The sequence below is a fragment of the Plectropomus leopardus genome, chromosome 15 (genome assembly GCF_026936395.1).
Source record: "Plectropomus leopardus strain MGB_pleo_1.0 chromosome 15, ASM2693639v1, whole genome shotgun sequence".
Taxonomy (NCBI): domain Eukaryota; kingdom Metazoa; phylum Chordata; class Actinopteri; order Perciformes; family Serranidae; genus Plectropomus; species Plectropomus leopardus.
The window spans coordinates 16,581,915-16,812,156 of record NC_142190.1 but is presented as its reverse complement, the minus strand read 5'-3'; the positions used below and the strand labels follow the sequence as shown (position 1 = coordinate 16,812,156).

At 38.9% G+C, this 230,242-nt stretch overlaps 8 protein-coding genes and 1 long non-coding RNA gene across 16 annotated transcripts; 4 read left to right on the top strand and 5 right to left on the bottom strand.

The window, feature by feature from the left end:
* Window positions 1-6,976: 6,976 nt before the first annotated feature.
* LOC121952412 (putative fibroblast growth factor 1) lies at window positions 6,977-13,338 on the top strand. Of its 3 annotated transcripts, none has more exons than XM_042499075.2 (4): window positions 6,977-7,146; window positions 9,173-9,389; window positions 10,419-10,522; window positions 10,976-13,338. In XM_042499075.2, exons 1-4 carry the CDS (start codon window positions 7,105-7,107, stop codon window positions 11,159-11,161), a joined length of 549 nt encoding a protein of 182 aa, XP_042355009.1. In that variant the 5' UTR covers window positions 6,977-7,104; the 3' UTR covers window positions 11,162-13,338. The 3 variants fall into 3 exon arrangements, with proteins under 3 accessions (XP_042355009.1, XP_042355010.1, XP_042355011.1); XM_042499076.2 differs by having other exon boundaries at window positions 6,995-7,146; window positions 9,118-9,389; XM_042499077.2 differs by lacking the exon at window positions 6,977-7,146 and having other exon boundaries at window positions 8,925-9,389.
* A 54,125-nt stretch (window positions 13,339-67,463) lies between these two features.
* On the top strand, window positions 67,464-74,726 carry spry4 (sprouty homolog 4 (Drosophila)). Its single transcript, XM_042499659.2, has 2 exons — window positions 67,464-67,721; window positions 70,213-74,726. Exon 2 carries the CDS (start codon window positions 70,264-70,266, stop codon window positions 71,410-71,412), a length of 1,149 nt encoding a protein of 382 aa, XP_042355593.1. The 5' UTR covers window positions 67,464-67,721; window positions 70,213-70,263; the 3' UTR covers window positions 71,413-74,726.
* Window positions 74,727-97,352: 22,626 nt separating this feature from the next.
* LOC148187259 (uncharacterized) lies at window positions 97,353-129,219 on the bottom strand. The gene is made up of 3 exons (XR_015779011.1): window positions 129,091-129,219; window positions 127,859-127,930; window positions 97,353-98,069 (listed from the first exon to the last, which is right to left on the bottom strand). It is a non-coding gene; the product is annotated as an uncharacterized LOC148187259 (long non-coding RNA).
* Window positions 129,220-132,646: 3,427 nt separating this feature from the next.
* Window positions 132,647-141,412, bottom strand: ndfip1l (Nedd4 family interacting protein 1, like). 3 transcript variants are annotated; one of them, XM_088088537.1, is made up of 8 exons: window positions 141,216-141,412; window positions 138,720-138,807; window positions 137,602-137,732; window positions 136,811-136,873; window positions 136,146-136,233; window positions 135,807-135,931; window positions 135,434-135,500; window positions 132,647-134,051 (listed from the first exon to the last, which is right to left on the bottom strand). In XM_088088537.1, the coding sequence occupies exons 1-8, from the start codon at window positions 141,243-141,245 to the stop codon at window positions 133,948-133,950; spliced, it is 696 nt and encodes a 231-aa protein (XP_087944663.1). In that variant the 5' UTR covers window positions 141,246-141,412; the 3' UTR covers window positions 132,647-133,947. The 3 variants fall into 3 exon arrangements, with proteins under 3 accessions (XP_087944663.1, XP_087944664.1, XP_042355307.1); XM_088088538.1 differs by having other exon boundaries at window positions 136,811-136,870; window positions 141,216-141,411; XM_042499373.2 differs by lacking the exon at window positions 136,811-136,873 and having other exon boundaries at window positions 141,216-141,409.
* A 1,114-nt stretch (window positions 141,413-142,526) lies between these two features.
* endou2 (endonuclease, polyU-specific 2) lies at window positions 142,527-150,696 on the bottom strand. The gene is made up of 7 exons (XM_042499406.2): window positions 149,701-150,696; window positions 148,236-148,410; window positions 147,443-147,548; window positions 146,635-146,756; window positions 145,443-145,555; window positions 144,461-144,614; window positions 142,527-142,913 (listed from the first exon to the last, which is right to left on the bottom strand). The coding sequence occupies exons 2-7, from the start codon at window positions 148,335-148,337 to the stop codon at window positions 142,656-142,658; spliced, it is 855 nt and encodes a 284-aa protein (XP_042355340.1). The 5' UTR covers window positions 148,338-148,410; window positions 149,701-150,696; the 3' UTR covers window positions 142,527-142,655.
* A 144-nt stretch (window positions 150,697-150,840) lies between these two features.
* On the bottom strand, window positions 150,841-160,184 carry rnf14 (ring finger protein 14). Its single transcript, XM_042499859.2, has 9 exons — window positions 160,042-160,184; window positions 158,931-159,089; window positions 157,493-157,623; window positions 157,112-157,301; window positions 155,910-156,280; window positions 155,035-155,263; window positions 153,426-153,598; window positions 152,746-152,876; window positions 150,841-152,646 (listed from the first exon to the last, which is right to left on the bottom strand). The coding sequence occupies exons 2-9, from the start codon at window positions 159,079-159,081 to the stop codon at window positions 152,586-152,588; spliced, it is 1,437 nt and encodes a 478-aa protein (XP_042355793.1). The 5' UTR covers window positions 159,082-159,089; window positions 160,042-160,184; the 3' UTR covers window positions 150,841-152,585.
* Window positions 160,185-161,381: 1,197 nt separating this feature from the next.
* Window positions 161,382-177,793, bottom strand: hspa4a (heat shock protein family A (Hsp70) member 4a). 2 transcript variants are annotated; one of them, XM_042498869.2, is made up of 20 exons: window positions 177,659-177,793; window positions 177,385-177,531; window positions 174,871-174,928; window positions 174,621-174,761; window positions 173,614-173,736; window positions 172,577-172,676; window positions 171,427-171,560; window positions 170,637-170,881; window positions 170,281-170,357; window positions 169,675-169,826; window positions 169,310-169,416; window positions 168,596-168,729; window positions 167,984-168,165; window positions 167,131-167,214; window positions 165,259-165,411; window positions 164,639-164,764; window positions 164,378-164,485; window positions 163,956-164,075; window positions 163,629-163,790; window positions 161,382-162,848 (listed from the first exon to the last, which is right to left on the bottom strand). In XM_042498869.2, exons 2-20 carry the CDS (start codon window positions 177,489-177,491, stop codon window positions 162,648-162,650), a joined length of 2,514 nt encoding a protein of 837 aa, XP_042354803.1. In that variant the 5' UTR covers window positions 177,492-177,531; window positions 177,659-177,793; the 3' UTR covers window positions 161,382-162,647. The 2 variants fall into 2 exon arrangements, with proteins under 2 accessions (XP_042354803.1, XP_042354802.1); XM_042498868.2 differs by having other exon boundaries at window positions 177,385-177,700.
* Window positions 177,794-179,380: 1,587 nt separating this feature from the next.
* zcchc10 (zinc finger, CCHC domain containing 10) lies at window positions 179,381-188,155 on the top strand. Its single transcript, XM_042499565.2, has 4 exons — window positions 179,381-179,497; window positions 181,149-181,310; window positions 183,128-183,169; window positions 187,360-188,155. Exons 1-4 carry the CDS (start codon window positions 179,457-179,459, stop codon window positions 187,598-187,600), a joined length of 486 nt encoding a protein of 161 aa, XP_042355499.1. The 5' UTR covers window positions 179,381-179,456; the 3' UTR covers window positions 187,601-188,155.
* Window positions 188,156-189,465: 1,310 nt separating this feature from the next.
* On the top strand, window positions 189,466-228,934 carry aff4 (ALF transcription elongation factor 4). 3 transcript variants are annotated; one of them, XM_042498618.2, is made up of 21 exons: window positions 189,466-189,782; window positions 207,039-207,168; window positions 211,315-212,118; window positions 213,420-213,458; window positions 213,615-213,701; window positions 214,508-214,535; window positions 214,650-214,713; window positions 214,921-215,013; window positions 215,322-215,466; window positions 216,516-217,269; window positions 217,419-217,570; window positions 218,186-218,271; window positions 219,105-219,339; window positions 219,700-219,797; window positions 220,177-220,240; window positions 220,910-221,046; window positions 222,108-222,179; window positions 222,336-222,429; window positions 222,562-222,605; window positions 223,193-223,410; window positions 224,439-228,934. In XM_042498618.2, the coding sequence occupies exons 2-21, from the start codon at window positions 207,043-207,045 to the stop codon at window positions 224,564-224,566; spliced, it is 3,468 nt and encodes a 1,155-aa protein (XP_042354552.1). In that variant the 5' UTR covers window positions 189,466-189,782; window positions 207,039-207,042; the 3' UTR covers window positions 224,567-228,934. The 3 variants fall into 3 exon arrangements, with proteins under 3 accessions (XP_042354552.1, XP_042354551.1, XP_087944252.1); XM_042498617.2 differs by lacking the exon at window positions 189,466-189,782 and adding an exon at window positions 199,235-201,511; XM_088088126.1 differs by lacking the exon at window positions 189,466-189,782 and having other exon boundaries at window positions 207,001-207,168.
* The last annotated feature ends 1,308 nt before the right edge of the window (window positions 228,935-230,242 follow it).

Sequence of the window (230,242 nt, the reverse complement as noted above, 5' to 3'; positions counted from 1 at the left end):
TGCAGCACTAAGTGCTTTACATTAAGGGCATTATGAGCACAGAGTGCTTCACAGAAGACAGAATGAGTATAGCATAACAGCCCAGCAAGGCCATTCAGCACGAAGGGACATGTAAAATGAGTTTAAAATAAAAATAAGTGCTTAAAACCCTAAGATAAAACCATAAATCATGAAATCAAGTAATAATAATTATAGTAATAATAATAATTATTATTATTATTGATAAGACCAATACAGAACTTTTCCAAGTCCTTAAAGATGCAAATGCAATTTAAAAAACAAAAACACAAAATAAAAAATATACAATACTGAAAGATGTTTACATGAAACACAAGGACAAATACAAAGACACAAAGTAAGATGAAGCATTTTAAAGAACTGCAGCTGTCTGAAATGTAAAAAGAAGAGCTTTAGAAAGACAGAGCTGGTTAAAAGCTAGAGTGAACAGATGTGTTTTTAGCTGTCTTTTAAAAATATGTAGTGAGCTGAATTCTCTTTTATCTATAGTGTGTTCCATAGCTTTGGGGCATAATTGACAAAGGCTGCTTCCCTGATTTTCTTTCAGCTGATGCTGGGAACTTCCAATAAACCAGCAGCAGATGATTGCAATGTTTCCAAAGGTAAATCTTTGACAAGGGAGTTAGCAATGTAGCTTGGCCCAAGCCCATTTAGAGCTTTGTATCCAAGAAGGGGGATCTTGAAATCAGTTCTAAACATCACAGGAAGTCAGTGCAAAGAAACTAAAACTGGTCTAATGTACTCTCAAGCTGCTAAGTTTTGAATATTTCGATCACCTGTCATTGGTGCATCTGACCTTGACCAATGAAAAAAACACATCAGCACCCTCTATACAACCAATAGCCACTTAAGCAAAGAGCATAATGATGCATTTTCCGAAAATAAATACAAGCAGGTCGCACATTAGTGTGCAGCTAATCATTGGAAATAGTGGAACAAGCAAGAAAGATGGACTGCAGACATCAGTCAGTCAAGCTATCATAACCAATGTAAGCATTTAATGCCATTTTATAACTTGTAGAAAATAATGGATGAACATTTTAAGAGGGGAATTCCCTATTCACAACAGTTAAGAAGTCCAGAGATGCCGTGCATGCAGGGCCAAATATCTGTGCAGTATTACATCTTGTCGTGCATGCACAATCTTTGCATACAGCGGGCCGGGAGCGGAGCCTGGTTGGTGGGAGGAGACGCTGATGTCATTTCAGGCAGAGCGGGGAATTTCTGTGCAGCGGCGTCTGCCTTGGATTAAAGCCGGCTCCGCTCTCTGGCGCCATCTGCTGGTACGATGCAGCACCGAAACCGTTTTTTTTTATTTATTTCAACTTTTTGTGACTTCTTTCACTCCAAACTTAATGTTGTTTATCTAAAACAACAAACTAAAATTAAATAAACCCGTTATTAGGATAAACAGCCACCAGGCCTACTGAATTTGCTTCACGTGGACTTAAAATGTGACCGTATATTGTACCACTGCTGCCTTACAATTGGAATGATGGCATTTTTTAAACATGACATGCATGTCATCTTCATATGCACAGTTTGCGTTTGTGGTTATTGTGTGAAAACAGCTCAGATTAAGGACGCTACTTCCTCCGCCAGAGCACAGCACAGCATCTGGTCGCCTGCTCATTTCTCCATCTGTCACAGTGTGGTGTTCAGAGATGGCTAGATAGATAGATTTACAGGAAGTCATGTTGTTTGTGCATAAAGTCTAACATGTGGCAGGCTAGCTCAAGAATGAAAGAATTTTAAAAAATGATTGATAACATATGATGCACTTTAAAGAACGGAAGTAATAGTAGAAATAAATCATTGAATCCAAAGTTTTATCATTTGATTGTTCATCTCAAACAGCACAAATTGTCATTTAATGCACTGAAAGATCGGAACTTTTTGTGACTTACATATGGAAAACACCCTTTTTTCAAAAGCTATATTTTCTCAAAATGCAAATCTGTTTTACTTCAAATTCATGTTTAACCATCACACACTTTTAGTTCCTTTTACAAGCTCATGTAAATAGCTGGGAAGAAATTAAAAGACTAAGTCTGTAATGTGGCCGGTGTTGGTGCACAGTGAGTACATTAAATAGAGTTTGAGTCTTACTTTTTCTTCAATAACTCTGACCTCTGACTTATCGCTGAAGAGGGGTTGAGTAAAACAAGAATTTCCACTCACATTAGTGTTCAATAAATGTATCTAAAAACAATGGCTTCAATCAATATCACCGCTAAGATGCATTATGGCCATCAAGATGCTGTTAATTAGATTTTTCTCTTCCCTTTCTAATTTCATCCTCTGCATCAACTTCTCCTCCCACAGAAAGCTTCCTGTTGAGAGAACAGTAACATCATTATCGACAGCTAAAAATACATGCGCATATTTCCATTTCATAACTCCACTATCCCCCTCAATTTCAACCCTAAAGTTAGAATACATTTGTAACACTGTACAACAATCTGACATTTGTTGTAGCAAGCTAAATGCTTTATGATCCAAATAACTTTTAAAGATATTTATCTATCATTATATGAAATGGAGAAAAAACTATGTCAGTATATTCCATTATTTTGCAGACATTTACTTAGAATTCAGACCGACTTTAAGGAAACCTTGTTATCTTGGTTAGAAAATAGAGATCTGCAGCTTTAAAGCAACAGCTGGAGGGTCTGGTATGTTTTAGACGTTCCCTTTTATTCCGACAAGCTGCCAGTCACATCAATCACTTTCCTATTCACAGTCCTGTTCATTGTTCCTCAAGTTCCCTGTCATTTCTATCCAGTATTTAATGACTTTCTTTCCCATTTTCCTCTCACAGGAGGACAGTGAAGCCAGAGACCCACTTGTGTCATATTGTCAGCCAAAAGTGCTTCCTCTACGGTGAGTCAGAGGATGTCCTTCTGCCCATAGCAGAAAGACAGGCAGTGGTAAAAAACAGGACGCTGATACCGTTTAGTTGACACTATTTCTGAGCACAATATCCGGCCACTGCAATAGGTACATTCATTGTAGGAGCTCTAGATATGCAGAGTGCACTCCTGTACATTTGTGTGTAAGTACAATGAGAGCCTGAGAGACCTGAATCAAATTCTCTTAATGTCCAGACAAACTTGGCAAATAAAGCTGATCTAATTATTAGGATTAAATCTTTCATTTAGATGATGATTTTTGTAATGTGCAATACTAATTATAACTAAATAATTATAACTAAATTATAAGATGGGACAGTGGGTACTGACATTTCTGGGTTTTGGGTTCATTTGTCCCATTATGAGGAGAATGAAGCCTAAATAAACCCAGGCTGAGTGCTGACATGCAAATATACTGACAGCTTAATCATTTCTACTCCCTGGGTGCAAGATAGTTGTAAAGATTTAAGTGGAATTATTATAGCATAAGGATAGTGGCCTGTGAGACTGAGGGGTACATGACAGTCAAATAAAGAGTGGTATCAGTCTGAAGTACCTTTTTAGGCTTTAGTGAAGACAATATTATTGCTTGAAAGGTGGGGGGCAGCAAATTTGATGGACATAGCATCTTAAATCCAGTGAGCACCATAAGGTCCATCTCAAAAATATGATATGCAATCTCTCATATACAGTATATACCTATCCTCCAGCAATTGTATTTTCAACAAAAAGTGATGAGTAGTCTACAGGATACAAATCTAAGTTTGTTTTTTCATGAAATAAAACAAAGTCTGAAAGACAGAACAAACCAAAATAACATAAACAATAAACTAAATCTATCACAATGCAGTATGTGGCCCTTCTCATCAGTTCAACTTGGTTAAATGAATAAATGACCTGGTGAGGCCTTACTTGTGAGCTTCCTTTATAGTGCAACTGTTCATTAAACAGAAATTATTATCAGTTGTCAGACTATTTTTTCTAGGCTATAACATTAAATCTGTTACAATTAATATTTCAATAATGAATCAAATGGTTATGTGTACATTAAATGAGTTATGCTACAGAAGGTTACCACCAGGTTGCAGTTCTACTCTTTAGCATTTTAGCATCTTTCAGCTCATTGTTTTGATTTGATGCAGAAAAGCTCTGATGAAACCACTACACACTCCCGGCCAAGCACCTAAAGGTAGACAGACAAAGTTAGCAAGTAGTTGCTGAACACAGTGGAGCATTTAGCACTTGCAGAGACAGATACTGTCCTCCAGGGTTGTGGAGGGAAAATCAGTGCTAAAAGCAGAGTGGATTGACTTGAATTCATCAGGTGGGCGCAAACACAACCAGATGAATCCTAATGTTACACATTGCTTCTGTCTGGCGCAAACCTACTGTCTCCAAAATTTTTCAGGAATTAGAGAAAACTCTTTTTTTTAAAAAGGATCCAATGGAGATAGGAGGTTTAGTCACACGGTTTTTAAAATACATTTCATTGATTGAGAAAGGGTAAAACCCACTGATAGATGTAGAGGGAGACCAATAGAATTAATTTATGACAAAAAATTAAAATAGTGAAATGTGGCGATACAAGGTTTGCGTCTGACAATGACAACATATTGTATGTGTAAAAAGTCAACACTTTCAAAGTATCATTTTTATAAGGTGATATTCTATGTCAACATAATTACAAAAAAGAATCTAGGTATAAACATCACCAGAGCTAAAATAAAAATATATAATATGTAAATATGCAGTTTACTCTTAATGTGTGTTTCACCTCAAAAGTGAGGTGGTGTCTCACAGTTTTTATTTTTACACATATAAATGTAAAATAAAAACAGATTCTTTTCACATATTGTGCAAAAACAGCCAGCTAAAGTGTCATTGGAATTTTACACTTGTGGAAATGTTTTATGTTGTGTAGTAATACTGCAACAGGCAGCCAAACTGGTTATTCTGCCATCTGTTGGTATACAGAGGTAAAACAGCTACCTGACTAAAAAGAAGGAAAAATCTCAGTTCTCAACAGGTGAAAGAAAAGTAGGTCAAGCTCTTAACTTTTTGGCAGAGTCATTTCTCTTTTTCTGCTGCACATTCTCTAGATAGCCTTACATCTCCTACAACTTGGAAAGACAGAGTGAGTTTAAAATGCAGATGTACTGCAGAGAATGAATTATAGAGAGAACAGCGTGAAGTTTCCATTAGGAGAAGACAGAGGCAAGGCAACCACTGTGAATAATTCACCAAGACTGCACACCACGGCTGTTTATTGCCGTGCAAGTGCGAGACAGACAGTGAAAGTGTGCAAAAATAGATTCTGAGATTGATGCATCCTTAGAACCCATTTCCACAATTTTGAGAAATGCCCCCCCCCCACACACACACACACACACACAGTGCATATCCAAATATATATTTTTCAGCTAAGTACATTCACTTTAAAATGTATCACGGTGTAGATGACAGGGCTTTGGGGAATGCCTTTGGTGTATCCTGTAAAATTATGAATTATAAAACACGGCTACCATCTGTCTTCCTACATTAATACTGCTATTTCTCTTGCTTTTAGGTCAGGAGCTGTTTAGGTGTGAGTGACAGTCTTAAGTTGGTCAGTATATTTGTTTACAGACAGACACTGTCGACAAAGGGTTTTAAAGTTTCTGTTTGCAAAGTTTTTGTTTGCTCACTCCTGCTGAAGCCCCAATTACAAAACCGGAATCTGAGTGGCAGAGTGACACTTGTTTAAAAATTAGAAACTGATTCTTGCTTTTGTTTACAAAGTATTTAATCTGAAATCAAATGCCACCCTCCCCTTTCACCTCATGCCTCTAATGATTGTATTTGCTTTAATGTATTAAGAACATGTAGAGCTCCATGGACAAGGACTTGCTCCTTACGTAGATATAAATGGCTCATTCTAAGGTAACAAAACCACAATGATTTTTATTTTCAGGCAATTGAACACTAAGGAAACCATACTTATACATTATAATCCATTTCTGCCAACATACCACCCTAAATCCTACACACTGGACCTTTAATGTATGTGGGAGTATTTGCTGTCAGTGTATTTTTTGGTGCATGTATGTTTTAACTTTGTAGGAAAGTGAAGCAAGTCACCACTGGAGCTACAATGGCAGAGCATGTTGTCCAATAATTGGAAGATTAGCTGTTCAGTCCTCTAGCCCTCTAGTGTGCATGTAAAGCATCCAATAAATGCTAAATAGACCTGCACTTTTCTTGTCAATTTTTGACCACTCAAAGCGCTTTCACTCACAACAAGTCACATTCACCCACTCACACACACAATCATTAACTGGTGGCCAAAGCTGCTGTACAAGGTGCCATCTGCTACTCAGTTTTTAACCACTTGCATGCACTCACACACCAGTGGAACAGATATCAGCTGCAATTTGGGGTTCAGTATCTTGCCCAAGGATACTTCAACATGTTGACTGGAGGAGCAAACTGCCAACCCTCTGAGTAGAGGACAACCTGCTCTACCTCTGAGACACAGAACCTCAAATTGCTCCCAATCCACCCAGTGGTGCGTGAGTGCATGTGAATGTTTAGGTGAACAGGTGGCACCTTCTATGATAGCCTCAGCCATCAGTCTATGAAGATGCGTGTGAACGTGTGAATATGACAGGTGGTGTAAAAGCACTTAAAGTGGTCGGAAGACTAGAAAGGCGCCATACAAATGTAAATCCATTTGCTACTGGGCATCTGGGCTGAGCATCTAAGCAGCAGAGCACTGGTACTGGCGTTATGTAAGATTAATTGTGGAAACTGAAGTCACCGTCTTTGTGTCTTTTCTAAATGTTTATATTGTGTTGCTCACCAGTGTCTCCAGGAGGACGTCGCTGTAAGAATGTATCAGCGCTCAGTCAGACGGGCAGCCCTGCTCATTTCCAGGCTCTGGCTGGATACCATCGCCTGGACACTTGCGTCACTCTGTCTCAGTCTCTCTCTCTCTATTATAGTGTGGTAATTTTAGTCCTGACGTTGGCCTGTTAAAATGAGTCCTCTGACGTTGCTGGAAGGGTGGTGAAGTGAGGAGGGGGTACAAATACACATAAAAAGTCCAGTTACTTCTCTGGTGGGGAAAAGAGGAAGAAAGTTTGGCACAAACGAGCTGGTTTCACCCAAACCTCAGTGAAAAAGAGGAAAAGAGGACATGCTGGCTCATCAGGGGCGCTGCCACATGACTTTCTCACAGGTAGGTGACTCACTCATTAGATCAGAGGAGACTTGAGCGTTAATCATGTCTGCTGATTCACTAATTACACATGCTGTTATGAAAGCAAGTTGATCTTACTTCTTTTTAATCAATTAATTAAGCTGATGTGTGTGTTTGTGCCCAATAAAATGTGACAAGTTGATCTTACTTAAAATAATCTTGGAAACTGATTGCCTTATAAGATAAGTAAATATAACTAGAAATCTGAATTTATGTTTACTTTGCATTTAAGTGTTAAGTTTACTTGAAATTTGTGAAGTCGTTGCACCTTAAAAGTGACAGGTGAAATTAAGTGATAGCAAACTTAGAAAATCTGTGAGTTCTGTTTTCTTAATATGTTTAAGACAATGCAAATATTGACTTCACCTGGATATATAGCACAGCAAACTTGGTTTACTGAAGTTGCTAAAACTTGGAAGTTTGAAAGATTGATTGAATTAAACTTCTGTTTACGTAGCAACTTCACAATACCAAGTAAATATAACTGCATTTCAAGTAAACTTAATAAGATATAAAGTTAACCTAAATTAAGACTATTTATGGACATTTTTCATGGCAATCAGTCCTGAAAGCTCTTTTTTTTAAGTAAAATGAACTTGTCAAATTTTAAAGTGTGCATGTTAAGAATCACAGGTTTGTTCAACATCTGTTAATGCCTTTTTTTCTGACACATATCTGTTAATCGACAACATTTCATCCCCCTCAGAACTTTGCTCTACTTTCGCCTTAATGTCATCCACTTCAACTATCTTCACCCCAACCCAAACATATACACAGGTTCAATCCACCCACGCGTCCGCACTGTGACTCGGTCACTTAGTGGACTTTTGACGTCATTCCCACCAGCAGCTCCGTCCGAAGGTCCCTGTGGACATAACATAACCTCTCATATCCCGTAACACAGCATTCTTCCCCAGGTCCTGTTCCCAGGAAAAAAACGTCTGTGAGTGGGTAGGCCGCACATTCCTCTTGTGGCTTTGCACTGCTCTGTCTTTCGCTTCTCCTTCTTCCTCTCTCTGTTTCTTATGCTTTTCCAAGGCATTCCAGATGTGGGTTAGCGTGGGTCTCTTACAGTTGTTCTCTACCTCTGGCTACACATGATAACATCAGCCAGTGTTGTACTGTTCCACTGTCTCCTGGCTTAGTCCTTCACTTCTTCCCTTTTACTTTTCCATTTGACAAGACAGACTTTATGACAGCCACTGCTGCTCTGGGATCTCTACCCTCCAGGATACTGAGATTACTCTGACATTGTGGCTTTAAAATGAGCTTGATTGTTTTTTGGATAAGCTTTTGAGGAAGCAGACAGTCCAAGGGTGAGACAGACAAAGCTGGCTGGATTCCTGTTCCTTGAGTGGAAAGATAAAAAGTGTTTGGCTGCTGTAGAATCTGTTTGATTGTTAAAATATAGTCGGCTAAGGCAGGCTGGATGCAGGGACGTTAATAATCACTTGTGGATTACCATGCTTTTAACTGCTGCATACACTTAATAGACTGTTGCAGGCACTTGCAACATTTCCAGCAGGGGAGTAAAACCATTACCGCAAATTTTCTCTGCCTTGTTGTGTCCACGTGTTGTTTATTTTGTTGTCTGGCCTTGCTGATTTCAGGTGAAAGTTACATCACTGCCATCTGGAAATGATAAGCATCTGAGAGATGTTCAGTCAAAAAACAAGTTTGATCATGTGGCGGCTCGGCCTGGCCTTCATCCAGATCGTATCCCCTGCCTAGTTTCATCACTTCTCATAAAAAAAAAAAATAAAAAAAAGAGAGAGAGAGAGAGAGAGAGAGAGAGAGAGAGAGTGAGCGCCTTAAAAGGTTGACGGAGAGAAACAGAGACACACAGAGAGGGAGAAAGTGATTGAGGGAGTCGGGGAAGTTGAGCATTTCCCGTAATCACATCATGAAGGCGGCGTTGTCCTTCTCTTCCTGTTTTCTCTCGTGTCTCAGACACAGTCCAGGTGACATGAGCAGTGAGCACGCTGGATCTCCTCTGTCGTTGCAGACACAGGGACATCACTCTGCTTCGTCCAAGCCTCAAACTCTGTTTAGGATGTCTGAGGGAGACATTACAGTGCTATCATTCGGACCCACGTCTCTGGACCTGTCCAGGCAGGAGCAGAGGACACTGACCAGACTGTACAGCCAGAACGGAGGATATCACCTGAGGATTTTACCAGATGGGACTGTGAGCGGTGGCAGGCAGGAAAATGACCCCTATGGTGAAGAAGGAATCTCTTTTTCTTCCTTTTTGATATGTGTTTGGTTGTTGTGTTTCAGATAGAGCAAAATAAAATATAAAGAATATCCTTTGAGTTGAAACATTAACCCTTTAAAACTTTATTTTAACTTATTTTCCTTGTGCTGCTTTCAGATGTCCTTCACAATAATCAAACCTTTAAACCATGAGCAAAGTGGTGCAATTTCTTTCAAAAACATGAGGGGAAAAAAGCCAGAGTCATTTTAAAGTTCCACAAATTGCAAAAAAAAAAACAAAAAACAGTAGATCTAGAAAATTATTTCATTAAGAAAAAAACTTTACAATGGAAAAACTATATTTATAATCACCATCATCAGACTTTTTCCAAGTCTTGTTTGCCTTTTTGTGTTCTGTTTTTTTCCTTTTGCTTTTAACCTTTTTTGTTTGTTTTAATTAATTTTTGTCACTTCATTTTCAGGTAATTTTCTTGGACTTTTTACTAATTTCTTGCTTATTTTTATATAATTACTTCCATTGTTACTTATAGCCTTCTTTCCATTCAAGTCAATTTTCTCAGGGTTAAAGATTAAAATGAAACTCTACATGTAACTCATATCTACTGTTTCTTGTATTATTTGAACACTCAAAGCTTTAATTAAAGGTGATTAAAAAGCTTTATAATCGTTAAAATAGTGATAAACAAAAGAGAAGATTTAAACTGAAATGTTTTAGTTAGAAGTTACTCTGGGAAATCAAAGTGGTATTTTTGTATAGGGAAATAATAAGGGAAAATAATTAAGCCTCATGAGTGTGGGCATTTAAGAATTACTTGAACAAACTGTTTGAAGTCCTCTTGAGCAAGATATTTAATCGCTGTGTACACATTCATATGACAGAGCCTGAAAAATACTGTTCAAATATTTATTTCAGGAGATAAATTGTGTTTAAAGTGTGTTTAAGTCTGCTTATCTTCCACTTGATTCTTGGAAAGACAACAAAAAAAGACAAGCGATGGTGTTACGTTGAATAGTGTCATATTTTTGTGTTTCAGATATCCTCAGGCTGAAGGCTGTGAGTGTGGGAGTGGTGGTCATCAAAGGCGAGATGACAGGGAGGTACCTGGCTATGAACAAAAATGGACGCCTCTACGGATCAGTGAGTTTTTACCTTTTGGAGTTTGTCACAAAATTACTTCCACTGTGAAGTAAACCTAACTTTAAATGGAAATATCTAATAGTCTGGCAAACTGTTTTTCATTGGGGCTACTTTCAACAAATCGCATGATAGTGATTAATTTTTTAGCATAAGTTTAAAGTCACTCCTACAATTTTGTAATAGTTGGTTATTTCCATAACTACAGAACAATGGAAAATCATAGTGCCAGCACATAAATCACCATGCACAACAACTTTTCATTGTTACAAATGAGTATGCATTAACGAATTACAGATTTGTAGATTCTTATTGCTATTATTCAGCACTATTGTTTGCTGTTTTGTAGCTGTGTGCATTTCAAACAAATTTACAGAAAGAATTAGAGGACTTGCAATAAAACAAACTCTTCTCTGCTCTACTCTTTTCTTCCCCCCTTTCATTTTCTTGTCTCAGCAAGTACTGAACGATGAGTGTTACTTCCTGGAGAAGTATGAAGAAAACCACTACAACACATATTGCTCTCAAAAGTACAACTGGTATGTTGCGCTGAAGAGGAACGGCCAACCCAAAGCGGGACCCGACACCCACCAGGGTCAGAAGGCCATCTTTTTCCTGCCAAGGCCTGCAGGCAACATGTAAAGCAACACGGCACCAGGAACCATGGACACGCTCACTGACGTCTTTAAATGCACATTAATGGCACATTTTTACACCGGGCAAGGAACCTAATTTAAAGGTCACTTAAAATTAGAGCGGAAGAGCCAGAGGCAAACACATAATTCTGTTTTTACAGTTAGTTTGAGCTCTGTTTTAATGTTAATAACCTAAATGTTTATTTCCTCTTGTTTATGCAGAGAATTCCAGCTCATGAAAGCAGCTTAGACGATCATCAGATAGATATGAGTTGATATTTTCAATACTTTGTCTATATGTACATATAAAGCCTCTCACTACAGACAGAAAATGTGTGCGGTATCAGTGCGTGTCAGCCGTGAGAGATGGGTGTTCACTTTGAACCCAAGTATGAAATACCACTGCTGGAACACAGCAACGGGCCGCTTTTACACAGAAATAGTTTCACAATTGATCACGTCTGGCACAAAGGAAATCAACAAGGCAGTAAACATAAAAGAGTCGACCATCTGGCATTGAATTTAAACTTGAGCAAACAAAATCTACAGTGATGTGACTAATAGTACAGTAGTAATATAAGTATTTCACTGCCTTGCTTAACAGTACTTTGGTAGGGTGTTTGCTGACTTCTGAATTACTATTAACTACTTTTAATTTGCTCAAACCTGTTTGATGCCTGTTTCTTTAACAACTTGTGATCTATGCGGTATTTAAAGGGTCATTTTATAATAACAAGTTTTAAAGTTTACTTTAAAGGTACAGTTCACCCCCATATCAAAACTACATAGTTTCCCTCTTACCTGTAGTGCTATTTATCTATTGAAAAAATCAGCAGCAATGTCTCTTTCAAGACATCATGATGCGGCCACTCAAAATAATACACAGACCTTTATGTGAGCAGTTTCATGTAGGGAATATATTCTTTCAACCAAATTACAACTGCCAGTCATATCATCCTGTAGAAGGAAGCGTGCATCTATTCATGGATGAGAGGCTCATGACAATGCACGAAGTAAACATTAATGGCGTTCTCCTCAGCTGAACTCAGTGGTGCTAGATGAGCTAGCAGTAGATATACGCTTACTTCTGCGCAGTGATACAATTGGAGGGTGAAATTTGGTAAAAAAAAAAAAGAAAAAAAAAAGAATATAGTTCCTACATGAATCAGCTCACAACAGGGTCTGTGGATTACCTTGAGTAACTATGCCATAATTTCTGAAAAAAGACATTGCTGTTGAATTTTTAAAAATGCTTTTTTCTTCTTTTATTTTGGCATTTTAAGCACCACAAGCTGAGTGCCATCTAGTACCATTATGTTGGCGAGAAGGCAGACATCTCTACAGCTGATATCTGATATACACTTGGCAATGTACACCAAAACAATCTAGACTGATAAACAGCACTAAAGGTAAGAGGACAATATGTATTTTTGACTCGGGGTGAACTGTCCCTTTAAGTTTATATTTTTGCTCAGCTGACAAAGTTGACAAAACATAATCTTAACTCTTGAGAACAGCACCCTTGTTTATGATACATTTAGACATGACAAGAGTGACACACTGTATGACTCTATAGTAATATTGCTGTTAAGTGCCTCGGTCAGCTGAGGCTGATGTGAAAACTGTTTCAGTAATCAGCCATTAAGTTATTATTGAGCTGTATGTTTAAGAAAAGGAGGAAACAAAGAATATTTAATATCATGGTAACACCAAATGCTGGAGTGTGGATTATGTGATTTTGGTAATAAGAAAGCAGAGATGGACCAAATATTGACCTTTCTGTCCTGGACCATGGAAGTCACAGAAAGTTTCTATTCATTAAGTATGGTTTTAGGGCCCAACAATTCTTCCTGTAAACATGTATTCTTCTTGTATTTTTTTAAAACACATTTTACTGTAATATTATACTTGGTTAGATAACTATTGTGCATATTTATTTACAAAGTTTTATTGCTAACAAAATAAAATTTTGCTGAACTTTGTAATGGACATTTTCTAAATAATAATATATACATGCATTGTGAAGAAGGTAACCTTTTTTTAAAGTAAAACATATTGTTTTAAGTGCACTTAAATGTATGAAATCTGCTTTATTATCCATAAAAAAAGTATGATCACTGTACCTATGGTTATTGTTCTACCTAAAATGCAGACATGAATAAAACTGTACATCTTTAAAAGGAGCATGTTATGTCCAGTGTCCATTGCATCTGTTGCTTATCAGCTTGCTGTATGTGCATGCGTGTGTGTGTGTGTGTGTGTGTGTGTGTGTGTGTGTGAGAGAGAGAGAGAGAGCATCTGCTTCTTGCACTTCATGTCAACATGTGTTTTTTTTTTAACAAATCACACTTACAGGTGTTTACCAGAGACACATTCCTCCTTATGACAAAAACATTAGACGTAATAATGATCGGCCACGGGATGGCAGCATTGCTTTAGAGTCGGTGTGTTTTGTACATGCACTGAGGGCTTTAGAGGTCTCCGTTTATTATCATTACACACATGGGTCTTGCCGAATTCCAGTAAAAATAAATCATGAATGAAAATAGGTAAATCTAAGAAACCACACAGTTGCTGCCAATAGCATGTGTTTATCCAGCTGTAGGTCCTGTATAAAGGTTACGAGAGTTCAGGGAACGCATATGCAGCAAACTCTCCATCATTAAATAAAGAAAATGTCATGTAAATTAAAATATCTGAAGATTAATTACCAAGACAATGTGATTTATTTTTGGTAGGGGAAAAGTCTAATTTAAAGTTTTTTTAAGCTTTTTTAAAACATTTTTTTTTTAAATAAACACATTTTACAACAAACTTTTTTTTTAACCAAATAAATCAAAACTTGACTTTCAACTTAGCTCAGGCAGCCGTACAAAGTCTGAATCCTAAACAAAATACAGTATAACATTGATAGAAATGTGATTTAAATCAGACGAAAGAAACTGGACAAAGAATCTAACCAAACATTCAGTGCCAACTTCCTGTATTTCACAGATCCTTGTGCAATTTTTGAATTACTTCAGCATTTAAAAAGTATTAATGCAATCTTAAGGACTCTTTCTGTGAAGATGTCACCCAAGTTAATGTATCTATGTCCCTTAAGAAAATCCCAATTTGCACCAGTTTTAGTGAAGACTTGCAGCTTTCCAGTTATAAATTTGTGACAGATGACACCAGCCCAGCGCAGAGAGAGACCTCCATTCACCCCGATCAAGTATTTTCACCACATTTTTGGAAGCAATGGCATTCTTCATGTAATCCACACTTAATGTGTAACGGCTGAAACAGAACATGGCCTGAAACGCTGTTTCGGAGGCCGCAGTGCCAGGAAAAAGATCCTGGAGGAAACACTGGAACGTGGTTTAAGATGTTTGGGAGGACTGGAGCTGATTCATGGCTCCAACAAGTTCCATATTATTGTGGGATTTAAACCGAGTTGGCAGGAAACATTACAGTAGGATTATTACTTTTCCAAGAGTGTGATAAATTATTATTTCAAATTGGGCAATTGTTTTGCAATTTCCAGTTTAATTTAATTTCTTTGTGATGACCCTCAGTAAATGGGAGAATTATCCTCCATTCCTTCCCCTGATTTGTTTTTCTGATATATTTCAATGAATTCTCTGTTGACATGTTTAATTTAACATTCTCCATCATCAGTGAAGTATCAGCACTACTGGACTACTGGACCTGCAGCTGTGTCAGCTAAAGTATTACAGTATATCTATTTTGTATATGTTATGTATAATATATATGAGTTTGTGATTTCTGAGGAAAATAATGTGCTGCTTACTCCATTTTGTTTATTTGACAGCTATAGTTAGTAGTTATTTGTATTTTGCATAATCCAAAAGTACTTTTGTGTATATAAAACTCTGTAAGGAGGCATTTATCATAATTACTACTTTTTAGTGTGATACCTTTAATATAACTTGTGGATAATTCTTCTTTATTATACTCAGGTAAAGATATCAATGCAGGACTTCTGTAAAAGTTATGAGGACTTCTCCCACCACTGACCTTCTGTATAATCAGCTTAAAATACCGTTTTCCAATACTTTCTTTTTCTTTTTCTGTCATTCATTTTAACAAACCAACAATTCCAACCTTTTGGAATAAAAAAATAAAAGTGACAGAATTAAAGTTTAAGACAAAACCAACGATATCCCTTTTCCACCAGATCAATACCAGATCTTCAATCATTCAAATCACTGGTTAATTAATATAACCACTGCAAATTCTTTTTTTTTTTCACTAAACGTCTCTATTGTTGCCTTCTCCATCCTCTCTTTCCAGCCTGCAGAATATGACGAGCCTGTTGATGTCATTACAGTTTGCACTTCAGGTCAAGGAAAACCTGCTATTTTTTGGATGCAGCTGGGAGCCAACTTTTCATGTTCTGAGGCAATTTATTTTTGGTCTAAATGATCTTAATGGTTCAAAATTATGAGTAGGAACCGGAACGTAACCCATTCCGTGTTGGTGGAAAAGCGGTATGGGTGAACAAATAAAAACAAGCAGAAAAAAAAGTCCTCTCATCCAAAAACCATTTGGTCTGCAGAAAAAGGTAGGCCTGTCTTACAGCAGGACACTGACCGGACACATGGCTGTTAGTGGACAAACACTGAGTATTACGCAACCTGTGACTTCTCATTTACAGGACAGTCTCTCTCCTTCTTTCCACCAGGCCACCCTATGAAGTTGCAGAGCACCCAAACACAAACACAAACACACACACACACACACACACACACACACACACACACACACACACACACACACACACACACACACACACAAACCTGGTTGGCCATTGGCCTGCAGGGCTGTGCAGGGCAGGAAGGGAATCATTCACTGTAAACTGAACAAGGACTGGCTTCCTCTGGGAGTCCCCTAGCCTGACAGCAGCCAAGATCCCTGCAACACAAACCACTAGCAAACGCAAACACACACACACACACACACACACACACACACACACACACACACACACACACACACACACACGCATACACACGCATACACGCATACACACCCTGGATCTGGGACACATTCTCTCATCTGTTACTCCTCTCTCTTTCCTCAATTTCGTCTTTCTTTATGCTCCCTTCCTGCCTGTCTCTCAATTTCCAGCCTCCTTTAACCTCCGTCTCGTTCTTTTTGCTTTTTCCTCATCGTTTTCTCTGCTCATTGCTTCTGTCTCTCTCTCTAATGTTTTATCCCCTTAAATCTCCAGTAAATATTTTCTTATTCACCTACACATATCAATATAGGATCAACTTTCTTTCGAAATTTTCAATCCTTTCATTAGAGACATTCCCTCATTTTAAGTCTCCTAAAGACCCTGGACCTTTGTTGGGGAACTCCAGTGACTTTTGAAAATGCACGATTAGACAGAAGCTGATTAGAATATCTTAAGTAGCAGATTTACCTGCCATTAACTACACATTTGTGTGCACGTGTCAGCTGACTAACATTATTATACTTCTATTTGGAGCATTGGTTGTGCACTTCCTCAGAAATTAATGCTACACATCTACAAGATGCAATATTCACATGAACAGTAGGGGCAGTGTAGGATTTAGCAATTACCCGCATCTGTATGATGTGTCATTGCAGCTGCATGGTGACAAATCTTTGATCTACACTGATGCCACTGACGCTGCTGTCACCGCCGACGCTTGTCCTGCTGTAATCTTAGAATTGATAATTTAGTAACCTCCTCAGTTGTCGCCAGCGGCTTTGTATTGGGCAAAAAAGTGGGACTGATTAGCCAGAGCTCCAACGAGAGGGGAGCCCTCGAAAAGCCTGGCATGAAAACTTTGGTTTTGTTTGCAGTTTTTTTAAATTCCAAATAATTAGTGCAACACCTAAATTAAAATTGACTTGATAAATACAATGAAAAACTGAACTCACTATAAATAGATAGAGAAAACTCTTGGAAGCCCCTCTCACCCCTTAAAGGCGTAAAAAATAGTTTAGTCATTCTGTGCATCACGATTTATCTCTAGCAGCTAGAGCCAAGTGAATGACTGCTCTTGCTTCTGGAGCACCAACACGCATTGTCATGCCTTTCCCCAAGAAAGATAAATCATGTTTCCAAAAAGAAAAGAAAGAAAGAAGGGAGAGAAAGCAAACTGACTGTACAATAAAAAAATAAATAAAAATAAAAGCTGCGTGAGAGAAACATGGATCAAGAGAGGAAGGCCGGGGGGCCCACAGAGAATGCTCATGCACAGTGCTAAGAATTTAGTGCTCCACCCCTGCGTGTCACCATGTTTATTGTTTACAACACGTAAATGTGGAAATTCTATATAGTCTGTCTTCTCTTGCATGCCCTATAGCTGAATCCTCCAGTAGCATGTGTAGTACATGAACAAGTACGTGAACCTTCTATTCACAACTCAGCTGGTTTTCAACACAAACTACTAGTTAAAAATCAAGTACAAAACTGCCCCTTGCCTTCATTTTCAACAAAAAGATATTAAGATATAGCTTGCAATACTTCTTTAACAAATTGCAAGATATTAGTACAAGGTGACGAAAGAAATTACCTGAAAATAAGCTTTAAAAAATGGGGGGAGAATTATTGGAAAATCATCAAAAAAGTTTGGAAAAATGTCCAGAAAACTATTTTGTGATCATTAGAATTATTTGTTTCAAATTATGTTACAGAATAAATATACATATATTTTTTTTAATTTTCTGGACTGTTTTTAGGGCGTTTTTCTCTTTTTATTTTTAGCTTTTTTACTGTTATTTTTTGCTTATTTTCAGGTAACTTTCTTGTAAATTTTGACTTATTTCTTGCTAATTTTTGGGCTATTTGTTGTTAAGTTGCTCACTGCCTTCTTCCAATGTTTTTGAAAGAAATCTAGCCAATTTGCTCAGGTTTTAAAGGGTTCAGATAAAGTGTGCAGTGCTTTTTTTAAAGCGTTTAAATGCTTTCTTTAAATAAATCTCCTCCAATAGGAGACCCACTACCAGGCAAAATCTTCCAAATAATGACCTATTTCTTTGGACAGTGAACCCCTGTGGTTGCGCTCCCCTGCCCCTCTGTGCTCCTCCTTCACTCTCATCCTGTTCTGGTGGCCTCATCATGAAAACAGAGATGCTTTGTCAACATTACTGTATGCATGCTATTCCCTTCACCTTTCTCCTCCACACAAGCAGCCACTCACACACACACACACACACACACACACACACACACACACACACACACACACACACACACACACACACACACACACACACACACACACACACACTGACAGGAAAGGAAACAGGGGATGCATATCCGTCAGCTGATCCAACTGGAAATGCTGACACCGGTCTCCCCATCTGCTACTGCTCTCCGAGACGAGAGGGGAGTAAGGGAGGGAGAGGGGGAGAAAATAGGGGGACAGAGAAAGCGAGAGGGAGCATTCTGACAACCCAGAGAATTGCCCGGATGCTTGTGGTTGGCCTTACAGCAACTGTTTTCCTAATAGACGATTTGTGCTGGATAGACACATTCTGCGGGGGCTCCAAACATGCAGCTTTCCCTCAGAGTGGGAGCGAATGGCATTTGTCAACCAGTGGATCCTTTAGGATTTAGCTACAGAATACAGTGAAGGAAAACTGACACAGTCATCCCTGGGCTGATATAAGGAGAAGAGGAGTTTTCAGTGGAAAAAAAAAAAAAAAATCAAGAGGCCTGAGAGATTTATGCGTGCTACACGTTTGACCTTCTTCACATGGCACTCATTTAGGTCGTCTCTCTGCTATTTCACGGTGGCATGTGACCGGCTTGCATGTCTGAAAGCTGAGAGCTGCTGCACTGTTTTGGCGAAACAAAGCAAAACAAAACAATGAGCCAAAAGCGACTCAACGCTTGTTCAGCGCAGCTTTAAGTCTCCAATGTGCTTAAGGGTTGAGTTCATCAGAGCTGCCACATTAGATGCTTTATCCACTTACTGACAGGCAGCAGTGTGCTTGTAACTGAAGTAGTGGGTATGCCAGTGGCATGGTAAGAGTCATTTTTTTCAGTAATTTCACCCTGATTGTTTCCATTAAAGTGTGCAGGAGGTAGCGGGCGGACATAAAGGGGCCAATGCAATGAAAGGTTTATTGATCAGGTCCAGCAACTATTTTGACTACCACTAATGTGTTAAGCTGTAGAGAGCTGCTGATCAGTGGATTTTTTTTTTTATCTTTGTGCAAAGCCAGGTTAGCCATTCTCCCCTGCTTGAGCTACATCACACTATGTTCACATAAAAACAGCATTTCCGTCCACACAAGCTTCTTAGCACCGTTTACTATGAAGAAAGCACAATAATAGTTAAAAGAAAGACCAAAGGTTTCTGTGCTTGGAAGTTGTTACTGAAAGTAACACGTCAGTCAAGGCGGCTGAAAACATAAATTGTGAGTCTTTGCAAATATGGTGACATATTAGAGCAGCACCAAGAGCATTATCCAGCGCCGGAGGAGGCAATGGCAACAGGAAAGGAGTATTTACACAAGAAGGATGAACTCACAAAAGGTTTAGAGTGTCCCAGTAATGAGTCCCAAAACCTGGAGGTGAGCTAGAACATGTAACCGTGGCAAAAGTTATCCATATTAAAATTATTCATTCATTGCCCGTAGCCGCTTGTCCTTGTAAGGGTCGGGGGGGGGTCGGCTGATGCCTATCCTAGCTGTCATTGGGTGAGAGGCGGGGTAAACCCTGGACAGGTCGTCAGACTATCGCAGGGCTGACATATAGAAACAGACAACCAGTCACACTCGCATTCACACCTATGGGCAATTTAGAGTCACCAATTAACCTGACCTGCATGTCTTTGGAATGTGGGAGGAAGCCGCAGACACAGGGAGAACATGCAAACTCCGCACAGAAGGGCCACCGCCCATATTACAACCAGAATGTCTTATTGTGGTTGTAGTCTTTATGCTAAGACATGCTAACTGGTTTATAATTAATATACAGACATGAGAGTGGTATCAATCCTCACATCTAACTCTGGGGAAAGAGTCGCAAAATGTGTTAGGCTATAGGGTTTATGTGGAGATAAGTGTCCCCAGATAGACCTCATTGTCAACCTCTACACTTCAAAACATTTTGAAATGATCCTACAAATGTCCTTAAAAGTCTGAGAGGTCAAATATAATAGATGGGGTGATTATTTCCCCTATGCCCACTCAGTACAAGTTGAACACACACACACACACACAATCTTACGCACACACAGTCTTCACACCAGTGTCTCACACGTTTTGAGTCTGACTCTCTAAATCACTGCTTGTGCTTCCGCAAATATGGTAGAATTGTCATCCATTGTCTTAGTTGAGTAGACACACACACACACACACACACACACACACACACACACACACACACATTCACACACCTTGTTGAGACCGGAAACTGGCCTGTCTTCTCAGCTGTGATGTCTCACATACACAAATACACTCTCACACATGGAGACCAACTGCAGCAATGACGCCTGTGATGGTCAAAAATATCCTGAATGGAATATTTAGCAGTGACGTCATACCTCTTACTGCTCATTTTATCTTTTTAACATCCTGGGAATTTACACTGCTGACACTGACCTGATACCAGAGATGATTTTAACACACTCATTCGTGCATATACAGAAACACCATATGATGAAAATCAGGATATTAGTTTGTACGACTCTTTGTGCGCAATATGTGTCTTGATATCTCCCATATTACTCAGCATCCTATGGGATACTGAGCTCTGGTCCTATTTGGTAAAAAAAAAAAGACCTTTTCTTAGTGCGTCTTTCAAAGTATCTGTGACGTTTTTAACTTCCTGATGACATTCAGATGGAAAGGAAGGGCCTACTGTTCCATTGTACTGTGTTGTCCAAAAGTATTACTCACTTCTTTCCCATTATAACATCAAAATAGAAACCAAAACGTTAGGCACAATATCATGACGTCCAACAAAAGGAAGCTATTGATTTTCCAGGCAATTCCGTAAATTATAGAAGTAAACAAGAGATGCAAGTATTCAAGTTTTAATAGATACTGAATATGTATCATTGAAATGAAAACATTGCTGAATTTAAAACAATTAAATATACTTTGAAAACCATGTATCTGAGTTATTTTTTTCAGAAATATCCATTTTGAAATTAAAATGTCAAATTTCTCGATTTGCACTTTCAGAAGCTGATTTCTGCCACTGAATTTTACACAGTTTTTTTCAGAATTTACAAACTCAGATTCAAAAATTCAAGTTTTAAAATTAAAGAAGAAGGAAAAAAAGATTTAGGAGACTCAAACTAATTGGTCAAATTCAGATCCAAAACTTCAAGTAAAGAAAAACTTGAAAAAAGAAAAACTTGTAATAGCAACATCAAATCCATTCAGATTGTACATTGTACAAACTGCAAAAGCAAATTCAGCTTTTGGAACTTTAAATCAGCAAATCAGGAAATGTTTTTTTAAGGTATACTATTTCAATGCTTTGAATTCAGTGGTGTTTAAATTTCAATATTAAATATAGCATATACCCATGTCTTTCATTTGCTTCTATAGTAAATGATGATGATGATAATGATATTAATGATTACTACTTAGTGCTTAAATCTAATGGGACCAGGATTTTTGTAAAAAGGGAAAATAAAATCAATGTTTTGGGGGCTGAAAGTAATTATCCTGTACATTGTCTGACAAAATTTAACAAATACACTACAAATGTGGACACTTTACTTTATATTTGATTTCTTTATATGTCTTCATGGCTTCATCAAAGCTGTAGCTGCCATTTTGTCATGGAAGCCAGTCATGATAAATCTCCCTTGTATCGTATTACCATCTATTTTTACATTTAGTCTTACGCTCTTTGAATAAATCAATCTTAAAATAAGTGGTGTGAAAACACAAAACATTCATGTACAAACAGCAGCAAAAAGCCCACTCCACTTACAAAAAGAGGCATGACTGCACTTGTGTCAAGGACATGATGCAAAAGGCATTACAGTATCCTCTTTTCATTTCCCTGGAAGTCGTCATGGAATAATTCTTATTCTGGCAGTGAATGCGTAAGCAAAGCCATTACACCCACTCCTCTCTGCGTCGCTGCCCAGTCTCCTTTCTGGGAAAGAAACGTCCAAGTTTAACCTCTTATCTCTTCCTCTTCCCTTTCCTTTTCCTGTCATTCAGAACATGAAAATAAAAAGAAGTCTAACTGAAGGAAAAATAGATCCCTAAACAAACATTGAGGCCCATTTATGGCAAATGCCTCACATTCCACATGTCCCAGATATCACATACTGTTTGGTTGTGGCTGTGGCCATGTCATTGCAGGATACTGCGGCTTCCTCCCTCTTTCTTTCTTTCGTACTCACACCCCCATTTTATTCTGTCCCCGCTTCCTTTCCTTTCTGTTTTTAGGCAACATCCCTTTTTTGTGTGTGTGTCCAGACCAGAGGAGAAGCTATAATTGTTCTCTCCTTCTCCAGAAAGAATGTCTAAAGCAAACGGGCCTTTTGAAGTGGCCCATTGTCTGCTGACCTCAGAAGGTGAGGAGGTGGTGGAGGGGGAAGAGCAGGGACTATTGGAAAGGTGAGCAAATAGGACAGAAGAGGGAAAGGAAAGGAATGGAGAGATAAATGATGATAGAAGAAAAGAGAAAAAGAGAATTTTTGAGAAAAGGCAAGAATTCTTACTGCAATATTGCTGATCAACACTAGGGTCATGTCGTTGTTGATGAAGACCAAACTGTTGTTTACGAGTCTTTCTACACCAGCAGATTGACCTCCACTTTCACGTTATAATGCCCAAATAATTGCTGGTCCAACCCTGTTTCCTAAGAATTCCATTTATATCCTACTAAATTGGTTACATTTTAAGGAGGAAGCGTAATTGCTCCATGAATTACATTGACTGGCGACTGTTTTACCCATACAGGAAGTGCTACGTACCACGGAAAACTCACAGGGCGGTGGAAAGACTGGATGGTGGATGTATAAAGCATTTTGACTCAAGAGGCCGGGGTTCATGTCCTAATGTGTTGCCCGGTTTTGGGCTACAGGAACAACTTGGTGTGGGAAAATTGTGGCTTTTAACAAAAATATTTTGATAATGCTTTAGTTGCTACAAAAGGAAAACAAATAAAGTATGTTGACAATGTGCATATTGCAACTTTGCAGATTCATTCTTGAAAAATGTTCCCCATATAGCTGCTAAGAACATAATGTGGGTGGTTTCATTTGACATTTTACTATTCTTTTATGTTACACTTGCACATTTCATACGTATCATAGCATTTCCAAAGTTACGTTGTCATCCAGAGGTGACAGCTTGTTGTCATTCCAAACTCATTAAACAGCGCAGCTTTGTCAGTGTTTTTGAGGTATAAATGTGATGCCAAAAGGCACCTTTCATGTGTGCATGGAACGCCACTGGTTGAACACAATGGGCTGGGGCGTTATTATACACCGGCAGTTTGCTGGACAGCAGCTGCTGCATCTGCCAATTACACGCACAAGCGGAACAACTTAAGACGTGGCGAGACGGAACCTGTCATGTGCATATGAAACGCGGCAGGACGGCGTCAGGTTGAAACACTGCCGGCAATGATGCTTGAGAGCACCCATAATGTAGGCAGGAGGTGAGGTGGATGGTTCAAACAAACCCCGGACTTTGATGCGGGAAACTGGGGTTTGCTTCCTGTGAGACTGTGATGGGGTTTTTTTCTACACCTACCCATGTGCCTCCTTCCCCTAATCCTAACCATCTGTGACAGCTTGTGCGTTTGTTGATGTCCTAGCATTGGCTGCCATGTGCATTTGTTGTGTAAACATAACCACGTGCAGTGTCATCCCACCATGTGCTTTTGTTGACATCATGGTAGCAGCATCCAGGAACGTAAAGAGCAGACATAGAAGGATAGCTAAAAGGTAACAAGTAGATACAGAAGTCCACTGACAAAGCTGCAATATGTGACAATTTGGGATTAGAACGTGTTGGAGGTAGAAGGGACAGTAGATGGTGTGTCACTAGGCGAGATAGCTGATAAAGCTGCAGACCAATGTTGCAGATCAACAAAACAGCAAAACAGATTGTGTTTTAGCAAGTCTTTGCTGTGTTTACTCTCCAATTGTGGGTGTTTCTGTAGCGATGCATCAATGTGTTCCACTTGGCTTTTTAGGGTCCAATTGTAGGTGTTTTGAAGCATTTCAAGTTTGTGCCATTACAACATATCGACTACATAACATGTATATAACTTATCCATGTGTCATGAAAAAATTATTCAGTATGCAAGTATGTGAATATCATCACGTATAATAATAGTAATTGTATGAATGCATGATACATCATGGTCAGGTCAACATATTTTCGGAGGCTTCAGGGTCCTTCACTGTCTGCATGCAGACATGTGAGGAGGCTCCAGAGTGTCTGAAGGTTAGGTGTGGATGTTCAGACTTCAATATTAAAGAGATCTGTATGATGTGTGGAATACACTATATAAGGCTGAATCCTTGTTCTGTTACTTTAAGTTTTCAGGATGTCTCTGTTCATGCATGTACTGCATCAAGAGCTTCTTGGATAAATAAAAAAAAACAAAAAAAAAAGTAAATGACCTGGAAAAGTGCTTTAAAAATCAAATCATGATATTTAGCCATAAATATATTTTTTCACTAGCTTTTTTCTTTTTTTTTTCTTTTTCCCCCAAGCTTTTTAAAAATATTTAAAATCTACTAATATCTTGCATTTGTGGAACTTGTCTGACTAAACTGCTCATTATTTCTTTCCCTTTTTAAAAAAAAAAAAGACATTAAACAAATTTTCTCGGGTTTCAAGGATTAAAATGCTTGTGAAAGGCATCTTCTGAATGCAGCACAAGAAAACTGAGGTCAACACAGGAGTTAAAGGGTGAAAACAATATGGTGATTTTCTTTAAAGTGCACCATCGGAGCTGAACACATCTCTGCTCTCGTTTGAGGTGAAAGCTCCACGTGATTGCGGTTCAAAGTGCTGCTCCTGGGCTCAGATGGACTGCAGTGCCAGCATGGTTTTATGTTTGATTTATAAGGGAACTGCTTCAAGCACGCCCTCAACATTGTTTTACAGCCTTATGCTGCCGTCCAGCATACACCTGCCCCGGGCTCAGGGCACAGGCAGGTCTTAAAGGGACAACAGGAGGTGGGTCTCTCTCTTTTTCCAGTCTTTTAGTTATTTTCAGACTCCCTCTGTTCCGGCCCGCTCTCTCTGCTCCCCTCCCTGAGACGTCGTCTGTATAATTTTGCTAAAAATGAATGCCAAGAACTTCTCGCTCAAAATAGTGCGTCTGTTACTGTAACATAACAGTGGGCGGGTTAGTCAGCTGTCCAACAACACAAGATGAACAGGACTGAACTGTGTTTCATTTGAAGCACTTAGGAACACACAGCTGCTTATAGATCATTTTCAAAAGTGGCTTTATATTTGCTGACAGCATTTTAGAGCTACTGGTCCATTGCTACATATTACTCAAATTATTTTGAATATAAAATCAGACAGTAACAACTATTCACATATGTGCAATCTGGAAGTCTTCTAATAAAAATAGATCAGTAATACAACTTAATATTAATTCACCAAACTGTTTCATTGAAAAGCCATACCATATGTTTTTGATTGATTTTCTACCATCCAGAAGCCAGTCTAAAACTGTCTAAAATGTGAAATATTTTTTCCATTTAAAACAACTGAAAATGAATTAACAGAGACCTTAAAATGGCACATAACTTATAATCAGTCAATGTAAATAATATGTTCTTCTTACTTTTGAGTTTCAAAAATGCTTATGGGACACTCTGACTTTAGAGTCAACCACAGCGAAGATGCATAAGGCCGCCACTGCCGAAGGTTTTTTTGCCATTGTCAGGACTGATAGCAAAAGCCAAGTTTGCATTACACAAAAAATGACCAAAAAAAGATAAAAAGAGACAGTTTCAATGTGGAGGTAAGCATTTGAAATCATTTTGTTGAAGTAGCTATTGATCTTAATTTGCTTCTGTAAGTTCTAGCAAAGTATCAAACATAAACTGAGACAGCAAAGTTTTAGTTCCAACCTCAGTAAAGCTCACAGTAGATTTCAGTGTAATGTTGACATGAATGTGAAGTGTTTTGCATTTACTCAGTTCTGAGATCAATAGGTAACCTGAGTTTATTCTGATGGCCTGAATTCACCTCTCACAAATGAGAGCGCTCAGAGCACACAAATAGAAGCACACAAGGCCACAGATAAGAGACGAAATGTTCAATCTAGTTCCCACAGGTTCCGTTTAAAGGGAAACACTACTCAGTTCAGGAGTTTGTAGAATTGTTTTTTGCAGCGGTATCCAAAAACTGTGAAGTCATTATTTATGAAATTGAAAACTTCCATTTTCAAAGCCTAAGAAAATACGATTTTGAGATGACTAATTGAAGTTAGGTCCATTTCACTCTCCTTTGAGCTTTTTCTACCAACTCTTGAGGGAAATATCTGGCTTAGCTGCTAAATGCTCCACAGTTCAAATGTTTGTTGCCAACTTTCTATCAGTTTTGTATGTTTTTTGGTAGTGGGCAGGTAGTTTACAGTTAGTTTTAGAGCATTTTTTAGTCGAAAACTGCTGCATGCTGTTTCTGAGAGCAATGCTGATGAGACTGAGCCAAAATGTAAAGCAGCAGACCCCCCCCAAAAAACAAAAGAAAACCTCTAAGACACTTAAATGTTTCAAAAGAGGGAACTGCACATATGAGTCCTTTTCACAACTAATTGTCATTGTATCCATTGCTAAGATAAAAATATTCATTATAACAGATACAAAAGTGTGGTTTTTGGTCCCATCTTTTGCGTCAAATAAACATTGATTAAGATGTTTCCCTGATTTAATCAAGTGCTATAAAACTTTCCATATTTTTTCCCAAGCAGCTTTTTCAGTCATTTTAACACACACTCTCTCTGTTTGTCTCCCTCTCATTCAAAAACACAAACCACTTGCTACTCACACTCACAAAAACACACTCCGTGCCATGGCCCAAGGCACACAGTGTACAGTTACTCACATCCCCAGGAAGCGGAGGTATGACATCACCTTATCATCTCCTGTGGGCCCATGGGAAGACCGGAGGGGGGAGAGACTGAGAGAGAGAGAGAGAGAGAGACAGAGAGAGAGATTAAAATGGAGTCAAAGAAAAAAAGAGATAAGAGGAAAAAAGAGGAAAAGGAGGGCAAAAAGAGGTACTTGAAAATGTGACAAAACTGGTTCTGACATTGCAGAAAAATATGATTAATGGACTGTTTTCCTCTCACACAATTCCTGCATTAAAGCTGTTTGTGTCAATCACACACAAACACACAAGTTCATAAGAGTTACTTTATATGGCATGTGTTAAAAGCAGAGACCTCTGTAAACAATCACTGCGGTCGGTGTAATAATCCTAGTTATGTGTGCTCCGAAAAGAGGTCAGGTTGAGGAAATAAACAGTGTGCTGGGTTTTATTACTCACACATGACCAAGAATCACTCATTATCAGGACTGACAGTGCTCTGGGATCCAGTGCTTTCCTCCCGGATAAGAAATGGGGATACATTATCTTTGCTATTATACTGCAGAAAATATTGTTTATCTGTTTGTCCATTAGTATTGTATTGAGCCACAAGATTGTTTTCCTTTATATTTCTACTCAAGGACAAAGAATAAAGAAATGTCATGAAATGACAAAGACACAGCTAAATAATGAGGTCAGCATATGTAAAAGTAATCCCTGTGAGCAAGAACTTCAGACTTCAGACAACATGTATGTGCTATCATCAGGGAAATATGTAATTTGAGCTGCAGATGTTGTTCATTTCTCACCAATTTTGAAACATATTTCTGCTGAGACATGTCTAATTGTAAAGATTTTGGTTTATTAGCTTTAATTGTTTTTTTTTTTCATGGTAGAAAGCGATGTTATTAGCCGTTAAAGCCATTCCCTGGTTGCAATGATAGTGCAGACACACAGAGGTGTGAAAGACATAAACTTTGACCTATCGTAGCAGAATTGCCTTTTTTGGAAGGAGGGTTTAAAAGAGACAGGTGCTCAAAAGGAGCATTTTAGACAGATGGTGAGTACAGGTGTTCCAGCATAGACAGTATGAGGAAAACAGTGTTTTTTAACCATCAGAGCATGTAAATATGTTCTAGTAGAAGCCCCAAATACAAGTATGGACCTGACATTTAGCATAACAGGTCCCCTTTAACACAGCAGTTTTTTTCAGTGCTGACTTAACTACTGTTGTAGGCTACAGCTGATACAGCACCCAGACAGTTGCTATAGAAAAACTGAGGGGACAAACTGTGTAGTGGTCTTTATGCAGAGTGCATAAGTAAAAAAAAAAAAAAAATAATAAAGCTTTACTCTCACCTCTCTGTTGCTTTTGTGTTTGTGAGTGCCATCTTCTTTACCTCCTTCTGGTGCACCAAGCTGTAATGGGCTTATTACTGCCCCCTGAGGCGGGAGGGACAAAAGCACCCACTGGTACTTGCAGACTGGGGAGAACTACAGTTGTGGATGTTTAACCCTCTTACCACCTGAAGAGGCAACAATAAGCCTATTCCACACTCTAAATGTCAGCCAGGTGCAGCTGCATTTTATCTATGACTGACTTTGTCTTTTTTGTGTACATGAAACAGACCTAGTTTTTCTTTTTGAATCCTGTCCTGTGAAGTAGGATGAGGATTGCTTCTTCTTGTGCTAATACGGTACACTATTAAGGTAATAAACAATAAACAAGACAGAAGACTTTTAAGGAACCAAAAATCTGATACAATATCAGCTACTACCGTGTAGGCCTATATAACATGTATGTGGTTTAGATTTCTTGGCTCCTTATCCCTGCTCCAACTGCTCATTCTTACTGCCATCAAGTTTTTTCTCACAATGTGACAAAGCATCAAGTTACAGTCTAATATGCAACCAAAATAAAAAATGATGAACCATTCCTGAGAGAGGTTGGGATAAAGCACATCATAGGAATGTTTCATTAGATGTGAGTATCCAATGAATCAGCATGGTATGACATCAACAAACACTGCATTAAATTTCCCAGTGCTGAACTTCACCAAGAATTGCCTTGACTCTCAGTCTTATGACTCTGACTCTAAGGCCAAAAACAGACTGCTGGCAGTTCCCTTTGCCTTGAACCTGAAAATGACGTCTTTCGCACAGGTCAAATTTTCTCAAAGCTGAGAAATCGCAATTTTTTTGTAGCTGAAACTAACTTTGTTATTGCTGTAAATCTCCAAGTAGATATTTTACAAAAGCTTCTTTGAGACAAAGAAGATGAAAAACAAACTTAGAAATGGATGAAATAGAAAGACAGTAGTTACAGAGATAAACTGCATGCTAACAGATTTACTGATATCAATCTAAAAAGCCAATATCTATAATTAACCAACAGCTGACAACACAGTAAGAGTATAAAAATATCTTTGCTTAACGTCATTTGGGTGGAAATAGACATAAAAACACCAGCTCACTGGAAAATTCATCACCTACAGTCAATTGTTTGTGAGTGTGTGTTTGAATCAGACACAATGAGAGGAAATAACTGTTTCAGCATTGGATCAGACCAGATCTTTTTCAAACTGGGTGGGAAAGAGCTACAGAGATTGTTCCACACCATAATACCACTGAAGTCAAATAACCACAGACAATAATATGGAGTCTGCCAACCACACAGTCCTTAAGTACTGTTATTTATCTTTATCTTAATCTCTCTATATTTTAATCTGTAGCCTATGTATGTGGGTGCAAAAGACATTTTACAGAAAGGAAACACATTCTGTAGTTTTAGATGCCATCCAAGTTTTTACATGACTTTGGAGCAAATATGCATCTTAATATAAGAAGTGCAAGGGTGCCTATAGGGTGAGCAGAAGGGGTGGTGGATGAGTCCCACAAACCCAGTTTTTGATGTCCTAACCCTGACCCTAACCCTAACTCCCAAAGCTGGATGTGGGAGTCCGATATTCGACTCTCATTTGAATGTGATGTTTTATTTCTACACCTTGGCATGTGCCTCCTTCCCCTACTCCTAACCATACATGACTTTGTCACCTAAGCCTAACTATCTATGCTAGCATGTGCATTTGTTGACCTCCTGGCATGGGTTGCCATGTGCTGTCATTGCCTAAAAAAGAGCACGTGGAGGGTCATCAGAAGCAGAAGTTTGAAAACATTTTGATTACATCGACCAAGCCACACTGATCCTGACCAGCTAAAGGTTAGTCACCTAAGCCCACCTTAAACTCATAAGCTAGGCTGCAGCATTGGAAAAATAGTGGTTTCAGCCAAACTAGGTGGGTTATGATGCAACTAAAATGGGTTCAATCTTGCAGGGGTCAAAAGAACAAGCCACACCCTGTACCCTTACATTTTGAGGTCATCAAGGAGCATAAAAACATGTAGGTGTATCATGTGAAGAGGAGAGTTAGGTGCAAGTCAGCTGACATACACCTGACCCTTTTCACCAGTCCTGTGTCCTTACCAGTGAGAACAGACCCTAAAAAAGGAGCCCAACATGTCCAAGAGATAGTGGACAAATCACTGATCACTGAAGAGTGAAAAGATGCTGAGGCCATCATATGGCTCCAATATACAGTTTACAGTGGGCTCTGCACATATTGAGAACTAGGACAGTGATGCATCCCAACAAGTCGACATCAAGTGATGGCAGGTTTATGTACAGACAACAATGGCTGCAGGTGGTATGACGTGTGTCATAAGTAAATCTTTCCTTTACGTGTGTTGCTTTGTTTGGCTTTGACAATGGCCACAGACAGATTTTTCTCCAGTGATGGCACAAGTTAAAACATGAAATGAAAAATGTACTCTTCTTTGAAAATGCACCCTGGGATCAGGATGACCTATGGCATACAGAGGCAGACCTATTAAAAGGTCCTATTACTGCTACTAAAAGGTCACAGGTTTGATTCTGCGACAGCCAGCATTGACAACCGTGTGGCCTTTCAGAGTGAAAGGATGTGGTTTCTCTGGGTAAGAGCAGCGGTAAGCAGAAATTGTGACTATAAACATGCCAAAAAGCAACAAAGGTTTACATTTTAGTTGTATTTTCAAATTACTGTACCAGGTTTATGTAAATTAAAAAAAGAAAAAGAAAACGGCATCACTGTTGAACACTATGACGTGAGGCCATCACAGAGACATAATCCTATTGCCCAGCTCTCATATTGACTGAGACATGTCATCCACTTAGTAAAAAGCAGCACTCGGGCGTCACAGCGTAGCTTTGGTCTATAAATGGCTCCAGGTCTATTTATAGATTAATGGACGGATGGATGGCTGTAACTCCCCTCAATGTCACCGAAGCCCAATGACATAACAAGAGCCAATGTGCCACTGTCATTGTGCTATGTTAGCAATCAAGGGTAACATCTTCCAACATATTAAGGCTGTCTGTCTGTAAAAGGGCAAATAGTAACATATTTTGAGGATTTCCCCTTAAATTATCACACCTTTTAAAAGCACTGGAAGTGGTACTGAGCAAGCTCAAGGAATGTTTTTCAAATATAAAACTGTCATGGATCAAAAATTAATAATAAAAAAGAGTTATAATTGACCTCGTTTACAGGTTTAAGTGTCCAGTCAACCATGTAACAGACTTCTTTTATAATGGCTGTCTATGGGGAAAATGCTTTTTGGGCCAAAGGGGATTTTTTTGCTGCAGCGTCGCGAGTGGCCACTAGGGAAAAATTGGACGCAAGGCTGAGCAGCGTTTCTGGGGGCCTGAACATTCCTAATCTATCTCTTTTTGAATCTCAGATTTTAGGGGAGTGAACAGACATCACCTTATTAAATAGAGGTATGCAAAAACACCTCTCTAGTGTCAAACTTTGCACAGATACAAATCAGTGATGGTCAAGGTCAGACATTTTAGGGGACATAAAACAAAAAAGACCAACAAAACATAGCAAACAATTGAATGGGCCACTTTGCAAGGATTCACCCAAAGACGTTACTGGAGGGCATAATTCACTGAAATGTTTAAAAAGGTGCAAAATGACTCAAGTTTCGACGTGCATTGCATCTTCATCAGAGTCAAAGAAAAACACATTTTTGAGTGGAGAGGATCTTTAGGCTTGCAAAGCAATGCAGCATCTCATTCAGTAGGATGTGATTCTTTTGTCATGTTTGTGTGGGAGTTTGTGTCCACACTTGTGCATGCATTTGTGTGTGTGTGTGTGTGTGTGTGTGTGTGTGTGTGTGTGTGTGTGTGTGTGTGTGCGTGTGCATGTGTGTGTGTTTTTACTAAATATAGCTTTGTTTCCTTGGTAACACCTGAGGATCATACTAATACCTTTAGCACATCAACTCCCATGTACATTTTTTGTCAATTAACCCAAAATTAACCCATTCAGCAACTGTCCACCTGCATTTGCATATTGTTTTTAAATTACAGCCCTACTCCTTTCTCTCTTTTTTTTTTTTTTACACACTTAACAACAGACATACACATGAACACACTCTCAGAAACACACATAAACACAACCTTTCACCTCCCAACATGCATTTCTGATCACATAAAGTCAGATACGCTCTGGAGGGGGTGTGTGGAAAGGAGATCCATTATTTTAGCTTCTGCCTGATGCTTTTGTGTGCAGCTCAGCAGCTGAAAGGGAGCGATCAGCCAACCATAACAATCCATAATGGCTTTTCTGCCTCATCCACAAGTCTAGAAGCGTGCCTCCGGTCGGGGCTATCCCCATGCACTCCCCCTCTCCCCGTCCCCCCAGCTCCAGCCTCTACCACCCTTGATGTCTGTGAGTGTGTGTGTGCACGTGCGGGTGGATGGGTAGGGACTGTGTATGTGATTGTGTGTTTGTATGAGAATTCAGAGCCATGGCTGTGACTGTGACAGCGGAAGACCCCATTGAAAAGAAGTGGAGTCAGCCAGTGCAACCGGGGGCCCCTGAGCCTGTCTGATCACGCAACAACAGGGGCACCAGGCCCCAGGATTGGTGCAGAGCTGGCTGGTTGGATGTTCAGACGATCAGTGACGGAGTTTGAAGAAGAATGTTAGCAAAACATGTCAGGAAAAAAAAGCAGAATCAAAGGGCAAGAGCTTCATTCTTGACTCATCATGTTGTGCTGACTGGCAAACACTTTGCAAGAAGGCAGTGGCACATACGAAATTTCTCTATCAACAGAGACAAGAATGTAATGCAACCACAAGACATGTTGTGCTTTGACCTGAAGGCTATTGGCTATCTGTTTTTTCTCAAATGTAAAGGGAATGCATGAAATGACTAAGACTGTGCTAGTGCTGGTTAAATCTGAAAACACTGTGCATCTGCACCAGCAGAGTCGGACTGGCAATCAGAGGTGGACAAAGTACACAACCCTATTGCTTGAGTCAAAGTATAGATATTCTTGTTCTATATAAAATAAATATAACTCCAATACAAGTGAAAGTAGCTGTTTTGAGTTATTACTTCAATTAAAGTTCTGGAGTACTTGCTTTAAAAAACTGAAGTATTCAAAGTGCTTTTTTTTGTTGTACATTGTCACAATACATTTACAGAACCTAATGAGACTGTGATAAAGCTTGTGTGCGGTAAACGGAGCAAACATTTAAAATGATATGAATCATTCTTTATCTCAAAAATTTCAAACATGGACTTGAGGTATATCCATTTGCATCTGCTGCCATAGCGATTACTCATACAGCATAACTGTATACAAAGTGCCTGTTGGTGACCTCTCCTCTCTACCCGTCTCTACCGATCAGCTGCCCAATCTGAGTAGTGCATGCATGAAACAGAGGTATGGGAACACCACTTTGACAAACAAACCACACACAGAACTCACAGTTTAAGGACTTTTGCATTATAAAAAAGAAAAAAAAAACATCTGCTGACTTCAAAACAAATGTAATGAGTAATGAGCCCTCATAGAAATGTAGTGGACTTAAAAGTACAATATGTGTCTTTCAAATGTATTAGAGCCAAAGTAAAATGTTTCCAAAAACATGATACTCAAGTAATGTACAGATACTCAAAAACTGTAGTTAAGTACAGTACTTAAGTAAATGTACTGTGATATTGTCCACCACTGCTGGCAATGTGGCCACCCAATGTAGTCTAAAAAATGGATATACTCCAAAACAGACACCGTTACAGCTCTGTCAGTACTGCACTGGATGTCAGCAGCATCTGATGATAAATATGTGTGAACATGTCCATGTAGCTGACACCCAAAGTAGTACTGACAGAGCTGTAATTTGGGCATAAACTGAGCTGCATGCACATCCACAGTCCAAGCCAGTAAACACAGACAAAAAATACAACTTTAAAACATTTGAGTCTGAGTTTTTTATCCCGACAGACTTAGGATACACAGTGATGTACAAGGGTAGATTTCAATTTAATGTCCAAAAGCTCACAAGTGTTAGCACTGGAAACTTTTTACTCTTTAGTTTTTAGTTTAGAACATGAATTATGGAGGGTGCACTTCCTTCCATAAACCATTGCCTGAGTGCTGGCAAAAACCACAAAAGGCTTCCATAAAAGATTTACCTGATGAGAGCAAATGCCAAAATTCCTGCACTCTTTTAGCTGGGCCAATCACAGACACAGGCGTGTAACTTTTTCAGGTATCACTAGGTAGATTTACTAGACACATATAAGTGCTAAATTAGGTTTCAGCCCAGATTACCCAGCATTAGATGGGTGGTTGGGCTATTGGTTTAAGGACTTTTATGAAGTGCCCTTCTGACATGGTCAGTGCTGACTTGACTGACAATAACAGTAAGTGCAGTTTATGTATATTATAAACTTAAGACATAAACAAGACCAATAGGAAAGTCAAAGAGTCACAAAAAAGAAATATTGATAAGAATAACAAAATGGTAAAAGGTGTATTTTTCAAAGGACATGTAAATAAATAAATAAAAAGTCTTATGACTCAGATCTAATAGAGATGATAACAACAAATTGTGTTAATCAGTTATAATTAAGATACAGGAAATAGTTCAGCGCCTCTCTCATCATCCTTAACTGCCAACAACTAATACCACCATGAATCAACAGCCTTCTTTTACAGGAGCATCAGTGTTTAGGCACCAGCACTGCCTCCTCCTTCCCCTGCTCTCTGCTGACCGCTCCCTGGGGAACTGCATCCATTTTAGGGAGGAAAAGAGCAACGGAAGAAAGGCAAAATGATGGAGGAGGAGGGAAGGAGAAGGAGGACTGAGAGAATTAAGGTTATATGTCGGGGTGGGTGAGCTGGAGTGCAGTAAAGAGGTTGAGAAAGTGAAAATAAGAGGAGATGAGAGGAAGGGAGGAAAGGAGAGTAGACGGAGGAAAAGAGAGGGAAATCAAGTAGCCATCCGGTGATCATTTTACAGGCTGAGGGGAAGTGTTCCTGGAGAGGGGATGGAGCCAGACAAATGACTGAATGAGAGCTAAGTGGGTGGCAACACCGGCCTATAACAGAGCTACTGGCCTTCATCAGGCCTGCAGGTAGACAACTGGGATCACAGAGGCGGACTGATTTTACAGGCAACGGAAATATCACTTTTGATCCAATTTTAAAGTTGAAGAGAGGAGCTACGCACAGAGAGCTTGTGTGAGAGAGATAAGGGTGCACAGTTGCAGGACATGTCAAACAAGCACATATTTTCACTAATGCAGTATTTCATAGTCATTTTCAATAAGCTTCGAAAACTATTTTGAGATGCTATTAAGGGAATAATCAAGGGGAGAGGGGGAAATGCATGCCTAAACACCTCCATGGCAGTCCATCAGTAGCTGTTGAGTGCCTGCTATTAATTTCTATGTTTTTTATTATTAAGTTATTTGCTTGTGTCCTCTTCTGTCATCCTCTTTCCCTTAATTCTCTAGCCCCTTTTACGCTGCCCGTTCAAGGTGGGAATGTCATTATTATTTTGTGCCGTTGTGTGCATAATGTACGATCGCAGAATAGGAGGGCAGAGCTGTCTCACCTTTGAGTCAGCAGGGGAGGTAGTATCAGAGTCAAAACGGCGTCTCTATAAACAGGACAGACAGCAGGACAGGACCATGGGCAGGATGGGTGTGATGTTTTGATGACATGTTGTGTGTGAATCACCACAAGAGACTTAAAAAGCAGCAAGTAGCAGTTAGCAGCTAATTCAAAGAAGAACAGCAGCCGTAAAAGTCCGCAAATTTTAAAAACAATGAGATCTTGGATCTCATTACAAAAGGAGAAGAGGATGAGATCAATCCACATATGACAGAGAAGGTGAATTATTGTTAAATGCAAGTAAAATGTCATGCCCTGTCACACGTCTTTGATTAAAATCATACAATGGAGCAGGATGATGCTGCCGTTATTTGGTTCATGTAAAAATGTAAAGGAAGCATGAAAAAGGAACTTGGTAGCAGCTCTATAAGCACAATCTGTGTAAAAAGGGCTTCTGTTTCTCCATTATCATAGAGACTTTCCCGTCCACTCTCTATAATAACCAGGCCACTCTGCATTACACATTATAAATTAATAGCCCCATGTGTTGACATGAAGTATCGAGCGTGTGGTCCACTTTGAGCACAAGACAAATCTCAAGGTTTGTTGGAGAATTGAATGTTGTAAAACAAAACTGCCCGTGCAAACGTCAATGTGAGCAAAAAGGCAGATGGCGAAGGAGGTGAGTTTACATATGCAGAGCGAGGAGAATATGAGACAGATGGTCATTTGTTGACTAATCTCTCACCAAGCACCTTTTGCTCATTTACACTTTGGCCAGACGTGGCTGGCTAAGACCCGACTAACTTTTCCTCCTCTTTTTTGCATGAATGTGGTTCACATCCCTTCTTATACATTTTTTTTGATTCCATGTCACCACTCATGACCATATTTCTTCACAGCATCAACAGGTTTCATACACCCAAGAGTACTGTAAATGTCAGGTTCTCCCGAATGTAGTCGATATCTTATACAGCTCTCACCAAAGTTCAGAATTGGATGAAACCAAATGAGGTGTGATGATGATGAGAAAACTGAGCACCAGGTGTCCCTGTCTCTCCTCTGTCTGCCCCCACTTAAAAACACACTCACCTCTATTTCCTCTCTTTTTCTATGTTCCTCTCCCTCCACCTGGTGTGCTTGGCAGCCTTATAGTCCTGGGAAGTGAATGAGAGATGCGGGAGAGCATTTGGTTTCAACGCTAACAGATACCATAAACTTCTGGTGAGAATCTAATAAGGAAAAGTGCTCCATTCCTGCAGCTTAGGAAGGCAGAATTATGCAGGAACATATCAGAAATGACTATTGCCTGTGTACCTGTCTGTGTTTGTGGAAACTTTTGGGTTACAACTAAAGTTATGAAGGTTGTAAGTGCGCGACACAACCGTGAAACTTTTTAATGAAAACAGCCAAAGTCCAAAATCAGATTTACAAGCTGAACAAGTGTATCCAATTGTACCTCTGCAAGTTAGGGTGCCAATTCTTGTTTGTATCTGTGGCTTTGCTCGTGCATGCATGTATGTGTGTGTGTGTGTGTGTGTGTGTGTGTGTGTGTGTGTGTGTGTGTTCAGGAGTCCTGTAAGGCCCCTGGTATCCAGCAGAGGAATGCAGCAGTCTCTTGAAAAGTAGTTATCAGCTAATGAGAATTCCACTCGGAGCAGGAAGGAAGGGCTTAGAATGCGTGTCCCTCAGCGAATTGGGGCGAATGTTAATCACGATGCCTTTAAGAGCACGCGCACCCGCACGCACGCACACAAACACACACACACACACACACACACACACACACACACACACACACACACACACACACACACACACACACACACACACACACACACACACACACACACACACACGCTTGCATGCATGCACACTCAGGAGTCTAGACCGAGCGGAGAGCTGCAGAGCCTGACACATGAATGGACGGGAGGGAGGGAGGGGGGTAAGATGGGGTGAGGGGGGGGGAAGAGGATGTTTTTAAAAACTAGGCTTGGTGTTGTCTTCGTGGTTTGGAACTAATTGGTTTCAGATGAAAATCAGCGCGCACAAACTCAAGAAGGCCTTAATGTTCTTTGCCTTGCACTCCATCTCCCTTTCACAAAAAAAAACACCCTCCACCTCTCTGCCTTTCCCTTCACTTTCCCCTCCTCCTGGCTTGTCGTCTTCCTGCCGTCCTGACCAGGCAATTCATCAAACTTCATCTTGTTTTAATGCAACAGTTGCAGTGTCATGGAGGTCACAGCTCAGGATGGTTGCATTAAATTAAAAACCACACAAACAAAAAATGAGCTGGATATAACATCTCTGGTTCTCCAGTCAACACACTGACCACTTCACTTACTATCAGTCTGTATTTCCTCCCTCTCTCTCGCTCTCTCTCCTTCAATCTCTCCTTCAATCCATCTTGCTTTCTCGCTCCCTCCGTCTCGCCCCGTTTTGCCGTGAAGGACACCAGGCCTCTAGAGATCCCGTCCCTCAGGAAGAAAGCAAGCGTCCCCCTCCCTCCTACTGTTTTTTCATAACCTATTATTTATGTCTGACAGACCTCCTCCAGACAAATGGCTGCCATATGGAGAAAGAAAGGCAGAGGAGAGAGAAGAAAGGAAAAACTCTCTCTGTCCTCTTTCTCTCCCTGGCCTTACAAGTTTCTCTTCAGGTTTCGAAATTTTCAGATATTTCAAAACGCTTCACGTCCTGTTTTAATATTTCCTCTCGTATGGCTTCATTTCTCATGCCACACAAATGTCAGTGTGTATGTCTGAGCTGCCTGCTGTCTCATCGAGCTGATGGAGATATCAATCCTGTCTCATTGTAAAGAGATGTACAGCTTCTGTGGGCTGTAAACCACAACTGCACTCACGACGTCTCTGCGGTCCACAGGGACACATTTCTCTGGCATATACGTGTGAAGCCTTAAGCACGACTAAATGATTTAAGCAAACACTTTTTAGAGGGATATCAGATAGTTTGCGTTTTTTAGTTACTGATGGTTTGTAGAAAGCAAGAGTTTTAAAATGATGGCAATTTAAAGTCCTGCAAATACATATATTCAGCAGGTGGTTTTACCAGACACAAATGAACAGCTGCCAACAGGGATGACCTTTTTTTGTTTTACATTTTCGTGTCAAAACGACAATAAAACATGTTTTTAAATACACCTTCATACAGCAGTAGGGGAGAGGTGGGACAGTTGGGACACTTTTTTATCAACACAAAATAACCTTCCATCACTCAGACTACTTGAACAGTAATGGAAAAAATCATATCTGAACACATTCAGGTGTCTGCTGGTAATTTATTAATTTTTTAATGCCAAACCCAAATGTGAAAGTCACAATTTTGCCTCCTCGGGTTAGCTGGGACCTCATGTTATGGGCTTTTTAAAGAGACAAAGCAGTCGTAAAACTATTATATATTTTCACAAATTACTGAGATATGGAATTTGGTAGTTTTCCATATCATTCATTAATTTCAGTGGCACCTGTCAGCTCAGTGTGGTTACTTTGGGCTGCATGTAGCCGATATGTTTATGTAAGCCATTGAGTTTGCCTTTTTTTGCACCAAAGCAAAAGTCAATAAACAAAAACTTGAGAGTTCAACAAAGAGTTGGACTCCGCACATCGAGAAATTGCTCAACGGCTGAAATGACGTTTATGTATTTTAATTCACATGGATATCCTTAACATTGACACACTGTCTTTCCAATTGGTCTTATTCAATAAAGGAAAGCTTTTGTCTTGCTTTTGTCGACTTTCCGTTGATTTGTAACAAGGTAAGAACTCTACTGTCCCAAATTCCATCCTGGGCAGAGCAGACACACTTTGGACTCCTGTACTAGCTACCAACATAAAGTGAGATACCTAACACTAACATCAATTGAAAATCAGCTTTTAAAAATTGTTTTTGATTGTGTAGCTAAAACCAGTATGGTAGAACAAAAATAGCAAAACATCACAGGATAAGAAAAGACAAACAAGAAAACACAAATGCAAACCTAAAATACTGTAATGTATCAAAATTATTGGTGCTCGATCAATTTATCACATCATGTAGAAATATAATAGAGGATTATACCGCAAACTACAACAGAGATTTAGGGCCACATGAGGATTTTTTTTTTTGTTGCTGTTGTTGAGACTTCCAGAATAAAGTCGTAAAATTATGAGAAAAAAGTTGTAATATTATGATAATAAAGTTGCAGTTTTACAAGGAAAAAAGTCAGAATTTTATGGAAATAAACTTGTAATATGATGAGAATATAGTCAAAATTTTACAAGAAAGAAAGTTGTAATTTTACGAGAAAAAAGACATGATTTTATGAGAATAGAGTCATAATATTACAAGGATAAAGTCGCAATTTTAATAGAAAAAAATCCTAATTTTACAAGAATTAGGGGATATCATATCAGGGAAATAAACATATTGCCAGCAAACTATATAACAGTTGAGAGCACAGGCAGCCTCCTTGGTAACCACTGTCCCCGGTGTCATGTCACATACAGTAAACAACTAACCTGTTTCTTCTCATAATATTATTACTTTACTCTAGATATCAAACTTTTTTTTCTTAATCGTATCCCTAAACCTCCCTTATAGCAAACAAACGTTGATTTACGGTTTAATTGGCAGAAAATTCATGTAAACTCATGTAAAACTTGCAACGTGCAACATTTTAATGGAATCTTGACCATTTTACAGGTGAGGTGGTTCACTGCTAACAGAACAGACACCTTAAATGGCATCCCTCCTTTTTTACAGTAGTTCCTTTGTTCCTCAAGCTTCTTCTTTTTTTTGCATTTGTCTTCCTCTGCTTTTTTAAAGTTTGCCCTTCTGCGCTTATTCTTCCTGTCTCTTCTTCACTGCTCTCTGGAGTCCTTCTTCCTGTCAGTATAAAAGTGTCTCTCATGTCTGGTCCCTGAGGGAGCAGCTGGCCGGCTAATCCCCAATGGGACCCTCTCCTCCTCCTCCTTCTCCTCCTCCCCCACCCGTCAACCCCCCTCCCTGAATCTCCCTTCCTTCCTTCCTTCCTCCCTCCATCTCTCGTGTAATAGCTCCCTTGTCCCTGTCGGACAAAACAGCACCTTTGTGGCCTCTCTCTCTCCATCTCTCTAACCCCCCGCCCCACCCTTTTCTCTCTCTCAAAGCAAAGCAACATTTAAAGCAGACATAGGAAAATTGTAAACAGCAGGTTTTTAGGCCTGGAGGCCGAGGCAGAGTCCGGCAGGGCTCAGAGTCCAGCAGAGCAGAGAAGCAGGCCTTTGTTACTGGGGGATTAGTTCGGGAGGTGAGGGTATTTGCCACCTCCAACACCCCCACACCTCCACCTCTAATCAGCACCGCCACGACAACACACCCCGTTACAAACCCAGAAAATTAAGAAAATGTCCACCACCTTGAAGTCTTGAAGTCTTAGATGCTCTCAGGGCCTTAAAAACTGAAATACGATCTAAGTGTGAACCTCTTCAACTTCCCAGTCACAGATGTTTACCTGGTTGGCCTGATATGTGTAAATCAGTAATAGTTGTTCCATTACAGCCCTGTGGTCACTGTTACTGTTACAATCATCTGGGGAGAGTGACCATCTGCGTTTAACGTTGTGATTCAATAAAGAAGGCAACATTTTTCTCAATGATGAATAATGAATGAGCCATTACCTGCCGTCTGTCTCCAATCTCTCTCTCTGTCTTTGTTTCATTGCGTTGATTAGTTTCGCTTTCTACAGTTTCTCCTGGATAGATTCTGCCATTACAACGGTGTTATTCTGCACGTATTTCATCGTCACATGACTGCGGACAAGTTTAACGACAGCTTGCTGAAACAAACTTGATTCAGGGTACAACATGTGTCAAAGAGAAAAAGGTGAACATGGTTAAAGTGGTTAAACTGATAGTAGCCAGCCAAGGGGTTGAACAAATAAACCTACTACCTGGATTCATGTCAAAAGAGGAAAGCTTGGATGTTTTGTGAGAAGAGACACTATCAGTTTTGTCAAGTTATGTGTTGAAAGAAACCAAGGGCACTTAATGTGCTGACACAAGAGACATTTGTATTAAAGCAGGGCTCCAACACATTTTTTATGGTCAAAATTTAAAAACTTTCCATGACTTTTGAAGGACCCATAATAAAATAAGAGAAAGAGGGAATGCAGGGAGAAAATTGACGTACTTATGTAACGTACTTGATGGTAAACAAATCATTGTCACATATTACGTTACGCTGACAGCTACTGAAAATAAATTTTCCATTATGTTAGATTACATGGAATGTATTACTTTGTCATACAGTGTTGTGCTACTCCACCTGAAAGACTGTCCTACATTTAATTACAAAATTATCTAATCTGCCTGACAGAATGACCTACTCCACATTTACTCCACCATTGATAACTAGGAAACCCACTACTTTGCAGCAAATTTAGAGTGCCACAGTAAGTATCATAAATAGCAGTGTATAAGCACAAAAACAAAATACATACAAAGACATGGACACACAAACACAAAAATACAAAATCATCATGCAGCAACTGCTTCTTCAAAATGACTGATGGCATAACAAAAAATAAATAAAACTAACCACTGAAAATAACTAAACGAATTTGTGATTTCTTGATGCTCACAAAAGAACCACATTGTGGTCTTTGTATATCTAAGCATGGACCATAATGGGAATTTTTAGGGGATTAAAGGAATTTCAGAGAGAAAACACAGATGGACAGCTTTGATTTGCAGCCATGAATTAAAAACACAGAAGGTGTCTTGCCTTCATGCCAGACTATCCGGCTGAGGCTTTAAATCTTTGCACTACAGCGGATAGATGTACAAAAGGGCAGTCCATCAGCATTGACCATTGTTCCTATTTTAACCATCCATCAGTATCTCACTGTAAATCACAAAATGACATTTCCTGTCTTCTGAAGAAAATCGCCAGCATGTGGCTGGAAGGTGTGTGCCCTAAAAGCACACGTGCAATCTGGTGAGATCGATCAAACACCACGGCTGTGCTTGATGTGCATTTGCCGTGGAGAGAATGACAACCTCATGTTGAAGATTTAGCGTTGCGCTGAAAATGCAAAGTGAGGCAGGTTAGTGTCGCTCTTTGATGAGAGATATCAAATGGCTTTTGAGGGTTTTCCTCTCTTCGCCTTTTATGTTCCCCTCTCTCTCTCTCTCTCTTCCATCCTCTCTGCCTCACTCTTGGTTTTGCGCTGAACTTTCCATCCACAGCCTGCCTCTCCCTGTGTGTGTGCTTTGAACTCCTCAAACTGTTCTTTTGAAGGGCAGAGTCATAAAACGTCCTTTTATGCAGGCCCGCTCTCTTTGATGGGGTTGTCACTTTGTACAATGCTTCGCTCTAAGCCTCAGAAACTTCAGACAGGCATGGCCACACCCACACAGATGGAAAGAAAGACAGACAGACAGACAGACAGACAGACAGACAGACACATCCAGTGGATGACACGGACACTGTCAGATTTGGTGCATTCACCTACCTTTTTTGGCAGTAACTAGGGATGAAGCCAGGAAATTTTGATATAGACTTTCAGGCATAAGAAAGGGGACTTCCCCTTGTTCCAAAAGCCTGTTAGTTTGAAAAATGGGACCAAAAGCCCATTTCGCTGACAGCCCGTTATCCAAAAAATAAACACCCATTACTCTGAAGTCTGTTTTTTTTTCTTTTTTCAAAAAAAGACATACTTCCAGCCAATCACAAAAAGTTCACATTGCACGTCTCTGTACACCACAGATATGTTACATTTATGCAATATTTTTTAGTGCATACACTGAAACTTTACGTTTCTCAACAATGCTGTGGTGAATGTGTGGTAAGGTTTGTCACTTGGTTATGGTTAGGATAAGATTACATTTTAGCTTAAAACGCACAAAAGCATGGACAGGTTGGTGAAAACACCCAGGTTCTGTGGCTCACACATTGCAGATAAATGCCTTAATTATGCAATTTATTTTTTACAATATCTATAATTACTTATTGTTTATTTCCAGGGTTTTTGAGGTTTTTTACTTTTTTCAACAAACACAGTAACATAAACAGCCAGGTCTAAAATATCTGAGTCTAAGTTTCTGTACCTGCACCACTGAAGAATAGCGAGCAAATTAGGTCATGTTTGCAGATAAAAAATAACTAGAAGGGAACTCAGAGAGCACAGAGGGCCAAATGTCCGATCTTGCAATGTTAACAAAAATGAAAACTAATTTGGGCATCTTTCCCATGATTTAGATCCACTCCAAAATTGAGTGGCCTCTACCTTTGCTTATGCTGCACCCTGCCGCCACGTTCCATGAAAATGGGGCCAGTAGTTTCTCCATAATCTCGCTGAGAACCAGACAAACCCAACAAACAAACAGAACCAAAAACATCAACTCTCTGGTGGTAAAAGTCTACTGTGATGGAATAGGCATCTTAAGACAGTTCCTAGCCTCTGTGAGTTTGATTTTCACAAACATATTGGCATGAATTGAAACCAACAACAGCATGAAAGCTGCAAAATCGAAACGGCATACGCTTCAAGCACGGGGCCGCTTGAGTGACAGGCTCTCTAAGAAGCATCCCTCCAATCTGTTATCAGACTCACAGAATTGCTAAGTTTGAGAGGCTTTGTTATATGAAAACACATCAGGTAGAAACACAAAATAGTAAAGAACACAACATAACCCCAAAAGGACTTTCTCAAATCATTTCAAGAAATTTTTCTGTGATGACAAACATTTGCACCAACCTCTAGTGTAACACTGTTCGCTACTGCTTTGTTAGAAGTGTGTGACGAAGAATGGTCATCGCTTGTGTGTGAGTGTATGTGTGTCTATATCAATGTGTGAATGTGTGTGTCTGCATGCATGTTTGTATTCTCAATTACTCCTGCTCTACAACAGCTGCTCTCTGTGTGTTACCCCCTTTCTCCCCCTGTTGTTCTCCTGCTCAGGTGAAAGGGATCCTGGGAACAGCCAGGTTCCAGCTTCCCAAAAGCCTCTCAGTGCTCGCAGCTCACAATGGAACAAAGATTGTCTCAGTGTGTTGGGATGCTTATGGGAAACCCAACCCAGACTGTAATGGCCACAGTTTGACAACTGGGAACCAACAGGAGAATGGAGGACAGGATACATCTACTGTATACGCCTGGGAGAGATTTTTACATCCTTTTGATACAGAAATAAAAAGTCTAATACACTTTTCTGTGATAATCTGTAGATAACCCAAAGGTGAGATCTGTCTAAATTAGGTAGGTATACAGTAAGTCTGGGTTAGGATGTCCCCACAGATCCAATGCTCCTCTTCAGACACATCTTGACAAATCAGTAGGAGCCACTAAAATTCAATGAGTTTTTGCAGTGGTGGGCAGGTTACCACTGTACGGGGAGCGTTTTTGTCTGGCATTCCTCCCATCTATTTGTGGAGATTTAATGTCTTACTAAAGGACACTTCTGGACATTTTCAATGAATGAGTGCTGAATTTAAGCTTTCTGTTTGAAGGATGGTCTGTAGTGTGATACAAATACCCAGCAAGCCCTCCAACACATACGACCACAACTGTCATTTGTTCCTACTCTCAAATAGGAGGTGTTTCCTAAAGTAGCGCCCTTACCAGTTGGGCGAGGTTTAGGGAAAAAAATCATGGTTTTGGTTAAAATAGGTATGTTTGTTACATAACTTATGATAGTTGAAATAACTTGAAGTTTTGTTTCACGCTTAGATCCAAGCACTCTCCTGGATAATCAGTTCTTTGTTTGTTTAACCCATCTATCCACCCCAACTGCATACCCACGTGGACTTTGTCACATGACTTCCTCATTTGTTTCTATCATAGTATCTACGGCCACTAGAGGTCGCCGCCTAAACTAAATGTAAATATAGGTCATATAGGTCATAATAAACTCCTTGGATGAATGACCCATTGTGCTGTATTTTTAGAGAAGGGCAGATTCCCAATACCATACACATACCAAACTGTGTCATGATATAGCAGATGTACCATATGGGTACAGCTCTGTGCTAATGAGTAGAGTGAAATCTCTGTTTCTGATAGTCTCTTTCAGTATTTTTCATATCGTGTACCTAAATCTCTGTGGTTTGAACTTAAATTTCACTCCTATGTTCGTATTAACACTTTCAGCCATCTGTTTTACTGTTTACCGACTGCCACGGTATAGTCAGACCTCTGTTACTACTGATGCCAACTGGACATTTTGAGTTGCTTTTTAAGTTTTCAAGTAATTAACCAACAGGAAGCTTTTGTTGTGAAGCAGCTGTAGGAAACAAAAACAAGTTCTGACAGTGTTAGGCTGCTATTCATTGTGAAGGGATGTGGTGTTACTGCCTGGCATCGCACACTGAAGAGCGTGAATGGTGGCGGCAGCTAACAGCTCAATTCAGCATGAATATCACTAACAGTAATAGTACACCATGGCATAATATCTCATACCATAATATATAGCATTCTACTTCTTGACGGTCAATCAAACTCCAAGAGAAAAGAGAAGAGAGTGAGTAATCATTGTATTCTTCTGAAAGAAATCCCCCAATAGCAAAGATCAAGTCAATCAAGAAAAAAACAGATGGTAATGGTGAACAGGAGCCATGGGTGAAAAAACAAGTGACGAAAGACAGAATGTGCATTGTTCACAGGGTGTGACACCACAACACAGGCTCCAGTGGTAAACATGTGCGGTGGTTTGGGGCCTAGTGGCTGCCCCAACTGCCAAACAGACTGTCTGGTTTTTGGTAAGAAGCTAGACTTGTCCAGTATCTCTGTACTCAGTAACTGACATGTTAGAGGATTTAAACGTTTTAGCCAATAAACATGTGCAACTTTAGACCTTAATTGAATACAAGCATGTGAGTTATGGATAAATTCACCTCCCGTATAGTTGTCACAAGTGTCGGAATTAGTTATTGAGACTAAAGCTGTTTGCATACAAGGCTGTAAACATGTTTATTTCTGCTGAAAAGTTGGGCATTTTAACACGGGGGTCTCTGGGGATTTACTCTATTTTAAAACCAGCCTCAAGTGGCCTTTAGATGAACTGCAGTTTATGGCACTTTTGTATGGGCTTCACTTCTTTGCCTCAGAGGTTGCAGCTTCACACACACACACACACACACACACACACACACACACAAATGTTCCAAGGTGTAATGAGCTAAACTGAATTGATCTGCTTTGTGGAAATCAGGGTATAGTGTTGAACTCTCTTTTGGACACATTAAGTGCCACAGGCACAATGTTTGAGAGAGAAGTTCAAACCCTGCATACTTTATCAACTCTTTACTATTAAAATAAAGGCTGCAAGAGATTTTGGACAATTTCCTAAACTGTTCAGTTTTATTATTCAAAGTTTCTTAATAGTGCTTTGATATACTTTCAATACTTGAAAAAAATAACGGAAAGGGTTTTAAACATTGTCATCGTCCATTCTATAAAACAGATTTAGAGTCCACGCTTGTGAAAACAGCAATTTCACTTAAATTCACTCTCTAATTGTTTAAACATGAAATTGAGGACAGAGAGGTTTGAGCCATATATCAAACTATCGGGGTGTGTCATTTTAAAAACATCTAATAGCAAGATATCATCTGTATCATTTATGACTGCTGTTTTCTAACAGCAATTATGAAATTGGAGGAAATGACAGTACATCAAACTCCATAAGTGGGTAACGCCTGAAGCATTAGCCTTTGCAAGTGTGAAAACCACAAATGGTGATTCATTCTTAAAACAACCAAACTCAGACACTAATGGCTCACCAAGGTGTGCAGTCAAAATGCATAGCTGTGTTATAAAAAGCTAAATATTCCTGTGCCAGGAAGCCAGTCTTTAAAGAAGCAGAATGTTTGTGTGACAGGACCCCACTAACTTCTGAAATATCCATCACCCTCACATTCAGAGTTCAGCGGAAGTGCTGTCAGGGGTTGAGTATGTGAAACAGATTTCTAGGACAAGATCTCTATGCAAACATCATAAGGCCTCTGTTAAACCGGTTTGATCATCAACCTGTTTTCTTGCTGAGCATGTCTTCCGCTCTTTGGTCTGTGGAGTGTGTGTTTGTGTGTGTGGCTTTTGTGTGTGTGTGTGACTCTGCTATAAGAAGGTCTAAGAGGATGTAAATCACCCCGTCAAAAGTGAGCGCTATGAAAACATCCTGAGTGCACACCAAGACACACTTACACACACACACACAAACACAAGAATTGTCCATGTGAGGAGTAATAATTCAGCTGGTGGAGTTAAGTGAGAGAAAGTATAGGATTTCAAATTAAAATGAACATAAGTGCTTTTCTTTGCCTCTAGGGAGAGAATATTATACATTTTGAACATGTACATCTATGCATCAGTCGTTTGGGGGAAAAAAGGATGAGTCATTTGGTGTCTTTAACGTTTCTCACTGTGACATGAAGCGTATTGACAAACCACAACTAACATAATCACTGGCAGATAACCTTTTATCTGGCTTTTATCAGAGAGCATCACATGTTATGACAACATATTTCATGAGCAAATCTGTCCACAAGCACAGTATTTCGTTTCCATTCTCCTCACCTCGGAAACTTTTTTTTTTCGGTTTCCCGTGTCAGCTGCAGACGTCTGAAAGTGTTGCTACACCAGAGAGCTAAATATAACACAGAGACATCTGTGGTAATAAGGTTTTGAAATCATGCAGATAAGCATTTTGCAGAGTTGTGGGCCGTGAAAATGTAAACTTCTCAGTTATTGTAAGACGGCTTCCAGACAGGACGGTGAGTAAGGTGACGTCTACTCAGGATGAGATGTGGCTTTATTTGAAGAAGCCATGTGATTCACTGGACCGACGGCTCAGGAGTTTTGAACCGTAATATTAACTTTCTCCTCCTTATCATTATAGACCTGTAATTTGAGTCACGAGGGCTGAGAAAGTTCCTATAACATAACAAACACACGGCAAAGAGTATAATGTGAGTGGAAACCAATTTTAGATGGTCAAATAAATTCTAGGTTATATCTTTAAACAGCAGCAGTGCCATATGAAATCAGAACACCCAGCTGCGTCTTGTTTTTAACGCACTTCCTTAGTCTATTTTAAACATATCCGAGTCATATATTGTCCTGTAGCTGTCATTGTGAAATGAGAAAGTGCTTTGATGGCTGTCAGAGACCAATCAAGTCATGGGTCAATGGGTCACATAGCAACAGGCTGCAAAGGCCACAGAGGAAGAGAGAGAGGGAGAGAGACAGAGGAGAAAAAGCAGGAGGGCAAAGACAAATGCTTATCGCTTGAGTGCCCTCGGGTCTGCAGCACCATCTCTGACTGTCACCACCTTGAGTGACACACATCGGGGTTGAGGGGTCAGCAGGGGTGAGGAAGTGTGATATATGCGGTTGTTTGTATGTGTGTGTGTGTGTGTGTGTGTGTGTGTGTGTGTGTGTAAAGGAGCTGTAAACTTCCTTGGAGAGGAACAATAAAAGCAGTGACAGCAAGACAGGTTTTTGGCCAAACAGGCTCAAGAACTTAACCCAGGAACTAGTCAAGACCTGAAAGCTGCTTTAAATAAAAAAGTTACCACAATAACAGATTAAAAAGCAACACATTTTGCTTGCATATGCTGCATCCATACGCTGCTCAGATGGTCATATTTTCGTTGATGGGAAATTGTTTTTCCAATATAATGTAGAAACAACATGAATGCTATAAATAAGATGCATTGTATATCATTGCTCAGAGCGTTTTAGCAACACGTTGATAACAGTTTGTAACTTTATATTACAAAATGAATTCATCCCAGTCTTGTCGCTGCACCATTACATCCCCTAAAACTTGTAAAATATTGCTTTACTTGACAAATGCTATTAAATACCTTTTCTAACACATCGAGGTCACTCTACATGGTGGACAGCAACTAACAGTTGCAATGTTATACCATATTACAAATAACGTGCAAAAAACTGACATGCAATATGTAAATCAATAAAAGGCTTATTACCATCAACCTGACATCTACTTTTATTTGGTATTTCTGCATACAATACCTCAACTTGACAACTCATATACCAATTTTTTTCCACCTTTCCAAGCTTCTATTTCCAACTTGAGGGATGGTCACATGAATTTTCCCAGACAGAAACTAATTTTTCTGATTTTTTGGACCCCATGTGAATGCTGGGTTGGTCTGGTCAGGAAGTCTGCCATAATTATATCTTAACATCACTGACAATGGGAAAATTAGTGAATTAGTGAATTAGTAGTGAATTATCAAACTAGTGTAAAAAGCTGCATGTTGCTGTATGTGTTTGTATATATGTGAATGCTCATGTATGTGTAGCGACAAAAACAGAAAATGAGGCATTTGACATTTGGCGATAAGCTTTACTGAAGGAAGAAGTGTAGCTGAAGGTGAGCGGGGGATGGTGAGTGAAGGTGGAAGTGTGTGTGTGAAAGAATGGAGGATAGGTAGGGGGCAAGGCGGTAGGTGGGTGGTGTGGCCATTGTGAGAGGATAGGCTACTGTTAGTTGGGTGGGAGCTGCAGAGGAGATTGGAGGTGAAGAGAGGGTGTGACTGACACATGGATAGAGATGGCTAGCGGGGGGTGGCAGGAGGTGGCAGGCAGCAAATAATGGTGGCAGGATGTGGGTGTGCTGTAGGGTGTGTGTGTGTGTGTGTGTGTGCCACTGGAGGCCATGCATGGTCTCCATGTTGTTTCAGGTGTCCATACACCCCCAGCCAACCAGCAGGCCCTGGAGGGAGGACTGGCAGCTCATTAGCCTGATCAAAGACTCCACTTCCCCCTCTGGTTTAAAACACACACACACACACACACACACACACACACACACACACACACACACACACACACACACACACACACACTCTCTCTCTCTCTCTCTCTCTCTCTTTGCTGTGTTTACCTGGCTAATCCAAGGCTAATCTGCTTGATATGCAGGATGTGGGGATCAATTAAGGAAATGAAGGTGTGGTGATGAAGTGAGGGGTGGGGAAGTGGGAGAAAGGAGAGGTTAGGTCAAGAATGAAATGTCACATTTCCAGGAGAGTTATGAAGATTTCACCTTTTACAGAAAATAGGGTAAAAATAAAAAAAAAAACATGCAGACGTTTCTTTAAGAAAGCCTCAGAAAAACAAAGAATTGATGGAGTATAAATGTGATGTTCTTTCATATATCCAGTCAATATTCATAAAGTGCATCAGTGAAAAGTATTCCTCACAAAGCAAAGGCAATCGACTGTGAAGGTTTGATTGACCCTACAAATTATAGGTCTAAGGTGCAGGATTTAGGGCGTATATTGGCAGAAATGTAATATATAAGTATGTTTAAGTGTATAATTACCAGGAAATAATAATTGCTGTGTTTTCATTACCTTAAAATGAGCTGTTTGTATCTACATAGGATGCGGGTTCACAGAGTTGACCATGTTTCACCGGCATTTTCTACGGTAGCCCGGAAGAGACAAACCAAACACTGGTTCCAGATAGGGCCATTTGCATTTTTCATGAAGCTGCTCTATTCAGTGTTTTAAATAACTTTATCAGTCAGTTTGTATATGCCCAAAATATCACAAATATCATTCATAAGCAGCATGTTAACATGTGATAAATTCATTTTGACACATTACAATATAGTTATGGGGAAATTTGAAGTATACCGAATTTGTCAACAAAATGTTAAAAGCTACATTAATAAATGCCTAAAATAAAAAGTCTGTTTAAAACTACATTGTATGTTGAACTTGTGTGTTTATATATGCCATTTGTAAATGCTATATAGCAGGGGTTAAAATAAATTAAATATTATTTGTTATTAAAACTGTAAGATGTAAGATACAGGTCGCAGCTGGTTTACAGGTCCTTTAAGTGTAATGTACATAAAACTAAGGAACCAGGTTGGAGAAATCAAAATGAGCTTTTGAACCCCAGGTCATTAATCATATTTTGAGACAATTGTCAAAATCATCTCAAAACATTTCTGTCTTTACTCCACACTGCTATAACAGCAATATTTTGCCAATATTTGTCATGCATAACTGCTTTTGTGGGAACCTCATCAAAAATGGCATTATGCATGTGTGACTAGAAATAGTGTTTCTTCCAGCTTTGTTAACCAGACAGCTAAATGTAACCAAATAGATAAACACAAGTAAATAACAGCTCATCTGATACAGGAAAATTTTCTTTGTAGACTGCAACAAGCTGACTGTCAGGATATAATCATTATTACTGAGTCAGCTTCTGACGCTGAGATGATTCATTTCAGCGAGAATCGTATCATGTAAAAATAGACCCTATAGTGAAGAGCTGCTGTGTATTTTCTTTTCATATTGAATCGTATCCTGATTCATATCCTGTATTGACTGGGCCTTAGTTCGGAAATTGACCACCTCATCATCCATCACAATGAAAGAGCCTGTGAGTCAAAGCATCCTTCTTGAGCCACATCCTCTCAGCTCAGGAGGAGATCTTGTTATATTAATCAGAGGATTGTGAAGCACACTCACTATTCTCACATCTGGACACAAATGCACACACATACACAAAAACTCACAAGGGATGCCAAACAGCCGACGGCCAAACAGCAGGTACGTTCTACACCTGTGTGACAAAAAAAACCCCTCTTTATAGCAGCAGGCGTCTGTAGACTGCACTCATTGAATCAAAGATTCAAGATGCTAGTTAACCAGTTAGCAGATTAATAATACAACCTGATGCTTAACCCTTTGTAGTCTGAGCAAATTGGTTTGATCCCTTTCAAAAACATGACCAATGAGCAATTTACCAAAACCTGGCACCAAATTAGCAGGACATAAGTAAATAAGTTGCAGGTGCATGTATATTTTTTTCTGGAACATCTTTTTGTTTTTATTATTAAAGCAAATATACATTTTGTTTAAAAAGGAAGACAACAGGAGCGCTTCTGGGGTCCCTCAAACCATTGACACTCATGGAAGGGAATATATATATAAAAAAAGGGCAGGAACTTGTAACCAAAAAAAATGTGGTGTAATAGATCCAGATCCAGGCATTCAGGATGGTTTGCAAAGTGTAAATGGCCTTTAATTCATAGGGCTAAAGACATTAAAAATACACCAACGTGTATCAGCTTGCGCCTTGTTCAGGGTGCAGTGACACACTGAGACAAAGAATGATTATAATAAACTCTTCGTCTCAGTGTGTCACTGCCCTTTTTTTCCCTAGTTTTTCTTATATATATATTTCTAACCCCTCTCCTTTTTTCAAATAATTTTGGGTCACCTTCTTGTAACCTTTTTCTATTTTCTCTTAAATCTGTGGGACATTTCTTGTCAAGTTGGTTTTTGCCATTTCCCTCATGTTTTATTAAGAAATCAAACCAGTGTGCTCAGGCTTCAAAGGGTTAAATAGATTCTGAAAGGTGTCTGAATGTAGCACAAGAAAACTGATGCTGATCCAGGTTTCAAAGGGTTTAAGAACAAATATTGCCGTGTAAATAAAACCGTCTCTACAATGTCAGCAGCTGACATCCGATATTTAACCCTTTGAAACCTGGACCGACATCAGTTTTCATGTGCTGGTTCAAACACCTTTCACAAGCATTTAAACCATTAAAATGTGAGCGAATTGGCTTGATTTCTTTCAAAAATGTGGGGGAAAAGGCAATCAGCAACTTTGCATGAAATGTCCGGCGAATTGCAAATACTGTAAATTAGTAAAAGGCAACAAGAAAATTACCTAAAATTTTGATTTAAAAAAACAAGCAAAAGAGAGAGCCAGATAATCATTAGAAAATGATCAAATAAATAGGGAAGACATAAAGAAAACTATATTCGTAATTATGAATTTAGAATAAGACTACAGAAGAAAAAACAATTATTATCAATTTCTTCAGGTTTCAAAGGGTTGATAAAAGCCAAGCATTGGTCCAACATGTCAGTCTGACTCTGTTCCCAGACTTTCTTTCATAAGTCTGCTTCTTTATATGACCAGTTCACAGTTGGCCAAATCAGGAAATCTTTGCGCTTATGTTCCCAATGTGAAACTGATTTTTTTTTGTCTGCCGCCCACTTTATCCTCCCGATGTTCCCCTCCAGACTGATGGCTCACAGGAAGTTGCTGTCTCACACTCATCCCGCGCAATCTCCTCCTGTCCTTTCTCCTGCCACGTCCCCTTCCTCTGCTCCTCTCCCCCGTCCAATCATTTTATACTCCTCTCATCTCCTCGCTATCTTCCTCTCACCTCCTTCCTCCTCTCCTTTGATCTCCTTACCCCTCTCATCTTTTCTTCTCCCTCTTCCGTCCTCCTGCCCTTTCCTCTCATTTACCTCCTTTTTTCCCCTCACCTGATCCTCTTGTCTTTCCTCCTCTCCTCTTTACTCCTTTCCTCTCCTCTTGTCCTCCCCTCCCTCCTCTGAAGGCTTAATTTAAGCTTGTCATCAGAGTGTCTGTGAGCTGAAGTTGGATACTGCTGATGCTGTAGCCATCACAACTTCATGGGTGCCGATAACTCGCCTGCAATACTGCTCATCTCTATTTGTGCCTGTTTTTACACGACAAAATGATTATTTCTCACCTGTGTTTTAGGCTTTTTAGAGTAAAGATGTAAAAAGCAAAAAAGTAAAAAAGAGAAAATAGGCTGAATACATTTGGTTTACAGACAATCTAAAAACAGGGAACATATTGTGGATTTGGTGTGGATTTCACCAATGTGTTATCTGGCTCTGAGACTACTTGTAGGGCTTCCGGTGCTTCATGTACCTCTATGTGTTATGTAATTTCTTTCTGCGTTTATTTCAATGATGGCTTTTATTTTTACAGTGGCAGTTCACCACACTACAACTTTAGAAAACACAAATTTAACACTATACAATCAAGAAAAAATTTCCCCAATTTGACTGCACTTTTATCTGGTCTCTTCTTTTTTTATTTCCTTTTTTGGTTACTTTTTGGGCCTTGTCTTGTTAATTTGCTCATTAGAGAAGTCAAACCAATTTTCTCGGGTTTTAAAGGTTAAGTCCTTTTCAATGAGTTGGTTTTTTTGTCAATGTGCTGTAAATAGTCTGTTCTGGTCACATCATAATATTACTCATTTCCTTAGCAACATATCAGCTTCATCTACCACCAACAACGCAAATTTACAGATACAGAATAATTTGACTCTAAAGGTCACAGTAAACCACTTGACAGAAACAACGTGGGTTTAAATGATTATTTCCATATAAGATTAAGATTATAATTTTAATGCTTTCAACTCAAGTCACAGTGGCTCTTAGTTTCTGTATTAAGTCTGAATACATGTAATAAAGGAAATAAAGTTAAGACTAATCTATGAATTCTAGCAGTCAGACTTTCTGTGATGCTCAGTTGAAAAATTCCTGGAAAAAAAAAAAAGTTGAGTTTTGACTTCATGGCTCTTGTCTAAGCTGGAAGAACCCCGCCGGGCGAGGGGAGGAAAGGAGAGCTCCGGAGGAAGTTGACCTACGACCTCTCTTCAGAGGAGTGACAGGACCCCGACTGCACTCCGACCTCCAGGGACCAACCAATCACTGAAGCGTGACCTGCCATCAGGGGCGTGGCTACAAAGGCCCTCGCTTCTCCTCGCCACCTCTCACATTCTGGGCATTCCAAGTGTCGCTGCGAGCACATATCATCCAGGCACCCCAGGGATGAACACACACACAGACACACACACACTCATATACACACACACACACACACACACACACACACACACACACACACACACACACACACACACACACACACACACACACACACACACACACAAGTACAAACCTGTGCTACTTTTTCTCCATTTCCTGCTACTTTATACTTTCACTGTACAAAAATATTGTACTTTTGCACTCCTCTACAATTATCAATTAATTAATTAATCAATCAAAATGATTAGATTTATCCAATATAATGCAATATGGTGTTATAAATGATAACCAATTTAAACAAATACTAATCTTAAAAAAATGTTAAAATCATCTCATGCTAATTACATATTGAAGCATTAGTATTAATGATCTTATATTAAATATAGGGAAATACTCACAGAGGCCATTATTCTGCATTACGTACTTTTACTCAAACCCTTTAAAACCTGGATCAGCATCAGTTTTTTTGTAATGCTTGACGCCTTTCACAAGCTTTTTGACCCTTTAAAAACAGTAGAGTAAATTTCCTAAAAAGGAGGAGGATTATTAGAAAATTATCCAAAAAATAGGGGCGAAATGTGCAGAAAACGGTATTTCTAATTGTAATAATGTTCTAATTGAAATTACATCAGTGAAAAATACAATAAATATGTAAAATAAATACATTTTTCTGCACATTTTTAGGTTGTTTTCTTATTTGTTTGTTACCTTTGCTATTTTTGCTTTTTTTTGTTATTTTTGTGCCATTCTCCCCATGTTTTTAAAATAAATCAAGCCAATTTGTTCAGGTTTCAAAGGGTAAAGCAATTGTGATTAGGACTTGGTATTGCAATTTGGACTAAAGTCAGTCATGTCCAAAGTTTGGCCTGCAAAAATCATGGCCTATGAACCAATTTCAAAATAAACTATATGTGGCATGTTATGCAATTCTGGTTAATCAAACAAATTCATTTTGCTTTTTTCCAGTCACCTCACAATGGCAGGACTATTGTACAGTTTACAGACACGCATCAACTAGAAACTACGCAGGCGGAATTTATGTGACTTCATAAACAGACGGAAACAGCAAGCAAATGGTTACCTAGCAGCAGACATTTCACACTAAGTAACATGGCCACAGCAAAAAAGTGTAAAGTCAACGTTGGTGTTTTCAGGAGCTGTGGAAAGTTGAATCATTTTTACCGAAAGATGAAACAGTTCCGTTTGTCTCATTTGTATGTGATTTAAAAATAAATGAATAACCCATATGATAAAAGATGCAAACTGCATCGTTTGGACACCCCGGACTTAAGTAAAGGATCTGCATACTCTTGTGCACAGGTTAACTCTCTACTGAACTCATACTCGTATTTTTTTTCTCCTCATGTCTCGGGGCTTTACAATATGTACCACATCTTCTCTCCTTTGACCTTTTATGTGCATGAGGAAAAGTTTAAAACTCATGAAGGCGGAAAACGAAGTACTAGAAAATACAGAGTTATAATATACCACCAGAACCTCATATAGAGACAAAATGAATCACATGAACCTCATTCACCAATCCAACTCTGCATGAAAATGGCAAAATTATGCTGTTTTCCCAGAGACTTTGGAAATCTTTTCCTCCTCTGTAATTTGCATGGATATTGGAAGATTTTCACTGATGTCAGAATTGGTTTCATACATGCAACGTGTTGCCCACACATGCTGAGTTTTAATTTATATATATATATACATACAGTATGTCCTATTTGGTCTTTGATCTACCCTGTTACTGCTGGCTGGGAGAGAGAACATTAGCATTTCAACTAAATTTGAAAGTCAAAACTCTGCTGCTGTCTGTTTAAGTGCTTAGTTTGGCACATTCATGAGTTTTAATGTGAGTGATGTGTATGTTTTGCGGCTGCCTAGTAAAAAGCACTGCCCCATATTGGTTGTTCTTTGCTATTTATGTATTTGGGTATATGACTACTTACGTATACTCGGCACAAGTGTGCCAGGGATAGACCTAATCTGTGTGTGTGTGCATATGCGTATGTTTGTGTGTGTGTGTTAGCACAGTAACATGTTTTCTATTTGCCCTCCATGTGTGGTTCGGCTCAGAGCGGTGCTGTCCGCATCCCGTCCTGTGGTGCTGGCTAACATCACATTCAACACACACACACACCAATCACACACACACACACAGTCTCGACATTGACCCAGACAGCACCAAACCAGGCTACACACTAATTACATGCCTGGAATTAGACATAATATCAACCAGCCGGTTGACTATGGAAACAGGGATGGAAGGCCAAGTTAGAGATGTGTGTTCAAGTGTGTGTGATTTCTGCATGCACCGTATGTTCATGAATGTCTTTCAGTGCATGAATATTTATTTCTTGTTTATCGGATATATGATATCGGACAAAAGGAGAACAAGAAGATCAGGAAGTACAGTGCACAACATTTTTCCTCAATGAGACAAGTTGATCTTTGGTGTAAAATGTCCTTGTACACATCATCTGGTCACAGGAGAATCTCCTGCATCTTTTCTTCATCTTAAATTTCAAACAAAGCCTGAATGATGCTTGTTATTTTTATACACTCAGCACATTAAACATATTTATAATTTTAAATATTCACATACTGGTGCAAATGGTTTTTATTATTACTGCATTTTTATTCTATATTTTTTTACATACTTTGCACTGGTACTTATTTCTACTTTTTATAAGTCTCTATGTTTGGTATCAGAGCTACTGTAACAAACCACAATTTCCCCCCAGGGATCAATAAAGTATTCTGGTTCTGATTCTGAAGTCAGATCTACTAAAACCAAGGCATATAAATCCCTCCAGGACCACCCGTGCTAAAAATGTATCACAATGTTTTAATGAGACGGTTTTATTGATCCCCACAGGGAAATTCTTTCATCGCTTTTCCACCAACCCCGGAAGTTCAGAGGTCAGGGTCAGCAACAGAGAAGCGCCCCTGCAGCTGACATGGAGTCAGGGTCTCGCTCGAGAGAATTTCAGCAGGGTAGATGCTTGTCAACATGGATATTGTGTCTAGGTCATCTAGTGAAAATATAGTCTACCTGACCTCGAGGTCAGGGGTTTCCAAACCACGGATCCTAAAGTGTCCCTGAAAGTCGCCACCAAAATGAAACAGATAGATGGTAAGCATTCTTTGAGGCAAAATCCTCTTAACTCCCTGAAACCTTAGCAAATTGGCTTGATTTCTTTCAAAATCATGAAAAGAAGGTAATGAGAAGGAAATCTGTTTAAAAAAAAGTTGCAAGAAAATTACCTGAATTTTTTTTTAAAGGAAAGGTTAGAAATGTAACAGAACAAAAACAGTAAATGATCTGAAAATTTCGATTTTTTTTTTCATTATTTTAAGCTGAGTTTCTGGTCTTTTTTCTTGTGATTGTAATGATTTTGGCTGGAATTTGCATGACATTTCAATATTTTTGAAAGAAATCCCATTTCAGTGATTTAAATACTTGTGAAAGGCATCTGAACGCCATACAAGAATCTGTTGTCCATCCAGGTTTTAAAGGGTTAACAGAGGTTGTAGGCTATTTAAAGATACTTCAAGGGTCACTGTTTTGAGAGCCTATCATCAATGTAATGCTGTTGCCTCTAATAGCATATAGCACAGCTTCTGCTAAATGGCATATGCTACTTAAAGTATGACCAAGCCAGACCAGGTGAGGCCACATTTCCTGGGACGGCTGCCCAGAACAAAAAAAACAACAACGTCCTGTGGGCTCACTGCTGATCTGGACAAACCGCTGCTGAAGGAACAGGGCTTTTCTAACAATGGGTGTGACTATCTGGAGCCACAAAACCCATTTCCTCCTGCGTAACCAAGTCAAATTATTGGTCACAAGTTTTCCTTTCAAAATGTCAAACACTCATGCAAGAGCTCTTTCAGACTAATGAGGAATGAGGTTGTGTAAGAGCTGACTAAACCAACAACAGAATTGCCTGGTTCAGAGGTAAAAGAAGAAGAAAAAAGTTCCACATTTTGCTCATTTTCAGGTTCATACTTCAATTTTGGATTTCTATAATATTTTTTACATGCTTTCATGTTCCAAAAACACATAATTTTTCTCTGTCTGACTGAACATACCTGTATGCACCCTCTGTCTGAAATACTCCCTCTAAGTGCTGTATGACTGTATGGCACTGTGGTGGCAATTTCTACTTTTTTTTTTAACCAAATCACATTATCTGTTCGCAATAACCAGGTAGAAAACAACTACATAGATTGAAATGGCTCTGAAAAAACACTGCCTCTAGTAGTTTTACTAAACTAGTTAGTTTTTAGCCACCTAAAAACTGCCCCTCCTAAAAAAAACAAAATCAGTGGTGTATGTTATATTTAGCATATTTTTACCTCCTTACTTTGGAGCTGAAGCCAATATCTCAAAGCCATTGACAAAAACAATCATTTCACTGTCAGTCCCACAGGAGTTTCTGGTCTACCGCTGCCTCCATCAGTTAGTGTGTAAGATAAATCTGTGCAAATTTTCCAAGTAAAGCCACACTTCCGTGTTTCTGTAGCCCCATCCACAGCAGCACATTGCTTAGCTTCAGTGCTGGTAGATTTTATTTGTTTGTTTAGTTTCAGATACAATCATTATGAATACATGATTAATAAAAAAAAATCATTACAGACGAGTCGGACATGCCTTCAAAACACACAGCCTACAAAAAAAATTAATAAAGCATTTTGAGGGAGCAAAAAATATTATCCAGGTGAAGACATAATTAGTGCGGAGGTTGTTTTAGCACATGCTAAAAAGTTCTGTATCTTTTTTCTGATTATCTGTACAACATATAGTTCCATCAGTGTTTTATAACTTGATTTTAAAGCAGATTTAAGGTTACCTGTAGAAGATTAATTATAGATAATGATGTGAAAGTGATGTGTTTAGTGTCAAGAATTTTCACAAAGAAATACAACCATCCAAAGTCTACAAATATATATTTGATTAAAAGTCATATAATAGTTACGATCTTGTTACAAAACAACCTGTTATAAAATTCCACGGGCAGCTGAGCCAGTGTAGCTGATTTGGCCTCTGTGATGTTATTCCTTTACAGGAATTTTTCAGCTCTCTAATGGCTCTAAGTGAATTAGGTCTAATGTATCCTATTATGGCGCGATGAGGGCAGGCCAAAGTCATCAAACTCTTTATTTTGATGGATGTGGACACACAGACTCATACAACCACACGTACATGAGCCCCTGCCCCCCCATCCCAACCTCTCTCACCACACACCTCTCCTGACTCCAAAGCATACAAACACACCTCCTGACCAGGCGGGCAGCGAGGAAGGAAGTCAATATTTGAGGAGTTGAAGCTACCTGGCCTCGTGGTCGAAATCCGCCTCTTACTGTAGGCAAACTATAGAGTTTTCTACAATGCAGCTCTCAGCTTGCTCAGTTTGAGTGTTACTGTAGGTTAAAACACATCATTACATTTTCTAATTTTGTTACTCTTGGCCCTAAATCTACACTACTGTTATAAAGAAAAACACACCCTTACAGTAACACTTTACAAAAACAGAAGTACTGCTGATGTGCTTCACTGCACTCCTCCCAACCACCACAGCCATTTCAGATGAGCTCAAGTACCGCTTCATCTTCAATACATATGGACTGATTATTGAATAAATGTTAGTGAACACCATTAATTACATACGGCGTTAATCATTAGATCACACAACTGAATTGTGAACATGTGACAAAGGCTAGACATACAATTCATCCATTACTTTTGACTCAATATTTTTAAATTATTACTTTTAGCTAACTATTTTAGCTAACTTTTTCAACTGATGTTCATTAATTTATTTTTTTTTTTTATTTAAAAATTTGAATTTAAAACATCATTTGCTATCCTTTAATTTAATTTTTCAATTTATAAATTGATTGATTTTCAACTATTTCATCAACTTGCTTGAGCTTCTTGAAGACGTCTCACCTCTTATCCGTAGGTTTTGTTAAACAAGGGTAAATCGTCTAAAAATAGGCTAAAGACTGCTTTCCCATTGCCTGCAGAGCAGAGCTCTATACACAGCTCTGCAGCAGCAGAGTATGTGTGTGTGTGTGTGTGGATTGCTTTGGTGTGTCCACTCGATGTCACACACATGCTGGAGGTAAACAGTAGACAGCAGCATGGACAGAGGTCTGTGAAAACTCAACTGTGGTTTCTTCTCTTTGTTTATATCTTACTTATTCAGTCTCTCTTCAAACTTGGTACAGACTGACTTGGAATAATGTTTCAACACTGCTTAGGAGGACACGGATGGTATTTAGTAGCAGCCCGTCATTGCAATTTACCAGTTAAGGAGCTGAAATTAGCGTTCACTTGGGTGATATGTTCCCATCAATGCTGATCAGAGTTGGAGGCGATAATTATCCGTGACTACTGCAAAGTCATTCGACCTGGGTGTGAATGCAGAATTGTAGACGTTCCCATTGCACTAAAAAGCCAGATGTTAGCAGGTGTTAGCGGGTTTTTGGAGCAAGCCTCTTGGATAAGAGGTGAAACTTCTTTCAGAAACTCAAGCAAGTCCAGTTACCTCCATTTAGCACTTAAGAGTTGCCATGACCTGAATGACTAAGAATCTTCACCAACCTATTTCAGCTTCTCACATGCTAGCTAGTTTTCATGCAACATTCAATCTCGATTGCCAATTTACAAAAGATCAGCATCACACCAACTCAATCCTATTTGGCAGCTTATATTCCTCCCTAACGCAAATACTGACTTTTTTTAAATCAAATTTATTCAAGTTTTCTATAGCCTCCAACAGCTTCATAAGTATCACCTGACTGGGCATCAATGCTCTGCAAACAAATCACACAGTGATTATACGTAACATTGTGGGACTCCTCACAATTTCCCTTCTGTCTTTGCATCAACATCCTTTTGTAAATTTGACTAACAAACATTCTGCCCTGAAACCAGAAGGAATATCATCATGACTGAGCAGAGTTGTTGTGATATGTAGGAGTAGTCATCCTTCTAAATGCACCAGGCGACGAATGCTCACAGCAAGAGGGTAGAATAGGATTGCTCAATGTTCCTTAACAACACAAATATTTACAGGAAGCAAGTAAAGCAGACTTGACAACTCAGGGACAGAACTCTAAAGAGAGATGGAGCTTTCTTAGAGGTTGTAACTGCTTTTCAAATGCCTGTATCTGATCTGAAATGCAGCCATTTGCACTGCAATTATAGCGTTAAATACTTTAGTTGGGAAACTGTGGCAGAACTTAAATTTGAGCTATGAACTTTTAAATGACTCTTTCCATCATACTAATGTTCATTAACCCTTTGAAACCTGAGCAAACTGTTTTAATTTCTTTCAAAAACATGGGGAGAAGGCAACATCAACTTAACAAGACATAGCCCAAAAAGTAGTAAATAATTTGTTTAAAAAGAAAGAAGGAAAGAAAGAGTTCCAAGAAATTTACATGAAAATAAATTTTTAAAAACATTAAAAATTAAAAACTAAATAAATAGAGAAAGAAAATTAACTTAAATGTGCTGGAAAACAAAAACAAAACAAAACAAAACAAAACAAAACATATATATATATATATATATATATATATATATATATATATATATAAATGTATTTATTTATTTGTAACATAATTTCAAAAAAATATTTTTAAGAAATTACTATAATTATTAATTATAAATAATAATTATTTTTATAATTATCATTAAGTATCATTTTATGAACATTTTCCCTATTTTCTTAGATAATTTTCTAATAATCCGCCCCTCTTTTTTAGAGCTAAGTTTTAGGTAATTTTCTTGTCACCTTTTACTAATTTCTTGCAATTTGTGGGACATAGCTTCACACTTTATTCATAGCGTTTTTCACCATGTTTTCAAAAGAAAACCAACCAATTTGCTTAGGATTCAAAAGGGTCAAAAAGCTTGTGAAAGGCATCTGAATGCAGCACAAGAAAAATGATGCTGATCGAGGTTTCAAAGGGTTAAACAACATAAACAAGCATTATACCACTTGAGTCAGTTTTGATGGTATCACAACTTACAATTTTTTCTTTTGGGGATTTTAATTCATGTCTGTGAGGAAAGCTGTGCAGACGTACTGACAGCTGTTAATTGGTGAGAGATGTGTATTGTAAAGTGTTGGGGGGGTGGGGGGTAAATGATGGCTTACCTGCAACAGGAAGCTTTTGATGTTAGCTGCGAGCACTCTGTGGAGCTATCGCTGTGATTTGCATTTAAGCACTGTCACACACACACACACACACACACACACACACACACACACACACACACACACACACACACGAATACACACACGCACTGAGCAATTACGAGCTTTTCTCAAGTTGTTGCGTCTTGGGAGCAGTCAGGAAATACAACACTGACAAACAGCAATAGATTAGTGAAATACATCAAGTGATAGACTTAAGCGATAAACAAAAGGGCTATTGACATTGTAATTTGATTTAGAGAGAAATGTCTGGATTAGTCTGGACATATACAGTCTGAGCTGGGATTAACAGTTCAACTGCATGTTTTTGGTAGAAATTCAAATTAAAAAGATAACAAATAATTAGTGTTTTGTTAGGTTTGCACAGTGGAATGAAAAAAAAACAACTTTTAACATTAAATAAGTCAAAATGCTGTGGAAGCAGATGGGGCTGTCCATTAGTAATAAGGCTCACAGCAGTAGCCAGCAGATGTGGCAGGAAGGAAGGCTGGGAGGGAAGACTCTGGAGAGAAATCTAGGCCTTCCCTTCCGTGCATGTATGCCTGGATGATCACACCGACAAGAAATCTACAATTCAACAAGCACTTCATGTGGGCCATGCCTGCAAGCCACACAGCTGCGCACAGAAATCTGCAAGTATCTGCAGTATGTGTCTTTGTGCATCTCCCTATCTGTGTGTGTGTGTGTGTGTGTGTGTGTGTGTGAGAGAGAGAGAGAGAGAGAGAGAGAGATAACAAAAATGCAAGGAAAACAAAAGAGAAGCTGTCATATGACATTTACATATTTGTTGGTCTATTATAAAGGCTTCCTTTCTTTTATAATACGACTTTAAATGAGTGTCAATTGATCACTTTTTATTGAAAAGATCCCTTCAAAAAGAAATTAACACCATGTTGGCTATTATCAGGTCTGATCTACATAATCTTATTTACAAAGTTATTTTGTAATACTGTTCTGTAGATATTGTGATGCTATTGAAAACTGGTGGTCTGCAGTTACTGCAGGTTAAATTGGGGTTAATATTTTATATTTCACTTAATATTTTATTTGTGTCATTCCTTCTTATTTTACATCCTATCACTTTATCTTATTTTATATATCTGTTTTTAATATTATTTTATTCTTTATGTGACTTGTACAGGTATTGCTGCGCTGACTCGTTCTCTTGTCCAGTGCAGGTTGTTGCACCTTTGACCATGTTTAACCTGTATATGACTAATAAAGTAAAACTGGACTGTAACTAAAATAGTTCTTACAAGACATTGCGCAGTAGAATGTACATCTTATGAATAAACCCATAAAGTGGGCATGCAATATGATTACTTTCACTTCAGCAGTCTGCATTAGAGCCTCAGCCTGTTAGTCATACAAATGTTTTACTTTAATTGTATTTTTGATATGTACTGTGTAAAAGTGCTGCTTTACAAATGAAAACAGGTCTATTTTATTTATGTCGCCAAAAATCATGTAATCAATCATTTATAATCAGCACACATGTTACAATCTAGCCTTAGTTTCCCCTACTTATTATTTATTTATTCACTATATTCATATATAATACAACAACAAGCTATTAAAACTGTGCTAAAATATTAAAACTTAATTCCACTTCCCTCTTGCATGAAAAGATCATGAATATACTTTTGAGCACCCCAGTCACACTTTAAATCCCTGTATATCAGGGTAAAGTTGTCACATCAAGGTTTAATTTGGCCCACCAGATGTTTCTAGCAAGTAATAATAATAATAATAATAATAATAATTCATTAATCTAAATGTCTTTGTTAAAGCAGCCCAAAACATCAAAACCAGACATTAAAATATAACAAATAAAATACAACGACACATATTAAAACACAACAACAACAGATTTAAAAACAAAAAATAATAGGTTTAAAACAATGAATATATAGGGATAAAATGAGTTCAGTCCACAAGCAGCTCAGTGTTAAAGGGTCTGGCAGAGGCAGATGATATTTTAGAAATGGTAAGCACAGTAAGTCATTTTTATGTTTTGCTGAGAGTAAAATACAAATAAATGTATTTATTTTCCTTGCTTTTCTCTTTCGCTCTGTTTCTGTCTTTCACCAAAACAATAATCCCAATTTGGTGGTGTAGTGGTTGCCATGGTGACGTGTGCATAAGGATAATGGGGCAACAGTTAACCTTTGACTGGTTAAAAGCCCCAAGCAGAGGGAGGGGAGGGGGGGTGAGGTGGAGGGTGGTGGCGGGGGGTTTGCAGGGAAGCACACACATACACACACACACACGCACACACACACACACACACACACACACACACACACACACACACACACACACACACACACACACACACTGGGATGTCAGAGAGAAAGAAAATTCACACTCATTTCCTCCGTGTGGTTTCGGTACAAATCAACAACATCCTGTCCTTTTGTGAATCCTGCCTGCCCTCATGCTGGTTTGCGTTTCAGAGTAGGCGTTATAACCCCCTCCCCTCCCTCCTCTCCTCCTCCTCCTCCTCCTCCTCCTCCTCCTCTTCTCCTGTTTTTTTTTACACTTCCAAGCTGTAGTCATACCTCACATTGTTGCAGAGGAAGGAAGGGCACGTCCTTGATCGCAATAAACAGCTTTAGACAGATCAGTAACGCAAGGGGAGCGGCCATTATTTAGCCTAATCGAGCTCGTGTGATTTGAAAAGGTCTCTGACATCCTGATATCATCGAGTTTACTCTGATTAAAACAGCCTTCAGGGTATTTTATTCATCAACCCACTTGGTATCATATTCCTGCTGATTTGTGGCTCTGCTGAGATGTTTTGTTTCCTAAAATGTACTCCGTGATTGCATGTTTTTCATTAGGCAGTTTGGCACCCATTTATCACAATCAGAAGAATATTAGAGATCAGATTTGCCAGCAATGAAGAAAACAAATTAATTCGTTGCAGATTTAGCCCCCTCACATCCCCCTCTCATCTATTACACAACACCACCATAATCGCGTCTCCTTTAACGTGTTGCAGGAAGCACGATGCATAGATAAATAAATTAACAGGCTAAAATAAAGCGAGAGTGGCACCACAGCCCGACTCTTTATGTAAATTGGGCCTGACATTGCCCTTGTGACCAAAAAAACTCCCCACCTCCTCATTCCCTCGCCCCCCTCTTCTCTCTCTCACCCGCTCATTCTCTCTCCCTCTCCCTCTCTCTCACACACACACACAGACACACACACACACGCCTCATTCGCCATTTCTTCCCATTCATAAAAATCTCGGCATCGCGCCTGCGCAATGCCATTCGGAGTCCTCCCCATTCATAAAAATGTAACCTCCGCATTTCAGCCCTCCCGAGTCGCTCTGCCCTCCCATTCACAAAAAAAGAGAGAAAAAAGCCGAGGCATCTGCGCAGTGCCGTCCCTTTCCTTTCCTCTACCCTCCCATTCATAAAAACTCACTTCCCTCCCCCTTGGTGGTTGCAACATCAAATCCAAAGCTCTGCGTCCACAACCGCAGTCGCCTTTTACGCACCAGCGAGTGGAGAATAGTGCAAGAGACCCGCTCTCCCTTCGCAATACCTTGCTCATATTAAGATTTGGACTTATCTTTTACTCGACATTTGTGGAGCTACTCACTCGCTTGGACTGGACTAGCCGATAGCCTGCGCGCAATCGTCGTGCGCAACGAAGAGATGAGAATTTTATCCTGAAACCACAGTAAGTGATCACCTCTCGGTGTTTTCTCATCGGTGAATGCGTGTGACTTGTGAGCGTGTGGCTGCACAAACCCAAGTATCAAAATTCTCTGCTGCCTCTCAATCCGCTGGATCACAGGCACGAAAACGCTCCTGCAAACTCTATTTTGCAACAAGCTGTTTCGTCGACCCGTGTTTGCACTTTGAGTCAATATTTAACCGCCGATTTCGTACCAAAAGCAAGGCTGAGGACGCAGAGAGGGGAGACAGTGTGGCGTTTTATCGTATTATTTGCTTCCAGTGCTGCATTTTTTATTATTACATAGGCTACGTATCTCAGTGTTGTTATTTGTGGCTACATTTAAAGTCACTGTCACGATTAAAGGCAGCAGAACAGCTCCACATTCCCATCTCTGTCTAAATCTCCGTCCACTCTGAACCCTGCTCATGCTGTAGTCTATCTCGGGCGGTTCGTTTGAGTGTGTCGCTGCAGCGACCGCCTGGTTGGCGCACCATGTCGGTTGTGTCAGGTGTTTTGGGTTTTTTTCCCTACCATTTCGTGTTGTCCGGCAGAAAATTTACTAACGTATCTTTAATCTGCGTCTTTTGGTTGCTAAGAGCTATAACGTCCAGGATTTACGCATCAAACTACGCATTTTACCACCGCCGATTAAAACTATCCCTCAGCCGCCTGTCTGGAGGCACACAGTGTACCATTTTCTTAATTAATGTCATAATTTTGCCAATTTACTGATATAAGGAGTACGGTGTTGAATACGTGGTTACAATGCCTATATAGCCTAAACATGCTATTTGAGTATGCCAAGCGGCCGCCTCCGGTTTTTATGACTCAGTCCATTCACATATTGAAGGGAGGGACGCGCACACACGCACGCACTCATACACGCACTTGATCACGCACTGTTCCGGCTTGGAGCTCATAATGGTCTAGATTTGACGATCACAAGCGCTTGTGTCGGTGCCAGCGATGTCGCAACAGGTTTCTCAACCACTTGCAAATGTGTGGAAAAGGAGAATAACACGAGCCGACGGTCAAACAGAGCCGTGTCGTTTTTAAATAAAATAGAGCATCAACTAGCAGTAATAAACCACCAGACGACAGTTTCTAGGAGCTCGGAAATATTAAGGTTGCCTTGAAAGAATAATCAAAACCGTGATGCCTCTTATGGTGCAAATGAGCTGGGCTCTGTGGGGTATTTTGCAATACGCTAAACGCCACAGATATGGGTCAGTGGAAATGGTTGTGTTGCGTCGTTTGTCTTCAATCATCCTTTTTTGTTTTTTGTAAAGTAGATTAGGTCTCTGAATGCTGCGTTCATCGATGAAATGAATGATGAAACCGATTTCATTCAGGCTCATCATGACTGGAGCGCATTGATTCATGTCGCAACACCGAATGCAGCCAGCAACTTTCATTCATAAAAACCTGTAGTTCACAAAATCAGAGCCATTCACAAAATTGCCAGACCGGCCTGCTTCTCTCATTCAAAATTGTATGTATACATATTGTAATATATGTATTTTACAGGCATAATTATATGCACAATTACTGCCTTTTACTGTATGTTATATACAAAGATCTAATTTTCTTCTCCTCTAGTGTTCATTTTTGCTTTGTTGAAGTCCCTTCTGTGGCAACCTTGTCCTCTCTTTGCTCTGCCTTGTTTTGCATCTTTGAGTCTTTTGCATGCAAGCCCTGCTCTCTGGTGCTCCCTGCTCTTTGGAAGGGAGGCGATGAGAGCCCAACTTCTATTGTTCTAATGTCAAAGTTAGAATAGAGGAGGTTTGAAACCCTGTTGGTATTCAGTCTAAAGATCAAGATCGTTTGGAAACTCTACATTCAGATTATTGCAGAGATCTGGTCTTGAAAGCGATTTCCGTTGAGAGACCGAAATGCTCTGGTTCGCTGCAAGTTCAAAAGATTTAATAATTGTCTTGGACGAAGTAAATTACTTGTAATAGGCCTAGTTTTTAACATGCTGTCAGAGATGTTGATTTGAAATGTAGCGACCCCTTCAGATAGTCATTGTTTGATTTATCCAGAAAACTTTAAAATCATAAGAGGAAAGTAGGTTTAGTAGTTAATTTTAGTAGCTAAATTGTGACATAAGGCAGTGGTTAGTCATCAACAGAGGCTTTGGAAAAACGGCAGGAAAATGAAATTATACCACAGAGGGTAAAAATGACACTTGACAACCTGACCGACCAATAGATATTAACAGGTGTGATTAAATACAAGGTTAAATAAACAATAAGTATGTATTTTCAAAAAATGAAGGTTTTGACCTCAACATAACCCAGTTTGGTAAAAGACAATTTTAGTAATACATGCATTCTTGTTCTCGTTCTTTATAACGAACCTTGCTGCCATTCTTTTGACAGTTTTAAGATATAATGAAGTTATGAAAAATAATCACTTTTCTTCAATTTATACTTATACTGCTTTCTTGAAAATGCAACCATTCATAACTGTCACATTTGTCTTTTTGCAGTTTTGCTAAATGCTGCTTTAGAGTGAAGACGTGCGAGGCTCAAGCCTACACATGGAGTCCAGGGTTCCCCACCACATACCCGGAGTTTCCTCCTCCCTTATATCCCAGCCCCTGCTGGACAGTCGAGTGCCCTACGGCCGCCTTCAGCACCCTCTAACCATCTACCCCATTGATCAGATAAAGTCCTCGCATGTGGAGAATGACTACATTGACAGCCCGGCCGTTGTCTCCCAGCAGCCCCCGAGCCAGAAGTCTGTAAACCGAAGAATCACCTGGCTTGGTCAGAACCAGGAGGCCTTTCTGGGGGCGAATCAGAACCATCATCACAACCACCAACACCAGCACCACCAGCAGGGCAGGTGCGAGCCCCACCCTCACCAGGATACCACCACCCACCCTTGGATTTCCTTCAGCGGGAGGCCCAGCTCTATCAGCAGTAGCAGCAGCACCTCCTCTGATCAGAGGCTGCTGGACCATGCTGCGCCCAACCCAACGGTGGACCACCACCCAAACCTGCATCCCCACCAGGGTGCCGTCAACACAGTTACTACCCGAACTCCAGGCTGCTTCCCTTCCTCTGAATCAAAAGTCCTCACCTCCTCTTCCTCTGCTTCCTCCTGCTCCTCCTCCTCTAAATCGCTAGACCTCAAGTCTGCAAAGATGCCAGTGGGAGGCGTGTGCACCACCGGAGGCCAGCAGGGGTCAGCGCTGATCCCTTCCTCCCCGGCCGAGAAGAAGCACCTCCTTCTCTGCGAGCACTGTGGGAAGTGCCGATGCACGGAGTGTACACTCCCCCGAACCCTACCCTCTTGCTGGGTCTGCAACCAGGAGTGCCTGTGCTCTGCCCAGAGCTTGGTGGATACAGCCACCTGCATGTGCCTGGTCAAAGGGATCTTCTACCACTGCACCGAGGACGAGGACGACGAGGGCTCCTGTGCTGACAAGCCTTGCTCGTGCTCCCAGGCCAACTGTTGCGCACGCTGGTCCTTCATGGCTGCCCTTTCAGTCGTCCTGCCTTGCCTGGTCTGCTATCTGCCGGCTACGGGCCTGGCCAAACTGGGACAGAAGTGTTACGACAATGTTAGCAGGCCCGGCTGTCGCTGCAAGAACTCACAGGGTGGCGTGAGCATCCCCGTGTGTAAAAATGGAGGGGTGGAAGCAAAAGTTGGGACACTAGAGAAGCAGCAGCAGGGGTCATGATAGTGGACCAAACTGGTTAGCGGTGGCCTCGCTAAAAAATGGACAGGACCACACAGTACTTGCTTGCTCTCTATGGATAGGACAATCCAACACCAACCCCTTAAACTACCCCATTAATCTGCTGGAAGGTGACTTATGTAAAACAAAGGTACTTAAATGGCTTCCTGACCTATGTTTGATAGGGTGGATGATCAAACAGGGCCTGACCTGAGAAAGTTGGCTAGTAGGAACAGCTAACAGGCCCCCTGAGATGTTTTTTTTGTAAGTGTGACACAAGAAGAAGAAGAAGAAGAAGAAGAAGAAGAAGAAGAAGAGACTAGATAATGGGACTGGTGTTCTGCAAAGATGGCTGAAGGCACAAAGTCATTGTACCTCTCTGCTGCTCTGTATTTCTCAGCTAATTTTGTAATGGTAACTAACCAGAAACTGGTTGCTGATCCTCGAATAACAGAAAAGTTATTTGATGGAGATAAATATCTGTACGTCCTCCCTCCCCCTCCCCCAAAAGCACAGCCCAGTGATCCTCCGTCTGAACAAACAGGAAAACAGGTGATTACCTATACTGTGGCTTTATGAAAGGCCACTTTGAGAGTGAAACCACCACTTACTCACTCACTCTCTCCACTATTATGATGATCACCATCTTTTAGTGTCACCATTTTTCCCTCTTAGCTTAAAGATGATAGCTTGGTAATGCTAACATTTTATCCCCAAGGAGGAGCTGTAAAGAAACATTTTTGAGTCTTTAAAAGAATAATCAATTCCCATAATTCTCACTCTGTATTGTGCATAAGCAGTTGTACTGCAAGTGAGAGAGAGATAATCACTTTACAGTGTGTTTTCCTATATTTGGGAGGTGAGGCCCAGAGATTTTAAAAGATTTTGAATGCTGTTCACCAATCACCTCAGAGGTAATGCATGTCATGACCTGCATGCTATAGTCTAATGGTTATCCACCGTGCTAGAAGTCAATGTATTGTAGAGAAATGTTATAAGAAAAGGACACCCAACCTTCTCAGGGACTGTTTCAGTAATCCTCTCTAGAACTTGGCCTACAGCATGTTGATTTCTAAACTGCCTAAGAGCCTGGTCTACTTCCTCTTTGCACACGACGGCAAAGAAACATTTAGGGGCAGAAAGGCAATAGTGAATAATTTAAAACGAGTAAGCTAAGCGTGAGAGAAACTGGCCAGAAAATAACATTTACCAGAGGAGAGGGGATGCAAGTGATAGAGAGTGAAGAGGGGGGGAGAGAAGGCATAGCAAAGTTGTTGTTGTGTTCGTATCTAGTCAGCCTTTGTCGAAATCAAACCTGCCACTTGCACAACCTTTTTAGGAAGATGCAAACCCCTTAAAGGATGTACTAAAGCACAGTATTAACCACCTCAGCTATCTCACATTTTGTTTGTGTGCACTACATTTAGTCCACACGGCCCCCAGCCCCCCCTCTACACACAGTGTCTTCATTAAATTCTAATCATTATGCTGCATAGCTGCGTTAGTCAGTCTGTCTTTTATTCTTAAAGTCTATTTTTGTGGCTTGCATGATGTTCTTAGGACTTTGCCAAAGGAAGCTAGCATACAGTAGCTTGTTTTTGCTGTCAGAGTGATCACAGTTGTTATGCACTCTTGCCAAATGGAGTTGACGGCAGTTGGTTCTTAAAGGCATGCTGCCCTTTAATACAGATGGCCTTTTCTGTTTGGCATAAAGGCATACTGTCTTTGTTGCTCCATAACACACACCTCTCTTTCATGTTGGACCCTTAACTTCCATTAGGGCACCTAACTTTGCTCACATTTTGTCTTGTTGCACAATGCTGATATCACACAGGAAACAAAAAAAGGAAAGAAAAAAACACACTGTCCTTAGTCTTGAATGTATGAGGCAATATTTTCAAAACCTAGCAATTCAGTCTGAGCGAAAGGTGCCAAAACTGAGAATGATTGTGTGACTAGGCAGAGGCCTAATACATGTAGGTGGGCGGCAAAAATCACAAATGTTTTGACAATATATTTAGTAATAGAGCTATGCAGGTGAAATGTTATTTGCTGTAAATAGTTTCACAACATTTGTGTTCTTTAGAAGAGACTTTTAAATGTCCTTGAAAGATTGCATGGTACGTTATAACTACAATTCATTACAAAATATATAGAGAATATATTAGATATATATTTTGAGGGTAAGATTAAAGTGTTTTTGAGGTTGTGAGAAAAAGAAAAAGAGGGAGGGTGGCAAGAGGAAAGTTCAGGAAAGGGGTAACGAAAATTATCTTTCTATCACTCGCACTTGATTTAGTAAAAGTGTGCCCGGCAATAAAGAAGAAGAGAGAAAAATAACTCCTGCTGTTTATGCTATCCATGGCTCATTAGCAGTCGAGAGGCTAGGCTAATTCCCTGGTTCCTCTCCGAGTCTTTAAGACTGTGGACTCATTGAATCCACACAGGGAACACAATCTACCCCTATCCGGATCAACCCATTTCCTGCTGTTGCTGCTCAGTGTCTCAGCTCTCTCCCCTCTTTTTCTCTTTCTTGCTTTTTTTTCTCTTCCCTCCTTCCTCCCTGAGAAATAGTCCAACAAACACCCCTGGCCTTGATTGACAAACACAGCTGCTGTGCATAAACTTGTCATACCACAGAGACGGGAGAGAAAGACAAGTCTGTCTCTCTTTCTCTCCCTTTCTCGTCCATTTTCTTCTCCTGTCTATGTTTTCCCTCTCGATTTGTAGTTCTGTGCCATCTTTTTTAAACAGCGGACCTCTTTTTTCAAATGCCTTTCTTGTCTTTATTTCTCGGCTCTGTCACTGCGAGAGTAATGCTCTTCACTTCATGTTAGCTTTATACTTTTACATGTGCTCCCTAGCCTGTTCAAGGTGTGGAATAATCATCTGACAATGACAACTCGATGATTAAAACCTTTTTTTATTTGTTTTACTCTTTTGCTACAATGCTGTGACTTTTACACACCCATGCCCCTTTGTGTCGCTTATTTGCAGGCGGCACAAATTTTTTTTTTTTTTTTTTTCCAACCCAAACAAGAGGAAAAGTCGCATACAGCTGGGTGATGCTACTCCATTCCTTTATGCCTTTGCAATGTCAATGTTGGGGATACAGAATGAGATCTGTGCTTTTGTTTTGTTTAGATATAACAAAAAGAAAAAAAATCTCTCATATAAAAGGTTCCCTTTATAGATATATTTATTTTGAAGTTCTATTTTATATAGTATTTATTTAGATGCCAACCTTTTGTTTGTGAAGAAAGCTTATGTCGAAATGGAATGTACATTGACAATGGAAATATATATTGTTAAATATACCCGGCTGTTGTGTCATTACTTTCTGTGAGTAGTATTCACCCAAAAGATGCACACACGTGCACACACCCACACACACACACACACACACACACACACACACACAGACACACACACAGACACAGACACAGACACACAGACACACACACATCAGTGCACTCCACAATGCTACAATTTGCTGTAAAAAATACCACCAAATTTTTTTTCAAAAATACAGTAAAACACAGCCAATCTTACATTCTACTGTACAACACTGTAATAATTTTAACGGCAATATACGGTTTAAGTAATTTATGGTAGTGACGTTTTAATGGTAGGGTGCTTGCAACTACAGCTACCAGTAGTTTACTATGATTTTACAGGAAAAAATCATTACAGTGAGAATGCCCATGCACCTAGAAAGAAATTAAGTGGAACTTTGGAAAAAAAATACACTTCTCATTACAAGATACATAGCTTAATTTACGGGCATGTATGTATTAATCAACATTTTTTACCATTAAAATTTAATGTGATAATACAGGACCGACTTGCTGAGTAATGGTGTACACTTCAGCAATGAAAGACTCATAAGCTTCGTATGAAGATATTTTTGTTGATAGACGCTGATTGTTTTAACTATTAATCATTCTGTAAAGAAACATTTACAGGCTTTTTTACATCAACACTTCAACTTCCTGAGGTCCCATGCTTCCTGTGTCTGAATAGATCGCTCTCTATAAAACACTGGTAGGTCACTGAAGGCCAAATAAAGCAGCTTGACCTTAAACTGAAAGAAAACATTACATAAGCAACAGGAAATAATTCATTGAATTCCTCCGGACGGTGAAACATGAGACAGACGGTCACTTCCGATCAGAGCTTATGCTTGATGGCTGCTGTGTTTGTGTGTGTGTTTGACTCGCAGGTTAAACTGACTTCCTTCGAGTTTATAGGGGTGGTCTGTTATAATCTGGATGTGTAACATTCCTTTCTCGACAAAGCACCTCCTTAAGAAGCTGGAGCACATGAAATCTTCCTGTCACACACACACACACGCACACGCACGCACACACACACACACACACACACACACACACACACACACACTGTCATCGCCCCCCACCCCCCCAGCCCACCTGCACTGCTGTTACCCCGAGGCGTTCTTTCCTCCCCTTATGCCCTTCACCTCCACATGCTTATTTCCTGGGTGTTTACCCGAGCGCACCTGGGAGAGAGAAGAGTGGAACAAATGAACAACACGGAGTGGGTGAGAAAGGTAGAGTGGAGACAGCAAGAAAGTAAAAAAGAAGACATAAAGAACAGAGCAGAGTCGGCCTTCCAGCATTACATAAAGAACACGTTTCCGCTGCAGAAGCCCTGCAGGCGCTGCAGTGTCTGCTCCAACAGGTGAGATCAGAGACCAACCTGCCTGTTTACCTGCCGGTCTGTCAGCACCCACCTGGGACAGCGCACACACACAAACACCTGCATTTGACTTCCTCCACACCTACATTGTCATCTCCACCCTACCGGGCCACATACATATCATCAACACAGGAAGCTTCGGCACAGGCAGGTGAAGCAGAAACCATTTATTATCGGCTGGTATTATAGCAGGCTGGATTCACTGAGGAACCAGTCCTGGGTCAGAAACTGTGTATGCAAATAATTATTTGTGCTGTGGTTTGGCCTGCTGTGCCACTAAAAGGGTTTGGTTTACCACAGGAGACAATGCAACGAACAGCAGCCAGAAAACAGTTGAAAATAATATTTGAATGTTTCTAAAAACGTATTCTGAACATGTTTACTTTTTCAATTTGCTAAATGTGTGTGTGTGTGTTGGGGGAAGGGTTGAGGGTGGGGGGTGGGGGTAGTATGTCAGACTGCTGCTGCATGTTTTTGCTCTGCTTCATTTGCAGCGTCACTGTACAATGTCGAGAATAAGGTCGTCACACCCAGCACACACATCAACTGTTGTTATGGCAAAGTATTTCTGTTGTGCCGGTAATTTCATGCAGACATTCTTAAATGCAAGTACAACTTTTGCTGCATGAATGTCTAAGAGAATAACTTACTTTTATTATGAAAAATCAGCAACTGAGAAAAGGCATTTAAATACAATAAATCTGCTTAAAAATACACGAGACAGAAAGAGAAGTGTGTCAGTGGCCCTTTGGCTGGAAGGGACTTTGTTCCAGTTAGGACACGTGTGACCTTTTGTGTGTGTGTGTGTGTGTGTGTGTGTGTGTGTGTGTGTGTGTGTGTTTGTGTGTGTACTGGACTGTCATTACATATGAGTCCCACTGAAAACGGAGCTTGTGTTGCGATAACGCAGGACAAAGGGATCATCAGGTGTAACCTCCAAGCGACATAATCTCACTTGACCCATCTCATGTTTGTCTTCTTATCAGCTGCTGCATTTCACAACTGGCAGAACTCGTCTTGCCAAGTCATCACATCGCCCTACATTGATGTGACCCGAGATACCACTTAAAGGGGCACGCCGCCACTTTTCCAGCGTGAACCTGCATTTGGGTAACATGTGTTAGACCAATGCTCTGAGGCCATGGAGGGAAACGACATGCCAGTTTCCTGCAATGAATGATGTTTCCCCTCAGCTGTTCTCCGAATCTGTTTGAGATTTTCAAGAAGCTAACTGTAATTTTGACTTTCCAGCACTTATGTGCTTCAAGTTAGCTCAAGTAAATCCCCCGCAGTTTGCTGTTTAGATGACATATTGCAAAAGTCATTTTCACATCTGGTGTAGCACTCAACCAAACCCCCCTCGCACCACCAACAACCCTCAGAAACACACACGCGTACACATAGACACAAACTTTCCTCGCTCTCTTTTCCTTTCACCCCCAATCAAGCCCCTCTCCTTCTTTTACTGTTTTACATAACACAATCTATAATTGTAGATCAGTTTATTGTAAAAAAAAATAAAGTGTGACAGTTTGGCAATTTGTCTATAGAAACTGCACAATAGGGGTGCAGTGAAGACCCTTCATTATGCAACCTTTGCTTTTGATACAAATCCAAAAAAGGCAGGCATAATGCCGCTACAGTGTATGATTTTAGATAGTATGCTGCACTCTGGCAGCAAAAAAGGCGTGGCATAGCACAACAGCGTCGGCCTCTGGTGTGTCCTATGACATACAAGTTGGACGACTCTTTTACCATCCCTGTTATATGGCGGCTGATCTCCCAGACCTAATTTTCTCCCAAATTTGTAGACATTTTCAGTTGCTGTTCTTCTTCGTTGAGTTAGCTGCTGAGTGCTGCTAGCTCCCTTTTGAATGTCCTGGTGAAGGTTCACACACATAAACACGTCGTCAAAACGTCATACACGATGTGTCCCATCCTACCAGCTGTCCCTTTCACAAAGACATGGATTAGGCACTATAACTACCTTCACTGCCAGCTTAAAAGCAAGACAATGCTGTCCCATGAGTCCACGGCTGTATACAAAAGGGCGAGGTAGAATAATGAAGTGACATCCCCGCCTTGAATGTGTAAAAGAGGCTTATGATACAGCTTTGGAGTTGCAGGTGCAAAATAAATGTGCAAGAAAATGGCAAACAAAAGTTGCCAAAGTCAGGATCAGACTACAGAAGTTGACCCTAAAATGACCCAAATTAATAGATTCGTGGGACATTGTGAATGCTGGTTAGCTCCAGACACAAAGATTTGTAATTTTATCCGATGTTTAGTGTTATGTTGGGAACCAACTTGCATTGTAAAGCCCTAAAGAATAGACTAACATTTTACAGTTTCTGGTGTAGTTGGTTTCTCACCCAGGTTACAGCAGCACCATGCTCACCTAAAATTTGCTGTTATTATTGTTAAGATTATCTTCATAAACCTGTAGGCAAAAGTAAAGTTTCCATCCAAATGTGGAACAAATGTTAAATGAATTTACAGAAAATCTGCTAAAGAAAGGAGAAATTAACACACACCTCCATCCACAACTGTTATACAAATGGTAGGAGTTGGCCTGGCTGCTAGAGGTGCTAAAAGCTTGTTTTCAATCACGGGCCTTTTATGATGCAAGAAATTCAGATGGGCAGGAAGTGATAAATCACTAAATGGAAATAGAAGAATGTGACGACGTTATAAGGGCAGCAGGCATTGTCAGATACTGAAAGCCATGTTGGATGCAATCAATATAAAATGAAGAAAACAACTTGACCTAATTGCCCAATGTGAACAAGATCATTGTTACAAACTAGCTCGTCCTCCTGACCTCCTAACGTAACTAATATTACTAACGTTACACAGAGAGCTGATGATAGCATACAAGAGTCTAGTGGGCTATAACCATTTTGTGTGTGGTTGATTCGATGACGGAAACAACTGCCATATTGTTTTTGGTTGGGTGAGTAAATGTGCTTGAGTATAACTTGAGTCTTTTCAATTTTAACTCTGTACATGGATGCTGTCAGGGTAATGTTGACGTTAGCTGACTTAAACTGCTTTTTCCTACCTACAAGGTCAACTGAACACAGAGGTCTGGTCAAAAGCCATTAAAAATCTGAATGAGTATTTTTATTTATTTATTCATTTTGGGTTTTTTTTAATTTTTAATAAAAAAAATAATTTTCTTTTTACTTTTCCCTTTTACATTCTACATTTCGGTATGTGAAGTGTCCCTCATTTTTGCCAATTTGATCGATTGAAGCAGCCATAAATAGTGCAAATCATAGGCATTTGTAGAGCATTGATAGTCTTTGCCTCCAGTTGCTGGCCCTCTATCTAGATAGCACACCGATGTATGACGTCACATGCAAAGAAGCTGTTCTACAGTTGAAAATGTGATATGAAATGACTTTTCCCCCTCAAACACGTGTTAAAGTTTTTTTGCATTAGTTAAACTTTTTAATTCTGGTGTTTCCTCTTAGATTCTCTGCTGTGTAAATTGAAAAAGTGCCTATAACAGGTGGATGGAAACTTGGGCACTTAGTGACTTGGTTGCCTGCTTGCAGGTGAGTCGAGAGAAGCAAGACAATGGCAAGTCAGGCGTTCATGTGTGCGCGTGTGTGTACGCACATAAGATCCTGCGCAGGTCTACAAGAATGCACGCTCTTATATGGGGCAGACATGGCAAGTGCACGCTGTTTAGAAATGGAACCCCTGACATTTAGACCTGCAGATTGTAAAATCATGTCGCCTCTCACCGCACACACACACACACATGCACAGATGTCCAAACACACACAGTATCTCCCCCTTTCCCCCTCCTTCCCCCTCCTCTCTTTCCTCTGTGGAATTCAAAAGTAAAATGAACCTAAGTGTGACAGGACGGCTTGAGCTGCAGGAAAAACACACATTTCAACACTTAGGATGTGGCGGGGAGAGCAGAGGAGCGGAGAGGAGCTGCTGGGATAGTCGGAGGAGAACAGGGCGCAAAGGAGGAGCAGTAGTTTGGGATTCTGAGATGTTTGTCTGATTTAATGTGCATCCGTCCTAAAATGGTCAGTGAGAGCCTCAGTGTGCTGGAGCAACAACTGCAGATATTAAATTAAAAACATCTTAAAGCTTGTCATGAACAATTTCAGCCTTGACAGCTATTGTCAAACATCCAAATAGTTTTCACTTCCAGTATGTCAAAAACCAAAGCGTTGGTGCCGGCGTATTTTTTTTTTTTTAATGGAAATAAATATTTCCCAGTTCACGGCTTAAGTGTTCCTTTGAGTCCGAGGAGGCGAAAGAGGAAGAAAGACAGAAAGAAGAAGAGAAAAGAGAGATTAGCCACGATTTTTAGTGCCACAGTTGCCTGCCTACCAGCAAGTCAGCCAGGCAGTCAGCCTGTCCACCATGAAGCCAGTCATCCAGCCAGCAAACAAGCCAACCGGTCCATTTCATTCAGTGGGGCCACTGGCATGGGACCAAGTAATGCCACTAAACAAAGAGCTACTGTCTTGCATCACTTCCCCTCAGAGAGGCCATCCAGGCCGCAGCCTCTTATCACCAGGCACTGCCAGTCTGCAGCACACCAAGGCCTCCACCACACCGGCCTCTTTACTGCTTTCTGTTACAGCTCTCACCCATTATTCCACCATTATATTGAGGGAGGGTTTTATTTCAGCTTTCAGGAGTGTCAACAAAAGGGACAGCGCATAAAAAGAAAAACAAATTAAACCCATCAAACAGCATTTTTAATTGAATTTCATCTGACCTCCCGACTTAAAGGAAGCACTTTTTTGTTGTTGTTGACAAAAATGTACACTTCTAAGAAAACCGAGTGACGTTTTGTTATGTTCAAACAGTATTAAAAGTTTAGAAAAACAACTTCAGAATGCACACGTCAGTTTTCTCGTAAGTTGACTTTGAGACTGCAGTCTATATTTTTCAGGCTTACAACTGAGGAAGAAACATTTTTGAATATTTGAAGCCTACCTATTATTCTGTACTGTTCTATTGTAATCCTATTATTTTCTTATTGCAGAAGTTAAGCAGTGAAAGGCTGGAATCTTAATGGGCAGCTTTGCTCCTCAGTCTTGATAAGTATTCTGCCGGTGTAGTTTGATACTTCCTTTCATTCCACAACCTCTGTGTGTGTGTGTGTGTGTGTGTGTGTGTGTGTGTGTGTGTGTGTGTGTGTGTGTGTGTGTGTGTGTGTGTGTGTGTGTGTCACGGATGCGTGTCTGTTTTCAACAGGCCCTGTGGCTGCCTAAGGGGGGGTGGACATGTGTAAAGGAACAGTTGCATTCCTTTCAGATCCTCCTCTCAAAAGGGAAAACACACACACAAACACACTCATTCAAATCTATACAAAGTAAGCTTACAAGAACACACAAACCTACACCCTCTCTCCCCTCTTTCTCTCTCCTCTCCCTCTCGTTCTCTCTCTTTCTGAACAACAGCGGAGCAGAACGGTCCCCCGAGGCGTCGGAGGGGCCAAAACTGAACCGACCAAACTTGGCTTCCGACCCCGAAGCAGCGACACGCCCACTTGGCGGCAGCCTGCAGTGCATTCCTGGTGAGAGCATTGTCAAAGCCAAGCACTTCCTCTGGAGCAGGGCCAGCCTCGCCACAATAACATTTCATACATTTATCTCTTGGCTTGAGTCTATTACACTCAGTACTGACACAAACAGAGAACAGACACACGTGTGCATAAGAAAGAAATTGCGAGTACATGCATGCACGCTAAGACAAGTATTGCAAAACACTGTTTTGATTCCCGTCTTTGCTCTCCTCCTCTCTGTTCAAGTGCTCCTATCTATATTATTTCTCTAATCTTGTTTTCTCTTTTCTCGAGTGAAGCTGTTGCACTGACTTTTTCCCTCTCAGGACTTCACTAGATAGTGAATAACATCACCTTCAACCTGACCTCCACTTGTTATGGGATAGAGCTGATATCCTATACTCCCCCTCTCAGGCCTATTCACACGGGCTCTCAAAACTTTTTCAGTTTTAGAAATGTACTGTGTCCGAGAACAACGTATGCACCAGATTCAACAGTTCTTGTTAGAAACTTGGCTCATCTCTTAACCTCGTTTTACAGATGCACTGCAACCCTGAACTTATCTAGATGTTAACCGGAGCTGTATGCAAGAACGCAAACGTCCAAATCAGTTGGATCAAACATTAAACGGCCTCTATCCTACTACCTCCCCAGTACAAAATCAGTGTAATGTCCGACTGAGCCTGTGTGTGTGTAAAGCAGGTCATTGTCTGGAGAATTCACAGCAAGCAAGTGGATGTGTTAATGATGTTTGTATCAAGTGACTGGAATGAAACCGGAAATATACAGACATCCGAGGGTGAAAAAGAAGGGACACAAAATGAAGATGCCAACAAAAATGTCTAACTCAAGAGACAATAAGATTTTGGAACTTCGTCTGGTAAGGACCGATGCCAAAATCGTCAGACAAAGTCAAGAGACAGCGAGAGACTTTGCTGTTTATGACCACATAATGACAACAAAAAAAAAAAAAGAAAAGAATCAGGCTACATAAGCCAGAGTATTCCCAAAGTTTAAGAATGCTTTCTACACGGATAATCTTCTGTTGTGTGCTACATATGTGAAAGGGGAATTCCAAACAATGGCTATGGTTACATGCACACCAATATTTCCTTATTATCTGGAATATCAAAATATCCTCAATTTGATATGGGTCATATAAACAGCATATTCCATGTAAATATTCAGTATTGGGCCATTTTCCGAATTTTGTATTTTTCAATTAAGACATGCGGAGTATGCTGGTATTATTCGGGTTTCAGGAGCATTGTTGCAATAAATTATTTCATTTAGTTCTTTGTATGGGTAGCTCAGTGCACTGTCATGGATATGTTATAAACAAACCAACTCGCCAACAGTTTGCAAGGCTTAGGTAGAACTGCACCTAAAAGAAAATCCCACATTTCTGGCTGGAGGGAGAAACACACCTGCTTTTAAACTTTATGACAATCTTAATTTATATCAGCAGGTTTTTGAATATGCACAAATATCGCAGCAACAACCTTTTCAAGAAGGAGAAGGAAGAGGGAGTCCAACGAGTCCATCACCGGTAGGACTTTTAGGACCTTGTCAACTATGAAGTAATTTAGATTTGGTGTATGTTCACAGTGAGACTTACAAATAATTTATGTCAGAAAATAGTGACAGGTGCCCGCTTTAATTTCCCAAAGACCAACATGACGTGTTCAAATCGCTTGTCAGTCTTTCCCGAATTAGGCTTGAGACTCACACATGCTTCTTCATGTTACTCTTATTGAGCTTCTCAAAGCTTAAACACAGCTTCATTCCCATGTATGCTTGTCTGTTCGTGCTACAGTTTCTATTCTATCAGTACAAACACAAAATGAGCCAAACACACACACACACAGAGAGAGAGAGAGAGAGAGAGAGTCAGAGTCAGAGTCTTATGTAACAGGTATGACTTCACAGGAAGTCAGTGCCATTGTGTGTGTGTGTGTGTGTGTGTGTGTGTGTGTGTGTGTGTGTTTGTTTGCTTGTTTGTTTGTTCCCTGGCTTGTGTGAGTACAGCAATTCATGTATATGTATCACAGCAGTGTGTGTTTGTGTTTATCAGCTTTTTGGTCAACAATGAGGCTTTGTTGTTGGACTCAGGAGGATGAATCAACTTCCAGTCTGACTCTTGGTTTGTAAATCCCTGTGATTGCACAACAGACAGTATTTTTTATTTTTATTTATTTATTCATTTGTTCACAGAACATATGAGGATGGTAGTGTTTGATTTTCAGATTGACGTAATTATATTAAATGTTAAAATGTTAAATTAAATTAACATGTTAAAATGTGTCCTAGGGTTATTTCTTAAATTTGTGGGTTAACCCTTTGGAAGCTGGATCAACATAAGTTTTGTTCTGCTGCCTTCAAATGCCTTTCACAAGCATTTAAACCCCTGGAACCTGAGAAAACTGGTCTGCTTTCTTCTGAAAACATGGGAAAAGGCAATGCTCAACCTGGCAAGAATATATATATATATATATATATATATATATATATATATATATATATATACACAGTATATATATATATATATACACAGTATATCATTTTAAGGTAATTTTCTTTTTTTTCTCAGTTTTTACTTTCTTTTATTTTTCCTTTTTTTGGACTTGTGTAATTTTGGGTAATTTTCTTGTTACTTTTTGCAAAATTCCTGCCATTTTGGGGGCCATATCTTATTCAATTGCTCATATCTTATTCAGTTGCTCACTTCTTCTCATGTTTTAACATTTTTAAAAAGAAACAAACACAATTTGCTCAGGTTTCAAAAGGTTAAAATTTAAGTGTAAGAAAATATCAATACACTTAAGTATAGCGATATTAGGTTCTGTAATACTGTATCATTTTTTCCTGATAAAGACAAATGTTGTCTATGTAAGTAAAATGCTCGTAAGGCTGGATGTTACAGGGACTGTGATACAAAACAGATCCAAATGTTCTGATTGCTTTAAGAAGTATAGTTTTTATTCATATGGTGGTGTGTTCTTTTTACTAAGACAGTTTTGCTTGAATAGATTTTAAAAATCACAATATATCCCCTTGCTTACAGGATCACATTTTATTACAACATATTGAATCATAACGGTGTACTGTGATATGTATTGTATGCACAGATCTAGTTAAAACACTAACAAAATCACTGGCAAAATACGAAGCACAGATGGAGTGCATGAATTAAGTCATGGTCATCTTTTCTGGTCATACTGACAGCTCTCATGACTATGAGTCTATTTCCGCTCCAGAAGCTCACACATTTAACCATTACTGAGGCAAGAGCCAGAAGAACTCCAGGTTACAGATCATACTGGACACAGGCAACTTATGTGAACTTTATCTTTCAGCACCTGCCAGCCTAAAGACTCCACTTCATCATGCTATAAACAAATTATCAATGTATACACACACATGCACGAAACCTATGTGGACTCACTCTCACAGACTGTGTGGGAGTTGTAGAGTTAAGTTGAAAAAGCTGGATATGTTGTGATAAACTTACAGCAGCTTTGTATTACAAATCCAACAGTGGTCGTGCCAGCGACTGAATAATGATGTTACACACATCTGCTACTCCACTGAATCAGCCAACTCACTCTTAAACTCAGGAGAGGAGAGACCTCATGAAATGTTCCTCTTGTAAATTTCACACGGTCACATCTTTGTCTTCAGACGATGGCTAACACAGCTCTTCTCTGAAATGCCCTCTCTGCTTCCTGTTAACATACATCTGTTTAGTCAATATCATGCGCAACAAGGAAAATCACCAAGGCAACCCAAAAGAAACAACTCACCACCTCTCACACTAGCGCACCTATAAGCAAAGCGAAAAGAGGTCAAGCCATGTTTTCTCAGATATGTGAGAGTTGTGTGCATGTGTGCATGTGTGCGTGTGTGTGTGTGTGTGTTTGCATGTTTAGGACCTGAGGGTGGGGTATCTTGGCATGTCTCACCACGGTTCAATGTTTCCTTTTAGCTCCGTTGGCACTCTTGTGTTCCTTTTGGCTGACCTTTTCTCTTCCTGTGAAGTTCCTGTCATGCATTCTCTGCTCTCGAAGGTCACAGATCTCTTGGCTGAAGCTAGTTTTACTGTATGATACTTTATAAAGAGGTATGTTGTCCTGAAAGATAGTTAAAGTCATTGCCACTTTGGAGACCCTTTTAAAGTAGAGATTTTTTTCATTGGGCAATCAAATGTGTTATCAATGTGCAGTATTTGCAACAGAAAACAGTAGATGGACAGTTACGCACAATTATTTTATCCGGCTTTGGGTGGGTATGAGCATTAACAGTTTACCTAGCCATTTGAAAAGGGCTTAAGGAAGGACACCATCAGTTTCATGATAGTGAAGAAGCTATGGCTCTGAGCATGAGTGTATTAAGGGGACTGGAAAGAGTCAAGTCAAATATAACTTTATTTCTCCCTAGAGGAGATATTGGTTATATATCAGTGACAACCATAAAATAAAAAAATACAGTAAACCACACACAAGACAGTTAAGTACAACATATAATATATAGGGTTTGGCATCATTTGCTTGTTTTCCGATACCTTTTTAAACAGTAAGGATGCCTAAACAGTGCTCGAGGCGATACTTTTAAAAGATAAATCGCGAAATGGTAAATGACACTAAAAAATGTTTTTTTTAAATGCAAAGGCAAATTAAAACCTGGAATGGTTACCGTATACTCAGCAGTTTAAAGAATACTTGAATATATAAATATAGACATACAAATAATTATTAACAAATTCACCTTATAAATAAAACCAAACCCAACTTCAATCATTTAACACTAAATAACAGCTACAGGTCTACTAACAGCAAAATACATTTTGATTTGGGATCTGTAATTGCCTCACTAACAGCCTCAGCAGACAGACATTTCTCAATAATCTGTTTAGGAGCAGCTGAGGTTGTCACTACAATGAAAACCGCTGGTCTACTGTAGCCGTCCACCTTAAAGGAGCCTGGGAGGCTACTTTAGCTTGCTAATTTCAGTGCTAACTCCCTTCACTTTCATCAGCAGGCCGCTGACAAACAGCCTGTTAACTGTTCATACACTGCACTGCTGGGTTTAACTTCAAATTCTCCGCTCCGCTCACTGCAGCCTCACTGTCACCACCACTGGCACACACACACATGCTCACACTATCTTTCTTGCTCGCGCTTGTCTCATTGCTCACACAATGTAGCACTAAAATCTGCATTATGATTCAGTTATAAAAAGAGTGAAGGAAAATAAAATAAAAAAGCAATTTTTACAAAATGTGGTCAAAACCAAAGTACGGCAACATAAAAACAATCCATGCGATATTTTCTCTAACAGACCACCATTGAAAAGAGATGTGTTGAAGTGTTAAAAGGACACCACAAACTAATTATAACATTTTTGCATTATTAACTTTTAGAGTAAGAAGGTTTAACCATTGACTGTAGAAATAATGGACGTGGCCACTGTGACGTCAGTCATTGGTTTGTGGACTTTAAGCCTTATAAAATATAAATGGTTGAGTTATATAAAATTGCACCCCAAGTACAATCATCATGAATGTTTAAATTAGCTCTAGAGGCTAAAATAGTTTTTTTATACCAGGCTTTATACATGTTTGTTTCTGCTGTAAAGTTGGGCATTTTAAAATGGGTGTCTATGAATCCTTTTTCAGGATCTGGTCGAAATGGACAGGCTATGTAAAGCATGTAATCTTTGTGAATTGAATTTGATTATTTTCTGAAAATGTTGCCATGATATATACTCTTGTTTTGGTTAGTGTAAACATACACACTTTAACGTGTTTTCTTTTCTTGATGTGGAAAAATTGGATGATTTCCCCCACTCCTGCCCACTTGTTATGTTCGTCCTGTTAAGCTACAAAAAATCTGGATTAGCATTTATTGGTCTTGCATCCACAATTTTGATGTGGAATCTGAGGTGTAACCAGAATAGAAGTTTTGTAATATTTGCTTTTCCAAATAAACAATAATTTATAAAAAAAAAAAAAATGGGTGTCTATGGGGACTGAATCGCTTTCGAAGCCAGTCTTAAGTGGCCATTAGAGGAACTGCAGTTTTAGGCAAATTTCAAACAAACACAAAGCACAAACACAAAGACTGCACACGTGAACACAGAAGCAAACCAGCAAGTGTATGCCCTGGTGTAGCAACTTCTGATAGAATGAGATGCCATCGTCCACTCTCCAGTTATCATCAAACATGGTATTGTTTTAAGAGAAGGAAGCAGCAGAGAAGTAAAGAATAGGATAACTGCGGTTTTACTGCATCAATTTTAAGAATTCTTTCTTCTTTTTAAGTTTGTGCATTGAGTCTTCCTTGACTTTAGAGATGTGCACTATTAGATAAACTGACTGCTGTTTAATCTTATACAACAAAGTGCTGTATCCAGCTGCCAATCAATACGTCTCAATGGACAGAACCTCTGAAAACATGAAGAGGGAGGAATGAATTATAAACCCTCTGGATCTACTTCCTGCCAGCCATTGTGAAAAGTGATTTAGGTAATGGTTTCCAAGAAAGGGAATCTCCAGGAACAACAGGAACTAGTTTAGCTGAACCACATATTCGCGCGTGCGCGCGCACACACACGCACACGCACACGCGCGCACACACACACACACACACACACACACACACACACACACACACACACACACACACACACACACACACACACACACACACACACACACACACACACGTTCCTGCACAGACATACAAATGCAGCCAAATGTATATTAGCAGCAAGTCTTGTAAATTTTGTCTTGTTGTCTGAGAGAAGTGGTCTGGCCTGTGAAGCCCTGTGGCCCAGAATACTATTTCCGTGGCTGTGTGTGTGTATGTGCATACATGTTTGTGTGGCTTAGCCAAGGATGTGGTTGGTCTCCTCGAAATGCTTACGAGACGGATCCCTCAGAGCCCCCCCATGCCTACAGTATCTTGCATGAGTGTGTCTTCTTGCGTGTCTATGTGTGTGTGCATAAATGGCCGTGTGTGTCAGAGAGAAAGAGAGAGAGAGAGAGAGAGAGAGAGAGAGAGAGAGAGAGAGAGAGAGAGAGAGAGAGAGAGAGAGAGAGAGAGAGAGAGAGAGAGAGAGAGAGGCATCATTCAACAGCCGCTCCTCCGTCCAGGAGCATCGGATATTGGATTAGTGTGTTAATCTCCCTCTCGTTCTTTTCTCACGTTCCTCTTTCCTTGGTCTGCGTGTGTGTGTGTGTGTGTGCGTGTGTATGTGGTTGCATGCACTTGCCTTCTTCAATACTTCTTTGCAGTCCCAATTCATCCTTTCCTTTCCTGCCAATGTTCTACAATGATGTACACAGAAGGCCCCAACGTCCACGTCTGCACGTCCGTCTGAGCTGCTGAGGTCAGACATAAACTATGATTAACGCTCAATAACCAGACAGAGACAAATAAAAAGCTGCATTACCATCCAACTATGAAAGAGTATAAGAAAAATGTTAGTTGCATTTCATCAACTGGTTTTGAGTGACGCATCCACAATAGGCATTCTTAAGTGACAGATTATTATTGCTCAGATGTAATGCTTTCATCCAAAGACAAGAACAAAAAATGCACTTGGTATTATTGTATTTCTTCTTGCAGCCACATAACCACTGTTGGTATCTTTTTGCACGGAAAAGACAAAAGATTTGACATCTGTCTTATTTCCAAGCTTCAAAAATAATATTTGCACTGCAATCTTGTCAAGTTAGAGTGAGTATTTATATATTTCTGTGGGGGTGTTTATTCCAAAGTATGTTTCCTTTGGTTTTTGGCACTTATGCTCTTTATCCCAAAATCTGTTCATTACAGTAAGAAAGAGATTCTATGGAAAGCTGCTGTCTTTATTGAGATTGCTGAAGCATTTCTATGGGGATTTTGCAAAAGGTGTTTTTCTGGTTATCACAATGTCATCACTAAAACAAATTCTGAAAATGAAAGAGACATATTGTAACACAGAAGAACTGTGTGCCTGCAGAACTATGGCAAGCATGTTGAGCATGTGTCAAAGTTGAACACTGAAGTCCATCTGTAACTGTGATGGATTTTCAAAGCAGACAGTTTGGGTAATAGTTTTACTCTTCGCCTTCATATTCTCTTCTTAATAAGTTTGGCTGACTTCCTGGAGCAGACTGATTGAACAGACCAACCTTTTGGACACTACTGTGTCTTCATCAAAGTCTTAATGGACAAAGACATATGGCAAACACATGTACTGGCAACCTAGAACATTGCACAATTGGTTGAACAGGATTCAAGAAATCTATTGCATCAAATAGATCCAAGGTGGGAGGTGCTAAAGCCAGTGTTCAAGTGCAAAACCCCGAGCACGATCACGACATCAGAAACAAAAGAACACACATGTGAGACCCTATATACACCTACACAGATGTCATGTAAACAGATATTTTTCTCTACATTATGGCCTCTCCTCCTCACACAAACTAAGTTTTAGGTCATTACAATGGAGATTATTAAAAAACACCATTAAAGGTCCAGATTCTTCAAAACTGCTTTATCTGTGTGGACATGTAAAATGGAGCGTTTGGGATATGTCGTGTCGTGCCGTATGTCGTGGTCTCCTTAACTTGTATAATAAACATACTAGAGGCAACAAAAACAATGGCGCACGATGTTTGCTAACGTTTCGTCAGCACTGCTTTGTGTAATGACTGCTTCACACTTAACTTATTGTAGCTGCACAACCTCCCAGAGGCTTCTGCCGCACCTACTGTTTTTGCTCCACCTCAGCATCTGCGGTTTAAAGTCCACCAGGAACAACAGTTTTGGATCAGAAATGGTCAACCAGCAGATGATGGGAGCCTTTCCAAAACAGGATCATTGTCGATGAAGATTGGAATAAAAACTTGAGCAAAACCAGAGCATCACTTGTCAGAGAGAGCATCACTCCTCTTGTCAAACAAGAATCAACAGGGATGAGATGTCCACTCAGTGTTTTTAAAAAAGGTTAAATTAGCCTGTACACTTTTACCCTTGCGATGAGAGACTGCTGAAGACAGCTGTCGCCAGTGAGCATCTGGAGTAATATTTGTGTTCTAGTGTAGATGGAGGTATTTTGTAAAACTAAAGTCTTACAGATTGATTTTTTTTTTTTAAATAGAGAGCAAAATATCCATTAAAAAAATCTTTAAAATTGAAATGATAAGCGAAACTGCAAAAAGTATAAGAACTGCATCCCTCACATTTAATCAATTAGAGGAAACAAAACTAATTCAGTGTTTCATTCAGGTCAAAAGGCTCTGCTGTGTTCACAGGACAGACAACCCCTTTTTCATCAAGTATCACAAACTTTGTGAGGCTTGTTTAAAACAGATTTTACTTATCTTTAACAATTTTGCAACAATTCAAGATGTCAGCAAATAACCAAAGTTATAAAAACGTTTAAATCAGCCCATCAGTGTTTATTGATTGAGTAGCATTTCTCAACTATCTGCAGTGGTTAGAGATTCTGTCGGTTCTCTTCTCTTGACAATCAGTTATCAGTGTTTAACCAGTTGGATTAAGATTGTCAGTTATATTATTACTATACATAAAAGCCAAACAATCAGATGAAAGTTGACAAATAACGATAAAATAATAGATGCTCTATTTTCTGTATCACAGAAAGTCGCACTTTTGTGGCCTCCATATCAGAATGATATCATTAGTTGTTTCATGTGTATAATGTGCATAATCCTTGAAGGGAAACACAGTCGGGCATTTGAAGAATGAGTGAGTGAGAGAAAGACAGAGACAGAGAGGGAGAGAAAAAAGAGGGCTGAAAAACACTGAGCGAACAGAGACAGAGCACCTGCTTGGCGACCTCGGGGCCCACACAAAGACACCTCTGTCCCACAGTACAATGACGTCCGGTACACTGTAACTTCCTGTGTCTGGTGGGACGACCAAACAGCACAGCAAGCTAGCTGTTTGTGCAGGCTGATTCTATTCTCACACACACACACACACACACACACACACACACACACACACACACACACACACACACACACACCCACACACACACACACACACACACACACACACACACACACACACACACACACACACACACAGCGGTGGGCAGTAATCATAGGTCATTCTCAGACAGAAAAAATTCTGCATAAGTCCTTTCAGTCATTTTATACTGCCTCAGAAGAAAAGTATTGTTTCCTGATAGAGTTTAGAGTCTGATTAAGATGACTGGGGTGATCAGTTAGTCTTTTGTAACATTTTCACTCCTTTCCTTACAGATTTTAATGCATGTTTGTCATCATACATTTGCAGAATTCCTTTCTTGTCTGTGAGATAGAAAATGCAGAAGAGAAAACAGGAGTCTGGTGCAAAAAGAAAAAAATTAGAATCACTAACAGCCACAAAAGTTGGCCGCCCTCCCCCTTCAGGGCTAAACTCTGGATACTAAACTTGAGACTACCATCGCCATGGAAACTGCTAAACGGCCACAGAAGAAATGTAGGTAGCATTTCTCAACTGTAGTTACCAATAAGAGGTCAAAACGAGAGAGAAAGGGGTATGCTTTTTTAAAATGGGGATGTTGCATTAAAGCTTACATCAAAGGCTTTTTACCCTATTTTTTTTCCTTTTCTTTGGCCTCAGATTTTGTCTCAGCAACAGGTCCGTGATATCCAGTGTTATATAATTGTCCACCACCTCAATGTCTGTCTTTGATAACAGGAAGGAGACTCAACCTTCTAAAATCAACAAACCAGTCCTTGGATTTTTTATAGCTGTACAGTTCAAGGAAATCAAGTCATAACATTCCTGACCTCCTTTTCATGCTTACAGATTTTCTGAAATTAAAATATATTTTAACTGCTGCATCTGGAAATCGTGTTTGGAGCTTTGCTGCTTTCTAATTTAATCAATAAAACAGAGTAAAACATATATTTTATTTCTTATTTTAGGCTGTAATTTCTGTTTGACCATAGGCAACTGCTATATAGCATGCAAAAAATGATGCCCCAGTCTATTTCATTTATGCTCCTATGACAATTGATACAATATACTTTCCATGATACAAGCAAAAAAAGTATATCTTACTTTTAAAAAGCAAATCTAACTAATAAATGCAGAGATTTAAATTAAAATAGCCCACTATAACACTTAGCAAATAATCTATTCCCACTGAAAGTGATGTATTCAATGTAATTTAAAGGAGGCCTGTTAGCTAAGCACCACTACCGCGAGGCTGTAAAGCCGTGTTCAGCATGATGACATTCTGTAGTCTCATTTAGCCACTTGCTGTCAACCGCCTTTTTTAAGACACATAAAAGCTTCAGAGTTTGTGAGTGAGGTATTTACTGAAGTACTTTATGTCGTAAAACAAAACATGAAATTCTCTTAAGCTTGTGTTAACCACAGACATTATTTAAGGCTTCTAATCAAAAACCTATTCACAAAACCCATTGATTTTCAGGCGAGGGTACCAGGGGTGCGAAATGCCACGGGATTTCCAGGTTTTAGGACTCATTTCTGTGGTTCTTTGTGAAAAGCAGTCTAAAGCCTGTTTTTAGCTACCTATGTCTGAAAAACTTGTGTGCACAAGTTAATTTTGGTGGGAAAGGGGTATTGGTTGACTGAATTTTGTTAATTTTTCCCCGATTCCAGATTGTATTGCTGCTGCAACATGACTGGTTGTGATTAGAAGCTTTACTAAACCGTACTAAGTTACAGTCATTACCCAGGCTGCACTGACTGTGCAAAGACACCAAGATACAGAGGGGCCAAAAAAAGTAACCAAACCGATCACACTGGGATTTTTTGGGAGGAGGGCTGAAAGAGACAGGCGCGAAGATGGAGCGTTTCAGACAGAGGGTGAATACAGATGTTCAAGCAAGTTTTTTTGAACATTAAAGCATGAATAAACTATTGTGTAGAAACCCAAAATACGAGCAAGAACCTGAAAATGAGCATAATCGGTCCCATTTATTTTACACCTTCTGCACTCTGATGATTTATGATGCAAAAAATTATGTTACCCAAACAGGCGGGTAAACAGAGATTTTATGGCAGGTTTAGTTTCCATCACAACAGTGAGTACATGTCTATTACTTGTGACTTTGCAGATTTCTTTTTCCTAAATGCAACTTCTGTAAACCAGTTACATACATTCCAACTCAACCAAACCCTGTAGTAGCAATGCTGTGTCTCAGTCATTATGGCACAAGATATATGGGAGAAAAAAAAGGGGACTTAGCCTCACCAACAGGACAACGTGATTGAAGTTTGATCCTGGCCACCAATTATGTGGTTGCTATGTTTCCTCTGTTGCTACCCTGGTATCTTCCTTTCACACGCCCGAGAAGAGGAGGACAAGGGGAGAGGAAAGGCTATTATAAACACATGTACGTGAAGTCAAAAATATGTTATTGCGGGGGCTAAAAACAGGGAATTTAGACAAGTTAACTAAACAATAGCAACAGTTCAGTTGAGTGGAGCAACAAGATATTTAAAGTGGTGTCTGACGTTATTTTTGTGTATTGCTCTTTCCATTTGTTTTTATCTTTTCCATGTTTTTGTTGATGAGTTTTAAGTTTGCATAGGTGTGTCTCCTTTCTTTGTTTAAACATGTAGGCCACATACCAGAAACATGCAGCAGCATTTCATATGATACATGTATCTCTACTAATTCTTGCTCTAAAGTACAAAACAATATCTATTTTAATTAACACATTGATGCACACTAATAGCTGCTACCGTAAGCAAAAGTTTGAATATTTCCAAGCATGCAGTATGCATTAAAAATTGCCAATAAACATAGGGAGCATAAGGATCTATATTGGTACCACTTTTTAATAAGGTCAGTAGGATCAATTATGGGGCATTTTTTGAACTGAATTTTTTCAACTAATAGAACAATAAAGATAAATGAAACAACAATAAATACAAACAATTTAGTTGTTTCTTTTAGTTCCACGTTGGGTGTGTGTATGATCCTAGCCATACCAAATGATCTCCTTTCCCGCTCGGCTAATCACAATTTGTTTGACACAAAGAACCACAGATTTGCACAACAAATATTTAAAATTTTGGAGCCTTGCATATTGGTTTGTTTGCAGGCCCTATGTGAGCTCTGGTTTCCCAGAAACCACTTCTTTCCATCCCAGCTCACAAACACTTACATGTATCGGTCCTGCAGCAGTTTGGTGTTCGGCCAACACAGACCAATCAAATCATTTCTTTGGCCACAGTGCTGAATTAAGCTGATTTAACAATAAATTCCTTTTATAAGCCTTCTTATATTTATATACACAGTGCAGCTCAAAGGTGGTTTGATGGCGGCATATATTTTGTTGTGTCATATCTGCACTCCTGCACATTGAATTTTAAATTAAACAGTCATGTTTATGTGATTATTTTCAGCTTTAATTTAATTAGACATTAGATGGCTGGTATAGTAACCCATTTAACACTCCGTCCCTCATTTTTATGGTGGTAAAATAATTTTAAGTGCAAGATAAAGGAACAGTTCAACATTTTTAGAATTTCAATTTTTGTACTGTCTTGCAGATCAACACCACTCTTATAATAATACGCTGGAAGCAACAACAGCAAACTGAACTTAGGTAAAAAAAAATTAAAAAATTAAAAAATCATATCTAAATCTCACTAATTAACATAACATGAGAAAAAAAGTATTAAAAATTACCATTTGTGCTTTCACAGCTGAGTCGCGTGGTTATTTGCATGAAATCATGATAAAATCATAATGATGGTGATAGGAAATGCTCCTGACTGGAAAACTTGCAGTTAATGGAAAATAAATTATACATTTTCAATACTTAGGCTAATTGTAAGAAACAAAGAGTCAGAGAATGCCAAAAGAAAACTCAACCACTTCTCTGTGACCTTAATCATCCTGTGGACACACAGTTTCCTTGATTTAACCTCTAAAATATGGGCTTTAAATCTTTGTGGCATCGCTGGTTATCTCCTCCGATTCCTCCCTTCCCTCTTCCTGTAACAGAAGGAGACGTTCCCCCCCTTTAACAGTGGAAACCTCGGGACACAGACTCCAAGCCCACAGGCCTCTCAGAGTGTCAGCTCGTAATATTGCTGCTTAATGAGGGAAGAAATAGCAGTGGTTACCCATTTGGTCTGAGTCCTCTTTCAGTCGCAGTGTGTGTGTGTGTGTGTGTGTGTGTGTGTGTGTGTGTGTGTGTGTGTGTGTGTGTGTGTGTGTGTGTGTGTGTGTGTGTGTGTGTGTGTGTGTGTCTGCACATGCCTGAATGCCTGTGTGTGTTTGTGTGGGTCTGTGGGTATGTTTGCAGCAGGCTGTGCACGAATGAATGCTTTTGTGTGGTTGTGTGTGCGTGTGTGTGCGTGCATGTGTGTAGGGGTAAATGAATGTGATTGTGTTTATTTGCTGGCTGTGTGTAGGATACAGGAAGCCTTGGGGGCCCAAACTCTTGCTGTTTGTTATGGAGCGAGGAGGAGAGGAGGTGTGTGTGTGGTGTGTGAGAGAGAGAGAGAGAGAGTGAGAGAGAAAGAGAGAGAGAGAGAGAGAGAGAGAAGGGATGAAGGCAGTGGAAGTTAAAGTCATGTCTACGGTCTATAACTGCTGGGCATGGAGTCTCAGTGGAGCCAGAGAACGATGCAAAGGCGCAGGCACACACACGCACGCACACACACACACACACACACACACACACACACACACAAATGGGAACACTTTATTTGAAACGTATAGCTGTGATTTATAACCACCTAATGATCCACTCAGGCCTTGAGCTGATTCATCCCTTATGTCAACTCTTAAAATGTTTTCATGAAACATCTTCCTCTTAAATGACATGAAACTGGAATCCTGCATCAGTTTAACCGGCAGCACTGTCAAAATAAAGGTCAGTGCAAATTTCAGAATCTGTGTAAAAATTGCGCGCAAACCAGTGCCTAATTTTTTTGTATTTAAACTTTTACAAGGAAAAAAGTTCCCAAAGACAGTGTAAGTCCAGGAGCATGTTCTGAAGTTATGGTATATCTTACTGTGCTTTGCATGTTTCTACCTCTCAGTGCTGAGGGGAGCTGTAAAGGGAATTGAATGTTTTCTCTTTTTGTGGAGTTGCATATGAACCAATGATCAATATTATTGCTTTTATAAGAATTCAGAGTTTGTAAATTAAAGGGATTTATGACTAAATTACAATAGCAAATAGGGGCAAAACAGAAAGTTATTTTCACCAGAATTACGTTTCTTATCAACAGCGAATTTATATGGCAAGTTGCAATTTGTTTATACCATACATTTATCTGCAGAATATTCACTGAGAACATATATCATTTGTTTTTTCAACAATATCCGAGACTAAAACACAATTACATATTTTTTTATGATTATTTTACAGCAGTGACATCACTAGGTTTAGTTTAGAGAAAGGTTGTAGTCTTTGATAAATACTGACAGAGTGGAAAGATCGAAGCACAAAACCTGTTTTTACTTTAATGACGGGTAAAGGATCCAAAGTACAGTTGGTGTCTTGAAAGTCTTTGTAGACCCTGCATCTATACCAGGAAACTTCCTTTAACTTGCATGTGGTAAAAAAAAAATGCAGCACTCCCTACACTTGCCTAAAAGACATGTCATGTCAAGAAATGTCACTCTAGGCATTCATTTGGTTTCCTCAAAGACATAATAAATTGCTATTATATGGATGTAATTTAAATGTAAGGGACATGGTTGTAAATGGGTGTGAGCTTGCTGGTTTCTTTCACTTACTAATTGGTGAACTCTTTTAACTAGACAGGTTTTTACATTGCTGGTTATGCTACAATATCATGATTGTTTTTAAGGTACTTACATAAAGTTTCTCAACCTCTGGAGGCATCTTTTTGGAAAAGTTTGGGTTTTAGTGGAAATATTGGGCTTAGTGGCCAAAAACATGACCAAAAAACAAACGCAAATGCTTGAAATACATTTAAATGAATGTATTTTTGGTATTTCTAAGCATTTTATTCTTTAATTAGAGAGATGATTTGAAATATGGGTTAAAAAAGAATGCTAAGTCTATTTGAAAAATAAAGTTTTACTGAGAAATATTCTCAAACAGCCAAGCCTCCCGATGGACATCATTTTAAAATCATAAATTATTTTACAAATACCATTTTCCTTGCTTGTTTTGCAACACAATGAAAAAAACTATTCTCCCTCTCTGTTTTTCGCCTCCTGAGGTTTTGCTGCAGTTTCCTTAAGTAATTTGACAGTTTCACCACATCCAGTTTGGTTTCTGGCTGGTGTCTTGGCTGGGAGCGCCAGCAGAGCTTTTTCTGGAGCCTTCTTCTTCTTCTACCCCCTGCTACAGCTCCAATGTGTGGTTTCATCTCTGAGGGCCTCCAAAGCACATGGCTGTCTTCCCAGTGGGAAAGAAGGACAGAGAAAGAGAGAGGCGGGGGGGGTGGAAAGAGTGGAAGAGTGAAAAAGAGGGTAGATAGAGATGAACGAGGAGTCAGGAGAGAGGAAAAGACTGACGTGACCGCAGTGAGGGGCATTTGTGCTCCGAGCAAACTGGCCAGAGAAAGTTAGTTCATTCTCCCTTCCAGGTCATCCCAACTTCCTCCCTACACCCCTCTCTTCTGGAGCCCGGGACATAAACACCACACAGGCAAAGAGTCTAACCTAAAGAAGAAGAAACGTTTCATTTAGCAATTTGTCCTTGTGTTCCCTGACGTCCACTAACCTAACCTAACCCTGTGCTTTACAATTCAGTGCTGGACCAGAGACAGAAAACACTCCCTGCAGCTTGTAGCGGAGGGCTTTCATTGTAAAGCCTGTCGTTTCATTGTTTAACGTGATATTAAAAGGATTTCTGATGCTCAGTTTTAAAAATAGCCTCAGCAATGTTCATTGTAACTGTTATGAACAAATTTAGCTTTTTTTAAAACTCTCGAGATGTGCCAAGACCAATGAGCAACTTTATATTGATGTGATTATATCGGTAAAAAGGTGATGATGGTGAGACAAAATTATAACAATAGCTAGCGGGAAGTTGTGTTTATTGTTACAGCTGTGGTGCAACTTCTTGGCCAAAGCTCTATAATAACTGTACAGAATAAATTTGGGAGTCCCTGTTTCTGTTGCATTCAAGATGCCATCAAATAGGCACAAAATGGCAATAAAAAGAGAATGCCCTAATTGGTGTTATTGTGACAGTATCTGTAGCAGACACTGTAAAAAATGGCTTACATTTTCGTGGAAAGCGACAGAGAAAGGATGGACCTGCTGGTTAATGAGAGGAAAAATATAGACATATTTCTCCTCCATGGTTGGTCTTTGTGGTATTTGTTTCTTCTCCACTGTGATTGCACAGCTGGCTAAAAAAGTGATGGATTGACAAGCGTAGTGTTTTACCCAAAACTGAGCATTTTTTAAAAAATCTTGGCACTCAGCAAAAAACAGCACCAGATGTGCAGCACTCAGTGCAGAATAGATGCCCAGTGCCCTGTCATGCTGCTGGCATTTAGAGCGCAGCGTAAATGAAAGGTGCAAGTTCAGAGATTTTCAACTGGAAGCGTTCGGATTGGCCCTTGAAAAAGAAAAAGTTGGAGCGCTCTGAAAAAAAGACGCTGGGCATGGCACTTCTTCCATTGACACCTGCCTATGCCTTCTCCTCATTGGGAACAACTAACAAAAAAGTGGTTGGTGCTCACAAAAAAAAAAAGAAAAAAGAAAGCCATGTGGACACGGGCCCTTATTGTGAAGGCATCGCCTCTCCTACCACAAGTTTATGATAATTTTTTTTTAACCACTGAGGCTCTTTAATTCATCTTAATCAAGAGGTTGCCTGAACCAAACATTAACCATAAAATTGGCAGATTAAAAAAAAAAGCACAATAGTCATTCTTTGGAGAGAATTATTTCCTGAATTTTGTTTTATGGCAATTTGTCTTTTTGTTTGTTTGGAAATTATTTGGTTTTGTTTTATTTGTTGAGAGACAGAGGTGCTGAATGTTGTAGGGAAAAGAATGGTTGGTGGTGCAAAACACATGACTTTCATATCATAGACTTGGATTTGTAAAAGTTGGGTAAAGACTGCGGTTTCAATTAAATGCTGATACAGTTAACATGCTGTGTAGTGCTTTCAATAACTAATAACTTTTTCCATACTTACACATACAGGTCCACCAACTTTTCTTAATTTAAATAAAGTGCTTTAGTGCTAAAACATTACAATAACCAACGACATCAAGTTTTTGTTGCTATAAGGAAGTATTGCATTATGAGAGCAGATATTGAGACAGTTACACATATTCCATTGGTGAACATTTTGTAATGTAGTAAATATGTTCATGAAAAACAATTCTTCACTATGTGGATTTTAAAAAAAAAAAGCTTAATTTAGTTTGCATAACTCAAAATGTATTTCCTGTTGCAAATTAGTGGTATATAATAGTAATGTCTGGGGACCAAGGTTTACGTCAGTGTTTTGAAAGGCACTCAAATAATTTTTACAAGTCATGCGTTGATAGATATTAATCAACTTTATGACTTGGAGCGCCAGTGACAACTTAGTATTTTAGCAACATAACAATTTATCAAGACTTTGTTAATGATGCTGCTGTTTTTCCCTCAACACCAATCTTCATTTTGTTATTTTTGTTATTTTATATAACTGAACGCAATATATAATATCTAGAAATACGTCACCCATAGGTGATAAGTCCTACTTCAAAAAAAAAAGCAGGAATACTGGTGCTGTTGGTATGATTAAGAGAAATGATGTGACCCAGAACAGAGAGAGAGAGGCAGAGAGATGAAGAGTGGGAGAGGGAGGGGGCGAGTAATTTACACCAGGAAGTAATTATGTAAATTCTAAGTCTTCTAGTTTACAGTCCAGCCATAAACCCACTGTGATGTCTGGCTCGCAATAAACATTATTTATTTCTTTGTTTATTAATGCTTCCTCTGCCACTCCACCCCCATGTTCCTGTTTTATTTTTAAAAAGAAGGAAACTAACACAAAACCTCACCGACTAAGAGGCCCAGCAAAGTTTATTGTTGAAACACTGGGTCCAAGATTAAAAGTAGGCTATGTTAATGTCATTATTTTTTATGAAACAAACATGAGTCCTTGATGTGGGTTTGTCACATGTGGTTTGATATGTTTTGTGTTTGTGGAATGAAAAGCTGAAGTTTCAAAGTGGTTATTAAACAGATTGAAAGGCCTCAGGACAAAGAAAGTGAAAAGCTGAAATAGCATGAGGTCAAACTTTGCCAACCAGCATCTTGTAATTAGTTAGGTTGTTAAAGATATTTTTTCTTAAATTTACAATGTCAATAAGGAATTTACTCATGTTATCCTAAATATTATCTTAACACCTAAGAAAGCCAAACTAATACTGAAAACACATCTTTCTCTGGTCATTTTCACACCCAAAAAAACAATTTTTAATAATGGATAAATGTTTTTTAAAAAAGCATGCCTTTCACTTTTGTGGCTGGGAAAACAATGAGGTAAGCCTGCTGTGTGGCAGTAAAGTTAAGAAAAAACACTTCCTGTCTTTGTTTACTCATGATTACTTACAGCCATGTTTTTTCAATGTAAAACAAAATGTAAATCTCCTGATTAAACACTTTTGTCATTATTTCAGTAAGTTTAAATCATGTAACAAGTGTTTGCCTGAAAGCTACGATCCTATATCACCATCCACATTTCAATTTGGCCAAATGCCGCATGTCTTATTTTCATAACATCTCGGTTGCCCTGTCACAACATCTGCAAACCTGGGTGCCAATAAGCCACCCACCAAAAAAACACCATGCAGAAGTTAAAGTCCGCAGAGACCCAGCAGCTTGTTTTCAACTGTCAGAGAGGCAGGATTCCTTAATGACATGTTGTATCCTATCCTAACTGTAACATCCTCCCCACAGGGTAAATAAAAGCTCAAAGTAAGAGAGTGCATGCGTGCGTGCATGCGTGCGTGCATGCACACATGCATGTGTGCGTGATCAGAAAGAGATATATGATCTGTCCTCCTCAAAGGAAAGAGCCTTTGGTGACGTACAAGCAGAACTCATGAGCTCAGGCGAGCAAGAAAGACAGAAAGAAACATCCACGTGCATGAATGCAAGTGTATTTATGTGTACGTGTCTCTCTCTGTGTGTGTGTGTGTGTGTGTGTGTGTGTGTGTGTGTGTGCACGTGTGTGTGTGTGCACGTGTGTGTGTGTGTGTGCACGTGTGTGTTAGTGCACATGTGCATGCACAGCAGATAGCCTCTGTGTTTATTTAGTTTGAGGTGACAGCAGGAAGGAAGGCAGGTTAACGAGCTGCCGGCTCCAGGCACCCAGGCACATGGTGGTTACGCAACGCCAGCCAACTCCTCTTTCTCACACACACACACACACACACACACACACACACACACACACACACATAGATAATGCAGTCACCTGGATGAGGAAACAAAAGCACTCACAAGTATGAAGGCACATTCAGAGCTCTTACACCAACTGGATAAGATTGCAACTCTGCACAACACTTGCCTAACCAAAACAAAACGTATTATTACTCAGTAAGACATGGATGGTCACTCCAAAGTAGGATTTGTATTATCAGTCGACATGTTGTCATGGTCCTGCTGTAGACCCCTCAGATGAACTGACACCGCAAATGTCGTAGCCTCAATGCAACACTAGATGACAGTCGATCAATCTAGGTTGTGCTTTTATTGTATAAACTAAATTAACCTCTTTACAGATGCATACAGTTGAGTACCATCAGTGTAGCAGAGGGACACTGATTCCATGACTGGGTATAAATTGGCCAATGAGACAAAAGCAGAGTGCCAATAACAGAGCCCTGAGGTTACCCCATAACTGACATCAGAAAATGTGTATGTAGTATGTAAAGATCATTCATCACTTTAGCAAGTGCATTCTCACTGGAGTGCTGGGTCCTGAAAGCATAGTGAAAATGCTGAAAGCTGCTAATGCACAAGTATTCGTAGGAATTTTAGAAGAACGGAAAGTTAGATACTGGTCAATAATAGAGACCCTGGGTTAAGGTATGAATTCCCAAGTGCAGGTTTAACCACAGAAATCTTAAACGTAGTGGGGACAGCACCAGTAATAATCATACAATGAATTCTAAAGATGGACAATATGGGCGGGAACTCTGCGGAGATCGCTACTACGCAGACTCTGGCTTCGAAAAACAACCAGCAAAATAAGGCAGGGGCTAGGTCTGGGATATTTTGGCTTCATTTTTACACAGTGGGAGAAAGTAGAGTATAATCTTTATATACAGTTGATGGTTGTAAGTGATAAATTAACAATATTCAGCATTGCAGGTCTCAGAAATGGCCAGAAATCTTTAAAAAGTTTAGCTGGTAAAGCATCAAGGAGGCAGTGGTTGGTTTAGAGGCCAACACCAACAAAGACGATGTTACAAAGGAGGTAGTAAGACTGTCTGGGATTCCACTTATAAATATTCTGCAGAAGGAGCTGCAGATGAGGAACTAATTTTAAAGCTAATCCAATCTTTTATACTGCAGGAAAAAAAACAGCTAACACACAGCTGCTTTTAAGTAAGTTTGGCTAAAGTTTCAGAAAGAAAATGAGGATTGTGTTTATTGTTAGTGATTACATGAGAGAAACATGCTGCTTTACTAGTGGACAGCACACACTTGTAATTCAATATACGCAAGAGAGGTCGAAAACTTCCAGTTTTGATGTACGCCTTATGCTTTCCAACATCCTGCAGGCCATGTGTGGACCTCTTTGACCGTCTTGAGTTTGACATCTATCACTGAGATTCATTTAACTGTAATATATGTTTGCATGGATTAGTTTCAACAAGTCTAACTAAGCTTATTTATGTAAACCTACTGTACTGGCAGAGATGAACCCAAATATTCTCAGTAATTTGTAATTACTCAATGACACACAAGTGTATTTTTTCAAGTGCCTTTACAGAGTCACCGCCTGGCAGGCGTGCAGTCATACATTCTCACATGTACACACACTGAGCTGCACATGTGCACACCCTCACTAACATGTCTACCAGGTGTAGCATCTGTGATTGTATTTTGTGCTGTGCTGAAACATCCAACCTGTGATTTACAGACCCGAAGGTAAAACACGGACAGAAAGACAGAAAGAGACAGTTTGAAGTGGTGGAAACGAAAGACGATATAATTTATAATTATATATGTGTGTTTTTATATGTGTGTGTGTTTGTGTGTGTGCAAATGGCAGTGATGGTCAGTCAAGCAGAAAAGACCCCCCACGTCACCCATTAACACACTGTCACCTTTGACCCCCCCCGCCTAAACTCCACTGAATGGCTCTCTAATGGAGGCCAGACTTCGAGGCTGCGCATGTTTGTGTGTGTGTGTGTGTGTTTCCATGTGTGCTCATACTCGGTTGTATGTGTCCGTTTGTATGTGCATGAGAGCGACAGACAGACAGAGAGACAGACAGAAAGGAAAGAGAGAGTTTGTGAGTACAAAGACAAACCAACTCCAGAATTTGAAGGAAGTTTACACAGCCGACTTTGCAGTGCTCCAGGAGCTGCTCTATTTATAAAGACAGCAAACCCTCACTACACGCGTGTGTGTGTGTGTGTGTGTGTGTGTGTACACAAGAGCATGTTTTCATGTGCTGTACGTGCGAGCTGTTTGTGATTGTGTGAGTGCATTTCAGCATGTGTACGGCTGCGTGTGTCTGCGCGAGTGCATGCATGTGCGTTAGAATTAATAAATACGCACAATTGAAGGCTTCCTGTTATTTGGCGGTGAGGCTAGAGGAAGTTATTTTGTGGTACACTGATAATTTTGGTCAGAACACCAGGCTATAAATACTGTCAGCGCTACGCACTCTATCCCGCCTTTCCTTCCTCGCTCCATCCCTCCATCCCTCTCCAAAATGAAAAACTGGTGTGCTGCAGGAAAACAAGAGCAAAATAAGCGTGCGGGGAGTTGTTTTTAGATTTTTTACAGCGTTGCTCTCTCCGCTCTGCTCTGGTGTCAGGTTCACTGTAAGGAACAGGCTTTATGTGGCAACATGTGTGTTCAATAAAGTCCCAGATGAACACATATGCTTAAATAGCTTCATATAACATTATAATTAAGATTTATACATGAATTAAGTCATTTAAATTGTGCTCAAACTTTACAACTTGCACAACATACTGAGTTTAAGGGCATAATAGCATGTTCATTCTGTATGCCAGTAACACATGAGAGCAGGTGCTTCGATAAAAACAGGAGGATGGTGATTTTTCTTACTGTCAACAAATTTCATGAAAACGTTAATAACAGTAATGAATTTGTCCTGCTAATAGGTTTTGCCTGTATATCCAAAACTGCATATAGTTTTCTCTTTGTACAGTGGAAACCACTTTTAGTGATCGCGGTTGCAGTGATCAACCTCTTATATGGATCAAAACACTTCTGACAGAATCATTCCTTTACAAATGCTGTTTACATAATTTGGTAATGCGGGTCATGTGTCCGCTAAAAGTGTTCATTTTGTGTCTTTTCATGACTGACCACATGTGGAAGAAACCATTTAAAGCTATGTTAATTCTATGGCTTTTTATTGTTGCTGTTGTTTTTTAATCTTTACTCTCATGATACTTGCCTGCTTCCAACTGGCTACCTAACGCCCAGGGCACACTGCATGTGTGAGCAGTGCATGACAGCAATCTTGCCAAACTGCTGCAACTGGCAAGTTTGTGGTGTGGTGCTGCGACGCTGCTTCAGAGCTGCCTGCTGCTGGAACTGTATTTCCACAATTAAAAGCACAAACTCCACTCATTTATGGAGCCCTGCAACCTACTGTATTGTCAACAACACGGTCATGCATATATTTCACAAAGCCTCGTGTTCAACTGAAAGGATTCTGTCAACAAAAATGTTGTTCGAGTTAGGGCTGTGGCGGTGATAGAGCAATGTATTACGGCACTTTGGTGGTTTACTGCACCCATGGAATCATGGCAGGAAAATGAAAATTATTTTCTCTCAATGAAAAATCTTGGCTCCTTGGCTGCTGGTCATGGCTCGTGACTATGCTAGTGATGGAGACAGAAAATGAATAAGCATTTCGAAAACATCCATGAATGAAGACGCTTTTGTGTTGTGTGTTTTATGTTGATAATGCACAGTGACATAATGAAACAGCTGTACTGTATTTTGAAACAGTAAAATTAAATAAATAGTGACGCTGTCCATTTCACTACTTTATATTAATGTAATAAACATATACTTTTTTATTTGATTTATTTAAAAAGAAACATAATCCATTTTTAGTAAGCAATTTGAGCTAGATAGATGGGATTACTCTAAGCAGTTCCAATAATGCACAATGCTGTCCATAAACTTAAGTTGCTTTTTTTAAACCATCAATGAGCACTGAGTCATATGTTCCTTTATTATAATGAACATGGGTAGTGTAGTTTATTTTGAGTCAGTCCCACATGCATGATTCTGTTGGTGTAAATACTCTGGACCCCTGCTTTAGGGGAATACGCTTAAATGAAATTATATATTTGTGAACCTTTTTTAAGATTTTCATCTTTAGCAGAAACAAATGAGATTTGTTGACGGAATAACACATAAGTAGAAAAGCGCCAGCCTCCTTCTTGAAGTCAAAACAATAGAAAAATCTTAGAGAAAAAAAAAGACAATTTAAACAATATTCAGAAATTACAGACTGAAAGTGGAGGTCAGATTCCCCTTCAAATTTGGTTTCACAGTGATGAGGATTTTGGCTATGCACGTGTAAATAAATAGTGGAACACATACCAGTACACACACACACAATACACCAAACAGTAACATGTTCAAGACTACACACACTCAAGCAGGGAGAATCACACACACAACACACACAGACACACACACACACACTGGGACACAGCCTGCTACACATGCGCAAACTCACATTAATATGGCACTCAAAGACGCATGTGGTCACTGTATGAGGCATGCCAGGAAATTCTTTCAAGGGCATGTTAATATTCCAGATGCTTTTGGATATAAACAAGCCTCCAAATTGGGGAGCGGAAATTCGATTTGAACGCAGCTCTGCGTGGCGATACAGAGATGTTTATCCCTCCCTGCCTATCTCTGTAGCCGGATGGCTGAGTGGCCACTTAGTGTTTACCTATGATAAGGGCTTTCTGTTTGACTACCAGTTAAGCCGCAGTCAACAGAGAGGCCACAGTGGGGAACGTGGTTTCATAAAAACCTAACTGTTGTTGATTCGAGGCTGGCTGGTACACTACACAACTCCAGACAGGTCAAATGGATTGGTAAATGATTACTGTGGTTTGCTTTATCTTACTTCAGTGCAAGATGGGTGTGGAGCATTGCAAAACAAATTATAGAAAGTTTAAAAAGAATTAATGACACTTTAACATGAGCTTTTCACTTCTCCTGTCTGTGGCCTATGAATAATATAATGTGACTTATGTTTGATGTAGTTTCACATCACAGACCTCAAATGCACAAATGATTGACAGTACTTTTGTGTTTTTCATGAGCACATGCATGTAAGCACAAACACACATGCACATGACACACAACACACAATACCTCCCTGGTGTTTGGCTGTATCACTTCAAGACTCTTTTCCAACGCCTACAGGAAGTAAAAGTTGCCGTTTAAAAAAATGAGGGGTCGGTAAAACACCTGGAATCAATGGCTCAACATCGCTGGGAAACTGAAACTATCTGCAGGGAGTATGTATTTTCAGAGAAACAGGACTTCTTAGCAATGGTTGTTTGTTTTTGGGATAGTTGGCTGTCGGAGAAATGGATTTTCGGAGCAATGGAATGGGACCTGTTCACATTAATGATAACATCTATTAAATGTTTAAATGCTGATAGCTCACGTCATATTTATTATGTTAGCATGTAACCATGTTAATTTTAGCATGTTAATATTATATTATGGCATCTTTTATTGATTAACCTTTATTTAACCAGAAGAACCTAAAAAATCGCTCTATCAAGAGTGTTTCAGGAAAGACTGGAAGCAACATAAGTTAAATACAAAATAAAAATATGCAACTCAAAAACAAATAATATAAAACACAAAATAAATTAAAATTACCACAAAGAAAAACTAAAATAAATGCTATAAGCAAACCATAAAAAAAAAATTATATATATATATATATATATATATATATATATATATATATATATATATATATATATATATATATATATATATGGGTAACTTCAATTAAAAAGACCAGCTAAAATACACCCTGGCATTGGCATATAGATAACATACAAAATTCCTTCAACATTGTAATCCACATCTCAAGAAGTAAGTTGCCTCTTCTGTTGAACAAAAAGCTGCGGCCACAAAAATAGAGCACATAACCTCCTGCACTGCAGTTTTTGCTAACGAAGGCCTACTGGACTTGACGCCAGAGTCTTTAGAGCAGGAAATGTTTAATGTAGCAAAGAGACAATAATTGCATGAAGACATTTACTGATTATGAGGTATGCCATGTTGTTTACTTATCTGCTTAACAACGGTCACACTGGACCTCCAATGTTTAACTGATGCAAAAATCTTCAGGCAAAGACATTTTGGAAATGAAGTCCCCCAGTGAGTGTTTGGGGTTAGATGTCTGCCACGAGGAATCTGATCCATAGTTAACACTCAAAAGCAGCCTCAGCACGCAGCTTTTTTACAGCCATGCTTTATGTACAGGTTGTTAGTCTGAATGGCCTCTCATCATTAAGGACAAAACAAGCGCAGCTCAGAGTTTATGGCAGGACCACTCAAGCCAGCAATCCACAGGAAACTGCACAAAACCCCACGTGGACTACCTAAGAGGGTTCAAGAGAGTAACAGCAAACCCATAGGCTACTAATTCAAGGTATATGATATAGTGGTAAAACAAAGCTGTGCATTGCGACGCCAACTGTTGTGATGACCGGTGTTTACTAGTCGTCAACCTTTTACAATTTTTTGTTCAACAAGAAATGATCTCCAACATCTACAAATAATAGCTGTAACTGACAAGTGTTCGCTGTGCGATGTCAGTATCGTTTTTCTCAAGCAACCCCGGTTTGTCCCGGGACTTTATCCCCCGGCAACATCGGAACTCACTGTTTACCCATCCCATAATAAGGCTCATTCAGCTGAGGACATCTTGATTAGGTCTGCTGAGCGTCTGGTTCTCATTTAGCATGGAGGATGGGGACAGAGAAAAAGGAAAGAAGGAAGGAAGGAGGGACGGAGGTTAGAAAGGGAGAGGAGGACAGAACAAGTGAGATTGTCTCTTCAACCCCTTTTCCACCCAAATTAGCATGTGTATGCCATTGTTTTGGGGATTTTTAACACAGGTGAAACTGCTAAATATGTCCTTTCCCACTGCCAGTAGAACAAGGCTGTGCACACATCTCTGCAGCAGACGAGTATGCCTTTCTGTGTATGGGGTTTTTATTGGTGTGTCAAGTTTGACATCATAGACAGGGCAGAAAACAGATTAATGAACAGTAAAAAGCAGCACACAGACCTGAAAAAACTTTTAAGGTGGTTTCTTCTTTTTTGTTTCTCTTACTTATTCAGTCTCTCTTTCAAACTCAGTGCAGACTAATTTGGATCAATGTTTGAACGCTGCTAGGGCAAAGATAGACAGTATTTTGTGGTGGTGCATCATTACATCTCGCCAGTAAAGGGACTAAAATTAACATGTCTACCCAGGTGTTTTGTTTCCATCAATGCCGATCGGAGCAGGAGCTGATAAATCACCATGACTACTGCCAACCCATTGTCATTCCAAACTCATAAAATACCACTGCTTTGACAGTGCTTTTGGCGTAAGTTTGTGATGCCAAAAGGCACCCTTTGCGTGTACATGAAATGCCGGCAGGGCAGCGGCAGGTGAGAACGGACAGAACCAGCCACTGTGATATTATATGCCTCTGGAAGGCCGGCTGGCACCTGTCACGTTCACATGAAAGGTGGCAGGACAGCGGCAGGTTAAGATGCTGCTGAAACAATATAAGGAGCATGAGGACACCTATGGGGCTGGTGGGTGGGTCCAACAAACCCCGAACTTTAACGCGGGAGTTCAGGTGTTCACTTCCTGTCTGAATGAGGGTTTTTTTGTACACCTTACCATGCGCTTCCATCGCCCTAATTCTAATTAAGCGTGCCAGCATGTGCATTTGTTGACATCATAGTAGAGGCAGACACAGAAGGATACCTAAAATGTGATAAATAAACACGATAGTCCACTGCAAATCAACGACTTGAGATGAGAATGTGTCATTTGACTTGGGTGTCAATGCCAATTATAACCTTAACCATTACATTAAAAAGCCTGCCGACTACCTACAGAACTGATTATATTATTCACAATGTATTAAAGCCTACCCCAGTTATCCTCCGCTATAATGTGGCAAACTGATGCTGATAACCCTCTGTCCTGGGAAAAGTTGACTTAGTACTGGCAACAAACATCTGATTATTTCTGGTGTATTCCTCTGGGATAGCCTAGAAAGAGTAAGAGCAACGCTGCTGCATCAGAAAACACTGCTGTCACATTGCGTGCCCTGCAGCTTTAAAACTACCTCAGCAGAACACAGACACACCCGCTCACAGAAATATACATGGTCACATGCACTGAGAGATACACATACAGTATATTTATACGAGTGTGTATCCAAATATGCAACACACACACACACACGCACGCACAACATGTTTATGTGACAGAGTAGAGTTCATGTAACAGATAAGGGACAGTAGAGTCAACAGTACTGTAGATAGGCGGCTGATAGTGTGTTCCTTAGCTTCCGCTGCCCTTTGTTTACCTAATGATAAAGTGGATCTGTATGTATGCATGCATGTGTGTGTGTGTGTGTGTGTGTGTGTGCGTGCGTGCATGAAAACTTGTGATTAAGTGGGTGTTACCCTCTTCCATTGTGCCACAACCAGGCCATGTTTCATATTATTTTGTGTATGTATAATTGGAGAAGTCCCAATTTAGAGATTGCGTTTATATACTAATTTGTTTTGCCCAGTCTGTTTTGAGAGAAATTTAGCATTATGTTTTGTGTCAACATTTTTTCTCATTTAACAGATGCAACCCTGCACAAGGAGTAGGGAGGTGGTCATGCTGGAAAGGTATGCGTACAAAATGCAGGACTTTGATACTGGAGACCTGAGTCTGAGCAGATACTGTAAACTATTAATATAGAAACACAATCTTGAGACAGTCACGTTTTTTTGTTTGTTTGTTTGTTTTCGGGGTAAATGTGACTGAGGTAAAAAATAATCCTGATATTTAAAATATTTATTTAAAAAAAGAGAGAATAATATTTAGCCATGCTAGTGTCACAGCTCTAGGGATAGCAGCATCAATAAGTTGCTTTACCACTTTGGTCCAGACAGAAATATCTCAACAACTATTGGATGGATTTTCATGAAATTTTGCCAGGGTTTCCCCCACAATTGTGGTGCCCCACCACAAGAAAAACCTCTGTTGACACAAATAGATTTTCTATTTTTTGAGCTGGACCTTTCATTAGGAGCGCTGTTGAAATATATATACCATTCATTGCACCACACTCTCACTCTGGGAACAGATGGAGCAGTAGATCGTCAAGTGCACTGAGGGGTGATCCTCTAATTTATCCTGTAGTGCCACCGTGATGTTGACATTTTGGTGTTTGACAGAAATATTCCGAACTGCTTTTTTTCAAAATATGTGCATCCTAATATAGATTCCATTTGACGTCTACTCAATATTCCCCCTACAAATTGCACCTAACACTTAACCATTAGACCTAACCTTCAGTGACTCTCTTTCAATGTAACGCTTCATTGCTAGCTAAATGTTCAGGGCTTCCACTTCCAGTGCAAGGAGCTGATAATGTAAAAAAAGAAGTCATGGAGCTGGTGGGTGGGTCACATGGCTGCTCCAGCCGCAGCTACACCTACACGTGAGTACATGCTTAACTAAAATGATGAAAATGGTAAACATCATGTTGTTCATCGCTGATGTTATTTAGCTCAAAGCACTGCTGTGCCTCGCCTCCCAAAGCCACGAGCACAGCTGCAGACTGTTTGTCTTATTTTACCGTATCATTCAGTTTGAACTAAAATCCAAAGCAAAAAGCAGATTTGCACATGACATTCACACAAGGTAAAAGTATTACCTACAACTGCTTCTTGAACCGAATGTTTAAGCTACAAACCTGGATCAGGAAAAGCCTTGAGGTAAGGAAGGCCATCTCATAACTTAAAGGTCAAAGGTTCAATTCCTAGATTCAAGTCACTCTGAATTAGGGTACAAGTTCAATGCCTGCAGACAGCTAGTTAGGCAGCTCTGTAGATCCACCCAGTTTGAACTGTTGTGGACTATTGTTTAATTCCAGGAGGTGAAAGAAAACAGGGTAATGGAAAACAGTCAAATACAGTAGATGAGATTCATCAGCAAAGAGGAAGAGCTTCAGCAAAGTAGAGAGAGCGAGAGGGAAAGAGACAGTCGGACAGACAGGCAGTTGTCGTACTTTCCTCTCTGCAGTCTCCAGAGCGGAGGAGTCATGCATCAGCGGAGGAAATTGGGAATGTGAAACATGCCAGATTAGAGGAGCAATCTGAGGGCCTGCAGACAAGCTCAATGGCTTCAACCATGGGAAAAAACATGCACTCAGACACGCACACATACGCACCAACATTAACGTGCACATGTGCACGCACAACCACAAAAACCCATTCAGATTTTGAACCACCTGCTGCATTCCACAGCCAATAAGTCAGCTACTTAAGGAGCCAGCTTTTAATCAGCCAGTCAGTCAGAGAGCCAGGCAGTAAAGCAGCCATCCATCCCGTCAGTTAATCAGCAAGACAGCTAAACACCCATTCAGTCAGTTAGTGGGATTTACTACTTAAACAATCTGCAAGCACGCAGCCGATTGCAACATCAGCTGGTGACACAAAGACATCAGAAAAGAGCAAGTACAGCAACAGGGGAAATGTTTGGAAATTGGCTGAAACAATTAAAATGTATTATCTGCAGGACATGACCTGATAGTGAGTGACATATGAAACAAAATACAAAATATGACAGACCTTTACATAAAAACGACAAATTCTGAATGTAGGGTTTTTTTTAGCAATACTACAGAAATGAGCTAAGTGTTGGTCAATTTGTAAGGTTGCCAGTCACACACACACAGAGAGAGAGAGAGAGAGAGAGAGAGAGAGAGAGAGAGAGAGAGAGAGAGAGAGAGAGAGAGAGAGAGAGAGAGCCAACCAGGACAGGACAAGAGCAGAGGAAGTGGTTATTATGGAGGAAGCCAGGATGTCTTAAAGCCATTATATGCCCCTCAGAGAGAGGCAGTCAGAGGCAACACAGCTGACTGGAGTGCTTCAAAGCAGGAAGGAGCCCAGCCATCACCACCTCCACCAGCCTGCATGTTCAAGGGGAAGTGAGGAGTTTACAGGTTGGGCAGGGTGGATGAGAAGAAGGGCATCTTGGATGTGTGATGGCCACAAAAAAACTTGTAAAAGGCATCATGACGATGGCAACACAAGAAAGTGATGTCCATACAGGTTTCAAAGGTTTAAATATTTCATTATAATAAAAAAAAAACATTAAAAAAATTCCTTCTAGCTGCTTCAAGAAATGTGGGATGTTACGATGACAAAAGAAAAGAAAAGAAAGACACATGAAGTAGAAATAACAGATAGGCTTTGCTGAGAAGTTTTGAAATCAATCTGGCCGACTGTGCTACATCCTGCTAAGGAGCTACAGTACAGCAATCATCTGTGCTTCTTTGTAGCATGTAAATATGAACTGCAAAAACAACCCAGCAGTTAAATCCAGATAAAGTGACGGGAAATGTTCTATTCTGAGGACAGTTTCCTTTTAACTGTTCTTGCTAATAATGTTTGAGTTTTAAAATGTGGTGGTTTCCTTTCCTTGTGGTTGCCCAGAGAGATCTACAGCCCTGACACTTTAGAACAAGTCATAATTTAGCATGATTGATTATGTTTATGACTGAAACTAAGCCTGAAATATTATTTGTGTATATTTTAGAATTGAAAACAACTTTTAATGGAAAAGAATGATTTTTGGGACGATGTGAAGCATTTCAGCGGATAGAATTTATCTAAGGGGAGAATGATTGTGGTGGGAATGGGATGGAGCAGGAGCAGAGGAAGTGATGGTGGTGAGTTATAGCAGAGCTTAAGGATGGAAAGAAGGAGGTGAAGGATGGAGAAGGAGGGTTTGATGGAAGGGAAAATGGCTTGCCTTTGGCATCGTAAAGGCATAAACAAGAGAGATCTGAACTGCTGAAGGCAGCTGGGACAAAGTGGTGTAGAAACAGCCCTTCCTTACTCCCATTTCATCAAATACCGTCAATTTGTCAGTGATCTAGGGGTCAGATAATGACGCACAGAGGCACCTGCTGCAGCAGCATGATATGTTGACGCAGCAGGCAACAACCAAACTCATCAAATACTGCAACTTTGTCAGTGCACGTGGGCGTCAGAAAACAATGCACAGAACGACCCTTCGCTGTAGTACAAGAGCAAGAAAGTCTCTATAGGGCAGGTCGGAGAGCTTTCACCCAGGAGCCAGCTGTTCTTTTACTGTGTGAAACCAAAGCCAGGGTAAACTAAGGGTGGTGATGTATGTCACATGACGTACAGTATGTCACATGATGTTACGGGACGTCAGTAATCACCATACTGTTTTCAAGCCAAGCCATGACGTTTTTTCTAAACCTAACCAGATGCTTTGCTGCCTAAACTTGAGAAAGTAAACCTAAAAATGAAGTGTGTCAAATAAAGTCAAAAAGGTATGAAAAAAAATCTGAAAAAAATGAAGGAGTGTTTGGAATATTCAAAGTGTATCAGAAGTTTTCGAGATGTCATTATTCCCCTGCCCTCTCTCTTGGATATTTATTTTTTCTGCCACTATTCTCTTGGTTGTTTCTCAAAAAAGTTTTGAAAAGTTTTATTTGAGAATACATGCAGAATTGATTATGCTATGGGGAAGTTGGAATCATGCAGTAGAGACAATAATGAAAGCTTGTACTACTGAGCAAGCCCCTTCCTTTCCTATGTATCCTCTTCTACTGCAATTATCCCAGAATCTTTTTGCCTATTTTATTTTGTTGGCCTCCCTTCTCTTCCTTATTTCCTCCCGCAGTCTTCTCCCCTAATCCATTATTCCATCTCTCTCTCTTGCCCTCCTCATCAGTCCTCCCTCTTTGTTTTTCCTATATTTCCTACTTTATCCCCTCCTCTCCCTCTTTACCAGTCGCCCTCACCTCCTCCTCCTCTCTCCAGCACCTGTGCCCCTGCAGAGGGGGAGTTCCGGGGAAGAGGAAACCCCCGGGGCAGCTAGGCACCTCACAGATGGTTAGCAAATTACACCTTCATTACCTCTCCTCTTCCTCTGGCCACTGCTTCGCATTGACACGCTGTTCCTGTGATACCTCACATCTGTCAGCAGCTGACCGGTCTGCTCATAAAAGTAGCACCTATTTAGGAAGTTCTGAATAATGAATCCCTTATTCTGTTTTTATCTTATGTTCGCATGTTACACATTTTTGTAAACTAAAGCACAATGTAGGCTAACATATTACATGTGCAGCTATACTGCAGCATAATCATAGATTTTTTTTTATCATCATAGGACAACTCGATTTATGGCAGTTACTCAGTAAAATGTCGTTCACAAGTGACATATGACAGGTACAAAGACATGACCACATAAGGCCATGGAAGCATAATGTGAGGTGCAGATTGAAGACATTATAAGTGCATGTTTGTACACTGCAAAAAATGTCAAACATGAAATGTTATTTCATAATGTTAATTGTGTTTACGGTTTTTGTTTTTCTTTATTGTTCTACATTACCCTGCAGGGGCATCATTTTGCATTTTCCAACAATATGAAGTCATTCAGCACAGCGTCTTTAAAACCATGTCAAAAACATGTAATTTGATTTTTAAAAATCGCCTCAAGACATTGTTTTTTTTGCTTGATGTAATTTCCTAGAAAAAAAGTTGCATTACCCTGAAAAAAATGCATCTATTGAAAACAGAAAAATCTTGAAATCCATCTGACACAAGTGATTAAACTAAAAAATATCCTGAGATTAGTTTCATGTCTAGATTTTTGCACTGCACAGCATTAACCACAGGGAAATGTTGAACTTGTGTCACAGTCTGCCAGGGAACAGTGGAAACAGAAATCATATTTTATCAGGAGCAGTTTCAAGAAAGGCAACTCTTGTAGAATTCTTTGTACTAAATCACAGTCATTAATAAGTCATATTAGGTAATAATTTAAACAATATCACTTTACAAATAGCAGGATGATTAACGAGAACAATGACCAGCTTTCAGCTTTCTTTTGGCTCACTTTGATGGCTCCATTTCCAAAGAGATCTTTACACATCGTCTCTGTTGGAGTGGAAAGGGAACGTGTCAAAACGACTGGGGAGGTAATATTATAAAACAGTCTGATAGATGCTCGAGGGAACTATAAAATGCAGCACTAATCATGATTCATAGGGGTCTGATATGTGACACAACATCAGCCTGAGAAGTCTGTTTTTGGTTATTTCACAGAGTTCGACGATGTGTCTCAAGTTAAAGTTCCAGCTCGATATGATTTTTGAAGAATTTCCAGAAAAAACCTGTGTAATGTAATCCAGTACGAGGCTGGGTGGCAGCCACGTACATCAAACACAGAGGAGAAAGGTAATCGTTGATGGACCAGTTTCTTCTGCAATTTGAATAATGACCACAGAGCGAATTGAGCTCAACTGCAGTAACTATGAACATCTTAGATACAAAATAGCATAATAATGTTATAAACAAGCATTTGTGTTCATTTCATAATATGCTTTTTATGTCAGCCTTTGTGTGGCTCTTTAAATCCACTGTTTGTTCTGAACAACGTCTTTTTTAGACCCAGATACATTAAACTAAGACCAAAAGCTAGTCACCTGTATTGGCCAAAAAACTGCACTTGAACACACTGCAAAGACTGCAGCCAACAGCCAACTAGCACGTACGTTCTGCAATTGCATGAGAGAAAATAACTCCATACCAGCAGGTGGCAGTAGTGGCAGTAGCTGAAACCAGCAGGACAGATTCAAGACGCTTATTAGCCAGCTAGCAAGTTAACAACACAACCTGATGTTGAGAGAACAAATTATATTTACCACGCCAGCTTACATTAACACAAAAAACTACAAGTGTTTTCTGCTAAGGACTCTTACCTCATATAGCAAATTAGAAAACAGCAAATATCACAAACTCCCCTCATTTGATTTCCTTACATCCATTTCTCTTCTCGTCCAACCGAACTGGCAATCAGTGAGTGATTCCCTCACTGACGTACTCCGCCTCAAAAAAATAAATAAATAAAGAGGTGCCAATCTTGCAGGACACACCTCAAAACTAGGGCAACAGATGCTCAGCAATGCTCGAAATCAAATTCTAGGCTAAATTTACTTTTACGTCAGTTTTAAAAGATTCCAAACTGTGATTACACATCAGCCAAGGTTGGAATATTTGGTCACTGTTCAGGGACACTGTGGCTTAGGCCTATAGTTAAGCCACACTGAAAGTTTGTGTCTTAAATGCTGATTTTCTGCCAGAAGTATAAAAACTACTTCCAGTGCCCTGACCAAACAGGTCACCAAAGGTCAAATAAAAAACACCAAAATGTCGTGGAACACATAATGGTGATAACATGAAGGGTTTAACTTGTGGAAAAAAATAAATAAACTGCTCTCTACAAAATATACTGTCACTGCATTTTTTATTAAAGTAGCCTATAATTCCCGTAGAGCTAATAATAAACAGTTCTGCACGTGGAAACACAGAATTTAATTGCCAGGTTCTCATAATTAAAGATTTTCATTGCATAAGGGAACCAGCTGTTTGTTAATTTGCAATGGCCACTGACTGACTGACACACGCCCTGTATCTTATTTCCATGCCTCCGTCAACCCAGCGTGAAAGCACGAGGCCCAGTGCACCCATTATTCAAGCTGAGGAAGGCATGGAATAATAATGAACGCACCTCACACGCATGAGCAAGTAAAACCCCCACCACCACCGCCACCGCCACTGGTGAGTTTCCAGGAGGTATTTCCATCATGTAAAATGTATGTCCCTCTCACTGCAACAGATCTCTCCATCCACTATCAAGAAGAGAAATTTTGTTCCTGGTGCTATGAAGTGGACCAATTGAAATAGCAAGGGAAAAAAGTAATTTCTTGCTTATTCCATCTTCTAAAGGTTATTAGAGTTATACTTTATATCTTGTTGCCATCATCTTTATCCACATTTGTCATCATCATTATTAATCACCATGGTTACATCACTGTATCCAATCGCAGGTGAGCATTTGGTTTGCTCATCTTCCTACATTTTGCTGATTTTGAGGTGAAAGGTTTTTATAAGTCTAGTAAAAGCTTTACTTTATTGTGTTATTCACTGTTGTGTAAACAATCTAATCAGACCACTGTTGTAGCTACAGGGAGAAAACAGCTCTGCCTCCAGTCATAAAGTCTTTTCCAGTGTCATGCTCCATGCTGTATCTGGCTTCTCCCAGTGTTTCGTCTGCCTTCCTGGATAAAATATGAAAGACTTCACTCATGCAGTATGCTAAGGTTGGCCAGTCTGTAAAAGAGAGAAGCTTTAACATCACACATGACTATGTATGTAGCTGCAAGTAAAACACACTTGCAGGACAGTTTGAAGACAGTGGTTGGTCTAATAAAATAGAAATATTCTTGTCCACAATTTTATACTAAAACTATAATTTCACCAAAATCAAGCCAAACTATATTGACATTTTTGAAAACTTTGAGATCTGCATTGATTTTTTTTTTTTTTTTTTCTTTTTTAAGACATCAAGTTCAGACCAACGATTTGTGACAACACCAGCTGAAAGATGCACTGATCTGGAACATTTTTAAAAACCTGCTAAAGTTGCATTTGTGTTGATGAAACTGCAAAAAAATATAAACAAAAGAAGAATCAGATGGACCATATTCATAATAATGAATACAGTTAGCACTGCCGCACAGTACTGCATGTCAATGATGTCAACACAAGCACATGGTGGGATTACACTGCACGTGGTTGTGTTTAGGCAACAAAAGCACATGGCAACCAATATTGGGACATCAACAAACATACACGCTGGCATGGATGGCTAGGATTAGGGGTAGGAGGCACATGGTAAGGTGTCGTAAAAAAACCATCACATTCAGACAGGAAGCAAACACCAGACTCCTGCATGAAAGTCTGGGGTTTGTTGGACCCACCCTATAGGCACCCTTGTGCTCCTTATATTACATTATTACCATCAGCATTTCAACCTGACGCCATTCTGAGTGATGCTGCCCTTTCAGGTATCATGCAAGTAAGGTGAGTGCCATCTGGCCGTCTGCCGGTGTATAACAACACCGCAACCACTTCTGTCCAGCTGCATTCTCAGTTGACACCATCCAATGGCGTATAATGTGGATGTGAAAGGTGGCTTTTGGAATAAGGATCTTACGCAAAAGCACCGTCAAAGCGCGGTATTTGATGACTTCGGAACGAGAATGGGCTGAAAGTGGCAGCATGTTACAATGAGAGGGGTGCCCAAACCAAATCCTGCTTAGGACCCCCATATGTCTAGGGTCGGACCTGTCTGTCGATTTTGACGACGAGATTTTACAGTCCATCGGGGTCAGTGAGTTTTAGAGGTTAATATCTCCCTCATCACCTGCACCGTAATGAAAAAGTTAGAGATGAGAATCTCTAAAGGAGGAAACAGACACAAGAATGAGACAAAGTGACAATGCAGTGGCGGAGAAGCTGTGGAGCAAATGCGAGGCAGACAGTGAGATGGAGATAAAGGAGGTAGAGCCCACAGCAGGCCAGAAGTCCTCCAATGCTACTGCAGTGGAGTGACAATGAGAGAGGAGAGAGTATGAGTCATACACAAACCCCTCCCCTCTCTTTCTCTATCTCACACCCTCTCTTCCTACCTTCCTTACCCCCCCAGCCCCCACCTCCTCCCCTACTGCCTACAGTGCCGATGTAGCCGGGTTACGTCGATCCTGACTCATTCATTCACAGCCGAGTCTCAAACCTACTTTTTTATACAGACGAAATCAGGCTACTTAAGAGACTATCGCAACTCTCATTATAGTGCTCTGACATACTTTACCGCTCTGGCTGCCGGAGTCTCATTCATAAAAATGCTATCTGACTATCTGTGCAGAGGATGGCACACACACACACACACACACATCTCCAGTCCCATATTTGGTCATCTATAGCTGAATGGGTCGTGGACAAGTGTGTGTCGCTGCTAGGGTTTGGTGTTTAATCCCCACTGGGGCCACCCACACTGTGTGCACCCATAGTACTGTAACACTTTGGATAAATTCCTGAATGTGAATGTGCTCCATCTCCCCTCCATCATATGTTGCTTTTCCTCAATGAAGATTCACATCTATTTGGTTATTTCTCACTCCTCACACCCCCTCCCCCTCTGCATTTTTCCCCCTTTACCCTCCTCTTGTCCTCTCTCAGTGGAGCAGCGTCTACCTCCATGTGGTTAGCTCATCTCCTTTTCTTCCTCTCCTCTCTCTGGTTAGCTCATCTCATCTCTAGGCAGTCAGCTTTGCAGGCAGCTAATTATAGGCCACGCTGTGGAGCGCAGGGCCGGATGTGACAGCATGCTGTGTTTGTGTGTGTGTCTGTGCACTGTATGTCTGTATGTGTGTTAAGCGCAGACATATATGTTTCTGCTTGTCTTGTCATATGTCTTTCTGCTTACAAGAAGTGTGTTCATATCCTCCATGTGCAGTATGTGCCCATATGTTTATGTCTTTTACATCGAATCTAGGTCCAGTTTGGGTTCTAGCCCCTCATAGTGGACATCTTCCTGTTCCTCACTGCTAAACGTTTGGGAATATGTTCCATCACCGAGGATCCTCGCAAGTATAACAATACGAAAGTGTGTGTGCATGCATGTATGTGCATGTGCGTGGACAAGCCACCAGCAGGATATCCAATCCCAGCCCCTCCCACACTGTACTGCAGCTCTGACTCATACAAGGTGGAGGCAGAGACAACCAGGGTCTGATGACTGGCTATAAGTGTGCGCACACACACAGACACACACACATATATATGGTCTATATAGCAAAGTAAACAGGTGTGGAGATAATATACACATACTCCATATAGCACTGTGCATACTGTAGACAGACACGAAGAGGGGCTATGTTATACAGTCAGTTACCAGTATGACATAATGATGTGTATTTATAGCTATTTAAGAAATAAAAAAATAAAGAAAATAATCATGACTGATTGTCTGGCAGGTATGTAAAATAATATCACCTCAAGCACAGTTCCGGTTAACAGTCTAAACACTGTTCCAAGTCAGTGCACAAGATATATATTAAATTGGTAACCATAGGAACAGCACTTCTGTGTTGCACTATCAACTAATGGTGAAGCAGACTTAACCATGAGATAAACTGACTGCAATTTCTGCTGTAAAGAAGTTACATACAGCAAGTTTGAGCTCCAAGTCCATCACGATTTAACATCTTGCGAGCCAAAGACATGGACAATAAAGCATTAGTACTAGTGCCATTTATGCATCCAGCAGACACAGCATGTCTTGTATTTACTCTCTTTTTAGCTCTGCTTTGGTCTATAATACCAACTCCTGAGGGGAATATCTGGCTCTTTAACTCAAGTGATTCACACTGGGAACTGTTTTGTACTTTTAGTATACATAAGGTACATAAGTACATAAAAGTATATAAAACGGCATTAAAATAGAGCTTCTTTTTTTTTTAGTTAAGTACAGTGGAGTGCCAGTGGAGGATTTCCTGCACCCCCAAAAAAGGTCCCAGCTAAGCCCTTAATGTCCTAAAAATCCTGAAAATGCCATAAAATTCTATAAATGTCCTAGACTCACAGAAATGTCCTTAAATGCTAGAAATGCCCTTAAATTATCAAGACATTTTAAAATCATTGAAATGTCGTGAAATCATGGAAACATGTATGGTATGGGGCTACTGCAACTGGCCCCTGGCCTCCTGTCATTTTGTAAAAGTGGCCCCCAAGCAAAGTAAGTATCCCTCCTTTAGTTGCTAAATGAAGCACTGCGTTCACCAACTACTCACTAAAGCCCATTTCCCACTGTACAAAAAACACTAACGCCTGTTAACATCTGGATTTACATCGGCAGTGGTAGAAATACAGCAGCCCAGTGAACATGCTAGACCCTATACCATCGAGATGCAATGACACGCCAACACAAAATACCGTCCGTCTCAAACCCAAGCAGCGCATCATTCAAGATTAGTCACAGTTCACTACAATGTTAGTGAATATGGTGGGCCTTGCCCCTGGAAATTATGTCGTAGCCACTGGTTCAATATTAATTGAATCACATACTTGCTTACGGTGAGCTCAGTGTTGATTTTTAGTAATAGAAGTATATACACATAGAGTTAAAAATGATAAAGCTTAACTGTCCCATATTACCTATTGTCCAACTTTACCAGTATTCACCCTAAATATAATATAAAATAAGGATTCAGCGGGTGTCACGTTGAAAATGACGTCAGGTCCACGCAGCATCACTATAGCAATTATCTTAGCAAGAGCCAAGATCTGTTTGGAGACCAGTAACAAAGAAAACCAAACGAACATTTAAATAAGGTTTTTAGCGAGCATCATGTAATGTGTTAAAGATGAAACAACAAAGATATGATGGGTTATAGTGTGAGTTGCCATCTCTGCAAAATTCAAATGCTGTCACTGACATCATGACCTTTCCCTCTTTTATAATATCTCTGGTTTACAGTAACAAAATACTACATACATGTTGACAATGACCTAATTATCACCAGAAAAAAAATGCAGACTCTAAATAATAGATGACAGCTTACTGAATTTATGTTTTACCTACATTATTTCATAGTTTCTGTGAAACAGGATAAGATAACAAAAAGAGAAGGCAACTGTATTCTACAAAGGGAGCGAATATGCACATGGATTTCTCAATGAATGAGAGGTTGCATCCAATCATACATTACGCACATAGGAGCATATGCCTGCATACACACATGCGGGCAGACAGACAGATAATAGCAGCAGCGTCACACGTAAAGGATGTGTATCTGTAGAGATGCCATGGGAACTCTCTCTCTCTCTCTCACTCTCTCTCTCTCCTCCTCCTCCTCCTCCTCCTCCCTCTCTTCCATCTTTATCACTCACTCTTTCCTTCTCTCCTGCTCTACGTCTGCCTCATGGCTTCCTGTGTCGTCCCCTCCCCCACTGCTATAAAAGGAGCGAGGCCTGTTCATTCATGCATTCAGCCAGTCAGCTGAGCGAAGAGAGAGGAAGGAGGGATGAAGGGAGGAGGAGAGACAGTGATAAAAACGGAGGAGAGGGAGAGGAGGAAGAGGACAGCTTTCTCCCTGCGATGAATAGGTCACCTGTATTACATCACTGATGGAGGATGAAGGGATGGAAAAGAAAAAATAAATGAAAGGTAGGACAAAAAAAGACCAGACCCCTCCTTTCCTTCTCTCTCTTCCTCATCCTCTTCCTCTCTGCCCCCCCCAATCACCCCCTCCCCTCCCCTTCATGACAGTATGAGTCACAGACAGACCAGTTCCCTTGATGCACTGCGGAAACGTAATGTGACGTAGCCTCCACATCTCTCCCTCCCTTGCCACACGCGTCGTTCCATCCCTCCCATTCATTCGTCCGGCGCTCCCTCCCATTCATCCATCCTCCTGTCATAGCACAGCAAGCCTCCATTCACAAAAAGCCAGCAAGCCAAAAGAGAGAGAGACGGCAGGTGGATTCACACCACCAAAACGAACACAAACTGTGTCACAGCAGAATATTATACATTTAAGTAGAGTACAGTAATGCAGTACAAAACAATATGGTATAATACAGATCTGAGGTGTACAGTAGAGGTAAATTATCAGCACCAAAGTTCACCAAGGAAGGCAGGTAAGAAAAATAGCAAATCTTGGAAAATGTTATGAGTGTCTTTTATTGGTTTGAGGAATAATCCTGAGTTTAACCAATGCTGTGCAAGGTTTATTGTTGCAATGGTTTCAGCATGTGCAGTCAAATGTGAGCTGGACTGCCAAGAGCACTGATTTGTTACATTGATTAAATTGTTGACAGCAAGTATGTTTGAGGTGTCCGAGCGTGTGACAACTCAGAGTCAAATATGGACAACTCACAATCTAAAACTGTGAATAGAAAAGAATAGAAATGCAATTAACTACAGTACAGCTCAGAGCAATACATGTATCCAGTTCTGCACTGCAATACGCAGTAAGATTTACAAAAGACAGTTCATCAGGAGCGATGGGAAGATTTCAGTCACAGCTTCGAACCAATAATCTACAGCCTTCCAGGCAGAATTGATCATTAGAAAACAAAAAAAGCCAGGTCTCTGATATCACTTCAGGATGAAGTAACTGACAAACTCCAATCTCTGCGTCTGACACAGCAGCATCTTATTATCTGCTGGTGCTCACAGACATTCTGCTAGTTAGTAACAGACAACACAAAAGATTTGTGTTTTATGACATTCAGAAATGTCTGCAGAACTTAACCCATCAGCAGTCTGCAGAGGTAAGTGATGAAGTGAAAAGCAAGGGTCATTTTTTAATGTTATAGACTAAAAAGTGCCACACAGCAAGAAAAATAGAGGGAGAGATGTAATGAAATTAGTTTATTATTAGCGGATGATTACCACACATAGACTTTAGGGGCAATAGAGCATTAATTGGAAAATTTAAAAACTTTTATGGTAAATGGTGACAGAGAAAGACATGGAAAGCACATTTGATATATCTTATTGTTGAATGCAAACTACCTTGCATTGAGCACAACAAAACAATAATACTGATCAGATCAGAATATTTGTTACATTAACTAGAATTTAATAACTGTAACCATAACCATATCCTAGAATGTTATCCTGGACAGGTATTTTGATTATTTATGAACAATCATTTTGGAGAATTTTACTCATAAAATGAATATTTTGAAACATGCATTGTTTATATACTAGTGCAGGGATGATGTTTACTTACAGGCCAACCTAGAAGTTTGGATTATTGCTGAAAATGTGCTCTGTCACAAGTTTTCTGATACTTTCACGTTCTGCTCAGTGAAATAATCTTCTCAAATGAACAACACCTGTACACCTTTTGAATTGTAAATGCAACTGCAAAACATAAAAAATGTTACGCTATAAACATACTACACCACAGTCACATGACTTCAACATCACCACCATAAAGCCGTTTTTGGCACGCTGACACTCAGTAGTCTCATTCAGCCACTTTTTAACAACCGCCTATATAAAGACACATAACAGCTTCAAAAGTTATATGTGGAGTATTTACTGACACATTTTATGTTTTAGATCAAAAGGTAAACATTTCTTCAGCTTGTGTTCACTGCAGACCTAATGTCAGGCATCTAACCAAAAAAACACATTTAAAAACCACAGACTTCAAGATGAGGGAACCGAAAGGGTTAAAATGCTCGTTTCCCAATTTTAAGACTTATTCCTGCCATGGTTGTATTAAGAGACCTGGATCACAGCTTTGGAGGTTATTTAAAAGTTCTTTAGCGAGCAAGGGCAGGCTGAGCTGGATACTTCCTGTTTAGCTCTCCATTAACTTAAATGGGGATACAATAATTTCATCTTGCAGCTCTTTTCAAATGTTATCTGGATCCGACTGATTCATCCGCATGATGAAACAAGTCATTTTGCAGAGTTTGTAACACTCAACAAAATGTATCCACTGATTTGCAGACATCTCTTTCCCAATGTAAGTTTACAGGAACTGTTAGTGCTCTTTACACCACCACCGAACAATCAGCTGGACAGCATGAAACCAGTCACAGGTGTACTGCATCTCCCACGTGTAATACAAAGAAATGGAGTATGCATGCTTAGCCACAACATTACTACTTGTCAAACACTTTCACTTTCTGATTGTACAGACTTCCAGTAACTTCACGAGGAAATTTAAATTTGTCATTAATCATACTTTAAACAAACAGAGACATTAACATTGCAACCATAGTCTAAGCTTGTGTGACTCCGAGTGAGCAAGAAAATGCACAAAATTCCTCTGAAACCAAGCACTCCTGCTCTGAGCGTGTCTAATCCCTTTTGATTACATCACTGCACATATGTAATAATGGATGACATCACTAAATGGTCACAGCAGTCAGAGACAAACGCCTCAACAACTTAAGTGTGATTTTATGAATGAATGGGTGACATTCAGGTTTGCCCTGCTGGTTGGCTGAAGAGAGGAGCAGAGAAAATCTTAACGTACAGTATGATTCACCACAACAAAGTGTTAGGGAGGGGGTGGTGATGTCATCAGTGGTGGTGGGGGAGTCATCTGTGAGTCAGAGAGGAAAAAGAAGAGGAGGAGATGGAGGAGGAGGAGGAGGAGGAAGAGGATAAGGAAGAGAGGTGGGTAAAAAAAAAAAAAAGGAGCACATGGGGAGGTGGGGTACCTGCTGTGTGTGACCCATGGTAACAGGCAATGCTGGCCTGTGGATGACTCACCACTGCTTTACCAACCTCACACAAACACACACACACACACACACACACACACAAAAAAAAACAGGGATGTTCACACCATTGCCACATACATGTAAAATCCCATCATATCCCATTTCTTTGTATTAGAAGAATGTAGACTTCCACACAACATAAACACATGTCGCCTACAGCTTCACACAAGCATATGCACACAGATGCACACACTTTTATGCACGCATATACGCCACATGAAGTGCAAGGGAGAGGAGGGGAGGGTCAGGATGACTCACACATCAATGATAATACCCCTCCCCCTGCCCCAATCACACACACACACTAACACATAGAAGAAGTACATATCATTTGGATGCAACCCACATCCTCCCCACATCCTGGGGAACCTCCCATCTGAAACTCAGACTGACAGCAGGAGGCTCCGACTGACTGCAGTTTGTCTAAGGTGATGGGAACTCTCTGGCAGGATCGTCTTACGTTGAAATAAGTAAGGATAAAATGTTTGCGGTTGTATGTCTACACCGACCTTAAGGTTTCTAGTCTCGTAAGCGCTAATCTGTTAGTATCAGTCTCTGTGAGATAAAATCACTTTTGATTGAATTTCTGTACAAATTGAGCTTGGCTAAGATAATCGTCACTATTTGTGTTTTTTTCTTCCAGTACATCCCAAACCACATTTCCCAGAACCTCCCTCCTTTTAACAGAATGGATCTTTTTAAAGTCAAATGTTTTATCTATCTTTGTCTCACCAAGGACGATAAACATGTTAGAAGTGATTTTTCCACCAGCCTTTCACTCGTTCCACTATCTGCCTTTCTGAGAAAACTCTGTCAGCTTTAGCTCTTATTAGCTCTAAACACTGGTGCTGTATACTAGGGGTGGGCGATATAGCCCTAAAATAATAGCACAACATTTAAGGGGTATTTTTGAAATAATGACATTCTTGGTGATATAAAAAAAATACTGAAAAATATAAACATTTTATTATCAAGAACATAAAATTGCAACAAAATAAGTGTCACAGTTTTTAACAGTTTGCCTTCAAATATTCAGTAAAATCTAAAAAAAAATTAAAAAATCTCTCATTTCTTCAGTTTGAAAAGAACAAAAGTAACTGGTAGCAAATTCGCTTGCAGCCATGCCTTTTGTCGTCATGTGTGTATGACATCATTATGTGAACAATTTGGACTATTGACATTATCGTGGACAACATGATACGGCACACCTCTATTGTATACTATTGTGTATTGTTTATTGCTGTATTGTTTCTCCTGCACTTATATGAACTGCAACTGTCAGTGATTTGGATCTATTTGTTTTGTTTTGTTTTTGTGCACACACTGCAAATCAATTTCTATTTGTGACAATAAAATCAATAAATCACAATAAATGACAATAAATCCTCACAAGTGACTACATGTAATCTTGGGTCACATAATGTGAATGTTCTCATTATGCATTGATTTTGCATTTCAAATTGGTGTCTCTAATTTTAGCTACAACATGTGTCACATACGTGAAAGGGCTTTTTTTCTTACCTTTATATAGCAGTTGTAGTTTCACCCCTCTCAGGTGGTCTATGTTGCCAATATTGAGCCCACCACTGGTAACTGATGAGGGAGATGTAAAAATAGAGAGAGAAAAGCATTAATGATTATACAACACGATTCTTATTCATATTTTTGACTAAAGTTAAATGAGTAGATGGATGAGTAGATGGATGGGCTATGTTTGCTTGAATGCAGGGAATAAAGAAGGACATCTTTATTCCCTGCATTCAAGCAAACATAGCCCATCCCCAGAAATCATTAATGGTATCAAAAACACCTGTGCTTTTCCTTATTTGATAAGTCTGCTTTAAAAAAGAGGGTATTCTCACATAGCATCTGAGTTAGTAATTATATTAGGCCTACATCCAGGTCTCACAAGCAGTTTACTGAGGCTATTCAGTTGCTTATTAACCCTCCCAAGCCTGGGCAAACTGGCTTGATCTCTTTCCAAAACATGGGAAGAAGGCAATAAGCAGCAAGAAATTAGTACAAAAGTATCTGAAAATTAGCAACAACAAAAAAAATAAAGTTAAAAGAAGAAAAAGGAAAAAAAAGAAAATTACCTGGAAAAAAAACACTTAAAATTGTAATAATTTCGCAAAATATTTTTTAATATATAATTATGGTAATTTCTCTGTGCATTTTATAAGAAATAATTTCTTAAAATAGTTTATTTTGTTGCAATTGGTGTTACATTTTGTGACAAGTAGCTCATTGCCTTTTTTTAACCATGTTTTGAAGGACATCAAACCTAATTGCTCAAGAGACATCTGAATGCAGCACAAGAAAAATGATTAAGATCCAGGTTTCAAATGGTTAAATTCTGCAGTGGAGTTGGGTAAATCATTGAGAACCATAAGAAGCAAGTGAGACAAAAAAGGTAAAAACATCCCATCCATGGCTCCCCATTATCATGCCTAATGTTACAATGAACTAATGTTAGTTACACAGACGACGTCATCCAAGTGGTAGCCAAAAACAACATGTTAGCTCGGAAGTGGGTCAACAGCTGATCGATCCATGGTCAACAGCTGATCGATCCATGGTCAACAGCAGTAAAACTGTTAGCTAAAGCTCCCTTAGCTGATGCTAACGCTAAATTAGTGCCGATTAAAACACATTTGAAGCCAGAGGAAAGACATGACAGTGATGCTACATAACTTGCTGACATACAATATACTTGCCTTATGTTTAAAGTGCATCGAGAGCTTAAAACTCACCTGAAATAAAAACGCGAATGCTTTTAGTCTTGTTTGGAAAACGGGTTACTGGCGTACATTAGCAAGGCCTCCAGAAAAACCACTCATACCTGCAGCCATTTTTACCCAGCGGTCACTCGCGGTATTGCAGCGGAAAAAAAGAAAAAAATCCCCTGCGGCCCAAAAAACATTTTCCCCATAGACCACCATTGTAAAAGACACGTCGGTAAAACTGTTGACAGGACACCTCGAATTGCAAATAAGGTCAATTATGTAACTTTCCATTATAATTTTTTAATCCATGGAGCTCCTCGAGCTCAGAAAGAAACATTTAAAAATCTGTGACGTCATCACAATGTAACGTCAATGAGCCTAGTGGGAACCCTACTGCGTGTTCAGTGGGCCGCATACAGTGGTGTAACGTAACGAAGTAATGATACTTTGTTACAGTGATAATACTTTGTTACAGTAGCCTACTTAAGTATTTTGGGGAGCATCTGTATTTTACTTGAGTTATTATATTTTTCTGTCAACTTTTACTTGTACTCCACTGTATTTCCAAAATAAAATGATGCTTTGACTCCAGTACATTTCCCCCATGCATTTAAGAACTTAGAAAATGATTCTGGCCAAACTTCTATTTTCCACCTGTTTCACAGATGAAAACAAAAATAAAGGGAAAGGGAAAAAATATTTCAGCAAAACAAGTTTTTTTTTAACACACAGAGGAGACAACAATGTAGATCAGACTCAGAAAATAAATAACCAGATTTTTTCTTACTTGCCTCTCAGGGCTCCCTTAAACATCACAAATATAATGCACAATTTATTTTCTGCAGTTTAAGAAAAGAGTTTTACATTAGTATCTATCTGGTGACATAGTCATGAAAACACAACTAAACAAACTTTAGTAGCGTTTACAGCTAAGTATCCTTATTGTTTTGGACACAACTTTTTGTCCTAAACATATCGTATCACTTTATCAACAGATGTAAATTAAACTAATACTTGCACAAAAAGTCTGCTTAACAGAAGCCAGACAAGTAAAGCATAGGAAAGATGGCCCACTCCCAGGCTCTCTGTAAATCAAAAAGTCTCCTCTTATCTTTTGATAGCTAAAACATGCAAGCAGCGCAGGCACTTGGCTAGCACACATAATTCCCATCAATTACTCCAAGAAATACTTCCGTCTCTGTAAATCGAGGGCAGCTGACAAGACACAGACAGCTCTTGGCACAATGGAGTTATTTTATGAATGACATCTGGATAACGAGAACACCTGGACTGGGTGACCCTGCTGGAGCAGAGGAGGAATGACGTTACGGAGGGAGTCAAGTGGACTGGGGCTGGATCTGCGTAAGATGTGGATGATAAGGAATTTTGTTGTTTGTGTGTTTTGCCAGGATTTACAGCTGAAACACTGTCAGCAATTAAAACCGTCCGCACCTGGGAAAATGAAGTTTGTTTATCCAAGGTCATCTGGTGACGAGGTGGTTCACTTGAGCGGTGTTGATGGTCTGTAATATGACCTTTGCCCTATTTGTATTTTCCTTTCTCTTAGTTTTTCAAGCTAGATCTAATAAATGAGCAAAAAAAATCTTCTTAAATACTCAAGTTATTCGTTTTCTAAAACTGAGACAATTCATTTTCAGAGTTGAGTAAACATCTATAATTTCTGACCAACAGCTGTTTCTGTTTTCCCAAAGTGCACTGTGCAAAAGAATAAATGACTTCTAAGAATCTGATTTAAAGAACGTAGGCTGCCAGTGGTGCAGCAAGAAAACAACAGCAAATCTATAGTTTATAGGGAAGTTAATTAAATATGTCAAAAGCTGCCTTTTACTTTGTGGTAAAATTTGTCAAATTCAGAGTTTCTTGTCAAATCTCACTTACAGTACTACTCTTAAAAAAGTTTGGATCACACAGAATGAGCTTACAGTGGTGGATGAAGTACCTGAAAGCTTTACTTGAATAAAAGTACAAATATCTTATGAACAAATGACTTTGGTAGATGTTAAAGTACCCCATTAAAGTATTACTTGAGTAAAAATCTTAAAGTATCTTGTATTTAGGTATCCCATGATCTAACTTAAAAGCTACCACTCATTTGCCAATTCTTCTAATTATAGTAATGAAGTTACTAAAATGCGTAGGTCACAGAAATATATACATTATGGAGTAAAACTGGAGTTAAATACTTTACTCCAATACATATATCGACATGTAGTGGAGTAATATTGTATATTTCATTTAGGAAATGTAGCAGAATAAAACTGAAAGTTGCCTTAAATATAAAAACTCAAGTAAAGTACTGATACTCCCCAAATATACTTAAGCACTGGATCAAGTATTATTACTTTGTAACATTACATCATATTTTCAGTATTCAAGTGGACGTATGCAAGCATGAAAATCTGGTTTGCTTGACTTCTGTGCTCATGCTCTTGGGAATGCTTTAATCACATGCTGTAAAATAATCATTTTCAGTGAATTGTCAAATCTCACTTACAGTACTTCTCTTAAAAAAGTTTGGATCACACAGAAGTGCCCCCCCCCCGGCGCCCCGTAAAAAGATGACCTGAATGGAGCTAAATGTCATGTCAACTGAGCATCACTAGAGGCCAATATCCAGACATGATGATGTGACACTGCATGACAGTAAAAGTTTCCAGTGAAACCAAAGATATGTTTCAGTTGGTGTGACATGTCTTCCAGGTGGGATGACCTTCACTTCCTGTTCCAGCTGCAACGAAAAACACTGCTGACATGTATAATTAGCCGCCACCAGTAAATCATCGTGATTCTTGCACACGCTCACACATACACATCTCCTGTGTGTTAAATTTAGCATGGCTAAAAGTACGTCTCATGTCAGTAACTGAATATCGTGGTCAGCTCAGCTTCCGGATCTCCAACTTTTTAAAGCTCCCACATGCTGGCCACACTATAAAATGTCTAACATGAAAGACTGTGTTTTTATTTAGGTCCAGTAAGGTCACCTGGGTGAAGTTAAGTTCACGTTTAACTTAATCAAGTCTATAACAAACCAACTAATTAAGGTTTTTTTGTAGTACCTCAGCTGAAAATCTCAAATGATCCTGGAGGGCAGAAAATAAAGCGTCTTTGATAGTCTGTTTCTTACTTTAAAATGTTGCTAAAGGGAAGAGACACCCAAGCTTCCTCCAGTGTTCCCATACATTCTCATAGATGAAAATTTCTTCTTTTTTTGCTCTTACATCATAGTAAACAAAATGTTGTCACACAGCCACATATATTACCTGACAACTTCAGAAAATAAATGTACTTTTATGTTACATTATGTGGATGGTTATCCACAGAAAATTACTTTAACATTTTCATTAGACACATCAACATTCCATGATTTCTCCAAAACTTTAAATGTTTTAGTAATTCCATGACTTTTCCAGGCCTGGAAAATGTGACTGTGAAATGCAGTGATATTTCCAAGATTTCCATGAGTGTGGGTACCCTGTTTCTCTTAAGCAGCCCAGAATGCAACAGCATGGAACGACTAGACTGAAATGTTTGCATGTAAATGTTTAATAAAATCCAGCAGTGACAGGAAAAGCTCCTCATTTTATTTAATTTTAACAAACTTAATTTCAATTTTGGTGAGCCGGCTGAGAGGCAGTAGTATCCTGCAACCTAAACATCTAACTAAAAAGGCTGTTATGTCATGTGATTTTTGTTTTTTCTGAAAGCTTATGACCATCTGATAAAAAGCTCAACACAAAAAGTGACCTTTTCCAGTTTAATTCCAAACATTTTCCAAACCATACTTAAAATTCATCTGAAAAATAATCATTCCACTTCCACTACAATGAGGGTAAACATAAAAAGAATGACTCTTAATTAATAATTGTTATGTCAAAGACAGAGAAAAAATCTCTGCTCTGTAATAATATATTCCTTGTTCTGCATAGGGCAGTTTCCAAATCACATCTGGCAAAATGATTTGTTTTCCCTCATTGGAAACCAATAATTGGGTGCCAGTGACTAAGATAGGGTGTGGGAATCATTTAACAGGAAACCTTCTATTTGCACATCTGTATCCAGTGACAGACTATCAGCATATTCCATCCACATCACCGTGTCCTTAAGCAGGACAGTGATCAAGAAGCTCCGCTGACATACATGTATTATATATAAGGAAACAACACTCCTGATTACAGTTTGTGTAAGCATGAACACTTTCTAAATACATGAGGAAAAATGCTCTAGGGGAAACCCGGCCCCTGCTCTTTTATATATATATTTATGGTCCTCAACATTTTAAGCCCCTGAACCAAAGATCTGATTTTCCCTTTCAGTCTTGTTTTACCTGAATTATACACAATTTCACAAGAGACAAAAAGCATTGGTCAAAAGGGTTAAAAGCACATTAAATTAGTACTTGAAATATATTATTTTACACTGCATAAATCAACCCATAACCCCAAAATTACCCACTGACCCCTGGTCTGAAAACCACCTTTGTACACAAATCATCTGACAGAAGACTGGTGAAAAAAATAACACAAACAAGACCGCCCCCTGGTGGCTACACAGGAGAACAGTGCATGCTGCTGCTACCCACCGACAGACAGTAAAACAGTAAATAAGGCATTCATTTAAACGTCACACACTTCATAATTGCAATTAGCACTTAACAGTTCACCACTAACAACTGAAGGGTTTAACAGGTTTCTCAGCATTCACTATTTTACACCAAGAGGGGACAATAATAGACGTATTGTCCGAATCATGTCAAGCAGAGGAAAGAAATGTTCTTTTCTCCTGTTTTGATTGGATAAAGCCAGACAGTATGTTTTAATGAAAATGCAGGGGAATGATGATGGAAACTGATGGATTGTGAGCTCAGTAGATGAAGAGGACTCGGGTGCGGGGCAGGGTGGAGAAGGTGTCAGCCATCTTGCGGATTCTGGCGTAGTTGATGAATCCTCTGAGGAAGAGCAAAAAGCCTGAAGAGCAAAACAAAAAGGAGACAGTGAGACGCAACTAGAAATACTATATGAAACAACATTATAACTCCATGTTAGGACTTGGTAGCAGTTATAAATGTGACTTAGTCCTCTGACAGGGTTTTAAGGTTGACCCTAAAAAAAATATGGCAAAAACCAACAGATAAAACTGCACTTACTAGTAAGGTAGCATAAGATAAAAGTACCAACACAAACGTTAACTTAAAATAATTCAAACTGATAATATAAACCTAAAGTGCAGTTACCTGTATTAAAGGGATAGTTCTGATCTTTTGTGAAGGACTTATGCATTTATAATAAGTGTATTACACAGAGTAGATGTCTGTCATCAAGCCCCCAGCTCAAAGAAGTGGCAGGAGTGCCGACACAGATGCTAAGAAATATACTGCTGTGGATACGGACATATTTTAGCCACCTAAAAAAGCCCAACCCCCCAAAAAAGAAAAGAAAAATCAATAACATTTTAAGTGTATGCTATATTGAGAGTATTTTCTCTACTTCACCTCTCCGTCAGACAGCCTGTTCCCACAAAGAAGCTGTTAACAGCTTCAGTTCTCCATCTATCTCTTGTCAAAGCCACCAGATTCCACTGAGAAAAACAGCAACAAACTTAACGGATGAAGGCGGTTGCAGACCAACAGCTCCTGTGTTCAGTGGTGTTAAATCACAGTTTTTCTCAATGTAGTCCGGCTTTGAAGAGAGTGGCATAACAGCTTCATTTTCCCACTGGAACTCACTGTCTGACAGGAAGGTAAAGCAGTGGAAATATCCTCCATAGAGCGGACACTTAAACTGGTATTTTGTTTTTTTAGGTAAAACTCTTTTTAGGTGGCTAAAATACATTTCGTTGCTGACACCCCTCCACAGCAGCTTAGCTTCTGCGTCAGACTCCAGCCTGCTTCTCCAAATTGTGGAGACCTACTGTATGTAATACAATGGTTATGGATAAATACCTCATTAACTGCACTTTAATAGATCCTAACTATCACTTTCATTGATTTTTAAGGCCACTTGGGAGAAAGCTGTTAACCAGCTGTTAACACAGTAACATATTATCACTCTATAAATTTCATAAGGCACAGGGGTCGTGCAGGTCCTTAAATGTCTTGAAAGGCATAGATTTCATTAATATAAAAATGAGACCTTAATTGGTATTAGGTAATATCTGGCTATCTGCTTTTTCTTGTAATAAAGGGATAATTAAAGTTAACTATCTTGTTATAACAAATCTGTAACATATTTACAGTAAGTGACACCTCAGCAATTATGTAACACAGATCAGAGAGAGTAGAAATGTGTCAAAAGCAGCATAAAAGCCTTTTCCTATTTGAATCATTTAAACTCAGAGGTTGGCTACTTACCCAACACCAGGAACACCCACCACAGCCAGTACTGTCCATCAAAGTAACCAGGGAAGTATGTGGAGAACTAGAAACCCAACAGAACAACAGAAATGACCAGTTAGAATAAATCTGACCTGCAACAGTTTCACTCAAATGAGTCCCGTATTTTAAAAACTGAATGAAGACAGCAGCAAGCTTTTCCAGAGATCTTTGAGGTGCAGCGCCAACATACCAACCACTACAGACACAGCATAAAAACACCAGAGTGATTTTCTGGAATTAAGTTATCAAAAAAATATACCACAGTGGTGTTTGGGTCTTTTGAAATGTTTGTGACTGTATAAAACTTTATTTTATATATTTGTATGTGTGCGTGGGCTCCATGTCGTACCCTGACTATGAGGATCCATTTGATTAGGGAAAGGCCGAAGCCTGAGATGGCCCCGTAGCGTCCGGCTGCTGAGGTGGTCAGACAGAAAGACAGGAAGAAACCGATCCAGTTGAACAGGAATGCCACTGAACAAAGAATGGAAGCAAAAGAGAGTGAAAATGTTAGGCATCCGATTAAAAAAACATTGAGGGCAGGAAATCTAATTTCACTCATTTGTATCTTAAAGAAAATATGTCACTTCAGCACAAATCCAGGTAGAGAAGAGCTGAAGTGAAGATGAAAGACAATGGCTAAAGAGAAAAGAGACACATAGTATGAAGAGTAAATTGGGTAACTGACTGAAAAAAGTGAGCATGAAGATGCCATCGTTTCCTATCCTCAGCTGATCAGCATCTTCAAAGTCGTCTCTGGTCACAAAGTCTTCATCCTGCCATAGGATAAGCGACAGAAGAGCAAAAAATAAAAACAGAAATAAGTAATTATTTAAGCACTCAAATCATTTACCAATAGCCAGGTAGCAGCAGAGCTTTCCAGGGCTTTTTTACTTATTTGACAGTATGTCCAATAGTCTACAAAACAATCAATTTGATGAAGCTTGTTTTATTTCAACCAATTCACAAATACATACTTAAATTTCTACTTTACAGCGTGGTTACTAAGATCAAAGTGAATTGTGATGAAGCACGGGCAAGCACCTGCTGGTGGTAACCAAGCTTTGCTCATAACAGAGACTAAAAAAACAACACAAACAACCAACAGACCAATGGAACCATCACAACACAGCACGCCCATTTAATTACTATTATTTATCTCAAAGGTCTGAAGTCAGTTAATATGGGAGAACCAGGAGATGTTGCATAACTATCAGCTAAGCATGAGCTAGCACTCTAAACACACAAACAACAAGAAGGGTGGGATAGCGGGATACATAAACAGTGTAGGCACATCTACGTTCTCACAACCAAAACACTTCCTCTCTCATCATACACACTCCTCCCAGTTACCTCCAGTGAACTGCGAATTACATCGTCAAAAGTCTCCAGGCGTTCCCTGTGCTGAGGCTGCTGCTGAGCGCACGGCAGTGTGTGACAGAGAAACACAACACCAGCAAATCAAACAGGGTGGCCCCACATGCAGTATTGTGCAGTGACCACCAGAGATCACAGATGAGCTGTCATTTTTCACTTGATAGAAATTTCGGCCAGAAACAGTAGTTTCAAGTATGAGTGAATTTCTGATTTAAAAGACAGAGAAACTCAGAGACGGCTTCCTTGACAATCCTGTGCATAGGAGGTTATTTACTGTGGTGTCCATCGCAAATAGTCCCTCGGGAATTAAATGCAAGTTAATAAGCTTCCTGCTGAGGGTGAGGTGTGCTTTGCCCTTTGCCCAGTATTTACTCAAATTTTGGGAGAATGAACTCATGCGCAAAGTGCACAGAGGGTAGTTCAGGGGGGCTGAGAGATTAAAGCATTTACAGCAGAAAATGCTATCACAGCACAGATTGTGATTATTATATGGAAACAATATTACAGAATGTCCTTTGATAAATATTTTAAATGAGTGTTTTTCGTAGTTTTCGTGAATCTGAATGTTGGCAGCGGGTCATATAGGAAAGACAGAGACACACAGATAGTCAAAATAAAAAAAAACCTTTCCACTGCAGAGTGCTTAACACTTCCTGCCCTGCAGACAACACAGGAAGTGTTTGAACACAGGCTTGTGAGTGTGTGTGCGTGTGTGTGCAAAGTGAATGTGACCACAGGCAAAATGCAACAAATTGTGAGATACTCACTCTTCCAGTTACCAGGGGAACAGCAGTCTCAGCCTTGGTTCTTTCTGCTTCATCATAGGAAGGTAGCGTGGTCGCTACATTGTATGATGGAGGCTTAGGGAAAGCCCCGTCTTCCTTGTAGTCAAGGTAGGCTGAAGAGGAAAAAGCATAGTTTCAAACACAACCCCAGAAATGTTACTAATATAAAAGTGTATTCCATATTGGCAGACAGCTGGCTGGTAACGACATTGCATATTTACCGTCACTGCCAAGACTAAAGCCACAATTTAATATGTGTTGTTGCTATTACGCTTAGTCACTGAAAGAAGCTCTGAAAATGGAAACAGGCTCGAAACTTGAACATGATGTATGAGCTAGAGTTTCCTACTTATCTCCAATGACAGCAAACTGACTTTTTCAGTTGCAATAAAATATGCTGCTTAAGACAAATCTCTATTGTGGAAGATTTTGCTCATTGAGGAAATGTTTGGCTGCCCTTATAGTGTTAACATAACTCAGAAAGTATGGTTAAAAACACGTCTGACGGTTCTGTAAGATGGTTGAATATGTATGAGTCAAGTATTATAAATAACTAGAAGGCTTGCTGAAAGCAACCGGATTTCACATCAATTTTAAGAGGCGTATTCTCCCCATTTATTCTTATATTATCAGTGCTTAAAAGCCTGTCAGCTTGTGAAAAACAAAATGTGGCAAATTTAGAAGGCTAAGGCTGTTATTTAAATGTTCAATACATTTATATAATCAACATTTAGGTAAGTACAACTATCAGATCAGACTCAGTATCAGCAAATACCCAAAATAAAAGGTGACACAAGACTGGGAACAAAAAAAGTTGATCAGAACATAAATGTTGCATTTACCTATCCTTTTTGTGTGTGTTGTTGGGTTGTTTTTCCTGTTTGGAGCTGCAAACTTTATACTGCAGTTATAAAGATATCAGTATTTATACCCAATAAGATGCCTTGGCTGTTTTTGTTAAATAGTCCATAGATATTTATTATTCACTGGCTCAAGAAATCTTATATTGTCTATTATGTCTGTGCAGACCAACACAAATATGACTCCCCAAAGTGCCACCATTGAAACCAGGGAAACATCTGGATGAGTCGCAGTTTTACCAGCATTGTCCACTGCGATGCTGCTGTATGGGGGAGGAGCATCAGCTGCTACCTGCGGACTCTCCTCTGGGTCCTCTTCATTGGGCAGCTATGGGGGGGAGATAAACCACATCCTGCTTTATTTAAGGCCACAATGTACTTGTGTCAGCATGAGCTGTTCTCTATTTCAGACAGATGCTTTACGGTAAAGAAGCTTCACATTTCCCGTGTAGTGTTAAATTGTTATCTCAATACCATGGACTACTTAAAAGAACTCACAAACTAGACATTAATAAAATGACCAGAGGTGAATGGACACTGGGCCCACATCTAAAAGTTTTTAAGCACGTCTGAACATTATAAAGGCGGAAGGAGCACCTACCACCACGGGAGAACATGTTTCTTATTTTGCCTTATTCCTCTTTGTCTCATGGAAAGAAGGAAACACATGACCGACCAGTCTCTGTCACTCCTTACCCCTGATTCAGCTTAACAACATTTGAAAAACTAAGCCAAGTGGATCAATTGATACTAGTATCAACTTACAGAAAATACCACTGAAGTGGTGCTGACTAGGCCTGCAACAATTTGCAGTAGGGCTTTTTTTTCACTCCTTAAAGTGTCCTTGTAAGGGAAAATTATAAGAATTGAGCGATATCGTAAATATAATGAAACCGTGACATTTTCTGAAACAGTAACTGTACAGTGAAAACAAATGCAACCCTATTTAGCAGAGGAATAAATTACAGGTTAACAACACCTTAGCTTTCCCTTATGTGTAAGTGACATTTTATTTTACAGGTCCCGCAGTTTCTTAGAATTTCTCAAAAAGGAACCCTATAAATATATATGATTAAATTACAGGGAAAACGGGGGCAGTGGTAACCTGCAACTGGCAACTGGAGCATTTCCAAATAACTAGGTTAATTCAAGTGAATCTCTGCCAGTAAGATTATGAATATACACATTATGAAATTCATCTACACATCTGGTTCAACATACATGGAGGAACAATAATATTTTCCATCCAAATAAAAAATTAATGATGAATATCTATTTAGGTTAAAATGGAGCACTTATTTCAAGAGAAATTTCCCTGGAAAATAACAACTGTATGTAAACATTATTATCTAAACTTTTTAAGTTAAAATCATTGACTTATCTCATATTTTTGAGTATCTCATCATTATTCATTCTTATGGTCCAATATGACTTTTTTCTGATCATTTTTACTTTTATCTCGTGATTTTCAGTTAGGATCTTGCTTTTTCTACTTACCTAATCATTTTGAGTTTTTATCTCATGTTGAGTTATCTCAGAATTTTTTTACTTAGTATGTTATATTATTTTACTTATTTCATTATTAATCTTTCAGTTGTCTCATATTTCTAACTTAGTATGTCTCATTTTTTAATTATTACCTCATAATTTTGACATTTTATCTGATAATTTTGACTTCATTAGTCAAAGTCTTTAAGTTATCTTATGATTTTGAACTAGTATCCCACATTTTTTACACATTAAATTAAATAACTTACTCTTTAACTAATTATTTATCTAATTTTCAACATTTTATTTAATAAAGTTAACTTAATTAAGTCAAAATCCTCTAGTTATCACATCATTTTGACTCGGTATGTCTTATTTTATTCCTTATTAAATTAATTAATGTTGACTTCATAAGTGTTTGAGATATCACACAATTTGACTTAGTATCTCATATTTTTACTAATAATCTTATTTTTTTTATTTTTCATTTGATAAGGTAACAACTGCTTATAAACTCAACATACCAAATTCAAGTAACTGTCTTTTTTCAACCTTTCTCGCACTCCTCCTCTTTTATAAATAACTACCAAAGCAAATAGTTCATCTTTAGGCACATTTGTCGTCATCCACAGAAAATAATTGGTTTCCTAATAGAGCACATTAATGAGCACTGCCATCAACCACATGAGAAGACTGACAGTAGGCACAGTCTGCCCTCCCAGCACCTTGCTAAGTAGGTTAGCCGGCGGACTTTGCGGGTAGCGTTAAACTAGATGGCCAGCGCACACACCCACTTACTGTGGATCATGTGCCAACCAAACATTAACGTTAGCATACACAAAGGGGCGTCGATAAGTGTTAAATGTTCCACACCACAGGGCTAACTAGCTAGCATACAGGTCGCTGACAAAGCTTTCAACTAATTAAAGACAAAACGCCCGAACAGGCATTTAAGTTTACGTTCATGTAGCACCATCTTTCGCTTTCACGCTAACAAGGAAACGCTAGCGTCGCGTTATTAAAGCTAACGTGCCAGCTCCCCCCCGATGAAAATAATGAAATTAATCGCAACAAAATTGACCTAATTAATGACAATAAAATATTTGAAGAGGAAACCGTCACTTTGAGTAAGGTGACACCACCGACACACCTGAGAGAGAAGTCAGTCAGCGTCTCAGCGTTAGACGTTAACGCGTGTTGTTAAATCTTTAACGTGTTAGCCGTTGGTAACCGTTAGTGTTCACATACCTGCTGATATCTGCCGCTCGGTTCCGCCATCCCGCTTTGAACGGCTGGGAGTCAACAACAGGGAGAGGGACACGCCGCCGAGGCAAACCACCGAAATAGAAATTATATAACTGTACAAACTGTAAACTCAATCCTCGGCACAATGAAAACCTGTTTCTGCCTCAACTGCTCAGCCCCCACACTGCTGTCAAGCTGAAGGCTTGTTAGCATATAAACTAGCCAAGGTTTCCGGTTGGCGTTTGTAAATAAAGTTCAGATTGAGAACCATAGATCTCATTGTAGCAAATGTATAAAGCTATTTCAATGAAGTGATAGGTTGCACATCAGTACTAGATAATCTGTTTATTCGGTAATTTCTTTTTCACGGGGAAAAGTAACCTTTTTATTTTATATAAACACAATTCCGGTGCGTTTATTTTGAAATCTAACCTGAGTAGTTTCCTTTTCATTTTTGTGAACTTGACGCAACTTGACGCATCTCGCTCTCAAATCGATTGACGTCATTGGCCACAACAAACCCTCTACCGCCCCCATTTGGTGGAAAATAAAACAACCATTAGAGGAAGAGAATAAAGAGAATAAAGTCAATTTACTGTAAAATTACAAAATACTCGGATATGATTTCAGCATGTGCAGGATGATGATACATAAAATAAAACACAGTTTTTAGTAATAAATATCTAGAGCAGCTAATTTTGCTGTTATAGCACAAAAATGAAAATTTTATAAAGGGTCTAATTTTGCATTTCTATTTTAAATTAAAGAAAAATATCAATAAATATATAGAAATATGTCTGGAGTGCTTTGCTCAGTCTGCTGCCCCTGCGACCCAGACTTGGATAAGTGGACAATAATGGACGGATGGATGAATGGATTTCAAGTAATCTTGTTTTAACTTCTTATAAATCTCTTGCTAATTTTTTGGCCATTTCTTGTTGAAATGATCATTGCCTTCTTCCCATGCTTTTAAAAGAAATCAAACAATTTTGTTCAGGTTTCAAATGGTTAATTTCTCCCTGGGATCAATAAAGTCTTAGTGATGTAAAAACATAACTTTTGTTGACTATACTTTGTATTATTAATCTGAATCTGAAAAGTAACTAGTTAGCAGAGTAACACCAGACACAAGAAGGACCTAAGTACAAGTACTTCAGATTGTACTGGAGCGAATGTATTCATATATTTTTAAAAGTACCTCATGAATATCAGTAATTAGCACACAACACATACATCTCGCTTAATGTAATGTTTTACACTCTCAGAAAAGGCATCATTGTGCATTAAAAACAAAAAAAACCAAACAAATGCAACTGAGTCTTGTAAGGTTTTATTGTATCTTTATCTAAAATAAAAAGACAACAACAATACCTGCAACAATTTGGATGCAAGCTCAAGTGTTGCAGAAGTTGAACCTGTATCTCAGATTGATTTCTAGTCTGGTTACTGCGTAGGTATCCGGTACCTAATGAGCACAGGGTAAGTGGTACCTATGTGCTTTTGGTTGTAGTGGTGGCAAACAATCTCCACGTCGTAGAAACTGAACTGGACTTTGACACGCTCGTTGGGTGAGGTGAGGAAACAGAGAGTGTAGAGGGCGAACTCAAACTCAGGACTGACGCCGATGAAGATGCTGCCCTTGGGTTTTATACCGTCCTTCCAGCTGAACTGTAGTGCCAGGATGTGTTTGTTCTCATCAGGCTGCAGTAAGAGAGAGAAAGAGAGAAAAAGACATGACAGGTGATGAAAGAGAGGAGGAGAGGAAAGGGAGAGATGGAGGAACATGTAGGATTGTTTGACAAACCCCAGCCCTGGGCTCATACTCATCAGTCTGAGGAAAAGAGACAGGAAGGGAAGAAAGATGTGAAACAGACTCATGCAGTTTCAGGTGTCAGCTTGTTATCAGTCTTAACAAAGATAAAGAAATCTGAAGAGGAAATGAGAGTGAGACAACAAATTAAATTTAGACAACTTAAACATAAACATCCTGTCGATTTTTATACTCGTACTTGTTATACACACATGATATAGAGTGGCCCATTTTGACCAAGAAAGTAATAAAGACCTTTGAAAGTTAGGTTAAATACTAAATAGAAACACCCACCAAAATTATAAGATAGTACGTCAGAATTTTGACTTTGGGAGCAAAAGTTGTCATTTTAGCTCGTTAAGTTCAAGTCTTTGACTTATCTCATACTTTTGAGTAATTATCTCATCATGATTCAACTTTCACTTATCTATTTTTTTTAACTTCATAACTCAAAATCCTTGGGTTATCTCATGATTTTTTAAATCTAGCATCTCCTATTTTTAGTTATTATCTCATATTTTTTACTTATTATCTCATAATTTTGGCTTTTTATTTAATAATATTGACTTAATAAGTCAACATTTTAGAATTAACTCATATTTATAAATTCTTATCTAATAATGTTGACTTCATAAGTCAACATCTTTGAGTCATTTAGTAATTTTGCCTTGGGAAATCAAAATTTTGGCTCATGGCAAAAAGAGCAGCTTTGGGTACTGTTATTATTTCTTTCTTTCTTTCTTTCTTTCTTTCTTTCTTTCTTTATTTATTTATTTATTTATTTATTTATTTATTTACGCCATGGGGTAGAGGTTTGTTGTAGAGGGTAGGCTTGAGTGGGAAGAGGAAAGTGGGCATAACTGGATAATGAACTGTCATCTGTCTATTTCTGATCAACTCAGCATTAGGTGATCATAATATCAAACATAATGGTGCCCTTTGGTTTCAGCACTTCATCCAAATACTTCAGCATGCATTATGCTGCATGATAATTGGAAACGGCAGAGGGGAGTGGTGAAAAATATGCAAAATAGGATATGAAAATGATGCACTGTTTCAAACCACAGGACACTCCTTTCTGTGTTTAACTAGAGAATGGGCTCATATCCAAAAAGCATGCTCAGTGGTTTGCATAAGGCTCAGAAAGACGAAACACAGAGAGCCAAGCAGAAGGTGAGAGGGCAAACTTGGTCATAATAGGATGTGAGGTTTCTCATTAGCGTGTGAGAACGAGGATGAGAGCCAGAGAGCAAGACTGCAACAAGTGCATCATCCTTACCTGGTAGAGTAAAGATGAGAAAATATGAGGTGGGACATTTATCAGATATATTGTTATGAGTGTGTGACAAGAAGACACAATACAGAAACAGCAGTGCTGAAAATACAATCTTGACCCTCTGTTGTTAATTAAAGCAAGAGACACACTACAGCATTGTACCTGAGGTGAATTTGCATCGACGCTGTAGCCTTTGTAATCGATGTGTCCCAGCTTCTCTTGTAGGTAGAGCTGGATCCAGTTGTGAAAGCCGATGACAGTCCGCCCTCCTCTCGTCTCCCCAACAAACACGTGTTCAAACCCAGAGGAGTCTGGCCTGGTGGGAGACAGACCGGCACATTTGTTGAATTATTGTCAAGCTGATGGCAGTATATGTTCTCCATGCCAAATTGTCATATGTAGAAAAGCATTTTTTAAAAGGTGAAATTTGATTCATTGTCATTGCATCACTGCAAAAAATGAAGTCTAAGAAGTCATATTGAGAAAATAACTCTTAAATATCTAGACAAATGTGCTTATTTTTAGTCTGGACACCCTAATTTTCAGTTATCTGTAGTTTTTGAGGTAAGATATTTTTACCTGTTACAAAAAAGAGAGAAAAAAGAGAAATCTTCCTATTCTGTTGGCAGATAATTTTGCAAATTTTAAGTAATATTTTCCTTATTTTATTTCTTTTTTTCCTTGTTTTTAGAGCTGATGTTTTTCCAGTGTATACAATTTTCAAGTGTATACAATGACATATAGTTGCACTACTTGAGCAGAGCTCAATAAAATAAGAATAAAAGAATAAAATAAATAGTAAAAGGTAAAAAAGACACTTACAACACTTAAAACAACTTAAAAGTTAAAACACTCACACACCAGTTTAAGCATGCATGTTCAGTACCTACATATGCATAGACATGAAAAGCTATATACAAAATTAAAAAGAATATTACACAGATAAAGATTTTCATTCTAAAATTACAAACATGGCATCTGTTGAGATGTAGTATTTAGTGGCTTCTAAGCATCTTCAGTAGTTCACCTCACACTGACTGGATGTGCTACACAGAGCCAGTTTCTCAGAGTAACACAGTTACCATCATAGTGCCAGATGCCACTGGTGAGGATATATTTAGGTGCTGTGCCAGATTCCACCCACCTGCTGGATCCTCTCCTCGCATAAAGTTCAAACCAGATCCTGTACAGCTGCTCCTTGAATTTTGTCTCGTCCTGTGGAGAGAGGTGCTTCTCTACCAGATATTTATGAGCTATCTGAAAAACACACAAGAAATTCTCATAAAAATGTACATTTTTAGTCGTACTAGTGATGTGGCTCAGGGATGGCACTCTCCCTCAGTTGCTCCACCACTATTATATTATATTACATTTCCAGACTGAAATATCTCAACAACTACTGTGCCAGCATTCATGAATCCCAAACAATGAATCCTACAAACTTTTTTGACCCCCTGACTTTTCATCTTGAGCCATCATCAGGGCAAAATTTTAATTTGATAAATAATATTCCCATCAGCCTCAGATGTATACATGGTGTTTAGAGTGCCCCATGAATGAGTCCTAAATCCAGAAATTAGTTAATATTTTTGCACTCCCCATTGCCTCCTCTTGAAATTAATGGATTTTTGGCAAGAAACCTTAAAAAAGGTCTGTCATTAACACAGGCTTAAGGCCCTTTCACATTTTGTTCTATGACAAAAGATACATCAGTAATACTCTTGAATTTGGGAACTTCTCTGTGTCTTTAAAAGTGTATAAATGAGACTACAGTATGTTATTTTTTAGACAGCTGACACACAATAAATCGATGTAGAAACAGCACGAATTGCTGCATAAAAATTCACCAGAATGCAGAAAATTAAGTTTGTGATGCTGAAATTTTCTGGACTCCCAGAACCCTCTTTCATATCTGTCCACTCCTTGCAAGGCTTCATCTAAGTTCAACCTCACAAAGACACTATAGCTGTAGACTTTTAGTATAAAAGCAAAGCAGTAGTGTCAGTATTTGATGACTTGTGGATGAGACTCAACAATTTTCTGTCTTTCTCCAGAATATTCTAATTCAAAGAAAAGGTGCACAGTGCATCTGATTCTTGTGCATAGTTGTCTATTTCTAATGTTTCTGTCATGTCCATATCAAATAAACTAAACTCAGCTAAGATAAGAATTATATACTGCACCTTTAAGCATTGTTAAAGTTATTTTAGTTGTATGATATGAGTATCAAATTCATGTGCAACTTTTAATAAGTTCTCATTCTTTGAGTAGAAGAAATGTGCATTTATGAGGCCCAGCAAGAGGGAGCATTTCTTTCCAAACATCCCCAAGGGTACCTTCATAGTGGGAGTCTTAATGATGGAGTCCAGGAATTTGTGGTTCTCTGCCACCTCCTCGGGGGTTACAATTTCTGGCTCGCCAGTGTCACTCACATAGTTATCCAACAGGGAGATAAAGGCTGCAGAGACAAACACAGACACTGGTCAAAGAGCACTTTGTTCAATATGGGACATGGATATAATGACAGCTTGGGTACATTTGGCCAAATGCTGATGGAAACAGCTCCAGTAACCGGGAGAGGGACAGTGAAGCAGGTTGCTGGAGACTACAGACAAACAGCAAAAAGGGAGAAATCTTTTGTTTTTTAACAGGACAGCTGCCTCACAGTGAACTCTGAATACCAGCTGTTACATAATTCAGTTCCCTATACAGCTCTGAGCGAGGGCAACATGATACACAACATAAATGTGTGAAAACATCACTAGACAAGAATTGCTGGAAGGAAGCATGCTTCAGCAGTTATAATGGAGAGGAGGATTTTTGAAGAAGCCAGTGTTTGTAGAAGAGCATCTTTTGCACCCAGCGCAGTGAATTCAGCCTGCTCTGTGGTTATGCAACATGCCACTGTTCGTCATAAGGAGATTATGAGTAGATGAAGAAGCTTTACTCTGAAGGGAAGCGACGAGGAGGATAGTATCAAACTGGCAAACAGGGAAGTGGAATGTGTGAAGAAATCATGTCAAATCAAACATTTTTCAGCAGAGCGGTTGTGTAAGAAGCAGCCTCATCTCACAGAGACAAGCAGAAGACATGGGAGAAAGATCTTTCACTTTTCACACTTTCACTCTACCATCATGCACTTACCTAAAAAAGTCTCCTTTTTAAAAATGTTCTCATCAACAAATGTAAACAGAGGATATCCTGCTCCATCATTGTTGTCGTTGATGGCCATGGTGTTTCCAGCTTTGCCCTGCAACAGCAGAGAAACGTTCAAATTTGACTCACACACAAATAGTTTATGTCCCTGTGTTCTGTTTTCCCATAAAATCTCAGATGCTCTTTCTGCATAGTTCCATACATTTTGCATTTAACATGGATGCACTGTCACAAGACAATAACTAAAACAATTAGAAATAAAAAATGAAGGTAAATACATTTTAAAAAAACCCAAAAAGATATAAGAACACAACCACAGGAAAGAAACTGTTCTGTTGTCTTATCTGAGCTGGCAGTTTAGATTAAGATCACATTTCCCACAATCCTCATTGCTTCATATCACTACTCTGCTTTTTTCCAATATCGCTCAGATTTTTCTCTTTTCATATTCGAACTGAAGCAGGAAATTATATTCAAAGTGATATATCCTTTTAAATATGTAGTGCATTGACTTGAATTATATAACTGTCTTGAAATGAATATTATGGATATTTCTTGATGTTTTACAGAATTACAGAAAACCAGCAAAGTAACTATAGATGTGTTATACTGCCAGGTAAGATATTAGCATAAAGATCAAACATGCAGGCAACATGTAAGCTGCACATAATAGGAAGTTTTAAGTCATCATGATTAATAAAGGGAGCAAAATAGCCTCATACCTGTGTGAGAGTGTGTGTGTGTGTGTGTTTCTGTGTGTGTTTGTGTGTGTGTGGTGCACCTGCAGAGAGATCCTGTAGTCTTTTCCAGGTTTGAGTCTGTTGACATCGTTGTCCCACAGCTCCTGCACCATGGCCGACAGCTCTCTGTCACTCTCAATCATGATACCAGCACTGGGTTGGGTTCTTGGTGCTGCAGTGGACGGGCTGTAGATGGTCTGGTCTCAGTGTACGTCTCTAACAGGAGAGAAACAGTTAAAAAAGCTGCTGCTAGAGTTAGTGTAAACGATGAGTCAAAAAAAAAAAAGGATATATTGCCACACAGTTGTATGCGTCTGTGCGCCAGTTGTTGCGCATAAAATTTACATCCATGTCTGTGAAAACATAGACAATTGACACACAGAAGATCTATTTAATCACTACAGCTTCAAGGTGGTTCTTGACCTTTGACCCTCATCCATCAGATTCTATTCAGCTCATTTTTGAGTCCAAGTGGACATTCAAGCCAAATTTAAGGAAACTTCCCTAAAGGCCATCTTCTGATATTCCTTTGACAGAAATTATACGGATGCAAGGTCACAGTGACCTTGACCTTTAAACACCAAATTTTAATGAGCTCATCGTTGAGTCCAAGTGAACATTTCTGTCAAACTTGAAATTCGAAGTGTTGATGTATCGCTTTCAGAGTTGGAGGAATGTAAGGTCAGCGTGACCTTGACCATTTACCATTAAGATCTAATCAGTTTATCCGTGAGTCTACTCGAACATTTGTGCCAAATTTTAAGAAATTTACTCAGGGTTTTATTAAAATATCACAAGAATAAGAACGATGAGGTCACAGTGACCTTGATCTTTGACCCAAGGACCACCAAAATCCAATCAGCTTACCGTTGAGAAACAACGCAAAACCATGTTGCCTCTGGCCTTGGTTATCGGCATAAAAAATAAAGCAAATGTACCCTTATTATAATGAATTAAAGTATGAATGTGAAGAACCAGTACTTTACATTTTAGAAGATTACTTCATTATATTTCAGAGGAAGATATTTCACGATTTAGATTTTTTTTGTTTTTTTACATACAAATATGAGCTACTAAATGGTGCCATGCTGTAGGTGTAATTGTATGCTTGAGGCAATAATAATCAATTAATATTTAAATAACCGTTGCTGGAGATGGCTTTGTTTTATACAGCCACCTGGCCGTGTATGTCATAACAAAAATGTCACAATAAAAATTATTTTGGTGTTGACTTAGCACATGCTTCTTAAGAGACAAATTGATACACATAAAAGTTACCTTTTACTCATAATTACAAAACAGTGATTCCCTATACTCTTATATTCCACGGTATTTTTAAAACAAAATACAGTAGCTTCCCCGGCAAGACAGAGTCTATCCATCCGACTCAACACCACCACTGCATTCCACAAAAACATGGCTGACGACAGGGATCTGGGATCTTCATCATTGCCATCTGAGCCTCAGGCCACATCCCATCAGTCACCACATCAAAAATCCACTGACCTTTTCTTTTAAGTGTTGTCCTGCTCGAGGACAAAACGTGAGTGCTTTGGGGGTTAGTGAAGTTCCTCAGTGTTGGTCAGGTGCTGGTTTCCTGTGTTTGTGAGAGCAGGTGTCTTTCTGGGCATAGTAACAGTTCAGTCAGTCAGTGTGGAGAAAGACAGGCAGGGGCTGCAGGGGGGGCGAACAGAGGGCACGAGGCAGGGGATGGGACAGGACAGGAGAGAGGGGCCATTTTAAAAGGGTTATCCCCTGTCAGCAACTCTAGCCAAAGGGATTACACCATGTTGTCGTCTCTTTTCAATCTCAGGCTAAAACGTGCGCTCTTTGTTTCTTTAGTGTTTCATTGTCTCCCTCTCTGTCACAGTATAACCTCTGGATTACAGGGTAAATGTGGGTCATGTTTCAGGTAACAAGGTGTGATAAAGGCTTACTTAAAGCACTACAGAGAGCTCATTTTAAATAAATATATACATCTAAGAAAACAGAAAATAATCTTGGTTTAGCAATATTCTGGTTCTGACACATCATTCTAAATGATAACCCTTAAGACTACATTTTTGTTTAAAGTTAAGGAAATTATTAAGTCCTTAACTCTTTGAAACCTGGATCAACATAATTTTCTTGTGCTGCATTTGGATGTCTATCACAAGACTTTAATACTTTAAACCCTGAGCAAATTGTTTTGATTTCTCTCAAAAACATGAGGAAAAAAGTCAAAGAGCAACTTGGCAAGAAATGTCCCAGAAATTGCAAAAATTAGTAAATCTGGATGATTATTAAAAAAACAAACCAACAAAGAAAAACAAAATTGCACTACCCTGTTCAAAAAGTGCTCTTCAAATAACTTTTGATTGGTTAATGTGTATGTTAACTGTATTGATAACTGTGTATGATTAGTTCCTATGTGATCTTAACGTTGATTTTACGCTGGTGATTTTTTTTTTTTTTGCCCTACCAATACTGGTTTCACATTTTGACAGCTGTTTACAGTTAAACCTTCCCCATCTTAAACCTCTGTTGGACAGGTGTTAAGCTCACTGCGTGGCGGTGCACCAAAGCGCACAGTTAGGGCAGATGAGTTATGCTGGCGACAAAGCGAATCTTTCAGTCTCAGATCAAATGAGTCAAATCAACAAAATGTTAAGTGGTAACATTTATTTTGAGGAACAGTATGCTGAATTCATTTTCACTGAATTCTAAACATCCTGTACTCAAATGTTTCATACATGAGACATGACGTGAAAGTGGGTCTGCACTAAAGGGAAATCCATGTGCATTTCAAGACTGAACAAGAGATTGTCCTTTTTTTGGTTTTTACCAGTCCAACCCCGCATCTGTTCTTTTAAAGCAGAGAACAGCAAATCATTTAACGTTGAAAAAGAATAGATTTTATGCAGAGTTCAATTTCAATAACAGAACATAACTGACTGCATGATAACGCTTCCTTTCTAATGGAGAAAAAGAAAATAAATTAATTGTACAAAACATTTTTGTATCTAGATTATTTGGCCTCTCTTTGACACTAATATTTGGCAACTGTTGTACAAAAGAGAGTGAATAAATCTGTTTACCAAGGGAGGATTTCCTTTCTCACACCTCAGTCCCCGAATAACTCCACACACACCATAATCACAATCCCAGTAACCCCATCAGAGGACTGGCTGAATATTTACTGTAGTATCCTCCATTATTACATTCTGTATAGAAAAACATGACTCCAACTAATTATGACATACAGCCCACAACCAAACTCATTAAATTCCTTTGTTCAACCTACCAGATTTCATGATGTGCAAGGACGCATTTCTGTAAATAAACTCATCTCAAGAAAAAGCAAATTTAAACATAATCTTCAAAGATGAAAAAAAAAACCCAACATCCTGGCAAAAGATGAAAAACTGTCAACATTCAAATTACACTCTGCACCCTGTCTGAGCATGATGTAAGAGTTTCCAACCAAAACAGCCTAGAGCTGAAACAAACGACAAAATCTAGGTAGTTAATTATGCCTTAGTGACAAATCTCCAGCTTCACCTTTGTTGCTTTGATCCTGTATCAAGAATGTGTGTGTGCCTGGCTTAGGTCATGAAATTCACTTAATTATCCACCATGAAGTTTGTGTGAAGAAAGCGGTTAGTTAAGTTTCACACTTTGGACATGTGACAGAAAGCCAGCCAGAGGATAGAGACTTCATATAAGAAGCAGGTAACTTAACATGAGAAAGAAGGGCGACTGGCATCACCTCTTTTTTCCTGCAGCACCCAGTTGCCGGCTTAGTGGAAGCAAACATCTTGAATTTACCAAAATGAGTCAGTGATTCCAGTATCACTTGTTGATCATTATAACTTGAGAAATGTCAAAACTTATCATGAAAAAGTTAAACTCAGAAAAAAGTAAATCTGTAGACCTAACCGAGTGAAAAAACATTTTGCTTTTCTTTTTTCTGTTAATTTGCTTTGACTTTAGAAATAAAAATCAATTTATATGACACTGTCATATAGAAATGATTTACTATCAATAACTACATATTCTTGATGTTGAAAACCAAGAGTAATTTCAAGAAAATGTCACTTCTACAAAAAAGCCACAGCTGTTTCTCTATTTCTCTCTGAGACAAAGCTAAAACTGTTCTTGCCATTCTTGAATTTTTATACATGACGTCTTGTCATATTTTAAGTAAATATGAACAATTAACACCCAGACATTGATAGTTTTATGCCAAAGATGCCTGGTCATATTCAGAACATAACAATGGTACCATGGTACATAACTGTCGTGGCACTGTTGTGCAAATGCAGGCATGTGAGCGTCACAGGTGAAGAGACGGTGATGTGAGATAAAGTGCATTCAAACGGAGCATACAGCAGCGAGGTACTGCACGGGGCTCAGTCCTCCTCATCGCTCCAGAAGGCATCTTCTTCATCAAGATCCACACCGTGGAAGAGTCTGCAACACGAAGAGAAAAGACACATTAATGTGTTTACAGATGTGCAGTAAGTGTACTTGGCCGGAGTGCTAAACAAAAAGAAAAATGAGATGACTCACTGGTTGTAACAGGGTGAATGTGGGTTGTTAAAATGACTGTACGGGTTGACTTTGCTGAGGAGGCCCAGGCACAGCCAACAGAAGTACTGTCTACACGAGGTACAGGTCATCTTATTACAGCCATCCACTTTCTAGGAAGACAGAGAGACGTCATAGCAAACATCCATTAACAGCAGAAGCAGACACAACCTGGGGCTAAACGTAAGGATCTTCAGGGACAATATTGAATAGATAAGAACGTTTTTAACCATCCGTGGATTCAAACCAGAATGGCTTAAAGGTCAACTTTTCCTTAGCTTTCATTCATTTGCTTATTTTCACATTTTTATTCACTGTCTCTTCTCTTTTTTTCCATTTTAAGATGCTTTGAATTTAATCTTGTAACTGCACTGCGTATTTTCTGTGTTTATGTCTGTAAAGCGCATTGTAAACTTGTTTTTGAAAGGCACTATATAGATAATTATTGATACATAATAATGATTATTATTTGTGTATCAACACAAAGGAACCAATACTGTAAAAAGAATCGGTCCAACCATCACTACATGAAACACAGGCTGTAGTTTGTGTATAAAGAAGGTAAAATAAACGCTTTAAAAGTGATGGCCTTGAACATCGACCCCTTGTAATGAAGTCAAAGCCTGTTCTAACTGGTCTCTGACCAGTGGGGGGAGCCTGACCTGTATATTGGTTCCACAGCGTGGGCATCCTTTGCAGTTTTCATTGAGCCAGTCTCTACTAAAGGACTCTTCCACTGCTTTCTGGATCACCCTCTTCCCAAAGCGTTGCTCCAGAAACTTTTTCCCCTCGGCTGTGGCTGACAGGTACTCATCTCTGAGGTTACGCAATTCATCTGTAGAATAAGGCAAAAAAACAGGAACTCAGGGATGAAATTGATCAAATGTGGTACCAGTAAATTCTTATTTAAAAATTAAAATCTTAAAACATCTTTTTGTTAGAATTCAACATTACAGCCTGAAAACTGTTATTTTTGACAACATTCACAGGATTCGCACACATTTTCACAGACAAAATTTCAAAACTTCTCCATGACTTTTTAAAGACCAAAACATGAGATCAGATCAAATCTTGAAAAAAACACCACTCAGTCTGTGTTGGACTAAGGTGCTGGAGCTTAGTCGTTATCAACAGTGAAAAAAGCACATTCTGACATTCAAAACTGTACAAAAGAGAGACCTTCTTCAAGGTTATGCCTTGATTTTTGCACAGTTAAAACATGATTTTTGCATGGATTGGAGTGCACAGTTGTGCTTTTTTTCAGTTGATAAAGACCAAAAAATAACATTGTCATTAGCATTAACAGTGTATCACATGAAATGTGTTCCATATCAAAAATTCAGTACAATTTAAAAGCAGTTTTCTCTTAAAAAAGAAACAGAATTCCAGTTGGCTTTCATACATGGAGAGAAACTAAACAGGGGGAAAAAATAAAGAAACGTACGTGATGGTAAACAAAACTTCACACATTTGACACGTATTAGAGCTATGTAACATCAACAGTGACAGAAAATAAAATAAACTTGCTGTTATGTTATATTATGTGGAATGTTATTCATGTTTAATTACTGTTACAACTAATGTATTACACCATGACTTTTCTACAGCTGTTTCCCAGGCCTGGACAAAAAATACTGTGACATTCTGTGACTTTCTCAGGTTTTCTATGACCATGGGAACTCTGTATGCAATGGCATTTGTGTGAGGCTTTCAAAACCAAACATCATAAGTGTCTAATTAGTTTAAGTTAACTGTTTTTCAAATGTTATCGCAGTTTAACAAAGCCTAGTAACACAAAAAAATAGTTTTAAATGCTGCAAATGAGTTTCATGAGATTATTACCTCATTTTACACTCAAGGTTATCTCACAAATGTAACTTTAGATTTCAGCAGGTGGGGATTCGTCCAATACAAAGTGTCAAATACACAAATGATGAGACAAGATCTACCGTATGTCTCACATTACACAGACATGCAGCAGAACTAGACAGGGGGATGATCAGTGGAAAAAACTTGATACTGAATTTAGAATTTAGCATTTTAATACATTAAAACAAAAACACCTGGCAAAAAAAGAGGAAACAATGACGTAAATTTCATAATTTGGCACTATTTCGCCAGGGGGAGGAGGGATATCTAGGCACTGGTTGATGGGAGGAAAGTCTAGCACAGTTCATTTACACAGACTAAACATACTGTTTTCATACAGAGCTGGTTGAAAATTTGCCCTTAAACCATACTGTACAGTGAATGTATTCAGAAAGACATTACCTGCAGTAACTTTACAGTGGGAGAGACCATGATAGCCCAGCTTGCACAGCGTGCAAAAAGCATACTGGCAGGCCGAGCAAATGCCCATGGTTGTGTCTGGCTCCACCATGACAGCTGTGCCGCAGGTCTGGCGGGGACAGTAGACTACATCGGCCATGAGGTCCAGCGTTGACTGGAGCAGCAAGCGGTCATAACGGGCAAACAGCTCTTCATCCACCAGCTGCTTCACCTGACAGAGGAAGACGGAGGGAGGGAAATAGTTACAAGTGAAGTGATTGGGTAACGAGACTTAAATAAGTCCAGAGTGGAAATTTTGTTCATCTCTCCTGTGAAAAAACACGTCTTCGTAGGCATATGCACACACTAGGCGTTGACAGATTTCAGCCTGGCCGATTATTGGGGCCGATATTTGGCATTTTGACGATTATTTGTAACAGCATTTTATTCTTATCATCGCCAATAAAATGAATTAAAATGCAAAGAGAGTGCCAGCACAGGAGGAAGTTTTACTTTGTAAATCTTCAGGGAGCTATTTTAATTAGTTCATTTTTCATTCAAATTTTCACTTGACTTCATTTTTTTAAAAGAAGCTGCTGGGAACTATGATGAATATGAAGTTGAACATTTCAGTTTTGATTAAAAATTTGCTTAAGGCATTTAACAAAGTTTGGTGCTTGAGTTTGTTATATACATATATATATTCCAAATTCTAAATATTGACAGAAAGATATTATTATTATTATTGTAAATGCCTGTCTGTTCCAAATATCAGTTATCAGTCTCATTAACTACTAATAATCGGTATCAGTGTGGGCCCTGAGAAACCAATATGGGGTCGACCCCTCGCACACACAACTTCTCTCCTGCTCTCTTACCTGCGACGGTGTGGCCAAGGAGGTACATTTGGGCTCAGGGCAATTAAGGCACTGAACTTTGCCGTCCCGTATTTGGATCTGGAAGTATTCAGTCATGCAGGCCTTGCAGTAGACGTGCTGGCACTCTTTAAAGCAGAGGCAGTCGGAGCCCAGCTTCTCTGCAAAGCAGATCCCACAGCCGAACACCTTGCCATCAAACACCCTTTGGCGCTGCTCCTCGTCAAAGTCCAGGAGCTGAGGTAGGAGGTCGGCACACGGGTCCCTCAACAGGACGGCCCGCGGGTCCAGTTGCGAAGACAATGAGAGCTGTGGTTCAGAGTTTTCTTTCTTTGCCTCAGAGTTTTCAGAATGACTCCCACACTGCGCCAGAGCTGGACAAAATTGATAAATAATCACTCTTCAATCACTTATCTTGTGTAGCTTTAAGATACCTTTCATAAGGATTTAGACCTTTGAACCCTGAGCAAAGTGGTTCAATTTCTTTCAAATACATGGGGACATTGGCATTTTTTTAAAACTAGGGAAATTTAAAAAATATATATATATATATATTTATAATAATCACAATTACATGTTTAAAATGTGTTACTGGATTATTGTAATCTTTAAAGCAGTTTTTCAGGTAATTTCCTTTATTGTTCATTTTTTTTGTCTTTTTTTTGTGTGCTAATTTTCAGATAATTTTCTTGCCATTTTCTTGTGTCTTGCTAGTCTTCCTAAGGTGATTGTTGCCATCTTCAAATGTGTTTAAAAGAAATCAAGCCAATGTTCTCAGGTTTCAAAGAGTTAACACGTTTCAATGTTTATGAAACAAAGGTGTTCTGCTTATACTTCAGCATAATAATATAATTTACACACGTTTGTCATTTTACTTGACATGTAAACAGACTTAAGACTCTTTCACAATGAGTACTTTGATCAAATAAAGCACATGTTTGACACACCAGCAATTTCATTTATTACAAATAAACTGGGCAGACTGAATAAATGTTCATCTGCAGCTACTGCACCCAGTTAATCTTAAGAATGGAGAAGCATTCTGTACAATTCGTCTTTCATCTCAATTCAAAACGTAATTACACAACATTATCTTATTTTAATAGGTACTATGCCAGTATGACTAATAGAAAAATGCTTTGGTTAATGCAGATGTATCCATACAAGCAAAAAACTACATTCATTTCACAAAACACATGCTGTACCTGTGGCTGCTGAGTCGGCTTTCCTGCGCTCACCTCCTGCCTTACTCCCTCCCCTGAAGACTTCAAGAGGAGATTGGATGGCCAGAAAGTCCATAGCCTCCTCTTTGAGAAACTGGATCCATGTGAAAAGAATTACACAGCCTTGATTCTCCTCCCACAGCTCATCGAGGCGTCTGCATAGAGAGCTCATCTGAGGGGGTAAAATGGAAAAGGAGAAGGAACAGGTATTGATGAAGTGATGCATGGCAAGGAAGTTTTCTTTGAGTGATACAATCATTTGTTAATTTGTCAGTTAAGTAAACCCACTCACTTTTCCTCATATGACCCTCCATTTGAATATTTATCATGGTGTAGTGAAGATTATTTATGCTAGTGTCTTACCTGTGCTCTGGTCATCCATTTAGAGCTGAGAGTGAAGGCCGGTGAGGATGTGGATGGGTAGTCTGCAGGAAGCTCAAAGTTGAGCACCAAAGGAGGTAAGAAGCAGACATTATATTCAGATTGCTTCTCTCCTGCAAAACAAAGAGGAGATTTTATTAAATTCCTAATGGAAGTCAGATTCATAAATTTAGATTTAGATAGATTTTTTTTTAACATGTAAAACAAACAATAGTTAAGTAAAACAAAATGACAGTAATAAAAATGGATGATAAGCTATACTCAATGAAATGATTCAAATAGGCAACAAGAAATAGCATCTTACATGTTCAAAAAGGAGTAGGAGGAAGTATAAACTTATTATTACCTACCCCTTCTCAGCTAATCAGTTAATTAATTTGTGAACTTCATCTCTAACATATATGCCTTACTGAGAGTAGGAGAAAATAATTTTATGAAAAGCATCTACAAAATAGACCCAAGGCAATGTGAGAAAAGTGCCTACTACATTTGACTTGCAAATGCGTTTGGCTAAAAGGTCCCATATTATGCTCATTTTCAGGTTCATACATGCATTTGGGTTACCTAAAATATGCTTTAATGTTCAAAAGACATTATTTTCCCATTACTGTCTGCATATTCCTGTATTCCGCCTCTGTGAGACGCACTCTATTTTAGTGCCTGCCATTTAGCCACCCTCCCTAAAAGCCCAGTCTGCTCTGATTGTCTGGTTTCTGGATCTTCCACATCTGGGCTGCATTCATCAAAATGTGTATTTAAACAGAAATGAGGATGCGCTGAACACCCTATTGTGTCACACAGGCACACTTGTGCTTAATACACAGGGGTTTAATTCCATTTAGTTCAAAGGGCCTTATTGGCACGGAAAACATATGTTTACATTGCCAAAGTAAGTGTGAAATGTAAACAAAAATATAAGTAAAATAGGGAAATATATACTAGTAATTTGGTTATATACACATCACTTATGACAGGGCAACACCTCTGAAACTCTCAGCAAATGAGAGAAAATGTACCCCAAAGCCCGTTTCACAGTTTCACACATTTTCACACAGTTTTAAAGAAACACTTTCAATCTAGAATCCATTGCAAAACATTACACACCACTTTGAGACCGAACGTGCCCCTGCTTTCTCAGCATTTCTTCACCATGGTTGCCACCACAGGATTGACTGCAACAACACTGCAGTTTATCTTTATGTAGTATATTTGTGACATCAGATATTCACAGAAGTCCTGACCGCTCGTTTTAAGGCACAGTTTCTGAATACAAACTTCTGTGAGGATTGAGCCTTTTTAGACTTCTACAGTATAAATACGGCGACTTTACGACATAAAAAGACATGGAAATTTTACTTTTTACATAGAGACCATATCGTTATACACCTCATTTCTTTACAAAGCTCACTGACAGCTGTACCTTTGACAACAACTTTGAAATCAGGAGGGAGCTCCAGACAGAGTTGGATCTCTCCTCCCTGTGCTGACTCTGCCTGGTGGAACTCCTCTTCATCGTAAATACTTGCTAAAGCAAGCAGCTCATCCTCCTGGGCTTCCTTGTCCTCAGACATTTACATTCCTGCAATAAAAACAGTAACATCTGGGTGAAAATATTGTTTTTTAATCACATCAAAGCAGGAAGCACATTTTGCTGGAGGGGACGCCAAATGTTGGAGACAGTGTGTGTTTAAGGACGTCAGTCTTTGGCATGTATTCTGGGAGTGTCCAGTGATTGGCCTTTCTGTGCAGAACTTCACAAAACACTACAAGACATACTCAATATTGATCTGCCCTTGCCTTTTTTAAAAACACTTTTTTAAGACATGCAGATTTTCAGGCAAAGCACGTGATAAATATATGTTTGGTCTTTTGATATCTGTTTGCCAAAAAGCCCTCACAAGGCCCTGATTACTTCCTGAACCCCCACAATAAAATAAATAGTAAATTGTATTTACGTTATGTAAAAGATTTTTGATTCTTTAGCTTCAGACAAATGTGTTCATTGAGCTCTGTCATCAATTGGTTATTTAATCTAAGGCTAGTTCATCACAATTTACTCAAAACACTCATATACACAGAAATGAATGCTTCGCGTGATGTTTACACAGAGATAACGCAACTTTAATGTGACACAACGTCAGTTTGCCTTAGCTAACGTTTGGCTACAATGTTAGCACGCTAGCTAACAAAAGTAAACTTTATCCATAGTAAACGTGGTCGTCATTTGATGATAACTTCACACTCACCTAAAAAACAACGGGTGTTGTTGTGGGCATGTGAAAACTGGTGAACTTATAAACGGGACACTGGGAATCTTACAATTAGCAGAGGGGGGAAGCATAAAGCTAGCAGCTAGTAGCTCGCAGTGTTAGCTGATGTAAACAGTGACTATGGCTACAGAGTGAGCTCGGCCCTGCTGTGTGGAAACATCGAAACATCATGATTATTCCTCTGTACTGCTGAGAAAAGCTACAACACGCTAACAAACGTGGGTTATTACAGCATGAATGTGACAATGTCACGTTTCTTACCTTGTCCGACCAAATATCAGTGACTCCTGCCCTATAACTGGTTCATGACTGGAGGCAGTGTGGGAATGACAGCGCCGCCTGCAGGCTGGTTAGTGTACTACATGTTTACTTTAGTTAAGCTCGTATCTATTTACAAAAGCTGTGTGCGCCGTTTTTTATTCGTTTACATTGTATATTCTGACATTATCTGAAATGTATACACTTATATGCTTTGTAAAACTGTGCTACTACATATCACCTTGTACTTCTTACAGCTCATGAAACATTATGAGTGCTGGGACATAACCAAGTACATTTAGCCAAAATACACGAAGTTGAGGTACCGTAAAACTTCAAATATAAGTATAGTCCAAATTAAACGCACAGTCCCTTTTAATAACCATGGTATTAAAAGGGACTGTATTGTATTTCCCATCTTCACTGAGCAACAGTTTTGTGTGAAACGAAATAAAAGCCTGTCCCATATAAACGTCTGTCCCAAATATAATCATGTTGAGTTCAGTGATTTAAGTAAATAATAGCCTGGGCTATTAATTGAAGTTTTACGGTATTTTTACTTTACTTGATTATTTTTAATGTCTTGCAACTTTTTACGTCTACTCAACTACAGTTCAGGAGGAACTACAGTGGTCACTACAGTTATTAAATAACTTCAGTTTCTAGTTACTCTACAAATTAAGATTTTTTTGCACACAAACTATATGAAAATATACACGTGCAGCTGAAACGATTTGTTGATTAATTAGAAAATTGATTTCATGCAAAAACATTTCATGGGTTTGTTGTATGAGAACTTGCAGCTTATCATTTTAACTATTTTATTTTGATTGATTACAATGATTTTCTGCATCAAGTATATTTGCCCGATTATACTTAGGAACTTACTTAAGTCATTTTTTAAATGGAGGACTTCTACTAGTAGCAGAGTATTTTTGCAGTGTGGTATTTGTATTTTTACTTATGTAATGGGTTTCAGTCCTCACCACTGTATATTATACTGTACTGGACTATAATATGTTAATATACTATTTTATAACATCATATAATACATATTTCTGAATCAATATTTAAAATTTCTTCTCTTAAAAAAGGCTTCTTTTAAAATGTTTTAGGAATGCAAAGTAACTGTTGACTGGAGAAGGCTGCACAATAAAATTTTGATCATTTTGTTATATTCATATTACTAAATAAATAAGTCCAAAGTGCTGTCCTGGTGTTTATAGCAATAACTCCACCACCACCAACAACAATAATGATAATAATAATAATAATAATAATAATAATAATAATAATAATAATAATAATGATAATAATAATAGGAGTAATCCTTGTTAAATCCTAGGAATGCATTATGTCAAGATACTTTTTTAGCTCCTGGGGTAAGACAGCAACTAACAAATATTTTCGATTATTTGTCATTTATTTAATCTGCCAAATACTTCCTCGATTCATTATTCCTAAAAAAACGTCATCACCTTGAGACCTATATATTTAAAATGCTTGTTTTGTCGTTGCAAAATTAAATTAAGTTTACTACCAAAGAAGAGAGTTGAGAAACTGGAACTAGTAAGTTTTTGGCATGTTTGATTTGGAAAATGATCCAAACAATTAATCAAGTACTAGAATTACTTACAAGGGAAATTTTGTGAGTGATTTGTAGGCAACAATAAAATAAAGCCTCGATTCATCTCGTCTCAGGCAGGAGGAGGTGGTCATTGTGTTCACCTGTATCAATGAACGCTTATTCCATGTTAACAAGCAACTTCTCATATCATGTTTTTTTTGTTTTGCTTTGTTTTTTTTTGTCAAGATTTATTTTCGCTTTTTTGGTGATGTGGCGACAACAGCAGCACCCAGAAGGTGACTTATTGGACCAGCATTCACAACGTTAAGTAGAAAAGAACAGTACAAGGCTACCAGAGAACAACCGACAAACCATTGCTTTTCAATGAGCAAAGCCAAATAATGAAATACTGCATGACACTAACTAGTAGTATCTAGTTTCAACAAACAGTACGAGTAAACTCAACAAAAACTCTTTCCTTCCTTCCTTTTAAACTAAACATCTCATTACCCAGCAGTTACAGTTTTTTTGTAGTGGAAAAATGCACTATTTGTCATGTACATCCTGGAACAATCCATGTTCGTTTACATGTGTCACCGTACCTTTATCGTATTTAGACAAACAGCAATAGTTTACATTTTCATGAATCCTGTGTTTACTACTAGTTTTCTTCTGCGCAGCCAATTTGCTTACAATTCCTAAAATCTGACATTCTTAGCTTAAATGTGCTCAGGAGATCCTGAACAAAACAATCTTTAACCTAATGGCCATCAAAGCAACATGGAGAAAGCAATTTTCCACCCCACGCACACAACTTTTTTTTGTCATAAAGTAGTCCATCCTATATTAATATTATACATTATTTTTGTATTCATCAAAGAAAATGAGACATGCCGAGGTGGCTGACTGATGAATAATATTGATAAGGGATGCTGCTGTCTGTGTCTTCTGTGTCCTCAGTAATGATCTCAGAAGAACAACAGAATCGGGGGCGAGTAGCAGGGCAAATAGAGATGAAATTCAGGGGTGGCAGCTGCAACAGTTAGTCAATGTCCATTTGAGGAAGCTTGTCCTCAGCCGTTCCCTGTTCCTTGCCTGCAGAAGTTGCTTTGTCTGGGTTGCATGGCTGACTCTCTGTTCCCTCCTGTCCATTGACTGGACCATTTTCCGTCTTCTCCTCCTTAGGAGGCTCCACTTTGGGCTTGGGTTTGGACACCACTGGGTTACAGGCTGAATAAAGCTCCTGAAGAAGGAAGAAGAAAGCATTCATAAGAGGAAGGGTAAAAAAAAGGTTTTTTTCCACACCAGAATTTTAACATCCAATTTGCATAATGTGGACTTTATTCATTTTTTTCTCTCTTCCTTGCTACTGTTACAAACTGCAACTCGCCTTAACTGTTTGCACTGGAAGATCAACCTGTCACTAGTCCAACGAAGCCTCCCTACGACAACCAGTTCATGAGTAATGAAAGGGGGCGGGCAAAATGGTGTGTGTGACTGTCTATCTATGTGTATGCATGTCTTTCTATGATCAATCACTCCCACCACTCCCCTTTTAATCACCTGGCATGAAGTCAAACACGCACAAACACAAACACACACATACTTGACCTCCATCCCAAATTTCAGCCTCCTAGGGTGAAAACTGTGGCCATCAAAGGGTGGGAAATTTTTCATGGCTCAACCGTGGCAGTAAAAAAAATCAATGATTGCACATGCCTACATTATTTTGACCCTGAGTGCACACAAGTTGCACTCTCATGAATAAACATGGCCACTTCAAGCCATATTTGGAGCATGGACTTCCTGCACAAGAAGGTGCTTTTCATCATTTTCCCCCACTGCTTTTTAAAAACGTCACGTTTATCGATGTCAAATATTAACCTGAGGGAAACCAGACTTAAAAGAAATCTGCAGGAGGTGGACTTGTTGAAGCCTGTGGTGTCAAGCCAACTGAACATTTTCACATCCTCTAATTATTTTAAGGTTATGTGAATAAGGGTCTTGAATGCACTCTTCGTACCTTAACCTTGGCCTGGATCTCTGCAACTTTGACCACTGGATCCCGAGTGAGGTCCTGATTATTCTGCTGGTTCATCTTGCCGTTCATCCAGACCATGGCATCTTTCACGTGCTTGTCCACCCGAGTCACCTCCAGCTCATCCAGGTGATCATACAGCTCATCCTGTTGGCACAGGGAGATTTGAAAATCTGTTTGGTGGTTGTTAATCAATAGTCTAACACACTACCTCATAATGTGATTTTAAAAAAAAAAAGTAATATGATCACTAAAATCAAACTCTGCAGTCATTTTTTTAATTCAACACACTTGCTCTTCACATCAGGTTACCTTTGCTTTATAAGCTTCGATGACCTTCATGTACATCTGAATCTGTCTGCCAAGCTCCTCAAATGCTTTTGGTCTCTCCTCAGCTTCCATGTATCTCTCACGAATTGGCTGGCCCATTTTCTGTAGAAAGGAAAAACATCAGCTTTCATCAATTAGTCGGTCAAGCATAAAAAAAAAAAAAACACACTGAAAAAACAAGCTGTATTCACCACTTAATGACAGGATTAATGACATGACTTAATCAGGCAATTACCGTTTGAAAAATAATGATATTATAGATGATAAGGTCACCGTCACCTGTGCACAAGTCCCACACTGTACAGTGAACCATCTTCTTAAAATCCGAGTTCACTTTTGAATGGGAATATTACTATTTCACTTAGCAGCATCTGTGCAGTCACACACACAGCTCTCCAGCTTACCTTCAGTTCAGCCAGTTTGTCGATGTAAACTTGTTTCTGTTGGTCCTCTCCGTCTTCGTACAGCCAGTTCTCTGTGTCCTCCAGTTTTAACGAGAAAGCGTCACGATCCTACATGTCATACAAAAAAGCGCAATTAAGTTCATAATCGACAAAAACATCACCGGAACAAAACATGAAGTACGTGCAGACTTTATGAATCTGAGGTGAACACAAGTGTCTGTGAACATGCTCCATAGTGCCTCAAATGTGATCAATACTCACAGCTTCGTTCACAAATTTCTCCAGGGCGCCGTGCAGCTTATCCCTCATGTCGTACACGTACTCTTCTACGTTGTTCTTGGCGTCATTCCTCTCCTTCTCCAGCTTATCCTGCATGATCATCTTACCCTGGAAGAGTCACAGTGAAACTGATGAGTCAACAGAAGAGCAAGCAACGAAAGAAGAAGTGGCATTAAACCACTTAAAGATGGACCAAACGGACACAAAATATAAATTCTATTTGGTGGATGCTCACGTGCAGTCCAAAGAATGATATTTAGAGCTAGAATGTAACTTTGTTATGTTGAGTTATCTAAATTTAAGCTTGTGAAGTACATAAGTGGGACAGTCAAGAAGCCCCATGGGAGTTAAATAACTAATCTGCCTCCACAGTAAATCTCAAAAAAAAATGAGGAAAAAGCACTAACAAAGGGAAAAACCTTAGAGTAATGTATGCCGTCATTATGTTATCAGATAAAGTAGTTATTTTCTTACAAACATAAATTATATAGTGACCAAAAGTCATTCCTTTTTGTTTTAAATAAAAAGCAAATGGAACCAGGAGCAGTAAGTCTCACTTGCACATGCATGCTAGACATTCCTAGTGATTTTTAGAGCATTACCTCATTCTCCACAAACATATTTAGTACGTCACTGGACAGCTGCCAGTGCAAACTGTTCTCGATGGGCAGGTCCACTGTCTTCGTTTTGACTTTGGGCTTTTTGGCCTGAGGGGGCTGGTCGTTCTTCTTCTCCTGCTTGGCGTCCTCTGTTGTCTGAAAAAGGAGAGATGAAATGAAGTCTATGCAAATAAAACATTGAACTATGACATATCTAAAGGCCATGTTAAATATTTATTTATATTATTACTTTATTATCAATTTTTACCGTCAAAAATATGCTTTTACAACATAAAGCCTTGTGTGACTAAAGTCAATTTTCGTAGGTTAGATTAATCTGTAAAGCTCAACTACAAGTTTAAGTGAATTATTTATTTTTTTTGTGTGTGCTTTTGTTTAAACTTCAATGATAGTTGCTAAATTCGCTATTTCAATTAAATTCATTATGCTTTTTGAATGTGAATAGTTCAATTCAGTTGAGACTCCAAACGTCCTTTATTGTGCTTTTAGATGCACAAGGATTTTATTTTACATTTATTTGTCATTTAGTATGTGTATGCAAACATTTTAAATAGCTATGGTTCTCTTTAAATGTTTTTTTTTTTGTGGTGTTATTGTTACAAATTTCCCATTCAAACACCCGTCACCAAATGCATCATCCAGTTTGAAACATTCTGTTCGTGTAAGCGGGTACCTTAGTGCTGGGTGATATGGATTTGGAATTTGTACACATGCTCAGTACTGATTCGGCACTTGCAAGAAAATGGCGTCAGGTAAAGTAAACATTTGTAAGCTGGAGCGCAAGTGAGTATTTGAATTATCCTGGAAACAGGAGTTTATTTGGGTGACGTAAGGAGGATGTGGGTAAAACTTTATGTATTGCACAGTTTGCTGCAAGCTTGAGAGCAAAGGGAAATAAAAAGGGGTTGTTTTCCAAAGGCTTGTTAAGTTTTTATTAGATAAAACAAGTTGTACTGGGGGAGGGGAAAATTTACTCAGGGCAAGTAGATTTTACCCCCTTGCCGGCCAAGACAGTGAAACAAAACATTAATGGTGAACCCCGAAATGGTTAAAAAAATAGACCAATAAGGATGTAGTACAAGTAATTCCTGTTCCTAATTATCAATACAAAACCTGTTTGCAAAAAAAATACGTTTGTTGATTAGAACTTGCTCTGTGCCAAAGTTATCATCCATTTGTTATGTTTTCAGTCCCTAACCAGAAAAAGTGTCTCCAAAATTGTTTGCGTTGGATCTGCAAAAAAAGGGACTTTTGAGGATTGTTTTTATTGTTTATAAGTATCGAGTTAATTGCGTCTTTAAATTCCAGAGCTATTTTGGCACACTTTGTCAGTTTCTTAAAAATACTCATTTGAATGACACTCTGGCTGCAGCATTTTTAGGTCATGTTTACACAAATTAGGAAGGAGGTGTATAAGAAATGGGTGAAGGAAAAAGGAAGGAATCAAGTAAGGAATCTTCTTCATGTCCTGCTGTCACTCCTTCTGTTCTTATGCCCTTACTTCCTCCTTTCCTTCTTATCATTGTAGTAAGGAAACAGGTAAAAAAAAAAAAGATAGAAGGTAAGGACATAGGAAAAAAAGGCAGGAACTGTTAAATTACAGGTACTATTATTCTTGCAATGTAATGTAATCAGTTATCGGCCTTGTGGAGGAACAGGAAGTGTGGTGGAAGTGGTTGGCGGAGGGTGAACATGGCGGCATTCACTAATAAAGCAGTTCTTGAGATACTATAAAAGTCTGTATCCTTGTGGACTATCGGGATGTCAAAAGCAAGGCAGTGTAATTCTGCCATAAAAGGTTTCGAAAATGTATTGAGATCACAGTGATTGCCTTATCACCCAGCACAAGGTTACCTCCATCTCTTCGGCCTCAGATTTCTTGTCTCCGTTTTCTCCTGCCTGGACTTTTTGATCCTCTTGGTCCACCTGCATTTTGTTCTGACACATGGTGACAAAAGGAAAGACAGTGCAGAGATGATATTAAAAGAGAACATGCAGCATTTTGCAGCTGATTTGATCTAAACTGTAACATGAGTGTTCCCAGTCAAAACCAAAAATCACTTGGAAACACCAACCAAACATGAACTTGAAAGACGCAAGTCGATTTCTGTTCGTCCAAGATATGTGTTCTTTTGCTGCAGTTTATCACACCACGAACTCCAAACAAATTAAAATGTCCCTGACTCAGTCTCAATTATGCTTTTTGTAGAGGCATTATGTTTGATAGCATTAATTGTCCAGGTGTTCATGATAATGTGTTATACCCTCTAGCCATTTTCTAACTGCGTCAACTCTTGAGTTTATTCTCAGCTTTGTGAGTGACATTAAAACAGAGGAACACTTATGACGAATTACTTTGGGAAAAAAAGGCCAAAGTGTGGGCTCTGAAGCACAGATGGTGACAAACAACCCAAAATAAAATGCCAAACAAAATTACAAAGAGGCATTACCGAGAGATAAATGCAACCCCTTGAAGCTGCGTTGAGCTTGTTATGGCAAGACACCTAAATTCCAGACTGATGACGTTACTGAGCATTAAAAAAATCAAGGTGTGGCAAGACTGACTGTGTGAATGCAATCTCTGAGATGAAACACAAAACAAACGGCATTTTTTAAAAAAAAAAAACAGAAGTGTGTGTGTTTCTCTCCCTCTCTTTCACACAGTCATTATTCTCTTACACCCAGTGCAAATACACAAAGTACACACCTCCTCTTCCTTCACTGTCTGGTCTGTCTCCATTGGCTCTTCCCCCTCAACTGTTTTCAAGACCTCTACTAGCGAGGCACTCGATACACTGAACACGCCGTGTATGTTGACTCGTACTTTCACCTTGACCTTTGCACTTTCCCCAGATGCCTGAGGAACCACATTCTGGATCAGGAACTGGCCTGTATGGAGATTAGAATCGGGTTAAGCATCTTCTTGTATTAATGAGGAAGGGCGAGGAAGCTAAGTTGAATCACAGAAAAATATGTTATAGATCTAAAAATATTTGTGGGAAATCAAACCATTTAGATTTCACAATTAACATGTTTTAGCAATCATCAGCATATCAAACATCATGTGACTGAAGGCTGGATGTAATTGGTTGAAAAATGCATACAAAGTAACTGCAACCACTCAAAACTAGCAGCAAACAAATGGAGTATGAAGCTGGAGCAAATGTCAATCATAAAAATGAAGTGCTCCTTAGTTACTTACACACTTGGGTTTGCATTGCAAACTACTTAATTAATGAATGAAAACAAAAAAAGGATTTATTCCTTACTTGATGTCTATATAAGTGATTATGTCTTACTAAAGTGTAACTTGCAGTACCTATAGTGCTGCTGGGGTAGGGCAGCTCTTTTGGGTTGTTGTAGTATCCTTCAAGGGTGAAGGGCTCTTTTCGGAAGAAGGTCAAAACTTTGGAGAATGGAGCTGCGTGGTTCTTTGGGAAAACTTCACAATCACTGTAAAAACAAATCAGTTTGAGGTCAATAAAATATTAAAATTGAACAACATTTACACATACATTTCACAGAGATGGATATTAGTCAAGATTTTAAAAAATAATCTAGTGTACAGTGAATGGCACTGGCAGAGATTTCAGATGGTGGGTGTGTGCAGGTGTGGCAGAGAATCCTGCATGCACAGGAAAATGTGTCAGGTGTGGTCTGAAAAAACAGTCCCATGCAGACTTGTCTTAACTGCAGGTTGGGGGAGATTATTATTTTGAACAAGTATTGAAAATTGCTGAAATTATAAGTGAGAACTACGGTATAACAGACATGATGCAAGATAAAGAGGGGAAAACATTAAGTTGATATGGTAATGGTATTCTAAACATTTTAAGGCCTCCTATAAACACCTGAAAACTCACACCACTTTATATCAGTGAAGTCCACTGATATCCATTTCAACAAAAAAGTAGAGTATTAGATATGCAGAATAATATAAAACATGATGTCCAAATTAAAAGGTGAGATTCAAACATGAAGTAAAACAACTTCTTATTTGATGTTCTTAAGGTGATGCAGACGGAGATCATACCTCAGTCCCTCCTCTGCAGCTGAACTCCACTTTAGAGAGATGGCGTAAGGGACAACATCTGTAATGGAGAACTCTCTGACTTTGAATGCTGGTGACAAGATAGCACACTGAGGAGGAAAAACACAAAAACACAAGTTATCAAAGCTCAAACTTGAGCCTTGAAGTCACTTTATGATTCTGACCAACAGCAGGAAATTTGTTTTGTGAAGCTGTTACCAGCAATTGTTTGTGATTTTTTTTCTTGACTGATTAATGTTTATGTGTATGCGTTTCATATTCCCCCCACTGTAGTATCACAGCTGCTGGGGAGTGAGCTTGCTGAGCGATTCCTGTACAAAGTGCTGGACACAACAGGTGATCTGTACCTGCAGAGCACAGCCTCTGGCCACGGCTTCGTCTGCGTTCAGGGTGGTGCTCAGCTCTTTGCCGAAGAATTTGCTGATTCGCTCTTTGATGGCGGGGATTCTGGAGGCACCGCCCACTATTTCCACTGCATAGATGTCTTCCTTTTTCAGCTCTGGATAACAGGAAGCAGGAGATAAGAATGATACAAAACAGGCTTGTTAAAGTTTACAGAGTCACAGCTTCACTTTCCAACACTGATCAAAAACATTGTGACAGAAGTTTTAAGGTGAAGCCACTGCTTGCATTAAAGTTACATCCAGGATATTTTAGTCCTCAATGTCAAATCTTTTGGGGAAAGCATATTACTCAAAAAGACTTAACACTTAGTATTTGCTTAGTATTATTTGGTATTATTTAGTTGTAATTATTTAGTATTTGCCATATGACTGCTCTACATGGACAAGCAAGAACAAGCAGAGCTAGAGAGGACACAAGGAATGATTAAGGAGAGGCAGGAAGGCAGGCGAGCTGCCAGTGGAAGGAGGGAAAGCGCTGCCTCAGATCTCTATGAGTGTGCACATGCAGACAGGGATAGTCCAGCTGCTATTAAAATCAGATATACTCACTTGCTTGTTCCATGACGCTGCGCAGGGGACCCTCTACTTTGGCCAGCAGCCCTGCACACATCTCCTCAAATTGACCTCTGGGGACACGCGGTCATTGATTATTAATAGACTCACACAAAATAAGTACCTCTAAAGTCATTTCTAATTCTAGCAATGCCATTTTGAATTTGTGCTTATCAATAGGCTCAAAAGGATCCATATAAACAATAAAGAGAGAAACAGGTAGCTTTATAAGCAACAACAGCACAGAAACCCATTGATTACAGTTGTTCTCAAGCTTACATCAATGGTTTTTCTTATACCTATGGCGTAACAGACTTTATCCTCTTGATTACCACATCAACGCTGATTCTCACCTGTTAAGTTTACCGGAAACATCAATGTCATTCATGAAGCACTCAATGTTGAGTGGCAAGTCGGAGGAGTTGGCACTCATCAGCTTCTTGAGCTTCTCGCACTCTTGGTGCAGGCGCACAAGCGCACGGGGCTTGGACCTGACGTCCAGCTTGTACTTTTTCCCAAACTCCTCACAGAAGTGGTTGACCAGGATGTCGTCAAAGCCCTTCCCACCAAGCTCTGGATCAAACGCTGTTGCCAGGATCTGAAGGTGGAGAAAGAGAGGGGGCAAATATTCGAAAACTATCAAATTAGTGAATGAATATTTCTATTTACAGCATTGCTGTGTGTCTAAGGTGGGTGCAAATGAGCAAATAAAAAAGCAGACTTATGTATGGTTCAATTAAACAACATTAATTAGCTTCATTATGGTAGAAATGTGGTCAGGAGGAGGTATTATATATCAATTGCATAAACTGAGGTGAAGAAAATATAGCATTCCTACTAAGGAACAATGTAGGCAAAATGTGGGTTAAATATTAAAAGTTCTGTTGATTGAATGTTTCCAACTTAAAGATTTCTTTATTTTTTACACTTCCACAAAATCACCATGAACAAGAGATTAAAAAAACACTGCTAGGGAGCCTTGCTTACCACTCTGTTTTATCTACACCCACAAGTAAAAAGAAATTACAGACTTTTTGGCAAAACCTCCAGAGAACATAGTGCTGTGTCATCATAACTTGCCCTAAAAACATTTCCCCTGTGAGTATTGCTTTTCAAAATGGGCACAAATTATTCATTACTCACCTTGAGCTTTCCCTTATTGAAGGCACAAACTGACACCTGGTAACCCGAGTGGCCCACGTCCACAAACACCACTATCCTGGGTTTCTCTTCTGGAGCTGGCAGGTCCTGCTTGTAGATGCCATATGCCAAAGTCACTGCAACAAACGGGTAGAATCTGGTATTAGTTTGTGCTCACAGTTATGCTGAATGCCTATAGAAAAGTGTCACTGCCAGACGGCAAATGCATGCACATAAATTGTAAGCTTAGCTTTATGACATGTTTTTGTTTAAATGCATATGAAAGTAACAAACAAAGACATAAATCAGAGTTTCAGCATGTTTATGTGAGTAAATTGTAGCAATTTTGTGACATATTTACATAGACTGTAGCTACGACATCACTATCATTGTTAATACTATTATTACTATTATTGTGAGTGCTAATATTATTATTACTACTATTGTTATTATTAGTATTAGAATTATTACTATTATTGTTGGTAATTTTATTATTATCATTCCCTTTTAAGAAGCATAATGATAATAAAGCCTTTTTATTCCATACCATTTTAGTGACCTACTGCCTCATGTTATATTTTTTATTTTATGTTTGTATCAACTTTGTTTATATATGTGATATTTTGCTATATTACATATTTTTCTTTTGCATGACTTTTGTTGTATGATGTCATTTTTATCTTAAGCACATTGAGTCTGCGCCTGTCATGTGAAATGTGCTATATAAATAAACTTGACATGGTTCAAACCAGAGTATCTTTACTCAGCAATGACTTAAGTTCAGTTAAGTTTAAGCAAAACAATTCTTTCTCATAGCTTTCTTATAGAGGTAACTACTCCAGAAATAAAAACAACATATCTCGCCCTGGGATGGCAAACGCATGACCTGCTCTACCCTGCCTTACTCTGCCTCTGATTGGCTTACCCTCACATTCTTACCCTAACAAATCTGTCTCCTCATGCCTAAATCTAACCAATCTGAGGCAAAAAGGACTCGCCAATCAGAGGGAGAGTAGGCAAGTCATGCCTTTGCCATCCGAGCAATTTTTTTTCTGCCTACTGCAGATGTCATTTGACGGTACAGTGTTGTTATTGTCTAATAGCCCAATAACTGCTGCCTGTCATGTACAGAGTATACTGAGTTTCAATGTACCTGCGGTGGTCTCATTCATTAGTCGCAGACAGTTGAGGCCTGCAATCTGAGCTGCATCCATAACGGACCTTCTCTCTGCATCAGTGAAATAGCTTGGTACCTGCAGAGGAAAACAAAGCAGATAAGAAAATTGACTGGAACCACTAATAATAATAAAACCTGTAAACATAATATGCCAAAGATGTCCAAAAGTTAAGAACATATCCTTTATTTCTTCTGAGTGAATGATCATTTTGAATCCTAATGATGCATGTATCTCCTTCATCACAAGATGTCTGGATAAAGTTGCTGTGTTAGTTACTCTGGGTGTCAAAACAAAACATCCCCTTGTGGAAAAGCGCTAAATTTAGCTATTGGCCACATTATTAATAACATGTTATCCATCTCTGGGGCTGAGGCAAATCGTAGATTTGGGACCAGTGAAAGTAACAGCCTCTCTGTGTGAGATCTGTAACATTACATAACAGATGCTGCTGGTGGATACATACACTGAGCACAGCAAGAAACACACACATCCCACTCTTCACCAGCAAGGTGCAAGGAAGGAAATAAAGCTTTCAGACAAGACATCTGGTGAAGCACTTGGAGCTCAGAATGTCATATGAACAGGTGGTAATACACGTATAGATCTTGGAGGCAGCTTTCCCCCTTTTTTTAATAACCGTAACTACTTGAAAATGCAAGAGGATGACATCAACAGCTGCAACTCAAAACTGGAGGATGTGCATGCAATGCAATATTCCTCCCAAGTACAGAGAATCGCATGGAGTAAAGCGAGTCCTGTGTCTCTTGAAAGTCTTGTAATCCAATGCCACATCTTTAAATAAGCTATGTGCAGTGACCCAAAAAGTTAAGTGACACCTCCTTCGACATTTAATACCAATTAGGTATGCTGGTATAAAAATGAGCCTAAGTTGGACAGAGACCACAAGAAAACTAATGCACTGCATCAAGAAATCTGTCTATGAAGTTTTATAGATTTGCAGAAACCCTGCTAAAGCCGGTAAACTGCTGTGGAGGTCTCAAAAGATGCTTACCGAGATGACACAGTCCGCAACTGGTTTCTTCAGTGCACTTTCAGCAGTCTCCTTCAGTTTGGTCAGCAGCATGCCAGTTACCTGCTCGCTGCTGAACACTTTCTCCTCCTCCATGTACATCACCTTGAGTTGAGAAATAACAGGAAGACTGTTTATTCTTGAGGCAAATCGCATTTTAAATAGTAATATATGTATTTTTTAACAATGAAATAAGCCACTGCTGTTAGACTGAAGACATTAAAACAGATTGAAAGTTCATAAAACAGACTGAAGAACTTCTGTGTATGCAATATTTAAATATGCAATCTGAAAATGTAAGAAGTGATTTTGCAGGCAACGACAGGTTAGTGAAATCTTCTCCGATTTGCCATTTCTTCTGAGGACTCACGTTAATTATCTCCACAGGGGCACAAAAACATGCTGTGCTGAGTGTTTGCAGTGTGAAAGCCAAGCATTGATATTTGAGTACTTTGTGTACCCTCTGGGTATGTTTTGAGGCTAACACCATGAATCTGGTGGCACCAAAAGTACATCTTACATATTTAAGCAGTCAGCTGACTGCAAGGTTCAGAGAGACAGTGCAGTGATCATTTCTCACCACAGAATAATGTTAGAAGAGACAAAATGCCAGGACAAAAAATATAACAGCGTAAGACAGAGACAAGAGAGACGGTTTTTAGGATAAAAGCACAGAGGGCTGGACAGAATCAGAAGGTAACACAGAAGAGCTATGATTCAGAGAAAAAACATCACATGAGGCACTACTTGGAGCACACCAGGTTATAAAGGTGGGCAACAATATAGTCATAAAAAAGGCTGCTCTGTCTCTACACTATCATTCTGTTTAATTTCTTATGGATGTTGTTGGTTTTTTTTTGATTGACCCAGTTCAGAGTACATCTGATAAATGTAGCTGCTGAGTGTGCTCACTCAAGTCTTGTGTGACATTTTATAATAAATGATTCTGTCTTTTTGTCCATAATATTCTTAAATATTCTTAATCTTACTTTTATACCGGTGGATCCATTGGGCATCTGTGCCAGGTTGTACACCAAGTTTGACTTGGCTGACTGGACGTAGGGGTCCGAAAAAGCCCTGCCATGGAAACGCTTGAAGCCCTGCACCGTGTTCTGACAATTGGTCACCACCTTGACATGATGAAGAAAGTTACATTAACCTTGACACATTTTCCAGCTTTTTTGCACTGAATTAGAAGGAACTCAAAGGATGTGAACAGGACAGCTGAATTGATTTTACCTGGCTTTTTGCAGCAGCTCCTATAGATCGATTTCGTGGTCCAAATGATACAAATGACCTGGAAGACATCAAAGAAAATGTTAAGCCTCAACATGACATACTATTACGGGCAAGCAGTCTAAGCTCGATGTATGAGCCACCTATTTGTGAATACACCCCAAATCAAGACAGATTTAATTGCCAGTTGAGGTATTATATGGTCTTACCATGCCTACACACGACATGATATTTCAGAGCCCAACCCACATAAAACTGGACCAGCCGTTTCCATTGTCAGCAGTAACAACACTTGACGTTTGTTTTGGTTACATATAAGTTCAACTCAATGTGTCATATAAACTTTCTTAAAATATTTTTACCAACAAACAAAAGTAGATAATCAAGAAAAGTAGACTGTACATTTTTCAAAGTAAGCTTTATTAAAACCAGGTTGATTGCTGCATGCAGGCTTGTTACATCTATCTCTCACAGTTCACACAGTACTGTATAAACACTAAGCTTGAAGTGGTGTGGTCAGCCCACTTGTATCCCAGTAGGCCATGGTCAAACATGCCTGTCATCACCATCCCCTTCAAACACAGATGTCGGAGTTACCATCACAGTCAACACACAAGTGCTGTTGTTGTCAAAGAGGGGGTCAATGCAACAAGTGTCTCTAAGGAAAATGGCTAAACAGGCGTATCTTGGCTCAAGAACATAATAGCAAGATGTGGTGTTTTTTTGAAGAAAAAACATTTGAAAATGAGAAAATTGTGGACTAGTTTGAGGACAACATTTAAAAGGCAAATATCATCACTCTTTGATTAACAGACTATTCTTATGATTAAATATGAAATCTTAAAAATGTCAAGTACATCCCACAATCACCAAGATTGGAGATTTCAGATTGGTGATCAGTCACGAGACTAAAGGCCAAAATGATATAATGTTAAGAACTAGAAATAAGCAAGTTGTTCTGTTTCTGTAATCAGCAAGTGTTATTGACATAGATTATTTCAACTATGATCACATTATATATTTGTAAAGAATTGGAATCAATTATCTGTCTGTCCATTGACAAATTCAATATTCTAACTGTTTCAGTCATAACTAGCTTGTTACATGCAGATTGGTCAGTGAAATATAAATGTAGTGCTTTCCATTCATTTCAAACTCAAGATAAACAAGTTCAAAATATATGAAAAGGCTCTTTAAAATCCACAAGGTTTAGATAGATTAATCTGTACAATCACATGATTTAAAACATTGAATACCCTTTTCCTCAATGGATTAAATATTAATTTAAATTGACCTTTTATGACAGCTTTGGATATATTTAATATATAAGATATGTGCTGGAAAATATATTTCTGTTTGCTATACACTACACATTAAGTTAAATTTAAATGGACTATTTTAGCCTAGCTTGGGTTTTGTTTGTGGTTTTGTTTTTGCCAAAAATGTACTCAGACTTTGATTATTTTGAACCTCTTTTTTTTCTCTTATAGTTCAGGCACTCCGAGTTACAAACACTACTCTCAAACGATGACTTTCTTCTGAAATCAATAAAACGCCTGAGTGAATTTCTTGTATTTATGTACTCCCCATAAAGACTATAAAAAAACTAAAAATCAAAACACTTGATGAGATAACACAACACTTAAAGGGATTTTTTAATCACACAATACCGTTTATTAATTTGTTGCAAGCAGCTACATTCTTCATTCTTTTTTTCTTAAGCCTCCTTGACAGCAAATACAAACATGTCAGCAGCTTAAAAAACAATGCCAAAACGCCCCTTTAAATTAACATGATTTTATACTGGACAGAACCTACAATCACTGTGGGTACAAAGTGTGCCCACAGTGATTGCTGAATGAGCTGAACTTATGAAGTCGAAAACAAATACCTTGATCACAAAATTCCTTAAAATATCTATATATTTTTTAAAATAATATAAATAGTATATATCTTTCGCACAAATCGTTGTGCCATATAACTTGCTAGAATATTCTAACAAGCGGTTGGCTGCTGTCGTCATCGTTGAGACATAGTGCAAGGCGCACTATTTTGTCACACGGGGCACACCGGTTGGTCGGAGCTTTCGCCTTCAAGACGTTAACAACAGTGATTAGAACGGATAACACCGCCCGCCCGTGTTCACCGGGCAACTAAAGCCTATATTCAAACTATACAGTAACAGTAATAAAACTGGGGGCTTAGCTAACTAACTAGCTAGCGCGCCGTGGCTCTATGATTGGTCGCTGAGCGGGTTGTGTACGTTAAGAAATAATATTAAATGGTTCCAGGTTCGCCATGTGAATTTTAACAATCGTTTCACTGATTTACTCATACTGAAAAACAGGTTTCTTAGCCACAGGGGTACTAGTTCAGCTAACGGTGGCTAGTAAAGCTGCATTCACGTGCATTACCCTAACGCCGATGAGACGTCAACTGTTAGAAAATGAACCCCATTTCTTCTGTAGCTTTCCACTCAAAAGTCAAATAAATAATACCTTTATCTTAGGTACTTACGGCGTGGATCTGTCGCTGTACTCGTTAGCGACTGTCTCGATTCCTCCGGCTCGGGCTACAGCTACATAGCAGCTTTGGAAGCCCAAGTCAAATCCCACCACTGACATCTTCAGCGATACGACTGTCTTCTAGTTATCTACAGGTCGTCTTACAAAAATAAAACAAGCGTATAGCGTTAAATTTACCAGTTCTGTAAAAGTCAGCTGAACTACTTGTGCTGTACTGGGTTAAGTGAAGCTACTTCTCATCATAATCCACACCGCTAACTATTTACCGGTGTCTCTGATCTTCAGGCTGGCAGGCTGCAGCAGCAAGGTGGTCCAATTGACTTCTCGTGGGGAGTCATCGCGAGATTTGCGTAGTTCTAGATATCTCTGGACCTTTCTATAACCATGTGGATGAGTGTTCTCCAGTACTCGAGATTTTGGGGGAAATATCCAGAGGTTTCTGACTTTTGAGTGACCATTTCAGGGTTTAAGATTTACTGTTTAAGCTTATTGCATAACCAAATCCACGACTGATTGTGTTGGTGATGCCCGGGTTCAACTCTTGATGGTCAAAAAAAAAAAATAGACTGTGCGGCACGAGGGTGTTTACAGTATGAAGTCATATTTTACAGGCCGACCACACCATTTAAAAGCTTGCGTAAACACAGTTACGTATTTATTTATTTTTATTACAGTATATTTAGGCTCTATAATATGATTTACTGCTTTGATTTTTGTTTGTTTGTTATTTACACATTATCATAGATAAGACTTTATTAATCCCACACTGAGAAAATTTACACATTGCAGCCGCCCAAGAGTTAGAAGCAGAGAAGAAAAAAAAGAAAAGAAAGAAAAGGTGAATTGAGTGCAAACAAAGGATAAAATTAAAATATTAGATTATAATAAAAGAATAAATCTAAAATAATATATAATACATATACACATATGTAGGCCTGCACCTTTTACTTTTAAAGATACATGTTCATGATTGACACACGTGGTATTGTTTGCTTTTGAAAAATAACACATTTTTTAAGCGGTAAAACAGGGACTGCAATATGTAAGATTAACTATTATCAATTTTTATGTGAAGTGATTATATTGTGTATAAGTGTTCTCCTTTCCAGACTTGTGTTTTACCTTTAAATTAACCTACATCTGAGGGCTATATAACACCTGAATCTTATGCATTTTTTTTTATTACAAAATAAATAACATGTTTGCTGGAAGAATTAAAATGGTGTTTTAAATGAAATAGAGAAAAGATATACAAGCAGCTCTGACAAAAAGTAAAATATGGGTGGGTGGAATGACAGTTGAATGGTGGGAGGGAGTTGGTGACACAGATAACCAAATGCTCAACCTGGGCATACACATTATCTGAAAAGATGAAGATAAACCAAAAAGACCAATGTATCCTATAGCCAAAAAGTGTTTAAAAAAAAAAAAAGAAAGAAAAACTTTTAGGGGCCTCATATCTCATTGTAATATTTTTTTTTTTCATTTTCTGCAATGTAATGTAATAGTAATAAATATTCAATTCAATTCAATTCAGTTCAATTTAATTCAAGGCCTTTATTGCCATTACTGCAGCTGTGTCTTCTTTAGTGGTGCATACCAGTTAAAATAAAATAAAAACTTTACACATATTTTATTTAGGACACAAATGTAAGTAATGCTATATAATAAACATTAAATGTCTACAAAAAACAAGCAATATCATGCAAAATATGTACAATACTATATATAATATTAGCATAAAAATAGGCTATACATATATATATAAGTGCAATGCGTGTGGGGGAAAAAAGCATGTTTACAGCTATAGCTATTTAATTTCAGTTACTGAAAAACTTTTCCGAATTTGTTATTGGAATTTAAAAGAAATTAACATTTAAATACATTTACACGATTTACATACAAGGCACTTATAATGAAGTATGTAGTATGCAGAAGTAGTTAGATTAAAAAAAAAAAAACATCCAGCAGACCACCGATGCCGATAGGAGGCGTGCGTGCAATTATGTTGCCGGAAATACGTACTATTACGCTATCGACGAAGAAGAAAAAGTAAACTGCAACATGGCGACTCCCATGCATAGAATAATAGCCAGGAGGCAAGCGTGAGTATAATTCACACAAAGGGGATGAAATGCACTATTTTCCTTGTTTGTGAACGTATCTGTCTTTTAAACACAAATGACACCGAGCTCGTCGAGCTTCGTGTTAGATAAAGGAGGTAAATAATGAACCCTTCAGGGCTTAATGGGCGCACGAATGAGCCGCGGTCTTTTTCTTTAATACAGAAATAATATTTACCTGTTGGGCTATTTTCTGTCTTCAAACATTTATTTAGTCTTTGAACTCGTAACTGTTACGTTTCAATTAACAAATAACCTGCGAGAGTTTCCTTTTATTCGAGATTTTATCGACGATACGCCAAGTAACAATAAGTAAAGGTGTGTTTTTACGGTTCAAATTGATACACGTTTGCGAATGAAGTATTTGTTTTATGAATATGTCGCTCCTAGACTAAGATAATATATAGCATGTCATAACATCTCATTAAGCTTTTTTGAATTACATGTATGATTTTTTTTATAACATACCCACGCAGTAGAAATAGCTAGACATTTGATAATATTGGACTGGTTCAGGATTACTTTAAAAAATATGATTTATGCAACGAACAAATAAATAAAAATACTAAACCTTATTAATGGAGCATTTTTCATAGAAGTGAAGCACCTCAAAGTGCTTCAAAATAAAAAAACTACAAAAAGCAAAAAGACAAGATTAGATAATCAAAAGTACAGAGGCGAGTGAGAATACTGAAATGAGAGACTTGATATAAAATGCCAATTTCAGTGCCAGAGTAAATAAAAAGGTTTTTATCTGTCATTTAAAAATGTTCACTGGTAAAAACCATAATATGAAATAATTTTCTATTGATGTATACAGCAATAGAAAGTTATTTATATATTTAAAGAGAGCTCTGTCAGCATCAGAAAATGCTCTTTTTACCTGGACCAACCTATTCACATAATTTCTATGTTGCTGGAAAAACAAACGGGACCTTGCCTTAATAGATGCTTAAATAATTCATATTTTTTCAAGCTCTAAGAGAAAAATAATTCAACTTCAGTTGGAGCTGTAGAGCTGTTCTAACTTATTATTTTAACCATTATTAATTAGGTAAGGTATTCAAGAGATCTAATGCACAAGAGAGACAAGTGAACACTGGAAGCAACAAGAACAAAACACATCCAGTCACACACAAGCACATTAAACAGCATTTCAGATATAAATACATCTAAAACATTTAAAAGTTTAAATTCATACTTCCCAGCATATTGAGGACAGGTTTGTGGAGGTTGGAGTCAGTTTCTTTTTATCATAATGTTTCCAGAACCTTAACCGTGACCTTAATGTTTCCCGAACTTTTGCAGAGTCAACCTTAATCTAAACCAAACGGATGGTATCTGACAGCATTCGTAGTCATTCAGTGAATCGACATTATTCAGTGTGTTGGTGAAAATTTAGAATGAAGAATGTTTGATTTAAAGTTTTAGCAGGCATCTTCAGAAACATTTATAGTATAACAAAACAGTTTTAACAGCTACAAAGCAGACAAGTACTGACAAGTACTGCCTGACAATTTATCAAAACTCAGCTGACAACAAGATAATTTCGCTGCAACTGTGAGCCTTTTTTTCTTTACAGTTGTCGTCACTGTTTATGCTCATTCAGATTTGTCCGTTTTATTACATACAGGGAGGCAAACAAACAACATGTGCGTTGCCAGAAGTGTTTGGAGATGGGACACTGGACCTACGAGTGCACAGGGAAGCGTAAATATGTGCACAGACCGTCAAGAACAGTTGAGATGAAAAAGAAACTTAAGGAGAACGAAAACAAACCACTCAGCATTGTTGGGTAAGGTGTCTCTATCAGTTTACAACAAGTGACAGAAAGGCAGAATCTCTTTGCTGACTCTGTTTCATGCTAATACAAACTGTGACTGATTGTTACAGTGTTATTAGATTTTGTCTCCTTTGTCTCCTTTTCAGAACAGGGTTGCAGGTTTACAGGTTTCAAGGTATACAGAAGTTGCCAGATATCATACACATCTACATTTGCTTATCTATGGTATTAAAAAAATGCAACTGGACGGAGAATCTTACTTTTGTTTAGTTATTTTCAAAATATTTTCAAAAGCATTTTACACGTACTTTGATTTAAAAAAAGGATTTAATTAAAGTTTGTGTTTTTCAAGTAAAAAAAAGCCCTCTGTTTTAATTTATTTTAGGGTCAAGGCTTTCATACTGTTAAACTGCAGTATTTTCTGATTTGGCTGTCATACCATGAAAATCTCTTGCTGTTGCAACCCCACTGCAGGAGAGAGATGCTTTTGATGCCACCATGGCTGGTGTTGTGCCTGCATAGGTTGTCGGTGACGCTCACTAACTGGGAAAATGTATTTTAATACAACAGTACCCAGGTGTCTTCCTGAATATTCCAGTTAGCATATTCTGTCTCTCATTAACAGGATAAAGACATATCTGGGTTTCTGAAATTGCGATATGGTGTTTACATGCTCAAATGCATAAACAGTATGAAAAGAAGAAAGGTCCAAGGCACTCTTCTGGCAAAATGTTAAAAAGCCTTTAATCACATTGCTATTTCTTGATAAAATGGGTTGTAACTGTCTCAATTAGAGCGGCAACGATTAGGCGATTAGTTGCCAACTACTAAATTAATCACCAACTTATTTAATGATTAGTTAATAGGATTAAATGTTTTTGTTTTTATTTTTGTTTTTAAAAGAAACGAAGATTCAAGCTTTCTAAATGTGAATATTTTTTCTGGTTTCTTTACCCCTCTAAGGCAGTGAACTGGATACATTTGGGACATTGTGGACAAAACAAGACATTTAAGGACGTTATCTTTAGCTTTAGGAAACAGTGATCAACATAATTGACCATTTTATGACATTTTAAGACCAAGCGACTGATCAATCGAGAAAATAATCAGCAGTATAATTGACAAGGAAAATACTTGATAGCTCCAGCCCTAATCTCAACATGTACCAGCATTGTGTTTTTAAAATTTTACCATGAAATAACCATCTGATTAAAGGCTTTTTTAACTGTTCCACAGAAGAGTGCCTTAGTCCTTTTCCTCTTTTTTGAACTTTTGTTCTTTCTACGTTACATTTGGTTAAACTTCCAAGCACCTTAGGCTGTTTTTCTTTTTTCAAACATGAACAAGATACTTTAAAAAGCCAATTATAAACAGGATACTCATGTTCATTTTAGTCAGTCAGGACTTAAGCTCATCAAAGGAACAGCAGGGGTGTCACACTAAGATTCATTTTCTAACACAATATACAATGGAGCAGCAAAACACTTCTGACCCACACGAAACAGTTTAGACTGTAAATTAAATGATTATTGATTAAATTCTGTGCTGCTATTTCTATTCTCAGGTTAAGCATGTTTAATTTTATTTATCATACTATTTATAGGTAGATTAAATGGTTGTATTCAGAAAACGACACACAGAGTGTAAAGAAGTATGTACTGTGATGCTCTCGCAAGGACAATGCTAACGCTTTTTATCGCCTTCTAGAGGACATAATGATAATTACAGCCAACTGTTTAATGTCAGTATTTACCTTAAAAAAATGAAATTGATTTCAGGATTATTGTTGGTGTTTAGCACTAAGGATGTTGCTTTTTTCTTCCTTACAGACCAGGAAGAGAAGGCTCCAGTGAGAAGAAAGTCAAAAAGAAGTAAGTAAGATGTATATATACTGTGACACTGTTGGATGTTTTTTGCTTTACATGTTTTTGATGTGAAACAAGCACTATAGGTGCGCACGTTGTATAAAATGTACTTAAAAATATTCAAATAATACACCAACAGTTTTTGTGTCTAACTCTTACTTTCACTCAGATATACTTTTGGTGATATTTTGGCTTGTACAAAAATAGATGTCTGTAAGTCTAACCTATTTTTACATGGTAGTAATTTAATACATTTTGATATCAGTAAAGCATTTTTTTGCATGTGTTTATTATTAAGTAGTAGCAGTTATACAGATACATTGAGGCTTTTACATTTGTTTTCATATCACCAAAGTGAGGTCACTATTTCAGGAAAAATTCTGTAATGCACCTTAGATTATAAAACCAGCAAGTTTATTTGTCATCTACATTAAAAAGTACATGGATTATGCCCTGGCTCTCTTCCGAGCCTTAAAACCTATAAATAGTACAGTAAATAAAAATAAACATACCGAACTTGATAATACAAAATAGCAGCATATAATTAAAACAATAGCAGCCTGTAATAAAAACTTCTTTGGAAGCAACTAGATGTTTTATTTATGAAAATGTTCTAGTACTCATCTAAGACGTCAGTTTTTTTTGTTTGGGTCATTCTCACAGTGTTACATGTGGGTTTATAAGGTCAGTGAGTTTTTGGAGTCACATGAAAGTTGTGAGAATTTAGGTTAGAATCAGAAATACTTTATTGATCCCGGGGCGAAACTGTGGTTTATTACAGTTGCTCTGATGCCAGCATAGAGAATTATAAGTAGAAAATAATAAATAAGTAGAAATAAGTACCAGCATGTATAGTATGCTTAGTATGTAAAAATGTAAATGTAAGAAATACAGTAATAGAGAATTAGCAATAATATGTGAATATTTAACTTATAATATGGATAATGTGCTGAGTGTGTAAAGTGTGAAAAATATCAAAACTGTGCCTTATACAACAATGCAATGTAGCTACAACAATGAACAAGAATATATGAAATGTGTAACATGTTAAATAAAGCTTATATTCAATAGCTGGAAGAATACTGCACAATAAGTCACGTGAATTGAAGTTTGAATCAGTGTCAAAATCTTCCTAGGGAGGAAGGAGGCCTTTGTGGTCTTGTAGGTGACCTCCTTTGCACCATCACCGTCCCACTCTCGCTGACTACAAAAGTCAGCCTGAACATGATGGCAGCAGTGTGGTATAACGGCTCCCTCTGCTGGAGACCATTTAGGACTGTGAGCCACTCAGCAGTTACCTTAAAGATCAGCAGTTATAGATGCTTTCAGATGCCCATAGATTTTATAAATAAATCACATTGCAGTGGTGATGGTCTATAATCCAGTACTTTCAATTTAACACGTTGGCAATGCGCAAACATTTTTGATTCGTTGTAGTAGGAAAAGCACAGATGTTAGCAATAACATTAACAATGGCTCTGTTCTACTCAATTGAACTGTGATAGTTAGCCTGCATGTACAAAACCAGGACCTTAAAACTGAAGCGGCTAAATGGAATTCAGCCATCATTAATTTTTATTATTTACGCCTCTGCTTTTTCTACCGTGACATTTCAAAATGTCTTACAGATAAAGGCCTGTACTTTAAAGCACTTAATCCCCCCTCTCCACTCCTCCTGATAGCCTTACTAGCATCGGAGCACTCTTGTTTCTTTATAATTCCCAAATGAATCGATTTTGTGGACCTTTTCCACAGCAGAAACGTTGACATGTTGCAGCAGTGAAAGCACAGGTGGAACTAATAACTGTAACGATGGCTTCGTTCCAGCAGTTATTGCAGTGCTCTGCAGCAGTTAATGTTATTAGCTACACCTGCATGTGTTTGCCAAATCAAAATTTGACTGTGACAAAAGGTCTGTTCAACTTTAGGACCCTGATGAAGACCTGTGTTGGTTGCAACACATAGAACATTTAAAATACATACCGGGCCCTTTAAGTTTGCATATAGCCTATGCCTTGGACGGTTTGTGACCATTTTATTTGGTTTGGTTTGTTGAGGCCATATGGCACCCATGCAAAGAGCCTGCCACAAGGTGGAATAAGCACAGGACACAGGAAGTATCTAAAGAGCACCTGGATGTGATCACCACAGTGACTCAGCAGGACTTAGTGTCACTCCACATTTTCACCAGGTCATGTGTGCCACCACCTTTTCCCCAACTACTGACTTGCACCATCACAGGTAGATCATTGACTTCTAGCAATTGATGAGAAAAATGTCACAGTGATGTTATCAAAAGGGTACAGTGTGTAATTTAGCGATGTGGACTTCAGCATCTCTCCAGCATTATACTCCTGGTGTTGTGTCATGATTGGTTGCCTTAATTGTCTCAGAGGGGCAGGTCTATGCTTGTCTGTTGGTAGGGGGGCAGATGCCATCAGTCAAGACATATTTGATGCGACTCTCATGGATTTTAAAAAGAGGAGAGGTCGCGCTGACCAATCATGTCTTATTATTAGGGTGCAACACATGCGTAGTAAAATCTGGTCTGCACTTGCTGAAAGGCTCAAATGGCTGGCACACTATCATAGCACATGGGGTTGATTGATTAGTTTTACCGAGGCATCCTTAGTCTGCTTTGGGTCAGAACATCTTCGTGTAGGAATGTCCCGATAAAATAAAGAGGTAAACAAATTAAGGATATTTTTGTATTGCTCTTATCACAATTCTACATAGTGCGACATTTTTTTAAATGTAAATTGACAAAGTAAACAAACTAAATTGTGTTTTCAGAAATTGCTCTCTAGTAGTACAGCACTGTAATAAAAGCAAAGAAAACTAAATAAGTAAGATATTAGCAATTCCACTTCAAAGTAGTGTCATAGTTGAACTTTAACATTCCCAGTCACAACAAATAAAAAATCAGTCTCAGTTTTGCTTGTCACAGCATCATAGTAAAACTAGTTCAGTAAAAATAAACAACAAAAAATCTCAATTCCAGCTTAAGTTGAACATGGAAATCGCTAATTGTGCCCTCTATTTATGACACTTGTGCGATGGCAGATGGAAACAAAGGGTTTGGCGGGGCACATGCTCAAAATAACCAACCCTGATCAATTAAACAATGTGCTGATACCAATTCTTTCGATCCAGTTGGACATCCCTGTCTTTGTACAAAACAATAGAGATGTGGTTGAGAATTACAATTCTGTAATAAAAGACCAGAAACAAATGCTCTCTACGTGCAAACGCTCTTACATCAATTGAGTGCACTCAAACGTTTTCTCAGGCCAAGCGCATCCAGGGAGGCTAAAAAGAGCACAACCAAAGAGCACCTGTGTGTACATTAACCCTTTATTTTCAGTGCCGTCTGCTGTAACCCTCCAACATCACAGCTCCAGATACATTGCACATGTGTTATTGCTCCCATGGGGGTCACAGAGCGTGTCCCAGCCTCCTTTGAGTAGCCTTGGTGACTGTGGGGAAGTGATTGAGAGACTGTTTAGCACTCAAGGTGTTGTTCCTCCCTCATAAAAGACAATAGCTATAATGATTGGCAAAACTAATTTTATTGCTATTCCTGTGGCATAAAACACAGATCTATTTGATATCCAACTTTATAAATCTGATTTTTTTTTTTCGGCGCATGCCATTTTCAGCTTTTGTCCACATGTACACTTTATGAATGAGACCCCAGGTGATTACAACCAGTAAAAAAACACTAAATACAGCAGTTTGACATTAAATGTCAACGTTTTTCCAACAATGTTTAGCACATCATGGAAGTTCTGCTAACTATGGTGGCCTGATCTAGAGCAAGTGTTCGGTTTGTCCATTCTGGGCTACTGTAGAAACAGTGTTATAGATGAACTTCCATCTTAAAATATAAGTTATGTTTGCAGTTTTCCCCTTTTTTCTCAAGTAAAACAACCAAACAAAAAATGTGCAGATTGGCACTTGTAGCATGGTAGACATCATGCCATTTCACTTTCAGAGTAGGTTAGCTGAGCATGTCAGTGTGGCTTAAGAACGGTCAATATGTTAAAAGCAGATCAAGGACACTACACACTTTTTCTTCTCTTCCTCCTTGCAAAGTGACAGCACCACATCCACACTGTAACAGGTATCGTGTGAGGCCTTTGCATTCTGTTTTCTGTATTTATGTTTCTCCTTTGTGCTCTGCCACTTGCTCTCAGGGCTAAAGATGGTAGCGACAGCAGCAGTGATTCAGACGGCTCCTCAAGTGACTCATCGTCAGACAGCAGCGACTCCTCCAGCTCTTCTTCAGATGACAGCGACAGCAGCAGTGACAGCGACGATGACAGCTCTTCCTCATCTTCCTCTTCCTCCTCCTCTTCGTCCTCAGACAGCTCAGACTCAGGAAGCAGCAGCGATTCTGATCAAGGACCTCCTAAGAAAAAGAAAAAGAAGAAATGAGGGAATGGGTTGGAATAAGTGGGTTTTCTTGTTGTTGCTTGTTTTCCTAAGTTAACTTTAGCTGTCTGATGGGTTTTTTTTTCACTCTAATCCGTTATAGTTGGTCCAATCTGAATGGACAGGACACCTTTAGGGCTGTAATACTGCTTGTACACTTTCAGAAAAAATGGAAATTAGAGTTTATTTTGGGTTGGCTACGCTGTCATGTTCTGTTTCCCTTTTTACCTTTGTTAATGTGATATTTTCTCAAGTTTGTAGGTCTACTGAAGATGAATTTTACATATCTGAGGAAACTAATGTGCTTATTCTTGTTGAATTTGTGATTTTGTACTAAAGTATATTTTTAGTCAAACTTAACCTGTACAGCTCACAATCTCAATTAAGCAACACCGTATCTGGTATTCAATAGATATTGATACTGAGACCTTTTAAAAGATAATGAATAATGAATAAAACATAATTCAATTTTAAATTTATTTTGAAATTAGAAGGTCTTGCAGGTCTGCAGTTTGTTTGTTCCACTGTAAAATAAACGTGGCTTGTTTTTGTTTTTAAGGCTCTGTTTTTATTTTGCCAAAGAGAAACACAATGACATTGCATATATGACTTTGAGAGTAAAATGGCAATAAATAATCTTTTTGTTAACTAATTTACAAATATAATATTTTCACAAACATCATCTAACTGTTTGGGATGAAGTTCATGGAAATGCTGTTGTGTGCTACAATTTCAAAAGTTTAAATTGTTTTGTTCACAATCAAAGGTATTGTGTATTAAACTATATAGACTAATCACTTAACTCATCAGCTGATAAATAGGAGTAAGCTAAAAAGAGGGTCTGAAGCTGATGGAAAAAAATCAGGCACCACAAAATGAATGCTTCATTTCAGCGATTGTCGGACAGTGATCCGGGCTAAGCCCCCAATGTCCTCAATCCTAGAGACGCCCCTGGTGAATCCATGAATTTGGGAAAAAAACCCCACTATCACGTGTGTGATTGTATTTACAGAAATTTGTATTTATTTTTTGCCAAAAAAGAACTTTTTTGATGACTGAGTCTAAAGTTGTATGTTTAAAATGTGATATGAAAATGAATTTTTTTTTTTTTTTTTTTACATGTTATTCACATATAGCATGAATATAATGTAAATGTAAATAGATAATGCCAGGGGATCAGAATTAAAGCAGATATCTTACATCCGCTCATGAAAAGTTATACAAGGTAGGCCTACACAGGTTCGGTGTTTTCGTAGCTTTCTTATTTTTAAGGGATAGAACTGAATACGTTTACTTTTGGGTTAACTTTCAAAAATATCAAAGGAAGGTTTATGATTGTAAAATTTAGATTAACGGATATGAAATGTTACAAGTAGCAGAACCACGACTTTTGTCCTGACCGTCAAACCTGAGCGACCTGCGCGTCACACCAAATGTTGCATTCAAGGTATATGGGAATTACCACAATTCTTAATTGGCCGTGGTGTAACTGAAACCACACTGTTCAAATTTAAATGGCTCACTCAATTTCACTCGGTGATTTTGGAGTTCAGTAATGTGACGCTATGGCTACTGTCATAGTCACATTTTATTTTGCCAATTTATAACAAAATTTATTTTATAATAAATTCTTATTCTTAGGTTTTTATGCAAAGATCTTGATCTGCAAAGTAAGTGTTGCATATGTAGTGAAGTAAACTATAAAGTGAAATGAAATGAAATTAAGCAAGTAAAGTAAAAATAGCTCAAAATTTTACAGAAGTACAAGACTTGGGCAAATGTACTCAGTTAAATTCAGTCAAAAAATAACTTCCCTTTTATATGGTTAGGCCGGTTTTAGTTTTGTCCGACAGCACATGAAGGCAGCACCGCTTGCTGCCATCCATGCATCCAGTCCTGTCTGTGGTACCTGCTGGCTACTTAACTTAGCTAGCAGCCTTACCTATTAGTCACTTATGTTCAGGAATAACAAAATGCACGTCAGACAAAATGATTTTATTTTGTTTTCCACTCGATGCGCAGTTGCGTTTTAAGGAAAAGATGGATACCAACCACCCGGTTTTAGTATTTTAGCTGTTATAGCGTTTTGCTGAGTCCATTTTGCGTGTAACTGGAAGTGGAAAAGACAAAGAGAAAAGAGCTTTCCAATAGCTAGAATGGTTTGGGCCTAAAAAGAAGACAAGAGGTAAGGATGGTACATAACACAAAATACGTTATATAGCAATTAACTGTACTTGGTGGTTATTTGGCATTTTGAGGGAATGTTAATTTAAATTTCCGCAGGAAATTTCAGTGGTTTCATAGCTAGCCGCTAGCCTAGCATCAAAATGGTACTAGCAGATTTGGCTAGCTAACGTTATGCTAAAGCAAAGATGCAGGTAGTCCTCTAGGTAGCGTGTTAGCTTCCTGCTAAACGGGCAGACATTGTAGCTACTTTTTAGTTGTTGTTACAGCAAACATTGATTGTTGAAATAATGCTAACGCTAAATGTCACTTATCTCCGTGCGGTAGTCGAAAAGTACGATAAACACCGTGGTAATAGTCATCATGTTTTTGTTCATGTAATGTTGGCTAGCAGGTCATGACGTCTGATGTTTGTGTTTTCTCTCTTTAGCCTTGGCTGACATACCTTGCACGCCTAAGTTTGCTAACTATTGGTAACGTGCGTCATCGACATTATTTGATATAGAACAATATAGAATAGAGGCTGCTCGCAGTTTGTTTATTATATCCACTTCAGCTTTGAGAATTAAACTCCCAATGAACACGTAAAGCTGGATAATTCAAATAAGAGCAACAGTTATTTTACTTGCCTGCAGTTTCTCTTCATGATAAAACACATTAACTAATCACAGGCACATAAAACTCATCGCTTTTTTCTTCCTCAGTGACTATAAACTTTTGGTTTGTTGTCCCATAACCTCCGCACATCGGTATCATGCGTTTATTATATCACATTACTCACAGTGCCACTCCTAAGTGTCTGAAGTCAAAACTATACTGACTCAACATTTCACTTGAATAGGAAAGCGAAAATTATAGCTCATGTGTCTAGCTTTGGTCTAGTAAAAGGACAGCTGATTTGCTTTTCAAGGAAGCCATTTTACGTGCCTCAGTTGGGGGGAAGGGCCAGAAAATGCATCATAAGTCCACTGTTAAGTAAGTAACAGTTAGGAATATCACTGCTACGTAATACATATGCACCCAGCAAGGTTTGCTCGGCACATGGTGCAATCAACTTGTTTATCTTGGTTGACAAGCCTTGGTGGGGGAGTCCTGAGGTCATGAACTCATTTATGGCAGGTAGCTGTGAGCCAGCACATCTGCAGTCAGGTGGTAGAGTGAGGTTTAGGTTGTTTGAGCTATGGGTGCAGTTGTTCATGAAGTTAACTGTGTGTGACAATGTTAGTTTTAAAGAGAGTTTTGTTTTAATGTGGACATGCATGAGTGATGGTATCGCTTTTAAGTCTAATAAAAGCAACTGAAAACATCCTACTCTCTTAAACAGTGTGACACACTGGCAGTATTTACCAGACTGAGGAATTACTCTGTTGAAATTGTCAAGTTCAAAGGCATTTTCTAAATACTCTTTAAGCTGTTAGCAGTTTAACTGATCAACATTAAGCATCTCACTTGAAGTTTTTTGAACATTTTGAAGGGATACACAATCTTTTTTCTGCCTATATAAAAACAACCCTTTTGGCCAATGACAGATATCGATGTCTATATATCCACTTTTTTTCCCCGACCTAATTTTAGTGATCATTAAGTCTCTTCAGTAGTAGACTTAGCATCATATTATGCATACTGGAGACAATACTTCTCAATGTACGTATTATTAATTTATTGCACAATATAAGAAAAAAAATACTTCAACTTGGGGATGATGTTTTGTGCCTGCTCATTAAAAAAAAAACAACTATTGGTTTGGGATATCGTCAGAAATCAGCATGTTGGCCGATTCTGATATTTAATTTTAAGGCAAATACCTACCAATAACAATGATGTGCTGATATTGATTGATGGATTGAAATAATTTATTTGAACGTGGAGCATCAAATAAAAGACAAGAAATCAATAAAACAAAAACAGCAACAGAGGACGAGAAAAGTTTACGTTTCCATTCCCAAATGGAGTGAGAGGAAGTCGACGCTTATTATGTTCCACCCCTTTTCATTGATATTATCCCTAACATTTTGTTACACGGATGGCAATCCAACTATTTTGATGATTTGAATCTACTTCTATGTTTAGCTGTAAAACGATCAGCTTAAAGCCTAATGCCTTTGCTAAACTTGCATGGTGTCGGACATTATATAAAATCATTTTGGTGCGGTGAGAGCTTTTTCGGTGATTAATTAGGCTATGATAAAGGGCAGGATGATATGACCAAAATCAGTATCAGCGATAACATTTGATAATATTTACGTTGATATTGAATAATAAAAGATGAGTTTAAAATACAACATGTTATTTAAAACTGTTAAAGCTCATATTGCATGCTGCCTTTTTTTTTTTAAAGAATATGTTAAACAGAGAGATTCAGAAATGAAGTCAAAGCCCTAGACCGCAAGATGCCTGGGTGTTGTTGTTTTGGGTTAGTGTTAGCACAGGAGTGTCCTATGGAAATCTGAGGCTGATATGTAGCATTTGTCGGCTCAAAAGCTGTCAGTACTTTTCAATTTTAGGGATATTAACTTAAGCACCCAAAGTAAACACCCAAATAAAATACAGTTTATATTGTTTGTAATAAAAATCCATGTTCTAACTAACGCAGTCCGTGTTAACATGGTCAGTGTGTTAAGGCAGATAAAGGTTTTTTTCTTTGGTCTTGTGCTCCCTGTGACGCAGCTCGATGTGAAATCCTCTTCACTTCCTGTTTAGGTTTTGCTCTGTGGCTTCAGTGTAACTGGTTCCTCTGTAGCAAAGCAGAGGGCACGTGTTCTGTTGAGATGTTATGGCGACTTGTTTGTCCATTCCAGACAGAGGAGTGGGTGCATGTTTTCCTTGGCGTTGACACACCTATTGTACGCTGTGGTAGTAGTACAGTGTGGTTTTCAAGGCTGAATATTTGGAAAATGAGCAACACATACTTCCAGACTGTTCAACAAAAAGTACTGTATTTGTACAAGGTTGTTGGGTTGCCCTCTCAAAACTGAGTAGACTAAATAAACTGCATGCTTTCAAATACTCTTTATCAACTTCTTCTTTTGATTAATGAAATCAATTAAATATGTGAAGTCAAAAGGGAATCATAGCAGTTATCTGGTTTGTTTATTGTGCAGATTCTACTACATTTAAGCAGTTATATTCCTTTCTTTGACCCAAACTAATGTAAGAACTAATTGTGTTTCTTCAGCTGAGGCCTGTGCGTTTATAATCAAATCTTATTTCCTTTAAAAAGAGAAGCTTGTTGTAAGTAAGTTGTTTGAAAGCTCTTCCAGAGTCTGCCAGTTTAATTAGCCAGAATCTAATCAGACATCAGCAGCTCTTTTTTTATCCCTCAGTACTGTTGCTCACACAGCAGAAAAATATGCTACTCACTGTGTCCTGACCTCGTGCATCTGTTCTTCAGCTTTTGTTCTCTAGGATGTGAGTTAAGCTCTCATGTGGCTGTATAGTCCGTTTGAGGTAAAGCTCATTACGGCCATTTTTATTTTCGAGATCTGGCACACATCCATGGTGTTAGATACCATGCTATGATATAGGCCTGGACCTCATGACATTAGTCTTAGACTAGAGCAACAGTAATACTTGAGGCAATGAAATTCGTTGGCATGACATTTTTTACAGCAGGGTAAGTGCTTTGCAGGGAATAACAAATGGATCAGTAACATAAACAGTCAAAATCCCAGTCAGTGAGATGGATTCAGAATGGTAAAATGAGAAGGATAGCAAGTATTGACTTTTGTAATACATGGATAAAACTTTTGTTAAAGTTATTCAAGCTTCCACACAGAAATCTGCATAGCAAAGACCCAAACTGTGAATCATACAATTTCATTTTTCATCAACTCGTCTCTTCTTTCATGTTGGCCACAGCAGCATGTATCAAAGTGCATGCTCTGGTGAGTGCTAAGGTTTATTTAGAGGTTCAGAGTAGTAAGCTATAGGTTAGCGTGTTTCTATTTGTAGGCTAGCAGATAACCCAGTGTCAAATTTAGCCCTGACAGCTCTGTGAGCAATATGATTGTGACAGATAGACGGAAAACTATTACACATTACAGAAATCCCGATGACTCCTCAATAGGGTTGAGGAATTTTTGTGTTTTCTTGTTATATCTTGTTTTCTAACTTTAGAAACAATTAGAAGTCCAGAGTGATTAAGGGGGATATATTGGCAGGAATATACTATATTTCCTTTAGTGTATAATCACGTGTTTTCGTTACCTTAGAATGAGCCCTTTATATCTTTATTGGGAGAGGGTCCTTGTTGGCAAAGTCCATTACCTTGTACCCTCATGTTTCTACAGTAGCCCAGAATGGACAAACCAAACACTTGCTCTAGATCAGGCCACCATAGTTAGCAGACCCTCCATGATGTGCTAAACATTGTTGGAAATACGTTGATATTTAATGTAGACTGCCGTATTCAGTGTTTTTACTGGTTGTAATCAACCAGGGGTCTCATTTATGAAGTGTACATGCGGACAAAAGCTGAAAATGGCATGCGCCCCAAAAAAATCTGATTTATAAAGCCGTGCAAATGTCTGACAGTGTGCAATTTTCTTTTACAAATTCAAAATCAGCTTGGAATTTCTCCATGTAATGCTTTTCAGTTCAGCTTTACATATATATATAAAAGGAAAAGTAGTAAATTGGAAAATTGAATCATCTAAAAAAAAAATTTCGGTGTACATTTAAGATTTTTGAAGTAATTTTTCTTATTATCTTACGTCTGGCTGACTGATCACTTGTCTGGCCAACATTCAGTTATTACATCTGGTCATGGCCTTGTTTTGTGCTTATGCAATGGTGATAAATGAGACTCCTGCTCCGTTTTGTTTTGGAGAGGAAGAAACCTCTGCGGATAATTTGTCCTTTAGTAAAAACCTGCTAAACAATGAACACTAAAAGGATCCTAAAGGAGAGTTCACGCTTTGCACACAGGAGGTGTTTCAGCTGGTTGCAATCTGCAGTCCTCATTGCAAGATACCCCTAAATCCTCCACACTGCCCCTTTAAGTAATGTTTTGAGCAAGTAATAGACTAATAAGTGCAGTGTTTCATGGACTTAAGCATTAATGCTTCAGGCTAAAAGAAGATTAGTTACAACAAAGTTGAGGGTTGATATGCATGACCAAGCCAAGATGGGTTTCAGGAGTTTTGTTTCTTTGCATTATTCCATCAGTGAGGAATAATCAGTGAATTATTAAAAGCAGATAAACTCAAAAGAGTTATTCAAACAGATAACATGGGCCATTTTTGCAGTATAATGAAAGTTAATTATTTATAGCCCACCCATTCATAAATTGCTCCTCCTGCTACCATTACTAGTATGAAAAAAAATGATTGATGGTTGAAAACCAATGATTTAGTTTTTAAAGGCTTTATTAGAGGAACTATCATAGATGGCTGAAGTACTTGACAGACAAGTTTGTGATATATCAGTATTCTCATTAAATATACATCGGCATCCCTTGTCAGTCAGTTTTTTATTAAGAATTTAACATCTTTTGCTTCATACACAGGACTTGTTTTACTCAAGTCTGCATGGTTTCACTGTTCACTGTAAGGATTTTTACAAGGACATTGGTAAACATTTTCACAGTTGTATGACTGAGCTACCAATGTTTATTAAAGCACACTTTATCTCAGTGTACTGAACATAGTGTAACATGCTGAGTATGGAGTATAGTTGCATCATACACCATAGTATGTGTAATCAATATTGATTCAAAGCCAAGGGAGTGATTGTAAATCCATGTAAATGTTAACATAGTTCACATACATGTGAAGAGAGTCACGCTAAAAAAGCAGAAGCCTTTTGAGAAGGTCAGTGTTCACATTGATTAGCTTGTATGACGCAGATTTCTTAGAAACATTGCCAAGATAATAAAAGTTATGTGTCATGTTCCACTTACAGAGTGTCAGAAAAAAGTACCCTGTGTTATTAGTGTCAAAGCTGCGAGTGAGAGCATACTGAGCTCATGTGTGTTTTTCACCTTAACATCCACATTCTTTCACTCTGTATGTTATTTACTTTACTACTCCTTTGCTGTTTTGTTTCTTTTTTGTAACATCCTATTGCACTTCATCAATTTAATACTTTAGTGTTAGCCTATAACCTTGGGAAAGTTGCGGGAGCAAGTTTTTTGTTTGTTTGTTTTTTTCAGTTGGATTTTATGAACTTGGCATGAAGTCGTCACTGTCCTGGAGGCATATTGTGCCGTTTTTAAAACACATTTAGTTTCAGAGTGTTTTCATGGTAAATAACACTTCACTTCTCAGCAAACAGGTTTGCTGAATGTCAAATGTAAAAACGCTTCTAAATGAATGTATTATTAATTAGTTTTTAAATGCAAAACAGTCGCTGGGCTCTTATTTGTAAATGCTACCAGCTCCCTCCAATTCAGATAATGCACGCCTGCTGAGTGGAGGCATTCCAGGCTGTGAGTCAGTTCAAATGCTTCAAACCTGCCTGAATGAATGGATATAAGCATTTGTTTAGAGAACATGCCAATCAAGACTAAGAGACTTGTTTTGATATGTTAATTAAAGCTAAAATGCAAGCCAAATAGTATTACTGAAGCAGGAACTAAAGAAATTCTGAATACTTAATCCTAATTTTGACATCGTCTTCCTTAAACATCATCAGCTAAATACTTTGACATGAAGGGAACACAGAAAATTAGACTCATTAAATACTTATCCCGATTGTGTGGATGACAGTATCTGCCACATTGACTGACAGGAATGTGTCTTTATGCACTTTATTTACTGTATCTACTGTATGTTACCATTTGTGTTTTGTTTGGAAATCTGTTTTTTTTTCGTGACAGTGCTGATTTATAGTAACTTGTAGAAATAGAATTAGAGTAGAATGCACATCCTTACTCAAATCATTGTAGGAAGATGGTCAGAGTGGCTGCCATTTCTATGCACACATACAAGAATTTGGATCTTCTGTTGGTAGCTTTGGGGACATCTTGGCACAATGCAAAATCGCCACAACAGGGAAAAGAAAGGAGCTATCGGAGAAGCTTTAAAAACAAAAGAACAGTTTTGACAACTTATCTAAACTAGTTTAAGTGCAAGTACAACTAAAATGTGGATACATATATATATATACCTCTGTATAACAAACTGTCATGCTGCAACCTGTGCAGCCACTGAGGTGACATTTTGCCATAACGACAAAGAAAGCAGTGTGATAATATGTTTTCAAATACGCAATGTATTACTTACAGTATATCACCATAACTATTATTTTCCTCTTGCTTTTCTTGCCATTAATTTGCACTTTTTTTAATTTTGCACTTTTTTCACATTTGTCTTTGTAAATTAAGGGTTTATTTTGGCAGTTGGTAGATGTAGGAACAGTGGCCTAACTAACTAACAAGACAAACTAAGACAGCATTTGTGAGGTTTATTTTGTTTCTCTCAGTTGTGAATGAAGCAGTTTTGCAAAGACTTAACAAGGCCATAAAGCAAACATATGAAAGAGAGAAACTTGAATTGGTGTATGTTTCTATTTTTCTGTTTTAATACAGAAAAAAGGTGTAAGAATAGGCCAAAACGGAGATCTCAAACTAGTGAGTGACACACTGTATGTCCCCACTGACATATGCTATCATCAAAACATATGTGTTTTAACTTTGCGAATGAGGTTGTCTGGATGTCATGCACCTATAGGTGTAGCAGTTTTAGTTGTTATACATTGTGTAATGACAAAGTTCTTCTGTTCTAAAACAATAATTAAAACAATAATTGCCAATACTAGTCAAATGTCCCTGGCTAACAGTGTAATGTCACTCTGTATCCATGGTCACTGCATTTTCAAAAGTTAAGTTTCATTTATATATTTCTTTTTTGTCCGTTTCTGATAGAGACCATGTCCTAACAGCATGTACTCTTGACAGTGCTTGTCCCCAAACAGCTGCTTATATGAGGCAGGTTTGCAGCATTTGAATGGACACTCCCTCTGGAATGCCTGCTGTCAGCAGGTTTGCTTCAAAAGCACCAGGGGAGGTGGCACTGACCGCCCATCTGTACCCATTACTCAAAACTTGTTGTTTAGATGCATCATGAAATACTCTTTTTACACAGTCAGACGATATGACAGTTTTGGGCACTGTTGTTTCAACAATATTAACTAAACATAATGCTATATTTATTTTTTTAATATCCAAGATTCACTTGAAAATGACTCGGAGCTGTAAACACAAAATTGGGCCCATTTGTAGTAATCGGTAGTGTCAGTTGTAGACTCGAGTAATTCTGTGCTATCAAATAGCTTTGTGGGAGCTCAGTTGCATTTTATACCTAATGAGATTTGTTATTGATTAAATCAACCAAGGGTTGTAGCCGACTTCTATTTATAAAAATAAATGGCATATGTAATGGCTGTGCTGAAAATAACTGACTACTTCATGCAAATATAAACTGAAACAGAGAGAGAAAGAGGTTAAGAAAAGGTGGTTTTAGATTCAGTATTATATTGATATTATTCAAAAAACTGGTATTTCCAAAAACATGAGCCCTGACATGCAGCCATTCTCAGTTCATTGCAGTTGTAATGTTTCCATAGACGACCATGTCTGCAGACGCATTCTGCATTTCAAAATGTCACAATAAAGTGATTGTAAAGTGAGTCAAAGGGAGTTTCCCACGTCTGGATTTCACCACTAGTGTCAGGACTTTTCAGGATTGTTTTTCTCTCGCTCACTTTCCATTATGTTTTATGTGACCCTATAATTATACAGCACATTGTAATGGTTATACAATTATGCATGTTCCCCAAAAGGGGAACCTCTGAAAGAAACTGATATCTATGGAAACTGTAATAATCTTAAATTTTTACTTTTTTAACCACTTTATTGCAACTGGAACATTAATGATCAAATAAAACATTCATAAAACCTTAATGATCAAAGTAACCAAGTGAAAGAAACAAAACTGGAAGACATAAAGGTGAAGCCTACATGAGAAGAAACGATGACATTAGAGACTTAAAGAAAGGAACATATTGTTAATTTGTTTAAAAATTCTATTGAACAGGTAGACAAGTCTGATCCATTTTATTTGATCCATTTTATATGATCCATATATATTTTGCCAAAGTCAAAATACAAAAATGTGTTCATGTTTATTTAAATACGTTTTATTTGCATAGCTCCTGATCACAAATTACATAATTTGCCTAGACGGCTTTAAGAACAACATACAATATACAGCACACACTATCCATAGAGTTTCGATTAGGACAAGGAAAAGACTTAAAAAGCCGAAAAGTGGGTGTCGTGGTAGCTCACTGGGCAGGACGCATACCATTAAGGCTCAGTCCTAACCGCAGCGACATGGGTTTGAGTCCGACCCAAGCCCTTTGCTGCATTTCATGCTCTTGCCACCCCTCTCTCTCTCTCTCTCTCTCTCTCTCTCTCTCTCTCTCTCTCTCTCTCTCTCAGGGATGAATTAAGCAAAAATGTCAAAAAAGAAATGGGGGATAAAAGGAGGAAATGTCAGGATGAGTAGCAGTGGAGGAAACTATAACAGTACTGACAAAAATTCTATAGATATTTTACAGAAGTAGCAGAGTAAAACTTACAATATGGAAAAACAGATCGACAAGTTAACGGGAATTTTAAAAATGACATCATATTAAATAAATATTATAGCAGTCTGTTCAAAAGTTTCAGGCGCAGTATAATAGATGAACATCTTAAACAAGAGCCAAAGTATCTGGATAATGTATACAAAGTTTGGTTGGTGGTTATCTATAATATATCAGGAAGCCAGCGCAAAGTAATCAAATCTTATATCAACCCTAAAGGGGAAACCAGTAGTGAGATACTAGACGTGAAATGGCATTATGTTTTTGGATTTGCGTCTTGATTTAAATTAAAAAAAACAAAAAACCTTGCAACATGTGATGATCACACATTTGTCAGCATGTGTCATTATCATGTATTTCTGATGAAAATGTCTCCTGTTAATTTAAACCTGCACGCAGGAAACTGCGCTGTCTCTTTAACAGGCTGCACGGGTGCTCAGCCCTGTGCTCAGCCCTGTGCTCGGGGCATAGTGGGGGGAGGGAGGGAGGGAGGTTGTTGACGGAAAGATGGGCCCCGATTGGCTGGGCCTTGCTGAGTTTAGTGACATCACATGGAGGAGAGGCCCTGTGGTGTAAAATAACATCTCCTTTTATGGGACGAGATGGACTGTTCCATTCTCTGAGAGAGGTGAGATTTTGTTCCCCTCTCACTGGTCCCTTAATGCTTTCTTCCTCCCTGTAGATGTTATCCCTAATTGTCCTTTGAGGCTGTTTTGTAAATTAATATGGCTTCTATCAAGTGAATTTATTTCTTTTTTGTGTTAATCCTCTCTTCTTAACTCTTTGAAACTGAACAAATGAGCAAATTGGCTCAATTTCTTTCAAAAGCATAGAAAGAAGGTGATGAGCAACAAGATGAAATTAGCAAGAAATTTGTAAAAAAAAAAAAAAGAAAAAAAAAGTACAAGAAAATTGTTGAAAATTGGTAATTAAAAAAACCCAAAATAAAATAACTTTAAAGAAAAAGACATTTTAAAAAGTAATTGTTGGAAAAGTGCATAACAATTAAAATAATTCTTTAACATTGTTTTAAATGTGTAATTGTAATAATCATAAATATAGACTTTCCCTAGACATTTCCCCCTTGCTTTTAAAATATCTTTTTCTATATCTACTAATTTCATGCAATTTGTGGAACTTTTCTTATAAAGTTGCTCACTGCCTTTTCCCCCATATGTTTTTGAAAGAAATTGCAACAGTTTGCTCAGGGTTCAAATGTTAAAACCACCTCTTATTATATCACCTTTTGTTTTACTGCTCTTAATTTTGAATTTTATGCTATGATAAACTATGGTAAGACTTTTTTATCCCTCTTTTCTTGTCAGCACTGCTCGTTGTTTCAGCCCAATACTTTAAGGTGTAAGTAGTCAGATACATTTTTTAGTCGTAGGGACATATTGCAGTGTTTACAGCCATCTTTATAAATACCTCATCACTATGCTTCAATGTCGTGTTGGGCATTGTGCCTCCTTTAGATAATTCATATGCTCAATTTACTGCAATTAAAAGACCACTCTCCCCCTTGCTGGGCAGTTTTCCTCATTGCTGAAGATTAAAATTGGCCCACAGCGCTGTTAGCATTTAAAACAAGAGGAACCACCAGGACCGTCTCACACTCTTGGGGACAAGAGACATGCCAAATATCTCTCTTAAAATCCCACCTCTCTCACTCTCACTCACTATTAACATTTGCACACTCACCCAGCCCCAGCCTCTTTTCACCTCTCTTGGTCTCCACACATGCTTTAACCTCAAAACGCAACACAAGCAGAAACAAAAAGCTGCGGCTCCCCATAGACTCTACCTAGCATGTGACTTCCCCCCGCTGTTTGCCGACGTGGTATCTGCCGAGAACGAGCAGTCACCTCCCCTCCCTAAGTCAGATTTGTCACCACTCCAAGGAAATACACTGTACCTTCGAGTCGAGTAAAGAAACTGTAGTTACACTCTTCCAGCTGGACGCCCACAGATAACATTTAGAGAAAAAAAGGGCCAGGTTGTCTTCACTGGAGGAGGTTGGCGTAGAAGTTTAGACTGACAAGCCATAACGAGAATACTTCTGAATCCCTGGGAGATCCTTTGAATCCTCCTCCCTCCTCCTTCCAATGTTTCAGTGGTTGGGGCCATGGCCTCTCAGTCAGGGTAAGAAATGCACGGCTAGTTGGCTGCTTTACTTATTTCTCTGGGTGTCTGAAAGAGTAAAGCACTTTAACTCATTTTGACTATGTTTTACAAGTCATGCTAAAATATTTTTGGACAGTCTTCTTATAATAACTGTCTCAAAGAAGCCCAGTCATGTATTCATGGTGTTCAGATAACCATCAGTTCTTCCCTTTTTTCTGTCTTGTGTTAAAGATGTGGCCTGGCTGTTATGGTGTGAGTTAGAAAGAGACAGATGAGCTGATTAATTTAGTTACAGAGTGAACTGCCTTTTCAACTGTGCAGACTTTGACCTTTTCAGTCTGGCACACTGTTGAATGATTATAATCAACATAGCTGGCCACCACACTGTGATAATAAATGTCATTTATAACTCGTGTTTCTCATTTATAACTCATGTAGTCACTCAAGTGACTAGCTTAGGCAAAGTTTTTCTTGTTTTGAAACAATGTACATTGCCTACCTTGCTGTGTTGGCAACTGACCAATTGCATAGGGCTTGGACCTTGGACGCAAGCTTGGCCAAAACTTTGCACTACGGCTTATTTATGATGACCTCTAAAAGTTTGCTTTTAAAACCTGTTAAGTATAAATTAAATTACTTGTTCTGGGTTTTTCCCAAACTGGACTGATATTAGGATAAGGCAAGAGTGCATTGTTTTCCAGTGCACCTCAGGTTAAATTGCAGCTCAATTTGTGGGTATTGCATCACATCTGATGTCAAACTCAAGTTGACCGTGCTCCAGTACAATAAGTTGAAAAACTAGTATGTTAGCATTATCAGTTATAGCCCGGTTAGCCATTGTTGGCATTGCCAGTTCATAACAATTCTTTACACTGTATTTTGCACATATAATGACTATAGCAGCATGTCCTCAGAAGTTGAATAGCACTGTGTGTATAACTGATTTAATGTGACACAAATAGCACAGAAGTGCTAATAAAGATTGAATTACAAAAGTTTTTACCACTGAAGATGTATGTATTTGTAGTCCTGGTTGGTGAGGTTCCTGCTACTTTCCGAGTTGGAAATCAGACTTCAGAGGGTGTTACAGTTAAAATTTCTAACTGGGAATGCAGGAATTCTGAAATTCTGAATGCCCCGTTTAAAGAAAATGCACCATTATTTTTACAGCCTGCAGTACTTGTTATTCCCCCAGGAATGAATAAGAGATGTACCTAATTGTGCCCTCTTAAACTGATAAACAAAATCCCCCAATGCCTGACTTTAAAAAGTAGATGTTACTTTTGAAAATAGGCTGGTGATGCTGTGTATATGGCATTTGGTGGTTCTGGAGCATAATGACTACAACTGGGAATTTCCTCTCCACCATGCTGCAGTCGTCGTCTTTCACGTTAAGGCCCTGACACACCAAACCAACATCAAAGAACCAGCGGCGACAACAGTCGACTTTTGCATCACCTCACATTGCATGTTTCTCGGCCAAGAAGTTGCTAAAGGGCTCAGTAGCTAACAAAAAAAGTCAATCTTACCTTGTAGTCAAGTATGTTTCAATCTCACTCCCTCTTGACTTAAGCTTTTTGTTTACTTCCCTCAATTTGGTTTCTCTTATTGTGCGCTGAACTGTTAATCAGATCGATGGGCTCCACCATCCCCAACACCAAGCCAACATGCTGAATTGGCTGGAGAAAAAAGCCGACAACAGACTACAACATGTCACACATTAATGGCCCAACATTGACAGCCAACCATTGGCTTGGTGCATCATGGCCTTTTGAACAACTTTCTCCACTGCATATGTTTATTTTTTTTGCAGTGATTATGTTTTTCTGTGATACTGTCTTTTGTGATGCTAAGCCACCCTCAACACACAGTAGCTTCCCTCCACCCTGTTGTAAACAGTATACAAGTGTGTTGACATGAGGAAGCCTGTAGTCCAGACAGAAGTGCAGTTGGTTCAAAGTTTTCCAGAACTCAGCAAGTTAAAACGAGTGTCTTTGAGTTCTTTTAATCCTCTCATTTGATTATTCAGAAAAGTTGGCTTTCTATAGGTCTATTCATTTTTACGAATCCACAAAGTCATGATTCTTCTAAACAAGAACTCTTTATGTTGTGGTTTTACACCTAATTAATAGAAAAAAATGTTCTGAAGACATGTTTGGAATATTTACAGAAAGGTATTGTTGAACTGGTTTTGGTTGGCATCTACATCTAACCTAGTTTGACTTCTAAGGCTGGTCAAAGGCCAACTCAGGAACAGGTTGTGCTCAGAGACTCAGTTCATATTCACATGGTTGCATGATGTTGCCAAGTTTCTCACATTCTTTTTTCCATTTGGTAACATGGTGCACTTTGTTATTTATTCAAACCCAAAAGCATACTATGACTTTTTCTGCTGTAAAACGGACTAGAGTGATCTTTGAAAAAAAATGGCAAAGGAGATGGAGGATATGTTAGCCTTGCACTTTGATTAAAGACAGAACTTTTCAATAAAGTTATTCTGCTGTTGCATAGGCACAAAAATAAAACAGACTGCTGGCTGAAATGAGCCTAAATACAAACATTTATGCTCCAGTATTGTTTAAACTAATAACAGACACTTGAGCCTCCTGTCTGCTGATTTTCTAGAGTACTGTGCTACAGTACGACAGGGTGTAACTCCCTGTTCAGCAAATAAAAACCAACAGATTGGGTCAATTAGTTGGGCAGAATGGACATGAGCAGTGTTAACAAAGGATTCTGTGCCTGGGGCATTTGACCATTTAGCACAGTGCTAACAGTGGGCCATTCACACATTCAGCCCCTCTCCAAAACTGACATCGGCAGGCTCATTTACATACACATAGTGCCAGCACACTAAAAGCACTCTTGGTACATAATCATCTTGTTTGACTAATTGTCTAAATGTCTTTCCTAGGGCATGAAACTGGCTTTTTCTCAAACCAAAGACAACATTTATAGCACGAAAGACCTTCAAATGATGCATGTCAGTTGGGTGATAGTCTTCAAAATGACTAACGTCAAGCAGAATTTACTAGGAGTAAATTCTCTGCTCTGTTGACTGCGTGTGGCAGACACTCGTTGTCAGTACTTGGAGATCAGCGGTCGGTTTACTAGGTTTGTTATCATGCACTCTTACTCCTAACAGTGTTTCAGTTTTTGACAATGTATAGTCTAAACTTGGTTTAAATAAAGTCCTGAGATGATAACACTGGGGTGTTGTTGGATGTTTGGATGATGGATAGCCCAAACAATGTTTTCTTCCATTCTCCTCTGCTGATAAAACTGGTGTTAATGGAGTGTCTCACACAGTTTGCAGTGGCCTTGGTCGCCCCCCCGGGCCTTAGTTTTATGTAGCCTGAGCTATAGTGTGTAAATCATGTTGCCTGTGATGAGGGATGACTCATGGTTGGGTGTTGTTGATGATGTAAAACAGGCAAAGGCTTCGTTGAGACATTGGTTAGCAAATTACTATGTAGACTCACTGATAAGCTTACACATAAGCAGTCAGAAGTTGTTAAAAGAAATGTGGAGGGTTTGCAGTCTACAGCATTACTCTGTGACTGATAATCCTCACCAGTTTTCATGTAAGAGCAGTGGGAATTCAACTAAGTCTTGACCATGATGCCGAGTTTGTCTACATTTCACATTTTGTTTGACTTTCCTTTGTGAAGCGTTACTTTTATCACTGTGAAATCAGTGTCCTGTCTTCTACTTTTCATTCATACTAAGTAAAGATTGAAAACACCCCTCTGTGTTTTGTTTATAATCTAGGAGTGGTTGCTGTATGGTCCCACTCTGTCAACAGCTTTAAAATCATTGTTGTCGTTGGAAGAGCCTGAAGCTGCTGGCTTAGACCGGGAAGCGACACGCCTGGCTGATAATTTGCTTGTTTGTAGTTTTTAAAGCTTTCTGTTAAACAACTTGGTGCTTTTTGTCAGGCTGGTTGCTTGTTTTGTGTTTTAATACCAAGTGGTATCCAGCAGGAAACTTCCTGTGAATGTTTTAACATTTGTTAAAAAAGACATTAACATGCTTGTGTTTTGTCCTCATGCAGTGCATGCACTTTTTATTTCACACTTGTGCATTCGGTTTTGTCTGATTCTCTGGTGTGACTGCATATATTCACTTATATGGTCTCTTTGTCCTCAGAGAGCTGTCTATCTTTATGTTTGCAGTACACACGTGCTCAGAGGGACAATCTGGACAGAGATGTCTGTTTAGCTGAATGTTATGGAGTTGTTGTCTTCAAGCAACAGTTTATCAGCAGGTTGACTTAATCCAAACTACAGTCTGATTTACTTTTATGCAATCCCCGAGAAGACTTTCATGTTGTTTTCATGTGGTGTAAGTGATGCTTACACTAGGGATGTGTTCAGTTATTTGTTTAGTCCATTAGAAGTCGTTGCTCATTTGCACCAGATATGCAAGTCAGTTAACCTTGATATTAAACTCCTTTTTTTACATGTAGGCATCTAAATGACATTAGCTTAATGCATACTCTGATGACTTTTTTTAACAGTGAGATAACAGTAAGACTGTTTGCTGTGCAGTTGCATTCACCTAATAAAAATGCTGTTTTGTGCATCTCCTGAAGATCTGTTTTCCCTGAAGAATATAGAAAATTAAGAAAACAAATAAATGCATTTTATATAGTGAGTTGCTGTCACATTTTGAAGGATAAGTGCCACACATTTCAGCAGCATTTGAATTATAATTTGGTTAGTGAAGAATGTGATTGACAATTTAAATAACATAATAAATACATAGATTAAATTGTGGTCAATTTGACTGTTACATGAGCGTTTCCTTACTTTAGGACTAATTTAAGTTCAAATTTCTGATTACTAAATAACAAAGAAATTATTCCTCAGAAACATCCCTAGATTTCACAGTTTACTCTTTACAACAAACTTTTCCATTTGGTAACCACCATACAATTTGTAGTTAACAAACTTCTCAAGGTCTGACAAGTTTGACAATGTTGAAAAATAGGTGTTAGTAGTTTCAGATTGGGTACAACCTCACATTGACAATGTGTACAAGCAGATTATTTGCAGTAGAAGTAGGCTACTGCACATTGTCTAGACCAGTCTAAGCCTATTAGAGACTACTTTCTCCACTGGTCATCTCTGCGCTCCCCTCTGTTCTGGATGTGTGGGGATTCGCTAATGATGGTCCTGTTTGTGGTTTACCATAAAAACTGACTCAGAGTAGCGAGTAGATAATGGCAGCCTGACTATGATGTGTGTCGAATGGTTGGAAACTTGAGCTTGTTGGTATTTATTTACAAACTGAGAATTCATAGCAGGAAAGAAAACTGAAGGGCCAGTGTTTTTAGTTATGTTCCCTCTCTATTCAAGAGAAAGTTTTAAGGAAATTCTTTCAGACTCCTCAGGTGTTTCTTTCATGAACGTATCACTTTCATGTTGCTGTGTTTTTTTTTGTAGCCATCCCTGCAAAGCTGCAAGATGAGATGTCTGTTAAATGTCTCTCCTGGGTGTGTTTTTATGTTGACTTGTTCTTGTTGTTCTGTTTACTTTATTAGCAACATGAACCGTGAGGACCGGAATGTGCTCCGAATGAAAGAAAGAGAAAGGAGAAATCAAGAAATCCAGCAGGGAGGAGGAGAGGCCTTTCCAGCAAATTCACCTCTCTTCCCTGAACCCTACAAAGTGGTAAGTTTGCCTACAGCGCATTCAGTTTTTCCAACTAATTGATTAGTCAGTTTAGAGGAATTTGTAACAGTGACAGGAAGTGAGAAATACACATACGGCCAGCAGCATTAGTGTTAATACAGTTTTGTCAACACTTTTTTTTTAAAAACAACACCTAAACCTTTGGGTTTTTTACTGGCTTTGATAAGCTGTTAGGAGATTGCTCAGCTTATGGCATAGGTGGAAACCCTTTTTCCTTTGATATCTTTCTATGGTATATTTATGGGACCTCATTCCTACTTTGCTTCAGTCTGAAAAAACCTTTTTGTTGTAAGTTGGTAAGTTGTTCTCCAAAAAGTCCTGCATTTGTTTTGGGTTTATGAATATAGTATTTTTTGCTGACTTATCAGTTAAAAAAAGACAAATTTAGGGTTTTTTTTTTGCTTAAGTTCCTTTTTTTTACTATGTCCTTCAAGATCCTGCAGTCTTGGTTTTGTTTACAGTTTGAGCGATGAGAGCTTTACAGGTTAAAATAAATCCTTTCATGTGTGACGTGACTGGACAAACTCTACTGACAATGACAGTCTTTTCTTTTAATCAAGATGATCTTGGACGTATTTCATGTTTTTATGTACGTATTTCATGTTCGGCTCATCTGTGTACAACACAGTACGTGGTTGCATCATTCATAGGTATTGAAAACATAAATAGATGCTTTTTTGTGGCTTAAGTAAAGGTTAGCTGTCTGAAAGTTAGCAGTTAACAGTTTTTGCACACCAAATATGTATTTTTGAGTTTGAAATTATCCTATGGATTGAAAACCTTCATACAAAAACTATGGACTTGGTGCGCAAAGGCCCACGCTCTGCAGAAGATACAAAAGAGTCAGTTGAATTGACAGCACCTGTCTTTGGTTAGCTGTTTTGTAGTGCAGCTGAAGAGGGTAAACATGAGATCACAACAGCTTCCTCCCATCACGTCTTCCTCCCGTGCTCACAGACACACATAGATGTAGGCCAGCCAACAACCAGCTCCCGCCCGGCCAGTGTAATTGTAAAGAGGATCTGAGTTCTCTGAACTGGTCTAATCTTTGCCACTAACCAGATTTGAGCAGAGGTAAGTGGCTGCTCTCCTTAGCTAGAGTTAGTCATCAAAGAGGCAGAGAGGAATGCATCCTGACAGGTTGGGAATAGAAAGAGGACCAGAGGTGAGTGATGAGTGCTGGCCCATGTTTTGAACCACAACAAAGTGAAAGGTACAAAGCTGTCTATGAAGAAGGAAAAGTCCTTGACCTTTGCATAATAAAAATTTAAGCAAATAATTTTAGTGTGTATGTTAGTTTTTCTGTCGGCAGTTCCTGTCGCACAAAAAACATGGAAAAGGCCCACTGTTTAAGTCACTGGGTTTTGCACGATTTTTATCTCCTGTCTCCCGCTTGTCTGAGTCTTATGTAAGCTTCAGTTTGACTTTTTTTCCCCCCCTCTGTCATGCTCCACTAAGTGGAAGTTTACTGTGTTCTGCATTAAAGGCCATGTGTGCACGCAGCTGCAGCTGTGGCCTCCCAGCTGTAGACCAGCAAGGCAGTAACATTTTTATGGTGCTGAGTTCATGCACTCAGCTGCACAGAATGAAGAGCACAAAATTATCCATCGAAAACCAAAGTGTTTTTGGCATATTTGATAATCAGGTGCATACACACTGTATATAAATCCATATTGTGATTATATAAATTGATTATTAAGTAGGCTTTTTTATTTATGCCAAGGTCCAAATAGCAAAAAACAGACACAACGTGCTCACTCACTTGAGGCTGGGTGCTGAATCCTCAAAGTGGATATCAATGCAGTCAAAATCAGGACAGCGCTCTGATTATAGAATTTTTATTATTATTGACATTTTTATTATAATTCGTGGCAATAATAAAATGCTATAATTGGGAGTGCTGTCCTGATTTTGACTGCAATAAGATCCAAATAGCTCCACAAACTAAGCAAGAAGGATAGAAGTCAATAAATCAAAAATCCATTACACAGATTCATGCTAGCATTTTGACGGCATCTTAAAGGCGCAGGCACATCAAACTGACATCAGAGAACTAGTGACGATCAAAGCCCCCTGCTGCGTTGCCTCATGTTGCTGTGTCTTGGCCCAAATGTTGTCCATGAACACACCAAACTGATGGCCAACCGGCACGTATTCTGCACCTGCGTGAGAGGAAATACCCCTTCATACCAGCAGGTGGTGGTCGTTTGTAATTGTCTTTCCAAAAGGGAAACCAGAAGACCGTCTTGATGCTAGTTAGCCAGTTAGCACATTAACAACACAATCCAATGTTAAAATATAATATAATTAACATATTTACTGTGCATCAGTGAAAAATAACACAAACCACCAAACGTTTCTGCTAAAGAGCTCGATGGCTAAACAATAACGGTCTTACCTTATATAACAAGATTATTTCAACGTCTCTTGACTTAGCTCTTTGTTGACTTTGCTTTGTTTTGTGCTTTTGTAATTCACTATCATGGAAAGGGGATGTTTAGAGTGGTGTTGGAAAGGTTAGTTTCTGGCTAGCAGGGAGGTACTACTTCAGTACTAGGGACTGCTTGTGGGGCAGAAACCAAAATTTGAATATGGTTCGTCTGGTTAAAGGCCCAGAATCCCTAAACATGTTCCAGAGAAAGACAAGATGGCTGCAATGTACAGTATTGTACTGTAAATTTGTATTAACTATGTTTGCAAAGATATACCACTTTCAAGGTAGACTGCGGCATAAAGTTGACGGTTTTCATACTGCTCACATTTACTTATCTGGGGTACTGGGAAAAAAATTCAACCAGACGGAGAATCTCTCCTGCACATGCGTGTTGTCAAGTTTCAATCATAGTAAAGTGTCTGTTCAAACCCAAAAAACTTCTGTTTTCATTCATTTAAGGCGAATTGTAACTGATAATGAAATACTAACTGTGTACTACCGTATGCCTTGAAACCATGATATTTTCTCATTTGATTATAGTACCATGAAAATCTTATACTGGTGCAACCCCAGTATTAACATTGCCCATACTTAAAGTACTTAAAGCATTTTGTTTTTTCCCACACCCTGCAGTGTTGCAATCAATGTGTCTGTAAACAGTGAGGTTGTTGAACAAACTGTGTAATGATTCAGCTGTTTCTAATTTACCAAGCACTCTCTTTTTATACTCCATAGTTTTTATCAGCCAACAGCATATGTGCCAGTGTGTGTGATAACCCAGAATTTTGGCCTTTTGAGGTATTTGTATTAACAAAAAGCAGAGAGTATCTCTGCTCTTCTGGAGATTTAATGCAATCACAATAAAACACTTAATTTATGCTCGTACTACAAAGTGAAATAAACCCCCATAAGTGATTCTTCACTACACGAACAACACACATGTGAGCCAGGCCAGGCTAGCAGGAGGTAGTGCTGTGCATGTTATGACCAAGCTAGTTACATTTCCCTCAACAGATAACGGCTTGTGTTTCCTCACCCTCTGTGTGAATCTGTCAAACAAAACAGAGGTCTGAGGTTTCATGTGAAACTGGATATTCTGCACAGACTGTCACGGGCTGATTGCAAGCAGGTCGGCTGGAACTTGTGGCCTCAAAGTGATTGATTAACCTCTGTGCTGGAGCAATGGGTAGACTCTTATCTGTGTACACATATGGGTGTGGACTGATCGGAGCTCAGTTTGAACAAGCTGACTGTGGCTGATCTCTGTGCTCAATCGATTTATTTCTCAATGTTCAGTCCATTATTTTAAATGTAAAACTGGTCACACATGGGATTAGGATATGATTTGTTTTCTGTTTTTGTCAGATCTGCATTTCAGTTATGCACATATTGCATATTTTATGTTTTTTTTCTTTGTTGAAGTTATACATTTTCTCTCCATTTTTGCTTTTGATGGAAAGCAATTAACCTAAGTGATGAACCTGTGCCCATTATGGCTATTCTCTCTGTCCTTTTTCTCTTCTCTCTACTTTAATTCTGTTCATTTCTATCTCTTTTATTTTCTTCTCACTGATTTCTCTCTTTTTTTTCTCTATGGCTGTCTTTAAAAAGAAAAAAATAAAGAATTTCTTCATCATTACACTGTCCTCTTCCCGACCTCTCCCTCCCCCTTTCTCTGCTTCTCTTTGCAGTCCAGCAAGGAAGATAAACTGTCAAGCCGTATTCAGAGCATGCTGGGCAATTACGACGAGATGAAAGAACCGATTGGTGACACAATTCCAAAGCTTGGCGGTAAACCTTCGAACAGCTCGTCTTCCTCTGAGGAAAAATCGGGCCCACCATTGTTTGGTGGGGACCAGCGCGGCGTCGGTAGCAGTGGCAGCAGCCAGAGCAGCAAGTGGACTCCTGTTGGCCCTGCGGCAGGTGGATCTTCATCCCAGTCCCAGAAACGCTCAGGACTTGGGGGCGGGCACAGCAGCCAGAGGGGTAGCGGCAGTAGCGGCAGCAGCAGCAGTAGCCAAAGACACGGAGGGGAGGTGCGGGAAAAGAAGTCAAGTAAACACAGCGGAGGGTCAGAGCACTCAAAGTCACACACGTCAAGTCCGGTCAAGGGCTCTCTGAGTTCCTCCAGCAGCAACAGCCACTTGCGGAGCTCCTTGTCGGCTGAGCAGCATCACAGCAAGGAGCGCTACCGCTCCAAGTCTCCACGAGACAGAGAGGCCAACTGGGACTCTCCCTCACGGGTTCACACATCCTTCCCCACTGGACAGCACTCGAGTCAAGCCTTTCCCCCGTCTCTCATGTCCAAACCCGGCTCCATGCTGCAAAAGCCCACAGCGTATGTGCGGCCTATGGACGGCCAGGAAACGGCAGAACCCAAGAGTTCACAAGCAGAAAGCTACAGTGGCCAGTCGCACAGCAGCACCATGGGAGAGATGAAGTCCAACAGCAAGGCCTCGCTGTCCAAACTCAAGATCCCCTCAGCGCCTGTAGAGGTGAGTAGTGTTCTCTGTGATTACATTGTACTAAAAACAAGGTTCCCCACAGTCACGCAAAACCTGGAAAATAATGGTCAGTTCACAATCACATTTAACAGGCCTGGAAAAATCATGGAATAAGTAAAATAATGAAAGTTCTAGAGAAAGTCATAGAATTATTAACCCTTTGGAAGCTGGGCAAATTGGATTGATTTCTTTAAATTGGGAAGAAGGCAACGAGCAACTCAAGAAGAAATTACCTAAAAATTTGCAAAAAAAAAAAATAGTAAGAAGTACAAGAAAACTGCTGGAAAATAAGCAAAAGCAAAAAAAAGTAAATTAAAAAAAAGAACAAACAGGGAAATGACCCCAAAAACCCAATAAAAGGTATAATTCTATGACATAAATATAAATATATAATTTCCAGCTTTTTTAATATAATTCTTCGGAAACTACTAAATTTCTTGCAATTTGCAGGACATACCTTGCTTAGTTGCTCATTGTTTTCATCCCATGTTTTCAAACCAAGAAATCATGTTGATTTTAAAAGTCGTGGAATTTATAACCCTTAAAAAAGCAAACTGAGTTGATTTCCTTTCAAAAATGGGAAAAAGGCAAAGAGCAACTAGTTAGAGCTTACCCCAAAAATTGCAACAAATGAGTATAAAGTATGAGGAAATGACCTGAACATAAGCCAAAAAATTTTAAAATTTAAAAAATCATTGAAAGTTTTAGAAAAGTCATGGAATTTTGTTTTGTCTCATGAAATGAAATGTTACCGTAAGCATCCATGGATAATGGAAAATATATTTTCTGTAGCTGTTGATGTAAAGTAGCTTTGCTGTGCATCTGTGTGACGTTTGATTTATGATCACGTACATTTCTCCTTTTTCTCCCTGCGTCACGTCTCTCCCTTTATGTGTGCCAGCTAGCTGAAATCATGTTTGAATCTGATATGTTTGAAAAAACGCCAGACAGGAAAACAAAAGATAATGGGTCCTTTAAAAGTCATGGAAAAGTTTTACCCACATATGTTACATATGGGAACCGTGTAAAGATATAACCCTATAGCAAAGGTTGCATGCAGAATGTTAAAATGGCAGAGGAGTGTTTATATTCAGAGCGTATATTCATAATGATGTAATAACTGGAATACATTACCTCGCAGCATGTTACACTTGGTCTCAGTGAACTCTTAGGTCTCATAAAATGCCTGTAAAGTGACTCAAGGCACTCAGAATGGAAGCCGCCTCTCACCTGCTGCACTGACATCATGTTGTTTATGAACATGTGTTGAACGTGATGATTCTGTCTTTCAGGGATCAGGTGACGCCAACTGTGTCGATGAGATTCTGAAGGTACGTATATAATGTTGCTAAAAAGGCCCTCTGTCAGGCCCACAGTTTATTCAGAGAAAAGCTTTCTGATCAAGTCAATGAAATAGCATGCACATTACTCACACTTTACAACTAATTTTCACATTTTTTCCCTGTTATTTTTTCTCTTTCTTTCAGGAAATGACTCAGTCGTGGCCCCCTCCGCTGACAGCCATCCACACCCCCTGCAAAACAGAGCCCTCCAAGTTTCCATTCCCCACCAAGGTCAGGAGTGTACCAGTCTCTGTCTTTACTTTTCAAAATATTTTGTCATAATGTACCAATAAGGCTTAATTATTTGTTTATTGCTTATGTGTAGTTCAGACATTACATAACAGAACTAATTTAGGGAAAGCTTGTTTGGTAGCCAGCTACGTGAATCTATAAAGTCATGAGATTTACTATTGATTAATCTTAAATCTGATAGAAGTACTTTTCAGCCAGTTTTGATGTTTATCTCACTAAATGCATGTAAGTATAAACAGCCATAAACCCAGGGAGGAAAATTTTGAATTGAATTACTTTGAATTGTTTTTTTATCAGATTCAATATACTCATTTTATGGAAAAGGCTGAAAAGACAAATCGGTTCATTTGTTGGGACTCTCCCTCAAAAAGGGTCACCAATTGTTAAAATGACCAAAATGGCTATCAGAAATAATTAGTAATTATTAAAAATAATGATTAGTTATTTTAAATAATGTGAGTTAATTTACATTAAATCATCTCATGGGGCACCATTCCCAAAAAGTGATAAATGATAGCTAATCAACGATATCAGCCTCATAAAATACCCTAAACTATTAATTTGGATCTCTGGGTAATAATTAAATTAATAACTATAACAAAAATGACCATGTTGATAGTAAAGGGTGAAGGATGTCGAAGTTCCAAAATAGCAGAGGCTGACTATTCATTCACTCTTGTGCAGTATTAAAAAAACATCAAGAACGATTTCAAAAACGCAGTTATTCAATAAGGAAGCAATGCACAACAAACATACCAACAGATTGTCTGTTTGTTTTACCTCAGGACTCTCATCCTTTTCCAAGTGGGCACAGTAAGTATTGCACACATTCACTAATTCAAAATCTTTACAAAATAATAATGTTTGTATATATATCCGATGTGTTTATTTATATATACTTAATGGTCATGATTCTTATGTTTTTAGAGCGAGGTAGTTCTTCCAAGAGCTCCAGCAGCCACCAGTCCAAAGCTTGTGATGACCAGCCCACGTAAGTGCCTCATCCTTCGTAAGCCCATGTTTGTAGTTTTCCCACTATTGATACAGACGACAAAGAGTTAGACACTAAAACAAATAGTTATGATAAGGTAAAAAAATGTTAAGTAACTGCATAGATGGCCTCAGGAAGTAGACATAGACAGTAATCTCGCAAAATAAAATCCAAAGAATTTCATTTAGTGCCATTCCCGTATCTCAGTATGCTGGAAGATGACCTGAAGCTTAGCAGCAGTGAGGACAGTGATGGAGAACAAGGCTCCACCAAGAACGCCTCAAGGAACACATCAGCAAGGTAAAGCACAAAGCATAGTAAATTTACTTTTCTGAAATATTTGGATATCAGGGAGACGTTGACTTAAGTTTGAGGCTTCAGTGGTTTTGCATTAGCTTGCATTATAGTTAAAGGTAGTTTGTTACCTTATGTTCCTCATCTTGAAAGAGATTGTTTGGTAAGTTAAGGTGCAATATCATCTATGTGTAGGTGAGTGTGAGTATTCCTCAACTATTGTTTGTGAATTGTTCAATGTGTAAATCATGAAGTGTACTGTACACCCCCTGCACTTAATATAACGCTCATTTACTCTCTTCTTTAACCTGCAGCAATAATAGTGAAGGAGCGGACCAATCAAGGGATGACTCAAGCAGCCACAGCGGCTCAGAGAGCAGCTCTGGTTCCGACAGCGAGAGTGAAAGCAGCACGACAGATAGCGAAGCCAATGAGCACCCGCGGCCTGCCTCTCCTGAGGTAACCACTTAACAGCTACTTAGTATAAAGCTGTAGTGCTTTGAGGGATGTCACGATATGGTTGCAAACATCGGTACTGAAGCCAATCAAGGCATTTTTTTGACTGAATGGGATAAGGAATATTTAGTTTTTAGAGCAACTGATCGTTTGTTTTCTGTCAGCTGTCACACAGGTGTTTTATTTTTATGCACAGCAACACAGAGTGCAGACTTTGTCAACACTCATCCACTCAGCTGTCTCTGTCCACCCTGTGTTAAGCTCCTGTGTGTGTGTGTGTGTGTGTGTGTGTGTGTGTGTGTGTGTGTGTGTGTGTGTGTGAGTGTGTGAGTGGCTGAGCCCTGCCCGCTGTAAACACCACACACCATAAACAAAAATACAGTACGAGACTGTATATTTACGTTATGTACTGCAGTTTGAGTGTTTATTTCATTTCAACCCAGTGCGAGATCGTCACGTTTTGACTTTTTCCGCCCTGCTCAGAGGAGACACAGACAGCGGTGCAGAATTTAATACAACCTCACTTACCTCTCGCTGTTGCAAGTACACAGGCAAAAAGCTAACATGGCTTATGTATTAATGAAGGGTAATCAACCCAAAAGATGTGAGAACAACAAAACTAAACACTCGAGGGAATACAATTCATTCTAGTAACTCAGGGTGCACCAAAGCAACAAACAACAAACACTGGAGAGCAGGCTACTGCCTTCAAGGGACAGACACTACCTCAAGACAGGCCAAAATTATTTTTAATTATTATTGATTTTTAATTATTATTAATTTATTCATTTTGTCAAGCATAGGCTATACATTAAATTGATTTTAATAGCATTAAAGAAGCCTGGTTAAAGTGTGTACATTGTATTATCTGGAAAAATAGAAGTAAGAATATTTGATATAGATGCTCGATACTACTAAATGACTCACTGGATTGAGGGGTAAAAAACCTCATCGAGACATCTCTAAGTCCTGGTTTCATAGGTTTCATATGTAATACTTTGGGCTCTCTAACACAGTGTCTTGTGTCTGTGTGTTCTCCTGCTCCCCTTCAGCCTGAACAACCCATGGCCAACAAGTGGCAGCTGGACAACTGGTTCAAGAAGGCCAAGCAGTTCTCCCCAGCCTCTCCAGTGGACAATAATGTTCCAACCAAGTGCAAGAAAGAGGGCAGAGATAACAGCTCAGGACGGGGCCATAGTAGCCAGGCAGGGGTTTCAAAAGACTCATCAGCACCCACCCCAAGCAGAGACCTACGGGCAGCACAAAAGGGTGCAGAGGGTGGCCGCGGTCGGCAAAAATCACCCGCCCAGAGTGAGGGTAGCACGAATCAGCGAAGGAGCGTGGGTAAAAAACAGCCCAAAAAGTCTGAGAAGCCCCTGGTGGTGGAGGAACCAAAGGGAGGCCTGAGAGTGGAGAGCGAGCCGGCTCCAGAGATACCTCCTCACCGACCCAAAGCTGCTACTAAGGGTTCCCGCAAACCAAGCATCAAAAAAGAACCTAAATCATCTCCGAGGCCCACCGCACCTGCTGTCACCACCACTGCAGATAAACGCAAGGCCAAGGCACCCACCAAGACTTCCCAGAAGTCTCGGGAGTTTGTCGACACAGACTCTTCATCGTCAGACTCTGAGGGGAATGAAAGTATCCCATCCTCATCGCAAACACCCAAATACACGGAGAATATCAGGACCCCTGTGTGTGTGTTTTCTCCAATGGAAGAGAAAGAGCTGTTGTCTCCACTCAGTGACCCTGAGGAGCGTTACCCTGCAAGACAACCTCAGCAGCAGGTTCTGCTAGTGAAGATAGGTAAGTCAGAGCTGCTTGCAAATTCTTTCTGTGTTCTGTGCACTTGTTTTATTCTTGTCTAGCAGGAGAGCATACTCCTGAAGCTTCTCTTTTCTTTGGACCAAATAAAACTGTTCCCTACCCTTCCCTTTCCTTCCCATTTCCTATAGATCTCAGCTTGCTGTCTAGGATCCCAGGGCGGCCCTACAAGGAGCCCACAGAGATCAAAGTTGAGAGGGACGATTCTCTAGACAGGGACAGCAAAGACTTCAGCAAACAGAGCTCAGAGAAGAGCTCGAGTAAGGCCAAGAGGAAGCACAAGGTATGAGACTAAATAGCAAAAACTCCTGTCTGTGTTCTCTGCTGTGTTGATTGATCTTTAAATGTTCCTTTCACTTTAACAACATATAGATTATAAGGATGAACCAAAACAGTTTTTTTAGAGGATCATGCTTTCATTATGACCATGCACACTGAATGACTGTTTATTTGGATCTTTTTTGTTTTTGCTTTCATCAGAGCAGTTATGATCGTTCCATTCTAGTTTCCTTCCAGGATACGCCATCTCTTAAAATAACCTCCAAACGGATTCCCATTAAAGAGAGAAAATGCGTTTCAGTCAGGAACAATTGATTGAATTTTGGTGGAGATCCAGATCTGGAATTACTGCCAGTAGATGATTGTGCTTTTTTTTTTTCTAATCATAGCTGTGAAACTACCAGAGAAAGACTCACAATCTAAGTGATTTGCTACGGTGTAACAGCAAGTTGAGAAACCACAAAGTATTAGCAGAATGTTGTACAGTACCCTGTCAGAATACTAGTGCTAGGTTGCAAATATTTTTGTCTTTAAATCATTTCCTACGGAGTTATGTACACACACGCCAATAAATCCTTCAACCTGTGTTTTAATTTTCTGCAATCTCTGTATCTTTTAGAACGATGAGGAAGGCACCAAGCCAGAGAACAAACGATGCAAGCTAGAGGAGAAGTCCCTATCTCATCATAAAAACAGCAGTAAAGAGTGGGTATTCTTCCTTGTTCTCCTGATTATCATTCACAGTAAAATGTCTGCACACTGGGAACACTCAGTGTGACAGTAGTACTTAATTTCTTTAGCGGGAAAGTTAAGCTTGCCAGAATTCTGTTTCCCTGTTGTGACAATTCATTAAAAACCCCATGCATTCTAATGAGCATTATAAAATCAAAGCATGATACTGTGTTCACATGGAATCAGGCAGACGGTAAATGGAAAACACCTGTATGGCACGGAGAAAACAAACAGTCCAACGGAATGGCAGACTGGTAAAATCAAACACATGATGATAGGCTGCAATGGTTATATCAAATTATTAACAAAAAATGGAAAAGAATATATTAAATAAAATCAGTTCATGTCTCTTTTCAATGTAATGGTTCAGTAGCTCATGGTTTTTGCTTCTTTGAGTGAGCACGTAACATCTTATTATTATAGATCCTTGAAAATTCCTGAAAATTTTACCATCCTGCTCTTGTCCATTAAAATGATATCTGGTTTGTCGTCTGCCTGATTCCGTGTGAACGCACCATAAAGGCTCAATGATGCGGTGTGTTTATTGCACTGTAGGCTCTTTAAGCTGCTCCTGTTAACCTTTATTATAATGATATTTCTGCTATGATATACGCAGTGTTGATCTGGGATGTTAATATTTTATCTTTTATTTTATCTTTTATCTTTTTTTTTTTTATCTTTTAAAATATTAATTTTTTAGTAGCAGTGACTTTGGTCAACTGTTGTTTTTTAATGTGCTTTATAAATAAATTTAGATTTAACTGGATTGGATTTGATAATAAAATGTTTTGTTCATTTCCCACCAGGTCTAAGAGGTCTTTGGAAAAGAAAGAGGAGCCTGTCCCCTCTCCTTCCATGTCAGGTCTTCAGCGGACACCCAAGGCAGAGCATCCAAGTCGAAAGAGGACAGTCAGCCAGTCCTCCACCTCTTTGTCCAGCGGGACAGGAAGTGGAAAGGAGGGAAGCCACAGCACCAAGGGCAGCTCCACCTCCAAACACCGAAAAGGAGAGGACAAGGGACGCAGCACACGCGATGGGAAGGTGAGTGCGAGTAACCTTATCGCCGGGCATTTGCTGTCGGCGTGAATACCTGGCAAGCATTGTGGATACTAGGAAGTGCAATCTTTCATCGTGTTTGCCAACTGTGCAGTGTCTCCCCTGGGGGAACTTAAATAAGGAAGCAAGCATGAAAAAATAAGTTGTTGCTGTGGGGAAAAAAAGGGGAGTGGTCGACAGCACAGCTTCTATATATATTTGTATATGCCTAATATCCACAGAGCGCAAAACATTTGTACCTCCACACACCCTCAGTTTCCCCCTTTTCTCCATTTTATCCTCCACTTCAAACACCAGGCCCTATTTTCCTGAAACTTTATTCCCTCTCGCTTGCTGTCTCTGCAGGAGAAATCCTCAAAGGGGTGCGATAACCAGCTGGCTGTGCCTCCGCTCTCCACGGACGGCTCCAAGTCTCAGAGATCCAAGCTGGTGTTTGAGGACAGGTAAGAGGAGCTCTTTCCACTGTGGATAACCCCTCAGCAGGGTATGCAGCAAGAACTGCTGTGGGGATCTAGGGTTGCCTTTGATGCATAAAGCTGTAGGAGGTTGGGGAGGTCATGAATAGATGTGCCTGCATGCAGGAGAGATGACGTAAATTTCCATTTTAAAAGGCTCTCTGTTAGGAATGTGTGCCCTTTTCTTGCCGAAAAAAACAGTCTTGCCTCTTGTTGTTTCAGATTTAATGGAAGAATCTTTTTATGTATAATTTTCAGAGTCTGTGCCAAGGGGAAATGTATACAGAAACCGCGCCATTGCAATGTTGTGGCTTTGTTTAATGGTTTATAGATTTAATGAAATTTGTTTGACCTCTTTTTTTTCCAGGGTCCATTCAGCAGATCACTACTTACAAGAAGCCAAGAAACTTAAACACAATGCAGATGCACTGGTAAGAGCGTGAGCCTAAAGACTGTTTACATATGAGATTGAGTGCAGTGTCAGTTGCTGTATGCAAAGCAGCGAGTGGCAAGGGTTGTTTAGTTAGGGCTGGAAACCTTTAATGTAAAACAACATCCTGCTGAGGTTTTGCATAGAGATTAATGCCAGATATATGAGCACAGTTTCAGTTTTAACGTGTCCTTTTATCGCTGTAACTTAAGTTATAATATATTGAATTGAATATATTGTTTTGAAAACATTATTATGGGTCTTTGAAAAATTATGGGAAAAGCCTTTAAATTTAGTCCATGAAAATGTGTGGAAGCCCTTGATGTTGTTTCACATTATAGGCACACTTTTCACTTTTTTTATAATGTATTTGAATTGCAATTCATTCATCCACACTACAGTTAATTAGTCCACATCTGTTGTATCACACAGATCCAACGGCCAGCAAATACATAATTGAGTTGTTGCTGCTGGTATTTAATGAAAAGAGTTTATGTTATCCACTTCAAATCATAAACAAACCATGTCAGTTACATAACATGGCCATGCAGAAACCTTGTCAAATTCAATCCTGCACTGCTGTGACAGTTTCTCAAAGCAATGCAATATCAGACTGGTACATGTTGACCACAGACAGTGATTTTGCTTTTTTATTTTGTCTCCTTTACAGTTGGACCGTTTTGAGAAGGCAGTCTACTACCTGGACGCTGTGGTGTCTTTCATCGAATGTGGTAATGCTTTGGAGAAGAGCGCCCAAGAGGCAAAGTCCCCCTTCCCCATGTATGCTGAAACAGTGGAGCTTATAAAGTAAGAACAAACATAAACTCCTCTTATCATTGTCACACTTTAAAGGAAAACACCACCAATTTTACACATCAAAACCTGTTTACAGCACTACTGCATGTGTAAATTGCAAATTAAGTCATTAATTGTAAATTAAGTCATTTGCTTGTCAGTGTCAGTTGGAGCTGAAAACTACAAGTTTGAAAATGAAAATAACCTGGGGTGTAGAGGTAAAAAGAAGTGAGCTTACCTGACACCTGTAGCCCACTCTTCATCTCTGCTTGAGGCTAGCAGCTCGAGGCTACATTAGCTGCAATTAGTATATAATCCAAATGCATTTTCTGTTGTCGAGTTGCATTGCGGGTAATGTAGGCACTAGCTTTTGAGACATTTATCTCTATGCCGTGTTCAACAGTGTCATAGAAGTTAGGCCTCAACACTAACTTTTAAAAAAGCGTGCAAGCAAGCAACGAAGCATCAACTTTTTGGTTGCTGAAACTGTCACCTTGTAATTTAAGTAATAAAGATATAATGCAGTGATATGCCAGTCATGAAAATTTGGCATTTAACAATGTTTACAAGCTTTATTACAATGACCAAAAAAAAATATTCTGGTTCTTTGTCAGTTGAATCAATTTGCACATTAGTCTGTGATGTAGAGGGGTTAGTCAAACTTTAAGCCCCACAGGGAAACAATGTTTTGCTTTTGCCCTGTTTCTAAAACAGACACACAAGTAAACGCACCAACATGTGAAGCGTAGCAGTTCTGACAGCAACAGTAATAATTCAATGTAACTAATGCAATAACTATGACATTTTTTTATTTCGAGGTGCACATTTTGTTGTTTTCTGTCACATTTCTTTTAATATGTTAAAAAGTGGTTGCCACTGATGGTAATTTAAGGCCTGGAATTTGTTACCCGTTCTCAGAATGGTAATTGTGACTGTCAAGCCCTTAAGTGTTCTTATAAACCAAAAGTCAATATATGAAATGAAAATTTTACTAGAATTTAAAAAAAAAAAAAATTCTATAATAACTTAAGCTCTTCTAGAAACTAAACATTTATTTCTGTCTGTTTGCTCAGATACACTATGAAGTTAAAAAGCTACCTTGCCCCAGATGCTACTTCAGCAGACAAGAGGCTAGCTGTGCTTTGGTAAGTAAGCTGACCGAAATCTGGTGATGGATTTCATGTTCAGGAGTTGATGTCCTTTCCTTAGCCTTCAACTCAAAGGCAGTGTGATTAAGACAGCTTCCCTTATTATAATCTTTGCAAGTTTTAGATCAATATAAACTTTCTTTCTCTTTTCAGTCTACGATGCCAGTCTCTGCTCTACCTGCGGTTATTCAAGCTGAGGAAAGACAGTGCACTAAAATACTCCAAAACACTCACCGAACACTTAAAGGTACTTCTTGTTTTCTAGAAGCTGGAATCAAGTTTTGATAGGCAAATATAAATTCCATATATTATATATTTTTGTCTATGAATGTGTAAACTCCTGTGTTCATAATGTGCCTTCCTCATTTTGTTTTGACAGAATTCTCTGAGTAACACCCAGGCTCCCTCTCCTGGAATGGGAAAGTAAGTCATGGCTTCCTGTACAAGTGTTGAATGTTGAGAGGAAGTATGGCAAATTGATTTGACAGTACGCCAACGCTTAAACAATTTCACAGAAAGTTGAGAAAGCTATTGGAAATACTATTTTAAATATCAGCCGCAATGCAGATATGTGTTGCTCTAATTTCAGTGGTTATAACATCTTACTGTGAAGAACATTTTGAGTCATGCTGGGCGACAATTACATAAATACTGCTATCAGTGATGATTTTTAGTTAGATGTGTGATGTGACGTCAAGGATCAAGGATTCTTTATTGTCAGTCCAGTCATGCAATTCATATGAAGAATGAAATTAAGCATTCAGGTCTCGGTGATCGTTAAAAAAAGAACATAATAATAAATTAAACACTGGGTTGGCAGGTAAGTAATTAAATAAATAAAGTAAGCCGTGCAGTAATTAATTAACAGTAAAAATCCTTTAGTCTTAAAAATCAAGAATTGTATATCAAAGATGTGTTTGACTTCTAAAAATAACCTTGAATCAAACTGTTTCTAAAGCAGCACCAGCTCTCTCATAACCATTTCTTCTTGATTATGTTTCTGAATGCAGCAAAGCAGCAGGCATGCCCTCTCCAGTGTCTCCCAAACTGTCACCTGGCACAGCCGGTGGCTACGCGACAGTCAGCAGCAGCAGCAGTGCCAGCTCGTCTGTGACCATACCTCAGCGTATCCACCAGATGGCTGCCAGTTACGTCCAGGTCACCTCCAACTTTCTGTACGCCACTGAGGTCTGGGACCAGGCAGAACAACTATCCAAGGAGCAGAAAGGTAAACAACTTCAAATTATTCTACAATTTTCTTATTTGAGCCCTTTTTTACACAGAGATCCAGTAAAAGGGCCATATGGAAGGCCCTTCTTTATGCTGGCTTTGCATTTTAACAGAGAAAATGTGATGTTGAATTGCATGCTGATATACTGGAAGAAAACACAACAAAATTCCTGCACTGTTATTTTTAAGATTAAATACAGTGTGACCACTTAAAGGTGCTGTCAGATATTCTAATCCAATACACCTTGTCAAATATCTCTTACACTCTGCCAGCTGTCTGGCTGTCTGTCATCTGTTTTCGCACTTTTAAAAAACTGGCTTTGTAAATTGGAAACAAAGTAACACAGCTTATACAGCACAATGCTGACTACTCTCTGTCTTTAGTGCCATTACCCACAAGGAACAAAGCTACACCATGGAAGAAATGAAACATAAAAAAAAAATCTGAGATATTACTTTTTTATTGCTTTTGAGGGACCACTGACGAGTGGGGTGTATTTGTTTGGTTGTTGTTCAAAAATCAGCAAACTTTCTCAAGAAGCCTTTAATGGAAAAGTTTGTGAAGTGTCTTTTCCTTTCCTTTCCCTGTTACCTCACTACTGTATGCTGTCTAATAAAGGCAAAAATACCTAAAAAATCAGGCTCAGGCTAGAAATAAAGCTTTTGAATATCACGATGGACTGAACTGACTGAAATTTAGTACTTATAATACTTAGAGCTAGATGATCAAGTTGAAGTTGAGTCAAACATGCTGGTTTCAACTTCTCGGATATCAAAATTTATTGATTTTAAATTAAATATCTTGGGGATTTGAACTGCTGCTTGGTCTTAAGAAGCAATTTTAAGACATCATCCTAAACTCTTGGATATTGCTTTTCATTATTCTCTATCAATTTATAGACAAAACATGTAAATGATTTCTTAAAAAAAGAAAATGCTCATAATAATAATAGCTGTTTTTCCCAGCTTGCCTTGAGTCACTGGCATTTAAACTGACACCTCCTGCTCTCGCTCTTGTTTTCCCAGACTTCTTCTTGGAGTTGGACAAGGTGATGGGTCCTCTGATCTTTAACACCAGCAGCATGACAGAACTGGTGCGTTACACACGGCAGGGCCTGCACTGGCTGCGTCTGGACGCAAAGGTTATTCCCTAGCGAGGACTCGATCCCTGTGCGCTGCTTCCACACACATACACACCTCAGCCTCTTGTGTTTTGCAACATGTGCTCAAAGACACATGCATGCCCTCACACACACACATACAATGATGTACTGTATGCACACATACACAGCCAAGCTCTGGTCCTCCATATACACACACACTCACATGATGAACCTCTCAGACATATCTCCAACACTGTGTCCATTTTCTACACCAGCTTGCCAAAAACACTGAGCAATCTAGAGTATCTCACCATCGACAGCACCACACAGGGAGAAGCATCAAAACTGCAGCACAGGAAAAAACAAGCTTATCGCCATGCTTCATATATCGGCATTCTTACAATCTCTGAAGGCCATGTTTTTATCTATTTGGCATGGAAGCCCTGGGTGAATTGCGAATACGCTTAAAAATGGGGTTTGGTTTTTAGGCTACTTTGGCTTTTAACTTTTTATTTGACTTTGTTTCACCAAAGTACCTCCCATAAACACCAAAGGTGCTTTAAAATGAAGGTTTCTCTTATCATTTTTGTGCCTTGTATGTGAGCAACAGGAAAACAAACAGCCACCTGTCATAGCGGATTAAATTGTTTTTATTTTCCTTCCTTTTATGCATTTTTAAACATTTAGCAGTTATAGAATCTGGCAGCATTTATGATTTTATTGCGGTCTTTCACTTTTAAGTCCTGTTAACGCATTAGCAAAGATGGTGTCGGCCCCAAATTAAGCAACATAACACCATCTTGATTTATCTTTCCTTGAAAGCGCTAAAGCTAAATCTTGGAGCATGGCCACAAGATTTGAGGGCAGACTGAAGGGAGGGCTACTGTGGAAAGCAGATAAATAGCTGAGACATACACATATTTATTAATGTTATCTTTGTCAACCATAAGTTTTTGCCAGTGTCATTTTATTTTCCAGAATCATGAACTACTTTAGGAAAGAAAATTGAATGTTGGTGAATTTGTTGAAACCATTTCGGTCCTGTTTGATGCAAGGAGCAGCGATGCCTCTAGAGGCAGCTAGCAGGCACTCTCAGACTCGTGGCCTTAATAAAATTGATCATGTTAATGTTCTCTCTAAGAGATTTGTTGTCTTTGAAGCTTCAGAATACGAGTCTCTTCCTATGAAATGTTTTTACCCCTGTAGCTACATTGTTTATTGAGAAATATTCTGGAGGAAGAGTCACTTCCTGACAGTGTTATTCTTTTGTTTATCCCTGTTTGCTCAGAGTGTATTTTTCTAAGGAACAGCAGGGAGTGTTTCAAGTATTGAACATCATTTCCACATAATACAATGCAGTTATTTACATTGCAGTTTATAAAAAACACAGAGCCTGGGTGACTACTTATTTGGCACAACAAAAGCAAATTCATCTGGAAAGAACGATTTAGGGACGTGTTGCAGTCAGTGTTGCGTTTATTGAACAAAGAGTTTTAAATCTATCATTATATATTTCAGAATAGAAGGCCAATATAGATTTTATTTATATACCAAGCAGTTCTTTTGTTTCTTCCTCTGGCCAAGCAGAAGTATAACTTTTCAAATGCATTCTTTTAAAACAGGGTTGAACCAAGGGTTATAAGATGCAAAGTATTTGTATATGTAATTTCTTTTCCTATTTAAGTTTTAATCATACTTGTATTACAAGACAGTAGATGAGAAACATGTCAGCTAGTTGTCAGGCAGGATAAAAATGATAGAGTAACAGTGTATGCCAGCTGTCCACATATGAACATTTCTTTTATTTAAATTGACTGATTGTCATCGTGGAAATCTGAATGGTCATGGTTTTTGAATGAAGACGATAACATTACACTCAAGATTTAAGGTGACATTTGGGTGTTTGGTAATCGTCAGTGACATGAAGAAATGTCTTCTTTTTGTCTTTTTTTAAGACCACTTTTTACTTAAAAAATGCTGGAAAATTTAAAGCCTGGGTCAAATAGTATTTATGGGAAATTTTATTGGTTTGTTTTTGGAGTTGAGTTTGGACAAGAGGAAGGTGCCAGACATTTTCAGACGTGTGATAGTTTGTAACCTTGTGGCATTTTTCCTCCATTTTCATATATTACTTTGTGTGCATCAGGAATAAAGTTTTTTTCTTTTTAGGCTTTTCAGAGGTTCCCTTGCCAAAAGTCTGGCTTTTATCATTGGATTATTGCAGAAAATACGCTCTGTGGCCAACAAATGTTTACGACACTTGCATGTTTTGTTCGGCAAGATAATCTTCACAAATGAACACCATGTTTAGGATTTTTTTAAGCGTAAATGAAATCACCAGAAGTAAAAAGCTAATGTGGGGATAGAAGCATATTGCACCGCCGTCTCATGACTTAAACGTCACTTCAGCAACGAGGCTGTAAAGCTGTGTTCAGTGTTATGGCGTTCTGCAGTCTCATTTAGCCACTTGTTAGTAACCACCATTTTTAAGGGGCATAATGGCTTCATGATTCATGAGTTTGGTATTTACGCTCATATTTTATGTTGTAGAAAAAAACATGAAAGTCTTTATCTTGTGTTAACCACAGACCTTATTTCAGGCATCTAACCAAAAACCCACTTAAAACACCCATTGACTTCGGTGCAAGAATGAATCCTGGACATTAGTCCCGGTTCCCTCGTCTCACTCTATTGATATTTCCCTTACACCTTTTTCATCTCAAATCAACACTATTCTTAATCCCAAATTTTACTATTTTGACCCAGGTTTGACCCTTTTTGTTTTTTATTGTTGCGTTTTTGTATTTTCTTTCCTTCACTGGCTCCCTGGCCTTTACTGTAGGAGGGGATACTGTTATTTCCTCTGGCACTTGAAAAAGAGAAAGTCAGAGGAGGTATTATTTTAATCTATGCAGGATTTTTACAAAAAAAAGGATCTGTTTCTGTGGAAAACGTTAATTTTTTGTCTTGGGATTTTTTCCCCCCACTTCTTTTTTTTTCCGCCTCAGTGAGAAACCTGTTGAACTCAAGTGTCCAATGCCTTTAGCTTTTGCAATTTTTGTGTACCGGTTTAGTATATATGTGTATATAGATCTGTTTTTATAACCAAACAGCGATGGCTTGAGCCATTTTGTACTTAAAGCTGGAGGCCACTTTTCTCATAGGAATTCCTCTGCGGGTTTTGCCAGCCCAGTCAATGTCTTCATACACTGGTACACTTTGTAAGTACAGGTCCGCGCCTTGTGTTCCCTACACTATCTTGTAGTCAGATGTACAAAGATTTAGCATTAGAGTAATTTTTAACAGTTTGCTACTCACACTTATTTATTTTTCTGCCCCTTTGCTTAATATTTTTTTCTATTTTTGCCATTTTAAGGAATACCATTTTATGAAATAGAAAGATGTAAATGTATTGGGGTTGTTCATGATGAGATTTCCTTGTAAGTAGTAATTAATATTAATTCTAACTTGAAAGAATCCAGGGTAAGATGAGTTTTTTTGACATTCAGTAGGAAGATGTTAACACTTGCATGTTTCTATTTAAATACAATTGTATAAATTGTAAATATAACATTTCTTTAAGGGTGAATTTCTACTACAGGTTGACATTTTTATCGAAATTTAAAAATGCTGTAAATACATTTGTGAGATACTTTATGCACATTTTTTTTCCTCCCTCTACGGGCTTTTGTGTTGTCCTTTTCTTGCAAGCTGTTATAGAGTACATCCCAGTCTCTTTAACACTGTGTATCAGATTGATTTTCGAGTCTTTTTCTTACCGTGCTTTGTCTTCTGCTTCACTGTCTCTCAGTATCATGGTCGCCACATAATCATTAATGTCTCTAGATCCAAGTGCGAATATTTTGTCTTCTCTGTATTTGATATGGAGGCGTGTACTTTTCATGAAATGTATATTGTTGATCTCATGGGATGGATGTATGTATGGACGTATGGATGCTGTGTACAGTCTGTTGTGTAAAATCACGTCTGTTTCCTCCTCACGAGAGAGAAAGAGAGAGAGAGAGAGAGAGATGTATTTACTGTGTCCCTTTTGAACAATTGGTCCAACATGTCTTTTGAAACAGAGGTATTTCTCTACAGGTCAAAACAGTTGTAGCAGTTTATACAGTATGTTGTATAACACCTTTTTTCTAAGTCGTCTCTAAAGTGAGACCAGCAGCATACACTATGTACATTAGTCTAAATTGGATTAGTTTTAAGAGAACTGATGATAGAGATACTATATATGATGGATGCAATATGATTAAAGGTACTCATTGAGTTTGATCTTCAAACTTAGGTTATGTAATTTAAAAGCATTCTTGTGAAGTGAGTATTAATTGTGACTAATGAGAGTCTGTCCTGAATATTCTTTGTATTTTGCCGTATTGAGAATAAAATATATATGGATATGTTTAATGGAGTGTTGCTTGTTTTGTCTAAGCAGTTCAGTATTAATTGTTTTAGAGAATGAGAGCCAAAGTTGAGGGTTTTGTTTTTTGGAAACAAACAAAAGTTATATTTACACTATTTTTTCTCAAGAAAACACACTACAGCATATGTTTCATTTTGCTGGAATATCTGTGCGCTCCGTAGTGCTAACAGGAGACAAAAACTCCAAGAAACCACGAAACTGATGTTTTTGAGCATAACTGGAAACTTCATGATATCTGAATAAATACACACATTGTAGACAACGTGTATGTAAACATATTATGAACAATGACTTGCTGGAAACCAGAACAGACAAAATTTCTGTCATATTGTTTGATTGACTATAGGAAGCAAATGTCAGCTTTTACATTCAGAATCTTTATGTTTTTTAAAGCAACTAACAAAGCTACCAATTTTCAAAATCTGCTTAAATTAAAGGTACATTCATTTAAAAAACTAGTAAAAAACAAATGTTGAAATTTTGGAAAAGTCATGCAGTTTTGTTGTGCGTACTGAAATTACAGTTCTTTTCTGTGGATAACCTACTGCGTAATGTAACAAACTATTCGGAAAAAGGCTGCTGTTTAGTCTTTCAAAAGTCATGGAAAAGTTTAGAAATTCTGACTGAAAATGGAAAAATGGGAACCCTGTGTATACATTTTAAACATTTAAACTCAACATCATAGTTTTTGTTTACAATAATTTCCAAGTTCAAATATTTAAGAACATGTCCTCAGTTACTTGAACACTGCTAATTGGAGTCTGGCGACCCACCTTTGTGCCAGTGTTAGAGCCAGTTGAAGTCGCTTTTCATGGTGTTTACATTATTTGTCAACCCCATGTAGTGACTTGGCACATCACAAACAACTGCTGACAACAGGCCTGTGCTCCAGTTCACAGTGAATAAATTGCCACCAAGTGGTCATGAGTTGCTACTGTCATTGCTGTCGTCCCATCATTTCCAGCCTCATTATCACTGGATTGTCTTTACAATCACTGTGATTACTATACAGTTTATGGTCATGATTGCATTAGCATCATTTGTATTATAATAATGACAATATGAACTGAGAGGAGGATGATTTTATGTTTCACAGTATTTCACAGTCTTGTGATATTTTGAAAGGTTTTCTGGTTTGTTATTCGGAAGGTAAATTTTAAAACCATTTTTAAGCCATTTGTGCCATTTTTGCAAAAACAAACATTCAACAATACTATAGATGGCTGTAAAGTCAGACTGATTGTTTAATGATAGAGAAAAATGTGCAATACAGTTTAGAAGTGATTAAACAA

Coding starts and splice junctions, on each gene's coding strand:
- endou2 (XM_042499406.2), bottom strand. CDS start 148,337: ATGATTGAGAGTGACAGAGAGCTGTCGGCCATGGTGCAGGAGCTGTGG. Junction 147,549..148,235: donor ACTACAGGATCTCTCTGCAG/GTGCACCACACA, acceptor CTGCTGTTGCAG/GGCAAAGCTGGAAACACCAT. Junction 145,556..146,634: donor TTAAGACTCCCACTATGAAG/GTACCCTTGGGG, acceptor TGTGTTTTTCAG/ATAGCTCATAAATATCTGGT.
- spry4 (XM_042499659.2), top strand. CDS start 70,264: ATGGAGTCCAGGGTTCCCCACCACATACCCGGAGTTTCCTCCTCCCTT.
- LOC121952412 (XM_042499077.2), top strand. CDS start 9,071: ATGAAGGCGGCGTTGTCCTTCTCTTCCTGTTTTCTCTCGTGTCTCAGA. Junction 9,390..10,418: donor GCAGGAAAATGACCCCTATG/GTGAAGAAGGAA, acceptor TTTGTGTTTCAG/ATATCCTCAGGCTGAAGGCT. Junction 10,523..10,975: donor ATGGACGCCTCTACGGATCA/GTGAGTTTTTAC, acceptor TTCTTGTCTCAG/CAAGTACTGAACGATGAGTG.
- ndfip1l (XM_088088537.1), bottom strand. CDS start 141,245: ATGGCGGAACCGAGCGGCAGATATCAGCAG. Junction 138,808..141,215: donor CGAGCGGCAGATATCAGCAG/GTATGTGAACAC, acceptor TCCCCCCCATAG/CTGCCCAATGAAGAGGACCC. Junction 134,052..135,433: donor GTGGGTGTTCCTGGTGTTGG/GTAAGTAGCCAA, acceptor TTTGCTCTTCAG/GCTTTTTGCTCTTCCTCAGA.
- aff4 (XM_088088126.1), top strand. CDS start 207,001: ATGTTGACTTGTTCTTGTTGTTCTGTTTACTTTATTAGCAACATGAAC. Junction 219,340..219,699: donor GCAGCACACGCGATGGGAAG/GTGAGTGCGAGT, acceptor CTGTCTCTGCAG/GAGAAATCCTCAAAGGGGTG. Junction 222,180..222,335: donor AAGAGGCTAGCTGTGCTTTG/GTAAGTAAGCTG, acceptor TTCTCTTTTCAG/TCTACGATGCCAGTCTCTGC.
- hspa4a (XM_042498869.2), bottom strand. CDS start 177,491: ATGTCAGTGGTGGGATTTGACTTGGGCTTCCAAAGCTGCTATGTAGCT. Junction 168,166..168,595: donor CTACCCCAGCAGCACTATAG/GTACTGCAAGTT, acceptor ATCTCCATACAG/GCCAGTTCCTGATCCAGAAT. Junction 167,215..167,983: donor AGACAGTGAAGGAAGAGGAG/GTGTGTACTTTG, acceptor ACCATGTGTCAG/AACAAAATGCAGGTGGACCA.
- zcchc10 (XM_042499565.2), top strand. CDS start 179,457: ATGGCGACTCCCATGCATAGAATAATAGCCAGGAGGCAAGC. Junction 181,311..183,127: donor AAACCACTCAGCATTGTTGG/GTAAGGTGTCTC, acceptor TCTTCCTTACAG/ACCAGGAAGAGAAGGCTCCA. Junction 183,170..187,359: donor GAGAAGAAAGTCAAAAAGAA/GTAAGTAAGATG, acceptor ACTTGCTCTCAG/GGCTAAAGATGGTAGCGACA.
- rnf14 (XM_042499859.2), bottom strand. CDS start 159,081: ATGTCTGAGGACAAGGAAGCCCAGGAGGATGAGCTGCTTGCTTTAGCA. Junction 156,281..157,111: donor AGCCGACTCAGCAGCCACAG/GTACAGCATGTG, acceptor AATTTTGTCCAG/CTCTGGCGCAGTGTGGGAGT. Junction 155,264..155,909: donor CCTTGGCCACACCGTCGCAG/GTAAGAGAGCAG, acceptor TTCCTCTGTCAG/GTGAAGCAGCTGGTGGATGA.